General features: G+C 49.6%; 3 protein-coding genes across 4 annotated transcripts; 1 reads left to right on the top strand and 2 right to left on the bottom strand.

Annotated features, from left to right (window-relative positions):
• Positions 1–5,634: 5,634 nt before the first annotated feature.
• On the top strand, positions 5,635–44,375 carry DGLUCY (D-glutamate cyclase; the record flags this gene model as incomplete). The annotated part of the gene is given in 16 exon segments (XM_043554552.1): positions 5,635–5,818; positions 9,813–9,966; positions 11,717–11,915; positions 15,005–15,152; positions 16,300–16,422; positions 19,632–19,880; positions 24,730–24,863; positions 25,079–25,320; positions 26,470–26,593; positions 27,618–27,796; positions 32,549–32,694; positions 36,499–36,510; positions 36,513–36,617; positions 37,312–37,463; positions 43,870–43,902; positions 43,904–44,375. Coding segments are annotated over 16 exon segments (2,301 nt in total), but the record flags the coding sequence as incomplete, so codon positions are not given.
• Positions 44,376–49,082: 4,707 nt separating this feature from the next.
• Positions 49,083–52,481, bottom strand: GPR68 (G protein-coupled receptor 68). The gene has a single exon (XM_043556847.1). It carries the CDS (start codon positions 52,347–52,349, stop codon positions 51,267–51,269), a length of 1,083 nt encoding a protein of 360 aa, XP_043412782.1. The 5' UTR covers positions 52,350–52,481; the 3' UTR covers positions 49,083–51,266.
• Positions 52,482–83,221: 30,740 nt separating this feature from the next.
• CCDC88C (coiled-coil domain containing 88C) lies at positions 83,222–212,619 on the bottom strand. 2 transcript variants are annotated; one of them, XM_043556849.1, is made up of 30 exons: positions 212,458–212,619; positions 211,614–211,714; positions 204,242–204,350; positions 159,694–159,763; positions 145,416–145,474; positions 144,461–144,544; positions 141,765–141,905; positions 141,327–141,511; positions 140,506–140,587; positions 139,976–140,134; positions 130,668–130,814; positions 129,874–130,018; positions 126,609–126,793; positions 122,171–122,308; positions 120,064–121,134; positions 117,989–118,116; positions 116,457–116,592; positions 115,219–115,407; positions 113,902–114,063; positions 112,495–112,772; positions 109,455–109,598; positions 107,211–107,397; positions 105,107–105,252; positions 102,464–102,553; positions 100,908–101,146; positions 95,914–96,102; positions 93,203–93,268; positions 90,226–90,294; positions 89,070–89,359; positions 83,222–85,533 (listed from the first exon to the last, which is right to left on the bottom strand). In XM_043556849.1, exons 1-30 carry the CDS (start codon positions 212,515–212,517, stop codon positions 84,511–84,513), a joined length of 6,072 nt encoding a protein of 2,023 aa, XP_043412784.1. In that variant the 5' UTR covers positions 212,518–212,619; the 3' UTR covers positions 83,222–84,510. The 2 variants fall into 2 exon arrangements, with proteins under 2 accessions (XP_043412784.1, XP_043412783.1); XM_043556848.1 differs by having other exon boundaries at positions 116,454–116,592.
• Positions 212,620–252,567: the final 39,948 nt, after the last annotated feature.

The following is a 252,567-nucleotide window of genomic DNA, read 5'->3' on the forward strand; positions in this document are numbered from 1 at the left end:
CTGCACTGACATGGGGCTTGAACTCACGTACCATGAGACCATGACCTGAGCTGAAATCAAGGGTCAGATACTTAACTGACTGAGCCACCTGGGCACGTCCTAGGAGGGAGCCTTTCTGTATGCTCATCTTTCTTCTGGCCTCCCCTCTCATCTACCAGCCTCCTATTTTGCCTGCCCTGCGGTCCAGTCCCCCACCTGCAGCCAGAGTCTTCTTCATAAAAGGTAGGTCTTACCAAGTCACTCTACTGCCTAACACCTTCTTGATTTCCCATCGTTCTTGGATCACCCACGAGCTGGGCACTGCCCCATCCCAGCCCCTACTCCCCTATCTCCTCCCTTACATCAAACATTCCAGCGGCACAGGAAGCTGGTTTCCTTCCCATGCCTCCCTGCTTTTGCTCATGCTGTCCCCTGACCTACAGTGCCCCCTCCCCACCTGTCTGCTAGTCTGACCCCTACTCTTCCTGTTAGACTGAGCTTCTTTTCCTCCTCCACTTGTAGTCCACGTGGCCCAGGAGTGCTCAGCACATGGTGTTATAGCTACTGAAGATAGATACAGTGGTAATTATGTGCTTAATGTCTGTCTCTGGGGATGGCAAACCCCCTGTGAGCGTGGGCTGTGGCTGTCTTATTCCCTACATTATGTGCAGCACGCTGGGTGAGGAGCGGTAAACAGGCAACGCTTTTGTGGTGCTAACTGTGCACCCAGCCAGGAATTGTTCTAAGAATCTCACGTGTGTTAGCTCATTTAATCCTTACCACAACTCAGTGGGATACATATTGTTATGAGTCCCTGTTTACAGATGAGAAAATAGGCACAGGGAGGTGAATATGATCCCCTCCTGAGTGTAGAGGCAGGCTTGGAATCCAGACAGCCTACCCCCTAATCTGTGCTCTGTACTGCAATGCCTGTTGAATGGCAGGTGGATGATGGATCGTGTCTGGATACTAAGTGCCTAGCAGGCACCCAGTAAGCGACAGCTGTCATTATTATCACCATGGTGTCCACACTCCCAGGCATGCATGCCTTTTATTTTTCTATTTTTTTAAGTTTATTTATTTATTTTGAGAGAGGGAGGGATGGAGGGGCAGAGAGAGAGAAGGAGAGAGAATCCCAAGCAGGCTCCACTCTGTCAGCACAGAGCCCGATGCAGGGCTCAAACTCATGAACCATGAGATCACGACTGCAGCCAAAACCAAGAGTCAGACGCTTAACCGACTGACCCACCCAGGTGCCCCAGGCATACATGCCCTTTAATAGTGATAAGTTCTGCTTTACTCACCTCTGTGTGCTCAGCACATTCCACCCACATGGTAAGGACTAAATAAATATTTACCAAATGAATGAAAAAACTCATGACATAAGGAATGACCTAGGGTGCCTGGCTGGCTCAGTTGATCCCGGATCTCAAGGTTGAACATGCGATCCCGGATCTCAGGGTTGTGAATTCAAGCCCCACAGTGGGTGTAGAGGTTACTTAAAAAGGATATGATCCTACCTTCCTTATATATGTTTAAATTAAATTCCAGTTTTTAAATTATGTGATACTTACATGTTGTCCTATTGAAAGTTGTAGGAAGGATAAAGAGCAGAAAATCCCTCTTCCGTCAGGGCCACCCCCTAGCACAACTCCAGAGGGCACCACTCACCTAAAATACAGTGTGGCAGCCACTGCTCCTGCTCAGGACCCCATCCACCTAATTTCCCTCTCTGCGGCCACAACTGATATCAAGCTCTTTTCCATCTTTACAGAGATAGTTTACATGCATTTGAATGGATCATGGGTGTGTTATTCAACATAGAATCCTTTACCTTACCTTGTTCATTTTATGTCTTTGGGAGATTGTTTCATACAGGGTGTATAGAGTAGCCTCATTCTTTTTAATGGTTACACAGTATCTCATTGTGCGGTATGGATGTACCATAGTTTAGCTATGCCTCTGTTTAATCAGCCCTCTATGTATTTACCCAACCTGTATTAGGTTGTTTCTACATTGTTTCTCTTACAAATAGTGCTGCCATGTGCTCCCATCATTCCACCTGGCTGTTTGAGAACATCTGGAGCATGCATTCCTAGAATTGGATTACTTGGGTAAAGCAGAGAAATGACTTTCTAATGGTGGAATTCCAGTCATCTGTGACAGGCATAGCTGAGGTATTTTTATACTGGGCTTTGGGGTGTGTCAGATCCTTCTAAGTAATTGATGGTCTGTGGGCCCCTCTCTGGTGTATCCCAGGCTAGGGAATGATATCTGTGGGCTTGATAGTTTGTTACTCTCTAAAGAGAAAAAAGAATTCACAGTGGAAGGGTAAGCTTCTTAGAGTCCAACTAGTGCTCAATGATTAGATCCCTTACTTAGAGTAAGGCCTTATTGGGTATTGAGACACTTGGGCCACGCAGGGCCACTCAGCAGTGAGTTCACTGGAAGCCCTGGTGGAAAGCCAGAGAAGTTCAGGGTTCAGTCCCCAAAGGAACATATGGACTCAAGAGACTCTGGTTCTGGAATCACCTTTTGGGGTAAAAGGGGAAAGTCTTTGCTATTCCTACTGAGGATGTGGTTCTTATTAACACCAGAGGATGGATGGAAGGAGGGAGGGATGGATATATAGACACATAGGCATAGAAAGGTAGATATCAGTCAAGCAAGCATGAATTTAGACTTATTTTGGGGTTTAGGCTGTACCACTTAATAGTTATCAGACTTTAGGGAGCTTCTTTGATCTCCCCAAGACCCCATTCTTTGTCCATAATGGGATTAACAGTGTCTTTTTTGTGGGGCAGTGGTGAAGAACGAATGGTTGTAAACCAAAGAGGGTAAAGGGTCTGGCACAGTGCCTGGCATGCAGTGGGTTCTCATATATGGTAGGGTGGTAGCTATCATCATTTATTATATGACTGGGCACTCTGTCATTGGTGTATTGACAATTGCTAATGAGCATGTCCTTCGTGCTCCATTTGGCCCCTGCCTTCAAGGGGGATGACTCTGTAGGGTAGGGGTTCTCAGCCTTCTTTCCCTCCCAACATGCACAGTGGGTAATATTCAGGTGACTGGCACACTCCCAGCATGCATTTCACAGGGCAGGATTTCATGCTACACTTATTTAATCTCCAGGCCAGCAAAGCAACATTATTACAGGAATGACCTAGATCCACTTAAACTTATATTAAAACAATAAGTAAATAAAGGAAAGGAAAGGCAATCACCCTCAGATTTTGGTCTTTTGACTACAATTTATTTGCAAACCAGCTCCCAGCTTCCACCTGCTGTCTTATAGAGTAAAAATGAGGGGCGACAGCTAACAGGTACCAGTGAGGGCTCTCATTTTGGTGGGTTTGGGGTAAGTTCTATTCTCTCCTCTAGATATGAAGTGGAGGCCATTACCAGAGGAGTCTGGCCACTGTCCCCACTTGATTATGGAATGGTTCTCTCTTCGACCTTTGCTGAGTGCCTGGCTGAGGTGCTAACATTTCTGCAGTGACCCTGGGAAAACACAGACATCCACGACCTTAGCCGGTGCCTCAGATGCTTGGCCAAGGGGTCAGGCCAGCCAGGTCCAGGAGGGCTCTCTCAGTCCAGCAGACAAGCTCAGGCTTGACCTCCCAAAGCAGCTGCTTTAATACTCAGTATCTTCAACTGGGGAATGGAATCCAACCTCACCTGACCCTCCCAGCACCCAACCCCCTCAGCCCAGCAGGACCAACTGTTCTCTCCTCTGTGTCCCCGAAGCACTTTGTTCTGTGGCTATTAAAGCACTCACTGTCAGTTTAAAACACATCTCTACCCCTTCCAGGGCAATACTTCGTATATTTTGTTTGTTAAAGTTTTTATACGATCTCAAATTTTTCATTAAAATGGCCGTGGGGTTTGCTTGGTTTTCTACCTATGAGATTGGAGTTGAAAACTGCATTGGTGGTTTGGAATCCCATTGGGTTCTTCTCTAGGTAGAAAGGGCTGTGGAAAATCTGGCTTGTCCAGAACCTTCCCTGGGGACACCACCCTTGAATCCTGCTTTCATCCATTGTGCAGTCAGTTAGCTAGCCATTCAACAAACACTGAACTACACTTTGTGCCAGGCACTGTGCTAGACATGTAGTATATTGAGATGAAGAAGACATGGGCTGTGCCTTGGAGGCCAACACAATGAGACTGTCTAGCCCTGGATTGTTATAAATTGAAGTATAGGTGACCTACAATGTTGTAGTAGTTTCAGGTGTACAAACACAGATTTGACAATTCCATACACAGCACAGTGCTCACCAAGGTAATTGTCGTCACCATCTGTTAACCACACAAAACTACTGCAGTATTATCGGCCACATTCTCTATGCTAGACTTTTCATCTCTGTCATTTCGTTCGCCTCTTCATCTGTCGAACCCTAGATTCCGCTGACACGTTGAAACCTCTTTCTAGAGCATGTTAACCTTAAAGAGAAAATTGCCGGCCATTTTACCAGCAAAAACAGCTGCTGGTATTTGGAAATAGCAGAGAATTGCAATCCCAGGACGTGCAAGCTGTGCCAAAACTACAGGCAAGGCCAGAGGCAAGTCGGGGGAGCAAAGGGAAGGTAGGTAGCTCCTTTCCAGAGGGAAGGGGGAAGATGGGAGAGCTGTTATAATCCGGAAGTCCATTGGAGTAAACTGGGAGTTCGAAGGGTAGCGCCTCCTGATTGGCTGAGCTGTGACTGTCATTGGCGGGGCTGTTGCCAGGAGAGGAGGAGACCTTTCCTTCTCCTGCTGGGGCAGTGAACTAGTAGCTAAAGTAGTATTGGACTTGGTAAGGTGTAGGTCTTCCTGTTGGGGCTGTGAGAGCGCCCCCTGCTGGCCTCCCTCCTCCGTTTTAAACTCAACCATAACCTGAACTAAACTGGTTTCCTTTCATTAGTTTTCACAAGAAGTCAACATACAGGATTCCTTTCTGAATGCAATTTCCTGGAGCTTTGACACCATCTCTGTATTTAAAAATATGCAGTATTTTTTTTTTCATCCACCAAAAATCTCTGTAAGGCACTGTACCTGGAGTAGCAGGGTGGGGTGGTGGAGCATGGAATATAAAGAAGAAAACATAAAATCTGTTCCTTCTAGGCACCTAAATCTAAATAACAGAAGTCACACATAGACAGAAAATCTGGCCTATTCTTTCATTTGTGATTGCACGTGGCATGCAGTCGCTTATTCATCTGAGCATAAGTGTTTTTGGTGTGTGCTATGTGCTTTGGCTGTCGTAACACCGCGGGAGGCCCAAGATGTTGAACCTGCTCTCTGGGTACTTGGGGTCTCCCCGGGAAAGAGGAAGGGGGTTCAGAGTCCAGTAAAACATCAGGCCGAAGTCAGTGGCTCAAAGAATGCTCTGGGGGCAAGGAGACCCGGCAACCAGTCGGCGTGAGCCTACTGGGTGCTTCATAGAGGCGGAGGATTGGAACCTGTACTGAGGAATGGAAAGGTCTTCAGGAGGGAGGGAGGGAGGGCATCCTGGGCCAGGGGAAGGTCATGAACAAAGGTCTGGAAGTGTTAGGAGTTTCTCACTAGAAACTGAGACATGAAGGGGATGGGAATAGGGTGGGGAGAATTTGCTCCAAACAGTGCCCACTCGGGCCAGGACCAGGTAGGGCCGGGGGTGGGGGGTGGTGATGGATACCTGACGTCGAATCTGCCCCCTGCAAGGAAGCTGAGCTTCTCATTTGTTCCTCTTCCTTCCTTCACCCAGACTCTGGCCCGTTCAAAGACGGCACGATAACCTTCACACTTCCCTCTGCCATAAGGAGCTTGATCCTACAGAAGACACCAGACATCAGAAATATGTCCAGCGTGGCTGGGGGTAAGTAGTGATAGACGTTTAAAAAAAAAAGAAAGAAAGAAAATCCCTAGAAATACCAGCGGTGCAGGGCCCAGGAATTCCTGAAACTTGTAGCTTCTGCCTGGGAGACAGGAAGTAAGAGCAGGATGATATTTGCTCGTGTCCCTAATTAATGTTCCAGCAGGTCGGGCAGTTGGGCCAGACTCAGGCGTGAACACCTTACCAGATGGCTCCGGTACCACCGGTTCTGCTTGGTCAACCCAACTCCACGGGGGGACCTGCCAATGGCCTCAGATGACGAAAGGGGTTTTCCCTCGGGGGGAAAAGCACCCCCAGATAACACTGCATTTTAATCTGGTTTTTGATTCAGACCACGTCTCCCTGTTTTGTTCCTCTCTGGGTGCACCGTCTCCCCAGTCTCTTCCAGGAGTGACACTCAAGGCTCTGAAAGGTCCTGCGAGAGAAAACAGCCATCAAAGTTGTCACTGACACAAGTCCCAGCAAAATTTCATGATACGAAAGACTTGCGGTTACCGGAATCGCCTAAGAGAAAAACCAGTAGCATGGTTTAAAGTGCTGGAGCAGGACAGTTTTCACTGTTTATTGACATATCTGGCCTCTGTGGCTATTTCTGGACCAACAGAATTCTCTATTATTGCATAACAAAGCACCCCAGACTCACCGGCTTAAGCGATATTCTGCGATGACGCTGGCCTTAGCCGGGGGGGGGGGGGGGTTCTGCTTCACGTGGTACCATGTCTGCTGGGGCTGGACCATCCATGATGGCTTCTTCCTCACATGTCTAGAGTGTCTACTGGGAGGCCCAGAGCGCTTGGGGCCGGCCTAATGCTTCTCTCTTGCTAGGAAGCCTCGCCAGCAGTGGTAGCCAAACTGGAGGAGGAGCCGTAATGCCCAAGCACATATCAAACACCCGCTTGCGTCATACTTCCTACCGTCCCATTGGCAAAGCAAGGCACGTGGCCGAGGACAGAGTCAACGGGGAAGGAGCCACTCAGGGCTGTGAGCCCTAGGGAGCATGCTTTGTAGAGAGCCACCAGGGTCATAGTCTCCCCCAACCCTGTACATGACGTACCAGCAAACACCAGCTGAACCCCACTGCCTGCTAGCACCTCGGGGCTCCCAGAGGGCAGAGCGTACCAGTCCGGATGTAAGTCCCAGCTTGGCTCCTTCTGGCTGTAGCTGTGGGTAAGGTGTGTGACCTCTCTAAGCTCACCTGCACCCTGAAAGTAACAGTTCAGTCCTCCCTCAGGAGCTGTCGGAGGGGTAACTGAGCTCGTGGGGGTAAGATGTACCATCCAAGTCAGCCACTGTCATGGAATGTTCCGCAAGGAAAGAAGCTCATTCTGCAGAACAGCTGGAGCACCTCAGCTCGGGACTACGTCTTCCGGGGGTTTATATCAGATTAGGGACATTAGAGGTGCTTTTTTTTTTTTCCCTCTCCCATCATTAAGTTAAAAAAAAAAAAAAGAATGGACAACTTTGCTTTGAGGTAAAAGGACTCGGAAGGCTCACTTTGTTTCTCCTCACAAAGAAAAAGCTGTCATGACCTTAGATGGAGCCGGAGAGACCCAGGCAACACAGGAATCAGTCCAGACCCTCCCCTCACTCATCCACACCCCCCCACCCCCAAAAGCCACCACTGAGCCCTCCATTGGTGTCTTGTTACTAATGGGAACAACTGGGGACTTGGTACCATCAGCAGTGGAGATGAACAAAATGAAAACACAGTGCCCTCTGAAGTGCGTTTAATTAAAAAGGAAACAAAGAAGCTTTGTGCTCATAATACCTCTCTGATTTGCGGTATTAAAAATCCAATTTGCTCTCACAACAGGCTTTGGAGGTAAGAAAGGAGGCGGCTAGGGAAAACCAGGCTTCTAGGCTGGCTGGATTCCCTTCCACCTCACTCCAGACTATTTTTGGAGACACGCTGGGCTTGCTCGAGACATGCAGTCAGCTTCCTTGGGCTTTCAGCGGCTGGGAGTGTCCAGCTCATCCCCATTTTCAAAGTCTGTAGCATTGGCAGGCACCGAGGGTTTGAGGCAATGAGTTCCAGGATGTTAGAGCAGAAGCTGGTGCTAGAACTTTCCGTACGGATGGTTGCATCTGCTTGTATCCACTTCTTTCTACCATCCCTGAGGAGGAAGGTGCCGGAATGGGTGGTGGACCCATCTGACAAAGGTCTGATGCCTGCAGTCCAATGGTGACCCTAGAGGGACTCAGGGGTCCGCTGTCTCAGGCTTAAATCCTGGCTCTGCCATGCCCCAGCTGTGTGAAGTCACTTCATCTCTTTGAGCCTTGTTCTCCTTACGTATAAAATATAAGTGATTACATCTACAAATGACTTAGCACAGAGAGCTAAGGCAAATATCAGAGCTAAAGAGAAAATACTAGCAGACAGTATTGTTGTGGAAAAGAGATGCCCACATGTTGATACGGCAATCTAGCATTTAGGAGAATTGTCACCAAGGTTATTTCTCCAAAAGCAGGATAATTATGCTTTTCTTTGGGATGGTGTGTTTAAAGGAAATAATCCCTTAAAAAAAAAACAAACCATAAGTTTTCTTGTTTGTTTTTTCCTCCAGTTACAGAATGATACCTGTTTATTATGTAAATTTTAGAATTGAGAAAAGCACAGAAGAGAACATTAAATATCACGCAGTCTTGATACAGGAGATAACTGTGATTAACATGTAGATGTATTTCCTTCTAGTTATTTCTCTCATGAACTGTATAAAAAGGAGAATATGCCCCAAATACGGTTTTGTTATCTAGTTTTGTTCCTTTAACTGTACGTTACAAACCATCATTAAATATTCCTTCAGTACCGTAATTGTAAATGTCCATGCAAGAGCCCATATTCATGCCTCCAACCCCTACTTCCTGTACACCTGTGTGTTAGGTAATTAACACACAGGAATGAACTCCCAGAGTTCTCTTTGAGGCAGGTGTCATTACTGCCATCTCCTCCTTGGGAATACCAAGGCTCAGGGGCACACTGCTGGTCAGAGGCCGAATCGGGATTCAAACACAAGTTTGTTTAGCTGTCAAAGGACTTCCCGTTCCAGAAGAGGGCTCCTTACCACAGGAGGTGGTGTCATGGCAAGTGGGGGGTCTTCCCCCATAGCTGAAGTAAGACTACCTCCTTGGAGGGGGAGTCAAGGATTCTGTGAGCCTGCTCAGTCAAGAATCTGCCCAGACAAAAGACATGAGCAGTGTCTTTCCCACAAAGGATACCCAAATGGCCAATAAAACCTATGAAAGTCACTCAACCGCATTGGTCTTCAGGGCAATGCAAATTAAAACCGCAGTGTGAGGCCACTACCCACCTGCCAGGGTGGATGGAATGGAAAAGATAGACAACAGCAAGCACCGGAGAGAATAAGGAACAAGCAAGAACTTGCAATATAAATTGGTACAACCGCTTTGGAAACCGCTTAGCTGAACATGTATATACCCTGCAACCCTAGGGGTATGCCAGACAGAAATGCACCCCAACATGCATGTATTAAAATGCTCATGGCAGCACCATTTATAATAACCCCAAACTGGAAGCCATTCAAATGTCCATCCACAACAGGATTGGGTAAATACATTGTGGTAATGAGTATATCACACAGCAATGAGAATGAACCAGCTGTTGTCAAACACAAAGGGATGGATGGATCTCCCGGACATACGATTGAGTGACAGAAGCCAGACTCAAAAGGCTCACATCGTATGATTCCATTATATGAAGAACAGGCAAAAGTAACCCATGGTGTTAGAAGTCACGGTAGCGGCCACCTTCAAGGCTGGGGTGATGAACTATAAGGGGCATAGAGGGATTCTGGAATGTTGATAATGTTGTTTCTTGACCTGGGTGTCGGTTACGTGTTCATCAAGTTGTACACTTATGGGCATCTTTCTGTGCTGTGCTACGATAAAGAGTTAAAATTGAAAGGCTCTACCAAGAGGCAACCGACTATGCCTGTGTCCCTTCTCTCACCAAACTCAGGGCTCCAACCAGCCAGCATGGTGGTCCTGCACAGGTCCCTGGCTCCAGCCTTTGAAAAGTTCTGCCAAGCCAACAATGGCCCTCTGCCCCTACTGGGCCTGACTGAGCCAGGCAAGTGGACGTTGCCTACCCCGAACGCTGTTCTGGACACCAGGTAAAATGCTTGGGTTACCAGGGTTCAAGCTTGGGAGTGGCCACATGCAGCAGCCAGGTGTGTCTGTCAACGGGGACCTCTTTGTCCAGTCATGGGGATGCTCAGTACCTGGTACAAGGCCTCACCCATGACTCTTGCTCAGGGATGAGCTGTCCTCCCCTCCATTCCCATCCCTGTCCCTGTCCCTGCCCCTTGCCCTGGGAAAAATCTTGGGGATCACCAAGATAGTCCTGCCCTGGCTGCGGAAATGCCGCTGGCACCTCCCATCATCCACTTCCTCACCCAAGCCAGAAATCGGAAGCACTGGATGAAGAAGAAAGTAAAAACACTTGCACTACTGATACCTACCCAGGGAGAGCCGTTATTAACACTGTGGGTATGGGCCTACTGATTCTGCTTCCTCCATAGCATTCCAACGAGCCCACCTTTCTCCCACGACCCCAGCTCAGGCTCACATCTCTTCTGCTCGCCCACCTGAGTGACTTTTCCTAAATGCTAGGTCTGATCACATGACTCCCCCCTTTAAAATCTTCAGTGTCATGGAGCGCCTGAGTGGCTCAGTTGGGTAAGCATCCAACTTCGGCTCAGGTCATGATCTCATGGTTTGTCGGTTCAAGCCCTGCATCGGGCTCTGTGCTGTCAGCTCGGAGTCTAGAGCCTCCTACGGATTCTGTGTATCTTGGTCTCTCTGCCCTTCCCCTGCTCATGCTCTGTCTCTCGTCTCTCTCAAAAATAAATAAATAATTTAAAAAATAAAAATAAATAAATAAATAAATAAATAAACTCTTCAGTGCCTTCCCATGACTTGCACCTTGGCCTGATACCTGGTCACCTGTAGTGACCAGGCCCTGGCTCAGTGTCTCCCGTCCCCCATGACACTCCAGCCATCCCCAGCCATCTCCCCAGAGAGAAAGCTCCCCCAGAACATTCTGCTGCTACCATTTTGTGGACTCTGGGCTAGGAGAGTCCTTCAGAGACCCCACCCAGACCTGAGGTCAGCTCCTTCTGTTTTTTTCCTAGCACCCCCTAGGCTACCATCTTGGGGACGCTTAGAGCAGATCGCACGGTGTGTCACATGTTTGATGCCTCCATGCTGCTCACATACTGTTCCCTCTGCCTAGGATGTGCTTTCCCCCTTGTTCAGCTGGTGAACTCCTATGCATCCCTCAGGATCCAGCTCCAGCACCTTCCCCTTTGTGGGGGAGAATGAGTTCCTCCCTTCCGTGGGTCACTCCTCCACCCATACTGTTAACTCTCACTGCTCTGTGTTGCAAGTATTTGTTTTCAGTGCAGTCTCACCGCCAACGTAGGATTGCATACTTCTTATGGGCTGGGACGGTGTCCTCTCTGTCACTGTTGTCCCATCACCTGGCTTGTGCTTGGCACAGAGGAATGGCTCAACAAAATAATTTTGGAGTGAATAAAGAACTGGCTTAAAACCATAATATTTTAATTCTACAGAAAAGTTTCTTTTTTTAAAAGATTTTTTTAAGCTTTTTTATTTATTTTTGAGAGAGAGCACAAGTGGGGGAAGAGCAGAGAGAGAGAGAGAGAGAGAGAGAGAGAATCCCAAGCAGGCTCCACACTGTCAGTGCAGAGTCCGACATGGGGCTCAAACTCATGAATCTGAGCTGAAAGCAAGAGTCGGAGGCCTAACCAACTGCGCCACCCAGGGACCCCATCCCCCATTCTTTTTAAAAATGCACGGTCAGGGGCCATCTTGATCCTGGAACTATGAGCTTCCCCCCAGGACAGGGTGTCCCTAGTTCCGGAAGTACAAGTTTGGTGCCCACAGAGGCAGCCTGACCTCATTGGAGGAGTACTCAGAGCAGCTGAGGGACATGGTGACCTTCCTCCCGGACTGCAGCTCCTCCCTGGAAGCAGCCTTGGAGAAGGTGGGGCTCCCCAGAAGAGACTCCGTAGGGCATGGTCACATGGGTGCGTACGAGGTAGGACACAATCTCCAAGGGCAGAATGACCTGAAAATGTGCATCACCTTGTATTTTCCTGTGGTGGGGAGAACATGCACTCAGGAGGTCAGAGACTAAAGTGACCTCAGCTCAGCCACTCTCTTGCTGTGCAACCTGACAAGCTGTTAACCTCTCTGAGCCTGTCCCCTCATCTGGAAAATGGAATGTCCAGCCTCCCTCGTGCCCACCTCTGGGATTGCTGTGAGCTCCCAGGGTGGCCTTGAGTGTGCAAGTCAAGCCCTTATAGACATTGTGGCAACCGTGTAAACCAAACCTGTCTGGAATTTGTCTGGCTCCTTTAACTTAGAGCATCTCAGTGAGCTTTTTGAAAATCCTCCTTGGCTCAAACTTCCTGGCATCGGGCAGAATGTGCCTGGCCAGGTAAATGCCCCGGGGATTTGTGGCAGGGCCTTGGCCAGCCTGTTGGCTGCCGGGTTATGTTTCTGTCAGGAAAGCTGGGTTCTGTTCTTGGCCAGCGGTGGCCCCTGGGGGTCGCCTCTCCTGGGACGTGCCCGCTGCTAGAGTTCACCTCCCTGCTGTGTCTCTGAAGTTCCATTCCAGCCACTGCTTGTCAAGGCAGGAGAACCAGATTCCCTCATTCCCCTGACCCCCCTCCAGGACATCGTGTGAATCAGCCCACGTCAACGGCTGGTCAGCCAGCATCAACGGCCGGCTGCAGGGTCCTCTATGGAGGACTTGGACGGCAGATTTTGTCTTGGGCTTCCGGACATTTATTGAAACTTGCCTGGTTTGGGCTCCTGCCAGAGAGGCCCGAGCTGCCTCCGATGAGAAACAACTTTCATGAGTGAAGCATGTGCCTGAGCAGTTTTCTTAAAGGTAGGCAAGGGCGGAGACAGAAGTACAGTCACTGGCAGGGGCCCTGGGGCAGAGGTGGCCCCCAAACACACCGCCCTTGGCAGCGGGTACATCATGGGCAGTCTGTCATTGAGATGAGGAAACTGAGGCCTGGAGAGAGAAAAGGACTCGCCCATATCCCGAAGCCAGACCGTACCCTAGGACTCCTGGCTCCCGTTTATGAAATGTCACTAGTAGAAGTGTGACGATTAAGGGATGCTTTGCACAGCATGTTCATCACTGCCATGGTCAGTGCTCAGGGGAGCCATGGTTTTCTCATGACAGCTCACTTACCAAATAGCCTTCTGTTCAGTACGGTTGCCTCTGGCCCTTGGCTCCTGGGAGATACGGCCAGGCAGCCATATTGGATTCAGGTGGGGCCCTGAGGGGCAGCCTCGGGGAGCACTGCCTGTCCCCTGTGAAAGTCCCTGACGCGTGTCCCTTCCCCAGTGCTGTGATTCAGACACCAACCGGGCAGGCACGCCAAGGTTTCATCCTGTGGCCACCAGGTACTGCCAGGGAGGAAAACTTGTCCCTTCTTCCCTTCTAGGCCCTTTGGCTGGTCTAACACTTAGATGGACAGGAGGTGGATTAACAGGAGAAAACTAAATTTAATGTCATACCTACAGGAGCCCCAAATATGTGAGGCTCAAAGAAGTGACCAAAACAGATAGCTTTTACACCTTTCAGACAAAGAAACAATGAATTTGTGAAGAATTGGTAAGACAAGTTTGAGCTTGGGGTAGTAAATTCACGAGGAAGTCACAAGGTTTGTTTACACAGCCCTCTCGGCCTTGATTTCCCATCTCTGGAGATAAAGATGCCTTCTACCCTCTTGGTACGGGGAGGGTCCCTTCACGTGGGAGGATTATTTCCTGCTTTTCAGCGGGGGGGCTGGAAAGGGGTGTAGAGTGTTTCTCTTGCACTGGCGGTTTCTCAAGTAACTTTAATTCAAAACAATCCGTATGCCAAACTGGTGTATTTTGGGGTGGCATTTTCCCCCCTCAGTGCCAACAGCAAGCCCTTTGGGCAGCAGCCACGTCCCAGTGGATCATCATCCTGGCCACATCCTAAATCATTCATAAGCCCCACGGCAGCCACCAGAAACCATTCAGACCACAAACACCGCCACCAGTGAAAGTCACACAGGTCATTCTAAGGCAGGAGGAGTGAGGCAGGGCTCAGTGGGGCCCCCATCCCCAGTGTGGACTCACGAGGCAGAGCAGCTCCCAATGCCTCCTGAGAGATCCCTTGTCCTTGGAACCCTCTGCCGCTGTCTTAGAGGTCTTCACCTGCGGTCCACGGACCCCTGTGGAGAAAATTCAGAGGACCCATGAAATTGGATGGGGAAAAAAATTACATCTTTATTTTTATAGCTTCAGACTGAAACTGAGCATTTCCTTTGATTATGAACGTAGACAAGGAACTACAGTTGTATCAGCAGACCCTGTGATTTTGTGGCTGCCCAGAGAACTCCCAGATAGTTTCATGTCTCATGGCCAGTCTGATAGCACAAAAATATCCTATATGTTGATCACTACACCAAAATTATAATGGTAGGTCTGCTGTCTTGTTCCCCAAACTGTTAATGAAGGATACATATCGCTGCATCACATCTTTTCATAATTTGATAACTGCATGTGCAATATAATTGGTTCGCTTTGTAAACCTATGCGTTTCTTTTTCTGTAGTTAAAAACATTGCTTTAAGTGGGGGTCTGCAGCTGCTCCAAGCTACCAGAGCATCCACAGCACATACAAGGTTCTCTGTTTTAGACCAATAAATACCAGCAGGCTTTCTCATTTCTATGTCACATAAAAGTAGAAGCAACATGGGGCACCTGGGTGGCTCAGTTGGTTGGTTGAGCATCCAACTCTTGATTTTGGCTCAGGTCATGATTTCACAGTGTTGCGGGTTCAAGCCCCCCATCTGGCTCTGCGTGGGTAGAGAAGGCCTGCTTGGGATTCTCTCTCTCCCTCTCCCTCTCTGCCTCTCCCCTGCTGGCACTGTCTCTGTCACTAAATAATATAATATAATGTAATATAATATAATATAATATATCAGTCTTAAAAACAAACAAAAAGTAGAAGCTATAATTTTATAATAGCTGCTTGGATCCCCTCTTTCATTCAGCTGCTTTGAACTCCTGGTGTTCAGGCTTTCCATCTGTGTTAATTCTGTTTTTCAACTTGTTTTCCTTGATCTCTTTTCAGATGACAGCGCCTTGTGCCACCATTGCTGGCTTTTGCTGCCACCTGGTGGTCACAATGAGGCCCATCCCCAAGAACAAGCTGGAAGGGCTGGTGCGGGCCAGTTGCTCCCCAGGGAATAAGGGACATCCCATTCATATCGGCGACCCGGGTGAGTGTCCACTCTCATTCAGTATTCTGACAGCCACCCCTGAACTTCAGCACGAGAAGACGGGAACCTACTATGTTCCCGAACTCCCCCGGCTTGTCCTCATCTTCCCAGGGGTCCGGGGCGTCCTGGACGAGGATCAGACTCCCGCAGCAGCTTTCGGGCTGGGTTTACAGAGGTCCCTCAGGTTTAAAGGTGTTGCCCTTGGCAGAATAGTCAGCCTCACCCATCATCTCCCATGAACTTAAGGTGAACCTGAAGGGTCGGGGGAAGCAGGTGGTAGAGAGTGACAGCCCAGCTATGTGTCCCGGGACTTGAGCTGAGAGCAACCTCTAATCCAGGCTGTTGGTCAGCAGCGTATTTAGCAGGGGAAGGCTTTGTTCCAAATGTTCACTTCAACTGATCCCCAGGGTATTAAGTCAGTCTGAGAGTGAGTGAGCAGATCCAAAAGTGGCAGCTGTCCAGTCCTCTTTGTGGTTCTCAGAGGACCTGGTGAGAACCTGGGATTGGGTCTTGGGTGAGAGTCAAAGCTCAGTGTAACTGAATTTGCTCAGCTGTGTAAAACGAACCAGACAAAACCTACTTTCTCTAAAGATGCAATCAACAGCGGAGCCACTTTCCTCTTAGAAAGATGATCTCAGGACCCCCCAAAGCAAAGTGCATTGATGAATCATTGAATTGTCTTCTCATCGGTGGGCCTGAGTTGGCCCAACACATCCATCTTTGCTGTCCTCATGAGCCTTCTGATGCCAGACCATCAGTAAGGGTGCTGTTGGTGGTTAAGCAACAGAGTGTAGGTCTGCGTTATGTGACTCAGCTTGTACCAAGATAAATGTGGGCTCACAAATGCTGGCTTGGTTAGCAACCTGCACAAGGTGCTGGGCTAAGTGCACCCAAGGCTCCTCCAGCAATCAAACCAGGGGTTTGAGGTTCTGTGTTCAGAAACTGTGCTACTCAGAATGGGCTAGAAGTTAGCAAGTGCCCTGGGTTGTTAAAGTCCCAATTCCTTTTCTCCAGTACCATCGACAGCAATCCTAGGACCAGAGTTTGTCTGGGAGAAAGAAGCATAAACCACTCAATGTGTGTCAAACTTGGATGGGACCTACCAGGGCAGGATCCGATGGACTTCATTTTCTTTTTCCATTTGCAGAATGGTTGGGAATCAAAGATCTTTCTAGACCTGACTATGGGGAGCCTGTGGTGTGTCAGCCGGGGGACGTCCCAGTGTTCTGACCTTCTCCAATGACCAGCCTCGAAGCTGTCAGCAGCTGCAGTGTGTCTGGGCTTATGGGGCACAATCACCATGACCCACGATGGAAACCAGTGGGGCTGTAGTTCTTGAAAGCATAGACTCACAGTGCAGTGATTTAAGAAATAGAGTCATAATGGGCGCCTGGGTGACTCAGTCAGTTGAGTGTCCGACTTCGGCTCAGGTCACAATCTCACAGTTTGTGAGTCCGCGCGCTGCATTCGAGTCCTGCTCACGCTGACAGCGCAGAGGCAACTTTGGATCCTCTGTCCCCCTTTCCCTCTGCGCTTCCCCCCACTCATGCTCTCTCAAAAATAAATAAACATTAAACACAAAAAAGAAACAGAGTCACAAAACAGAACACAAAGCATACAGATCTCACTGGCTTCCTTCTTCCCTTCCCAGGGCTGGGTCTCACCAGCAGCTCGTCTCTCAGCCAAAGGATGCTTTGATTAAAATATTTCTCACTGCAGAGGGCTCCCAGCCCATTGTGATAGAAAGACCAATATTTAGCTTGACTCTCTGAGACATTTTGAAGGTGGGTGGGGCTTGTGAAAACAAGAGCGAAGGCAAAAGCACAGCTAAACACACCATTCCACGTGGTGTTGGCAAGGTGCAGCGGGCCCCCCTCATCTTCAGTTCTGCCTCGGGAGGTTTGTTACCCACAGTCAACTGCAGTCAAGAAGCAGATGATCCTCCTTCCGACGAATCGTCAGAAGGTCAGTAGTGGCCTCCCACTCCATCACAATGCCTGCGGTCGCTCACCTAGCTTCATTCAGCTCTCACGCAGGCACGTTATCACCTCACATGGTCACAAGAGGAAGGGTGTGTACAGTACCGGAAGGTATTTTTAGAAAGGGAGACCACATTCACATAACTTTTATTATAGTATATTGTTATAATTGCTCTATTAGTAGTTAGCCTTCTTAATCCTACTGTGCCTAATTTATAAACTAAACTTTATCATAGGGATGTACATATAGGGAAAAACATAGTCTGTAGGGTTCGGTGCTATCCGCGGTTTCCTGTCCATGGGGGTTCTTGGAACAGATCTTCATCCGGCAGGACTTCCGTATTTGAAAGTGATGTATATACAGTTTATTTTTCCCCAAGTGTAGGATGCTATTACAATGAAGCGACACACGAGGGCGCCCTAACTAGCTCACAGTAAGGTAGGGATGTGATAAAACATTAACTATTGCAGTCTATTTCATAGATAATGGAAAATTCTAGCCAGGTCAGCCACACTCACACTACAATCCATAGAATTTAGTGTTACTTTAATTGATTTTGAAATCATTCATATAAGTTTAGCTATCAGAATGGCCTCATGACAGGGGAAAATTAATATGGTGATGAGATCTGTGGAATTCTATTATCTAACATTAAATGTATTAGGCACCTGCTATGTACCAGATCTTGGGAATAAAATGGACCCAGATCTTGGGAATAAAATGCTGCATGAGACAAGATGCAGTTCTCAGGGAGTGTGTGGTCATTTCTGAGTGTGTGTGTGCTCATGTGTGTTCACACATCCACACACGTGCAGTAAATATTGTCTAGCACGGTGGCCTCACTCCTCTCTGCCACCAGCCACAGGGGACACCCTGTTCTGCAGCAAACTCCAGCCCTTTAGCTCTGGCTGGAAATAGCCTTTCTGACTGTAAATGAGACCAAGTGACGTCATTGGCTTAGGGATGACCTTGAATATTTCTGACTTACAAAAGTCATGCTCAAACTTCAACATTTAAACTTCTCTCGGTGATAGCTACACACCTCACAGCTGGTGGGGAAAAACCCTGTGTCACCTTCTGAGCTGACTGTTCTGATGTGTACCTGGCATTAGAGTGATCAGTTTTAGATGCTGTCTAAAGTGATTACATTCATCAAAATCCTTAGTCCTTGCCTGTCTAAAAATGAAGTTAGAATGCTTTCTGCAGTTATCAGTAGGTTTTCCTTCTGAAGTGTTGACTAACTTTGGACTTTTGTTAAATCTGAAAAAAAATGTGACTGTTTTCCGTGAAATTCGAAACATTTGTGCGTTGAGACACTCGAAGTCTGAGATAAGTAAACAATGGTCCCTCATCTCTGGGAGCACACAGCTGAGTAGAAGTGGAAGCACTCTAGGATAATAATGACGGTGAAGAAAGCAGAAGACGTAAATGAAGGACAGGAGGTATGAAGCACCTAAATGAGCCAGGCACAAAAGCATAGGACGAGTAAGATACTGTGCCTGATTCAGTGAGGCAAACCATCACTTATTGAAGGTTTACTCTGAACCACTTTGAGAAAACACTTTCATGTGCATTTTCCAGTTCTGACAACAACCATCTGAGGCATTATCGTTATGATATAGTTGAAGAAACATGTTTAGAGAAGATAAAGTCTCATCTCCAACTCTGTTTGGCACACTAAAGCCAGTTCTTTATAACTATACTAGAATGCCCGGGATTCACATTGCCCAGGATTTAGTGTGGGAGAGGTGTGTTGTTTTGTTTGTGTTTTGTTTTGAGGGAGGGAGGGTGCAAGAGAGAAGGTGTGAGTGGGAGAGTGGCAGAGGGAGAGAGAGAGAATCTTTTTTAAAAAATATTTTAAGTTTATTTATTTATTTTGAGAGAGAGGATGCAAGCAGGGGAGGGCCAGAAAGAGAGAGACTCTTAAGTAGGCTCCACGATCAGCACGGAGTCCAAGGTGGGGCTCAATACCGACACCCTGGGATCATAACCTGAGCTGAAATCAGGAGCCAGACACTCAATGGACTGAGCCCTTTTTTTTGGAAGGGGGGGGGAGTTTTTTAAAGAACAAAGTTAGCATATACCAAATCAAAATAAAAGTCCTATGGGAAAAATAGGAGGTATGTTCAGAGAGAACTATTCATTAGCAAAGTACAGAAAGATGGCTTCATGCATTGTAAGAGTTCAGTAAGTACTTTCAGATACCCGTGGGATAAATTGATGGAAATTCCTAGAGCCCTATCAGTAGCTATGGCTGTGCCTCCCTTCTCCCTTCTTCCATACCCAACTCATCTTCACTTTCCTAAAAATTGGAGGCACTTGATTTAGCCATAAGACAGTTTTTTCTGACTTGGTGCAAGAAGCCGTTGCTTGGTGCAAGAAGCACTGTTGGCAGAGTTGATGCATGGTGCCATCTTGCCCGTCCGACAGTGGGCTAGATGAGAATGAACTGAGTCTAATGAAGTGAGTGCATTCAGACCCTCTTGTTGTGTGTTTTAGAGACCCCGCTGGCTTTCACCAGTGCACTGGGTTGCACAGTCATGACCAACCTGAAGAATACAGAGGCTCCACCCAGTTGTCTTACCCCTGAGGGAATTCCTGAGGTCCATCCCATTTCCCAAGATCCTTTGCACTACAGCATCGCATCGGCTTCAGCTGTTCAGAAGATTAGAGAACTAGAGACTATAATTGCCATAGACCCAGGTAAGAAACAAAGTGTTCACACCTTAATGACTTGGAGAAATTCATCATTGAATTAATGGTCAGTGAAAAAGGCAGTATGCAAAGTATATGCATCTATAGTACGAATTTTTTATGAAAAGAAGAATTTATTCCTCTTTATTTAACTAGCACTATCAAAGAGAAGAAGTTGCTGTTTTACCAAGAAAGTAGGCATAGCCTTGGGGCACCTGGGTGGCTCAGTCGATTAAGCGTCCAACTTTGGCTGAGGTCATGATCTCACGATTCGTGAGTTCAAGCCCCACATCGGGCTCTGTGCTGACAGCTCGGACCCTGGAGCCTGCTTCAAATTCTGTATCTCCCTCTCTCTCTGACCCTACCTTGCTCATTCTCTCTCTCTCTCTCTCTCTCTCTCTCTCTCTGTCTCAAAACTAAATAAATATTTTTTAAAATTTAGGGGCACCTGGGTGGCTCAGTCGGTTAAGCATCTGACTTTGGCTCAGACTGATCTCATCGTTTGTGAGTTTAAGCCCCATATCGGGCTCTGTGCTGACAGCTCAGAGCCTGGAACCTGCTTCAGATTCTGTGTCTCCCTCTCTCTCTGACCCTCTCCTGCTCACACTCTGTGTCTCTCTCTCTCTCAAAACTAAATAAACATTAAAAAATTAAAAAAAAAATTTTAAACAGATATTCAGAATCCAAACTCTTTTTTTTTCCAAACTCTTTAAAAAGTTACTTGAGAGTCATTAAGATACTTGTTTGAGTCGTCTTTCCCCTCCACCTCCACCTACATATACAAGGGTCAGCTGCCTAAATTCCCTCTTTGCCTCTACTGAGCATTCCCACAGTGTGATTTTTTATTTTATTTTATTTTATTTTATTTTATTTTATTTTATTTATTTTTTAACATTTATTTATTTTTGAGACAGAGAGAGACAGAGCATGAACCGGTGAGGGTCAGAGAGAGGGAGACACAGGATATGAAACAGGCTCCAGGCTCTGAGCTGTCAGCACAGAGCACAACGCGGGGCTCAAACTCACGGACCGTGAGATCATGACCTGAGCCGAAGTCGGCCGCTTAACCGACTGAACCACCCAGGCACCCCCACAGTGTGATTTTTTAAAAATGTTTATACTGTGTATGAATCCCCCCAAAATGCGCCAAAATTCTAATGTTGATGATCTCTGGGTAGTTTGACTATGAATAATTTTGGGGGTTTTTATTTATGTTTTTTTTCCCCAAAATTGTCAACACTAAAGATAAGAGGGACTTTGGAAGGTGAGCTCATTAATTGGGCACATTGCCAGCAGGACTCAGTTGGGACCGGGTAGGTAAGAAAAGAGGGAGTGTGGTTCCTAGGTAGTCAACTGGCACCATTTAAACAAGTCACCCCTGGGTTTCAGTGTCCCTAATCCCATCTTTTTGTGCCATTGCCCTGAGGTTGGGTGCAGAATAGGCTGTGCTGGGCAACAGAGGTGGGGGCGGGGGGGGGGGGGGCTGGGTTGCCACTCACTTGCAGATGCTGGTAGGGCAGGACCCTGCAAGAGGCAGCCTCACAAGAGTTTGGAAGCAACATGTATATTGTATATTGAGTCTCAGAGAAAGGACATTCCTTCTATGGCTTGCAACCTGCTGGCTTTCTAGACATGAGACCCACTAGGGGTCTTCTGGTTGCAAGGAGGAGGAGGTTGGCTGTAAGCCAGTCGAGGGGCTTTTCTCTTTCCCCTGCAGCACCATTTGTTAAGAGCCAATGTCTAATTTTTAAACATATGGCCAGCAGAGGGCGCTGATGTGCATAGAAATTCCATCAATTTGCTAGCTAGTGCTCCCCAGAGAATTAAGGTGCAGCCTTCCCAGCTGCTCTCCCCGTATGTTAAAAGCTTTGACACATTTCAGGGCGCCTGGGTGGCTCAGTTGATTAAGCCATTAAGCGTGATCTCATGGTTTGTGGGTTTGAGCCCTACATCCAGCTCTGTGCTGACAGTGCGAATCCTGCTTGGGATTCTCTCTCCTCCTCTCTGCCCCTCCTCTGTGTTCTTTTTCTCTCAAAATAAATAATTTTTTTTAATTTTTTTTTCAACGTTTTTATTTATTTTTGGGACAGAGAGAGACAGAGCATGAACGGGGGAGGGGCAGAGAGAGAGGGAGACACAGAATCGGAAACAAGCTCCAGGCTCCGAGCCATCAGCCCAGAGCCTGACGCGGGGCTCGAACTCACGGACCGCGAGATCGTGACCTGGCTGAAGTCGGACGCTTAACCGACTGCGCCACCCAGGCGCCCCAATATTTTTTTTTTTAATTTAAAAGCTTTGACACATTTCATCTTATTGAATTCTTCCAGTGACCCTATGAGACAGCTATTATTAACTTTAACAGATGAGGAAACTGAGGCATATAAGGTTAAGAAACTTGCCCAAGTCCACCTAGCTAGCAGATGGTCGGGGCAGATATTGAATCCACGCTAACAGACTCCAAAGCCCACTATCAACAAATGTTGGATAAATTGGAATCTGAGTTTAAGTCGTATATCATGGTCCCACTGGGCCAGTTAAAACAGTGCTCTGGTCTCTCCTGGCTCACACCCCATTTCTTCCGCACCTTCTCATGGGCTGTAATTCTAGACTTGGGAGCTCTTTGTACTTTGAATATCTGGCGAAGGCATATAGTGGTCTCCCTGCTGGCCCATCTGATCCCTGTTTCCTAAGCAGATACCTGGATTGATGGTGGTGGGGCCCCTGTGGAGAGCAGAGGGGTAAGGTCAGCCTGCAGACATCGACCCTCCTGGCCAAAGTCCCAGCACCTAGACAGAGCTGATGACAGTAACATCAGTACAGAGAGCAGCAGCTGGGCAGAGTCATAGAGCAGCCAACCAGGGTGCCTTTTTATGTTAAATAATACTGTGGCCAAGAATCAAATAGTTCCAGGACCAGTAACCAGCCTTAAAAATGTCTGATCTCAGGGTGCCTGGGTGGCTCAGTCAGTTGAGTGTCTATTGATTTCGGCTCAGGTCATGGTCCCAGAGCTGTAGGATTGAGTCCAATGTTGGACTTCTCGTGGAGCATGGAGCCTACTTAAGATTCTCTCCCTCTCTCCCTCTGCCCCTCTCCCCAGCTCATGCTCTCTCTTTCTCTCTAAAATTAAAAAAAAAAAAAAGTCTTCTCTCTCCCCTGGGTTTGAGATCAAAGGTCTACAGTAGCAAAATTTCCTTCAAAACCACAGGGCATAGCTTTTTGATTTTTTGTATGTCTGTTAGGTTGTTCGTTCATTCATTCATTCATTCATTGGTTCTGCAAAGAGTATGGTTTCTTTTACATATAAACCCACAGTAAATTTGAGATCTATACCTATCACAGGTGCACCTTTAAGGACATATGCATATACGGAGTTGAATGCTTATGGCTATATATATAGAGAGAGAGAGAGAGAGAGAGAGCACCTCTTACATAGTTGATCTCCTGGGTGGATTTTTTTTTTTTTTAATTTCTGCAATACTTTCTCCCTCACAAACATTCTTATCCAGGCTATATCTCTTCCACTCAGCACAAGGGTCATAAGGGAAAATGAATTATTAACTCTGCCATTAGCTCAGATAAAAAAGTAAGTAGGAAGCAAATTTACTGTAGACCCAGCACACCCTAACTTACTAAGAATGACCTAGGAGGTCATCCACAAAGCCCCCCTTCGGTGCTTAGTCAGACTGTGCCAAGGTTTGAAGCATGAGGCTTGGGGGAAAGGCAGATTCATGACTGTCCGGATGTGCCAATACGGTCTATTAAGGAACATCTTTAATCCCCAAGAACAATAGATGCTTTTGATTCCTACTATATTACATAAGCAGATACAAGATTAATGGTGGTATACTGAGCATTACTCACTATTAGAGCCACTCAGTCATTTTTGAGACGACGTTGGCTTGCATTTGAGGTGCCTGGAGAATATGAAGGAACACAGGGTTCATAGCGACGATGCTTCTCTCATAATAAAATCATCGCAAATGATGAAATCATACACTGCTCTAAATTTGACAAAGTTCTCTCTCTCTCCTCCTCTCACTTTTGTTATCACATCCTATGAAATAGGTTACATTCCAATTCTTTCTTTAAAAATGTTCTTCTTGGGGCGCCTGGGTGGCTCAGTCGGTTGGGCGTCCGACTTCAGCTCAGGTCACGATCTCACGGTCTGTGAGTTCGAGCCCCGCGTCAGGCTCTGGGCTGATGGCTCAGAGCCTGGAGCCTGCTTCCGATTCTGTGTCTCCCTCTCTCTCTGCCCCTCCCCCGTTCATGCTCTGTCTCTCTCTGTCTCAAAAATAAAATAAACGTTAAAAAAAATTTTTTTTTAATGTTCTTCTTTCCTTCCACCAACAGCAGTTCATACTCATTGGAGAAGCATCAGAAAATATATGAACGTAAACAGGCAGTAAAGATGACCAGAATCGGGGTACCTGGGTGGCTCAGTCGGTTTGTGAGATCGAGCCCCCCGACTCAGGCTCTGTGCTGACAGTGCAGAGCCTGCTTGGGGTTCTCTCTCTCCCTCTCTCTTTCTGCCCCTTCTCTGCTCTCTCTCTCTCTCTCTCAAAAGAAATAAATAAACATTTAAAAAATGACCAAAATCTCATCCCAATTAACCATTATCAGCCGTTCAATATTTTCCCTTAAGGTCTTTTACTTCAGTCTTAAACCTGTAAGACTGAAGAAATATATAGAGAGAAAGCACGAGAGCTGCAAACAGCGCTGGGGTGAGGCTGTGCTGCTGATGTCTGTGCACCACGATCGGCCTGGGGGGCACTGTGACCAAGTCTCTTCACCTGTCCTCCCTCCCACAGGTGGTGTTTGGGCATCAGCTGGGAGCCTGGTGCTCTACCCTGCTTCCCATTGCCTACCTCTCTGTGTTCTTTAGAGACACATTTTTTCCCTTTAGCCTCTAAAAAGGGCTTCAATGAAGCTCTTCGTGAAGATGAAAAAATTCTGGAGAGGGATGGTGGGGTGCTCGTCAAACAACGTTGCGAATGTATTCGATGCCGGGCAGATGCACACGTAGAAATGGCTAAGAGAGTAAACTTTACATTATGTATTTTACCAAAATTACAACGTTTTAAAAGTTTTTAAAAGAGAGCAAGTTGGAGCCTTGGGGTGAGAAATCTATTAGCCACACAAATGGAGAAGTCGAGGAGACAGATCTACGAGTCAAGGTCAGGAGAGCAGTCTGGGCTGGAAAGATAAATCGGAGAGCAGTTGGCATATTGATGGTCTTTTAAGTCCAGACACAGGGTGAGATCACCGAGGGAATACGAGACGGAGAAAAGGGCCCAGGATTGCCCCCCTGGGACGCTCCCCAGGGAGAGGCTGAGGAGAAGAGGGGGAGCCAGCAGGGAGATGGAGAAGGGAGTAGCTGCCCTGAGGACAGAGGAAAACTTACCGGCTGTGTTGTCAACACAGAGAAGGGACGGGCCACGGTGGCAGCCACCGCCAACAGGCTGGCAGTCTTTTTTCCATCTGACAGCCGGGTCCGGTATTTTTAGCCGCGCGCGTTCCCAGAAGCAGGTCTGCTCTCTGCTCACCTGCTCGCTCGCTCCAACTCTGGCGGCACAAGAGCTCAGAACTGGGGCTCGCTCAGCCGGGCGGGTTAGCGGGTGGAATCTACTGTGTTAGGTTGTGCAGAAATTTCATTACATGTGGACGAGGAAAGCAAAAGAGATTTGGCCCTTTTGATGAAAACTATTTCGGTTCTTTTTATAACCAAAGGCTGCACATGTTTAAAGAAGAAAGAGCTTAGTCAATTCTTCCCTGTCTTGAGCGTAAATGGACCAAACTGATAAATTGGTTCTTCGTAGCTCAGATGCAGGTTCTCATCTTGCCCTGACATTCCTTTGCAGGGGCTCTTTCTGTGTGCCCCCCTCTTGGAGGTATGTTATGTGCCCCGCCCTGTTTGGCCCCTGTTACCCCTTCTTACGGGAATCCTGTATCCTTGATCCAACGTCAAGAAAGTAAGAAACCACCAGCCTTAACTTAGCACCTACTATGCACCAGCCTCCCCCAGCTCAGTGCTTGGCACATATCCTATCACTGCATCCACAGCACTCCTGGGGGCAGGGAGCATGATTAACCCCATTTGCAGAGGAGGAAACCACAACTAAGGGAATTTCTGTGACTTGTCCAAGATCACACAGCTAGGAATGTAGCTTCCCACCCAGGGGTGTTTTAGTCAGTCTTCGTGCCAGGCCACCAGGCTGCTCCTCACAGCACAGAAAGGGGCTGGATCTTTCAGCCTGCTGTGACCACCCCCCGCACCCCCCTCCCTGCCTGTTCCCTGGCCTGCCCCATGTAGAGTGTGCTCAGTGAGTTTCCCTTAGTGGACTGACTGCCCTCCTCTTGTCTTTCCCCCTTAGACATGGGGTGGGGCTAGAGAGAGAGGTTGGAGGGAGGCCCTTTAGGGTCTCTGACAATGATTCTGGCCCCTCCACCCACTGTGGCAGTTCCCAAAGGGCTTGGGGCAACAACACGGTGAAGCTGGGCCATCCCGAATCCACATTTGTTATACAAGCACATGGTCGTAACATAGACCTTACCTGGGCTGGGTTTATGTGAGGGGTGTGAGGGGCTGATGACGGAGATTATGACACCCCCTCTGGTCCACGGAGCAGTCTGGGGGGTCCTGCAGAACCAGTGGGATCATGAGCGCTGGGTCCGATTCCTGTCGCAGGCCCTCTGTTAGGCATCTCAAGCTCTGCGGCGAGACCTCATCCTGGGCCAGTGAAGGCGCGTGGATTCCACCCCAAACTGCTGTGAGGTCTTAGTTAAAGAAAATCAAGTCAATTTTATTTTTATTTATTTATTTTTTAAGAAAGATTGAACTAGTTTCAATCTATCCCAGGAAGGAGACTATTTTTTTTTTTTAATGTTTACTTATTTGTTGAGATTCAGAGAGAGACAGAGCTTGAGCCGGGGAGAGGCAGAGAAAGAAAGAGACACAGAATCTGATGCAGGCTCTAGGCTCTGAGCTGTCAGCACAGAGCCTGAAGCGGGGCTAGAACTCACGAAACCATGAGATCACGATCAGAGCAGAAACCAAGGGTCAGGTGCTTAACCGACTGAGCCACCAGCTGCCCCAAGTCAGTTTTATTTTAATTTGGAATTTGTGTGTGCTTCCCATGTATTCTACAATAATATGTATTATTATTGTAATTAGAAAAGGTGCCTTTTTTGAGAGTCACACTCACTTTTGGAAATCACTTTACTATCAGTAGCTAACTCCAGGCCCGCACTCTGGGACCTCTCTTCTGTTGTTCTCGAACTTCCCCAAGGGTGTGCAGGGAGGGGAGGGGGGGGACCAGATGAGAACTTAGGGTGGAAACTGAGGTCGTGACACTGACCTCCATGTTCAGCTTTGCCTAAGTTATTTAGCATCTCTGAGCCTCAGTTTTCCTCTTCTGTAAAATGGGATTCATAAGGTTCTTATCACATAGAATTGTTGTGCCAGTTAAACGAAAGCATGCATGTCACATACTGAGTGGAGAGCTGCCTCCCTGTCACCTGGGCACCTAAATATGTCCTCAGCGCTCACAAGGACAGTGAGCCAGAATAGGCCTCCGATCACATGGTGTTATGGACATCTACATGCAGCCTATTTGCTAGCCCACAATATTGGTGCCACTAGCCCAGTTCCACTCAGGGTCACACACTCCACCAGCCCTGGGGTTTACTCACGACTAAAAGGAAGCAAGTATTTTCGCATCCAGGTCTTGGCTTTCCTAACAAAGCATTCTACAGGTAGGTGCTGCTCACCCATGATGATGATCCTCTCCAAAGAAGCTTTTGAAAAGCCAACGTGAATTTCCAAAATGCAGCACTAGGGCTGATGCGTCCACCCTCTGCCTTTACTTTCAAGGGGTCCTGAAGACACAGATGCCCATATTAACTCTCCAAGGTGAATCAGCGGGAGCTGCTCAGGCATTTCTCTGCAAAGATGGGGACCCCAAGTCACCCAGGCATGTATGTCACCTCCCAGTGTGAGTGGTGGTGGTGGAAAAGCCCACACGCTCTTAACTTTGACAACTCCAGAGAGGACAGAACCTCGGGGTTCTGATGGGCCAGGCTGGAGGGTCTCAAGCTGTACTGGGGGCTTCGCACAGGGTCTCTGGGAGTGGCAGGTCCCTGAGAGATGGCATGTCTTCTCCGTAGAGGGAGACAATAGGACAATTATAAAAAACAAAACCTTAACAGTTTCTCAAACTGGGTCATGACCCATCAGAGGGCAGTGAATCATTCCAGTGGGGGTAACCAGCACCTTTGGAAGGTGAAATAGAAATAGAAATACCATTGTATGTTTTAAGTCATCATGTTAAGTACTGTCATGAAACTTTATGCAAGTGTGTGTGCCTTTTTAATGTTTATTTTTGAGAGACAGAGACAGAGTGTGAGTGGGGGAGGGGCAGAGAGAGAGGGAGACACAGAATCCGAAGCAGGTTCCAGGCTCTGAACTGTCAGCATAGAGCACGACGCAGGTCTCAAACTCACAAACTGTGAGATCATGACCTGAGCCAAAGTCAGATGCTTAACTGACTGAGCCACCCAGGTGCCCCCAAGTATGTGTATTTTTTTTTACTGTGTGTTATGATCAAACATTTTGAAAAATATTTTTATTGTAGGTAGGGATGAATTTCAGATCTTATAATTTTTTTTTTTTTTTAAATAACAACCTTTTTTTTTTTTAATTTTTTTTTTTCAACGTTTATTTATTTTTGGGACAGAGAGAGACAGAGCATGAACGGGGGAGGGGCAGAGAGAGAGGGAGACACAGAATCGGAAACAGGCTCCAGGCTCTGAGCCATCAGCCCAGAGCCCGATGCGGGGCTCGAACTCACGGACCGCGAGATCGTGACCTGGCTGAAGTCGGACGCTTAACCGACTGTGCCACCCAGGTGCCCCCAGATCTTATAATTTTTAATACTGTGTTCTGCAAACGTTTTTGACAAAAGTAATACATACTACATTTTGCATTGCAAAACAGTACACACGCATGCACACACAACTAGAACAGAAGATTCAAAAAACAGTATTTTCTGACATTTTCTATTCCAGTCTGTTCTATTCTGTTCTTCGGTGTTCTATTTTACTTTTCTGGAAATGCTGACGTGGCCTAATTTATTTCACAACCCACTAATGAGTGTCCCATTAGAACTTAAAACACTGACTTAATAGGCCTGGAGGGCATAGCTTTACTGCACATCACAGCAGAATTTGGTGATCATAATGACAACCCTGAGTCACCAATGAAAAGTTCAATCATGGAGCTGATATGCTATTTAAAGCTGCAAGAACATGTATGGTTCATATTAGAGATGTTTCTATTCTGCAAACAGTTGGCATATAAACAAAGCTCTGGAACTCCGGGGAGAAGCTGGAACATTCTCTTGTGTGGGATCCCCGATGGCAGTTAACACAGGTGCTGCTCTGTTTGCTGAGCGGAGAGAGGTGGAGAGAGGGTTGTGCTCTCTTTGGAGAAGATGCATTAACTCTTTCCAGGGAACAGGCTTCCCAGGAGTGGATTACTTCCCACTGTAGCTAAATGGACCCTGCAGGCCTAGAACAAAAAAAATCAATCCACCTTCATGAGGTATATAACTGAATTCTCCTGGGGGGAAGATCCAGAAATGGTGTTCTCCCTGCAGAATAGAGAATGTTTTAATCTCAATTGGAGGTCTTGTCGTAAACAGCTTTTTCAACGACATTGATACAGATCTAGAGGAAATTCAGGGTCAAAGCTCTTTCCTCCTGGGGCGCCTGGGTGGCTTAGTTAAGCGTCCGACCCTTGGTTTCAACTCAAGTCATGATGTCACCGTTCGTGGGTTTGAGCCCTGCATCAGGCTCCACACTGACAGCGCAGAGACCTCTTGGGATTCTCTGTCTCCCTCTCTCTCTCTCTGCCCTTTCCTGCTCACTCTCTCTGCCTCTCTCTCAAAATAAATAAATAAACTTAAAAAAAAAAAAAGCTCCTTCCTTTTGTTGATTCTGCTACTCAGTGGTTGCCTTTTTCTTTTTTTTTTTTTTTTTTAAGTTTTTTTTAAGTTTTTTTTCCAACGTTTTTATTTATTTTTGGGACAGAGAGAGACAGAGCATGAACGGGGAAGGGGCAGAGAGAGAGGGAGACACAGAATCCGAAACAGGCTCCAGGCTCCGAGCCATCAGCCCAGAGCCTGACGCGGGGCTCGAACTCATGGACCGCGAGATCGTGACCTGGCTGAAGTCGGACGCTTAACCGACTGCGCCACCCAGGCGCCCCAGTGGTTGCCTTTTTCTGCCGTGGACATGTAGCCTCAGGATTACATTCCAAAACCTACCCGGTGACCTATTCATCCAGGCATATATGATGTCACCACATTATGCACAACCAGAGGGCACAGACCAGGCATAAAGATTTTGTTTTTTAAAAACATGTACAGGGGCACCTGGGTGGCTCAGTCAGTTAAGCGTCCGACTTCAGCTCAGGTCATGATGTCGCAGACTGTGAGTTCAAGCCCCACATCGGGCTCTGTGCTGACAGCTCAGAGCCTGGAGCCTGCTTCGGATTCTGTGTCTCCCTCTCTCTGCCCTTTCCCTGCTCTCTCTCTGTCTCTGTCTCTCAAAAATAAATAAACATAAAAAAATTGTTTTAATAAAATAGAATAAATAAAAACATGTACAGAAAAAGCATTCAGAGCTTAGTGGTTTTTTTTTTACTGTAGCAAAATATGCATAACATAAATGTTGCCACTTTAACCATTTTAAGTGTGCAGTTCAGTGGCATTAAGGTGTATTCGCATTGTCGTGTGTCCATCTCCAGGACCTTTTCATCTCCCAAACGGCAATGCTGTCCCCATTAAACAGTGACTTTCCATCCCCCACCCCGACCCTTCTACTTCCTGTCTCTATGAATCAACTGCTCTAGTACCTCAGAAAGGTGAGATCCTACAGTATTCGTTCCTCTGTGATTGGCTGATTTCGGTCGGCAAATTATCCACAAGTTTCATCCGTGTTGTAGCACGTGTCAGAATTTCCATCCTTTTTGAGGACGCACCACTTTTGGTTCTTTTTGCTCGTCTGTCGGTGGGCACTGGGCTGCTTCTACCGTTCGCTTGGTGGGAACACCACTGTCGTGAGCAAGGATGTGCAATATCTCTTGGAGACCCCGCTGTCTCCCCCGCTTTTGTGGAATTTCTGGTTCGCGTGGTGATTCTATTTTACGTGCTTTGAGCAACCACCACACAGTTTCCCACAGCAAAGATTTTTAAAATTTTTTAACGTCTACCTCTTTTTGAGAGAGGGAGAGAGACAGAGCATGAGCGGCGGAGGGGCGGAGAGAGAGGAAGACACAGAATCCAAAGCAGGCTCCAGACTCTGAGCTGTCAGCACAGAGCCCGATGTGGGCTCGAACTCACAGACCGTGAGATCATGACCCGAGCTGAAGTCAAACGCTTAACCACCTAGCTACCCGTAGCAAAGATTTTAAAGAACTCCATCATGGGAGGATTTGCAGAGATAAAGAAGTGTGATTTTCATGTTTTGAAATTGGATAATCAAGACAGTATTTTCCTGAGGCGGGTGGGGGATAGGCTATATGGCGGTGGGCATTAAGGGGGACGCTTGTGATGAGCCCTGGGCATTGTAGATCAGTGATGAGTCACTGCATTCTACTCCTGAAACCAATATTGCACTGTCTGTTAACTAACTAGAATTTAAATAAACACTTAAAAATAGTGGAGAAAAAAAAGATAATATTCCTCCTAATAGTGATAACATCCACAACTACTACCACTTACCGTGCACTGAGTGGGTGCAGGGCCCTCTGCTAAGCACCTCTTGTGCATTTTCTCCACTATATTGTTGAAGCCTCTTTCAAACCCGGGGAAGTAGATATTGCAGGCACAGTGTCCAAAAATGAGGCCGAGGGAGGCTGCTTTCAGCCCTGTATGAGACAGGTCCCCTTGTCAGGTCATCCGAGGTAGCAAATGTGGGTCAGAGAGGTTAAGCACTTGGCCAAGGCCAGGAGCGGGAGGGTCTGGACTCAGAGCCTACACCATCTGATTCCATAGCCCACAAGCTTACCGCTGCTCCCTGTGCCTCTTATCTAATCTCCGTCTTGTATTAGATTCATTCGTCTTTCATTTCAACTCTTTTTTAAGTCTGTTTGTGTTTGTAAACCGAACAAGAACCTAGAAGAAGCCAGAAGTGGGCCAGGAGCAGCCAACGCTCCAACCCCTGGGTGCTGGTGCCCACTGGCTAGTGGAGATGGGGCAGGGCATCAGCAGCATCAAGCACGTGACCCTGACCATTGGCCTTCTCAATCTCACAGCCTCTGACTCTAATGAACCGCTAGAGACTCTGATGAGATTTTTAGTGATCTGATCGAGGGGCACCTGGGTGGCTCAGTCAGCTAAGCATCTGACTCTTGGTTTCGGCTCAGGTCATGATCTCACGGTTCCTGAGTTCCAGGCCCGAGTCTGGCTCTATGCTGACAGTGCAGAGCCTGCTTGGGATTTTCTCTCTCTGACCCTCCCTCCTCTCAAAATAAACAAATAAACTTTAAAAAAAATGATCTGATCAACTAGCCCCCAGCACAGGCCGTGGCACACATAAATGTTGAGTCAAATTCTGTAGGAATGAAGGAATCAAAGAGAGCACAAGGGTCCTTCACACAAACACATGATCCAACAAGTCAGCCACACCCTCCATAAAGCCCCTATGCCCTTGCTTCCTGGCAGATTCGACCATCTGGTGGCAATTGAGCACACAGGAAGGGCCGCCAATGGTAATTGCTATAATGCGAGGAAGATGAGCATCAGGCACTGGGTTGACCCCACTGATGATCTTTTCCTGGCAGCACAGATTCCTGGAATCTCAGCTACTGGTAAGCCGGGAGCACAGAGAATTCAACAAGAGCGTGTCTGCACTAAATGCCTTTTTAGTTGACTATTGAACAGGTGACATGAAGGAGTTCTATGGGGTCCATAGTTTTTCTACTCCAGAGATGTTCTTTGTTTATTGTGATCTGTGTAGACAATAACAACATTATCACTTAGAAATCCAACATTCCCACAGCAAGAAAGGGAAATGACGCTTTAGCATATTCTATTCCCCCAACTCTAAAATATTAAAACTAATAGTAAAATAGGGGCACCTGGCTGGCTCGGTCAGTTAAGCATCCGACTCTGGGTTTCAGCTCAGTCCATGATCTATGGTTTTGGGGGTTAGAGCCCCGTGTCAGGCTGTGTGTGGCAGTGTGGAGCCTGCTTGGGATTCTCTGTCTCCTTCTCTCTCTGTCCCCTCCCCCACTCACACTGTCTCTTTCTTTCTCAAAATAAATAAACTTAAAAAAAAAAAACTAGGGGCGCCTGGGTGGCGCAGTCGGTTAAGCATCCGACTTCAGCCAGGTCACGATCTCGCGGTCCGTGAGTTCGAGCCCCGCATCGGGCTCTGGGCTGATGGCTCAGAGCCTGGAGCCTGTTTCCGATTCTGTGTCTCCCTCTCTCTCTGCCCCTCCCCCGTTCATGCTCTGTCTCTCTCTGTCCCAAAAATAAACAAACAAACAAACAAACAAACTAATAGTAAAATAATAATAATAAAATCAAGGCATAACATATTCTTTTAGTCATGCAGGACCAATGCACCATGTATATACTGTGCTTCATCTTATAAGAGCTTTTAGTTTTGAAATATATCTTGACTATATGATTAGTGCAGTATTCCGATTGCTAATAATATAATGTGATCATTTGTGTTTGTACAGAACTTCATCGCTTTCAAAGAGGTTTCACATCCATATATTGTTGAAGCCTCTTTAAAACCCTGGGAAGTAGGTAAGGTAGAGTGTCCAAAAACGAGGCCTACGGAGGTTCCTCATGGTCGCTGAGCCCATTAGTGTTGCTGGCAGAGTTAGGAGTCCAGACTCCCAGGACCCCTCCAAACATGCTTTTCATGGAATCACGTTGCTTTAACTGAGTTTCTGAAAGGCTTGCTGTAACTCCCAGAGCAGTGTTCTTCCCCTGAGAGTAGGTGTAGACCCCGGGGTAATTAAGGCAAGTTTCTCTGTTCTGTGTTTATTGGTTCTCTTCATTCAAACACTTCAGAGTGTTTCCCAGACTCATTAGTCTCCTTTGGCTTTTGAGGTTGGATGAGACAATGAAAGTCTTCCTGGCTGGGTAGAAAATTTCTGCAAATCGCCTGGTCTTTCCCAGAAGAGGCCGTGGGTGTGGTGCCCACAGCACAGTTGGCTTGGGCTTCCTGTCTCTCGAGGCTGGCCAGGCGAAGGACCTGAGGGCTGGAGGAAGGCGTGCCCAGGGCGGGGAGGGAAGGGGTCTCCAAGTCCAAAGGGACAATCAGGGTCTGAAGGAGCTGCTCTTCCCCTGATGAATGGACCCCTAATCTTTGCTCATCCCCCCAAGATCCCAGAGGACGCAGGTAGAGCTCGCTGTTCGTGCCTTCCAATTGCCCCTTTTTTGTGGGCCCTTGGACCCCTCTCTTACCCAAAGGATCCCAAGCTTCTCCTGTGATTTCCCCCAGCACCCCCTTCTCAGCAGGACCACCCCTGGTCTTTTCTCCCCTCTGCTCCATCCACACCCTGTTTTCCTCAGTTTCCACCGGCAGCTACCTTGTCATGAACGTACTACCGACCACCCAGGACCTAGGTGCCATCCCTCTTGGAGATTCTGGGAATGCCATCAAGTGAGGCAAACAAGGACTCACCTGAGGAGCAAACGAGATAAAATTCATAAAATGCAAAAGAGCAGAGACAGAAATAGACAAAATACCAATGCTGGGGTTGTTATTTTTTCCCTTCACTCAGTAGCCTGTCGTGGACCCAGAAAATTTTTCAGAGAGAAATCCTCAGGGTGTGGACCTAAGGCATCTGGCCATTCACAACAGTCTGATTCTTTGGGCTGCGTCCAGGTCTCTGGCACTCGAGGTGGGGTAGCTCTGGTCCCTGTCCACCATCTCACAGTGAATGCTAGCCTCTGGTGGAATGCTTCCACGCATTCCAGACCTTTCTAGAAACAGACACAAAAAGAGCCATGCAACCTTTCTGCAGGCTTGCATGGCCTGGCCCTCTGCCCTTGAGGCCCTTGGACAAGTGCTTTGGGTAAGCGGTTATCTTAAGGCAGCCACAACCCTCTCCTGGAGGCAGATTCAGCTGACCTCTGGCCTACAGAAGTCTCCAGAAATACCTGGACACAGGACCAAACGGTGTTCCTCTAGCACCACCTCAGATGGGTAGGCTGCAGAGTTATAATTTTTTTTTTTTTTTTTTGGAGAGAGATAGAGACAGAGAGACAGAGCAGAGAAGGGACAGAGAGAGAGGGAGACACAGAATCTGAAGCAGGCTTCAGGCTCCAAGCCGTGAGCACAGAGCCTGACTCGGGGCTCAGACTCGGGGCTCGAATTTGTGGACCGCGAGATGATGGCCTGAGCTGAAGTCAGTCGCTTAACTGAGCCACCCAGGTGCCCCTGGTTAGATTTTTTTGCATCCTGTTCCTGTGAGGGTGGTGCAGCCTGGTAATTATTTTTAGCCAGTTCACTATCTTCAACACCATTCCTTTCACAGAAGAATTAAATCATTTCTGATATTGATTTATTCTAACGTATTTGCGCTAGCATTTAGTGTGCTAATTAACAAACCCTCTGGTGCTGCTTATCAGATCGCCTTTAGGCCGTGGTCTCTTTCCAGTGCTAACCAACCACCCCTGTGGTATGTGTTCCTCATTAGGCTACTCCACAAGCAACCAGGCACCCTTCTGGTGTAGATTAACTGACACATATATATTTCATACTCTTTTTTTTTATGTTTATTTATTTTTGAGAGAGAGACAGAGCATGAGTGGGGGAGGGGCAGAGAGAGAGGGAGACACAGAATCTGAAGCAGGCTCCAGGCTCTGAGCTCTCAGCACAGAGCCTGATGTGGGGCTCAAACTCACGAACTGTGAGATCATGACCGGAGCCGCCGAAGTTGGACACCCAACCGACTGAGCCACCCAGGCTCAGTCTTTAATTTACATTAAATTACAGAATTGACCTTTACAATCTGTATCAGCTCCCCAGCACATGGATGGGGTTCAGGGCCTTCCCTGAAGCCCCTCTGTAAGCAGGAGTCACTCAAAAGTTGAGGAACCACAGCTGCGTCTCCCTCGGGCTTGGTAACATCAGCATAGTGGGTATTCCATCTGTGACTACAGAGCGTGACTCAGTAGGGCACTGGCCACATTCTGGTGAGTTCCAAACTTCAACTCACTTTTTTAAAAAACTTTGTATGTTTTATTTATTTTTGAGAGAGAGAGAGAGAGCACTAGTGAGGGAGGGGCAGGGAGAGAGGGAGACATAGAATCTGAAGCAGGGGCTCCAGGCTCTGAGCCCTCAGCCCAGGGACCAACACAGGGCTCGAACCCATGAACTGTGGGATCATGACCTGAGCCGAAGTTGGGCATTTAACCGGCTGAGCCACCCAGGCGCCCCTCAACTCAATTTTAACTAAAGAAGTTCCTAGAAGATCTGAAGGAGAAGTACATCTCCTAGTTGTCTGAAAATGTACCCAGAAGCAACCCTTTTCCCTAACCTGAGGCAACAAAACACATGTGGGGGGAGGGGAACCGTCCTGCCCCACATCGAGCCCCCATTTTGCCCAATCCTATACACCCACTGACTTGGTTCCCCTTGCCTTCAGGGGTCGGTGATGGAGCAATCAGCTTGGGAAGGGCAAAGTCAAGGAGGCTGTGAAAAGACACATACGAAATGGGGATGTGATTGCCTGTGATGTGGAGGCTGACTTTGCTGTCATCACTGGTGAGTATTCACATGGCGGGCCAGTCAGGCCCAGGTCCGCGCTGGGGCCCAAAGAATCTGTGTTTCTAACAAGTTCCCAGGAGCTCCTGGTGCCACTGGTCTTTTTTTTTTTTTTTTTATGTTTATTTATTTTTGAGAAAGACAGATGTGAGTGGGGGAGGGGCAGAGAGAGAGGGAGACACAGAATCTGAAGCAGGCTCCAGGCTCTGAACTGTCCGTGTTGCAGAATTTTTTTTTTACCTCAATACCCGGGGTTTGTTGTCTCACTGCTTTGAAGAATGAAGATGTGGACACAAACTGAGCAGCAGGCAACAGTTTATTAGACTATAAGATTACTCTTACTTACAAAGTAAGTAAGACCCTATAGACAAGGGTCTTTATTTTATAGGGTTTTGGTCAGCCCCTTCCCTTCCCTCTTGTTTCTTCTCAGGTCCTACCCTTATTGACTGGATAACTCTAGATGCTGGGTGGTCCATTCCTGATTGGCTTGTTTCCATCGTATGAGGGGTGGTCTATGGCCATACCGTTCCTTGTGGGTCATAGGTTTTATGGTCACCGAAGTTGGACACTCAACCGACTGAGCCACCCACACCCCCCTTGGGGCCACTCTTTGAGATGAGTTCTGCTGCTTAGAGGCAGGGTGATGGACCCCATAAGCTTTCCAAGTCTATGATAGAATCTTTTTCTGTTCTAGGTGTTTCTAACTAGGGAGGCTGTGCCTTGGCCTGTGTGCTGTACATCCTCAACTCATGTGAGGTCCACAGACATTACCTAAGGGAGGCAGTTGGACCCTCCAGAGCACCTGGGGAGCAGGACTGGGCTCAGGCCCTTCCATCCGTTGCTAAGGTAACACACCCCAGCTGGCCACTCTCTGCAGGAGAGGCAGGGCTTTCAGGCTTTCAGCCCAGGGCCAGGACCACTGCTGCCTGTTAACAGCCAGAGGCAGAGCCTGCCTATGTAGGGGAGCAAAATTTGCCACCACAAAATGTGGCTGTTTGGCATGTGGATTATTTTAGGATGATTATTGTTTGAAAACAGAAGGACTCAATGACTCTGCCGTTCTCTCCTGGGGCCTCAGTTCCCACGGCCCTACCCACTCACCCCAATCGCAGACTCAAACCCACCTCTTCATCCCCTGCTCCTCCTTGAGCCTGAAGCACCTTCTGGGAGAATTTTCCAGAATAATTTGGATCATGGGAAATTGGAGCCAAAGCCCTGACTTGATGTCTAAATCCCAGGCCTGAAGGGACTTGCCCGTGAGCAGCAGCTTCACCTGGGGGCAGGCGGGAGGCTGAAAGGGCCGCAAAGCCTGAGAAACCGTGGAGGGAGCTGGGGTGTTTGGCTTGGAGGGGAGAAGACTGGGGGGCGGGGCATGAATGGCTCACACCTGAATGGCTTCCTGGAGGAGGGAGACAGACAACGCCCTCGGCCCCCTGAGAGACAGAAGCAGGCCAAAAGGCAGAGGTCACGAAAGCAGATTCTGGTTCACTGTAAGGAAGACCTTGCCCTCTGCAGAGCTGCCCAGCCCTGCAAGGAGGCAGCCTCTGACGTGGGCCCATGGAGGAGGGGTTCCTGTGCGAGGTCAGGCTGGGCCGCTGACCCCACGGCCACTCCTAACCAGTCCAGAAGCAGTCTCGTGCACCTGAAGGCCTCACTTTCCTAGCCTGGCCTCCCAAAGGTATGGATCGCTAAATGCAAGACCAGGAACCAGGTCTTTTGTGTCTGCTTTCCCAGCAACCAGCAGAGGGAACATAGTGGTAAATTCTTATAGAACGAACGAATGAACGAACGGGCAGGCCGATGCAGTGCTTTGTTAGGGCAGCAGGTCCCCAAATCTAGAGGCATCTGAATCACCTCAGGGCATCGTAAACCACAGGGTGCAAAGCCCACCCCAGGGTACCTGACTCCAGAGACCTGAGTTGAGCCGAAGTGGCATTTCTGACATGTTCTGGGTGACCACACTCTGAGACCCTGGGTTACAGGGTTGGTCTGGGGAGAAGTGAAGGCAATTCCAAGGCGGGAAGGTTCCTGAGCCTCGAGCCTGGACATAGCAGCTCAGGTGGGGCGAGTGGTTGTGATGAGTCCCCAGGCAGCCAGGGGCTGAGGCCCAGAGCCCCTCACTTTGGAGAAGCATGTGCATCCAGAGCCCTGTCTCTCCGTCTGTGTCTCTCTTTCTCCCTCCTGCCACCCCGTTTCTCTCCAACACCTCCTTGGGTTGATGTCCCCACTTTACACATGAGGGAGCTGGGATTCCAACAAGGGAGGTGGCTTGCCCAGCTCACCCAGCTAAGAGATGACCTTGGACCTGAGCCTGGGTCTTTCTGACTCCATTCTGTTTCTGTGGCTCAGAAGTTTCCTGGTTCCTGTTAATGCCAGGGTGCCATGTGGGGTTGGGGGCACTAGAGCAGCTTGAAGTGACATTTTCAGGGGAAACAGTCTGCCCCATAGGGGCCCACAGGGCCTTCTGTGTTTTCTTTGCACTTCCTGGATCTGAACTGGAAAAAAACACTCAGGGGGGCTGCCTGACACATGATTCCTGATTCACACAGACACAAAAGAATGAACCCAGCCAAACAAATTCACACAGACTAAATGCTTACCCTCTGGGGATGGAAAATTCTCCTTTTGAGTTTCCACCCAGTCCTTCATAAATACATTAATAATGTATCTCTCTTGTAAGGAAAATAAAAGGAAACGTTTTCAAAGCAAAAGTACAAACTCGTGTGTGTTGAGCCCCTCCTCTGGGCCAGGCCAGGTCTGTTCTGAGAGGCAATGGGGTCAGACCCAGGCCCTGGATAGGGAACTCGGGATCTCCCTGGGGTCAGGTGTGGGGACTCATGGAACGATAGAAGTGTGCAGGGCAAGCTGCTGTGGGGACAGAGAGCAGGCACTCAGCTCCCTCAGGGGGCTCAAGAAAGGCTGCCTGGAGGAGGTGGTGCTGAGCTAGGTCTTAAAGGATGAGTGGGATATAAGTAGGCAGGTAAGAAAGGGTGGGAAGGCTCTTCCAGGCAGAGGACCCACATAAGCCAAGGTGCAGGCACACGAAGCAGTGCAGTGTGCAGGGGGAGTAACTGGGATCGTCATGCTAGAGTTCTGTAGGTGGCTCCATGGATGTCCCTGACTCATCGAGAGGTGTGGGCAGAGCTGTGGCCTGAGCAGGTGGTGCAGCTTGATTAGCAGGATGAGGAATGTCCCCCCCCCCCCCCGCCATTTCTGCTCTGTGAGTTGCTTGTAAGCAGGGCCTCCCATATTCAGGGACAGTTCTTAGGGGTCCCCTTGTAACTGTAGCAGGTGTGGGCACCAGGCTGAGGAGCCCAGGGAAGGTAGCCACCACCATCTAAGGCACACCCTGCCTGCTCCAGCCCTTGGCTGTGCCTGGGAGTTTTATCTGAGGGCACTAAATGGCTGGAGAGCATTCCCTACACCTTGTCAAGAGCTGAGAGCTGATTGATGACACCTTACAAGGACTAAGGATGGATGGAGGATGGATGGATGGATGGATGGATGGATGGATGGATACCTGGATGGATGGATGCCTGGATGGATGGATGGATGGATGGATGGATGCCTGGATGGATGGATGGATGGATGGATGGATGGATGCCTGGATGGATGGATGGATGGATGGATGCCTGGATGGATGGATGGATGGATGGATGGATGCCTGGATGGATGGATGGATGGATGGATGCCTGGATGGATGGATGGATGGATGGATGGATGCCTGGATGGATGGATGGATGGATGGATGCCTGGATGGATGCCTGGATGGATGGATGGATGGATGCCTGGATGGATGCCTGGATGGATGGATGGATGCCTGGATGGATGGATGGATGCCTGGATGGATGGATGGATGCCTGGATGGATGGATGGATGGATGGATGGATGGATGCCTGGATGGATGGATGGATGGATGCCTGGATGCCTGGATGGATGGATGGATGGATGCCTGGATGCCTGGATGGATGGATGGATAGATGGATGCCTGGATGGATGGATGGATGGGTGGATGCCTGGATGGATGGATGGATGGATGGATGCCTGGATGGATGGATGCCTGGATGCCTGGATGGATGGATGGATGGATGCCTGGATGGATGGATGGATGGATGCCTGGATGGATGGATGGATGGATGGATGCCTGGATGGATGGATGGATGGATAGATGGATGCCTGGATGGATGGATGGATGGATGGATGCCTGGATGGATGGATGGATAGATGGATGCCTGGATGGATGCCTGGATGGATGGATGGATGGATGGATGCCTGGATGGATGGATGGATGCCTGGATGGATGGATGGATGCCTGGATGGATAGATGGATGCCTGGATGGATGGATGGATAGATGGATGCCTGGATGGATGGATGGATGGGTGGATGGATGGATGGATTTCTGGCTGGATGGTTGGATTTATGGCTGGATGGCTGGATTGCTGGCTGTCTGGCCAGATGGATGGATAGATGGATGATACAGACAAGCAGGAACATGGCTTCATCCTGGGCTCCTTTTCTCTTCCAGTACCTTCATCCCACTCTACTTTTCTTTCTAACTTTTAAAAATTGAGTTACATAGAAGAAAGAAGTGCATACACCTTGCATGTACAGCAGATGAATTTTTACATACATATACATCCATACAGCCACTGCCAAGATCATGATACAGAACAGTGCTAACTTCCTAGGAGGCCCCTTTCTCCCACCCCACTTTGAACAGCAACATCACCTACCCATGACACCACCCTACCACGCACCCTGTGTGAACCAACAGTGACCACCCACACACTCAGCCACTAAGTCCCAGAAGGCATCCTAGGGCCTCTTTCCCTGTTCACAATGAACTAGGCCCCAAGCCCTGGCCTTCTTGTCTCACTTCAGTCCTCCGTCCCTCCTCTCATGCCACACTGTCTCAGCCTGGATTGGTGTCACAGCATCCAGGTGCTCTGCCTCCAGGTCAAGTCTCCTGTGTTCGGTCACCTCCTCCATGTGGTGGCATCTCCTTGAAGATGGTGTGGTCATTCAGTGATTCCTGGAAATTTTCAGGCAGTCTCCACTGGCCCAGCTGTTCCTTGTGGCTCTTGGTAGAGGCCGAGTGCCAACCAGTTCCAAAGCTGCTGTCTAGTCACATGCACCCTGACACCCCAAGCCTCTCCCTGGGACCCAGAAGGATGGGAATGGTGCCAGTGGGCAGTGCGCTAAGAGGAAATGCCCATCCCCCCTCCGGGGACCCAGGAGCACTCCCCCAGAAAGAGAGGATATGATCCAATGGAGAGAGAAATGGAAGAATAAAGCCCAAACAAAGGGCAGGAAATGCCATTCTAGGCTGGGTAGTCCCTGGGAAGGGGCTGGTGGACAAAGAGATGCCTGGAAATGCCCGTGGGTGTCCCTCCCAACTTGGCACTCAGGGCAGGTGGAAATGCAGGCTCTCCCACCAGCTGGGAGTAGAGACAGTTCCCAGGTGACTTTTGCCAGCACTCTCTCCATTGTTTTGACTGGTTTTCAGTGAGTGCTCCTCACAGCCCCTGGCTTGGCTCCTTCCTGCTCTTTTGTCATCTGACATCCTAGCTGTCTGTCTTCTAGAAAGTCTTTCTTGAGCCACTCTGATAACCAGGGTTGGATGCCCCCTGCTTGGTGCTGTGATCCCCATAGACTGTGCCTGCCTGGTCACTTATCTAGACTATGAACCCCCCAGGGGGGCAGGGACTATGTCACATTCACCACTGTATCCCTGGTTCGGCTCTGGCACACAGCTGGTGCTCAAGGAAACTTTGATGGGTGCTGAAATGAATGAGCAAATGCCTGAGGAGGAAGATGAGAGCCCTTCTCAGTCCTGTCCTAACCTTCCTGTTGTGGATTCCTATGTCTCCTCCACCACTCCCCCCCCCACCTTCTGCTTTCGGAGGAGGAGGAGGGGGAGAACATACTTGACTTCTGCCCCTCAGGCACCTTCCTCTCTCCTTTTGCCCACACCTAAGACCCCCTTCCTCAGGGAGAACTTTTCAACCAGAGAGTAACTCATGCTAGCTTTGATAAGTAGTTCTTTGGGACCTTTACTTTCGGAAGGTGAAATGAGGGGGATCAAATCACTTTTTAAAAAATGAGCAAATATGTCAAAGGAAAAAAAGCTCTGGGCTAAAGGCCAGGGGACCCAGCCCTGCCAATAATAATTCACTTCATCTCATGAGCACCTACTGTGTGCCAGGGACCACACTAGGTGCTTTACTTCCATCGTCTTATTTAATGGAGGCATTACTACTATTATCATCAAAATCCCCATTATACAGATAAGGACACTGAGGCAAGGAGAAGTTAAAACACCTACCAGGAAAGACCCAAGTCAGATCTGTCTGATCCTAAACCCTGCCTGCTGGGCCCAGGGTCTGTTATGCCCAGAATTCGTGATCCCCAAAGACCGCCAGGGAGCCGAGTCCGATGTAAAAGCAAAAGAGCCTTTATTCGAGCTAGCTCGAGCTCAATCCCCTACCTGCACTGACGAAGCGGTGAGATACCTGGGAGAGAGAGCCGAGTTTCAAAAGGACATAGGTTTTATTGGGGCCTAGGGGCAGTTGGTGTTAATGGCTGTGGCCTCAGCCGATTGGCTGGGGAAGGGTCAGAGTCCTGTTAGGCAGGTGAGTGGGAGGTTACTCAAGGGGAGGAGGCGTGGTCAAGGTGAAGGACACAGAACCAGGTGGAGTGGCTGGCGTAGGCCCGCGCTTTCAGGTCAGGCTGCATTTTCTCCATGGCTCTGCTCCCTCCGGATGCCCCCACATCCACACTGGGTCGTATGGAGAAGACAAGAAGGTGGCTGTAGCAGGGGTTGGTACACGCCCCACAGGAGGCTAACGGCGTCTCAGGAGGGATGGGAGCCTCCCCGGCACAAAAGCCGCGGACGGATGATCCAGAGCTGAGCAGGGGCTAGGTTGCAAGGAATAGCCCGTGCTGTCCCCGCAGAAGTGAATCTTCAGTGTTTTTAACAAACACTAACTCCAAGGTAGTTACCAGAAGAAACATCCCAAACTGTTCCAAATTGCTGCTTCTCGGGAGAAGGTTTGGGGCAGATGACAGGTGATACAGGACACTTACTTTTCATTATGAGTCTGCCGGTGGCATTACTGTGGTTAAGCAAAAATTCATTGTTAAAAAGGAGTCCACGCCAAGTGAAACACTCTTCCTCCACTTGTAAATGTATGTGTTTCTTTCTTTTCCCTCCCCCTCCCCCATTCTATCCCCATCCCCTTGTTTTTCCAGGAAGAAAAAGCGTTGGGCATCCTGGTGCGGCACCCAAGTCCAGAGTGGAGTCTCGGGCGAGGTGGGCCCGGAGGTAGGTGGGCTGCCCTTCCACGGCACCCACGCCCAGATGATCCAGGAGCTGGTGGATGTCACTGCGATGGGTGTGTGACTGTGCATGGAGAGTGCGTACCAGATGGCCGCGCCCGGAACTGGGAGGGGGTTCCCTGAGGGCCCCGAGCTCCTTTCCACACGGTCCTGGGTGAGCAGCGCCTGTGACGGGACAGCGCAGACGTTGGGGACTGAGGAGGATGTTTCCTCAGGGCGTCCAGTCCTTTGCTTTTCTTCCTAAGCGCTAAGAGGGATTGATTTCAACCCTCCTCCTCAGGCTTCTTCAGAGCACCCACGTGGTCTGCTCTGAGAGTTTTCCGAGGCACCACTTATGGGGACAAGAGTAGGCATGACTAGAGCCATGAATAATCCCAAGGCTAATTAAGAAATAGTAAAAAAAACACACACACACACAAAACGGAGGGGCACCTGGGTGACTTAGTTAAATGTCTGAGCCTTGATTTTGGCTCAGGTCATGATCTCACGGTTTGTGAGATCGAGCCCTGTGTCAGCCTCCGTGTTGACAGTGTGGAGCCTGCTTGGGATCCTCTCTCCCCCTCTCTCTCTGCCCTTACCGCCCCCCCCCGCCACTCTCTCTCTCAAAATAAACAAAACTTAAAAAAAAAAGAAATCGTTCAATGTACAAATATGTAGCATATATTTACAAACCTCTGGGACTTTACTAAGGGTTTACTCACTACCACCACCAACAAAATATTTATACCTCTGAAATGCTTTCTTCTTCAAACATTTTGTTTCCTTGGGTCTTCAAACCTTACGCGTATCGCCATCACCCCTCCTTTCTGTTCCTCACCTCTCTTCACCCCCACACCTCCCGACACCCCCTACCACAGAGCCTGACTCTTGGCCCGCCTCCTCCCCATATGCTCAGCCCCAGCCTAGAGCCAGAGGCTTTGGCCTCCCTGAATAGGAGGGCGGCCACACTCCTGGAGCCAGGGGGTCGGGGGGTCAGGAGTGTCTAGGGCTCAGGTGGCTCACAGGCTCCTCCTGGACAACTGTAGTCAGCTTGTCCTTATCTCACTCACACTCGTCCAGTGCACATTTCCCAACAAAATTAGGAGCAGGATCACCGACCACATCCCATTACACTCCCCTGTTGAGCTAATACAGTATCTCGTGCTAGTTCACTGCCGAGCGATGGCTCACTCATCCAGATGGGGTAGTCTGGCTTCCCAGCTACAGCTCCAAATGTTTATTGGGCCTGCTTTGTTTTATTTCCTTAAACATGTCCACTTCAACTCTTTAAGGGGCATTAGTTGTGAAGCGTGAAACACATGCTACAAAAATTACCCCTAGGTTGTCTACTCAATAGACGTTAAAGCCTAAACGTGTAGTACGTAATCTGAGATTAACTTCCAGTGCTATTTACACGGCAAAGCCCCTGGCCAGCTAGGGGTGGGACAGTCCAGACCTTCCTTTGTCATTCTGGCGGGGAGTCCCCACCTACAGGTCTGTGCTTCCGCTGGTGTGGCCTCCAGGGCTGACGTGCTCATTGTGATGAGCTCACGGTCCCTCCCATCTGCAACTTCTCACAGCTCACTGAGCCTGTCTCAGCTGTCAGCTTTACTGGCCAGGTGTTCCACACTTACAGTTTTCAGCCCTGACTTGAGACGGCAGAGTTCCACGTAATGGGGGCCTCTGAGAGCCCGCCCTGGCATTTGTGAAGTCTCGATGACTAGGAGAGAGGAAGCGAGGAAGCATCACTTTGGTAAAGCTGCCATCACTCTTCTGATTCATATTTTGGGGAAAGACACTAATGGGCCTTTGGTTTTGCAATAGTAATAACAGAGTTCTGTTCTGGCATGGAGAAGTTTAAGGCATGACCGTGTAATAGGTTATGTGCGCTGTGGCCAGAAGTTTATGGGATGATGATGACATTGTTTAGGACAGAGGCCGAGACCTGGGTGGAGCCCAGAGAAGGCCGCAAGTGGGGGGTCCTAGTTCTGGAGTGAGACATCCGCAGTACCCCCGCCCCCCCCCCCCACACACACTGCAGGGAGAAAGGGGCTAAGGTGCAAGCAAGAGCCAGGAATAGGGGCCAGCAGGGACCAGCCCAGGGACCACTGGAGCTCTGAGTTCCAGGATCCAGTTTTCAGCCATTTCCGTTCCACAGGATGATTCCTGGTCAAGCCTTTCATAAAGTTTGGCTCAAGTTTATCCTAGTGTTGGCTGTGTTTTGATAAAGGGCCTGTGTCCACATCTAGGGTGGGTGAGCATGGCTATGGCCTGGAGAAGCCAGTTGCAGTGGGGAATGGTGGGGCAGCCTGGGGTAAAGATGGGCTGGAACGTCCCCCGGGATGGATTCATGGGGCAGGTGAGCATCTTGGGGCACTTCCAGGAATGTTAGAGGGGGATCCTGGCAAGCAGTGTCTGGGATGCTCTCTGGATATTCAAGGGCAGGCTGGAGACCTTGGGCACATCGAGATGCACATGCCCCATAGACCCTACAGGAGGTGGGACTCAAAGGCAAGCAAGCCAACCAATGGAGTCAGGGTTCCTTAGACCCCTGCTGTCCCCTGGTCAAGTGCTGTCCTATTGCTCATCTGGGCAAGACATTCCTCTGAATTCATTTCATGCCCCTAATTGCATGGGCCCTGCTGATGGCCAGCCCCACCATCGTCCAGTCCACTGCATTCTTCTCCTTCCTGCCCATTCCATATGGGTTTCACTGATCCTCAATGATAATTCCCAGATTCAAGAGACCACCGCTCTAGGCAGGACGGAGAAGATGTGGCGTAAGAGCAGTTCACATGGACTCAATGTATGTCAATGATGTGCTGTGTCTGCCAGAAAAGCCAATGCATCGACAGAAGCACAGTGAGGTAGTGGTGCCTGGGTGGCTCAGTCGGTTGAGTGGTTGACTTTGGCTCAGGTCATGATGTCACAGTTCATGAGTTTGAGCCCCACTTTGAGCTCTCTGCTTTCAGCACAGATCCCACTTCAGATCCTCTGCTCCCCTCTCTCTCTGTAACTACCCCCTCACCCTCTCTCCCTCTCTCTCAAAAATAAACATTAGGAGAAGAAGGAGAAGAAGAAGGAGAAGAAGAGAAGGAGAAGGAGAAAGGGGAAGGAGGAGGAGGAGGAGAAGCACAGTGTGAGGTAAATGGTTCCTTTTTCCTCAGTGCAGATCAGACAGGCTTGGTCTCACTTCAGACCCAAGCATCACATTTGAAGAAATGAGTTTTGTTCAGGTAAGGTTTAGGAAGGTGAGAGCTTAAAACCTGTTAAATGGAGGTAGGTGACTTAACTTGCCATCTGTCAGAGACTGACTGGATGCTCACCACTTCTGTTTCCCTTTCCTGAATACATAGGAAAATTACATTTCCCATTCTCCCTTGCAGTTGGGTTGGAGCATGTGATTGGAATCTGGCCAATGGAGTGTGAGTAGTAGATATCAATCACTTCCAGACTTGGCCATAAATGCCCCGTGAGATTCTTTTGGTGCTGCTTCCCCTACCTGTGTGAATGGAACAGTACCCCAAGATGCGGGAACCTCTTGATGGAAGGATTCTGAATCACTGCCATCACTTGGATGAAGATTTTCCAGAACTGGCAGCCTCTCGTTGGACTTTGGATGAACAGAAGATAAACTTTTCTTGTTTTAAGGCACTGTGATTTGGGGGGGGGGGGGCGGTATATTCATTACTGCAGTATAATCCAGCCTTGCCTAATACAAGCTTGCAAGGGTTAATACTGAGAAGTAGGATAAGAGAATTCTCTTCAGATGCCAGTACTGGAAGGACCATGTACTCCAGGGGCACAGCTCATGTGCTTTAAGGCCAGTGGGGAAAGTCGTTCCACTTTGGCTCATTAAGAGTTAAGATTTTCTGACCAACCCTGGGACGACTTACCTCGGGTAGTAGCAAATTGGTGTCATTGGTGGTATTTGTTCAGAAAACTGGACCATCATTTGGGGGAGAGGGGATATACCTGGGATAATTCATGGAGAGCAAATGGGATATCATGACCTGTATGGTGCATTCCAGCAACGATATCTAACATATAATCTAGCAGCGTCCTTCTGAGAGTTGTTGAATTAAAGCAAATGGAATAAAAATCCCACCATTTCTCCAGATCACTGGGTACTATTGTGACCTCCAGGTGATTGCCATCAAAGGCCATTGTCTTGCTAGATGAATTCCAGGAATGGAGGCTGTAGGATCGCCAAATTCAAGCAGCAGATTTTTCAAAAAAGCAGTGAACCAAGCGGACCACATTCTGGCTGTCTTGGCTCTACCAGTCAGAGGGAATGCAGCAGATGGGGCTGCATTCTGTGCTGAAAATGTCTCCCACTCTTGTCTGGCCAACCCACAGACCAATGTATATAAACAGGAAGATGAGCCCTCATCTTGCTAAGCAACACTGGTGAATAAAAAAGGAATCTAATGGCTCTGTCACCTTCCGTCCAAACCAGATGGGCCTTTTCCTCCATCCATTCTCTCAGGAGAGAAAGGCGTCTTAAGCCCCAATAATGTCCTCACTTAGTCTGTTTGGAAGAAGGATCAATTCTTGAAGAATACTTCAGGACTCCAGGAATCTGATCCAGAGAAGGATTAAGTGACCAAAACCAAATTTACATTTTAATATGATGCAGTTAATCTTGAGCGATAAACACATAGCCTGCCACTGTTGAGAAGATGCTAAAACCTAAAAGGGCTGGTCAACAAATGTGAACCTCCCCAAACAAAACCCAAGAAGTGAGGACATCCCCAAGAGATGACTCCAGCAGGTCTTTCTACTTTGGCACTCTTCCATGGTGAGCGGGGTGGTCTCTCTCATCAAGCCCTTCCTCACTGTGGGGGACAGAGGGAGTGATATTCTCCAAATCACAAGGCTGGACTCTGTCCTCAAAAGGAGGAAAACAAGTTAAGTCCCAGAGTGGATTTGTAACGATGTGCTATAGAGCTGAAGACACTTTATGAATCTCGAGAGACAGAAGACCCAACTTCACTTGAAGGCTCCATTGTTTTTGGCCACTGACTTTTCTCGAAGAAAACCAATCCCTGGATCTTCCTAACTCCATTGGGTATTTCAAGAGCCTTCTAGATACCCCTGGTGTTGGAAGACCCTCCCTCCCCATAAAGACTGCAGCACACTCCAGCTGTGGCTTTTTACTTTGCTTTATTTGCAGACTCAAGTTTGCTACGTAAATCCATTGCACAGTTCGGCACACACATACTTGGCATAAAAGGGAGGACCGTACAAAAATACAACTCTTGATAGTAAAAGGAACCACCCTCAGCTCATCCCCGTCCATCCTCCTAGTGGGAACACCCATGTTTAAGGTCAAAATAGGGGGAAATTTGGCATGAGGAGGCATGGAGGTCTCAACCAGTTCCATTGCCCCAGTAAGATTCTGGGCTGGGGCCGGGTGGACTTTTCTTGGCAGTGTGGCCTTTCTGCCACTTTCAGATCTGGTCACTGCCTCCTCCAAGAAGGGGAAGAGAAGCTCCCCAGGTTATGGGAGGCCTTCCATAAGGAGCTAGAGTAGAGCTATCCAGTCAAAGCCAAAGCCACTTCCCTGGGACACATCCAACCTGGGGTATCTGCCTCTGGGCACCCCTGATTGGAGAGTAAGCGACTCAGGGTAAATCCACCTCTTGGAAAGGGATGGGAGGAGAGTCAGAGAGATCTAGAGGATGTTCTCCTTGGCTCTCCTTTTAGCAGATTCCATAAATGTTCTATGGATGCCAGCTTGTGTCTCCCTGCCCCTGGTCCCTCCCCAGGCTTGAGTCCACCTAGCCCCTTGGCAGTGAGGAGCTTGAATCCCAGAACTCCAATGGAAGTCAGAGTTGGCCCCAGCCCACTGACCAGGAAATCTGAAGGACTAGCATTTCTGTTAAGGTGGGCAGACCCTTGGAGCAGCAAGAAGTTCTTCTGGTCCTTGGTATGTTCAGCAGGGTGGAGGCTCAACATGGTCGGGCACAAAATTGCAGGAGAGATGAGACTGGTAACTGAGCTTCCCAGGACAGAACAGAAGATGGCGAGCAGTACCCTGGTCTACATATGGCCTTACAGACCCACTATCACTCTCCAGGTGGTGAGGTGAGACGTCTGGCAGACGAGCAGTGCTGGAGAACAAAAGAGGCAGGGCGAGCCCGGGGCCACCTCCTCTTCTTGTCCCAGGGGCTATTTAAACCATTATGGAGCTTAACCCCAGGCCTTTGGGCTGAGAGATGCCAGAGAATGAGTCTCCGTTTTGTTTTGTTGTATCTGAGAACTCGGAGAGAATGTCAGGGTCCTCTCTGAGACTGCTAAGACACTCCACAGGGCATGTGGCAGGGGGCTGAGGTGGGGACTGGGGCGGTGGGGGGAGACAACTCTGCCAGTAGTCATATAACCTTAGCCTCAGTGTCTTGGCACAGAGCTGTCATGGAGACCCTGGCATTTTAACGGTGAACACATGCATGCTTGCACGCACGCGCACGCGCGCGCACACACACACACACACACACAAACACATAGGGTTCCTGGCATCTGCCTCTGGTGCTTCTGGGCAAATGGAATCAGAAAAATAATTAGAACTCTGTGTGTTGGGAACTCGGTTAGACACACTGGCTTTAGGCCTCTGTCCTGGCCCTGCGCTTCAGGACTGGCTGTTTAAAAGGGCCACAGACATGGCCCCAGGGAGCCCCGGGGAGCCCTGGGATTTGTCTTCCATCAGCCCTGGGGCTTGTAGAATCCACTCACCTTTCCTGTGAAAGTGAGACATGCCCTTCACTGTCCCCCCACCACATGCTCCCAGTGCCCGACCGCCTCCCCACCTCCCTTCTCCCCTCCGGCCTCCAGGGAGGTCATCTCCCTTCCGACCCCTTTGTGGGGTGGGGCTCAAGTGTTAATGATGACAATACAGCTTCGTGTGTCATGTCCTCAGGAAACACCCGTGCATTTGGACAGGTGTCATCGGTGACAACGGCCCTGGAAGGTCCTGGTAGGCGTGAACCCAGATCCCCACCCTCATCTCCCAATCCCCCCCCCTCACGCTCTGCACCCTCCCCCCCTCCAGCCTGTCTCTGTGAACTTCCTGGAGGTGACAATTCACTGTCTTCCTCTCCCCAGAAGCCGGCCGTAGACGACTCCCATCAGCTGATGGGGGCTTATCCCCACTGGGCTCAGCAAGCTGGAGCAGGCCCCCCGGGACCAGAGAGGCCCCCGCCCCACCCCCGCCGGGACCAGAGAGGTCTCACGGCGGCCCAGGCCCATCGCTCCCACCTGCGGTTGGCCACGCGGGCGGCAGGCGGCGGGCAAGCTCAGGCCTCACTTGGCCCCTCACGGCGGGACCCCGGCTAGGCCAAGCCGCCCGCGGGGGTCCCGCCCGCTCCAGGCGAGTTCGGGGTCTGGAAGGTCGAGTGGAGCCTGGTCAGCAACTCGGGCTCATCGCTCTTCCCCGAGGCGTCGGGGGTGCCCGACGGGTAGGCCTCCCTGGCCCGGCCGGTCCTGGCGCAGGTGAGGAAGGCCAGGCAGGCCCCGCGCAGGCGGCCCAGGTCCCTGTGGGTGGACTCGCTGACGAAGCAGTACAGCACGGGGTCGGCCACGCAGTTGAAGCTGGTGAGGAGCAGGGCGAAGTGGTAGGGGTTGAAGACGGCCCTGGCGAACTGGCAGCTGGCCTCCCAGAGGCTGCGCACCAGCAGCAGGGTGTGGTAGGGCAGGAAGCAGGCCAGGAAGATGACCACCGTGCTGAACACGAGCCGCTGGATCTGGTCCTTGCGGCTCTTCTGGGTGCCGTGGCTGCGGCGCACGGCCCGCAGGATGCCCTGGTAGGAGGCCAGCAGCAGGCACAGCGGGAAGAGGAAGCCCACCAGGAAGCGGTAGTAGTTGATGCCGCGCTGCCACGGCTCCAGCGGGTAGTGCTCGAAGCAGACGCGGTGCCGCTTGTCGTCCTCCACCACCTCCTGGTGCCTGAGGAAGTAGACGCTGGTCAGCAGCTCCTTGGCCCAGATGAGCGCGCTGACGCCCACGGCCGCCTTCAGGGTGCGGAACTGGTGGAAGCGGAAGGGGTGGGCCACGGCCAGGTAGCGGTCGATGGAGATGCAGCACAGGAAGCCCACGCTGATGTAGATGTTCTCGTAGAGGAGGATGCCGCACAGCTGGCAGGACAGGTCTCCGTGCGACCAGTTGTCGTGCTGCAGCACGTACTGCAGCCAGAAGGGGAGCGAGCAGATGTAGAAGAGGTCGGCCACCGTCAGGTTGCACAGGTACACGCCCAGCTCGTTCCGGGCCTTGATCTGCAGGTAGCCGAAGTAGAGGGACAGGCAGTTGGCCGGGAAGCCCACCACCAGCACCGCCACGTAGACCACCGGGGCCAGGGTCTGGTGGATGGTGTGGTCGATGGGACAGCTCAGCGACGAGTTCTCAGTGACGTTCCCCATCTTCGGGCCTCAAGGGGCCTCGCCCCTCATGGGCTCGGGGAAGGGGCCGGGCTCTCTGACGCCATCTTGCTTGCGGGATGTGGCTCAAGCCGGTTCAAAGGCTGGGCCTCCTCGGTGGCGGGGAAGTCCCTGAAAGCCGAAGGCGGGAGAGGCTTAGGGTAACAGCAGCTCACATGTCCGTAGCACCTACTGTGTGCCAGGTCCCGTTCTAAGTGCCTCACCCGATCGAGAAGACGGACCGGCCTCAACTCAACTAGACTATCCCAGCGGGTTGTACACCAGGATACTAAAATGTGAAATGTGGTTTGGGCCTCCTTGTCCCCCTTCCCTGGCCTCCCGTCCCTTATTTATTTTCCTGGTCCCTCGGGGCAGCAAGCAAGGCTAGGAGCCCTCGTGAGCACAGACCCTCCAAGGGAAGCTCAAGGTAAAGTTCAATTCCGACCCACGCACGACAGTGAGGGCTCCAGCCATTCTCTACGACAGCACTATGCATCTGTCACATCTTTCCTGCTCCAAGACATGTACCAGGGCAGTTAACACTGAGGTCACGGCCCCTCCTGGGGGCCTCTCCAGACAGCAGGGCCCAACCCTGTCACGTCCTCTTATGCTCCGGCAACAAACAAAGGCCGTGCTTCCCTCAGGCCACTGCCTGGATTCCCGGTGCTCCCCAGGAGGTGCTCCCTCACCTCTTCTCTGGAGAACTGAGGGCCCAGCGCAGGGAACAGCACAAGACGGGAACCAACAGAAATGAACACGAGGCCGGGGTCAGCCGCTTACAGGCCGGGCAAGTCATTTACCCCTTGTCTCAGTTTCCTCATCTAGAAGGTGGGGATAGAAGCGCTCACCCTCAGGGGCAGTATCAGGGCCACATCAAACGATGGATGTCAAAATGCACGGCATTGTTTTGCCAGAGGGAAAGAGGCCGAGTCAAAGATGGTATTTGCAAGAAGTTTATCGTGTTGAGAATTTAAGAAAGAAAATGCTATTGCTCTATTTACAGATACATTAGAACAAAATAGAATAAAAATTGTTGTAAGCCTACTTTATAAATTATCTGATATATATATATATACGTGTATATACATATATATATCAGATATATATATATACACAGATATATATATATATATATATATATATATATATATATATATATAATGAAAAGCCTGAGCTCCTCTATTGATTAAACACTCCTGGTTCCAGTGAAAAATCTCACTGTGAGTCTAAATCAGGATGTTTCAACTTTTTGCTTGTTTGTTTAACAGTCATCCTCCCCGGGGGCACCTGGGTGGCTCAGTCAGTTGAGTGTCTGACTCTTGATTTCAGCTCAGGTCATGATCCCAGGGTTGTGGGATCAAGCCCTGCATCGGGCTCCGTGCTGAGCGTGGAGTCTGCTTAGGATTCTCTCTCTCCCTCTCTCTCTCTCTCCCTCTCTTCCACTCTCACTCTCTCATGCTCTCTCTGTCTCAAAGAAAAAGAAAGAAAGAAAGAAAGAAAAGAAAAAGAATTATTCTCCCAAAGACCCTCATTAGACATTTTTCCCCCAACCACCCCCTTTCCATGAAATTTTAATATCCCATATGTATTGCATATCTCTCTGTGTCCTGTAGCCTTTTGGAGGGTAACAAATCATCGTAATAGCTCAGATTTTTTTCACCACCCCCTCCCCCCTGGAGAACATACAGTCTTATATGGTTGCAAATTCTGAATGAGTAACATTCGAATTAAGCTATTTTGAAGTATCAGCAAATCAACCCTGTCCTTTGCATGGTCTCGCAACAATAGTCAATCTGGGACTCAAGGACCCAGAAGGGAAAAGCCTCAGAGTCTGCCCCCAGCCACCTCACCGCCAGCTGACCAGGCCCCCTCCCACCGCCATCTCCCTCCTGCAGCTCTGTTGTGGCTCCTGCCTGGCCTCTTGCCTCTAAATGGGCAAGAGATGGTTCTGGTCCAAAGCTACCCTCCTCACCTGGAGTCCCTGGGACTCCTTGGGGCTCCCCCCACCCCACCCCGACTCTCCCCTTCATGCTCCTGCCCATTACCCACATGGAAGGCACAGCCATCTTTCTAATTATAACCAGGTCTTCTTCTTCCTTGCTTAAAACCCGCTGAGATGGCTTCTTATCACACCTACAGTAAAGCCCAAACTCCTTACGGGACCTACAAGGCCCAGCATGATCTGGCCCCGACTCCCTCAGCCTTGCCCACCACCACCCCCCTCTGGCTACAAAGGCCAGCTCTCTGCGCCTCAGGCCCGAGGAAGGAAGCGTGGGCAGGAGGACCCAGGTCTTCCTACTCCATGTCCCCCCTCCCGGCCAGCCCGTCCCCACCTGAGACTCACTCTCGAACTCTCAGTCTCCAGAAGGCAGGACTCCCGTCGGGCTCACCTCTCCACCCTCTCCAGGACACAAGCCCGGAATCTCAGTGATGGTGGCGGAGGGGAGTGCTTCTCACTGTTTTTAATTGTGGTTAGATATATATAACATAAAATGTACCATGTTAACCATTTTTAAGTGTACATTTTTAAGCGGTGTGAAGTACATTCACACGGTTATGCAACCATCACCACACCACCCGTCTCCAGAACTTTCTCATCTTCCCAAACTGGAAAACTCTGTATCCGTTATACCCTATTCCCATTCCCCTATACCCCATACCCCATTCCCCTCACCCCCCAGCCCCTGGCAAGCTCCATTCTACTCCCTGTCTCTGAATTTGACTATGCGAGGACCTCGTGTGAGGGAAATCATTCGGTGTTTGCCTTTTTGTGTCTGGCTTATGTCACTTAGCAAAATGTCCTCCGGGTTCATTCATGGGGTAGTATATTGCAGAATTTCCTTCTTCCTGAAGGCCGAACAACATTACGTTGTGCGTATGTACTGTGTTTTTGTTTTTCCACTCATTTGTCAATGAACATCGGAGTTGTTCCCAAGCCCACGCAATACCCACTGGCCGGTGTGAATAACACTGCAATGAACAGGGATGCCGAGGATCTGCTTGAGTCCCCATTTTCAGTTCTTTGGGGTGAACACCTAGAAGTGGAATTCCTGGATCATAGGACAGTTCTATTTTTAATTCTTTTGAGGAACTGCCATTCTGTTTTCCATAGTGGCTGCATCATTTTACATTCCTACCCACAGTGCCACGAGGGTGTTTTCTTATTTTTGCTTTTTGTGGTTTTTTTTTTTGTTTTTTTTTTTTTTTTGGTTTTGCTTATATGTCTTGATGGTGAGAGGAAGGGGGAAAGGGGGCAGATGAGCCCTGTGACCCCTCAACTCTGCCCACGGCCGGTGAGTCAAACTTTGGTTCCACTCACCCTCCACTTGCCGGCCCTCCTATCCCTGAATCCCAAGCCCACGCACAGTTCAGCTGGCTTACATATGAGGTCAACAGCCGGACACGTCCCTGAACTGTCCCCAAGAGCACTCACCCAGGACAGCCCCTGTCTCTAGATTTACCTCAGGTTCTCCAAAGTCCAGATAAAGTCCACCCGCAGGAAGATAAAATTCATTCATAAGCACAGGCCCCCAGATGCCCCCAAAACAGGGCAAATGAAGCCATCGTGAAGAAAAACACGTCCTGTCGGGTCTTTGGAAGGTCACCAGGCTGAAGCCTATTGTTTATAAGTGGTGAGTGTATATATGTGTGTGTGGCGGGTGAGGGGGGAGCCGGGGCAATGGCTTGTGGCTTCCTCTTTCCTAGGCCAACAATAAGCGAATTCTGGCAACCAAAGTAAAAAATGTTCAAGCGTGCAAGGCAGAGAAGAAACATTTACTATGTTTAGGTTAAAACACCTCCTACGTTCCCTTGTAGCGAAAAGTGGGTTTGGGTGTTCCAGAGCCGTGGTTTTCATATTTAGGTGCATCTGAGTCACCTGGAAGATTTGTTTAAAACAGATTATTGAGGGGCGCCTCAACTGGTTAAGCGTCCGACTCTTGGTTTCGGTTCAGGTTGTGATCTCGCAGTTCATGAGTTCGGGCCCTGTGTCGGGCTCCGTGCTGACAGTGTGGAGCTTGCTTGGGATTCCCTCTCTTCCTCCCTCTCTGCCCCTCCCTCGCTCATACTCTCTTCTCTCAAAATAAATACATAAACTTAAAAAAAAAAACAACCTTATTGAAATTATTGAGCCTTACCTACCGAATGTCTAATCCAGTGGGTCTGAGGTGGGGCTTGAGAATTTGCAACATGCTCCTATGTGGCGTTGGTATGCCAGCCCGCTGACCACACTCTGAGTAGAAGGCACTCAAAGCTCTAGAAAGTCTGGGATCTGAGTCCTGATAAGGGGCAGGATAAGTATCCTGATAACTCGAGTTCCCAAGCTGGGAGGCAGAGGTAGCTGTAAGGGGAACTTAACGACCCAACAGAACCCTTATGGGCAGAACCAGGATGCAGCCTTTGGGAGGTCAAAGCCTGATTCACTCTCTCAAGAAATAGGGACTGGATCTGTCCGGGTTCTTACACCTCATATTTGCAAAATCTTCTGCAGTTTACAGAGCATTTCACCTCTGCCCTCTCACCCATCTTCACTACAGCCCTGTTATTTTCCCCATTTTAGGCAAGAGGACACTGAGGGATGGAGTGGCTTGTCCAAGAGTCCAGTTCCTCTGTGTTCCTCCCACCCTCAGGGAGCCTCCAGTCTCATAAGACAGAACAGCACGCACAAATGACTACCGCTCGAGGCAGCGCACGGTGGTACTGTGAGCCCCCCTCATACTCATGTTTAATTTGGTTTGTTCTTTTCACTCCACACACGGCCTCTGTGGGACAGCCTCCTTCTGTGGTTTCAACCCCATCTGCACTCTGACGACTCCAGGCCTCCCGCCAGGCGGACAGTGGACGTAACCAGCTTCCCGCTGCCTCACAGGACATGCCCCATGATGAGGCCCAGCCCCCTTCCATCATTTTCTGCACTAATGGCCTCTTGGAAGGGGCATCTCTACCTGTGCAGATGAATGGCCTTTGGCTTCTTCCCTTATCTTCATCCAAAGCATCCAATTAATTACCCAGTTCTACCATTTTCAACTCCTAAATATTTCCCACATCAATCTCTTCCTCTTCATTTCCTACACCAATGCCCTAGATTGACTTGGTCAAGACTTCACCCCCAGCATCGGTACAATGGCCTCCTGTTGGATTTCCTAGCTCCATCTGACCGCCCTTAAAGCCATCCTCTAAACCATCCATGCAACCATGCTTTCGTGCATCCATCCATCTGTCCATCCATTCACTTATTCATTCATACAACAGACACTTATTGAGTATCTATTGTATGGAAGGCACTGCCCTAGACACTGTCACTTAGTGAAACTCAAGTTGCTTTTACTCATGAGACAGCGGAGAAGACGGGTGAGACCAGCTCCTAAGGAGAGCACAGGACTTTAAGGGAGCTCATGAGAGGTAACCTGACCCAGCCAGAGAAGCCTTCCTGAGCGGCAAGTCAGACTAAGACAGAAGAAGGGGGAAGGGCTACCCAAGCAGAGGGGAGTTTCTGCCTGTGGAAACAATGTGTGCAACAGGCCAAATTTAAGAGAGACAACAGGCACGTTTGGGGAACTGAGAGTAGCTTGGCATGACTGGGTCTAGGTATGAGGAAGCATGGCCAGAGAGGAGACAAGAAGAGCTACAGAAACTGACAACTAATTAGAAGGGAGGTAGGGGGCAGGGACCCCAGTCAGGGACAAATCTGAGATGTTCCTTAGTGCTTGATCCTTATAAACTCTCAAAAATTATTTGTTAGGTGGGTGGATAGGTGAATGGGTGGATAGATGGGTAGGTGGATGAGTAAATGAATGTATGAGGAGGTAGATGGATAAATGAATGAGGGAATGGGTAGACAGATGGATGAATGGGTGGATGGGTGGGTGGATGGATATGTAAACAGCTAGATGGTGGTGGGTGGCACCTGGGTGGCTCAGTCGGTTGAGCGTCCGACTTCAGCTCAGGTTGTAATCTCACAGTTCGTGGGTTTGAGCCCCACATCGGGCTCTGTGCTGACAGCTCAGAGGCTGGAGCCTGCTTCTGATTCTGTGTCTCTCTCTGTCTCTCCCCCTGTCCCCTGCTCACTCTCTGTCTCTATCTCTCAAATAAACATTAAAAATTAAAAAAAAGTATAGCTAGATGGGTGAGGGGTAGACAGATGGATGGGTTAATGGGGAGAGAGATGGATAGATGGGTGAGTGGATAGGTAGATGGGTTTGAGGTTGGGTGCTGGGACAGTGGGGTATCATTAATAGAAATAGAAAAGTAAGGAGGAAGGATTACTGGGGTTTCCTCTTCAGAAGCCTGGCATCTGCTCAAGCCTCCAGAGCTGGTCAGAGGGTCCAGCTTTTGCACCCAGGTCTTATCACAGCCAACCTTCCCTTCTACCAGTTCCTGAGGACAGGTACCCCCAGATAGAAACTCCACCTTGCCAGGAGGGTCCCTTCTCTACCTGCTGTCCACAAGAAACTTCCTCCTCAAAAATCAAGGGACACAGTGGATGCAAAAGTGTTCCGTGAATGGGAAAACCTAGATGGAATAGAAGAACCAAGCCACATCGGCCGAGAGGGCTCAACGTGCCAGGCACATTTCCGCACCTTCGCTCCCTTTCAATACCACTCTCATCAGTGCTCATTTGACAGGTGAAAAAACTGAGGCTCAGAGCGATGAACCAACCCGCTTAGGATTCCACAGTTACGATGTGGTAGGCTAGGTTTGGAGCTCAGACCAGCCCAAACTCTGTGAACATGAACTCTGTGTCATGTCCCCTTTCTGTCTATCACGGTGATCCGTGAGCAACCACCCTCCACCCCCAGGCTTCGCCAAGCTCCGGTCCTCAGATGCCACCAGGAGGGCCACCGGGCTTAGTCCCGGGCCTGCTCCCCTGCACCCGGCAGATGTCTACCGGGTCACCCATGTCCTCAGCACCCAAAGTGCGCCCAGTCCGTGGTGGCCCGAGGGGCGGGGGGAGGGGCGGAGAATGAACACAAGGAGTCTCTGCATCTACCTCAAACGCTTCATCATCCAGCTAAGAAATCCACGGACTATCCACGACACAACGAACCCCTGAAAGCAAATCTTTCTACAAATGCTCGTCGGCACGGAGAAAGGTCTTCCAGGACCTTAACGACCAAGAAAAATTAGCCCTGAAAGGAAGGAAGCGCCTTTTGACGCAAGCTGAGAGCCTCCTGCACATCCCCAGCCAGAAGGCGGAGGTGCCTGATGCTGGCCTGGAGCCGGTGCATAAACAGTGATCTAATCTGTCGCCGTTTCTTCCGCGTGCTGCACACAGGCACGCACACAGACGGCTACTCACGGAGCCCCGAGCCCACGGAGCAGGGAGTTTCCTGCGCACCCAGCTTCCCTTCCCTTTAGCTGGTCAAACTTCCACCTGCTTTCAGAGGCTGACATTTCCCTCTGGGACGGGAGTAGAAATCAGGCTGCAGGCTTCCTGAGTCCCATCTTGCTCCCAAACAGCCTCACTCGGGCAACAACAACAAGGAGAAAATCTCATTTCTCAAGCCCTTGTCCCTGTTGGGAAGTTCGGTCCCATCTGGGCTCAGGCAGTCGCTCTGGGGCAGGCGGGGCTCGCACTGCTATCCCATTTCACAGAACCTGAAGCCCAGAGAGCCTAAGCCAGTGGCTCAAGTTCACACAGTAAGTCGGGCGGATCTGAATCCAGAACCCAGAACCCAGGCATCACGGCACTGATTTGCTGCCTTTTAAGCTCTTCTGACCACAAAGCGTAGCAAGGATACATTTGACATTGTAACCAAGCACACAGACATCACACACACATACACATGCGTGCATACAGAGAATAAAACTTCCCCAAAGCAATACTTACCCCACTACTTGCGACGCACTCTGATCATTTCTACACTAAATTGATTTCCTGACCCACTAATGAGTCACGATCCTCAGTTTGGAAACAACTGGGCTGTTCCCCCGCCTTCTCAGCCTCCAGACCCCGGGAAGGCGATGGTCTCGGACGCCAGGTGAAGAGCAGGCAGGGAGCGGCAGCAAAGGGGGAATCTGGCTCTTCTCTGACTGTCTACTCGGCTGAGCGCTGCCCTCAAACCTCAAATAGCCGGGCTTCCTCTGGCTCTGGAGAGTCCCGGGGGAGGAGACGGGACCCACCTTGCCGGGCCTGGTGGATGGCCCCCAGCAGGCCACTCTGCAGCCAGGACCCGCGCTTCCCCTCCGGAGATTTCCCACAGACCACACCTCCCAGCTCGGTCTAGAAAATCCCAGCTGGAGGCTGCCCGTTCCGAGCTGAGGCAGAATCATGTGAACTCTGATCCAGTATCAGGCTGGGTGGTTGCCGAGGAACAGTTGCCAGCCAAGGATGAGAGCAGGGGGGGACTGCTCCCTCAACCATCGGCATCCTCCAAATGCTTCCAGACCCCAGGGGGGGCAGGGAGAGACCTTGCCAGGAATGCGAAAGCCTGAGTTAGGGGCAAGAGTCCTGGGGAGTGGGGTGGGGGTGGGGGGTGCAGGAGGAGCTAACCACACTAATTCTACCCATCAAACCACCTTGAGCACCTACAAGATACCAGGAGAGGAGCTACAGGGTGTCGAACCCCTGCCCCAGGAGTCCTTGCTTGAGCCGTTCAGACAAGCCAATGCTAGAATATGCTGCGGACACCGGCAAGAACGATGGGACGGCCGGCAAGGACAGGGGAAGGGGACTGTTTTCGCCCCCAGCCCCAGGCTGTCACCCTTCAGCGGCAAACAACCAACATCTGGGTCAGTGGGTCACAACTCACCTAAGAACATACCCGGGGGACTTATAAAAATTAATACTAATGCCCACGCCCCACCTCAGATGAATTAAATCACCCTTTCTGGCGGTGAGATGCCAGCACCAATGTTTTTCAAAGATCTCAGGACAATTCCAGTGGGCGGCCAGGTGGAGAAGCACTGATGTGGTGGTGGAGGCAAGCTGGATCCTGTTCTGCAGACTGATAGAGCCAGGGCAACAGGGAAGGTTCCGGGCTATGAAGAAGGCAAGCATCGATGTTTTAAAATAGCACGGCCCCGAGCAGAGAGCAAGCACAGGGCTCTGGTTTCACGGGGTCTTCTCTCAGGAGCATTTACTAAGCTTGCTCAGCACAGCGGGATTGGAAGAGCCCCCTGGAGGTTACGCAGCCCAGCCCCCTCATCTTACAGATGGGGACACTCAGACACAGAAGGGCAAAGGCTCTAAACCGGGGCCTTACAGCTAAATGACAGAGCCGTGATTTTCTCAGAATGCGCTGGCGACTTCAGACGTCATGCTGTCTTGGCATAGCCTCCTCCCTTTGAAGAACTCTCCTTGGAAGCTGCATCATGGGACACGTTGCTGGGGCCACAAAGCCAACGTCCGCCACGCATGGGGGTCATTGAGAAAGTGCGTTCTCCCTGCCCCGTTGGGTGATCTGTGGGACTCGTCCTCTCCAGAGGGTGAATCGCTGTAGTCTTTTGGGGGGACTGTTTTGGTAGAGGTCTCAGGAAAAACAAATCCCCCTGGGTTGGGGCCCGGGCCCTCTGAGCAAATGCTTCTCAACACAGATGTTCTTCCGGAGCCGCGGAAGCGTGGCTGGCGTTTCCTGATGTCACAGGAAGGAATGCGTGGGTGAGGAGGGCAGGGCTGACTTAGTGGTGAATGCCTGACCACCCGGTGGACACACAGGCCAGAGAGAATGTCTCTGGCTCCTTCTGCAGGGGGGCCCGGCCTAATAGGACACGCACACGCAGGGGGCGGGTGGCGCTTTAGTTTGACTCAAGTCAGCTGAGCCCACATCCTCGGAGACACCCACTCAGTAAGAGAAAAAGGAGCCCGTGCTGTGTTCTCCTTTGCTGCCAGGATTTTGTCTTGAACCTAAAACAGGAAAGAAGGCCTAGAAAGCGTGATAACACAAAGCATCAAGCAGGGGCCTGAGGGGCCCTAGGGACCTCATAACCTCGAGTCGCCCAAACCTCACTAAATAAACCTGTAACTAAGTACAAAGTAATGAGTTTGTAATAAAAACACAGCCTCAGGAGAAGCCCCCGGACTGCCTCCTTGCATTCAGACTTCTGTCCTTAAGCCCAAAGTGATAGTATCTTAGAGCTGCCGCTGAGCAGAACGGGGAGTTTAGTGAAGGGCCAGAATGCCTGAGCTCTGTGGGGTACGGTGACTCATAGGGGCTGCTAGGGGCCACCTGAGTGTCTCCTTCCATCCTGGAAAGCTACAGGACATCAACTGGACCAGGCCTGCCACCTGAATTCACTGTCTCCATCTCTCAGCCCTCAGTGACAGCAGACAGGAAGCCCTGTAGGCCCCCAGTAGAATGGCAGCCCCAGAAGGTTGGACTGAGCCCTGGAAGACCTGTCTGCCCCCAGCATAAACATCTCCTCCAACAACCTTGGCTCTGAGGGGCTGGCAGACTTTTCTGAGCCACTCTGGAGGCTATTTCGAGGGCAACAGGACCATAGGCAAGACCATAGGCAAGAAGGCTCTCGGGCACCCCTGGCTCTTAGAATCCAGACAGTCTGAGACTCATCATAGGGAGGACTTCAGAGTCTGCCCTGAGCTGGTGGCACCATGCAAGCTGTCCAGCACATGGCAGCAATGCCATGGGCACGCGATGAAGGTTAAGAGCAGAGGCTCTGGACCAGACTGTGCAGGTTAGATCCCCGGGCTGCCACTGTCTGGCTATGTGACCTTGAGAAATCGCATACCCTGTGACCACTGGCCTTCTGTGAGAACCAAAGGAGATGAGGTTCAGCCTGGCACTCAGTAGGTCCTCCATGTTAGTGAGGATCCAGGGGTGATGAGGATGGTGATGATGGAAGTGACAGGCTAGAAGGTCCTGCCCCATGGTCTGCTTTCCCCTAGAAAGGGTGAAGGGTGGGCAGGCCAACTTGGTGAGGTATTTTTTTATGGTGCACTACCTTATCCCCATGGCTACTCTCCTGATTTGGGGCTGGCTGGGGTAACGACCTCGGAGGCTCCCTGGGGGCCCTGGCAAGTACGAGTGTCTTATCATGAGCCATCGGCTGTTTGACACCAGGGACCTTTGCTGACTTGTGTCTTGAAGGCCAGCCTTGGCCTTCCCCAGGCCTTCTACGTCAGCGGCATAGGCTGTAAGCACAGGCTTACATCAGAGGAGCTAACGCATGGTGCGATATTGTTGCAGGTTCAAAGGTGGCCAGGTGTGAAGTAAGGATGGCTCCAAGGACCAAGAAAAAGAACCAGCAGAGAACCTTCCAGAGTGCCTGGCACCACGGCCCTGGTGGGGTCAGAGAAGAAGTGGAGGCAACATAGGGCCAAAGAGCATAGTCATTGCCATTGTGGAAGCATGTGCTTAGTACCTGGGATGAGCACCTCTCAGATGCTTCCTGTTTTAATGCTGGCACCAACCTTGTGAGCCAGGGTTATCCCTGTCTCAGTCCATGGAGACCCAGCATGCCAGCAACTCGCCCCGAGTCGCATAGCTGGGAAAGAGTAGAGCTGTTTGGCACCAATGACTCTTGACCACTGTATGAATTTCCTGTTGCTGCCAGAACAAAGTACCACCCACTTAGTGGCTTAAGACAACACAAATCTCTTGTCTTAGAGTCTAGTGGTCAGAAGTCTGACATTGGTTTCACTGGTATTGGCAGGCCTGCATTCCTTCCGGAAGGCCTAGGGGAAATCCATTTCTTTGCCTTTTCCAGCTTCTAGAGGCTTCCAGCATTCCTTGGCTTTCGTTTTCCAAGCCAGCAGTGGCGGGTTGAGTTCGTGTCGCGCTGCGTCACTGCGGCCTCTGCTCCCAGCCTCACTCTTCTTCTCTGACTCTGACCCTGCTGCTCCCCTCCTCCATTTTTAAAGACCCTTGCGATCATCCTGGGCCCACCTGGATAATCCAGGACAGTCTCCTTATTTAAAGGTCAGCCCATTAGGGGCGCCTGGGTGGCGCAGTCGGTTAAGCGTCCGACTTCAGCCAGGTCACGATCTCGCGGTCTGTGAGTTCGAGCGCCGCGTCAGGCTCTGGGCTGATGGCTCAGAGCCTGGAGCCTGTTTCCGATTCTGTGTCTCCCTCTCTCTCTGCCCCTCCCCCATTCATGCTCTGTCTCTCTCTGTCCCAAAAATAAATAAACGTTGAAAAAAATTTAAAAAAAATAAATAAATAAATAAAAAAATAAAGGTCAGCCCATTAGCAACCTTGATTCTACCTGCTATCTTAATTAATCTCCCTTTGCCGTGTAAGGTAACATACTCACTGTCTCCAGGGACTATGAACTGGACATCATTTGAGGGTCATTATCTCTGCTGACCACACCACCACATCGCACTTATCTAAAACCCTATAGAGCAGTGCTTCTGGAATGTCGGCGTGAATGATGGAGCCATCTGTGAGACGTGGAGCCATCTGTGGTGAGTTGGGATAGAGCCTCTGGGTGCGGATGGGCTTTGAGCTGGTGCCCTGAGAGCGGGGGGGGGGGGGGGGGAAGAGGGGGGGGCGGGTGAGGTGGGCAGAGGTGGCCAAAGTGTGAAGGAAGGGAGAAGGCCCATCACCCTCGCTCTGAGTCCCAACACAGGGCCCACTCACTTCCTGGCCTCTGCTCCCTAGTCTTTCAGGCCCAATCTGGTTTCCCCGGGGAGCTCCAGCAAACCTGCATCAGTATTCCCAGGCCCGGCCCTGGGTCACTGACTGAGAATCACTGAGGGATGAGGTCCAAGAGGCGGCACTTTGAGCAACACCTCTGGGTTTTTCTGACACACGCCAAAGTCCGAGAACCATGGCTTTAAGACTCAGCTTAATGTGCTGCACACATCCCTCCTTGGGTTCTTTTCATCCTTCCTTGGCCAGCTGGAGGACTGTGACTGCCAGGGAGCTGGGACCGGGGCTCTCCATATAGGAAGAAGGTGGCCAATGAGTTCCAAATGACAAACAGGCACCGGACGAGGGGACACCGGGCGGGTGCTTACATACTCAGAGTTACCGCTACATGCGAGGCTCTGTGTATCCCACAACATGCCTTGCTGATGCCTTGCAGCAACCCTGGAAGGTAAATATTATCATCCCGGCTTTACCACCGAACACACCAAGGGTCACAGGGCTGGCAGAGCCAGGATTCAAGTCAAGTCTAAATCCACTGTATTTTGGGGCCCCTGGGGGGCTCAGTCGGTTAAGCATCTGACTTCATCTCAGGTCACCATCTCATGGTTCATGAGTTCAAGTGCTGCACTGGGTGAGCTCAACCCCCGCTTCAGGTGAACACATGCCCGGCTTCGAGCAAGCCTGGCTTCTCTCTCTCTCTCTCTCTCTCTCTCTCTCTCTCCCTCTCTGCCCCTCACTCACTTGCGCCCTCTCTCTCTCTCTCTCTCTCACACACACACACAAAGAAAGAAAAAGATTCATTCCCTCTCTTTCTGCCCCTCTCCCCCATTTGCACTCTCTTTTTCCAAAATTAAAAAAAAAAACCCAAATAAATAAAATATTTAAAAAATAAATTCATTGTATTCTAGTAACCATCAATGCAGTGCACGGGAATCTGTATGATTATGTGCTAATGCCCACCTCCACCTCCAGACAGTAAGCCCGTGCGGAAGGAGGAGCCGGGTCTGTTCTGTTCTCTCTTAGGGAGAAGGTGGTTTGGCCCAAAATAAACGCACAACAGAAATGTGTTGAATGCTTGAATGAATAAATGAATCTAAAATCTGTTTCTTTCTTGCAGCCCAGTGTGGCTGAAATTGAAGTCAGGAGCTAAGAGACTGGGGCAGGCCACAGGAAGAGGGTTGGTTTCCACTCTGAAGACACTGGTGGGTGGCCACGTGTGAGAATGCATTCCGGTGGAAATCTACTGCCGAAAGAGAGACGTTGGTCTCTCTTTGGAGAGTCTGTGGTCTTTCTGAGAAGGTCTCAGCCGTCTGGGACATCCTTCCTGCTTGGAGCCAAAGCACAAAACCACAGACCTGAAGGTTGCCATGGCGACTCCTAGGGCCTGCTGCCCTCTCTGGCCTCCTGCCTCCCCACCCCCCGGGGCTCCAACCCATCAGTTAATAACCTAATAATGTAGGACAACAGTCACTCCCCAAGCACCCAAGCAGCAACCCTCGTGAAAAACAAACAGATTTCTCCAGGGATTTCTCCAGCACTACATAGATGTTCATTATACTCAGCCTGGGCCACCTGCTAGAATCTACTTTTCTCAATTCAAATTATCCCCTGCCTGGCTTCTCCCTCCGGTTTTAAAGACAAGGGGCTAGCAGAGAGGGTCCCGGGAAACAGATCCTAGAGAAGCCACTGTATAGGAGGCCTGCTCCCTCATTCCGGAACCAGGCCCCAAGAAAGTGACCGTGACCGAAACAGGCTCTGTGATAAGGCCCTCGTTATGGATATCTGGATCTCTGCTGGTCTTCTCCTTTGCAAGGATGAATTAATTTGTCACCATGGCACCCAGAAAAAATTTAAAAAAGACTTTCAAGTTGTGGTACAGTCAAGATAGTCGGAAATCGTTTGATGCTTTTTTCATTGAGAGATGGAGTCTAAGTCCCCTCCCCCTTGAATGGTGGTGGTCTCTGTGACTACATGGTCAGTAGAATGAAGTGGAAACACACTGTGCTGGTTTCTGAGTCCACGGCTGAAGAGACTATAAACCCCCATTTCCTATCACTTGGGAGAGTTGCTCTTGAAACCTGGGCGCCATGTCACGGGGAGGCCCAAGCAGCCTCTTGGAGTGGCCCCGTTGCGAGGAACCAAGACCCTAGCCCCAGTCCCAGCTGGCAGCCAGGATCACGCAAGTGTGCGATCTCAGAAGATTCTCTGGCGCCAGCTCCGCGGTATCAGCCGACGCGATAAGGAGCAGAGATAAGCCACGCCCACCAAACCCTGACCAAATCACAGCTTCCTGAGCAAAATAGCTGAGTACTGTTATTTTAAGCCATTATCTTTAAACTGGTGTGTTAGGCAGCAGTAAAAACTGGAACGCAAGTATTCTTTTTCTCCAAAATCAGGTGAGGGCTTATCATGTGCTGGTTTCACTCATATGGTTATTTTAACTTTTATAACGACTTTGTGAGGTGGATATAATAATCTCCATTTTTCCCACGAGATACTAAAGCTCAGAGAGGTAAGGTATCTTGTTTGAGACCGGCCAGCTAGGAAAGATAAAACCCGGTTTCTACTGTTTCCCTGCGTCTTCTCTCCCTACGGTGTGTGTGCTGTACCCAGAAGGGTGCAACCTGACGGTAATAACAAGACTCCTAGCTAACACTCAGGGGCTCTGCAAGGCTTTCAAGGAGAGATCTTCTCCCGTATGATCTCGTAACACCCTGGGGAGCAGCCTCGGCTATCATGCCCATTTCGTAGAAAATCGCACGGAGGCTTAAAAAGAGGGTAGCTGATTTGCTAAGGTGATCGCTCTCCTAAGAGTAACAGCTGAGATTTGCACTCCCGTCATCTCGCTCTGGAACTGAGCTCTCATTATAGCATCCACACTGTTCCAGCCCGGCATCCCCTGTTAAGCTTAGGAATCCTTTTTCCACCATCCTGTCTTTGGAAGCTTACCTGCGGGGAGAACAACACAATCTCACCATCTCAGATCTGTAACATTCTCACATCTCTTTTGTCCTCACTAAAGTAGTTACTTCCATCTCACAGAGGCCCAGCCACAGGAAGTGACCTGCCTCTGGCTCCAAATCAGTGCTCCCTCCTCTTTTTCTCCTCTTGAATCCCAAAGTGTCTTCCTGTGCCTTTTGGCCAACGCATCACCGTTCTCCAGCTTGAGGAGTACCCGGGCCCACGGATTGCCGGGCAGGTGGCCTTGCCAACCTCATCCGGGCGCTCCTTCGGCCAATCGCAGACAAGCTTTCCCTGTTGCGGACACCTGCCCTTCACGTAAAAGACACCGCGCAGGCCTGGGGGAAGGAAGGGAGAGCCTGGCCCACGCTGAATCTTGGGTCCCCTGTGCTGGCGAGCTCTGGGAAAAGAAGGGTTAGCTGTGTGTGTGTGTGTGTGTGTGTGTGTGTGTGTGTGTGTTAATTACCAGGTGGCCACAGAGCCAGCCGAGGGGGTGGCTGCTAACCCAGGCAGCTACCGCGGGAGGAGACACTCTACCGCGGAGGGGGGCCCGGACGCGCCGGCGGCGCTCGGGGGCAGACACCAGGCCAGGCGGGGCCTGGCCGCAGCCGCGTCTGCCCGTACCGCTCGCCCAGGGCGCGCCCGCACTTGGCCGCCTCCGCCCCGCCCGGCGCGCGCCCACCCGGCCGCTCCCGCACGTGTCCGCCCCGCGCACCGCCTCCCGCCCCCCCACCCCCCGCGCACACGAGGTCGCTCCCACGCTTGGTGGCTGCGCTCCGCGCACGCACAGGTGGCCCCACCGGCCCGAAGCGTCATCGCGCGCTCGTGAGGCCGCTTCGGCGAAGGCGGGGAACTGGCTGCCAGTGCCCAGGACGCGGCCGCTGTCCGCAAGCAGTTTGCGGGCGCGCCAGGGACCCCACGACCTTGGCGAGAGGAAGAGGCCCAGCTGGGGGGGTGGGGGCGCGACAGGGGTGGGGGACCTACCTGCGCGGTGAAGGGCCCGCGTGTGGGTCGCAGTTGTCGGCGCCCCCTCCTAGGGCCGACGCCCAGCAAGCAGGGTGGGCACTGTTGGCAGGGGTGGTCTGGGAACACCGGCGGGTCCACTTCCTGGCTGGGCCCTCCTCCTCCTCGTTGTGCCCTGATTTCCTCTATCCTCTCCCCCTTTCCCGCGCCTGCCGGTCGGGCACACCCAGCCCTGCCGGGTCCTTACCCAGCCTTTCTGACCGCGGGCCACAGGCTAGGCGCCTGCCAGGAGGAACCGCAGTGGCTCAGACCTGTCCTAGAGGCACAGCACTCCCCACCCACTACAACCGTGTCCCCGGAACAGGCTCTGGGTGGCCAGGGTGGGCCAGACTGGTCTTGCCTGCAGAAGGACAAGGTTCCTTCTCCAGCCACATCCCTGGGGCAGCTGAGAGAAGAGTCCATGAAGCGACCTTCCTGTACTTTGCGGGTCCTTATCCTCAGCGCCAGCACATCGGTAGCCGCTCAGTAAATGCGGTACCGCGTTGCCGCCCTGAGCCGCTCGGCACCTCCTCTGGCACCTCCCCTGACCTCAGCCGGGGCGCCCCCCTCCAGGAGTCTGCACTTAGGTTTGCTGCTTCCTGGATTCCGGTGCTGGTGCTTCCCAGGGCCTGAGTGTGCCTGAGTCACAACACAGACCTCCTGCTGTGGAGGTCAAGGAGGGAAGTCAAGGAGGCCGTCTCCCCCTCTGCCCCTCGGGCTCACGGATAACAGCAAAAACAGCAGCCAGGGCTTGTGGTATTGTGCCAAGGGCTTAGATGACCCTATGAGGTACATACCATTATCACCCCCATTTTACACATGGGGGAATAAGGGACAGAAAGGTCAAGTAATGAGCCCAAGGTCACGCAGGTAATAAGTGGAGGCAGTGGGTTTCAAACTCAGGCAGGTGAGCCCAGAGCCAGCAGTCTGTGCCAAGCCAGCCTTAGCTGTTCCCTCAGCATCTCTGCTCGTTCACATCAACTCCTGTGTCCCCCTCCACCCACAAGAACTCCCGTCCCCATCTTCTGAACTCCAGCCCCAGTTTTAAGACCCAAAAGTCACTTCTGCTACCGGGCCTTGACGACTGTTCCAGGCAATTTGTGCTCTGCTCCCCTGACCCCTTCTCAGCGTCTTTTTGCACCGTCCACGGGGGTCATTGGCGCACAGACGTCTCTCTGTAGGACTCTCACTCCCGGCCCAGTGCCTGGCTCAGAGGACGGCACCCCATTCCAATTTGTGAACTGAGTGTCTGGGAATGGTCACTGCGGGAGTCTGCAGACTTGTGCCATTGGTCATTAGGACTGGCGGTCAGGGGTTAGGACGGAGGGCAGTCAGAGAGCAGGCAGGAGAGGTAAAGAGATGGAGAGATGTCTCACCTTCTGCTAACCCCTCTGGGTGGCTCATAGCTGCTCACTTTGTGACCTGGCCCCTAGGGGAGTCTCTGGAGGGAGATGGACAGTGAACAAGAGGGCAGAGGACACCTCAGCAGGAAAGGCAGCGGAAGCAGAGGCTGGATGGGGCCCCTGGTGCGACATCTTCCTCCTTCTTGCAACATCTTCACACATGGAGTTTTCTGGATTAACTATTCAGGCCATAAAAATGCACATATGCTTTTCAAAAGTTGCCAGGCTGAGAGTACTTGTTAAAGAGTATGCCTTCCAGGGGCGCCCCGGGCAGCTCAGTGGGTTAGGTGTCTGACTTGATTTCAGCTCAGGTCATGATTTCCCGGTTAGTGAGATCGAGTCTCACATCTGATATTGCGGAGCCTGCTTGGGATTCTGTCCCTCTCTCTCTCTCTGCCCGTTCCCCACGCGTGCGTGTGCGTGCACTCTCTCTCTGTCTCTCAAAATAAATAAATAAACTAAAAAAAAAAAAGTTTGCCTTCCAAAGCCAGTGTCTGAATTAGAGTCCTAGCTCTGTTACCTATCAGTAGGGTGACCTTGGAGAAGTCCCTTAACTTCTCTGTGCCTAGCTCTTCATGTGCGAAATGGGGACACCCCTTCAAAAGGGGGTTGAAGCAATTTCACAATTAAATCAGGCAAAGCCCTTAGCTCGACATCCAGCAGGTATTAGGGTTCGGTAGATATTAGCTGTTATTATTGTCTCCTCCCAATACCCTCTTCTACACGGCTCTCATCTTTTGAATGCTTACTGTCCTTAGTGCCTATGCACGCTGCTCTTTTTGAATTCCAAGTAGTTTTATTCTCTCCAATTTACAGATCAGGAAGCTGAGATTCAGTGAATTAACTGAGGCCACTCGGTCCTGAGTGTCTGAGGCAGGACTTGAGAGAGTCTTAAGGGAAGCTGTTCTTGGAGCAATCGTGTCCCGTCCCCCAGGAAAGGAGTGGGGTGTTCTAAAGCCCATCGTCAGTTGCCAGATGCAGGATTCTGGCTTCCAGGGGTATGAACCGCGCATGCCATGTGGAAAGGATATTACCAAGGGAATCCTGTCCGGGCTGCCATGACGCACGGTTCCGGGGGGCCCGTACACACTGGAACCGACCGGATGGTGTCCCCTGGAGTTGGAACGGTGTGGCAGTGTCTGGTGGCCCTCTCTCCCTGCCTTTTTCTAGCACACAGTCTCTGCTTACAGATCTCCAAACACAGAACCTCTCACCAGGATAAATACTCTTCGATTAAAGCAAAGCTCTGTTTGGATTCATGCTTTACTCTTTAGAGACCGAACAGCATGGCACCTATACTACTCGCTGAAAGATCCAGAGCCGGCCTGTGGAAGATGGGGTTGGCATCTCTGGCTGTGCTCTCCCTAAGATGCTAGATTTGGGGAAGCAAAGAGATTCGTCGCCCTGCCTGCAACGTCACCTTCTGGCTCGACTTCTGCCGTTTCTTGATGTCAAGCTGCCCAGTCATTGGCAGGAGCAGTAGAATTTGTTGTTTTGTAAACAAAACCTGGCACTGGCCTTGCAAACAACCAACAGCTCACCATGTTAAAATGAAGCACGCATTGTTTTCCAGAACCTTCCTGGTCCCAGGGAATGGCAAATTACGGCCCATGGAATGCTGATCTGAGACACTGCGCTAATAACCATCTTCCTTGCCCACAGCAATCATCTCCCACAATGGGCTGGACTCCGGAGACGTGGTCAGAATTTCTCCATACCTGGCATAAGTGACGTTCACGTCCATTTCTTTTCCAGTCTCTTATGGGATTTCGGTCTCGGCATTTGCATTTTCCCAGTGTCTGGGTTAGGGAGGCTGCTGCAGGGGCTCAGAAACGGCAGCTGATGGGATGGTTGAAAGGGATTGTTTCCTGAGGGCCAGAAAAGTGCCGAGGACTTTTTATGGGCCCATCCAGATCCACTGTCCACCTGTCTCCATCCTGCTCCGTGGATTGGGTCACCGGCCTCCCTTGCCCTCTGGCTTCTGTTGGGTTTGGCCAATGGGAAGCACTAACTGGGATCAGAAGATGGCAAGAGAGTGAGGAGGAGGGACTATGTATCCCCCTGCCAGGGTAGCTTCAGGTTGGCTGCTTCCTTTTAGCTCCTGCCGGAGTCCCTGTCCTACTCTGCTCTTCCTCTGCCCCCTCCAGCCTGGGGCAGCGACGACGCCAGGCCCAGGGTGCTGCAGACTCCTGCGCTGGTTTCCTTAACTCTATCCCCACATCATTAAAAACCGTCCCCTGTGTTAACCTCTCCTCGGTCACCCTGCTTGACCTTGCGTCCGCTTCCTGCCAAGACCCTGAGTGACACAAAAGTGCACGGGCCAGATGCGTCTTCACTGCAAACTCACACTAATGGAAGAATATGCACATATTTAGAATGTGCACAGATTATCTACTTTAAAAAAATTACTGTTTTTCCAGCTGGTTCTTCCAATGAGCACAGCTGGCCAGCCTCAGAGGAAATCTGTCTTTATCCCCTGAAGGAGTCCCAGCTTCCTCACTCTGCTACGTCAGCAGCACATCGCTGCCTCTTGCAGATGCCCCTGCCCTGTGCTGCCTGTGGCCATGAGCTTCCTGGCTATTCACTCGGGTATGTGTGACTCTCCTTTTGAGAAGTGTTTGTCATTGCGGAGTCATGCTCCTGCCAGGACAGTTTCAAGCAGCAAGAAGCTGGTTTTTCTGTGAATTATCTTTTCTGGCATCAACCACACTCCGGCAGGCTCGGGCCTGAACTGATTAATCAGACTGACCTGATTAATACGACGTTGTTTCCGCTCCCACTCAGACAATCCCCAGGCTCTCAGACGGAGTGTGACTAATGGAGCCACCCAAAGGCAGGAAACTCTGAGGCTGGCGGAGAAGACAGCACAAGTCCAGCTGAAGTACAAGCACACACTTCTGGAGAGCTGGGGAACCCATGTCGCATGCCTGGCTACAGACTCCCGGCGGAGGCCTTCAGGCTGGGCTTGCTCAGGCTTGGGGGCTGGGAGAGGGGGTAGCATCTGAATGTCCGGGTTCAAATCCCAAACCTGTTGCTTTCTAGTTGGGAGAACTCTGGCAAGTTATGCGGCCTCCCTGTGCCTGGTTTTTTCTTTTTTTTTAAATGGGGCAATGGGACGCCTAGGTGGCTCAGTCGGTTAAGCATCCAACTCTTGATTTCGGCTCAGGTCATGATCTCATGGTTTGTGGGTTCTGGGCCTGCGTCAGGCTCTGTGACAGTGCAGAGCCTGCTTGGGATTCTCTCTACCCCGTCTCTCCCTCTGCCCCAACCCTGCTTGCTCTAAATTTAAAAAAATAAAAATAAATAAATAAAAATGGGGGTGATAAAGAAGATTGGTGTGAGGATGAAATATAAAAGGTGTTCTCAAGAAATCTGTTGTCACAGGGGCACCTGAATGGCTCACTCGGTTGAGTGTCTGACTTCAGCTCAGTTCCTGATCTCATGGTTCATGGTTTCGAGCCCTGCGTTGAGCTCTGTGCTGACAGCTCAGAGCCTGGAGCCTGCTTCGGATTCTGTGTCTCCTCTCTCTTTGCCCCTCCCCGCCACCACGACTTGTGCTCTGTCTCTTTCTGTATCTCAAAGATAAATAAACATTGAAAATTAAAAAAAAAAAAAAGAAATATATTGTCATAGAAACCAGGGGCCCAGCCTAGCAGATGCAAAGAGGGCAGGTTATGCTGGGAAGGCACAAAAGGGGCTTGGCCAACTGAAATACAGGGAGTCAGGCTGGGACTGTTCAGCCAGCCTTGACCAGCCTCTGCCTTGGTTCTCCTGTTCATGGAGAATGGACTGAATCTTCATACTGGCTGTGTGACCTTGAACAGTCACATGACCACTCTCTGCCCCAGTTGCCTTATCTGTGAAATGGGGATAATAACAGTACCTCATAGGGTTGTTGTATTAAATGAGTTACTGAGTATAAAACTCTTGGAAATATGCCTGCCCCTAGTGGGCGCTCAATAAATGTTAGGGCACCCCTCCTCACCGAGTGCCTATGGAAGGCTTCCGTGTTCTCCTCTGGCTCAGATATACAGGCTTCTTTGTAATGGCGAGCTGGGGAACTGTGGTTTCGTTTCTTTGGTTTGTTGTATAAGACTTGCCTTCTATGGGGCTTGTATGCCTGGGGGAGGGGTGTGGGGGGAGGGCAGAGGTGAATTTGACTGGTACTTGGCACCCAGGAGCTTTTCCAGGCCCACCTGCCTGAAGAACCATCGGAAGCTCCCTGCAGCTCCCCGAGATAGGCTTAGGTGCCCCTAATGGGGTGAGAGAGGGCTGAAATGGGAGGGGACTGGCCAGAGATGGGGCCTCACCCAGAAAATCTCGGTGAAAACTCTCCCCCTCCTGTTGTTGGGCTTCAGACCTTGCCTGGCCTCTCGCAGGCTGCTGGCTGGTATCTTGGAGGTGAGAATGGTGACAGGGAGGGAGTGTAGCCCCAAGGTCAGGAGGGTGCACCAGAGCCAGACTGCGTGGGTTCAAATCCCAGCTCTGCCACTTGCCAAGTTATTTAACCTCCCAGTGCCTGACCTGTACTGTGAAGGTGGTAACTATGGCACCTACCTCAGAGTGCTGGGTGATGCATTCAGAACAGTCCGTGGCCCGAGTAAGTGTTCAGTAAAATGTCAATTATTATTAATATACCACCAGCCACAGTGCCCTCTGACCACCAGGGACAGCGATTACGGCAGCCAGAATAATGCCCCTCCTCAAAGATGTCCGTGTCCTGATCCCTGGAACCTGTGACTGTGTTGCCCTTTTATGGCACAAGGGACTTGGCAGGTGTGATTAATTTAAGGATCTCAAGATGGGGAGAGTATCCTGGAATTTCCACAGGTAGGAAAGACGCAATCAGCCCTTGTTGGTTTTGAACATGGGAGTTGACCACCAGCCAAGAAATGCAGGCAGCCTCCACAAGGTTTCTAGAAACTGAAAAAGGAAATGAGACCTATTTCTGACCTCAAGGATTGCAAGATTAAATTTGCATTGTTTTAAGCCACGAAGCTTGTAGTAATTTGTTACAGCAGCAGCAGGGAACTCATACAGCTGCCGAGACCCGACTCAGCTGCATCCCTGAGGGAAGAACCACGCTGACTCACTCCACAGTAGACATGAAGCATCTGTGACGTCACCCACTCTGCTTGTCCCGTGCAGGCGTGGGGAACACCCTGGACCATGGAACTGAATTTCCTCTGGGCACAGGCACTGCCAGGGATTGAATACAAAAGGGCAGGACACATCCCGGTGGGCTCAGTGGGTTGAAAAGGCCTCCTGGAAAATCTAGACCCTCAGGTGGGCCTTGAAGGATGAAAGGTGTGGGGTTTGGACAGGGAAGAGGAGGAGGAGGAGGAAGGAAAGGCATTGTGGGAAGAGGCCCAGGGGGACCAAAGTCAAGGAGGTCAACACAGTCATTCAATCATTATTCATTCATCTTCCTATTCAGCGCTTGTGCTCCAGGCCCTGTGGGGGATAGATACCTGGATAGTAAGTGACTGAGACAGACCTGGTGGGGGTTCTTATGGAACTTACACTGGGAGTAGAAGCCAATACCCCATTATAGTAAAGCATATAACAACCCTTACAGCAGGACGAGTACAGCTTGTTAAGGAAGCACATCTGGGTGGGCTTCCTGGAGGAAGTGGCCCTTCCAGGATAGGTAAACTGAAGGCTTGTTCTGTATCACTTCAGGCTCTATGTGGTGCTCTGTACTCAGCAGGTGCTGACTGAGAGGAGTTTAGCCATATATTTTATTATTCACTATCCAATTCTTTCTTTAAAAAAAAAGTTTTATTTATTTTGAGAGAGAGAAAGAGAGCACAAGATGGGGAGGAACACAGAAAGAGGGAGAGAATCCCAAGCAGGATCCACACCCTCAGGGCAGAACCCGATGCGGGGCTTGAACTCACGAACTGTGACATCATGACCCGAGCTGAAATCAAGAGTCAGATGCTTAACTGACTGAGCCACCAGGCACCTCTAGCTAATTCTCCCTTAGCTCATCTTCCTGCACTAAGGAGAAAGTCTCAGCTGGGTGTTAGTGTGTCTTGAATTCTTTAATTCTTATTAATCTCGCTTTGTAACCTGGAGAGCTTGACTCGGGTGTGCTATGCAGGCAACAGGTGCCCATTGAAGTCTAACAACACTTCTTGGTTTTCCTAGTTTTTATTGGTTTAATTACCTTCATTTTGTGGCAGAGGGTACTGGTTTTCCACTTCTGCGAGCGGAACACAATTTCCTTTGAAAAAGAACTGTATGCTGGGGCGCCTGGGTGGCGCAGTCGGTTAAGCGTCCGACTTCAGCCAGGTCACGATCTCGCGGTCCGTGGGTTCGAGCCCCGCGTCAGGCTCTGGGCTGATGGCTCAGAGCCTGGAGCCTGTTTCTGATTCTGTGTCTCCCTCTCTCTCTGCCCCTCCCCCGTTCATGCTCTGTCTCTCTCTGTCCCAAAAATAAATAAACGTTGAAAAAAAAAAAAATTTAAAAAAAAAAAAAAAGAAAAAGAACTGTATGCAAGTGTGATGGAACCATGAGTGAGTGGGGGGTTCTCCCTCCTATCCCGGAGTTGACCACTGGGGTCCAGCTGAACACCAAGAGGGGCACACTGAGTGTGTGCCCGGGGCAGCGCCGGGCCTGACTCCTGAGAACTTCCACATCCTATTCTGGGCTGTGTGCGGTGCTGGGGACGGCGAGCGGAAACTGGGTGGCCACTGAGAGGCTGAGATTCTCTAAGAGAATTCTCGTGGAGGGGGGCGGGGCTGCTACAAGGAGAGGAGCCTGGGGTCCATCTGCTAAGGCAGGGAGCACAGTAAACTGCTCAGTGTGCCTTTTTGGACAGGAAGAAAAGAAGCCTGGAGAGGAGCAGGAGACAGCCAGGGGACAGTGAGTGGCCTGCACGCCGTCCTCCACTTGTCATGCAGGCTTGTGTGGCTAAGTGGATGTGAGGGCAGGAGCTGAGCTCCTGGGGGGCCATCTGGTGGGGCAGGAACCAGGGTGGGGGGCAGGAGGAGACGGTGCTAGAGCCAAGATGCCCATGGGATCTGGACCGAGGGGGAGGCCCAGGGGACCTCTGGGTAACTTTTTACCTTGTGCCCCCGAAAGAGCCACTCAGGGGCCATCCGGGCCAGTGCGGGCTGGCCAGAGAGAAGAGATGACCAACAGAGAAAAGTTTCTATTTCCTGAATAGAGGTTCTGCAATCATCCAGTTTCCAAAGTAAAATCAAGAAAAATGTTATGTATATACTAACATGGAACTAGAGTGGCTGAGTTTTTGAAACTGACTTAGGAGGGAAAGCTGGGAGTGATACGGCAATGACAATACTCTGAGAGCAGGTATGATCACAGGATGAAGGGCAGGAGGGCCATACTGTGGGAGCCCAAGGTACCAGAGCATCTGATCAAGAGGACAGCAGTCAAGGTGGCCTTCCTGGAAGAGGTGACTTCTAAACTGAAACCCACAAGGGGGCAGGAGCATCCTGGAATTCCTCCCAGTGACTGGTGTTTATGATGCTGTGGCTACAGAAGGGGTCCTTTGAGTATTGATGGTGGGGGGCTTAAGAATTTCTCACTAGTCCAAGGGTATATTGCTGGTGGCGAGTGCCCCCTCAGATTCTGATCGTTTGGGGCAGGAAAGAGAAACAAGGTGGATCTATCTGTCTCTCCAGCTCGAGTGTGAGTTGTACTGGCAGGGGGGCGGGGACCAGCTCCCTCCATGTGGGGCTGCTGAATGGGCCATAGGGAATGGATGGGGGAAGAGCGGAGACAGACAGTGGAGATGCTCCTGGAGAAGCACCAGGCCCCAGCAGGCACTCGGGAAACGTTAGTTTGCCCCCTCCTCCCCGCCTCCCCCCCCCCCCCCCCCCATCAGGAAAGTCTCCAGTCTGGGACCGGGTCCTTGGACTCCGCCCACGGCACACTTCCTTGGGCCTTAGCTGCGCTTATGCAGGGTCAGGGTGTGTGTCCCGGGGACCTGGATGGTGTTGGACTTTTGAAATCTGCGGGGACCGCGGGGGCCCTGGGCAGGGCGGCCCCCTCCGGCCCGCTGCACCCCCAAACGCCCCCTCTCGTGACACACCTTCTGGGTGATAGGTCCCTGGGCCCCCAAAGCACTATCAGTGTGGACCTTGGGATGACACGGACCTACTTCCCAGCCCCTTTCCTCCTCCTCCTCCACTCCCCGTTAAGGCCTTTATCGGGAGACTGGATTTTGAATTTTCCGCCGCAGGAGATGTCAGGGAGCCGGCCTTGCTGAAGGTCCGTGGTCCCCTGGGCCGGGCCGCCGTCATCCGCGCGCTGCCTGCCCCGCCGTCCCGGCCCAACCCCGCGCTGCCCCGGGGCGCACTCACCTCTCTCGGGTCCCGGGCGCAGGAGGCCGGATCGCGGCGGGCGGGAGCGGAGGGACGAGCGGGCGGCGGCGGCGGGGACCGGGCGGGGACGGGCCGGGGACGGGCCGGGGACGAGGTGCGGGCGGCCCTGCGCACCGGCTCCAGCTCGCGCGCCGCCTCGCCGCGGGAGGAGGTGGAGGGGGCGGAGGCTCCCGGCGGGCGCCGAGCAGCCGCCCCAGGGATCCGGGGAGGGTGCGGCTTCCAGAACCATTGCTCTCCCGCGGGGAGCGCCGAGGGGCCCTGGGGTTTCCTCCCGGCTCTTTACTGGGGGTCTCTTGGAGGAGAGGATTTGGGGAGCAGGTGGCCGGCTTTGCCTCTGCCAGCTCTCACACTGCGCCAGGTGACCCCCGTAATCTTCACCTCAGTGGGCTGGGCCAAAAAGCCTGGAAAGGGGAGGACGGGTCTGAGCGCTGCCATGATCCCTCCTCACCCCTCCCCAGCACGTGCCAGGCCTGCCCGGCGCCCCGGGTTCCTGCCTGACTTCACGTCGTTCACTGCTCCATTTTACAGACGCAGAGGTCGCGGGCTTTCCTGGGGCCCACTCTTTCCCTCTACCTGGGGCAGAAGGGCAAGGAGGGGCGATGGGAGGAGACACCGAAGCCCAGGTCGGAGCTTTCAGCCTCCAGCGATGGCTCCCTGTGCCCTGTGCTGGAAGAACACTGCGCCACCCACACCAACACGGAGTAGGCGGTCAGCTCTTCACAGCTTCCTCCCTCTTCTTTGGTCTTCTTCGGTTCTCAATTCTGTCTCTGCTTTTTCAGCCCATCTCTAAAAAGGCGGTGCTCCCAGGAGCGTGCAGGAATTTTGCAAGCCAGTTGATAAACAGTCATCACTAAAAATTAACTTGTTTTAATTTAATTAACATTAACTTAATTATGTTAATTTACTAGGGCCACCTGGGTGGCTCAGCCGGTTTAAGCATCGGACCAGCTCAGGTCATGATCTCACGGTTCATGGGTTCTAGCCCCGCGTGGGGCTCTGTGCTGACAGCTCAGAGCCTGGAGCCTGCTTTGGATTCTGTGTCTCCGTCTCTCTCTGCTCCTCCCCCACTCGTATTCTGTCTCTCTCTCTCAAAAATAAATAATATTAAAAAAAATTAACTTCTGTAAACCTTTGATTAAATACTGTATTTTTTTAAATATTTTTTTTCAACGTTTATTTATTTGTGGGACAGAGAGAGACAGAGCATGAACGGGGGAGGGGCAGAGAGAGAGGGAGACACAGAATCGGAAACAGGCTCCAGGCTCTGAGCCATCAGCCCAGAGCCTGACGCGGGGCTCGAACCCACGGACCGCGAGATCGTGACCTGGCTGAAGTCGGACGCTTAACCGACTGCACCACCCAGGCGCCCCTAAATACTGTATTTTTTAAAATGTTTGTTTATTTTTGAGACAGAGAGAGACAGAGCATGAGTGGGGGAGGAGCAGAGAGAGAGGGAGACACAGAATCAGAAGCAGGCTCCAGGCTGTCAGCACAGAGTCCGTCATGGGGCTCGAACTTGTCAACCATGAGATCGTGACCTGAGCCAAAGTCGGATGCTCAACCGACCAAACTACCCAGGCAACCCCTAAATACTGCATATTAAAAGCAAAGGGAATAAATACATAAAACTTACTGCTTCCTAATTATTTTACCAGTACCCATACTCTTGAGGTTATTTACACCCACTGTATCGGTGTGGAGGTGATGCTCTGTAACAGGTGCCACACGTCTCTTCCCACCTCCATGGTCAATGATGCCATGTTGGCAGCTTGGAATCGGCCATGGTGAGAATATTTACACCACAGAAATTGGCAGATATTACCAATCAGGGCTTGATTTATGTTTTTCTCAGTGTCTAGACTTAAGAAAATGGCAGAGAAACTGTTCATAGTGCAGAGTAAACTTAAAAGTATGTCTTGGGTGAATATTTATGCCATGTAAGGCGGTACATCTATTTTTTTAAGAAGTGTGCTCGGTCTGTAGCCATGATGATGTGACAGCACAAAATGGAGGAAACTTGCTCATCCTGCATTCAGACCTCCTCCGTGACCAGGTAGTCCCCGTGTCATCCACAAAGGAGTGAAGTTCTGACATGCATTTCTGGTTCGTTTTGCTTTCATGGTACTGGTTAACATAAAGGGAAATTTCAACCAACATCCCTGTTGGAATGATACTGACAGATGTCAGTTGCAAGCACAGGCTGGCTACAAATACACAAGTGTGGCAGAAATCGATGAGAGCTTTCTACGAGAATCAATTGGCTGTATGGGTTCTGAGGCAGAAAGTATTAGATATTTTACTATTTATAAATTTTATTACACATCTTTATAAAATTTTATGTATGTATACATGTTCCTTCTCCTTCGGTTGATGAACATTGGGCTGGATGTTTTACGCTGGCTAGATCCTTCCCAGGGTTTGTCCTGTGCTTTCTCACTTTAGTGTTCTACCCAGGGTGAGCCCGTCTTGTCCCGGAGATGATTCCAAATCTCTTTCCAGGTATAGACCTCACCCTGGAGCTGTGCGCACGAATGCCAACTGCTAGTCGGCTCCCCAGACGCCAGGTCCCGTATCTCCCAGGCCCGTGCAGAGGGAGGTGCCTGGAGCTCAGGAAGGGCATGATCTGGGATGCCTGGCTTAGCAACAGGACCCTGTGGTACTGCCCGGGGGTGGGGACCATTGCCTGGGATTGGCTGCGTATGTGAGGGAGGTGTCAGAGCTGGAACCAGCTGATAAAGTAATGGATAGGACACAGGGAAGAGGGAGGGGGATGTCAAATATCATCTGGAGGTTAGGGGACAGAGAAGACGAGATGGGAACCACAAAGAGGCTTTGGTGGGGGGCAGATGGTAAACAGTATGCTGAGCATTGAGTTAGAGGGACATCCCAGCTGGAAACACAGGTCCGGAGGTTCCAAGGAGAGGCTGGGGCTGGAGCTGTTTGGAGCCTTCTGGGAACAGACTGTAATTAAAATCGTGGATGTGTGTGAGCTTGTCTGGGGCGAGGAGAGGGAGCCGTAAGAGGGCTGGGTGCACCTCGGTGAGCCATGTAGAGCGGCCCAGTCCACAAAGGCATGGGTGTGACTAGTGCAGAGGCAGAGACTGAGGGGAATGGGTCAAAAGGAAAGGTCACCGGGGGTGAATGCCCTGAGAGGTGCCACGAGGGCTAAGTTGTTTGAGGCAGGCAGTCTATTGGGCAAGCTACCGCCCAAACCCAGGGCCAGGTGTGTGTGTGTGACCCGAGATGAGAAAAACTGAGACAAGGGTGGGGGTGCAGATTTCAGACACAGTCCAGAATGTGACATAGGTGTGGGGTGTGGAGAGAGGAAGGGCCAAGCCTGCATCTCGGGCTTCTGGTTTTTGTGATAACAGGACAGCTGGTCCTTGAATGAGCGAGGGAGCCAGAGGGGTGGGGGGGCGGGGTGGCCAGGTGGAAGAGTCGAGCAAGGCCTGCAGGTCCAGGCAGGAGGATGGGACAGCAGGTGGGGGGTTTCAGGCCTACAGCTCAGCAGTCAGCCCTTGGCTAGACCTGGGGGGCTGCCCGCAAGGGGCAGCCTCTGGGACCTAGCACCTTAACTGTGAAGGCACCTTTAACTATGAATGAATGAGGGGCTGGCAAGTGTGAGCCCTGGAGACCCGTTCCAGACAGCAGAGAATCCCAAGCGAGGTTCACGTGCTAAGTGGCCAGGTGGCAAAGTCTGCACAGGAGGAAGCGGAGAGGTGGCTGCTGCTGTTTGGCCTGAGCCTTGTGGATGGCAGCCCCCCGCTGAGCGGTCACACGGGACTGCAAGCTTCCGAAAGGACAGGCGAGGAGGCAGGAGACTCTTAATCGGGGGGCACACGGGGGGCTCAATCACTTGAGCTCAGGTCGTGATTGCGCGGTTCGTGGGTTGAAGCCATTCATGAGGCTCTCTGCTGTCGGCGCAGAGCCTGCTTCGGATCTTCTGTCCTCCTCTCACTCTGTCCCTCCCCTGCTTGTGCTCTCTCAAAAATAAACGTTAAAAAAAGCTTGGTGAGGAAAGAGAAAGACACCGAGGCAGCAAGACAGAAAGCCATTTGAAGAAAGACTTCACCATGTGTGGGTATGTATATGCCTCCCATCCTCCCTCCCTCCTATTTAAGCATCTGATCTGAGGTCCCGGAGATCTAAATTCCAGATCCTAGTTGAGTACTCTTGGGAAAATCCAAAGGACCAGTTGGAGCTGAATCCCACATCAAAACGGGGTGTCTGGGTGGCTCAGCCGGTTAAGCATCCAACTCTCGATTTCGGCTGAGGTCACGATCTCACGGTTCGTGAGTTCCAGCCTTGCATCCGGCTCTGTGCTGACAGTGAGGAGCCTGCTTGGGATTCTGTCTCCTCTCTCTCTCTCTGCCCCTCCCCTGCTCACTCGCCCTCTCTCTCAAAATAAACTCTAGGAAAAAAAAATACAAGTCTGGGAAAAAGCTGTATAGTAAGCACGAAAAACTTGTTCTCTGACCTGTTGGCAAAGAGTAGATTCCAGAGGCCGAGAAGGCTCTTGGAGGTGAAGCAGGGAGCCCCGGGAGCCCCCGACAGCCTGTCCCATAATGCCAAGGCTGTCCAGTGAGAAAACCAGGACTCCGTTCTCTGCCATCTCATTTTATTACAATCCTGTCCGTGTGTTCCAGAATGAATGGCTATTCAATACACAACCGAAAGCGCTCCTAAAACTGACCTTGTTAACAATCCCATTTTTCCCTCGGATTAAATCAAAAGAAAAAAAATAAATCTTAAAAAAAAAAAAATCACCAAGTTTAGTATATCCCAGAAAGAGCACCTTTACTAAACAGAAAACAAAACGTGTCAGGAATCTGACCAAATACACAAAAGCAGCAGGTTAAGATTCCTGATCGAAAAGAAGGACTCCCAGTGGAACATAAATAGATTCCCCCTCAAAGGACATATATCTCACAGGGGCGTGTACATACATATGTAATATATTAAAAGAAATTTGGTTTCTACCACAAGAAGTTATTCAGAAATAATAAATCAATATCTCATCTGAGACTGGGGAAGTGGAGAGGCTGTACCCCACTCTTGCATACACCTCCCCTCTGTACACTATGTGCACTTGCTGGTCGGGGCTGGGGCAGGGCCCTCTCTCTGCCCCCAGCCCCCCAGCCCCAGCAGATCCAGTGTTTACTGTAGAGAAGTGAGTCAGGGAAGGCAGGTCTCCCCGTGGCCCCCGAGCCCACCATGCAGAGCCCAGGAGCTGGCTGCAGGGGGACGGGGATGGGGGGGGGGAGGGGCCAAAGCCCGAGGCCACTTGCCACCTGCCTAGAAGGTCACCTTAGCCCTGGGGCAGAAGGGGATTGCTTCGGACACCAGGAATGGCATGGCAACACCCCTGATTTTCAGCAGCAAGCCTAATTCTGGGGTCCCCCCACCAAGGTCCTCAAGATCTTTGTAGTTTGGCCAGTCTGGACTTCTCCTAGGATCAAACGGCTTTGGGGAGAGGGAATGGAGTTTCCAGAGCCGCGGGGCGGGGGCTTGGCCACGTGAAAGTGTATCTGCACGCACGCACATACACACACCCGTGCCTTAAGAGAGGTTGACGAGTTGCAAATGAGTGTTCTACCGGGACGTGCTCAAATAGTGTCTGCTTCAATGGTTCTGTCACTGCATTCTGAGTGTCCCCGTCAAGTGTGGATCTGTCCGAAAACTCTCAGGTGCCGGAAGCTACAGAAGACACACACCTGGGAGTGTAACCCTCGCAGGGCTTGGCACAGTGTTTTCATTAACAGGAGAGACGCACAGGAGCCCCCGTCCTCATTCTAAAGCCCTTTCCTGGCACCACAGGGGCAGAAGCAAAGGCCGTCGCCGCCAGAAGGGGAGTCAGTAGGTTCAGGGTTCAGGGGCCGCCGGTCCGGACGAGTCACACGCAGCCGTACTCGTACCACACCGTCTGCTGGTCCCCGCCAGGCTCGGGGGACGCCGGCGTGCTCTTCAAGCTGCTTCCGCGGCTGAAGTCCTCAGGGGCCCGGCTGGCGTGCAGAGCCAAGTCGGGAGACCTACCCGGACTCTTGGCAGGGAGGCCCTCGCCGTGGCCTTGCCTCGGGACCCCGTCTCCCTCTGAGAGGCCGAGCGCCCCCCGGACAGGGGCGATGGTGGCCGCCTCCCCCGAGTGGGGGGGCGTCTGGGGTTTGGTCCTGGTAGCCGGGGCTGCAGCCGACGGAAAGTGCTGGGGCTGGGAGCTGCTGCCACAGGCACCGCCACCTCCGGAGGCGATGGCCGGGGCCGTGGCAGACTGCTGCAGGGGGACCAGCCTCTCCTCCTTTGGGGGAGCCAGTGAGAAGCGCCTCACGTCCGGGGGCCGGCTGCGGGGGGCTGGGCCTTGACCGGAGCCGCCGCAGGTCTTTCCCGCAAGCGGGGTCCGCTCCCGGGCCAGGCTGTGGGAGGTGGGGGGCGTGGGGCTCTGCAGGACGTGACTGCCTGTTTCTCTGCCCCCTGAGGTGGTGTCAGGACCCCCCAGCTTCTGAGGGGCCTCCTGTTTGCAAGCCTCTGGCCCACTGGCCCGGAGAAGGTCGGCCGAGGCCAGGCTAAAGGCACGGCTCAGGGATGCACTCCGGCTGGCCGGTGTGTGGGACGTCGGGGGCATCGTGGCCTGCCGGGGTCTGCCCAGTGACAGGCTCTGGGGGGGCTGGGCCTGCCTCGGGGGGGCACTGGGCGGGGCCTCGGCCTCGGCAGGTCTGGAGTTTGGCTTCACGTACTGTCCAGGCTTCAGCAACTTCCCTTCAGGGGTGTTGACAGGCATCTTGATGGTAGGGGCCACGAAGCTGGTGGGCATCTTGGCCCCTTCTCTCCTGGCAGGTGGCCCCGGCTGGCTTCCAATGGCCGGGAGACCGCTGGCCTTTCTGAAGAAGTCGCTTAGCAGGTCATCCGGGCAGCTGGGAGTGTCCTATGGGGAAGAGAGGAGGAGTGAGAAGTGGGCCAAGGCCCCGACAGGTGCTCCGACGGCCCTCCCCACCCCAGGACGTCCCCTGGGCAGCACAGGTGGCCAGGACTGAGGCTTCCTGCCCCCGCTAGGCCTCTTTGAGGCAGAGCATCGCCCGTGCCCCACACACACTAGTCAAGACGGGGAGGGGGCGATACACAGAACACCAGGGAGAGAACCCCAGATGCCACTCCGGCAGCTCCCTAACTTCACAAAAAGAAAAGACCTCCAGACATGGGAAGGACTTCCCGCAAAGCTCATCCAGTCTCTGGAAAGGTCAGGGCTGAAAGCCCGACCACAGCCAACTGTTCCAATCTGTTCTCGCTTTCCTACCGTGCAGGGCCGAGGGAAGCTGACCGGCAGGGCCGCACTTTTCTTTTCCCGGTCAGCCCACTGTGCTCAGACACATTGCAAGGGCTCTGTGTGTGGAGCCACAGAGGAAGGGGAACAAGACCAGCTCCTGCAAAGCCAGAACCCTCACTGCCACTCAGACCACTCTCCACATAAGAGGCAGGCACAGCGGGGGTGGGTGGGAGCCAGAACGGCAGGCTGCCTGGTAGGACAGGGTGGCGGGAATGGGGGACATGTGACGACCCAGCCCGCCAGACTGCTCCGCTCAAGCCACCGCTCCCTGGCTGGGCTTCCCCGGGCCAGGGAACTGGTGCCCTCTTGCCACCACTGTGTAGGCAAACAGAGCCACCAGAGGCCCAGGTCTATTATGCCGCTCAGTAACTTCAGCCTCCTGTCAGCACCTCATGGCCTGGACGAGCCAAGTGGAGGTTCCTCCTCGGGCTGATGGACACTGCAAAACCAGGCAAAGAAGTGCATTCACATGGCAGGTGGGAGTCAGGCACTGAGGGCTGAGGCAGTCCGACCCTAGCCTGCTGTGAGCTGTTGGGGGGGGGTGGGAGGGGCCAGTCTGCAGGACGGGGCAGCAGCTCAGAAGCCATCTGTACCTGCCAACAAACTGCTGGCCCACGGAAACATCTGGATGCTCAACTTGACAGAGGCAAAACCTACTGTTTTATGCTAGTTTGGAGCCACAGGTCTCGGCTGAGCACGCGCTAAGATCTTCAGTCATTAGCAGGGACAGGAACCATTTATCGAGTGCTTCCTGAGTGCCAGACACTGTGCTAGGAACCACAGGTTAATCACCAAGAAAACCCAAACCTCCCTGAACTCTTGAAGCAACGCTGCGAGGCTGTTTAAGGCTGGATTAAAACAATCTTGGGTAAGGAAGGAAGTTGAAGCCCCAGGGGTCTAACAGGTCCCACACCCGGAGAGCACAGACCAGGATTAACACCTACTGCTGGCTGACCCCAGCTGCTGCCTACACATGGTTAATCCTGTGATGCGCACCTGCATGGGGCCACCCTCTCTGGCCACCCAGGGAGCCCATTTTGAGACACTCCCTTGCCAGCATCAGGGAGGTGCAAGCACGGACGGGCACACTGTGACTTCTCCGGACTGGTCGGGGGAGGGTGGGAGAGGTCAGGTGCACCCTAGGCAGGCAGAGAGGTGAGGGTGGCTCTCCAGGGCCAAACATCGGCTTCCAACACGGACTCTGCAGTAAGATAATTTTGGGGTTGTTTAGGCTGAAAAGGGACAGGTGATGATATGGAGCGTGAGGAACAGGGACTACCAGGGACAGGTCTGAACTGAGGGGGGAGCGGCCCTGCCCCTTGAACAGGACCCACCCCCGAAATCTACAAAAGGAAAGGAAACTCACTGCGGTAGGTATATAGCCGGAAAGGGTCGAGAAGAAAGTCTTCCAATTTGCAGGCACCCCTGCTTTCTGGACCATTCTCACTTACTCCACCGGATAAATGGAATCCGGCTCCTCAGCGTGTGATGCCTGGACACACGCTGACAGCAAGAGCATCCTCTGGGAATCCAGTAAACACGCAAATTCTCAGGGACCCCCACCTCAGACCCACGGAGTCAGAAGCTCCAGGGTGCAGCCTGTGTCCTGGCGAGGCCGCCAGGAGAGTCTGGGAACCACTTGGCAGACCATAAGCTTCCTGAAAGCAGCAGGGCTTCTGTGTGGTTTCTCCAAGTCCTAGTGCACAGAGCCAGTGGTTGCCGGACAGAAACGTAAATGAAGGGACGGCAGGGGCCATGTTTTCTATTTCCTTCCAGTGCCAACCACAAGACTCGGCACCTAGCAAATCTATGAGAAAAGCTTGCCAATTAATGGTTTGCTCTGATTTTCGAGAGCAGGCACTATGCACACTGTGTAACATGTAGTAGGTGCTCAGTAAGTATCTGCTGAACTAATACTTAGTGTTTCCACCATGGCCTATAAGGTGGGTCATAGAGTTGACCATGTGGCTAAGGAAAGTTCCACTGTTAAGGGGAATGAGACAGAATCATGGAAGCATTAAAAATCCTTACAAGATCTCAGGGCACCTGGGTGGCTCAGTCAGCTGAGAATCTGACTTGATTTCGGCTCAGGTCATGATCTCAGGGTCATGAGATCGAGCCCTGCATTGGGCTCCATGCTGGGTGTGGAGCCTGCTTCTTTCTCCCCCTCCTTCTGCCCCCAACCCACTCATGCGTGCACTCATGCATGCTCAAAAAACACAAAAACCCTTACAAGATCTCATTTGCAAGAAAGTATACTTCATCTGTTCAGTAACCCAACTGCTTACTTGACTGAAGTCAGGCAGAGCGTGTAAAAGGCACACGTGTAGCTTCAGGAAAGTTAAACAGAGACACTGGCAAGTGACAGAGGAGGGCACCCCAACGCCAGTGATGTCTGGGGGTCAGAGCTGCAGGATGCAGGCCAGCAAACTACAGCTGGAGATCAATCTCGGTTGGCCACATGTTCTTGTATGGCTTAAGAGCTAAGGAGAGTTTTTACATTTTTAAAATGATTTTTAAAAATTTTTAAAAAGAAAAGCCTTACGTGACACGTGAAAATTAAATGAAATTCAAATGTCAATACCCGTAAGTTTTGTTGGAAGACAGCCATGTCCATTCACTGACAGAAGATCTAAGGCTGTGTCCTTACGAAAATGGCAGAGCTGAGAGGTTGCGATAGAGACTGCATGGCCCAGAATGCCTAAGATATCTACCATCGAGCCCTTTTCAGAAACAATTTGCCAACCTCTGCTGGTGGAGGCTCGGGGGAAGTGGGTATTCGGGGCTCTGCCACAAAAGCTGCTGAGACCCTAGCCCCACCAAGTTGGGTGCCGGCCATATCCCGAGAGCAGCTCCCAGTGGTGGGCACATCCCATCCCTACCCTCTATGCTGGCAGCAAATTCCTGCCTGCTCACTTCACAATGGAGAAAACAGGCTCCGAGGTCTGGGGCCGGCTGCCAGTGCCCAGTGGCTTGCTGACCAGTGGGTTCCCTCCCCCATCCAAGCCAGCTCTCCACCCAGGCCACACCATGCCTGGCCCGGCCCGTCCTTTCTGGGACTCTGCTGCCAGGGTCTCGGCCCCCAGTGCCCATGTGGGGAAGACAGGCACTCTGTGTCCAAGCCCCGGGCCACTCACAGGGGTGGGGGAGCGCCGGTTGCTCTCCTCCAGAAACTCCTCCAGGGTGACCATCTCACTGCTCGGCGAGGCAGAGCTGGGTCGTCCCCCAGCGTGAGGCTGGCCCGCGCCCCTCTTCTGGATGCCCTCCTGGGGGAGAGGCCCGTTCCGGGGCGGGGGGCACTCATGGCGGCTGAGGGCGGCGCGTCCCGTGGTGCTGGCGTCCCGTGGCAGAGTGGCCGTGTCCCGGCTGGGGATCAGGTCTTCACTGCTGAAGCTCTCGGACCTTCTGTGGAGCTGGTCAGAGGAACCTGGGAGTGGGGGCGGGGCGGTACAGAGGGACACGCGTGAGTCTCCCTCGCCGTCTCCTCTGCCTCCGGCGGGCTCTGTGCTGCCTCGCAGTCACCGAAAACAGAGAGAGCCCTGCCAGGGCACCCAGGCCACACTTCTCCCAGCTGCAATTTGGATGTTAAGGACGTTTTGGAGAGCTTCAGAATTTCACTCTGGCATTTAAAAACAAAACTCCTTGAGATAAAAGTGGAAAGCTTCTGGTAACGTTTAAGCTATTATTTAATATTAGTAGCCTGAAGGCACCACACTCAGTAGGTCTCATCCATCCATGTATTAAAGGATTAATCAGCACCTGTTCCACGCTAGGGGTCTTCCGGGGGCTGATCACGTGCATGCGAAGGGAAAAAAGTTATCTGTGCAAAGTTTCCAGGCTTGGGACAAGACACATATTCTTTCCAAATGCTCAGAAATGTTAAGACAGACGATACTGTGCACTATAAAACGAAGTTAAAAAAGTACAGAAGAATCAAAGTCCTCCCACTATGCTCTCTGGCCACCAGACAGAACTATGGTCAGTACCCTCACGCTACAGATGACGTAGCTCAGATTCAGAGAACGGGGGGCAGGGGGGCGGGCACCCAGGGCTGGTCTATGGGGATGAAGGGATTCAAACTCAAATCCGCTCAAACGCCCAGGTGTGTGCCTCAAACAGCATGATGTGGACTCCACTGGCAAATGTCCGATGAGGCAGACAACCTTGTGAAGATGACCACTTTGTTGTGTAAAAAAAAAAAAAAAAAAAAACAAAAAACCAAAAAAAAAACACGAGCCCAGAACCAAAGCCCCCAATATAACGAAAAGCGTGCGGAAGCCAAGGCTGACCGACCTTTCAGGTTGAGGGGCGAGCTGTCGCTGGATGCATTTCGACTGCTCTCCAAGCTGCCTGGTCGGGACACTGAAAGGAAAGGACACTCCGTGTCAAGGGCCAACGAGCAGGTAAACCCCAGACTGAACCACCTGACCCGAGAAAGGCCGCAGAACAAAGCACATCCACGTCAAAGTCCAGGCAGAGGCCCTGAGGATGGATGGGTGCCGGGGTTCTCTACGTTCCCCCACCGGGAGCGCCAGCAACTTGCGTGTGAGGCATGGCATCCAGCAAGTGACCCAGAAACGACAGGTAGCGTTTTTATTAGGTCTAGGGCTAGGACTTGAGACAATTTTGTTAACAACACGAATCACACACGAACGCTAGTCCAGGAAGGAGACCGAAAGAGAAGGGCTGCTCAGGGGAAGCTAACGAGAGGAGAGCGCCCACGCCTATTATTACATAGAGCCTTCTGGAACACATGTGATACCTGGTGGGGGTAGAGACAGGAGATGACAGGGTGCACACGTGTACAAGGGGGTGCGTGCCTGCGCCCAGGGGACCTTCCCTTTGCTGATCCACGGGAGTGAGTGCGGGGACCCTGAGGAGGGGAGGGAGAGTGTGCTTTTGCTTTTCTTGGCTGTTTGTGGCCCTTCAGCTCCTTGCTTCCTCTGCCTCAAATTTCCATCTACCCCCAAGGGAAAAATCAGCCATTCCGGTGACAAGGAACTTGGAGACAGCAGCTCTCCTGGCTGCGTGAGCCTGCCTGAGTGTGTGCACAAGGGAGCTCAGGGTGGGGAGCGGGGGGGCAGGCGGGGGGCGAGCCCGACTGCAGGTGGCGGTGGCTTCACCGCTGCAAAGGGCGGGCTGGCCCTCCAAGGCCGGCAGACCCCCGCTCTCCTGGTCCACTCTTCCAGGAGCTCTGCCGGCCTGCCCCACACCACTTTGTTTGTCCTGCCGGACCACGAACCCCTGGGGGACAAGAACTGCCCTTCTGTCATCCCTGCATCCACCTCAGCACGCAGCTGGTGTCGAGCCGAAGGGCACGGAGAACCGAAGATGCGCAGAGGTGCTCTGTTCACCGCGCCCCTGGGGAGAGTTTGCTCTTGCTTTACTGGGTCTATAGGGCGTCCAGTTCCCAAGTGCTGGTGCGCTCTGCAAATAGCAGGCATCTGGAAAACTCTTACTAGCAAACAGGGTTTGGGGAGGAGCCAAAAAATCCGCAGTTTTCACCAACAGTGTAAAAGCAGAGTCCCCTCTTTCAGAAGGAAAAATTAAAGAAAATGCACGTCTTTAAAAAGGAATTAAGTTTTGGGGCACCTGGGTGCCCAGTCAGTTGAGCAGCCGACTTCAGCTCAGGTCATAATCTCACAGTTTGTGAGTTCGAATCCCGGGTCGGGCTCTGTGCTGACAAACTGTGAGCCTAGAGCGTGCTTCAGATTCTGTGTCCCCACCGCCCCCCACCCCCTGCCCCTTCCCCACTCACACTTTGCCTCTCCCCCCAAAAAAATAAACATTAAAAAAATTTATAAAGGAATTAAGTTTCATTCAAGGAAAACTGTGACACAAATCAACAGGACCCCAAAGCACTTTTGTTTATTCAACCACAGCATTGAAAACTGCTTTTCCTTCTTTCTCCCCTGATAAGAAAAGCTCAAGGAATCAGAGTGCTTAGGAAGAAAACCCCTCGGTTGGTCAGCCGCTGGAGCACCAATCTGGCTCCTCAGTGCCCCTAACAAAGCACCGCGGCCAGTATGTCCAGGTGTGGCACCTCCCCTCGGTGCAAAGACACAAGGGGCCCGGGGCGCCTGGGTGGCGCAGTCGGTTAAGCGTCCGACTTCAGCCAGGTCACGATCTCGCGGTCTGTGAGTTCGAGCCCCGCGTCAGGCTCTGGGCTGATGGCTCGGAGCCTGGAGCCTGGAGCCTGTTTCCGATTCTGTGTCTCCCTCTCTCTCTGCCCCTCCCCCGTTCATGCTCTGTCTCTCTCTGTCCCAAAAATAAATAAACGTTGAAAAAAAAAAAAAAAAAGACACAAGGGGCCCTCGTGTCAGACTGTTGTGCCACAGAGCATGTCCTTCCACTCGTACAGAGCGCCAGCGTATCTGTATGAACGTCCGCATCATAAGACACTGAAGACAATGACGGACGGGAGACAACGCTATAGCCCCTACACTTACTGTTGATCACTTCCCAAGTAGCAGAGTTCACGGTGAGCTTTCTGATTTTAAGAATCATTTCCTCACCCTTATAGGATTTTTGTTTTTCAAAACTCACCAAAACCCAAAGCAGCTTTTAAGTTTTGAGAAAGCTGGTATGATTCACTGTTTCCCTTCTGCAGAAACTTACAATGTCTCTACATCAAATGGCCAAGGGCTTCATCAATTCCTAAGACTAGTACAACTTGGAGCTACTGTCGACAACTGAACTCCAGGTGAGGACAGTGAGGGACCTCCTGGCACTCAGTGCTCCCCGTGTGGGTCACCACAATGCCCTGGCAAACGTGAGGGGCACCCCAAAGCAAGGGCAGTTGGAGCCTGTAGACGCGGGATACTTTAGAAATGGTGACTTCCGGGGCGCCTGGGTGGCTCAGTCAGTTAAGCCTCCAATTTCAGCTCAGGTCATGATCTCGCGGCTCATGAGTTTGAGCCCCATGTCAGGCTCTGTGCTGATAGCTCAGAGCATGGAGCCTGCTTCGGGTTCTGTGTCTCCTCTCTCTCTGCCCCTCCCCCACTTGTGCAGTCTCAAAAACAAACATTTAAAAAAAAAAAAAAAGAAGCGGTGACTTCCCTGTCCCTGGAGGTTATGTAAGCAGAAGCCACATGCTCAGGACCCTGGGGAGGGCAGGAAGGAGCCTGGAGGAACTGCGGCCCCTCTCCATCCTCACGTCTACCCATTTTGTATGTCGGACGTCCACACAGGACTGGGGTTGAAGGAAAAGTACTGCAGATGAAAATGAGTCTGAGACCCCAGGCACAAGGCCAGGACGCTGAGCACTCACCGTACTGCCTGTGGTTGAACTCCAGCTCCAGGGACGGGTCACAGAGGCTGTCATCTGAGTTATAGCCTATGGTGACAGTAAGGTCATCAGTTATTAACGCAGGAGTTTCTGGAACACTTTGAAAAACTACAGACTCTTAGTTTAGGAGAAAGTATACTTTTATTTGCCCTTTGACCCAGCAATCCCACTTCAAGGAATCAGCTCTGGAGAAGGGTTGGCTGAAAAGACTGTGTGATATGTGGCCATTTAATACCAATTAAAGTAAGAAAGATCTCCATGATGTATGCCTAGGTGGAAAAAAAAAAATCAAGGTGCCATTTATTTTTGCAGAAAGAAGCACCAGGAATTTCAACGAGTACCGAAGGAAAAAGGGTATCCAGAGAGTGGTTTTGGAATAGAGTTCAGGGGACGGGGGCAGAGAGGGGACCTCGAACACTGAGAATACCTCCTCACATTATTCAGGTTTTTGAATCTATATTATGTATTTTAAAAACAAGGTTAATTTATGAAGAAGTCTAAAACTGAAAACAGAACAAACCTCACTGCATGCAATTGTTAACAATCACACAGAGAGAAACATTGATCTGTTTACATTTTGAATGTAAAACTCTACGTGTGCATCCTTAGTGAGATGGAACTTAGAGAGTAAAAAAACTATAAAGAAAATACTGCTTAGCGGATTTACTTTAATAACACTGGCATAACTTTTTAAACCATTTACCACATATTTGGGGGGAAAAAGATAAGTCAATGTTTTAGGAGACCAGATTTCCATGTAAGAAAAGGACACACAGATATGAAATCAAAGAAGGAAAAATCCCTGTAATGTTACATTTGAATCGGAAGTATTGACACAAACTTATAACGTGTCCCATCTTTCTCTACTCAAAGGGCCAGAAGCAATGGCAACTCTGTAGCGCCCAGATCTTGATTATTAAGTTCTGCTCTAGGGGCGTCTGAGTACATCGGTCGGTTGTCCAATTCTTGATTTTAGCTCAGATCATTGTCTCACAGTCTTGAGACTGAGCCACGCTCAGTGTGGAGCCTGCTTGGGATTCCTTCTCTCTCCCCCTCTGCCCTTCTCCCTTGGTTACATATACACGCACTCTCCCCCCAAAAATAACAAAACAAACTGATAAATTCTGTTCTAAAAGGAATCAGATTTACTTAGAGAAATGGCTGACTCTAAGGGGGGGTTTCCATTTGAAGCTGGCTATTTGCCCAATGGCAGTCAATACTGAGGAGTGTGAGTACAAGTTGGCTGGGAAGCGCGTGGCTAGGACTGGGTCTGCAGAGGTGACCCACCTTCCTGCAGGCTCCACAGGTGTAGGAATGGCCAGAGAGGTTTCTAGGCTCTGGTTTAGGACTGGGATCCAGACAGGGCCCGCGAATTAGTCTGAAGGGCTGGACTTGAACCGCATAGGTCGCTGGAAATCCGAGGGGAGATGGAGTCCCGGCTCCTCCCTGAGACTAGGCAGGGCTTCTGTACCCCAGGCCCCAGGAGAACGGGGGGAGACTGCTGACAAGGAGCCTGTCCAGGCTGTCCACCTAGCATGTGACACCATCCCCTTGACCTCCACCAGCATGAGACTACCACTTCCAGTGTCTGGCCAGGAGTAGAGAAGGACCACCTGCTCGCCCTGTGCCCACTCATCTCCCCAGAGGTGTTCATGAGCTGTGAACAAGGTCGTGAAGCTAACCCAGACGCGCCTTAAGGGTGGGGACCCTGTGCGCTTTGCCTGTCAAACCAAGGTTCTGCACAGCCAGGTGGTATGGTGGTGGGGTGGTGGTGTAACAGTAATTCTTCCCAGTTCTCTCCAATTTCCAACACCCCACAGGCACCCCTTCCAGCTGTTGCTTCAGATATTTTCATATCTCTAAACTATAAGCAGGATGTCTTTTTCAGTCTTAAGCTTTATCTTCCTGTTTGTAGATTTTAGATTTCCAAGTGCTTTTCCCCCCAACTGCTCTCTTTTACAGCATCCTGTTCTTGTTTCATGGGTAAAACCACCTCACTTATCTCGGACTCTATTAATGACAGGCATTTCAAAGCTGTCACCTCTGTGCTGTTTACTCTGTGGCCTCGTATTGGTTTTGGTCGCCCTGGCCAGAGGCTCTCTTTAGGTGTCCAGGGATCCCTGAACTTCCCTAGGCCTCACTTGGCAAGATATGACTGAGCTGTTCTGGTGGGAATTTCTCAAGCTTATCAGATGGCTCGAAGAACATTTTAATCTCATGTCCAGAGGTGTGGACATGTATGGCTCCTGGCACCCAGGGAGAAGTTCAGTTTGTAAGCCCCTCCCCAAATCCCCTTGTCCTCAGTTTAGGAGACCCACTCTCTAATCTACTGAGTGGACCTCCAGTTCAGAGACACGCTCGTGTTTCCTCCATAGAGAATAAACCTCCAAACTCCCACCACGGTGGAGTGAGGGCGTTGCCTGCATTTAGCCCAAACTCCAGTTCACCTCCCTTCTGGAGCTACTGGGTGCCACCACTTCCTGAAAAGTGCTGGTGAGAGCGGCTTAGGATCGGGCCTCTGGATGGTGAAGTTGTCTGCCCTGAGTCACACGGCTGGTAGGCAGAATCCATGCCTTTGTGATTTCAAAGCTTGTCTACAGCTTACCTGCTCTGCTTACCACCTCATAGCCTGGGGTCTTTCGGAAGGACCCTGGGCGCTTATCCCTCTTATTCTGGAGGGGCCCACCACTCACCTTTGGTGCGGCCTGGGTGCCGGGAGATGGGGGTGGAGCTGGAAGGGGTTGTAGTGATGGCTGAGGTTGAACAGGTCCGGGAGCTCAGCTCCGAGGGCCAGGGTTTCATGGCTGGGTCGGCGGAGGCATCTGTGCGGTCAAGGCTGCCTCTGTGCGGGGACCCCTGCTTTGGTTTTAGGTCCCCAGGGCCTGGGGCAGAGAAGGACATTGAGAAATGGGGCTGCAAAAGCCCGTGCGAAGGCTGGGCTGCCACATTGAGGTCTAGAAGCAGGGACACCAGGGCACACGGACCACAACAAGACAGAAGCTGGGCTGTGGTTTCAACAAGAGGGCGCAGGCTGCAGGCCTATGTCGGGAGGCCCAGAGAGGCCGGCCCTGGCTCTACAGATGGGTCCTACTGCAAGCCCTGAAAAGCTGGGAGAAGACAAAGAACTCAAGACGATCGACACACTGTTGCTACAGGTCCCACATACAAACTACGGGGTACACCTGCTGTATGTAACTCCAATGACTGATCTAAAAAGATCCTCATAACTTCCGCTCAAGATCAGTCAAGGCCTGCAGCCAAGGTTCCAAAGGCCCAGGATGTGCATCCTGTCAACTGGCTTCACTGAGGATTTGAAGATGTTCACTGCCACGCTGACAATGTAAGAATTCTTAATTTCTGTTAAGAGTCACTTTTACCTTGCATCTTGTGCTTTTCTGCAATCGCTGAATTTTCTACCATGAACACATACTCTTATTATAAAACAAAATCTATGTAAAAATATTAAAAAAGAAAAAAAAACCCTAACTCATTCCAACTACCTAACAGTAGGAAAGGAGATGGGCTCTCTAAATGGAAGGTAACACGAGTGCCGTTGGAACTACTAGGAGCAGGAGGACGTCACCGTGTCCCAACCCAGGAACCCCGTGGCTGGAGACCCAGAGCCAGGGCCCTTCCGTGGACCTGACCCCACCGGCCCCTCAGCCACTCGAAGTCTGGGTTCGCTGGGAAGTTTTCAGTGCCCAAATCTTACAACGTGAAACCAAGGCAAAATTTGGATTCTGAAAGATACCCTTGATGAGAAGCAAGATTCAAGTCTGGTGGAATGAGTCGGGACAGGCATCCAACAGGTGCGGTTAAAATGAGCGGAGGGGAGGTGGAGATGAGCAGACAGCACGAATGGCAGAGAGACAGGGCGATTCCAATGGCATGCTGGCGAGACAGAGTCCTGGGGGACCAGGAGCACGGTGGCCCGGGGTCCCCGAGGCGGAGCGTGCAAGACGAAGTCAGTGCCACTTTGACCGACTTCAACAGCTTAGTAGGTATGTATGTAATTTTATGGTTCCCTTGTTTTTATGCTGATACTGGTTTTCCACAGACAGTACTGATAATAATCTTTCCTTTTAAAAATAAATTTAAGTAGCAACGCTGAGTCAGTTCAAGGGAAAACACGGAAGTAATCATACAGGTGATTAAAAAAAAAAAAAATGTGGCAGAACTCAAGAAGACCACACAGGAATGACGGAAGACAGCAAACAGTGCAGTAGCTAAAGGCCTCTATCGACCAGCATCCCCCCGCTCTGGGCGTGACTGGTGTGCTGATGGTCTTTCTGTCCGCTACCATTTTGGCTTCCACGTCCAAGAGGTCAGAGAGCTACCACACAGTCATAAAACTTCATTCTGGGCTGCCCTCTGGCTTGGCAACATCGATCCAATTATACAAAACGCTTGAATGGAGCAGTAAATCCTTCAAAACATAGAGTACATCTAAAAAGGGCCTTGTCAGCAAAAGCCAACAATTCGGTGCTCTGACAAAGGAAAGGGCAGCGGTTTTAAATTTAGCTGCTTAAAAATAAGTCTTAAAAAAAAAAATCTCACTTGACAGAGGCCGTATATTTTAGGAAGCAAAGCGACAACCGACCAGTCCTGCTTTACACACGGGCATGACATAAGCCTGCAGGTGCGAGAGAGGGGAAGGCAGCCCACGGCCACCAGACTTACTTATTAGCACGGACATCCTGGCCCAAGGACCTGTGCACGGATGTCCCGAGGCTCCCCTAAAACTGTGCTGCGCTGGAGAAATGGTCCAGAGGGTGTGACAACTCATCTTCTCTTTTGAAATCAGAATCCACGCTGGCTACTTTAAGTTTGGCTTGAACTGGGGTTGGGAAGGAGGGGTCCACTATGGGTCATCTGGCCTTTAGGTACTTTTTGTTTGTTTGTTTCTTTTTTGGTTTTGTTTGAATTTCAGAAATGAAGGAGGATTACGTGATGAAGACACATGATACAGGAAAAGGATTAGAAATCTCCAATTTCTGAAAAAGGGACAGGCTCATTAGGAGAGGATGGGATGTCAGAGGAAGACCAGAACCGCAGGCGTTTAGACAGAGTTGGGTGGGCCGTTGGAGACTTGTCTTTGTCCTTGCTTTTGCTTCTCAAAAAGGGACTCTTTTTGCGCTGAGTTGCTAAATTGTTATTCCCCGGAATACCCAAGAGAGGAAGAAAAGAAAAAAAAAAAAAAAAACAAATAAATCAAATGAGTAACAACAAATGACTCTAAATAAGCTAAATGTAGTCAGGAAATCAGAATCCTGTCCAACCCAGGAAAGACAGAAACAATACCCATGACAAGCCCAGAACCAGGACTCCGTGAATCATTTATGCTCTGAGTCAATTTAATTTCACCGGCATCTTTGTGCCAATGCTTCACTCTGCACGTGAGGAGAACTATATACTGCTCAAGGAGCCAATGGCTGAGACGTATTTCAATTTCAAAGTGTTAAATTATTAAATAAGGATGTTTGTTAATTTAGGACCCCGCTTCTCTCACTCGTCCATTTTAATGACAGGCCCCCTGATGATGTGGCGCTCACTCTACTCCTGTTCCTGTTCAAAGGCTTTGGAAACCCCTAATGGTCTGTTTCTGGCCTGGTGTCATGAACAGTCTACCCTCAAGTATTCACCAGTAACTCTGTATATCTACAATAACCTCTTTTGCCAGTAATGTTTAAAAACAATGAAAATACCACTTTTTGTACCAAACCCCCTGTCAAGAATTATTTCCCTTTCGATCTCCCGCACAACCTCTACCCCAATCCCACACTTCTTGGCCTTTAGAGTCTTGTCAGAGCAGACACTCAAGTCTTACTTTCTGAACACGTCCTATATTGACACAGCTGATTTAACCAATTTCTCATTTTTCTCATTTAGGATTAAAGCAATATGGGATCCTCGGTTATTTCTTCCTCCACAGCGCCACCTGGTGGCCAGAATAAGGGACCTCAGGTTCTGCCACACTTCAGTTCAGCATCTTCGGGGACCCAAATGGCTTTAACTGCACACAGTGGTCAAGAACTCCAGCTCGCACCCCGACAGACGTGGATCCCAGTTCTACCACCGGTTACACTGGCAAGGATTTAATTTCACCAAGCCTCACTTTCTCATCTCTGAGGAGGGATGATTAATCGTGCCTGCCGGACGTGGTAGTTAGGACTCAAGGAGACAGGTAAAGCATGTAAATTAGCTACAGGGATGCCGAGCCCAGAGGAAGCACCCCACACATGGCTGCCACTATGAATAATTTTCCCTGACCTGCTCGTTCATGGATCAGCTCAACGGTCTGGACCAGCCAAGCACTTTTTTTCCTCTCAAAGTTTTCCTAGCTCATTAGATGGATGGTAGTTCACTAAGTCAATTACAGAAGAATACAAGCGGAGGGGATAAAGGTCAATGGCTTTAAATGGCCAACATGAAACCGGGAGGCAACAGGGCTCCTCTAGAAACCAAAGTTAGGCTTCCTTATCTCTTAGCTGCACGTGAGCCTTTCACCTAATCTGATCTGTAAAGAAGGGGAGGGAGGCAAGCATTTGTCACCAATGTGTGCGCGTGTGCACGTTTTTTCTGCATTCAAAAGTGACACAACAGGACCTCGCAAGGTGAATGTCCCCCCCCAAAAGGCTTGTGCACGTGCCACACTCAAGAGGCAGCTTGTCTCCGCCAGCCGTCAGCAGCCGGGGGCACAAAGGTCTCAGGCCTGGTCTTCAGACAGTCCTAGGGTCCTGCATAAACACTTACATTACTAGCAAGGTTTATGGGTATGTAATCTTTAATCACCACTTAAAAGTAAATTTGAAAATATAACAACGTTTCATGGCCACTGCCGTGTTTGGTTGATTTTAAGACACACATTTCTCCCCATTCCTTCCCATCTCTGAAATCAGGACACAGCTCCGATGGTGTCTGAAAGTCACCACTGGCCAGGGGGTACCACCTCTGATAAAATGGTCACTGTCACTACCAATTTATTTTGCTCCTGTTTTCCGTTTACGTCTGGGCACAGCAACCTAAGTCTTTGGAAGAGCTCTCCAACAAGAGTATAACAAAGTTTCTGAGTGGTAAGGCACTGCCTCTTCTGATTGCCAGTCTTTTTCTTCCCGGGTGGCATATTAAGTAATTATGCAGTGTAGAGCTGATAGAGTCTTAGATGTGATGAAACACAGCATACACAACTAGAACTCCATTTCAGAACCTCTGGCAAACTCCAAATGACAGGCCTAAGTACAAGGGTAAGCTGTGCCCCATGGCTGGTAGGACTCAGGGACTTGACTGAAGATCTAATGTGCACACAGAACACGTTAAACGCACTTGGGATTTCCCTACAGGAACAGCTCACACTAAATCTTTGACATGTACAACCCCAAAACATATACTACCGAGCCTGTCTCTACAGCACCTGCGTAACTATCTCTGTGGGTGTCAGACCCCCAACCCCAGAATACCTGCTGGGCGATGGTTCTCATTCTAAAATAACAAAACTGTCATGGGACGAAGCTGCTGACGTGGATGTGTATTTTCTACCTGGTTGCTAACATACGCGAAGAGACACCCTCTCCATGCCCCTCCGCACATGCGTGCACATCCATGCACCGTCTCTCATTCCACCCTCGAAGCACAGCCCTTCGGAGCATCCCCTCCAGAGCCTGGCTGCAGCCTGGTCGGCCACTCGTACCTTTCCCCACAGGCCCGTTGAGGGGGTCCTGCTCTTCCGCACAGTTGGAGCCAGACGGGGCCGTCTCGGGGTTGTCTGGCTGCAACCGGAGGGGCTGAGAGGCAGATGGCGTCGTGGGGTCTGGGGACTCCAGCTGCCAGGGAGGGCTGTCTGCGGTTGACTTGAGTCGTTCTCTGGAACCCTCTTTCTTTGGTTTGATGAGTTTGACTAAGGCTTTGGCTCCAATCCAGTGGTTTTTCCTAGTTACGAGCAGATTGTTAGAAGGACAAGGCCAACCCGCACTGTCCCTCCAGCAGGTCACAGGGTGGGGGGCCCTGATGGGAGCTGGACTTTCCATAAGCCTGGAAGCCATTGATTTGGGGTTCAGAATGGTGGTGCTCTTCATCACCATAATCATTAGATTTGGGGCCCAGGGATGGTAGAAATGTGTATTGTGGCAGAAATCCACACTAGCCTCTTGGGAAAACAGACTTCAAACACGGCCACTGACTCTTGGTTATCTGTGTGAAACCAAGTGGTGCTGTGCTAACCTCATCTGTGTTCGCTGGCAATTTTTCTGTCAAAATGCCATTCTGGAACAGAGTCATGGACCTCTTCATTTTCTGTTAAAGTTAATAGCGAGTGAGGTGAGTGGACATTCTTCTCCCAGTCCCTGGCACAGAGGAATATGGGAGAGCAGGAGGCAGGTAGAGAGAGTAGGCCGTTCAAATTAAAACCAGTGAATTTTAAGAGTAAACGACAGAGTAGCAGCTGAATGGAAATGGGGGCATCCTGATATAACAAAAAAACTGACTCTGAAACTAGATAGCACTGTGTCTACACAAACCACTCGGTCTCCTCATCTGGGCCTCCATTTCTCTGTCAGAGAGAAGGGTGAGAATGAGGTTCTGAAATTCTGTGGTTCACCAGAAGAGCCTTGAGGCTTCATGGTGATTCTGACTTTGAGGCTGGGCTGGGACAGGACACGGGAGGGCTGGCTCAGGGGTCAATCCTGACGGATGATGCCGGCCCTGCTGGGAGACTGAGCGGGCCCCACAGCCAGGGGGCTGCTGCTCCCTGGAGAAAGAAATATGTTTGTGAAGCTGCCCTGGGGTTCAGGGAGCCCAGAAGAATTTGTGTGAGGCCCAGGGGTTCCCGTGTTCACCTGCAGGAGGTGCTATACCAGCTTCCTTCTCCGAAACAGGAATGTGATTTGCAATGTCCTGCGAAATCCTGAGACAAAACCTGACATGGCAGCCATTTGTCCCATTTTAATGGCTCCAAAACCACAGACTCTCTGCCCCCTTGAAAGGGCTGTGGCTAAATTAAGCCCACGTCTCATCACAGTCAGCTGGCATCCGCCGTCCCTCACAGGACAAGCCAGAGCACAGGGGGCGGGGCCAAACGTCTAATTCCCCTCTGTCACGGGAGCGGCCTGCACACGGGGCCTCCACAGAGCGGGAGGCATGGGCTCTACAAGCTGGGTGCTGCTCCAGACGGGAGCAGTTTCCACCCCACTCATGAACACGGACATTCTCTGCTCTAGGTCTAAGTCACAGACACCTCCATCAACTCACTTCTTGGGAGCAGGGTCATAGAACTTGTACTGATCCATGATTTTCTCCTCCAGTTTTTCCTTATGTCTCCGTAAGGCATTTAATTTGTCTCTGTGAAGAGAGAGGAAAGGGGGGCTATCAATTCAGTTTTAAATAAAACACGTGAATTTACTTCATCAGCCCAGCCTGGGACCTTTTCTGGGATTTGGACATCATAGTGTCATGACCCTCATGATCACAAAGCTGGGAATGTGCGAATGGAAACGTCTGGCATGAGTCCAGGGAGCCCCGCTACCTTAAGGAGCCATGATAAATCACCTAGGGTCTGGATGCAAGCCGACTCAAGGGAGCAGACTCCTAACCATCTGAAAACCTGCATGTTTCTAGAAGCTCAAAGGACTTGGCGGCCAGGTCTTTCAGGACACTGGGCATTCGGGGGTGGGCATAGCACTTGCAAGTTAATAATACCTTTGGTGAAAGGGGAAAGGTGTGCCCTCAGCTAGTCAGTTCAGCAAAGTCAGACCTCTGACTTGGACCTATCCCGATGCCGGTTCCTGAGAACATTCCACGAGGGCAAACTCAAAAGCTTCCGGGGCCAGAGAAGGAGCAAAGCAGGCCTAGAAAGAGCAGGGGGAGCGGTGGGCACGGTAGCCCAAACAGATGGCCACTAGGCAGGGATGCATGAGGCCTACAGGGCAGACCCGCCAATGTTTTCAGAGAAGCCAGAAACTTAGGTCATGAAGCAACATGTCCTGATGTCTAACTATTGGAGATCAGTTCACATTTTCAAAAACACAAAAAGGATCAAGACCCGTCTGGACCCTGGGGCTGCCAGAGGGCACTACTGTGCCCTAGGCGAGTCTGGCCTTCCTGATATGAAGGGTGTGCTTCTGGTTTGCTTTATCTCAGGAGTCCCAGGGGCGGTGCCTTCTACACGCACTGCCCACAGGCTGCCACCTGGGTCTCAGCAGCCATGACAGCTTGGAACCCTGGTCTCCTTATTAGAAAAGGAGGCCTCTGAACCAGAGACAGGTACACAGGCCTCTGTTGTGGAGCTGTAGGGGCTCCATCCGAACTAAGGGCTGAGACAACACTGTACAATGACATCCCAAGAGTGACAGCTTCGTGAACCTCTGGCACCCACCAGGAAGCCCCACTCTGCTCCCAGCCCCTTTGGCTTGATGTCTGTGTTACTCTTCTGTCCTCACTGCCATGCTGCTCAGCCTTCCTCTGTGAGCACTTCCGTGGCTGTCTGGCCCCACAGATGCACAGTAACTCCCTGCGAGCGGGCACTGCACCCCTCCCAGGGCCCAGAACGGTGCTCTCTGTTCAGTGCAGGCTCTGGGAAGCTTGCTAAGCCCCTGGCATTCCGCACTCTCTAATGCAAAACCACCATCAAATCATCCCCCTTGGATACCAGGCTCTTACTCTTCTGGTTAGCACCTACCCAACCCCCTGCTGGCATTTTTTATCAGCTGGGTTACAGACGGCCAACTTCCGTCATTCCGATCTACCCTAAGTTTACAGCGTGGTTTTCAATGTAAACCATCCTCCAGTAGGTGGCGAGCCACCTCTATAGGATCAAAGCCAGAAAAGTAACGAAGCAGCGTCGTTATGCTGGAGAGCGGGCCCAGTGCGGCGGCATTCACTGTGATCACATCCCTCTGCCAGCCAGCTTCGTCTTGCGTTCCCCACACTGGCCAGCCAGTCCCCCCTCATGGGGAAGGAGAGCCCACCCACCACAGCACAGAGTGGTGAAAATCACCCCAGATCCATGAGATGGATCTCGGATTACTCAACTTCTAAAGCATGAGGTTTCCAGGACCAGGGCTCCTCCTCCAGACCTCTGTTTCCTAGGCCCTGCTAGACCAGCATCCTTTCGGATGATAGCATCCTTCCCGGCAAATCCAAACTCACAAGCTGTGCAGAGAAGCCTTCCACGGCTGAGTGCCCACCTCCTCGTCCAGGCTTCTTTCCGTGCACATTCCCTGCACCCAGAACACTGCTGGGCTCCACCTTCAGGTTCCCCACCTGCCCACCTTCCATGTCCACAAGAGAACCTCATCTCCCCACCACGTTGCCTTCCATGAAGCTCAGCAGGTGCCCAGCACGGAGGTGCTCCTCGCACAACCCCCCACCCCTACCAGTTCCTGGCCCCCAGGGAATGGATCTGTGCACCCCATGGGGCCCGTGCCAGAGCTGGCACTTCATTAACACCAGCTGAGGGAGGACAATCACAGCACAGCAACAACCCACTTTGCGACAATCCAGGGGAAAACAGACACAGGTGACAGAAAGACACCAGCTATGGCACCTGTGCTCAGCCTTTCACTTGGATTCTTCCCTGAGGTATTTCTCACCGGCACTGTCATATTTTTAAAAGTGAGCTTAATTCCAAAAGCAGATTCCAAAGCTTCTGGTGGGGGTACTGCCTTTGAAACACAAACAAAAGCTAACCACCACCACTTACAGAAACCCAGAACCATTCCAGGGAAGCCAAGAGAAGGATGTGTTGGTAAGGTGGTCTGTCCCCTTGCCCTCACGACACCAACAGGCTCGGGGCCATTCCTTGTCCACAGTGTCACAGGTCCTGGATGGGGCCCGGGAAGCTAGAACCTCCCCCTGCCCTTTGCCTACAGGCGTCATTCCCACACGTGCCCTTACATGTACTGCTTCTGCTCCTCGTGGTACTGCTCCTTACTCTCCATGTTCTGCTCTAGAAGCATCTGGTTCTGCTGGCTCAGCAGCTGGATCTGGCTCAGGAGGTGATGATTTTCTTCCTCCAAGTTTCCCTTGAGACGGGAGAGCAGCTACAACACAGATCAACAGCGTTTCAGACACTACGCAATCCCGTGATTCCTCTGCTGGGAATGTGGCTTCCAAGGGAAGGGCCACGTGCACAGGGACGTGCACCCCTCCCTCTGCCAGCGAGAACCTGCCAGGACCAAAAGAGCCAACGGCATGGGAAGAGCTGAACTCCTTTTGCACCTGCCCTGCCCAATCTGGCAGTCACCAGCAACGTGTGGCCACTGAGCTTACAATGCAGCTGGTCTGAACGGAGGTGTGCCAAAGTACACGACAGACTGTGAAGACTTAATGATAGTAAAAAAAAGAACATAGAAGATATTTTTTTGGATACATATCGAAATGATAATGTTTTAGATATGTTAGCCAAACAAAACATACTATGAAAATTAATCCCACCTGTTCTTACTTTTTTAACATGGCTACTAGAAAACGTTAACATGTGCACGTGGCCTGTGCTTTATTTCTGGTGGGCAGCTCTGCTCTTGAAGAGGGTCAGCACACCTTTTCTTCAAAGGACCTGACACTAAGTATTTCAGGCTTTCCAGACTGAAAGGGGGGTCGCCTGTTGCAAAGCTTCGACTCAGTTGCTGCAGCAGGAAGTAGCCACAGACAAAATGTAAGCGCACCGGGTGTGGCCATGTTCCCATAAAACTGCCGACAGACATGGACATTTAAATTTCCTATCATTTCTGGGGGGCCTGGGTGGCTCATTCGGTTAAGTGTCCGACATCAGCCCAGGTCATGATCTCACGGTTTGTGGGTTCGATCCCCGCATCGGGCTCTGTGCTGACAGCTAGGAGCCTGGAGCCTGCTTTGGGTTCTGTGTCTCCCTCTCTCTCTGCCCTCCCGCGCTCCCTCCCTCCCTCTCTCTCAAAAATAAACATTAAAAAAAATTATCCTTAAGTTTCTTATCATTTCCACTTGACACAAACTGTTCTTTCGATTTCTCCCAACCACTACCACTGTCAAAGACATTCTTAGTTCATAGCCGAATGTATACAAACAGGCAGTGGGCTAGATCTGACTCATGGGCTGAGATCTGCCAACTCCTGCTTCAGAAGATCAGTATGGTTGATGTAGCAGGAAAATCCCAGGCTTTGGCTTCAGACAGAGCTCCATTCCACTACCGTGGACCTCAGTCTGAGGTCTCCTCCGAAACCCTAAAGAACCTCCCTGTGACAACACAGCCTATGGTGGCTGAGACTTCCTCTGGCTTAAAGTCTGGCCCCCACCTCCTCCACATGCCCCTTGCCCCAGCCCAGGGGGCCTTGAGGCACCTGGGCCTTGGTTTCCTCAACTGAGATGTCCCACAGGGCCACCACGAGCTCGAAGGAAAAGGCCTCTGAGAGGATTTCTGGACAAACGAGAGGCAAGAGGAGCTGTGTCCTGGGGATGGTGCCATCCATGGGGAGGGACCCACGGATGAAGTTGGGGAGGGACCAAGTGCTCTCCCCTGCCCAATCCACTTTGGTCTTATCTGTCGCGGGGTCTGCTTACGATTTCATTTGAGATGGTTTTGCTGTCTAAGAAGACAATTTCCAACCTAGTGCACCAAAAGAGAGCTCTGCTCCTCTGGAAACCCAGGCACTCCTGAGTAAGCTCCATCCCAGATGCCCCGGGATACAGGACCCGGAGCCAGAGTCAGCCATTCACGCCATTTCTCGGGAACAGCGTGGATACTGAATTGCAAGGACGAAAGCGTAGACACAGACAAGGGGATGGAAATAAGTCTGTGTTCTGCTGTCCCCACGCATGTCTCTGATGCTCGGGGAAGCACAGGGCAGATGGAAAGGTGTTTTCTAATACATCTCTGCCAATCATGGTGTCTGTCTCCCTTTTAAATGCCTCAGTACCCTCTCAGCCCCTGTACCGCCTTCCACAGAGTCTTCGGATGCCGATGCCAGCGCAGACCCATCGCAACCCCACTGGGCCCAGGGCTGTCCACGTCCTGAGGCCTCACCTCGCAGCGGTTGTCCAGCTTGGTCAGCGAGATGTCCATGTTCTGGTGCTGCTCCTTCAGCTCGTCAAACCGTGCCTGCCAGCGGTTCAGCTCCAGCTGTGAGTTGTTCAGGGAGGTTTTCAGCTCCTTGGTGTGGGCGTGCAGCTCCTCATACTCCCCCTTCAGCTGGTGGTGCAGGAAATTGACCCTGGGGGTGGAGAGCCACAGGCCAAGAGCTGAAGAGCTGTCCCTGCTGTGCAGCATTACACAAGATGATAGCCTCTCTGGGCCTCAGTTCTTTCACGTGTAAAATGAGAGGCTTGAACAAAATCAGCAGTTTTCAAACTGCGTCCCTTGGGGTTCTACAAGGGTCCCCCTGGTGTCCTCGCCCTGGGCTGGGGGGACAGAGCGGGTAGGCTCAGACACCTGCTGCAACAGAGTATCACTGCTATCATGTCTTTTGCCTCTAAAGCCTTGGGATATCTGCATATGTACTTGGAAAAAAGGGTTCAGTAGTCAGTGTGTTTTGTTTTGTTTTCTGGAAACACAGAACCAGAACATTTTTGCGTCTGGCTCTTCTTCCCAATTTGAAGCTCCTTTCTAACTTCAACTCCTGGGGTAAATAAAATATGAGATGCCAGGGTTTTACAGAAACCCACTAAAATTATCATCATCATGATAACTATTATCTAACTGGGATTTCTTGGGGGGAGATTTGGATCAGAAAGTTCCAGTCACTGAAGGCTCATGGATTTCATTTGGACACAGCTGTGTCTTATTTGGCCCCGCACCCTTCTTTTAAATGGATCAGTGTGCCAACATTTAGAAACTTGAAAGTCTCACATCAATACTCCAATGTCCCGTTTCTCTTAAGAAAAAAGCATAAAACGGAAAGATGACCTGGTAGCGGTGAGCCTGCCTCGTGGCTGACAACCTTCAGCCGCTGTGTTCTTCCCCACGTCACTGTCAGGCCTATCGCCGACACTCCCTCACCCACGAGCCTGGTCTCCCAGGGCACAGGACACACTGCAGTATGTGGCCCCGGTGCACATTCATGCAAGGACATGGAGACGAAGCAGCTTTATACGGTCATTGTGGTAAGACTGGATTCAAATCCTGACTCTGCCATTAAGTGATTTTGAAAAAATCTGCTCATCTCTGAGCCTGTTTCTTATCTGTTAAAAAAGTGGGGTGGGGGGGATAATAACAGTACAGCTGACTCTCGTTATCTGAGGCAGTGATGCTCTGTGAGGTCCCCCAAGATCACTGAACTGGTGGATACTCAACCACTGCTCCTCGGGAAAATGCACAGTACAGGTTCCTGCTCTGGTTACAACATTTTAGTCGACCGATCAAGACATTCCTTATTTTATAGGGGTTTCTGTTTAAAGACACCTCTCGGCCACGGCAGCGTAGATCCTGCCTGAATGGAGCTTATCTAATGTGTACTTTCCCCGTAAGGCCATCACAGCCTTGCACTTAGGAACACGAGACAACACTTCAGTACTCCACTTGGTGGGTATTTTAAATAGTAAAACTGCCACGAAATAAGACAAAAATATGAAAATCCCACGGGTCACAAAAAGGATGCTTATTCACAGTATGAGAACTGACACAGGAAGGCAGAGCATCCTTGTATGTCCTCAGCTGGAAATGTGTGCATCAGGTGACTCAGGTACCGGGCCACCCCGGGCATGTGCATCAAAGCACCATGAGCATCGATTTGGGGGTGACGCATATATTTTAGGAAGGAGGTGAATTCACAACAGGAAACGTGTGAATACTAAGCATCAATGGTGTGTCCTTCATGAGATCGCCGTGTGGCCTACATCAGATGAGGGTCTGGGCCTGATGCAATGTGTCTCTCGAGTCCTTCCATCCCAGCAACAAGCTAGAGCCCCCTCTCAACTGTGCCACCCAGCTGTGAACAGGACAGGGTTTATAAAAATACAGGTCTGCGGGGCACCCAGGTGGCTCAGTCGGTTGAACATCTGACTTCGGCTCAGGTCATGATCCTGCAGTTCATGAGTTCGAGCCTACACATCGACAGCTCAGAGCCTGGAGCCTGCTTTGGATTCTGGGTCTCCCCCTCTCTCTGCCCCTCCCCAACTCGTGCATACTCTTTCAAAAAGTCAATAAAAAAATTTTTTTAAGTAAAAATATAAAAATACAGGACTGCCAGGGGACCCCCGCTGACCTCCTCTCGGCGGGGCTGAGAGCGTCTACGTGAAATCCCGGATGGCAGCCGCCCCACACGGAGCTCACCTGTCCAGCTCTCCCCGCAGCCGCTGGTTCTCACCCACGGCCATGGCGCCCGTCCTCTGCTCTTGCTGCAGTGCCTCCCTCTCGGTGTTCAGAACCTTCTCCCGCTCCTCCAGCTCCGCCTGACGCTTCAGCATGTCGTCGTGCCTGGCGGAGGGGAGCACACCCGCTGGGAGCTGGGCTGGGGCCTTCTTTCCCTCCAGGTACCCAACTCCCCAGAGGACTGTGAAGCTGCCCACAGAAGGCAGGGCCCCTCTGGAGGCTTTCTCTGGCGTCTTTGAGGGGGATGGGGCAGGAACAGGCAGGGCGAGATGCAGGGCAGCAGAAAAACGGAGAACGGTGGCCAGGAGAGGCGTCTGGGCCAGGGGTCTCCTCCAGCCCCACACATGTCCACAGTCCCTCAGATTCCCCGTCAAACCAGCCATTCCTCCCCGGCCGCCTGGGCTGTTTCCTGCACTCTGAGCCCTTCCCTTCAGGAGTCATGGCTACATTACTAGGTGGTTCACTAAGCACAAACACATCTACAAGAAACGACAAAATAAACAGCTGAATTCCACCACACTTAACTCTTAATCCCTCTTCACTGGGGCCTGGGTGAGCCCTCCGCCCTCCTCTCCTCCGGAATTGAGTCTCCTTGTTCTTTGCCTGGCCTTGCTGCTGGGACACAGGCTTGCTTGGTGGGGACCTACTGGCTGCCAGTGGCCAATTCTTCATACACACACACACACAGACACAGACACACACGCATGCGCGCACAGCCTTTTCTCAGGATCCCCAACCACAGCCCTCCCCTTCCCCTTAGGCTTTTCTCTCCTTCTGCAGCCTCAGTCTCTGGGGGTTACTGTGTAGTTGTCTCTGGAAACCAGCAGAGCACAGGAGGATGGACCCCTTGACAAGCCCAGGCTGTCTTTCCTACTTGCTGGAAACATCCGTGTTCAAAGACGACTCAGGATCTCCCCCAAATCCATGGCAACGACTAAGGCACCACCTTTCAATCGTCCCCATTCGGGCAAATCCCTCCTCTGCAAACCCCCTTCCTTGTCAGACAGTGTGACAGGGTGCCCAACCTGTCTTCACAGCTCCACGCCTGCGCCCACTTATACCACCTGACTAGAGCCAGGACTAGTCGGGGATCAAAGCCAGAAACCTGCTTAGGCAGCCGTTCAATGACACACTTTTGTGGGGCCTTCTGCCACACTGTGGAGAAGCATAAAGCTGGGAGTGGAAGCTCTGTCTAGCTTCTCAGGTGGTGACATTTCTCAACCAGGCTAACAATTCTGAAAAAAGCCATCCAGGTTTGCAAATTAGGGCCACAGGCAGATATCAGGGCTCCCCAAAACCTGTTTCCCTGTGGTCATGTCTTGGAAAAGCCCACGGGGTATCTGTAACCACTAGTAACCACCTAACTGCAGGACTGATGCCATGTGTCCTGCTCACCAGTGAATCCTGGGTACGAGGCATGGCACTTGGTAAATATCTATTAAGGGAACGAAGAAATGAGCATCCAATTTAAAAAGTGCCATCATCCCTGTGTCCCAAGTACCTACACTCCCAAAGCCATAGCCCCACTGCAGACAGACCAAGGGGGCCTCCAGCCATCTGTCCAGCCAGTGAAAATTCAAGCGACACAGTAGTTCTGCCTGCTGTATTGACAAGGAGCCAGAGGGAAAACAACAGTGAACCCCCTCAAGGCCAGTCCAAACTCCACCTGCAAAAACCTTCACCCTCTAAACAGACACTAAGAATATCATGAGACACGATTAGAACATAGAACAAGATGTTAATGACAAGACGCATAAGTGCCTGGTGAGCAGTGGGCAAGGTTCAGAGCTCTGTGAACACCTTTTGCTCCATTTCATTAGCCAACCGGGAGCATCCCTGGCAAGTCTAGACACAGCACCATGCACACAGTACACGCTCACCAAGTGCCACACGAACCTAGGAGGGGCTCAGGAGGAGAGGGGAGATGGAAATGCCCAGAGGCACAAGACGCTAATTTGGGCTGGAAGGCATAGTGTCTTACTAGGAGCAGATGCTTCGACAGCTCCTGAAGAAAGGAGATGTGGGTGGAGAGAGCAGGTAGAGGACCCCAGAGAGAGGCAAAACAGAAGCAACGGGTGAGTGGATAAATGAATGTCATCACCTCTGTGCCCTCAGCGTCATCAGATGCCCTTACCACTTTGCAGCTCAATGACTAAGACCAGTCAAAGTAGATGCTGCCAGCAAGGACACCTGACAAGCACAGGAAGTGGGTAATCAACTGCTCCCTCCTACACAGCTCCGTGGGCTCGAGTGCCCACCTCTCTGTAGAGACACAGCTCTCTCCTGGGTCAGAGTCAGGTGCACAGCACCCCTCCCACCAGACTCCGGGTCCTGCCCGGAAACACTCAGGGATCTGCCGGGGGACAAGAGCTCGGGCAACGCTAGCTGAATGTACACGAAACCCAGGACCCTGCTTTGTGAAGAGTGCCAAGACCTGTAGGTTTCAGTGCATGTAAATTTTAGGTTAAAAAAGGAAAGGAGGGCAGGCAGGGGGAGAGAGAGGTATGGCTGAGAGGTACACGGGGGTCTCATTATACTGTTCTATTTGCTTTCTATATATTCACAAGCTGCCAAAATCGAAGGCTGAAAAGAAAGCGTCCCAGACCTTGACAGGGAAAACGAGGCTGGGGAAGTCCATGGGAGCGGGTCAGTGTAAAAAACTGCGGGGCAGTTGTGGTGAATGGCCTCCTTCTTCCTGGTTTGGAGAGGAAGGGAGAGGTGGGGGAATCCTTAGGGAAGCAGGAACCCCAAGGCTGGGGATTCCCTGAGCTGGGAGTGGGCACGGCACCCCCTTCTCTACTCGGGGACCCTCCTGTCACTCGGCCTCCAGCTGCACAAACTCATCCAACCGCTGGGTGGGACTTTCGATGGACTTCCCTCCGGGAAAGTCTGGGTGTCCCAGACAACGTGAAGCAACGGCCCGAGAGGAAACGCGGGGAAGGCTTGTGGGCAAGGACATGAGCCTGGAGGGGCAGGGGCGCCGCCAGAGGCCCACACACACCTGTCCCGGAGCTCCTTGTGCTCCAGCTCCAGGTTCCGATGCAGCGTCTTCAGGCAGCTGTGCTGGCGGATGAGGGCCTCGTACTCCGTGGACTGCCGCTCGTGGAGCGCGGCCAGGTGCTCGTGGTCCTGCAGCAGTGCCTCGTAGGCCGCCGTCAGCTGCTCCTGCTGCTTCTGCAGGTTCTCATTCTCGCTCTCCTTGGCCGTCTGCTGGTTCTGGAGCAGCGTGTACTGCGCGGTGAGCGCGGCACTCTGGGAGCTCAGAGTGGAATTCTCCACCTGCCGGGAGGGAGAAGGCTCCACCTGACCGCGGGCAGGCCCCAGGGAGCCACACGCTCCGTGTCCCCGCTCGCGGTGACCACGCCGTGAGGAGCCGGAGGCAGACACCCGGACAACAGGGACCCTCGGGGCAGCCAACACCCAGCTGCTGAGGACAGTTCCGTCTGAACTTGAGAAACCGCTCTGGAAAGAGGCAGCACCAGACTGTCAGACGGCTCTGGTCCTGCGCCCTCCCTACATGGGACCTTTCAGGGCCAATTATGTCCTTTCTCTGGAGAAGCTCCCGGGCACCCTCTTTGGCTACTTTCACACACCTGTTTCCTAGAACAAGTAGAAAACCAGTGACGTTGTAGAATACCCGGTCACCACCACCAGCCACCCTAACTGATGCTCACAGAACCACCACCCCACAACATCCCAAACTATCAGAAAACTGAAGGGGCAGCACTGCCTGACTCATTCTGGGGCCACTTTTACTGACGTGAAACCCAGACGAAGACCTGGCCACAACCACCACCACCAAAACCAACCACCAATATCCAATTCTGTTATTTTAATACAACAAATTCCAACATCTTTGCCTAATAGTTTCCCGTTTACTGTCCTGACCCATGTTTCAAACGCTTTTCTCAGAAACTGCATTAATGAACGATTAATTCATTTCCTCGCAATGTATTAACCGTAAATAAAAACCAACGTCCTCGAATATGCGGCATGGAATGACAGTTTCACTAGAAGCTCTCAAAAGCCTGGCAGCTACTTGATGCCCTATACGTCCCTCGTGGAGATTAAAAATTCACACTAGCTTAACAGAGACTCTGCCAGGTTTTATAGTACATAAAATCGACTTATTTGAGTCCAGAACCTCTTTTCCAAGTCATTCCTGGTCAAAGCTTATGGAAGAGACTTTGAGAAACAGGCAAGTCCGGGCAGAGCACGTTTCCAGCCCTGCAGCCACGGGCTCAGTCACTGGAAACAAACCCGCACCACCTTCAAAGACCCCCAGGCCGGGCCCCGCTGCTTGCAATGAGCCAACGCAAAATAAATGTGCGGAGACTCTCCCGTGCTCAGAGGAGCCAGTGTGGCGGGCGGGTCTCTACGTGATGCCTGTGGCTGGGCCCTCACTCACCTGCAGCGTGGCCGTCTGGGTCTGCAGCGTGGTGTTGTGCTCCTGCAGGAAGGCGCTCTGTTTCTGCAGTGTCAGGATCTGACTGCTGAAGGCCACGTTCTGGGTCTCTAAGTGCTGCAGCTGTTCCTTGAGCAGCTGCTTCTCTGCCTGCAGAGCTGCGTTCTAGGGGATGAGGAAGCACGGGACCCGTCAGACACCAGCTCGGGAAATGTAACCGGCCACAGGCACTGGGGTGGGAAGCAACACTCAAGAGTTGATGCTATGGGGACTAAAGCCAGAATCCAACAGGTGAGACAAGTAATGTTTCCCTCTTGGAAAAGACAATCAACAGAATTGGGGGGGGAGGGGAGAGAACTACTTTTTTTTTGGTATGTGCTTTCCAGACAGAAATGCATTCACCTAATGGCGATATGGCTTCAAACCTGAGCATCTGAGTGCAAGGCAAAGGCAAGCTGGGGTTAAAGCCGTGCAGTGACTTCTCTCTGTAATGCTTCTGTTTTCTGCTGAACACCCCACAAGTGCCGTTCTGTGAGCTTCTCCCACAGGACAGGGAGTCAAAGCCTGTGGCCACACCTCACCCCACTCAGGAGCGACAACAGACAGAATAAGGCAGTTCACGTCCCAGCAGATTGAGAGATACCATGTAAAATATGCCACCAACCGGGTCAGGACACACGGGTTACAGTCCAGTACTGTCCCTTACTAGCATGGGGCCTAGGGTCGAGTCTCTTAAACTGTCTCCACTTTCTCATCTGTCAAATGATGAAGATCATCACTACCCGCTTCACAAGGTTGTTGGGAGAGTCCGACAACATCAGGGGGTTAGACACGCACCGGCAAACTTCTGTAAAGGGACGGACAGAATTCTGCAGTCTTCCAGGCACGTGGTCTCCACTGCAACCACTTACGTCTGCCACGAGGGTGGGAAGACCACACATAATACGTAACAAAGCATATGTCCGTGGGCTGGCAGGCCACGGTCTGTCAACCCCTAGGGGAACAGTGTGTTAACGGGGGCTGGTGTACAAGCCAAGGGCCAAGTCTGACGGGCAGGCAGACAGGGATTCACCATGGGAAAATGTGAACGCGCTCCTTTCCGCTAGAAAGGCTGACGAGATCTCAAATGACAAGTAGCTCATAGGACTTGCCAGGACAACTCAAGAAGTATTCAGCTGGATCTGGGTAAATCTCAACAGATTCTGACGTCTCGTGTCCTTTATGGTAATGGCGGCCTATCACTGGGACAATCAACAGAGTGCACTGCGCGCTCACTCGCCCGCTCTCTCTCAACGACCGCAGCAGGGGCAGCCCACTCACATTCCGTTCCAGCTCGATGGCCCGGTCCTTCACTCGGAGCAGTTCCATGGTGGCTTCCTTGTGGCTGGGTCCCCAGGGCTCCTTCCCCTGGAGACCGGTGACCAGAGTGTCCACAGGGTGTTTGAAAGAGTTCTCCAAGTGCTTCCCTTCCTGCTGGTTCTGCCTGAGGACCTCACACTCGGTCTTCAACTGTGGGGTGGGAGCAGGAAAAGCAGACTTGGGGCAGGAAAAGGCTGGCTCAGAGCTCCGAGTTCGTGGCTAGAGGAGAGCCCCATAGCAAACCCAACCCCTCACCTGGCACCAGTGATAAGCCAGACACCGTCCTTCTGCTCTGCAGGGAACATACATAACCCACCCTGTGCTCCCCCTCCTTCCAGACATCTGCCTCGGTCTCAACTTCAACCACATGACCTTGGCAAGTCTTCTCGCTTTCCCGAGCTTCAGCTGTCCACTCCATCAAATGGAGATGAGCCTGGGGGACGTGGACCGGGTGATGTTACAAAGCCCCTTCCAGCTCTAGAACCACTTTGTTCTAGATTCCTTGTTCAATCACGCAGCCAAGAAATGTGCCAAGGCTTCAAAAAGCAGAAGGGGCGGGGGGTTGGGGGAGTGCCTGGGTGGCTCAGCTGGTTAAGCGTCCAACTTCAGCTCAGGCCATGATCTGTTCTGGAGTTTAAGCCCCGCATCAGGCTCGCTGCTGTCAGTGCAGAGCCCACTTCGGATCCTGTGTCTCCCTTTCTCTCTTCCCCCTCCCTTACTCCTTCTCTCTCTCAAAAATAAATAACCATTAAAAAAAAAAAGCCTTTGCTTAAAAGAAGCAAAGGAGAGCTGGAAGAGCACATATCACCAGGAGTGGACATCCTGATGAAGCACCTGTGCACCCACGCCCACCTGTCCCATGTGAGGGCGCCCAAGAGACTCGAGGCCTCTGTCTGGTCTCGATGCTCATAATCTCACACTGGTCCTCATCGGTGTTCCCGATCTTGCCTAGCAGACTCAGTGCTGCTCTGAATGTGGCCTCCTCTCCTCCCAGGCATCTGATCCTGTCCAGCCCCAATGCACAGGATTGTGATGGTAGCTCCCCCGCTCAGAACCCTGCATCTCAGCACATCTGCTCCGAGAAATGGGCATCCAGGCCGGCCCTCTGCTACCCCCAGGTGAGGGGCTGGAAAAGGTGGGGCAGGGGCCTCATGACTGGGACTTACAGTGTGGCACCGAAGGGGGCCAGATCTTACCACCTGGAGCTCGTTCTGCAACTGGTGGTTCAGGCTGGCCTTTTCTTCCATCTGAGCTTCTAAAAACACAATCTTTTCTTCTTTCAGGGCTAATGTTGTTTTTAATGAGTCATTTCTGTCCTCCAGAATCTTGAACTTTCTGAAAAATACAAAGACACAACTGTACCTATCTACCTCTTCCACCTACAAGCTCCCAGTCTCCCAGCTACCAACACCTATCTCCTCCATTAAGCTCGTTTTCCCTATTATTCTGCAGCATTTGGCCCAGAAGAACTGTAGGAGCCAAAAGCCATCACCCAGAGCCCTCCCCGGGGCTCCCTGCACACACCTGTGACACCCTCCAATGAGACATCACTGCTGTAGTCTTACAGGCATGGTCTTAGAGGAAGGTATCATCAAGGCCATTTTACAGATGGGGAAACTTAGTCTCAGAAAGGTTAATTAAGCACAGGGCACCTGGGTGGCTCAATCGGTTAAGTATCTGACTCTTGATTTCAGCTCAGGTCATGATCTCACACTTTGTGAGACGGAGTTCTATGTTGGGTTCTGTGCTGACAAGCAAGGAGCCTGTTTAGGATTCTCTCTCTCCTCTCTCTCTCTCTCTCCCTGCCCCTCCCTGACTCACTTCTCTTTAAAAAATAAACATTAAGAAGGAAGGAAAGAAGGAAGGAAGGAAGGAAGGAAGGGAAAGAGAAAGAGAAAGAGAAAGAAAAAGAAAAAGAAAAAGAACAAGAAAAAGAAAAAGAAAAAGAGAAAAAGATTAGGCCATTTGCCCAAGACTACAATGCTAGCTAGGTAAGTGGTAGCCTTTTCACCACACCAACAGCGTGTCACACGTTATCTGTCCTGTGGATCTTGTCAGTTACAAGTCCAGGAAAAATCCATGATACTGGATTTCTTTGAACAATGAGACGGTTACTGAAAGAACCGCAGGCAAAGACTACAACGGTTAAATGTTTGAAAATTAAAGGGCTGGGACCAGGAAAAGAGGAATGAATAGGTGGAACACAGGATTTTCAGGGCAGAGAAACCATTCTGTAGGACACTTGGCAGATACAGGTTATTACACAAGGGTTGAAACCCACGGAATGTGCACCATCCACAGCGGCCTCCAATGTAAACTGTGGACTTCGGGTGATGACGGGTCAGTGGAGGCACATCAAGTGTAACACATGCACCACCCTGGTGGGGATATGGATTACAGGGAGGCTATGCCGGGCGGGGGTTGAGGCGGGGCGGCACAGGGCATTCAGGAAATCTCTGTCCCTTCCCCTTAACTTGGCTTTGAGCTTAAAGCTGCTCTAAAAAGTGTATTTAAAAAAAAATTGAGAAGCCTTTCCACTGGACAAGAGAGTCTCCTTTCACCCCTCCCTGCAAACCTCCAGGGAGATGATCTGTAAAGGACACAAGCCCCTCATAAAGACCACAAGACAACAAGCCCCGAAGTAGGCAGAGTGAACAGAGCTCTGGAGCTGGGAGCGTGCAGCGTGCAGCCCCGGGTAAGAGCCCACAGACCGCGGCAGGGAGGTCCTCACGTGTCGCCATGGCTGCTCTCGTCCTGTAGCAGCAGCTCCTTGTGGAGGCCGACCTTCTCCAGCCCCTGGCTCAGTTTGTCCAGCTCACTGGTCAGCTGCTGGCTCTTGAGCTTCTCCAGCACCAGGTCCTGCCAGGACAGGGAGAGGATGCGTGTGGGACGGGAGCCCAGCACGGAGGGCCTGACATAGGCCCTTCTCAAGACCGAAGAGCCGTCTTCCCCGAGTCATGGCTGACTCAGGTGTCCTGAGGGCTGAGCAGACAGTTCCACGGGACAGGTGAACCCCAGGGACGTCTTCCAAAGGGAAGGGACAGACGCGCTTTCTCAGCCTCCCGGCCTCCATGGTGATACGGGAAGGACGTGTGTTTGTGCAACGCCATTTATGTTGACCTTTGAGTAGGAGCTTTGAATTCTAACACGATTACCTTTTCTGTGCAGTAATGGAATTAAATGCTCCTTGCGGAGAATTTGGAACAGAAAAAAGGACAAAAGAGATAAAGATTTTACTAAAAACTCTGGTTGTGGTTTATTCTGCAAAAGCAGTTGCTCTCATTTAGGTGGTTTACTTACTGTATGTAGATCCCCCTTCTTACTCCCACCCATCTTCGAAGCTCTCCAGGCAGGTACTGCTCTCTGCCCAGTGCCCCAGCTACCTGGCATGCAAGCTGACCCCCCACCAAATCCTCAGGCCTTCGACGGCTGTGTGACAGCATGGCGCTCGCCCAACACTCCATCAGCTCACCCCAAATGTCCCAGCTACCCGGTAGCTCTGGCCAGTGAGTGGTGGGTGGACATGCTGTGGGTCACCTCCTGGCTGCAGCACAGCAGAGCCGGTGTGTGACCTTCCAGCTGCCTTTGTCCTGCCTCAGCAACTGCCCAAGCCCCGTGCTGAGAAGGCGGAGCCATAAATCAAAGCAGCCTGGACTGCTGAGTCACAGCACAGATGACAGGCTCCTGGGGAGTCACCTGGACTCTCACGAATGAGAAGTCAGTCCCTGGCATGATGAGCCGCTATGACTCCGGGCTTGAGTGTTACCACGGCAGAACTTATCTTCTGCTTCCAGAGACAGGAACTAGGGGTCATATTAGTGAACTCCCTCTCCCATAGCCTTACGATCTTCCCGTACATGAACATGGAGACATCCCTGTGTTCACCAAATCTATTTCCTTTTCTCCCCTGGCACACCGCTGAAACATGTTCCCCAGCCTCGCCTGAAGCTAGGTGCAGCCGTGTGACCGGGTTCTGCACAGTGGAGTGCAATCTTTCTTACCCACTGTCTTCCTCATTTACTGCCACAGTCAGAAGAGGACTCCACTGCGGGATGGCCGAGCCACAGGACGGGAGAAACCAGGTGCCCAAGTCACTGAATTTAAGGCTGTCCATGAACAGCCACACTCAACTCCTACCTACGTGAGACTCAACTTCTGTGCCGGGCCATTCAGATGCCGAAGTCATTTACTAAAGCAGTTTATTCCCCCTCAAACACTGAAGGAACCCCCAGAGGGCCCATGCAGTAAATACTGGGGTAACAGTAGGATGCCAACTTAGCAAGAAACTTTAAGATGCTCATACCCTTGGAACCCCTACTTTTGCTTGTAGGAATATAGCCTGAGAAAACAGATATATGTATGCAAGTGTCCAGTGGTATCTAAAATAATGAAAAGAATTGGAAAACCACCTAAACGTCCAAAAACTAATTGCAGTAAATCTACAGCATTAAAACCCTGTAGCCATTAGAAATCCATGGCTTCAATCTTACTTACTGTAATGAGAAAAGAAAGGCAGGGTAAGTAAACAACAGAAGAGCTTAGGATGCAGGGACGCACGATATCAAGCGTGTGTATGTACAAATGCACACGGGGAATGACGGGATAAAATCGGCCAGACTATGAGCAGTGGTCATCTCTGGGCAGGGAGATTAGAACCAGTGCTTTCCCTTTGTTCTTCTCACCGGCAGACCTTATTCTGTTCGGAATCAGGGAGGACACACACACACACACAGTCTCACGTCTGCTCGGGAGGCACACACCCCCACCCCCTCACCACAGGGGAGGGGCCTGCCGGTGCCAGCTCACCTCTCTCAGGGTGGTCAGTGTCCTCGTATGCATGGTGACTTGCTTGGTGAGGTCCCTGTTGTCCCTCTCCAGTTCCTTCAGCTTGCTGGCCGCGTCCCTGCAGCGGGCCAGCTCCTTGTCCAGGGCGCGGCTCTCCCTCTCGGCGGCAGACAGCTTTGCGGTGCTGTCGTCTAAGACCGCCTCCTTGAGCTCCACCTGCTGCCACAGCCGCTTTGCCTCCTTCTCCAGCAGCTTCTTGTCTTTCTCCAGCTGGGCCACCTCCTGCTCCAGGGCCTTCCTGTCCTTCTCAGCCCTCTCCAGCTGCTTGTGGGAGAGCCGAAGGGCCTCCAGGTCGCGCCGCAGGACCTGGTTTTCGGCCTCCAGCTCGCCGAGCTCTTGCTCCAGGGCCTGGGACTTCTGGCTGCTGCTCTCCAGGGTCTGCTGCAGCCGCAGGTTCTCGGCGCTCACGCCCTGGTAGCTGAGCTCCAGGCGCTCGGACTTCTTGCTCAGGGCCTTCAGCAGCTCCACGTTCTTCCTCAGCTCCTCCTTCTCCCGCTCGAGCTCCTGGTTCTCCCTCTCGATCTGAGCCATCTTGGCACTGGTGAAGCGCATGGTCTCCACCATCCTGCGCAGCTCCAGGTTCTCCTCGTCCAGCTGCTTGTTGTCCCGCTCCAGACCCTCGAGCTGCAGGGACACGTTCTGCAGGGTGTCCAGTGACTTCCTGAGCTTCCGGTTCTCCAGAGCCAGGCCCCGACTCTCGCGCTCCAGGGCGTCCACCTTCTCGGTGGCGGTCTTCAGGGAGGCCACCTTCTTGGCCAGCTTCTCGTTGTCCTTCTCCAGCCGGTGCAGCTCCTTCTCCAGCTCCTCCACTCGCTCCACCTTCTCCTTCACCTGTTCGAAGTCCTTGTGCAGCTGCTGCTTCTCGAATTCCAGCTTGCTGAGTCTGCTGCTGGTCTCCGTCACTGTCTGGTGGAGGGCTTTGTTCTCCTTCTCGATGTCCTTCACCCGGGCCTCGCTGCTCACCTGCGACCTCTCCCGCAGCGTCCACACCGCTTGGTTGAGATGATCCTTTTCTTGCTCGAGATCCTTGATCTGCGGAGAAATACAACGCGAATGACACACGAGGTGGCTGTTGCGTGGATAAATTTCAGTGACCTGGGTCCAAACTAGGAGAATAAATTGTAGGCCCCTGAAGGACCACCCAGAGCCATCCCATTGCTTCCCAGGCCAAGGTCAAGGGCAGTCATTACTCAGTTCAAGCCAAACACATCCACAACAGTCACAGCAATTCACAAATGTAAACCACTTCTCTTCCTCTTATTTACAAGAATGAGAACGAAAGGGATTTCTCTGGTACTCCTCATCCTGGGCAGCAAGACCCCCACGACCTGAGCCTGCCACCTGTGGCCTCCCCGTATGCCACTCTCCCCCGGTGCGGACGCTGCATGTGATGTTCCCTCTGCCTTGAACACTCCCCCATCTTCCCCCCTACTGATCTACAGCATCTCTGTCCCCTCCTCGTCCTTCAGGCTCAGGGAGAGTGTCAGCTCCATGACTTGAACATGCCTGGCACCCAGCAGGATGCTCTCCCTGGGCACCGTGACCTTTTTCCCGCCCATACTTTGGGGATGTGCAATAGCTAGGCCTGGCAGGACAGGTAGAGAGAGGCCTGGCTTCTGGCTGGCATCACTGAGCCACTGCACCAGCACTGCGTTGCCCACCCTGGACCTCTTATAGCGTGAGCCAAATAAAGCTCAAAGGTTTGCCAGGGTTTTCTGCTAGGACACGACAGACATTTACAGCTGGATCTGTTCTTCGTCCTGAGGGGCCGTCCTGTGCACTGCAGGCCATCTGGTCTCCACCCACAGGCCACGCGCACCTTTTCTCTCCTCCCCCAAATCACGACAATCAAAACCAGGACTGCCGTTGTCACTTGGGAGGCAAAAGCTGACCCCTGTTCCTACACTGTCAGCTAAAAATGGCTGGTTTGAGGGCAGCTAAGCTGGGTCAGTGGTAACACACATATCACTCATCAATTACCGGAAGTGGCTATAATCCTGGACTCTTCCCCTTGTAGGCAGAGTTCCCAAGACAGGTGAGAAAGAACATTCATCACGGAGGCACCCACCTGCCTGGCTCTGTCGGCCTTCAGGGTCTCCATGTCACTCTGCAGCTGCTCCTTCTCTTTGATCAGCTCCTCACTCAGGGTCTCCAAATCCTGGTTGCTCTGCTTCTCTCTCTCCAGCTGGGTCTGTAACTTTTCAATCTGTAGAGCCAGAAGACCCAGCCAGTGCAAAAGTCACTTTCACAAAGTGAACGAGGTTTTAAGACAAACCAAAACCCTGCCAGCCTCACAGAATACTTGCACAGGCTTCTTCTCAAGGAAAAACATCCAAGTGCTGTTCCGTAGCAATCTCAACTCTTAGCTCACACCTTGCGCTTTCGGCTCAGGGAAGAGGGGAGGGTCCTGGGCACCAACCAACCAGTCAGCCTCCCTCTCACCCCACCCCTGCTCATCCTCACTGCCAAATGTTCTTAGCCACACCCAGGTCCCTCGCTTCTGTCTCAGGCCTTGTCCACGCTCTCAAGGGTCAGAGCACATGCTCTAGGGGCCACCAGCCACCACTGCTGGATGCCCTGCAGGGACTTTGGACTCACCCTCCTACCCTCTCCTTCACAAAGGCCACCTAAGTTGGGGACACACCTGTTCACCCAGCTGCTCAGAGCAGTCTTCTGATGCATCTCTCCTTCCACTTTCACCCTCCAATAAGTTTGTCAGCAAGTCCTGTCCTCTCTACCTGTGCCCCTCCCCCTCCACATGCCCCCTGACTACCCCAGGCCTGACCATGTTCCATCTTTTTTTTAAAGTTTATTTATTTTTTAGAGTGTGTGTGTGTGTGTGTGTGTGCATGCGTGCAAGTGGGGGAGGGGCAGAGAGCATGAGAGAGAGAGAGACAGACAGACAGAAACAGAGGAGGAGGATCCCAAGCATTGTCAGCACAGAGCCCAACTTGGGGCTCAAACTCATGTACCGTGAGATCATGACCTGAGCTGAAATCAAGAGTTGGATGCTCAACTGACTGAACCACCCATGCACCCCTGGACCACACTCCCATCTTGCCTGGATGACCACCTGTATCACCTCCTGGGTGCCATGCTCTTGGCTAAGACCCACCAGCGACCATCCTTCCTAAACATGAACTACCTAGCTCAGGGCTTATCACACTTTATCATGCCCGATACCCACATTTATCATCGTGGTAAATGCAGATTCTGACTTGGCAGGCTGAAGGCAGGGCCTACAACTCAGCTCCCAGGTGATGCCCATGTCACCTTTTGCAGTCTGAGGGCTTCGTGGGGGCTGCTGTCCCTCCCTGCCAACCCCAAACTCCTTATCACTGGGGACAGGAGTTGGGGAAACGGCACTGACTGGTGTCAGAGGGACACGGGTTCAGAGTCTGGTCCCTTGCTGCTAACAACAGGACCATGATGAGCAAATTTCAGTAAATGACATTGGGCCAGTGGCGTCCATCTTCATGAGCTATCCCATCAACTGCTCAGCACGCATCTGGCAGGTGTCAGGTGTGCCAATGTCAGCAGACCCTCCCCAAGAGCATCCTGCCAGTGACGGGTAAGGGAACAGGCAATTATTACTGACCATCATGCAGTGGACGACTCTGGGCCAAAGCAACTAAGTGATTTGCCCAAGGCCTCACAGTGAGGACACAGCAGGGCTAGGATGCACACCAGTGGGTGACCCCAGACCTGCTCCCAGGCACTGTCAGCAGCCTGTGGTGCGTGCCCCCTGCTTTCCCAGCTCACCCACTGACCTCACTGGTAATCCTTTACCCTGGCTGCCCCTTCTCTCCTGGAGAAAGGAATGTTCTTCCAGCCTCCGCATTTTTGATTGTTCTTGCTTCTAGTCTGAAGACACGATGTCCCCACATCCCACCTATCACTGCTGGATGCCCACTGCCATCTTTCTCCCTTTCTGGTTCTTTCTGCCATGGAATTGGAGCCCCTATTCTTACCCATCCCCGACGGACCGCAGTGGCCCTGGGGGAGCTCGCGGGGCTAAGATGTGAGCTGGCTGTAGGCCTGTCAGCCCTGAGAGGGCTTCCCATCCTTCCTCAAGTACCTGGCTCAGGTTATGGACTCCCAGAGCATGTGGGTGCCAGGGGCCTTCCCCTCAGCTCCAGATCTGTACACACCCTCAACGGGTTGCTGTCCTGTCTCTGAAACTAAGGATTCTTTACTTCTTAGCTCAAGGCGTTCAACTTGCAAGGTATTGACATAGTTATAGTCACGAGGGCAGGGCAGTTTCTCTAAGTCCCATGAAAATTTCATTAATTAGAAGGAAGACATTAACTTTGGGGAACAATGGTTCCCACAGACATCCCGAACCTAAGCAAGCTTGCAGCCTGGGCTACGTGCAGGATGATGGGAGAGCCGGGCTAGCGTGGCAGGGGGCGGGAGGGGCCTCCAGGTCACTGTGTCCTGGTTGGCCCTTAACCCTCCTTTGTAGACACCTCCCAGGGTAGCTGTGCTGTCTGGACTCGTCCCAAGGCGGTGCCCTCCCTTGTTCCAGGAGTCACTGTTGGGGATGTGTCCCCTGTGGGGCTCAGCCGGGTTGGTGGTTCACCTATTGACCAAGAAATGCCAGCTGGTGACTGAGACACACTCCATGGAGAGAAGCGCAGAGTGAGGTGACCAAGGCTGGGGAAAGGCAATTCCAGAGGAGCTGACGGGCTCCCTCCGGTGTTCTGTACCACGCTGGATGGTGCGGAGAGAACCTACCTACCCACGCTGGGTCAGAACAGATCCAGCCAGACCCCGGGCAGGCTGAGGACAGGGAGAAGAGGTGCTCCAGTGGGCAGAAGGACTCCCTCCCCAGGGCTCCTGGCTCCGGACACAGGATGGCTCCAGTCTGGGAACAGTGGCAACTCCCTTTTACCAGGGATGCTGTGCCAAGATATGCTCCCATAGGCTGTGGCAGGGAGGGCTGCTATCCCCCCGGAGAAACGATCCAGAGAGGAAGCAGGAGGTGGGACTGAGAGACGGGGGCTCAGAAATAATGCTGGGCAGGCAGCACCCACTGCCGGTCCTGTCTGTGCAGAGGAGGGACCAGGGTGGACCCCAAGGGGAGGGAAAACCTCTGAGGCTGGCTGGGAGCTGGGCCAGCAAGATTTCAGCACAGCATTCTACGGCAGACCCGTGAGGACCTGTGGAGTTGAAGGTTCTCATTTCTCAAAAGGTCAAAAAAAAAAAATTTTTTTTTTTAATCTTGGCTGAGGTCAGACTGCCATTTATAAAGACATTTCCTGTGCTAGGCCCATGTGAATCTAAACACCCAAACCGTCTAGTCGCCCTCCACACGCTGCTCTGCATTAAGACACAGAGCACAAGAGAGTGTGTGTTCCATTGTCCTATGAGAGATGACAGACTTTGGCACCTACCACGCTGCGGAGCACACAATGCTTCAAAGGGACCAGAAGGGTGAGTAACCGAGCCTGGGAAGTCCCAGGAGGGGATGGGAGAGACCATTTCATAGAAGGAGGGGATGCCCCAAGCCTCCCCCAGAGAGGAAGTGCAGGCAGGGCCAGCACCAGTGGACCCCAGTCTCTTGTCTGCAGCTCAAGCTCCTCCCCCTGCCGGTGCAACCTCAGTCAATGACACTGGCCAGACAGTGGGCAGGTCGGGACAGACACCCAGATACCCAGAAGCGTTGGCCCTGCACGGTGGTCAGCGGGCAAGAGCACTCTTGTCCTCTCCCTCAGCTGCAATCTGGCAGGTGGTGCGTGGATAGCCCACGACGCAGGTGCGCTGTCTGTAGTGTGGGTGACGTCTACTGAGGCCCTGTGACCAACACATGCAGGCAATCCCTGGCTCTCAACTGCCTTTTCGTGGACCCGATCCGCATCCCCTGTGCAAACAGGGGTCCTCGTAACTGGAGAACAAAGATGGTTTGGGAGCCTCTGTCTGTCCTCCCAGAGGTTTGGGCTCTACAGTGCTAAATCAAAGACCCAGCAGTTGTCCTGAAAGGCAAATGCAATTTGGCCATTCTTCTTCCTCACCCCATAAACCAAGAGAAAGAGGTGTGCTCTGACCTTGTGTTACCACCAGCAATGCCCTAAAATAGTCAATCAGTGTCCTATACACACACGCACGCAGGCATGTCTGACATCACCGATTCCTCTTCCCGTGCCCCGTCCTATGCTTTTTAACAGTGCGTTCTTTTCATAGAGCACTTACTATGTATGTGCCCGACTCTACTTACAATAACCCATAAAATCCTTACAACCCCCATTAACCCCATTTCGCAGATGAAGACAAGGCACACAGAGGTCTAGTCACACTAGGGCCACATTTGCATTTGTGGTGCAGGGACAAGCCATGCTGCCTCTGGTCAAGGACACGCTTATCCCTCTATTACAATGAACTGTGCCTGCAGTGGATTCTGCATTTTTCCCAACTGTGCACACTCACCAACACCTGAACGCTCTGCCTGGCTGCACATTATAGACAAGGGCTGGGGGAGGAGGTCGCCCACCCTCGGCTGGGGTTACCTTCTTGCTGAGCTGGTGGTTCTCCTTCTCCAGCTCTCCACACTTCAGGCTGCTCTCCTCCAGCGCCAGGGATGCATCCCGCAGCCCCTGGATGGTGCTCTGGAGGCTCTGGTTCTCCTTCTCTAGCTTCAGGATGCGGCTGGAGGCACATTCGTTCAGCTCAAACACAAATGACTTCCGGGAGGCTGAAACACAAAGTCGGGTCACAGTCCAGGTTCCAGGAGAGACTCTGCTTCCACTCTCTTCCCCACCCCGGGATCAGCTGGGTGCCTCACCCCCAGTCCATGCGGTGCTGCTATGGTCAGCACGCTAGAGACCTTCTCCGGTAGTTCCAATCCCTCTGCCAGCTCAGCTGGGGTCTGGCGGAGCAACCAGGAGCTTAACAAGAAAGCAGCTCATAGAGGAGGGGCCAATGTAAAAGTCACAGACTAAGTGCTGGGAACTGTTTTTACCAAGCTGCTAACTTGACTGTGCACTCAAGGACTGTACAGACCAACAGAGATGGCAAACAGGTGACATTTCTGGGCCAGTTCTGGGAGGTTCAGCAGGAGGAACATGATAATTGACTAGTTATGTCTGCCACAAGTGGTCAGCAACTGTGTGGGGATGTATGCCAGGTACTTGCCATCCTTTTGACAGAGATTTTGTAATTTCACAATTGTACTGGAAAAAAATGAGATGGTATATATAAATTGCTTTAAAATTCTAAGTGAGATGAAAATGTGAGCCAAAGACAGAAAAAGGCAGATTATCTACTCTGCTTCTAAAACAGCTCAGATACAAATAAATGAAGAAGGGGGCACAGACCCAAGAGTTGGGGGACAGGAGTTCTTGGCCCCATCCTGCCATAGCAGGTGAATAATATTAGGTAACTTAAGGGGCTTTCCTGGAAAGGAAAAAGGAATGTATGTGAAAGCCCCTGAGAGAAGGGATCAGGGCTGTCCTGTCCTCTTCTGTCCCGTGAGAACCATGCTCAGCTCTGGGAGCCTTACCACACTGTATGGCTAATATGGCCTCCCCCACCTGCTGTTTACTCATCACGCTAGGGCCTGGAGGTACCAAGAGCTGAAGGCTTTCATAGCAAGCACATCAAGCTGGGAAAAAAAACGTGTGTTTGGATCCCCTGCATGATCCTAAGAACTGGAAGGCATCCACATCCCTCTCTGAGGTCTCTTCACCCACCGAGGACAGCAGTACAGACCCAACAAACCAGAAGGGCCTCAAGACCACAGGCAACAACAGGCATGCAGCAGTGGAGGTGGATGGAGTGTCCGCAGTGCTGACCATCCCCGCACTAACACACCCACGAGCACATGTGCTCTCGATGTGCAAAAACGTGTGCACAGAGGGCTGTCTCGACTGCGCTACGAATCCAACTAACCTGACCTAAAACCCCACTGACTCAGAACCTGTGATCACTGGGACAGCATTCATGGGAAATATCACATTTTTCATTGTGGTGCAATATATAGAACATAAAATTTACCATTTTAATCGTTTTCAGTACAGTTCTACGGCATTAGATACATTCTCGCTGGTTAGATTCAACCGCCCCCACCATCCATCTGCAGACTTTGTCATCATCTCAAACTGAAGCTCTGTACTCATGGAGGATAAATGTGAAGGTTCCACACATTAAACAAAGGAATTGATTACAAGCCTCATTTCCCCTTCAGTGAAAGGCAGGCCCTCAGAGACAATGAGGACCCAACAGTTTATCACAAAACCACCAATGACTCTTGACTGAGTGCTTCGCTCATTAGCACCCCCAGCAATCAGATTTGTGAGACAGGTCGTGCGTGTGTGTGTGTGTGTGTGTGTGTGTGTGTGTGACAGAGGGGGGGGGGGTGGGGGGAAGGAGGAAGGGAGGGAGGGAGGAGTTTTGACACAAGAGCAAGACAGGAAGAAAGAGGAGCCCTTCCCAGAGTGCCTGTGGGCCATGTACAGTGTAACGCTTCACTGCCTCCCATCACTGGGTACTCAAGGCAATCCTGCGAGGTGGCTGCATCACCCCCATATTGCAGCTAAGGAAACTGGGCTGGCCAACTAGCTCTGATTCAAGAAGCCACCACACCATACATGCACAAGCACTTTCGGGCTCTGCTCACATGCCACCATTCAAACCAAAGCCCACGAGCTCCCCGCTAAGCACTAGGAGTTGGGAACACCAAGAATAAATCATCATGGACCTGAAAGGGCTCACAAACACACTCAGTCGTGTGAATCGGTGAGGCTTCCGACTCCAACAGCCACTCTTGGGTGTCACTGAAACACTCCCTTTTGGTCTGATACCGTCCTAGGCAGCCTGCACCACCTCTCTGCCTCACCAGGGGGCAGCGGTCCTCCCTGGTGAACCTGAACTCCCAGGGCAGGAATCCATGTGAATCACCCCCACCAACCCTCAGGCCCCACCACAGCCCCCGGACACCATGGCACAGGCAGAACTAACTTCTCACACTGATTAATAATTTAATCAACGTATTTTAGGTTTGGAGCTTGAAGAGAAGAAATACCCAGCTGCTTTCAGTAATCCCTCCATTATGTTTAGGGATGTTTATCAGAAATGAAAAAGTCCCCCAAACCCACCCAATACCCTACCCACACTCTGTACAGTTCTAAGTAAACATTAACTCACACTATCAGGTGCACGTGTACTATTTTTGAACAAAGGAACTGGCTTATTGTTTGCGGAGCGCTGGAGCTTCCTGCTGCCCCACCCGCCATTCCCCAGCCAACACCTCGCCTGGGGTGCTGGGCACAGGGGGGAGAGGAAGAGGCCTGGGTCCTGTGAGGGGCAGCCACTTAGCAATCCCCACCCAGAGAGACAGAAAACAGACTGCATCCATCTTGCCCAATTATGCAAATGAACAGAGGAAATAATGCCCGGGGTACGTGTATAGTGGAGATTAATGACCACTGGGGGTGTCACCTGCCATCCAGAGCTTTCAATCATCCATAGAGAGGCCTAACATGTCCTCTGGGGGTCAGCGTGCTGTAATCTGGAAGCTCCTAGGACTGTCCATATGGGAAACGAGAAAGCTGGCAACGCTTAATTTGCATTTCATGTCCCGACACCAAAGCTGCCGGACCCCTCATGTTCTCCTTGGGGAGAGCTGTGATGAAACCATTCCAAATGGCTCTTGATGGAAACCCTATTTACTTGGGGTGAATGGCTAGACTGACACGGAAGATTCTGAGCCAAGGGTTCGGCTCCCTGGATGAGAAAGCTGCTGCAGGCCGGCTGAAGACCCCAGGCGGTACCCACCATCGGACAGGTCTGCGTTCTTGGACAGCTGCTCCAGCTCCCAGCCAAGGTGCACCGACTCATTCATGCTCTGCTTCTGGGCTATCTCGAGGACCATGTTCTCTTCCAGCAGCTCCTCAATTCGTTTCTTGTCTGTGTCCCGGTCCTGGTGCAGGAAGAGCAAAGGAGTGAGGCTGTGGCCAGGGGCTCCCGCTGGACAGGCTCTAACCCCCAGGCACCTGCCCTTGTTCCCCCCAGGATGAAGGGATGCCATGCACCTGGCTCACTTCCCAAAAAATAAAGCTGCAAGGAAACCTCTCCAACACAGGACCAGCTGAGTTACGGCCATTAAGAGATACCCTGCCCCAGTGACCTAGGTAATGAACAGAGACCTGAGGTCTCTAACTGAATGCTGTCTTGACAAAGTGACACACCATGCAGGGCTTTAAAGCAAGTAATGTGACGACAGGTGGTTCTGGGGTCCTCAAGCAGGCCTCACACACCTTGAAGAGGCTGTACAGAGACTCACAACATCACAGCTCAACCCGCCCCATGAAGGCCAGCAAGGACCTTCTTGCCACAGACATGCACGTACACCCACGCCTACGGAAGAGCACAAGCAGTCGAGTCCCGTGTCATGGGCGTCGAGTGCTGCCCACTCAGTCGCGCTGAGCTTAGCAAGCTGCCCACCATGGTTCATGAGCCACCGTGGCAGCGGCAGCAAGAGCCCAGGGGTGAAAGCCCCGAGGAGGGCACGGCATAAACCGGACACCGCCCCAATCTGTTTCGGATGTAGTGGTGGGAGCTGGCAATACCAGTTCCAGGTCGTGAAGCTTGGATTTCAGCTGCAGGTTCTCTTTCTCCAGCTCGTGAACTTTATCGCCCCGGGCCCGGGCTGCAGTCAGCTGCTCCTCCAGCATGGCCTTGGTCTCAATTAAAATGATGTTGTCCTCTCTCAGCTCCTGCTCAGCAAAAACATACACGAGAACCGTCAGATGAAGGCACCTGGCTCACAACCAGGGTTCTGGACCGAAAACACACAACATAGGGGTGAGGCCGCTGTGCAGGGGTGGGAGGTACGTCTCCACCTTTCAGCACCCCCACCTTTCTCACTGGGCCAGGCCAAATGGGCATGCCCTACTGAAAGAAAAGCCCCCGGATCAAGAAAATGGTTGAATTTGGTGTCTTCCTCAGTAGACACTTCCTCGATGTCTATGCTGCCCATGGTATGAAGACGTTTGCCATTTAAAACCTCATCTGGTTGGACAAGTGGACTCTGCTGACAGACATGGGGCCTTGCTGAGTCTCATTTCTTTCTGTTTTAAAGTTGTTATTTTTGAGACAACGAATGAGCACGGGTGCAAGTGGGGTAGGGAGAAGGGGGGGGGGGAGAGGGGGAGGGAGAGAGAATCCCAAGCAGGCTCTGTGATGTCAGCACAGACCCTGATGCGGGGCTCAGAGAACTCATGAACCGTGAAATCATGACCTGAGCTAAAATCAAGAATCAGATGCTTAACTGACTGAGCCCCCCAGGTGCCCCGAGCCCCGTTTCCTTAACAAGAAAGAGGTGGGGCTGACAAGTCTGTCCCGGATTCGAGGGCTGAGTCTAGTCCTGTAGACTCAACATTCACTTTGTAGTCAGGGTCCTGGGAACAGGTAGCTGTTGAGATCAGCTTTCGTTCCATACCCAGCTCCTATCTGAACTTGTCACATACGTACTTTTGGAAGAACAACAGTTCTCAGCAGTTTTCTGGAAATGGGGAGTCTCCGAGACAGGTCACAAACAAATGGGAACCCCCAAAATAAGTGCTACCGGCCCCCTGTGTATTAGGCACATGCTGGGTGTGGAACGTGATGGCCATTCCCTCGAAGACCCCCTTTGTGGGCGAGGGGCAGTGGGACTCTCGCTCCTGCACCAGACAGCCCAGCACACACGACAGAATTCGGCTCATTTGCTCCATTTCTCCTCCCTCTTTGTTATGGGGCTTCTTGGTTTCTCTTCTCCTCAGAGCCCTTCCGGCACCACTCAGGATCCTGGAGGGACAGTTTCCCAAAACGCCTTCACGGTGCGTGCAAACACACACATGTGGGAATGTGTCTGCAGAGTTTTCAAAGGCCTGCCCCCCTAACAACCGGGAAGCTCTTGCTTATCCACTACATGTGTGTCTTCCCTGCACTGAAGATCCTTGGTTGAGGGGGAAACCACGTGCCTTCCGGTCAGTGGTCACGGTTCTGATCAAAGCGTGGCAGCTGTGAAGGGTTTAAGACTCAGATTACCTAGAAGTCCTCTCTCTGTCGGAGACCCTGTCTACTGTGCAGCTGGCCCTGCCCTGGGCACACCCTCTACCTCACTCGTCCCAACAGCCCCGAGAGGGAGGCAGGGACAGACCCTTTTTACAGATGAAGAGGCTTAAAGTAAGCCATGAGCCCCAAGTCACAAAGCCGCTGAGGGGCGAAGCTGGGACTTGAGCTCTGGCCAGAGAGGTCCAGACATGTGTTCTCTTCACCGCCCTCAGCTGACAACTCATCCTCAAGGGGCTCACGTGGGAAAGAGGCCCAGACCAGCCATAATGATGTGAGCCAGAGCACATGGGGGTGTCAAGCAGAAAGGAAGGCTGGCCCTTCCTCTTTGGCCACTGCCCCCACTGTTCACACCCTGAGTTCCAGCAGCTGCACCCACCAGCACTTTCCACCATCACCTGACTACTGGGCTCTCCGTGCCCACAGCACAGACTGCCCCTTCATCCTCACAACCAACTCCTGATCAGCCTTCAAAACCCAGCCTGAGTTGCCCCCTCTGAGAAATGCCTGCAAATTCACTCTGTCCTGCTTGCTGAACCAGGTACTTGGGCTCCCAGAGTGCCCTGGACACGCTGTGAGGCAATGTGGCCTGCCCTCCTGCCCCAGACCTGAAACTCCTCAAGGTAGGGCTGTTCCATTTCTGCCCTTGTGAACCTCATAGATTTGTTCAATAACACTGTTGGCTGAAACGGGTGGGCAGCAGGGGTGGGGTGGGATGGGCGGGGGGGGAGTCAGGGCATGTGAGGTGGGCCCTCAAGGACTCAGCGACTTCCAACAGGCAGGGACGGATAAGAGTATCCAGGAGTGAAACACAGTATGGAACAGGGTGATTTCTAACTACTATTCAACTATATCTCAATCCTCTGGCCTTATCAACCTCCACCACTTATTAGGCAACAGAAGTACGTCAGCTTGTCTTGGACACCCCACAACCTCAGAAGGGAGGGACTAGAACTGCGTGGAATTGTGCCCCAGCTCCTATGGCAAGCCGCGGGATCAGCCCAGATGACTGAGAATCTGTATTCCTCCCCTCTGGGCAGCTGCCTGAAGCCAGCCTGCCCCCCGCAGACCTGACCTCAACTGAACCAGGAGGCTATTTAAAAGCCTGACCCAGCCCTGCGAACAGCTGAGGGGCCACATTTAGGGAGTCACGGGCCAGGTCTGATGGCTGGTCCCCAAGGGGCTAAAGAGCTGCCCCAGCTAATCTGTCGTGCTGACTGGGAGCAGTGACCGGGAATGTGGGCTGACAGGCTCCAATTCCCAGGCCTGCCAATGCGCTATTAGCCATGGGATGTGAAGCAAGTGAATGTCCCTCAACTGTGGATCCTTCCTTTCTGGGATGGGCACACAAGTAGGGCCGATACGGGATCAGATGCAGTAATGCTTGTCAAATACTCCGTGCACGGTGCCTAAGCCCCGTGAAATAGGGGCATTCCCTCATGCCCCTGTGGTCAGTCCAGCACTCCCCAGGCATCCAGCCACCAAGCAACAGGCCAACACTCGTTTCCAGGGGGCCTCCCTGACCCCCAACAACCAAATGCCAGAGGTGCGGGGCAGGGGGAGGGGAGGCGGAATCAAACCAACCACCGGTTCCTCCCCGCTGCACTCAGATCGCAGCACCCAATGCATCTCTCCGGAACCCAGAGCAACAGAAAGCCAGTCCGGAGGTGTCCTCAGGACGGGGACGGGGCACTCCACACCAGGCAGGTGGACCTCCTGCTCACTCAGCCAAGATCGCCCCCTCACTAAACTCCACCTGTTCGCCCCATCCCACTGCCATCAGCTCGGCTCCCTAGAACACCTGCCCTTTCTTCACCTGCCTCCAGGAGTGTGGTGATCGGTACAAACATCAGGTTTGTCTGCCCTGTTTTTACCTATGTACCGAATTTTATCAGCACTCCTTAGAAGCCGTTAAGAAACATGGAGAAACACAAAGTCCCAAGTGCAAACAGACAATGAATGTCCCAGGTTCTTACTCAGTTCCCCGAATTTTAACGTTCCCCACTCACGACACGACATCCAAATTCCCACATGGACCACTGGAGGCGGGGCCTCCGTCTGCCCTTTCACGGTGTTGTCTGAGGCAGGGGCCACCATCACACCCTCCCGAGCACCTGTTTCCCACCCCCACCCCCCCCACACCGCTGCGTCTCTCTGTGAGTTCCCCCGCCTTTATTTCCTTCCCCGTCAAGGCAAAGGCCCTGCAGGCAGGCAGACACATTTCAATGCAACCTCGGTACTGACGGCAAAATGCAGACACTGTAAATCAACCCTCAGTTTTCTCCCATGAAAACATGTTTAGCAGTGGCTGCTGAACCCTGTGGGCCACCATGAGGCTTACACGTGGTGATGTAGTTGGAGCTTAACCATTCCTAGCATGCGGAAAAAGCTTCATAAATACAGTTATAACTGCTCTTTAACACCTTAGTGTGCACCTACTCTGGGCCAGGCAGTTAAGTATTTTCAGCTTTTCAGGTCATAAATTTGTTACAACCATCCAACCCTGCAGGTGAACCAAACGCAGCCACAGAAAAATGTATGAACGGACGGATGCCGTTGTGCTCCAGTAAAATTTTATACTTACAAGGTGGATGGGGGCCAGCTCTAACCCCTAGATGGACTGTAGTTTGGCCATCGCCAAGCTACACAACATGCTTGAAGTCAGTCAGGCACGGACCTGGGCTTCAAGGAACTCCCAGTGTGGGCAGGAAACAGGAAAACACACATCACAGCACCATGTGAGGAGCACTGCCCGGGGTCACATGAAGCACTGCGTGGGGCCTGCAGGAGGTGAAGTGCGAAGCAGAAGGCTGGGGGACGCAGAGGGATGTGGACAAGGACAGACAGAGGCAGAATGGCCAGTTTGGATACCCGTGGAAGACATCCTGTGTGTAGGCTGTGGGGTCACATGAGCAACGACAGACAAGGCCGGTAGGGCAGAGACCCTCACTCCCCCTTCCACCTGCCCTGGACAGTGGCAGGGACGTGCCAGCAGATGGGAAAATGGGCTCTGGAGGATGGGGAGCATCTGGGGCTGGGTGGACTGATCACGAACCCAGCTCCTAATTGCCTTGCCAACAGCACACACACTGTACGGTCAGCTCCCAGGGCTTGCTAGGATCAGCTCACTGGAAACCAGCTCCTATAGTGCACAATGCCCTTTTACAGAACACCCGGCAAGGGGGGTGGCAGCTAGGACTGTGCCTTGCTAGGTCTCTGCCTCTCAGACTGTTTACTTTGGGGCCAGCACTGCCTAGGAAGCCATAAATCCCACATAGGAGCAAGGACAAGGCCTGTCTTACCTCCACCCCACACAGACGCACATGGCACTGAAGCACCTGTCCTCTGCTGTTGGAAATTTCAGCCAAATCCAAATCACAGGACAAGAGGAACGTCCGGGCAGCCTCTCTGCCTCTGTCCTCCTCCCACAAGGCTCACTGGCAGCAGCGAGGAGGGACAAGTGCTTGCAAACAAGCCAAGGACCACCCGGTGCACCGGCCCCATGCTTCCCGCCGTTCCCAGGGATGGCCACACCACTCTCGTCCTGTAGTGTGAACCCTCACGTAAACTACACCGGGAGGCACGGAAAAGCTGCCAGAAGCTTCACGGTAAAACATGGAAATTTGTGGTCCATATTTTTCTAACCAAAATTAACTTTGCCCTTGTCCTGAACCCCAAGGCCTTTTATCTTTTCCTCCCATGAGGCACGAGCACACGCTGCCTCCCATGATAGGCCCTCCCATGATAGGCGTTAATGTGTCTCTCAGTGGGGAGACTCGACAGGCTCTCGGGGAGGGCACCTGGGCCGCCTGCCACTCTCCTGCCACTCTCCGTGTCTGAAGAGCGTCCCCCACAGGGTAGGTGTCCACAATGTGACCTGGCACGAACGTGTCAATCCTGTTCCTCTCTCTGCCCTCCTGACCATCACACCTACTACTACCCCATTCTCCAAGAGAAAAAAGCTCTAGGTTCTTCCCGTCCTTTTCTCCAGATCAAGTCTTTTTATTGCTGAGTGATGGGTTTTTCCCTGACTTGTGGGGTGATTACCAAGTGCCTTGTGTGTGCCAGGCCCTGGCCATGCCGTCATATTAAGACCTAGTCCCTGTGCTCAGGGGCTTGAGTTCCATACAAGCAGCCTCAGGCCAAGGTCCACCCACAGACTAGCCGTCAGCCTTGCCAACCCCACCTCTTGCAGAGACAAGCCAGCAGTCGGAGGAAAGTACCCTGTTCATATGACTGTGGTCCTCACGCTTGGCAATGCTGAAAAACCATCTGCAAGAGAGCATTCAGAACACACATTTCTGGGGCCCAGGAATCTGCATTTTGAACAGGCATGCTGGACTCAGATACAGGTGGATACAGACCACCTCTTGAGAAACGGAGATCTAACACATGGGCTGTTCAGTATTTTAAACTATTAAGTTGATGTTAATCACGTATTAGCTTATTCAAAAGGGTTAACATCCACTGCTATCTTTTTACCTTCCACCGCCCCCCTATATTTTATTATGGAAATTTTAAAGCCTACTAGAACGTTGAAATAAATATTCTGAACACCATACACATATCACCAGGATTCTGTAATTAGTGTTTTGCTCTATTTGCTTTGTCACATATCCCCCCCATCTCTCTGTTAAGTTTTTGGATGTGTAAACATCGAAATTGGGTCTTTCCCAATCTAAGGTTTTATCACATGCAGGTCAATCTCCATTCACAGACACATCTCTGCATGGTACTGCGTACTTCTAATTACTTAGAAATTATGCAAGAATCTTGGGGTGAATCCCTTGGAGGTGTGCATCACTACACCCTGGAAAATCTGGTTTTACGTACAAAGCTGGGCATCATTGTTTTCTGAAACACAAACATGGGCCCAAAAACCACACCCGTGCATCAAGGTAGTGCTTCTCCTTGACACGAAGCACCAGAAGGACTGAGCGGCCCAGGCCTGGGCCCCTAAGTCTGGGGACAGGCAGCCCACCTCAATCCCTGCAGGCCCCAAGTACTACTGGCTCGCATCCCAAAGCAACCTGTCCTGAGGTCTCCAAGCGGCATTCTAGGTTAACTTCCGACATACCCCAGTGTGCCCTGGTAGGCAGCAGGCCAGGGGAAGCCTGCACAGGGGTCTGAGAAGGCAGGGGCTCTACTGCGGCCCAGCAGCAACAAGCTCTATAAACACTGATCAAAGAAAACCCCAGATACGGGGCACCTGGGAGGCTCATCCAGTTGAGTGTCCAGCTGCGGCTCAGGTCATGATCTCGAGGTTAGGGAGTTCGAGGGCCAAATCGGGCTCACTGCTATCAGTACAGAACCCGCTTCAGATCCTATGTCCCCCTCACTATGCCCCTTCCCTGCTTGCATGCTCCCAAAATTAAATACTAAAAAAAAGAAAAAAAGGAAGAAAAAAGAAAAAAAAAGAAAAAAAACTCCGGATACAATTGTTTCAGCAAATGCTCATCCACCACCACCATGGGCCAGACACTGGTGCAGATGCTGAGCACATACCCACAAACAAAGCAGAGTCCCCGTTCTGGGGCCCATGCCACTGGGAGTCACGGAAGCTGCAGCAGAATGGACCCTGGGCAGTCCATCCAACCTCCCCAAGCTTAGCTCGTCCTCAGGGCTGCCTTGAGAAATGAATGCGAACACACAGATGTTGCTCAAGTAATGCTCAGCAGCTTGCAGCCTTGTGGCCAGGAGAGGGAGGAAGCTCACCAGGCTGGAGATGGGCCCATCCTGGCTGATAAGAGGGTGTATGGGTCCCAGGTGGGCCCATCTGGCTGGCAGACTTCCACAGCCCATGGCATCATGTTGACCCTTCTGGTCCGTTCCCCACCTGGCAACCCAAAATGTGCTTTCTGAAATCCAAACCATGCCATGCCCCTCACTAAAACGCTTCCTGAGGATGCCATGCACCTTCCATGGCTGGAGTCTTTGGCCCCCTCCAGACAGCGAGAAAGGCTGATGTGACTACTTGAGATCTAAGGATGAGTGCCCAAGTGCTCCTGTCCACTGAACCCTGTCATCAGGGGCATCCCAGCACAGCAAGATTCATCCTCTCAATAGTGGCCTGGACTCCGTGGACCACGCCCAATTCATCAGCCAGCCTGGGCGGCAAAGGGTCTGCAAACCCATGCGTGTCCCTGCCTGCCCCAAAGTAAACACCTCATGCAGACACATACCATTTCTCTTGTGGTGAATAAAAACTAAAGTAAAATTCAAGGCATTACCAAGCTCCCAGTAACTTTTCACTATGCAATTAATCAATATGAAAAATGTTGCTATTACTACACAGAGGCATGAAATTTGAAAATTTGAGAAGTCTGAGAAAAGGGGGGTGCTGGGAGAAACCCTAAAAGTCGGGAAGCTCTGTGAATGCAGGGCATGCATCATCTTGGGTTTAGATCCCTAGCTGCTGGTGCAGGCCTTGGTACCACACAGGCGCTAAGTTACCGTGTCTGGATGACCGTGTGAGGCTGCCTGGACAGGACCAGGGGTGCACACAGAGACAGAGACTGGATCCCGATGCCCACCTGCTCCATGGGACAGAACTGGGGTGAGGTGTGGGAGCCACACTCTGCCTGTGATCCCATCTGGGGGCTGCGGAAGGCCTGCACTGTTTAGAAGGGGCTGCTGGGGCAGCACTCTGGGGAAATGTGCGGGACCCCCCCTGATTCTCTCAACTGTGGCATTTCTAGTAAGCGATAAAAGGCCCCGGTATATGCCCGTGTCCCAGAACCTGTCTGTGCTGGGGATTTATGCCTTTCAAATTCAGCGGGGCCAGTGGACCATTTCCAGGACAAAGCCAGAGGTGGTCTCCCACCCCCCACCTCTTGCACCCCAACGCCACAGTACCAAAGGTGCCTTCTCTGCAGGAGGTAGGGCGTCACATTCCTCGGGGAACAGACACTTCTTGGGTAACAAATGGGCCCGGCACCACAGCCTTCCCCACCACCTCCTGTGGCCCGTAGGCAGGGCCTGCCTGTAGCAGCAGAGCGCGTCCGGGTGTTCAGCCAAACAGCCTTCCCCAAGCTGGCCTGCCAGCAGCATGGCTGGGAGAAGGATACCGTGCCCCCCAGACACATGTTTGGTCCCCTCAAAAGCCTCCCGAATGGCAACTGGAAATCTTTCTTACCAAACAAGCCCAGTTGGTACAGGCTGACATCCTGATTTCACCATCTCATTAAAACTACCTCCAGACCCCACCTTGGGATTGTTGATAGGGGCAAAGTCACCAATTCCTTGGGAAAGTGGGTCCTGGAACCCGTGGCTGACATGAGGCAGTCAGGGTGAGCAGCTGAAGCACCGGTAACCCCACTTGGGTCTCGGTTTCCAGTCCCCCGTTAGCCCTGACGCCCTCCCCTGCATCCTCCCAGAACCTCCGGATCAGAGTGGGCTCCACGACTGAGGACTTCCTATGGGACTTGCCCGAGTGACAGGTATTTTTTGTCTTTCATCTGGAAAAACTCAGGAAGTGGTATGATTATTTCTATTTTATGGACGAAGAAACTAATTCCCTGTAAGAGTTAGCCACAGAAACTGCAAGAAGTAGGAAAAAATAAATAAAAATCCACGAATTGAAGGTCATCACTGTGGCAGGAAGCAGGAAAAGGAAAAATCCTAAAAGGAGTCTGAGCTCTTCATTACAGAACCACGTTCCCTCCCCGCCCTCACCCATGTGACACCTCTAGGTGGGCAAGGAGCTGAGGGAGGGAGCCTCCTGGGCCCACAGACAGGCTGAGGTGCAGGGAAAGCCTCGCCGTGGAGATCTCACAGCTCCCTTTCCCGGCCGGCGCGGACGTGTTCTGGAAGGCGGGCTCACCTCCATGCGCGCCTTGTAGAAGTCCACGTCGTGCAGCTTCTCCCTGCAGCGCACGAGCTCCATCTCCAGCCTCTCCACGCGGTTCGCCTTCTCCCTCAGGGAGTCCAGCTCGTCACGATAGGCACGGGCAGACCGGGCGTCAGCCGCCAGCTGGATGTTCTGGGGGGTGGGAAAAGGCAGGGGAAGCCAGCTTAGGGCCCCCCCTCCGGGGAGGGGAGAGGGGCCCAAGTCCCTGCAGTGCAGCCTTTCCGGGACATCCCAGGAGAAGCCGGGTCCGGGGGGCCCGGCAGGTCGGTGTGCAGGCCCCTGCGTGGGGTCCCCCACAGGCTGTCACGAAGACACAGGGTCATCCCCCCACAGCAGTTCTCAGGACAGCTGGCTGTCAGGCAGCGTCACCCTGAGCAGACAGAAACAGAGGCCTTTGCCGGAAGCTCCTGATGCTGTTTTCCTGAGCCTCTGGGCCACAGTCACTGTGGAGTCTCGGCCACCACCACCTCCTCCAGGACACACGAACAGGCCCTCCCGCTCACCTCCTGCTTGGCCTTCTGAAGCTCTAGCACCAGCTGGTCCACCTCATGCCTGGTGTCCACAAGCTGCTCCGTCTTCTCCTCCCTGGGGGCGATGTGGAGGAACGGAGCTGAGGAGCGTCCTCAGCCAGCACCCTGAGCGGCCCCCCACCTCATGAGACCACAGCAGGGAGCGGGACAGCGGCTTCTGGGAGGGAGGAGGGCAGTGTGCGTAAGGGGCTTACAAAAATGTTCCTGACTCGCATTCTCTTCTGCTTTTAACTTTTCAAAGCCTGCTCTCAAACTCCACCCACCAGACACTGGGTTTCTCTGTGAGGGTGCGGGGCAGGGGAGAGGTAAGGAGGCTCCCGCCACAGGTGCACTCCCCACCGCCAGGCAGGCAGGCAGGCAGGCAGGCTGTGAGGGGGAGGAGAGCAGCTCCCCAGACGGGGCACAGGGACGTTCTCCTGCTGCAGGAAAAGAGGCGACAACAGGTTCACCGGATGGCGGGGTGGGGTGGCGGCGTGGGGGTGGGGTTGCATCCTCCCTCTAGCCAAGAAAACATGCCAGTAGGTGATCAGTCCTGCCCTAAACTGGACAAGTGTGGACAAGAGGCTATCTGCAGACCATCTGTAACCCGGGCCGGTTGGAGCCCTAAAGATCTGGTAGAACCCCTCCCCGTGCAGGCCCGGACAGGGAGGGGACTAGTCCACGTTCAAACAGCGAGCGAGCCTGGGGCAGCGGGCTCTGGGGCCCGGGTCGGAGGGCTCCGGTTGGCCGCACCACACGACAGACCACCCGAAAGCAGAAAGACAGCCCAGCCCGGGGGCCCCTGCAGGACTCACAGCTCTTGTCTCACACGGCGCAGCCTGGCCTTGGTGTCCGCCAGCTCCACGGCCAGGTGCTGCTTATCCTCGCTGGAGAGGCTGCTGGTGGGGCTGGGGGTGGACTCGGCGCTGGAGGACCTGAGCGGGCTGGGCGGGTGCTGCGCCTGCAGGTAGTCCCGCTCCTGCGTCAGGTCCACGATCAGCTGCGGCAGGGCAGGGGGAGGGGGGGGGAGAGCAGTCGCACCAGTGCGCCCCGCGCCCTGGCCCAACCATCGACAGACAAGGAGAAAGCAAGAGCAGAGGCCGGGTGTGGGGGAGAAACCACGAGGGAGGTGGCTCGAGTTTGTAGGAAGAGCTGGAATATTCGGTGGGACAAGGAGTGCGTGAATGGGGGCAGGGCCCCGAGTTCGGCGTTTCTACGGACTTCTCCTCCCACAGGTGTGTGTGGCCACGCACCTCCGTGCACTCGTCACGCTCATCTATGAGCCTCCTGAGGTGAAACACCATGTTCCTCGAGAGGGCCTCCAGCTCCTCCGGGGCCACGTCCGGGAGTTCCAGCCACTGCAGGTCAAACACGTTCTCCTGGTTGTGGGTCACCTGTGGGCACACAAGCAGGCGCTGCAGAGGCCGGCAGGGGCATCTGCCTCCCCGCGCTAGGCCGGGCGGCGGGGTCGTGGCTGACACGTCCCACTGACATTATCAACCCGTCACTGACACATCTACTGCACCAAGGGGGCCGCATAAGTGCAAACTCCCTTCAACCAAGCTCTGGTGCAAAACACTCCTGCTTTCAACACCAGCTCAGAGAACACCTGGAGTCTTAGATTTTTTTTTAATGTTTATTTTTGAGAGAGAGAGACAGAGACAGAGTATGAGCGGGGGAGAGGGAGAGAGAGAGGGAGACACAGAATCTGAAGCAGGCTCTAGGCTCCAAGCTGTCAGCACAGAGGCCAACATGGGGCTCAAACTCAGGAACCGTGAGATCATGACCTGGGCCGAAGTCAGACGCTTAGCTTAACCGACTGAACCACCCAAGCGGGCCAAGCACCTGGATTCTTTAATGCCAGAAAGCTCTCCTACAATACAGTATTTCCCTAAACAGTCCTCAGATATGGTTGTTGTAAGCTGTCAATTTACAACTCAAGAAAGGGAAACCTCAGGGGCTGGGAGGGTCCCTCAGGAGGGGGACCCTGTGTTACTACTTCAAATCCAATGTGAATACAGCAAAGGTTACATGAAAGTCTTATGTCAGAATATGGGGCACATAACAATCTTATTCGGGGGAAGATATTTCATAACCTAAAACAATTTTCAGTAAGCCTGAATCTCATTCCTCACGTAAAATCATCTGGTTTTTCCCTTTCCGCCAGGTGTGAGCGGAGACCCATAGCGATGTCCGCACACAGCAGCCTCTCCATGGATTGTGACAGTCTGACCTTCTCACCACCCCCCAGCCCCAGACCTACCGAGGGGGCAGATGATCTATTTGGAGCACCTGACAGCTCAGTTTGGGAAGTGAAGTATTCGCGTACTCAGGCCTCAACAAGGGAAAACAGAAAGAAGCCAGAGCTATCCGCTCAGTGAGGCGCACCAAAAGAAGTTCTTAAATTTTTCAAAGCAGTAAACAGAAACAGAAGATAGTTGAACAACACAAAAGACAGGGCCCTTTAGTTTCTCAAAAGGCCTTTCTTACCTCTCCCCTCCTGACAAAGGAAAAGCTAAGATTCAGCTGATCCTGAGGAATCAGGAGAACCTTATCCCATGGTACAGGGTACCTTAAACTCCCAGAACTGGGAGCACAGGCTGGATGGGTGCTAGGTCTGCCCACAGAGGAGAAAAGGGGAGCAGGGGCTCAACCCCAGTGCACATCAGTCACCCTAACCCTCATCCCCTAGTTCTGACTCAGCAGGCCTCTCGTGGGGTCTGGACACTGAACGTTTAAGCAGCACCCAACTAATTGTGAAGCCCAGTCCCCATAGCCAGCCACCAAATGACATGCATGCAAGACTCCTTTTTGGCCACATTTGACCTTCTCTTTCTCTGATATTCTGCTGTCTGAGCAGGAAAGGTGGTCAGTGGCAAAAAACAAACAAGCAAACACTGCTGGCCTCAAGGACCCAGTCCCCAGATAAATACAATTTTCAAATTAAAAGCAGAATGGTTCTTAGGCTAACAGCTGGTCTGCCCCTGATAAGGATGGTTGAGAATATCTGCGACACTACTGACTTTCCCTGATGGACCCCCCACCGGCCAAGAACTGCATCTGTCTCCTGCTTCAAATCCCACCTCAGAACTCATGCCCCCAACGCCCCGACAGTGCCCTGGGCAGCTGTGGAAGCCCGGGAGCCCAGGAGCAGCCTGTCCCTGGTGCCAGCAGCAGGAGCTCTGCCTTCACTGACCCTGTCAGTTATATACCTGCTCCTACGAGCTCCTGGTTATGTCTTTTATATTTAATACATCTGTCCAATTACACTGAAGGCTGAACCTTAAGTCCTGAGGTAATTGAAGAATTGTGGTGTAAGGGTGGGGTGGAAATCAGGGAAGAAAATTTTCAGGTGAGCACCTGCCTCTCTCTACAGGCTCGTTTTCCAGGGAAACCCCCTCCCACCAAGGTCAATGGCAGAGAGGCTGCTCTCAGTGCAGAGCCCTCCTGACCCCATCCCGGACGCTGGGTCTCTGGAGACAGCCCTCTGGGACTTGCTGGTTTTTAACTTCTCAAGTGGCGGCGGCTTGTCTCTCTGCCATGTTACTGACAGAAGCAGAGAATCTCTTTCTATAAAGATCAACCATTCAAAACAGGGTGACATTTGCCAGAATACATTTTCAGGGTCTGTAAATCAAATTCTGAGCCTAAATCACTTGAAAGCTCTTAAAAATAGTCTGAGTCCATATTAGGCAAGAAGAGGAGGCAAAAGATGACTTGATTGAGGGCTTAAAAAAATTTTTTTTATTTTTACCCCATTTTATTTTAGCTCGCTGATGGTTACCTTTCCAAATAGAATACATTTGTCTGTGGTGTCTGAAACCTAAGATCAGCAAGAATATTGATGGGTGACATATTCTTCAAACTTTTCGCCGGTGGAGACTGCCCATCTCCTGGCCACCACAGGAGCGGCGGTCCACAGCCACACCCCACGAAGCCACACACCTACCTCCTGTATATGGGCCACGATCCCGGCTTGGGTCTCAATGTCCAGCTGTTTGATTCTTTCAATAAATTCCTCTTTCCTCTCACACTGTGGAGGGTTACAGGTGTTAATGGAAGGATTCTGTGAGGGCAACCTGGGGCCACCATGCTACAGAAGTACAAACTATCCACCCAAGCCCTGGCTTTCTCCTTTATGCCCCAGAATGCTCTTGTCCCCTTACCAGCCCTTACACTGAGGTTTCTCTAGAAGTTGCTCTGACTACCTAGATCAGACCTATAGCAGATTTTTAAAAAGCACATCCCAGGCTGAAAACACTGGCGGTAGAATGCTGAAATCTGCACTTTATTATTTTAAGTAGGTTCATGTCCAGCGTGGGGTTTGGACTCAGAACCCTGAGATCAAGACCTGATCTGAGATCAAGAGTCAAATGCTTAACCCACTGAGCCACCCAGGAGCCCCTGAAATGTGCACTTTGGACAATCTCTCCAGATGATTTCCTAAACCGGTAAAGAACAAGAACACCTGGTCTAGGCCAGGGGCTGGCAAACTTCATTGGTAAAAGGCCAGATGGTTTAAAAAAAAAAATTCTCAGACCCAGTGGGCCATGCCCCACAGATAATATGTAAAGGAATCAGCATGGCCGTGTTCCCATAAAACTTCATTTACAAAAATAGGTGGCAGGTCAATTTGGCCCCCAGGCTGCAGTTTACTGATCTTGTTCTAGATGTTCCCATACGGGGCAGTCTACTCATGGCGTCTTGGTCCATGGGATCCCCACCTGCTCTCTTGCACAGGGTGCTCTGTGTGAGAAATCAGTGCCATCCAAGATGGTGGCCACTGTCTCTCAGGCAACCAATGGTTTCACTCCCACCTCAATTCAGGGGGTGTTTGATCCGCACAACTCCAAACACAAGATGGCTAAGAGCAGGCCCTCCCGACTGCATGTCCGGATCCCTACCTGGACGGCACAGCCCAGCACCAGCAGCAGCACCTTCTTTATTTCTTCCATGCTCTTCCCTAAACCAAAAGAGCAAGATAAATCTAATTAAGCTCAACTGTTCATAAAATTTCACCACTGATCTGCATGTGCTGTAGGGGAGGCGGGGGTGGAGGGGATCAAGCTAGAAAGCTAGAGAAAAAGTACTCTTTCAACCCAGCGATATCCATGTAGGTGTGCACAGTCCATCTGTTTTCTATGTATGGGTTTATTTTTTTGAACCAAATGAGAATTCCATATATGACTATTTGTGGCCCTTTTCCATTCAGATAGCATAAATATCCTCTCATGATAACGAAGGAACTTCAGAACCAGCAGCTCTTTTCAGTGTGTGGGAAGCAAAGTACAATGGGAGAGAGTAATCCCCACGGGAAATACGGAGTCCTCCAAAACACGGCCGTACGCAACTTTACTTTTCCACCATGCAAAGAACGTCCAGGAGCCAGAGAAACAAACTGCCACACTCACAGCCTGGCTTCACATTATGGACTGTTTATGCATCGGTTTGGTCCACCCCCCCCCCCACACACACATTCGACTAGAATAGTCGAAAGCAAATTCCTAACATACATGCGGCATTTTTGATGGTCTCATCTTTACTTTGTACAAAGACCACAAACTTATTCAACCAATCTTCTTGGAGAGGTTCAAGTTTTTGATACTCTAATCTAAATAATGTGATAGAGAACATCTTAGTGGCTAATTCTTTATGCACATACTTACATCTTTCATTTAAAAAAAATTTCTTTAAAGTTTATTTTTTTTTGGGGGGGGGGAGGGAGAGAGGGAGAGAATCCCAAACAGGTATGATGCTGTCAGTATGGAGCCTGGCATGGGGCTCGATCTCATTTTTTTATGAAATTTATTGTCAAATTGGTTTCCATACAATACCCAGTGCTCATCCCAAAAGGTGCCCTCCATCAGCTGAAAAATTCTACAGGATTCTCCCTTTCTCATTACATCCTCTTCTGTTTGGGGGAAAAGGGACATGCCACATATAGCCTGGTTTTCTTGACAGACTTACCAGCATGAGCTCACCCTGTGCAAAAACGGCCCCAGGTATCCCCAACACCTGCTAGGATAAACAAACCAAACCTGGGTCCCAGGAACTAGTGTGGTTCATTCCAGGTCCCTGGGTGTAAGGTGGGTGTGGAGTGACGTGCGATCTTGTCCTAATATTTCTCAACAGAAAAGTGTCTCAAAATAGCTTTTCCCTGACATCATGGTGGAGTCTCAGATGTGGGGGCTGGACATTCGTTCAGCCAAAACCAAACACCCCTTCCTACCTTCCAGCCTGAAGGTGGGCAGGAGGGGCTGGCGAGCTGGACCACAGGGACCCTTCCGAGCACTCAGATTCCACAGTCTTAACACACTTAGCTTTGATGGCACTGTACATCACTGTACTGGGCTAAGGCCCTTCTCTTTGCTAGTAAGGTGCACAACTTCATCAGTGTTTGAAATGGGAACATTTTCAGACTTTCATACATTTTTTTTTTTTTTTTTTTACTGGAGGCCTTTTACTTGTCCCAAGAGTCTAATCCATAGACATAAATAGATGGCCACAATAACTCACTTCTCTGTAAAGCTGAACTGATGATCAATCACAATTTTAGTGTCGATTACAAGGAAATGCCCACCTGAAGATTAAAAGCCTACAATCAGTCTCACCAAAATCTTTCCCTGGCCACAGTGCTGCATCCAGCCCAGGTGACCACCCTCACCTCTGTCCCCAGACACCCAGCCAGTGCCCTTCATACACCTTTGGTGGATAGAACAGGTACAGACCCCTCCCAGCCATTGCCAGTGATTCACCACCTGTCATGGGCCATGAGCCCGGCGTATAACCGGCAGGGACACACAGGAGGAAAGCATTCGCAAGGTCTCCCGTTAGCCCAGATGGAAGTCAGAGTTCACACGGAGAATCTTTACATACTGTGTTCACAGCGAAGGCCCCAAAGGCCCTCATTATATCATACACTAGAATAATTTAAACAGCCCCGATGATCCATCTTCCTGGCTCGCAACAGATGAGCAAACTAAATGTGGGAACAAGCACTGAACACACCCACTGCCAGTAGCAGGAGCACAAGCCAGTGACTGCAAGGAAAAGACCAGAAACCCTATGTACACACACGCCAAGGCCTCAAAACTACATTCTGTGGCTATTCAAACAGCAAAGGGTTCTGTTCCCTCAGCACCCAGCACTTACACACCTTGACAACTATGAGTCATTCATTCATTCGTTCATTCACTCACTCACACCTATTAGAAAGTATGCAATTCCTGTTTTGCTAAGTCTTAGAACAGAGTAGGGGGGAAAGGTTTTAAAGGGATAGAGTTTTAGAAAAATTCTCATGGAAAAAAAGTATTTAAAATAAACTTTTTGGTAATGAACAGGGTACCAGGAAAATCACCCCTGCCCTCATTCAAATGAACCAGTGCTGTGCTCATTCTCACCAGGCTAAGTGAATACAAACATTTGCTTATAATAAATGCATCCTGGGGCGCCTGGGTGGCTCAGTTGGTTGAGCATCTGACTTTGGCTCAGGTCATGATCTCACAGTTCGTGGGTTCAAGCCCCGCATCGGGCTCTGTGCTGACAGCTCGGAGCCTGGAGCCTGCTTTGGATTCTGTGTCTCCCTCTCTCTCTGCCCCCTCCCCCGCTCATGCTCTCTCTCAAAAACAAAACCCATTCTGAAAAATTAAATTAATTTAATTAAATTAAATCCTGTGATTTTTACCCCTACACAGATTCCTGTGAAGTTAAAAAAGTATATGAAAATAAAAAATGGAAGAATACAAGTTCCCTCATTTCTCCTGGGAAGCTGATGCCCAATTTCTCTCAGGATTTCAACAGTAAGGCAAACTACTGCTATTTTCATAAATCTGCCAGATTGTAGGTTTTGAATAGTTTCAAAACATACCCGAAGACTCTGTACTGGGTCCCTGCCAATAAGACTGGCTCAGTGACACACTTAAGCAGGCCAAAAAGAAATAAACCTGCAGGCAACTCCCTCCCAAGCACCCCCAGGGGTGGAGGCTCGCTGAGAACAGAACCAGAATCAACACAGTCCTCTGAGCTCAGACCAGGACCAGCAATTTTAAAAAGCTGATAAATGCTATGGAAACCCAGAGGAAGGACATCTAGTTTGCAGTAAGGATCAGGCAAGGCTTCCTGAGGAAATGACCCCTGAGCTGAGACCCAAGGATGATGAGGGATATGGGACACAGGTGAACCAGGGCTCAGGCACAGGGATCAGCATGTGCAGAGGCCCAGAGGTAAGGGAACATGGCGTCTGTCAAATTATGAATGCTTTGTGGTTACGGGTGGGTCTTCAGAGTGAGAAATGGGGGCAGGGTATGAAGCGATGTTCATTTCTCTACTGAGTGAGTCACAGGCAACCAAGGGGGGAGGGTCAAAAACATCCGACACCCTCTGCGTCTACCCACAACCCCAGGGGGAATCCCACGACAGCCTGAGCTAATGGCTGAATCTAAGAAAAACCTTCCTTGACTACCTGCTTCCTACAGTCCTGACACAGAGAAACTCACACCAGCCTTAGCAGAAATAGAATACATCAACATATGCTGATCTAAGCTATATATAAAGTTAGATGTTTGTAGCAACCCGCTTCCAAAACAGAAGGGAAACTATCTGATATTGCATGTGTGTGAGGGTAGACAAAAGATAGAAGTAGATAGACAGTAGGTAGATAGAAGTGGGTTTTTTTTTTTCAGTAAGTTCATTTATTTCTGAGACAGCATGCAAGCAAGCGAGCGAGCAGGGGAGGGAGGGAGGGAGGGAGGGAGGGAGGGAGAGGGAGAGAGAGAGAGAGAGAGAATATGAATCTGAGCAGGCTCTGCACTATCAGCACAGAGCCCAACATGGGGCTGGATCCCACGAACCATGCAATCATGGCCTGAGCCGAAATCAAGAGGCAGACGCTTAACCAACTGAGACACCCAGGTGCCCTTCGAAGTGTAGTTTGATAATTAAAGTACATGAACCTCTAAAATGTGGAGGCAGAGCTAGATCAGGGCTGGAAAATCCCCTTTCTAATCTTCTGTCTGTGGTACATGTGGCTCGTCAATATCAACACCTTGTTAAGCAGCCTGGAAAGAGGCCTCAGAATCCCTCTGAAAAGAGCACTGGACAGCACCTGCCAATCAACCGAAGTTGACACATGAAACAAAACCTGTCTTCCGTGCCTGGTACGTGATCTCTAGGGTCCTTTTTGGGTCCACTATGAGTCTCCAAGATGCAGCCCTCTGAATGTTCCCACTTCCTGGTCTCTAGATATGGAAAATAAACCTTGTCATTGATAAATGGTCACTTAGGCATGAAGGTGGGGATTTAGGCAAAGGAATGCTAACAGTCCCCTCTAAGACGGAGCCCCTCCTGCACACCCTCTGCTCTGTTGAGGTCAGAAGGCACCGTGACTGCCTGCAAAGACAGGGTCAGAGAAAGGCAGTGACACTGACTCCTCAGTCTTGCTCACTCAGCTCTCCACCACCACAAGGGCCCAGGATCAGCAAACTGCCAGCCAGGCTGAGGGTTTAACCCTCACCACCTGGAAAATGGACCCTTTCAGGTTAATTCTGCCCCCACCCCACCCCGTGCCCTTCATGCCTATGGGCCATTACTGCACTTTCAGTAAAACACACAGTCATCTGATTTAACCCCAAAGGACAGCATTATCTCCACTTTACAAACAAGAACAGGTTCAGACCAGCAGAGTCATAGAACTAAGATTTGGTCCTGGGCTGTACACCACCTGCTTTGCCCTAACTCCCTATCGTCCCTTTGCCCCCTGAAACGGTCATTACTGAGGGTTACAGCTCCTTCCAGAACAGAACTCTATCTGACCCAAATGCCACAGTGCAGGCATTTAACCAGTGCCTGCTGACTGAGCGAGTGACATTAACAGTTAACACTGAGTCCCTGGGTAGAACATACAGAACAATTTCAGTTTCCTTCCCTGCTGGGATGGAGACTATGCATTCGTATGTACCTATTTGTTCTTAATAATTCTCTATACCGCTCTCCTCTGCTGTGTGTTAGAGTCAATCACTAACTGTGTTTCCCCCTGGTTTCTTGTTTAACAAAAAAATTTTTTTTTGAAAAAGTGAGAGTGCTCGAGCAGGGAAGAGGGGCAGAGGGAGGCTGGGGAGAGAGACAGAGGGAGAGAGAATCTTAAGCAGGCTCCACGGCCAGTGCTCAGCCCAATGTGAGGCTTGATCTCACGACCCTGAGATCATGACCTGAGCCAAAATCGAGTCAGATGTTCAACCGAGTGAGCAACCCAGGCACCCCTCCGTGCTTTCTTATTTAAAAAAACATTATTTCCTAAGGATGATTATGGGGCTGTCTCACTGACTTGAAAGTAATGCTGTGCTGAACGTGACCCATGTGTATGTCTCTTCAACGTCTAATGACATCCTGAGACTCAATCACAAGAGCACAGCTCTGTGGGCCCTCCGGAGGACCCGGCTTGCATCAAAACCAGCGGTTTATTATCATTTGAACAGTCAGGGTCACCTTCCGCAGGCACTGCCGAGGAACAGAATGGATGGGGAGTTCCTGGTGGGTGGGCACATGAGGACATCCCCCACATACCTGTCTCGGTGCATACGGTCTGAAGCAGGCATCTCCACATAATACCTCACTGGCTGAAGGGCGACTCCCAGGAAGCCCTCACCTAGCTTTTTTACACCCAGAACATTACCAAACAGGGCCCCCACCAGGCAGGAACATAACCAGGCACTCCACTATCTGTTTATTCAGTTACTGAATAAATGGTTATCACAGGTGGGCTTTGGCAGGCACCAAGTCGCATGTCAGTGCAAACGGTGCAGGAGCCTCCCACGCACCCCCCCCTCCGCCGACCAGCGGCCCCCTGATCCCAGCATCAGTGCACCCCCCAATCCAGCTTGCCACTGACCCCCAGATCCCCCAGCACCGCCAGGTGTGGGCAACAAGAGGCATCTGCCCAGCAACAGAGGCAGCTGCTCCCAGATTGGGGATAACACTTTGAAACAGCCACCCCAAGCCCCTCAGACAGCATGCCCAACAGAAAGGACTCCCTGCCTGTCCCCCCTCGCCCCCCACCCAGGCCACAGCAGGGAAAAGCTAATTCTCCCTAGCACCGAACAATTACAGATCAGAAAAGCAAAATGCAGAGGCGCCTGGGTGGCTTAGTCAGTTAAGCGTCGACTTCAGCTCAGGTCACGATCTCGCGGTCTGTGAGTTCGAGCCTCGCGTCGGGCTCTGGGCTGATGGCTCAGAGCCTGGAGCCTGCTTCCGATTCTGTGTCTCCCTCTCTCTCTGTCCCTCCCCTGCTCACAGTCTGTCTCTCTCTCAAAGTAAACAAACATTAACAAAAAGAAGAAGAAGAAAAGCAGAATCTGACCACAAGAACTCAGCTTGAGACCCAGCATCTGCACTGGTCGCAGGCGAGAGGGTGCCACAGGCAGATGATGCGAGGAAGAGAAGGGTTCCTCCCCACCACCAGGCAGAAAACTCAAAGCCCAAATACTATCAGTGACCATAAAGAACCTTTCACAAACAACATCTCGTCCCTCCTCCTCGGACAGCCACGGCCACAGGGAACAGTGCTGCTGGAAGCCATGGCGTGGTTACCACAGCCAGGGAGCCGTCTCTGTGTACAGACCATCGCTAAGAAGTTTACTCAACAAAGGCTGGTATCCAGGCAGATCCCAGGGCTGTTCCGAAGGCCAGCATTTGGCTGCGCTCTAACACCCGCCTGTGCCTCGTGTTAACCAAGCTTTTCACGTTCCTGGAAAAGCAAAGTGCTGGCTTTCAGCTCAAGTGTCCAGCAACCCCCGCGTTCTAGATGGACCAAAAGACTCCTTTCCGGACCCAGCAAGCAGCACAGAAGCAAAGCAGCAGGCCGTAGCCTCACCATTTGCAACCGCACTTGGATGCTTTTCTGAGCCTGCTCCCTCCAGGACAGAACGGGGAGCGTCAACAGGATCCGAATGGCTACAAGGTTGGTTCTCCCTTGCTCACTTACTTCTTCCCTCTTTGTCTAAACAACCTGAGGTTTGGGGCCCCGGGGTGGCTCAGTCGGTTAAGCATCCTGCTCTTGATTTTGGCTCAGATCACGATCTCACAGTTCATGGGATCGAGCCCCATGTTGGGCTTTGTGCTGACAGGGCAGAGCCTTCTTGGAATTCTCTCTCCCTCTCTCTCTCCGCCCCTCCCTCCCTCATGCTCTCAAAATAAACAAACATAAAAAAAAAAAAAAAAGAACCTGAGGTTTTTGTAAATACAAAAATAAAAATATGTGCACACAAGAACAAAATTACAATGAGGGAGAAATGGAAAAAAAAAAAAATAAGGTTAAGAGAAGTAACACCAGAAATCTCCCTTTAACCCCCAATGGTGGACGCTTGCCACCAGGTCACCCGGCAAGTGGCGGCACTAGGGAGGGCAGAACCGCAGGGAGATGGCAGGGGAGGGAAGCCAGCCCTCGAGATCTTTAAGAGAACACTCACTGGGGCAAGAAGACTGTTCCTAACAAACCTAGCTCTGGGCCTTCTTCCTGGGGTGCAGGGAGCAAGCCACAGGCACACAGCCCACCCAGGCTCCCTGCTAGTCTGCAGAAGGCAGAGCTGTGCCGTGTGGACTAGGAGGCAAGGCTTCCACAGGGTCTGAAAAGCACTTTGGGGATGCCTTTGACAGGAGAGCAAGCAAACAATGCGAGGGTTAAATATTGATCCCAGGAGTTTCCCTCCGGCCTTTGAAAAGTAAACTTCGGCTGTGACAGAGACTTCCTCCTAGTGTCCTGAGGACAGATGCCCCTCATGGGATTCCCAACACAGTTCCACTGCTGTGAGCTTCTCCCTCCCAGGACACCTTTCCTCTGCTGCTTTGCCACACACAGCCTCCTCCAGGAGGTCTTCCTGGCCTGCCTGGCAGAACTCATCATCTGCTCTGCATTTTATGGAAAGCACACGTTATGTCACTTCTCACCCTGGAAAAGATCTAGCAGTTACCAACGTGGTCTTCCTATCCTCCCTCCCCCAACACGGACTGGGGGCTTCTTGAGCAAAAACAGCCTCCTTGTTTCCAGGGGCCCTGGACCCAGCGTGGTGGGCATCTGACAATGAAAGCTGGAGGAGAGGGTCGGGCTCAACTTCTCTGTGGGCCTCTGGCCGAGGGGTAGCCTACTCAAAAAAGCAAGGGTGCAGGGCCATTCTAGTCTTCTATGGGGGCAAGGGAGGGGCAGAAATTGGCCCTTTGGTTTCCTCCGTCAGAACGGAGGCCTGCATGAGCTGGGAGGAAGCTATGGCACCTGTAGGCACAGAATGCTCCCACTCATCAAGGTGCTTTCTCGGTCACTAGAAACCCTTCAGTGAGCACCAGAATAGGGAGAAAACAGAAGACCAATGGCCAGCCCACTGAATAGCAATTAATGGAATCCCCAAGACTATCCTCAAGTGTTCCAGCTGTATTCACAGACACCACTCTGTAGGATATGGGGACAGCCCCTCCACGGACCCGGGTATCTTGCCTTGTGTTTAAAATCCACGCAGCACTGGGCTGAAGGATGACAGTGGCCACTCCCCGATGACCCAAGTATATATCCATCTGCAGAACTTAACAGTGACAAATGCGTCTCTTACCTACGGGGCCATCAAGCCATATGCTTCTGAAGGAGTTCCCTCTCCTCTCTGAGCTGGGTTTCCCAACTTAACATGGCTCCCTTCCTTCCACTCTAAGCGTCTTAGGTGGGATCAGCCATTTACAAGTCAGAAAACCACTACTGCACTTGGATACAAACCTTGGAAGACAAACAATGCTCTCTTCTTCCAGCATGACTGCTGAATGATTCATCGGAAAAATTAATTTGCTACCACCTTGGCTTCTGTCAGACGAATCTAGTCTTTTTTTGTGTGGCCCGGTGACAGGCCTGGCTGCTGAGAAAGCAGAGCTTGAGGGGACCAGGGAGCTGGTCCAGGTGTGACCAAAAACCTTCCCTCGTTTAACAGATAAAGCAGACATCATCACCTCTTGGTTGTCATGACTTCTTCCAGAACACATTCTGAGAAACCATGTAAATGTCCCTAATGGATGCACAGCTGGCAAGCTGGTGGGGTGAGAGCAGTTTCCAGCGCATCATCTCCAGTCTCGCAGAGCCACACACACATGGTGTTGGGCAGAGATGGACTTCCACTTGACCCCGACCACTGACATCTGACCTTTTGCATCTGTGAGAGCATGTGCTTAACACTTGTCAGCTGCACTTGCTTGAAGGAAGGGAAGTGGGGACAGGAGGAGATAAAGGTAGGTCTCTGGCAGGCATGCTTTCTTTACTGAGCACCTACTATGGACCAGGTACTGCTGTGGACACTTGGGATAGATGGGCGGCAATAAGAAGAAAAAACCCAAAGATTCCTGTCCTCATGAGAAATTACATCCTGGGGGTGGGGATGGGTAAGCAATGCAACAGAGATGAAAAAATAAATGATACTGGAGGGTGATAAATACTGGGAAAGGGGGAGGCAGAGCAGGATGAGGGGACTGGCCTGGGGACACAGGGGGTCAGGAGGGGCACTTGAGCAAAGACTTGTGTCTGGGAAAAGCGTGCCAGGCAGTGGGAACAGCCACTGTGCAGACCCTAGCACCAGGAGGGAAGGAGCAAGAAAGTAACACAACCTGACTGGCGTGTATCTAAGAGGACCAGGGGCTGTGCTTAGGACAGACTACCAGGGGCAAGGACAGAGCCAGGCAGGTGTCACAAACCCACTCTGGCACGCAGCCGGGTGGGAGATCAGGGTGGCCATGTGGCAAGAGGAGAGAAGAACTCAGGTGCTGCGAAGGCACAGCCAAGGTATCTGCCTGACAAACAAGTGTGGGTGAGAGAGGTCAGGATTTAGCCAACTAGAAACAAAACAAAGGGACACCCTACAACACCCAGCCCTGGGAGCCACCAGAACAAGGTGGGAGCCACCAGGGCAAGGCTTTCCTGCTCACAGCCATCATGTAAAAGTGAGCAAGGGGCTCAGAGCAGAGTCCTGCGAGACCCCAGCCGGGCTCCAACAAGTGGGGTCCACAGTAATGAGGTACTGGATAGACGCTTCCCAAGGGACTGGCACCCAGGTGACAGACAGCTGCACAACATCATGCCATTAAAGAGAAAATCCAGAGTGGCAATTCAAGCTGAAGAAGAGAGAATGAGGATTTGGGGCCAGAGGGGCAGGTACTGCAGAGAGATTTTTTTTTAAGTTTGTTTATTTTGAGAGAGGGAGTGAGAACATAAGTGGGGGCGGAGGGGGAGATAGAGAAGGAGAGAGAGAATCCCAAGCAGGCTCTGCACTACCACTGCAGAGCCCAACGTGGGGCTCAAACTCATCAACTGAACCATGAGATCACAACCTGAGCCGAAATCAAGAGTCAGACACTTACCTGATGGAGCCACCCAGGTGCCCCACTGCAGACAGATTTTAACAACAGTTTAAAGTATATGAAGTTCTTTGGGGCAACTGGGTGGCTATTGGTTGAGCGTCCAACTCTTGGGTTTTGGCTCCAATCATGAGCATGGAGCCTGCTTATGATTCATTGTCTCTCTCCCTCCCTCTTTCTCTCTCTGCCCCTCTCCCTGGCTTGCACTTGCTCGAAAGGAAGGAAGGAAGGAAGGAAGGAAGGGAGGGAGGGAGGGAGGGAGAGAGAGAGAAAGAGAGAAAGAGAGAAAGAGAGAAAGAGAGAAAGAAAGAAAAGAAAGAAAAGGAAAGAAAGAAAGAAGAGAAAGAAAAGAAAGAAAGAGAGAGAGAGAAGTTCTTTCTCGCAGTTACTGAGCAGTTCTCGAATCCCACCCAAGGCAGAAAAAAGAGAACATCCTTTTGTCTGACGGGCGCAGGCACAGCAGGTCAGACACACAGAAAAAAATCTCATAACAGAAGTCATGACACCTCCCTTGTTGGGGTCAGAGCAAGGGGACAAAGGTTTGGCGTCTCAGGATGGGTGTCACTGGGACTGGATGCTCTGTTGGGTTCTGTCCCGCCCGTGGCCCCTGGCTCCACTGAGACGCATTTGCCAAAAAAAATAGTAACAACCACCCCAAACTGTGATGTGTTATAAATAACGGTACAGTGTCAACGTGAGCCGAAAAGAGCACAGGCATCTTCCTACGACGTGCGAGGAGGAGTAAAAAGACAGCGCTCCGCTCACCTTCCAAACCCACTTCCAGGCCACCACCCAAAACAGAAAGCAACTTTGTGCTTTATTCAAAAACAAACCCCAGGGGCGCCTGGGTGGCACAGTCGGTTAAGCGTCCGACTTCAGCCAGGTCACGATCTCGCGGTCCGTGAGTTCCAGCCCCGCGTCGGGCTCTGGGCTGATGGCTCAGAGCCTGGAGCCTGTTTCCGATTCTGTGTCTCCCTCTCTCTCTGCCCCTCCCCCGTTCATGCTCTGTCTCTCTCTGTCCCAAAAATAAATAAACGTTGGAAAAAAAAATAAAAAAAAAAAACAAACCCCAAATGCTTCACTCATCTATTTTTTTTTTTAATTGAAAACAGACAACACCATTCCATAAATAGGCCTCTGCATCTTCTTGCCAACCTTCTCTCTTCCCGGAGGCCCCCTGGCACTTCCGTCAAAACCTACCCAAGCGTGTGCCCAGCTCCCAGCTCCCGGCGAGGCCGCCAGCGCCGTGATGAGCCAGAACCGGTCTCTGTGCACGGCCGGCAAAGACCCCGCCTGGGGGCCCTCTGGGCTTGTCACGAGGCCCACGCTCGAGGTCTCTTTCCAAACTCTCCTTGAGAGCTGGAGACACAACCTTTTGAGTGACATGTACGGATGCTTTCCTGTGCTGGAGACAATCCACACACCTGTCAGTTGGAAAGCAGCTTCCCCACAACGTTCTATACCTGAACTATGGCAAAGGTCACACGACTCTATACGATTATGACAGAGAGTCACCCCACAGTATACTCAGAACGGGTGAATTTTATGGGATGCAAACTATACCTCAATAAAGCCGTCTCAAGAAAAAGTCAGCGTCCACCTCACCTGGATGTTTCTGTTCAGCACTGGACCTGAAGTGGGGGCCTGTGTTGTCTCTACATGTGGACAACCTCTTGGCCCCTGTGGTTCAGAGGCTGGAACAGAGACTCTGCCGAGGGGGAGGCTGGGGCCAGAGTTCCAGGGTGAGGAGGAACCTGGTGAAGGGGCTTCCAGGGGACAGGCTTCCCACCAGCAGCAGGAAGAGAGGACACTGACAGGGAAAAGAAGGGGCACCCAGAGGAAGCGGGTGAGCTACACAGCACGCCAGGGTGATGGGGGGGCTGGGTGGGGGAGTGGGAGGAGTTTCATGTTAGATTGAGCCATCTGCCACTGCCAGTTTTGTAGGTCAAAACGGCTGAACACTGGCCCAACCTCACATGTCCGTGTGTGCTATGGATGGGGAGTTCAGACTCCGGGGTCTGCTTACGGGCTGAGTGACCGAGGGCTCATCACTTAAACTCTACGGGCCTGCATCTTCTCACCTATAAACGGGATGGCACAGCCACACCCCGGAAGCACACTTTGATTTCCACGTTTTAATACATACACAACACCCAGCACATGGCAGGCTCACCAAGGGCTCAAGGAGGGAGCATCCTTCTTTCCTGCTCCCCCGCCCGCCTCTTCGCCTTACGTGGCCGCCTCCAGAGCAGGCGGAAGAGCAGAACGAAGCTTGCACGGCCAGCCTCCCACAGGCATCTCTCTTCCCTTGTAAGACCGGCCCCCGAATATGCCAGGACAGTTCTGCTCAAAGAAGGAGACCCCCACTTTCCTGACATTACTACAGAAATACAAGAGCGCCGACTGTCCCTGGGGCCCGGGGCTGTGGCTGGCATCCTCTATGTGGGGGAACCAGGAAATCAAACCAAAACACGAACGGCCCAAAGGCAGAGCTGGGGGCAAAGTGAACCAAAGGCCCCGGTTACCAACACACCCGGTGGGTAAGGGTGTTCGCTGCCAGGAGCCACCAGGTGGGCCTGGGTGGCCTCTGCAAAGCCATCATGCAAGGCCGTGAGTGCCAGCTGGCCGTGGCCAGCTGTGCTAAAGACTATGGGAGGTCATGTGGAGAAAAGGCACACGCACCACCCAGCTGGGGCCCAGGAGGACACTCGCCAGGAGCAAAGTGATCTGATGCTCAGCTGCCCCCGACGTGGTGCCCCCAGATGCTGCTGCAGCCGAGGGCCACGGCGCTAAAATACAACTTCTCTACAAGAAGTGTCCTGGGCTGGTCACTCGGTGTACTCTTCCTTCAGTCTGCAGGCAACTTTAGCTAATGTCATACAGGCAGGAGCAACTTTAGCTAATGTCATACAGGCAGGGGCAAGGACGGCCAGACTCCAGTGGGAGCAGGGTGAGAGGAGATGCTGCAGAGGAAAGCTTCGGTTCCTTCTGTAGAAGCCTCTACTGTGTGGGGTCCTTCCTGCATTCCTGGACCCTCACCTGTTTCTACGAGGCCAGAGACCTACGCTAGCCAAGTGTCCGCTGGAACGGGTCCCAGCCAGCTAGTGTACTGTCCCTGGGGCTGGCGAGCTGATGTCCATGAGCCATGGGTGCAGGTCAAGGCACACAACTGTGGCAGGGAAGAAATCCATCAGCCTGTTTAACTCTCCCGGTGAGTTAGCTGGGCAGGTATGAATTAAGCTCTGATTTTCTGCAATGGAGGACATTTCATTCAGTCTTTCAAAGGCACACCGAGTGTCCAAGCCTGGGACTTAGAAACCTTGCCCTCTCGGGCTCCATAGACCCGTGGGAGGTTTGAAAACAGATACAAAACAGGACATGCCGGAGAGATACACCACAGTGTGAATCAAAGTGTAGTACAATCCAGCGGAAGGGACATTCGTTCGCTCAAAAGGTTCTTAACTTTCTTGCCAATAGATACCACAATACCATGACGGTGTGGCTTCCACATTTACTAAGGAGAGACCCCCAACAAGTCTGGCCTATGACTCAGGCGCCTAAGCCTGACAAAGCAGTGGCCTCGCCTGCCTCCACACTTGCATATGAGGGGTTGGGAGGGCTCATTCTTAAGGGGGGAAAAAAGCTCTTGGCTTAATGCCTCAGAGTAATAAACCACCCTTTAGAATCGCACCAAAATGATCACGTGTTGTCACTGTGGTGGCTCTGAGCCGGCAGCCAGAGCTCTGTCTCCAGCAGCTGCTCAGAGCCGATGGCACTGCCCGGGCACCGCAGGGGGCAGCTTCCACTCACCAGACAGCGGGTCTTTGCCAATCATCAAAACATTGGGCAAATTCATTACGATCAGCTGCTGGAGAACTTCCTACAGAAACAAAGGGGAAAAGATACCGTTAAGAACAGGAAACAAAAGTAAAGAATGATTAAGAAAATTACAGTTTATCAAGTCACTGGACGAAACGTGCAGCCGTTGAACGGTAACTATGAAGGATCTTATAGAATAGGAAGGAATATTTACAATACAAATAAACGTGAAAAGTCAAAGTTAATTATACTTCAGCCTTGCTCATGAACAAATAAAAGTCATGCCTGCATATGTACAGAGACCTCGGGAAAAAGATCTACTGCATGCTAGGATAGAGGATTAGGTGTAAGCTTCTTTTTAAGAGATGTCTTTATTTTTATTTTATGGTCTGCTCATGCAATTAAAAACAAGTACAGAGTAAAGATTACAGAGATGCTTCTGAGTCCCCACAACCTGATGATTCAGGATCCTAGCATTCAGCAGGCCTTTGGTATAAGCTGTAAATGAGGGGACTTCTCTCCTTTACGACACTGGCTTCCCTGGGAGAGGGGATAAATCACAGCTAATCTGCACCGTTAGAGGCAGCACGCGGAAATGAGCCACCTTCTGGCCCTCACACCAAGGGGCTTTGAAAGGAGGCCCAGGCACCAGCCATCAGTCATGGCCCCGTGTCTGGGGTCTTTAACAAGCTCCCCCTGGGAGTGTGCCGGCTCCGACCCACCGCTCATGTTGCCCAAAGCACTTCTCAGGGCAGGTCTGCCTCCCCCGCCCAGATGTACCTGGTTTTTCACAAATCAGAAGATAAAAGTCTAATTTTACAAAAGACCAGTAAGGGGATAGGTTTCTTAGGTATTCTTGGTCTTACAAAAGTGGTCACTACAGAAACTTCACCAACAAAGCTCCTCTTAGGCCTTTTTAAAAATGTTTCCAGTGAGACAGCTTTTTTTCCAGAGTCACTCTATTGCACAACACGAGGGTCTCTGTATTCTGTATACTGCCAGCTAGCACTGATGGAGACAAGAGGGACAATCACACAATGCCCTAATCCCACAGGGTCCAGCTGAACACCCCAGAATGATGTCCAAATCATCAGATTAGAGCGAGAGCCTTGGCAGGCATGCCTGAAGAGGCCAACACCTTCAAAAAACATATAAAGTGATTTTATCTCCCCCTCACTGTTTCTATGGCTCCTGTCCACACCAGAACTTGGGGGGAGTGGATGTGGACCCAAATACACCGGGCCCCTCCCCACTCGATGATGGGGTCACAGGTCACCACATCAGAGATCCTCATGTTTTCTCGAACATGTCTTAGTTGTAAATACCTGTGCTGGACAGAAGTGTGAACCGTGTAGCAGCCTCAGCCCGCCTTCAGGGCTTGAAAGAAGTACACGTGTACACACACACACACACACACACACACACACACACACACACACACACACGGTCTCTTAATTGAATGCACTCACCCCAAAGGATTCCACAGTCCCACCCTGGGGCAAAACACACATCAACAGTAAAATCAGCAAAATCCACTTTCCAGCTTGCTCATCCAGCAAAAGGAAGGTCTCCAGGCCAGATTAGCCCATTCTGGCACGGAGTCCCTGCTCTGACCCAACGGTAAACTCAAGTGCGCAGCCCAACTTCTGGAGGATTTACTTGTTATCACTGTCCAACCAGCTATAGTCCCTTTTGGAGTCTTGGCTGGTTTCGCCCTGCCACCGTCCAGGAGTCTGGAGTGCTAGCACTATTATCGGGGTGCTTACGTTTATAAGAGATACAGAACATGAAAGCGTCTTGAAGGACTCTGAAATGACGCAAAGTGGTATTTCTATGCTAATGATGAGCTCAGCAGAAGACTGCTGGGAGCATTGCTCGGAAATATTGCTAGAACACCCACATACTCCCCTTCCAAAGCAGCATGTTTAACTTTGTCTAATCAGTACTAATTTTCCCACAAGAAATAGGTCATTTGTGCAATCAAGAAGTAATGCTTTATGAACAGAAGATATCTTTTATTTGTTCCTTTCAAAACACACTGTGGGTCTCCCAAGATCGAATCCTGGGGTCCAAAGCACTCCTGAGACATTAACCATCTCCCCACCCCCACCCCACCCCCGCCAAGGACTACCAATCACATTTTCAGCAAAAGCAGGCTTCAAGATAGAAGCAGCAAGGTCAGAGAAATACAGCACGAGACACAAATTAACTTCAAATGTTCTAGTAACCGTCTTAAAAAAAAGATTTTTTTAAAAAGGTGTATTTATATGAAAATATCCTAGTAATGCCTTAAGACAATATATATCCAAAATATGATTTCACCACATAATTAACATAAAATCATGAATGAGATACTTTACATTCTCTTTTCATACTATGGTCTCTGGTCTCAAAGCCCATCTCAATTTGGATGCTAAATTCTCACTGGAAACACCTGATCTGCAAAAGTAGCTTCACACACCCCAAGATGTTCCAAACACACTTAAAAAAGTTTTCCTAAATAACTGAATCAAGTATCAGTTTTTAAATTTAACTTTCACTTCCTCAGTCACACTAGCCACATCTGGAGGCCCCAACAGCCCCATGTGGCCAGCAGCTGTCACACTCCCCGACACCAGTGACAAGGGGACTCAGCAGAGATCAGTCCCTGAGGAAAGACGTGTCTCCTGGTCCCCTCGGGGTGGCAGGGCCTCCAAGGCGACAGGCCAGGCCCTCCATCTAGTGGGGACGTGAGGTGGTTGCTGACGAGGAGACCCTCCCGCCTGGTACTCAGAACAGAAAGCCACTGTGGAGGCCGCAGCTGACACTGGCCGGCTCAGCAGGCACCTGGTCACACCCTGGCTGGCTGCGTGGGGTGGGCAAGAGCCAGGACAGAGAACACTAGCCCAGTGGTGTGCTCTGAGCAGCCCTCAAATGTGCCAGCAAGCCCTCCTGGCACCAGCCAGGCCTTTGCAAAAAGCAGAAGCAAAGGCCAATGCCACATCCCGAGGCAATGATGAAGGACAAGGGCAGCCTCTGTCTGGTCACTCCATCCGTGTGGCCTGATGGGCAGGAGGGAAGAGTCAGGGTCAGGGTGCAGCCTTCCTGAGACCCCACCCTTTGGAGGGACTGGGGTGGGGGAAAGGTTAAATACCGAGCTCCAGGGTGGATTCTGTACCTCTTCCTTCTCCTCCCCATTCCCCCTCTAAGTTTGTTCCCAGATCCTAATAGAAGATGCAAGGGGGACCCCAGATGCTCCTTTTCATAAATGAAGCTGCCCTAATTGTGTCCTGGAAGGATCCCATGGGTAACTGCTGTAAACAAATTCAAGGAAAAGTCACAAGAAGGGACGAAAGGAGGGTGGGTGTTGCGGGCAGCAGAGGCGGGGCAAGTGCTCTGTAATGTAAAAAGGGGACAGAACCTAGGGGACACCAACCAGCGAGGCTGCCAGTCCAGGAGCGAGAATCTCATCCTAATTCCGAAGCTCCTCCCAGGGCTGTGAGCCCTACAGGCTAGGGGAGAATGGGACAGGGCGGGGACACTCCCCTGGAAGCGTCTGTCACCCCAGTTGCTGGGGGTTGGGGGCTGCATCTGTGTTTGCACACGGTGTCTGTCAACAAGCCTAGAGACTCACCCACCCTCAGATTCCAGCTTCCGGATTTCAGCGGCAGCGGCCACCGGAGGTGACCCAGGGCCCGTGGCCTGGCTCTCAGAAGTCACCGGTGGGGCGAAGTTCTAACAACAGAACCAGGAAGCTGAGTGCAAGGAAAAGGCTTCCTTCCCATCAGAATCCTCTCCTGACAAGTACAAATGTACTCAGTGGGGGGAAACCCGGGGACATGGGAGCCCCATTCTGGGCTCCAGTTAATGGGGTGCTGGTAGTGACAGGAAAGACAATGGGAGGATGGGGATGAACAGATTCCAGAGGCACCTGGATACACACACAATGCACAACTAAGCGAGCAGCCACTGTGGACCACACTGCAGCACCCAGGGGCACGGCTTCACTGCCCGTGGCCAAACACTGGTCCTGCTGGTCTGTGAGTCCACCTCGGGGCCCAGGTGGCAATTCGGGCTGGCTCCACAGTGTCACGCTGCACCCTCGTCACTCCCTACTGTCACCGGCCATCCCCCACCAAGCTCCCTCCAACCTCACTCCTCCCAGGGAGGCTGCAAAGTCTCCTGAACGCCTGCACTTGGTGGGTGTCAGCAGGGCAAAGTCTTAGGATGAAAAGATCTGGAAGTTTCCATCACTGCTCTACGGACAGGGTTGTCCTGCTAGAGGCAGGAGGACACAGCGAGGTGGAGTGGGAGGCCTGGGGCGGCACAGCAGGGGCTGGGAGGGACCCGGGATGGACCCAAGCACCCCTGGTTGCTTCAATCTACCTCCTCTGGCCCAGGGCCTGATGTGACCCCCCTCCTCATGCACCTCCCCACCCTCAGCTCCCAGGGGCTTGCAGATGCGGCTCAATTTCTGCGTCTGTCCAGTCACTCGATTAAACTGTTAGGTTCTGTGGGAGCTGGGCCCCCTAATTCCACGTTGGCCAGTCCCCATTCAGGACTTATGCACACTGCACCCACACAACCACGTTCACGCAGCTGAATGTCCCGGAAGCCCCCAGGTGAGCCTGGACTTTCTCCCAGGACCCCACCCTTGGCTTAGGAACAGGGGACCCAGCTCAGGTCCCTGCAAACTTACCTCTGGGAATAAGTGCACGTACCCCAAACTCTTGGTAAACTGTCTACTGCACAACTGTCAACAGCAGAGTATTAAACGGAGACCCTAACACACCCCTACCAAAACCTCAACATACAAATGAAAGGAAGTATGGTGTGGGCGGGGGGAGTCGGTGTGATACGGGAGTAGCACTTCAACACTGAGGCTACCGATGGGTAGGTGGTCCTGGTTAGAACACAAGATGCCTCAGTGAATAAAAGGACACACAATTCTATGTGCAGTACTGGTGTTGAAAAAAGAAAAAGAAACCCTCAAAGGGAATGTACCAGAATGACACCACATTCTTCACTCGTGTTGTCAGAACAAGAGCAAGTTTTCCAGTATTTTCTAAAGGGCCTGTAATGTGCTCATATCTATGGTATTTTAACTCATATGGCTTCTCACACATACAGTCCGCAGCATCTATTCACCAGATAGTAAGCCATGAAAGGACAGGTTCACAAAAATGACCTCCTTTGAGACAACTCATCAAGTATCCAAGATGAATGAAATGGATTCCCATGTTTTAAAACACACCCCACACCCCCCCCCCCCCCCCCTCAGCTGGGAAGAGCAGACACCAGCCAGCAGGACCCAGGCGATCTGGCCAGGGATGGGGACAGGGCTGACTTATAGGCCTGGGGAAGGGGTGGGCTCCAGATCATCAGCCCCTTGAACGTTCAGGTTAGGGGTCCCAGAAAAGTTCCATCTACCACCCGAGGCAATGCAGAGGCCTCACTGAAAAGGCTTACAAGCCTGCCAGGTCCCATCTGGACCTCTGTGCCCGCTCAAAGAGAAAGGTCATTTTCTCCCCTGGTGGAAGAAATGCGAGGTCCTGGAGAAGTTCTGGGGTAAAAACACACGTGTGTAGTGGGACTACAGGATTAAGAACAAGGATTTCATTGGGGCGCCTGGGTGGCTCAGTCGGTTGAGCGTCCAACTTCAGCTCAGGTCATGATCTCGTGGTCTGTGAGTTCAAGCCCCACATTGGGCTCTGTGCTGACAGCTCAGAGTCTGAAGCCTGCTTTGGATTCTGTGTCTCCCTCTCTCTCTGCCCCTCCCCCGCTCATGCCCTCTCTCTCTCTCTCTCTCTCTCTCTCTGTAAAAAATAAACATTAACAATTTTTTTTAAAAAAAGAACAAGGATTTCATGAAGCTGCTGAAATAATTTTTTCTCTCCCCCAAAATCAAACTGAATTTTATGGCTTAATATGGTGCCAGGAAGACCAAATAAATGCTACTACAAGCCAAGTTTTCAGGCCCATGAGTGACACCCCCCCCCCCCGAGGGGTTTAAATGGGAGGTGATGCTGAGTAAACGAGGGGAAATCCCAGCAAAATTAAGACAATCACCGAGCAGAGGCATCCAGATCATTACCAAGGAGGTCTGGCCAGTCCAGACAGCAAAAGATGCCTTCCACACAGCTAAAGAAACAGAGTGTTGTTGTGGACCTGTCCACGTTCTCAGAGCCAATACTGAAAATCAGACACGCGTGTTATCAGCTTTGAGCATACACCCAGCACCCCTTTAGAACTGGGGTTCAGATATTCCAAAGATACATACTGAGCACCGTGCTGTGAGTGGGGAACTCTCAGCCTGAATGGAAAGGCAGAGAGGCAGAAAATCACAGCGCAAAAGGACAGGTGTCAGTCAGAGCAGCACAGCGCAACCAAGTCTGGGAAGGCTTCCCAGAGGAGGCGGCTTCTGAGCTGGGCTACGGAGAATGCTTAGGAGTTCCACAGGCGGGGGAGAAAGCCCAAAAATATATTAACTGCTAAATGTGGCCAACAAGCCAAGCCTTTGGTTACCCTGTACTATACATACTCTGCAGTTCCTCCTGGGGCACAATCTTCCTCACATACCCCTAGCCTCGATTACTACCAGTCAGAATCCTAATCATTCTCGGAAACTCACAGAAAACATCACCTCCTCTATGCAGCTACCACTGATGCCCTTAATCACATACGATTTTCTTTCCCCTGAATTCTTAAGGCTTCATTTGTCCTCTTCTGTGGCCTTTTCACATTTTGCCTTCTTCATCAACTCCCCATTCAAAGGCAGCGAAAAGCTGCTAACAGTGACAGCTGACAGAAAATCAGACTGATCAGAAAATATTCCTCAACATTTATATTAAGATGAAAAAAAGTTATCCTCTGGGAAGAGGGGTCCTCTCTCTCTCACACTAACCGGGGAACCAAGTCCTAAAAACCATCTGCTTTGCTCCACCACCATGATGGAAGTAACTCAACTGTCTTTGCCTGGAATCTTGGCAAAATCGGCTGCCACATGCCTTAAGATTCAACAGCCTGCAGATGTAGGCAAAAGTTAAAACATCTCCTCGTCAATTTGTAATGCTGGTTTGGGCACACCATGCTTTCTGATTGTTAATTCCCAAATACGATCATGTTATGAACGAAGAGAAGCAGAACGAGGGTGTTTAAAAATTCCAACACTACAGAAATGGCTCAGACAGGAAAAGTATCACCTGAATTCTGATGTTCTCAGGGTCTATTCCAGTGCCCTAGAAGAGGTGACATGTCTAAACCCCACAGCAAGAACACGTCCAGGAAGTGCGGAGCACTTAGCTGGGGTTCACACGGGTGGGATGCCTCTGGGCATCCGACAATGAGACACTCACAGAGCACCGCAGAGAGACCTACAGAGCCAGGGACTAGCTCCAGGGGTCCTCTGCACACACACCACACAGTGTGTGCTCATGTCATCAATTAGCAGTCCTCCATACCACACCTTGAAACCTCCCACCCGCATCTGGCCAAGAGGGGTTCCTTAACGCCCTTGAGGACTCCTCAGTCAAAACAGAAGGTGCCAGAAACCCTGCCTGACCTTGCCAAACATACACCCAACCACAGAAAGTGCCCCATCTCTTTCCTTCTCCTAATATTCACAAGAGGTACTCAGGACAAGAATTATTAGAATCTCCCATCTGAGGGAACCACAGCACAGGGCAGGTAACAGGGCTTCACGTGGGGTCCAGAGCAAGGGCCAAGACTGGCAGTCTGCGTGGCGAGCTCTCCCCCATACCACACCAGCTTCCCCGTGGCTCACACTAGAGCACTCTCTACAGGTGAGGCTTGCCTCATACCTTCCATGGTGATGCCTGATACTGACAGCCTGCCGGCCTCACCCCGACAGATCACGCCTCCCATGGTATCACCCAATCTGAGAGCAACAGGGACTAGACTCCAAAGCCAGGTGCCACAGCCCACTTTCTGGAATATCACAGCCAAGAGCACGAGTTTCTAATATAGCTGCTGGGAGGAGACATAAGCCTGATGATTTATCCTCGGCCGCCTGTTCAAAGCCTGAGCCCATGGGGCCACGTGCTTGTAATTCCATCTGGACAAGGGGCTCTGGCTCCGGCCGCCTTCCCTCTCACTGGGGCAGTGAGCCCTGGCAAAATGAGTGGGTAATGAAGTGCTTTTATGTTAAGAGGCTGTCACGTAAAGCTGCTGATAGATTCAATCCATCTGTTCCAACTCCTTTCAATTAATCCTGGGGTCCCCAGGGCCTGAAACCAGTCCGGATCCACACAAGCCCAAGAGTGCTGGCTCCCCTAACTAGGCCACGCTGCATCTCAGGACCCAGCGACGTAAAGCCACCAACCTGGGCCATCCGTGGTTATCACATCGTGAAAGAACCGCCTGCCCCGAACGCTTTGTAGCTGCTTGCCCTCGTGGCTGTTCACAAAAGCAAACAACACCATTCTTTGTTCGCAGAAAGGAAAACAAGTATTTCCTTCCACAGAGGAGGAGGAGGAGGAGGAGACCTGTGGGAAGGAGCCCCTGGAAACTCAATCACCACTGCATGAGGGCAAAAGCTATGTGCTCTGTGACCTCAGGAAAGCCACAGTCCCTCTCTGAGCCACACCCTCATCTGTAACAGGACTAGGACCACCTCTAAAGGGATGTCTGGCTCCTTCAGAAGTTGGGGGGAGGGGGACTGGGAAAGGAGACAGCATGCTGGCACAGAGGAGCACATCACAGATTTATCAGGTCACTAACTCAGGACTGCCAACTCTGAAAACAGGCAAGTGCCCATGTGTCCCAGAAAGAACCCAGGGGAAACCCAACAAGGGACAGGACTGCAGGATGCTCAAATGTCCCCACAGACGCTTGTCACCTTCCCTTTAGGGCTGGTATGACGCCTGGGGTTGCTCTGCAGCAGGAGCCATCTTATCTGATGCTGGTAAGTGCCTGTTCTGAGCCCGTGGACCAAAAAAAGGTGGTGGGGTAGCCCCGGAAGCATGGGCAGGGCACTGCGTTCAGCTCCTCTGAGAAGAATTTCTGCCCATAAATGGTGTTTCGGGAGCCACTTTACATGGTAAACACAAGCCTGTCACCAGCAGCCAAGGTTGGGCTCTAGGGGAGAACTTCTGCAGCAAAGCCATCAGCAGCTACAGGTGCTGGGGGAGGGGCACAGGGCTCCAGATGGACCAACGGACGGACACGCAGACTTGCTGACAGATCCCGGCCAGCATCAAGGGGCTGGTGAGAACTAGCTTTTAGAACTGCAAGAGGCTTCCAGATTGCCTACAGAGCAGGGAAACTGAGACCCAGAGAGGAAAATCACAGGGTAGGGGGGTGGGCAGCATCACACCTGGGTCTAGAAAGACAGGTCTCCTCTGCCTCCGCTCTTTCTACCACGGCAAGGAGAGCAGTTCATTCATCAGTGTCTACTGGGTGCCTCCTACACCCAGGACCATGCTCCAGGAGGGGCTCGGGGGAGGGAGGGGTGGTCCTGTCCTCACACTCAATGCCCAGAGTGGTTCAGGGCCGCCCTGTCCTCTCCTCAGCAACATCAACAGCATCAGTGCTCGGGGCTGACACAAGAAACCCTACTTCATGGCAGTGAGGGATCTTACAGCTGTGGACCAGCAGTTGGAGAATCCCTCTGTTCCAGCTTCTTGGAAGAGTCTACATTTCTGTTGATCAGCAGGCAAGGAGGGTGTGGGGCTCACAGGCAGACCACCTATTGGCCAGGGTGTGGCGTGAGGGTGTGTGGGTATGTGTGTAAGGGAGGGAGGCTAGAAGAGCCACCGACACCACCAGTCCGCGGGACCCAAACTGCTCCCCTACACCCCCAGCAGCTGGGGGCCCTAGGCTGATTTCCCAGGCACCGTCTGCCCTGGGCACGCCTACAGAGCTTAGTGGGAGGGGTGCGGCCCTCCCCTGTCCCAGCAAGTTGCTGGGTGTCTACGCATCCACTGTGTCCCATTCTGCTGCATCCATCACTCAGCCCAGGCAGGGCTGGAGCAGGGGCCACACCCTAGCAGCCCTCACCCGTTCCTGACAGTGCTGTACCAGCTCCCTCGCTCCCAGGGTACAAGTCTGAGCAGGAGGGGACAGAGTGCCTGGGAGCCTCCAGCAGCAGGTGGCAGCCTGCTGGGACCTGCGAGGGCAGGGAAAGGCAGGGAGGGAGGACCAACCCAGAGCGTGAGCGTCGCAGGACCCAAGGCACCAACGCATCCAAGTCAGCCAGGCCTCCACACCCATCTCCCCAGGGCAGGGGGAATAGAAGGACAGCCGATCACTCTCTTTTGGACACCACTGTATTTCCGGGTACCTAACAGGTGTCAGGTGGTGTGCTGGTGTGTGTGTGGTGGGGGGAGGGGAGTCACACAGAGATGACTTCTGTCCTCAAATCTACAATACACAGACAGACAGAAAGACAAGCTCAACAAAACGTGCAAGAGCAGTGAGGGTGCCCAGGGTGTGTGCGCATGGGGCCGGGCTCCGTCCTTGAAGAGCCCGCTGCCTGGCAGGGGGCCGACCTGCTGGCAAGTTTGGCACCCTAACAGCGGAGATGAGAGGCATCTCAACTGAGGAGCACATGGGAGAGGCTCACCCAGAAAGGCTTTCAGGAAGAGGCGGCACTGAGCTATGATGGAACAGAGGGGCACAGGTGCCCCCCAGGCGTGTCACATGCCTAGCAGATCGTGCTGATGGCAGGGAAAGGAGGCAACAAAGGCAAAGGAAGAAGCAAAAGGCACCCCACCCCCACTTCCTGTGTCCAACACGGGCACTGGAATCCCATCTCCTGGCCCGGTCCAGGATGAAGCAGCAGAACCCCTCCCTGCTCAGGGAGTTGGGGCCCCCGGCATGCACTCCGTACTCAGCTCTGCGGTGGCAGCAGTGGCTCTGGAGTCCCCAAACCAGGCCCACCAGCAGTCTCTTGCCGCTGGGCCTCAGCTCCAACTCCTACCAGGTGGCTGGGCGGGCGGGGGGGGGGGGGGGGGGCATCACACCTAACCCACAGGAGACCAAGCACAGCACCTGGCACATAATGAGGCCCCCAGACACTCTTAGGGAGAACACATGCCTGCCTCCTGCGTCAAGGGTCCCGCTTTAGAACAGTTCTGGGATGCACACATGTAGGAGGCCTGCAGAGACCAGAAGTGAAGACAGCCACAGTGAGGTGGGTGTGGGAGTTCACCCTGGAGGTCCTCGGGAATGGAGAAATCCTCCCCACCCCTTTTTCCTCTCTACTGCTCTGGCTCCTTCAGAAAGGACTGAATAGGAACACCTGGACACCTCTACTCCCTTGCTCTTACTTCTCTCTTCCCTCCAGTCGCTGGAGGAAAAGCACACACGATGGTAGGCACTGCAAAGGCTGGCAGAGGTTTCAACCCTCAAGGCCTGGCAGGTGCTATGCTGAGAACTCTCAGGGCAGGCCTAGGCTGTAGGGGAGGGGGTATAGGGAGAGGGGGTGCTTGGTACATTAGTGATGCCTGGGGGATGGGGAGAGAGGTGCCTGGTTGATTAGTGATGCCTGGGCATGGGGGGGGGTTGCTTGGTTGATTAGTGATGCCTGCCTCAGGCAGAATGACAGAATTTGCACCTCCGAGACCAGCAAAGGTGGAAATGCAAACTCTCCACAGCAGGAAGTGAGCTAGGCAGGTCTGTACTACTGCCTCCCTCGCCCAGAAAGCTGCAGATGAAACAGAGGTACAAGTTACAAAGAGGTGACTTTTGGCTCCCAGAGGAGGGATTTCTGTGAACTAAATGAGACGCATTGACAAAATGATATACTGGGTCAAAAATGCCAGGATCCTTGCATTTGGAGGGAACCTGACTAGAATAACTCTACGTTATTAGAAAAGTAAAACGGGGAGAACACATTTACTCCTCAGGATTTCTGAAAACTAATCCTCAAATCCATGTGAAGTGACCTAAGGGCGGGCGGGGAGGGAGCATACTTAGCCCGTTTTACTAAAAGCAGAACATTTCTAAAAATTAATCTTCCAGTAACAGTAGCAGTTGCTACATCCGTCTGATCATCAGAGGCCTTCCCCATCATACAAATAACCCACCTGGGAACAACCACCACAACAGCAAAGAAACAGAGAAACAGATGGTGTAAGCAAACAAATCTTATAAACACTGGTCACTTCGCATCGTTAAGGGAGGCTGCCACTCATGGCCAGACTTCATCTAGAGAGTAAGGAACTCTGAAAGGTTCTTATTTTCCTATCACCAAAAATGTATTCTATAGCAGGAAACTGGGGGAGGGCAACTCAGGACACAGTTGAAAAACTGGGGAGGAGGAAGGTTAAGAAATGAGTTTGTAATGAGTAACATTTCGTCAGGAAGCGAAAATCTCAACAGATGGTATCAGCTTCAAGGCAGCTGGGCAAGGGCTTGGTGGTGGCTCAATGCACGCCCCCTCCCCCCAACACCTGATGCCATCTCCCCCACTCTGCAACACTCACCTCCAGTGCCATCCTCTACCCAAATCCCTGGGTTGGACATCATCACTTCTTCCTCTGTGCCCCTGAGCCCCAGGGCGTGCACCCCTATAGTCAGTTCAATGTGACTGGGAACCTCAGGGTCTTGGGGTGCTGTAAGGTGCTCATCTCTGAATTGTCCCCTCCACCACCCCAGGCCTCTGCACGTGCTGCCCACAGATGGTCACCAACTGCTGGCTGACCCAAACCCAGTGACCACAGGAGGAAGGGTCTGGTGAGAACAGAGGCCTCAGAACCTCAGGTCACTGACTACATCTTCGCCCTTCCTGCAGAGTGCAAGCAACACTGGCTTTTGAACAGTAAGCCAGTCCTAACCGGCAGGCGGTATCCCAGGTCCACTGGCTGGCTCTTTGCCAACACAAGATCCTGTTTAATCAACAAATATTTTAAGTTTATTTATTTTTGAGAGATAGTGTGAGCAGGGGAGGGGGCGGCAGGGCAAGGAGAGAGAGAGAATCCGAACCTGTGAGATCATGACCTGAGTCAAAATCAAGAGTCAGACACTTAATTGATTGAACCACCCAGGTACCCCGATCAAATATTTCTGATTGCTGGGGATGCTGCAGTCAATGAGGGCAATAAAGAGGTAAATAAGTGTCTTATAAGCACGTGCCAAGAAATACTAAGTGCGGAGAAGAAAAATCAGCAAGGTAAGACCATTCGGAGTGACAGAAAAAGAAATTACAGACACGCAGCCAAAGGAAAGCCCTTCCATGAGGTGGTAGTTGAACAAACATGAGTGGAGAGAGGGTGTGAGCCCGATGGACACGTGGAATAAGAGACTTCCAGCCACAGACAAGTCTTGCAAGAGGGCAAGTCTTGTGGCTGGAACACACCGTGCAGTCCCACGGAGCGTGACGCACACTGGCAGGGGCCCACCCTAACCTGTGGTGCCATTCCCAGCAGTGCCCACAGTGGCTCCCGGGGTCAGACTTCCCACTCTGAAGCCTGAGGCAGCACAGGAATGTCACATGAGCAACTCACCAGGACACAGGGGTTCTAAGGCCTTTGAGCCTTGGACACCAGGCACAGGTGACTAGTGGTGGCTATCTGGAGCGCTGTGTTGAGAAGGATTCTGAGGCCAGGGCTCGGGGTTAGAGAGTGCCACGATCGATCAGTGAGGTCAGCCTGAGCTAGGAATTAAGACACGGGGGCACTCCCTGGTAGAGCCCGGTGTAATAAAGTGCTGTAACACGCTTGTGGTATAAAATGCTGTGGAGACAAGAGGAAGGGACCAGCATTTCTCTGTCACTCATTATAAAGCTGCAGACTGAGCTCCCTCTGCGAAACCATCTTCACTTGCGAAGCCTCCATACCAGGCTGTGGGGTCCCCAAGGTGGGGATCTGGACCATCTCCCTCCCTGCAGCTGCCCAGGGTGTGGTACGAGGAGGGGTTCACTCAGTGTTCTATCGGATGAGCTAGGCTGGCATGCGTGCTGTGTGAACAGCCCGACTGTGGGTCCCTAAAGGACAGAGGCAGAAAGGATGGCCTTCAATTAGACCAACTGGGCCTTTCTGGGTGAGGATCTGACCTGAAGACAAAAACAAAACAAAGCAACCACCTTTCTTTTCCTTTTAAAAAAGAAAAGGGAGGCTTCCCTTCAGATGTGGGTAAGGTGGGTGTGAGGACCACCAGATCCAGGAACATGGGGGGGGGGGGGTGGGAACTAAGGCATGCAGACCCACCCCAGCACCTGGCCACGGGGCGGCCCAGCTGCTCAGGCTGCCTGTGGGGCCAGCTGAGAACCCACCCTTCAAACAAATAAAGGCATCCTGGCCACCTGTTCCTGAGCTCAAATCCAGCAGGGTGACAGTTTGTGCCCATCCCACCCCATGGCAGGTGGACTCCTCCAGCCCAAGCCAAAAGATGATGAGAAAAGATGCCATCTGTGCACATGAACTGAGCACCTACTGTGTGTGTGTGTGTGTGTGTGTGTGTGTGTGAAGAACATCTCACTCTGGTCCAAGTGTGTACATGCTGTCGTGGGCTGAGTGGGGCAGGTGTCTGTTTTACACCTGGCTTTTGGGGAGTGCATCTGTCTTCCAGAATGCACTCATGGTCCTCCGTGCCTTGCACACTCGTGGACTGCCTCACTTTTACATTCATTAGCTAATTCACTGAATGAGTATTTACTGAGCCTAGGTCTATTCCAGGCAGTGTGCTCGGGTCGGGGACGTGATGATGGTGAGTGAACACACACTCCTGGTGGAGACAGGCATTTATCAACCACCCTCATGAGTGAGCTCAGTCAGGAACGGCGCTGTGGGCGGGCACAGGGAAAGCTCCAAGTAAACGTTTCCTGAATGAACGTACAGGAGAGATGGAATACTGCAAAGCCAGCAGCTGGTCATCATAAATTCCATCTCCCATCCGGAAGCAGAGAGGAAAGATGCAGGAAGTGGGACGCGCTGTGCGCTCCCAGCCAGGACCACAGGCCTGAAGGAAGACCACGGGTTGAGCCACAGGATAGGCCCATCTCTCGGCAGACTGCCCAGGTACAGCCCAGGCCTGCAGCGGTAGGAAAGGCCTTTGCTCCAACAGTCACACTGCACTCGCCTGGCCATTAAGACCCAGGAAAACGAGGCCAGACGTTGGGCCTGGAACAGAACTGCTCCAGGCAGGCAGGCTGGCCGGCTACTCTGGCTGCAGCTTCACGCACACATGAGCCGCCCCTCCATTAGCATCGCCACCACCTCCCTCTGCACAGAGGGGCTCTCACCGTGTGTCTAAGACACTGGTCTTTGCTTTCAGCCAGAAAAATAAAGAGAAACAGAAGCCATGTCAAAGCACCCCCACCTGAAAAAGCAAGCTCATCTCATCTCACACCACCCACCCAGAGCTTCCTCTAAAGAGTAGAGGGCTCACGGTGGCTGCCGAGGGCTGGCACCAGCAGGCAGGGAACAGAGCACCTTCGACAGGCACAGGTGTGTCAAAGGGCCCCTAAATCCACTCCTGGGAAGTGGGGTCATCACGGAGGGCAGGCCGAGAGGTGACGTTATGCCTCCACAGTGGAGTCCCTGAGCTCGTGGGGCTGCTGTGAAAATTACAGCACATGTCTACGGGTGCTGATTAACTCTGGCATCCACAGGCACCGTCCTAACTCCATGAGCCAGCGGAGTTCAGAGGAGTTAGGTGATGCCCAGGTTACCTGCGGGTGAGTGGAGTGTGGGACCCAACGCCAATTCCTTGGAATCCTGACGCCAATGTGAGATCCTGCTGACCTTTTAGAATCCACAGGACTCTCGGTACAGTCATTATGCACCTTGCGGTGCTAGAAACCATGGAGCTGGGGGCGGTTACATGACAGATCCCTGAGAATTACAGTCATCTGGGAGTAATGAAGACCTGAAAACAGTGACGCCCTAGGTGTCAGGGACCTGGGCACTGCGAAGCATTCCAGGCAATGGGCAGGAGGGAGCTTCTGAGAAAGGCATGCTGCCCCCTCGTTCAAGGAGGGCTTCCCAGAAGGAGCACTCAATCCTGACCTCAGAGCCATGCCTGGCTGGAGGGGAGGCTGGGGATTCTTTTATTAAGGAAGAAGGGGGAGAGTGGACAGGAGCTGGGGGATAATCTGCCACATAAGACAGGCGATAAAACACGACCTCTGGCCTCATGGAAATTACCGTCTCGTTAGAAATATACACACATGTGGAGATGATTAGTGGGTGAGGCCACCTATAACAAGACACTTTGACACACAGGAAACAAGTGGTTAAGGCAGAACAGAGCCATGGGCCATGGAGGTTGCTACAGCCAGCAGGCATTAGTGGAAGAGGGAGGCAAGAGAGAGGCAGGGGGACGGCAGCTCTGGAAAAGCAGATCGCTCCTCCCCTCCCTGTGAACCCTGGGCCATCACAGCCTTTGCTAAAACTAACTTGGCAGTGGGGGGTGGGGGGGGGCAAGCTGGACCTAACAGGCACAGAACTAGGTTAATTATTAAACATAATCCTTGGCTCATGACACTCCTCTGTGGTCACACATGGCTCACTTTCATTCAGTTACTTTTTACAATGTAATAACCACCTGCGAACCCACCACCCCAAACACAGGCTATGATCTTGACAATAACCTCCATCTAACCAGACGGTTCCCCCATCCCACCTCCACCCCCCCTTCTATCCAAGATATCACCATCTTGGATCACAAGTGCACATTCCCTTGCTCTCTCTCTTTTTTACAGCTTTACTTCATCTGTAAATATTCCTAAAAAGCACATTTAGTTGCTTTTTAACTTTAGAAGAAAAGGAATGATGGTGTATGTAATCTTTGAGAGCATATGCTCTTTTCACCTAATATTTATGATATTGCTAAAATTCATCTACATCACTGCACGTTGCTGCAGTTAATTTGTTTGGACAGCTGTATAATATTCCATTGTGTGGTCACATCTCCGTGTATTCATCCGTTCCCCTACTGATGGGCATCTGGGCTGTTTCCAGGTTTTTGCTGTTGTGAACAGAAATGCTGTGAATATCCTTGTACAAGTCTCCCAGAGTTCACGCACCAGAGACTCTCTTGGGTATACACCTAGGCGTAAAATGAGCTGGGCCATCAGGTATGTGGATGCTGAACTTTTGCCATTAATGCCAGTCTGTTTTCCAAAGTAACTGCACCAATCTGCACTCCCTCCAGCAGAGGATGAGAAACAGAATAGCCAACACTCGCCACACAACAAGAGTTCACCAGTTCTCTCCCAGTTGCCTCATGTCAGACTGGGAGCAAACACCGACCCAGCACCACCACCTACTGCGTGCAAGAGCCAGGTCCTGACCCATCAGCAGCCGGACTCTAAAATCCCGTGTTCCCAACCACAAAGACCTCCCCACTTGACAGGCCAACTCCCGCCAGAGGGAAAAGGCTGGAAGGGCAAGGATTACATCTAAGACACCTCAACAGGATCAAGTTCAGGGTCAAGGGCTGAAACACAGACACGCCAGGCCAGTCTGTATAGGATCCTACCTTTGTCACCCAGGGCCAGGGATGAGCTGTTGCCAAGTCTGACTGGTCTTCAATGGCCGACATTTTCTCACTCTGTCATCCACCGCCCTTGACTCTTAAACTGCCTCAATGCAAGCCCACCAGACGAGGTGGCAGATGGGGCCACGTAAGTATTGGCTCCTTGAGCTTGCCTCCTTCTACTCCATCCCAGCTCCCGCTCTCATTCTTGGCTCCAGGGACAAGTGACAGTGATGGCTCTCCATGGCCAGGTCAGGTACCTACACTGGTGCCTGGGCCCTCCACTGGAGTGCCTCATTTGTTCCCACTTCCAGTCATTTCCAGTGGGCCTGCCTGAAATCAACACATAAAAAACTGAATCTTCTTGGTCAGTAGTTACGTTACTGGAGAAAGGGTCCACCCTGCAAACATGTGAGTGAAGGCCAAAGGGTCCGGGGTTGAATATAAGTGTCGTGGGACATCAGAACGAGATGAGATGGTGGGGACTGGACAAACCCACTATTAGAAAGGACCTCCATGCCATGCCACGAGGACTCACCTTCCAGCTTCAAGTTGTCATCCTGACACTAGCAGCACCCCCCCCAAAGTCATTTCCTCACGTTTGTTTTGTCTTCACACATAGATGCTCAATAAATACTTGTCCAATAGAAACAAAACTCTCATTGCTATTTATACAAGAGCACCCAAAAAATCTTTGTCAAATGCTATGGATAGAATTCTAGTCATCTTGGGGTGGTTAACTCTTCTGCAACTTTTTGGAAAGCATTACACAGGGAAGCACACCTGCTTCAACATGCAACAGAAGCAAGGACATAAGAGCAAAGTGCCAGTGTGGCATCAGACATGCCTCTCAAAGCGGGCAGACCAGTTTAATGCAAGAGCACCCAAAATTACATGCAAGCCAAAAAGTTTCCAGAAGAATCCTATTATATATACACTTTTACAACATGGTTATTGTGCAAATTTTCAAAAGTAGATAAAAGGAGACAAAAACAGTACAATAAGCCCTACGTACCCAGCAGCCAGCAAGATCAGCTTCATATGTCGTTTTTCCCTTTGCTATAAAATTATTTTCACACAACCTCCAGCATCACATCATCTCAGCCCTCCATCAGAATGTTTCTCTAAAGAACACTGGCATTTTCTTACATAACCACAATTACATGCTATTTTCTTTTTCCTACGTGCTCCTTAAAATGAAGCACTCTGTATGTTTCTAGAGTCCAGCCAGGAAGTGAGAGAGAGGGGAGGAGGGGGAAAGGAGCAGGGAGAGCGTGGATACAGGTTTCATGTGAGACCTGCAGTATGCTCTAGGGAGGGGTTTCCCCATGTGCACGCCCCATGCAGATTTGTTTCTTCCATGACTCTAACCACTGACTAAGGAGCATGTGAGATTGGGGGGCTGAGGACATGGAAGGGTGTAGTAACATGGGGAGAAGTTAAAGGTTTAAGGGCTTTCTCTGTGGGGAGTTTGAGTCTCCCATCCCCCGCCTATCCCAGGAAGGGGGCCTGTGACCCACCAGACATGTTGCACATTACCAAAGGGGTCGCATGGAGAAGAGGGACCCCAAGTCTCAAAAACACCACAGCCCAGGTCCCGGAGACACAGCAGGTGTGGCAAACCAGCTGGCCAACACGGAAACAATCTTTTGGGTCTAGGGTTTTATCTTCTCCACATTTCTCTACGCCCATGAAGTTACACATTCCTCCTGCTACTGAAGGTCAAGGCTTTTTTTTTTCCCCCCAGAATAAAAAACTCTTTTATTGAACTGGGAGAAGGATAAACACGGGGAGTCTTTATTTGATGGGGTGTCCAGACTCAGGGAGGCCCGGGCTGGGGGCGGCGGAGCAAGAGGCGGCAGCGAGGTTGGTGCCCTGGAGCTGGGGCTGTGAGCACTTGAGGGATGGCTACACGGCCGGGCATGGGGCCTTGGAGCACAGTGCAGGCCATGCAAGGCTTGAGCGAGCACAGCTCCGCGGGGCTGCAGCGGGGAGACAGAGAAACTGAGGCGGGTACAGGAGCAGCAGTGAAGACATCCTGTCCTCGGACCAATCAGGGGGTCTCAGGAGGTTGGCCTGGAGGGCGCCGAGGACAGTCAGACCCCCGATTCTCCCCCGCAGGATGAGGCCAGTGGAGAGCAGGAGGGGGGCTGAAGATGGACAGACATCCAGCTCTACCCCGGGGGTCGGGGGAGGGGCAGGCTGGGCAAAAAGAGGACTCACCTTGGCATCCAGTTAAATGGTTAACAGAGAGGTGGGGCGGGGGGGGCCTCTGGACAGCCCATTTGCGGCCAGAAGGGTAGCTGGGGGACTCGAGGTTGATCCACCTCTCATTCTCAACCTTGGGACACAGGATCTTCCGAGGCCAGGAAGATGCTCTATCTTCCACCCCGGGACAAGATTAAGGTCCCCGAATCTGGACAAACACCTCATTCTCAGACACCTCCAGACTAGACAGGCACAGCATTTTCTCTCACATCCAGAAAAATCAAGTCTGGGTACACCTCCCCCCGCCACAAGGTCTCTCATTCTCTGAGACGGTAAGGACTGTGAGCAGGAAAGTAGGTCCCTGAGCCATGCCTGTAAAGCACGGGCTCCAAGTCGGAGCCCGCCCCATCGAGCAAGCGGTGCGCCAGGCTCAGCGCCGCAGCTGAGTGCCGATCCGGCTCCCATCCTGCTGCCTTGGCCTCCAGCAGAGATAGCTCCAGAAAGTAGGTGGCAAAGAGCCCCGAAGGTCAAGGCTTAAAAGCCTGCACATCAAGAGGAAGGCTGCAGCTTCTGTACTTTCTGCCCCAGGTGGCAGGCTTTGCCTCGCAGAGGCGACTGCACAATTAATTGCCTTCGTCCCAATCAGGCCTCTACTACAAGACCCAGCTCACTCCCCTCTCTGGTCCAAGCCCACCCCCAGGTCTCCTTTCTGATTCCTTTTTTCAGTGGATTTTCTTAACAGCCCATTTCATCAGGGTTAGTCTGCTATCTTCTCCTGTTTCACATCTGCACGTCTGGCCTCTCCAGCTAGGATAGGTTCTTCCATGTCCGGGCAGCAGAAAGAGCACAGAGCTGAGGTTCACAGCAGCCTTGGGTTCTAGTTCCACACTCACCATTAAACACCGAGATCATACCTTCTCGGGGCCTCGGTTTCTTCATGTGTAAAATGAAGCCATGCAGGGAACAGCACTGTCCTCCTCCTCCTCCCTCCATGGCAGACATACTACAGAAGGAAGCCCTCTTTCCCACAGATCCAGGCCTCCTGGCCCTTCTGCACACAGTTCTCTGCGCGGCCACACCTGCTCCATCTGTACCTCAGCGCGAGCTCATCTGCCACTCCCTGGGCTAGATGATCTCCAAGGACGCTGTAAACACAGTGGGCCCCACAACAGAGCACCCAGAGAAGATCAAGCAAAAAGTGGGAACAGGAGATCCTCCCTGACAGTGTTTGGACTCTGAAATGGCCACCTCTGGTGGGAATAATGGACTCTGAAGTTCTCCAGATGAAGGCCCTTACGAGGCGGTCTCATCTCCAGCTCAGCTCTGCCTCCACCGTGTTTGAAGGAATCTTAACGCCAAGCTCCTCCAGCAGGGGTGAGGTCGGCTATCTCTCCACCCACCTCGGGGCCCAGGCCGAGCCCAATTCATGCTGCGCCCTAAGGAAATCATCCAGCAGTTGAGAGAGTGGGCAGAGAAGAGACACAGCCACCAAGGTGGAGAGATAAAACCTCGTCTCATGTCAGCCTGAGAAGGGCGCGAGGCATGAGTGGAAGCCCCTAGGGGTCACACAGACTGTCTGGTCTCCTACAGAAAACCCAGGGGGAGACCACAGCCGTTCCGACATGAGGCACAGACTTGCCCACACAAAGTTTAAATCCTGATTTATCAGGACACATGGCCTCTTCTGACTGTGCCTCTTTCAATACTCGTGCCATAGAAGGGAAAGGAGGCGGCCGCACCTGTCCCTTACCCCCGAGCCCTCAGGGAGAGAATGAAGTCCTCACACCTGAATTCCCTGCCCTCCACCCTCCCAGGCTGGGGGCATTCTCCTTCATCCCAGCTTCTAGGACTACTGACAACAGCCTCTAAGGGCAGGCTGAGATCGGCTGAGGGACCCCCAGGGTCTGGCTCCCACGCTTCACTGCCCCTCCTGTGGCAGCACCTGACACGCTCCCAAGCCCCAGGGCCTTCTTGCCAAACCTCGCAAAAAGCTTAAAAGCCCACAGCTGCCTGCAGGAGCCCGCTTCTCCTCACCATCAGCCCAGAGTACCGCAGCTCTGGAGCACTACAGCTGGGAGCAGTCAGGTGGACAGAAAGCCTCATCTCCCAAGGGGTCTGTCTGAAGCCCAGGCCTGCCTGCTCCAGTGGGGGGTCCTGCGGGCGAAGGGCCCCAGGCAAGACTGGCTTTGATGATCAAGCCCTTCCCCCCACAACGCCTAGGAAAGGGAAGGCCCTCCCTCATTCTGCTTGTGCACTCAAGTGTTAAGGAGCAGGAGGAAGAGGGGGTGGGGGAGAAGGCCAGGAGCCAGGGTCATTTGGCCTCCTCAAAGGTCCGCCAGTAACTTATTAAGCTTCCCCATCCTTATTCGCACTGAGGATCCCCACGGAAGTATCAGTTTACTCTGCAAAACCAGTTCCTGCTGCTTAAAGACCGAGCTTGGTGAATGGCAGTGGGAAACCAGACACCCCTGGGAACAACACTGTTCTGGGGGAAATGAAGCGCTGGGAAAAGACACAGCACTCCCACAGGTTATAAACCATTTTACCATCAGCTGCGCGCTCCGACAGGGAGCTGGGGCCACCAATGGAGAGGATGTACCACCGAAATGTGATCACCTCAAACTCTAGTAGGAGACCCATCTTTCTCACAGTGAGACAGTGAAACACATTTACTTGTGTGTGTCAACCTTGCCAGTAACAGGTGACACCGTGAAGCCCGCAGAAAGGCTGCGTCTCTCCATCTCCAATTTGAAGACCAATTCTGCACCCCATGTGAGGGAAGGCCTTCTGGAGCACCACACGTGGGGACCACGGTGCACTGGTGCATCCTGGGGAGACGTTCCGGGAGCACCACACCTGGGGATCATGGTGCTCTAGTGCATCCAGTAAGACTAAGGTGAGAGAATCAGTGCATCGAAATCCAAACCCTGAGGATCATCCAAATATTCTCAGGAGGAAAACACCCTGCCTTTCACTACTCTGCTGTGAACTAAGCGCTAGCACATGGGAGAGAGGGCAGCTCACTATTCCTCCACCACACACCTTGGAACCCCTTCAGCCACACTCTCCTGTGCTTTGGCTGCTCCACTGGCCGGCTGGTGAATCAGGCTCATCAGTGTGGTGCTAACAAGTCACATAGGGAATCTGGGCTCTGCGATCCTCACTTCCCTTCCTGCCTGGTCACGGCCCACGTGCATCCAGGCCCTCTGTATCCTCGGTCACCAGAGAACCGCAGAGGAGGACACAGGGGCCACCACCCACCCAGCATCAAAGGGCAATACGGTGCCTACTCTCCAAACTTTTCCTTTGTTCTCTTTCAAAGTTACTGCTCCCCACGAAACACTGCAGTGTGATCACTGAGATCCCCGAGAGCCTTTTCCAGTGAACCACATGGTAAGACCAGCACCCACAAATTCTCCCTTTCTGACAGACAAGGCCCACCAGGAGCACAGTGCCCCAGGCTAGTATTGCTTTGAGGTTTAGGTTCAAGGGTCTGCAAGATGCCAAAGCATCAGAACTCCAGGTGAAAAGTGGTTTGTCGGCCAGGGTTTATCTATAGGATTCTGAATACTTCTAACAATCTAAGAAAACAAGAAGCCTACCAACGAATGTCACCCAACCAGAGCCCCAACATGCCTTCCCCCATCTCTCCCGTATGCGGCATTCTCCTGCCCAAACAAGGAACCTTAACACAAGAAATGCCCCCGTGGCTGCACTCGCCACCACGCCCTCCCCATCAGGCCTGTGGCCCAGACCACCACCAGCTCTGAAAGCCAGCAGTCTCTTGGCAGCATTATGAAGTTGGGAGACTCCTGCAGCCTCAATAAGAAAGGGAGCCAGTGCATGGGGACCAGCAAGGTGTCAGGCATCTTTCAACTTGCCCAGCCCTCCAAGGTGGGGGGCTTCCATCCCTACATGGCCCCCTAGGAAACCCGTGCTTGGAGATGGGCTTCAGGTCACCAGGTGGTGGATGGCTTTGAAGCCAGAAGGTGGTACCATTCCTGGGAAGTTAAGGGTGTGCCCAAGGGGGTCTGGATATTCTGGAGTATTAAAAGCCCATTTTTGTCACGGGGCACAGAGCTTGCTGCTTATGACACAACTCTACCCACCTTCCCCATCGCCTAGAAAACTGATCCACGTGCATTTTTATTTCAGAGGCCAGGAAGCACAGAAGACAGCACCGTACCAGGAGCATAAAGATCAGGTTTCCGATGTCAGGTCTGACACCCACGAGCTGTCTGTGACCCTGAGTAAGCCACTTAGGAACAGAAACGAAGCCAAGGCCTCATCTCCTCATCTGTAAAATGGGGGTCATAATACCTGAACCACCCACCTCATACTTTTTATAGATCTTCTGATGAGTGTTCTCTATCCTACGATGAACCTACAATTAAAGTGAATGCAGCCAGCACACTCCTGCCAGAACAGGATTTGTGTATATTTGCACATGCATGCACACACACACACATCCTCATCATGATCACATCTTGATTGCTCATTGCCCTGGTGGCTGACAGTTTGTCCTAGAGGCCAATCTGTTTTCTGCCCATGCAGCCTGCGTGGCACATCATGGTGTGGGGCGTGACTATTCAGACCAAAGGGAACCCTCACCAATTCCCCAGTAGGCTGGCACCCTTTCTCCTCACACCCAGCACTGGAATGACCTGAAGGATCCAGAGGGCCAGTCTAGCCCCTCAGACCACCTCAGGGGCCTTAGATCTCTACCTACAGCACCTCTGCCAGAGAAGGGAGCCAGACCCCAATGCAATAGACTGGGCTGGGCACCCTCTACCATCAGATGCAAGGACGGTGATTGCCACTTCTATACGAAGTGCCAGGCACTCTTCTGAGTATTTATTATTTATTTATATTCTTTTTTGGAGAGAGAGAAAGACAATGTGAGCACAAGCAGGAGAGGGGCAGCGGGAAAGGGAGAGAGAATTTTTTTTTTTTTTTTTTTAGTTTCATATCTTGACAGAGCAGGCGGGGCAGAGAGAGAATTCCAAACAGGCTCCATGCTGTCAGCATGAAGCCCAGTGTGGGGCTCGAACTCACCAACAACGAGATCACGACCTGAGCTGAAGTCGGACGCTTAACTGACAGAGCCACCCAGGCGCCCTGGGAGGGACAGAATCTCAAGCAGGCTCCACGCCCAGTACAGAGCCTGACATGGAGCTCAATCTCACCATGTTGAGATCATGACCTGAGCCGAAATCAAGCTCAGGTCATAACTGAGTGAGCACCCCCCTGAGTGTTTTAAATATACTGACTTATTTATCCTCAGTCCAATCTTGTTAGGATTCTCAGTTAACAAATGAGGAAACTGAGGCATGAACACGCAGAAGCCCAAGGTGATATCAGCTTTTAGTGCAACCATTCACATCAAATCAAAATGTGCGGCCTCGAACACAAGGGCCTGTGCTGGAAAAGAAAATAAACTACATGGTTGGAAACAGAAAAGGTTTACACAAAGATCATTTAACTTGCTCGTAAAGTCTGCCATCAGAGAGTTTTGGCTCTGAAGCTGGTGAAGGTGCCGCCTTGGCCTGGTTACATTACTGAACCTCTCAGCCCCTCAGGTCCTGCATCTGCAGAACCAGGGGTACCGTGAGAGCAGTGGGCACACAGTAGGCACTCAGCAGAGGGAGGGTCTTCTGAGAGGAAGCCAGCTGGAGCTGAGTAGTAGTGACTGGGGGGCAGTGAGCACCCAGGATTTTCTGCAAAAGCCTTTTTAGAGGAGAAGGAGCTAGATGGGAGGAAAGCATCCGCCACCCTTTGGACAGAATAACCCCTTTGGATGGTTAAAGCTCAAAGAGGGATAATCACACCATGTGGCCACCAAAACAGAAACAATACACTTGCCTAAGAACAACCTCCAAGGTCTCTACCAACAGCAGGTCGGGGTTCTAAGACAAGCCAGTTCTGGTTCAAAGGACCCTGTGTTCAGAAAGTAAGCCCCTGGAGGCTATGCACAGTCTCCTGCTTTAAGAGCTCAGTGCTTTCCTGAGAGCCTCGCTGGGGAGAATGGGGAGGAGACAGAGGAGGCAGTCGCCAGCCTGGGAGGCCTGGCCAAGTGGCTCAGGCCATGTTTCCAGCTCCACTGTGTCCTCTCCCAGAAACCCGTGCAGGCTAAGCCTCCTGAGCAGCACACACTGTAGGAATCACTCTCTAGACAAAACCACCCTGGCACAGGGCTGACAGCTGCCGCACGCATGGGAGAGAGCTCACTTTCTGGCTCCCCCAAAGTTCCAAAGCCAGGTGCAAACTGGAACACCCAAGCCATCCTGCCCTGTCTTGTTAGGCTGGAGAAAGACACCGGGAAGCACACTCAGGCCTTCTCAGGTCGATCTGTCTACACCAAGTATACAGGCTCCCCAGTGCTGCTCCAGCAACTTTCCACAGCCTCACCAAGATCCCGGGCTGATGCCTGATGGGGAAACAGGGATAGGAGATGAGACAGCAATCTTGGGAGAAGGGAGCCAAGACGGACTCAGCTGCCCGCTGCCTCCGAATCACAGAAGGGACAAAAGGAAACCACTCAAAGGCCCTGTGTTTGTTTCCCATTTGCTAAACGAGGAGCAGGCGGAACAGGATTAGTGGTTCTCAGCCTGGCTGCGCATCACAATCATCTGATTACAAGCATCCAAGAGAGCTTTTAAACAACACTGACACCCAAGCCCACCCAGGCCAGTTAAAAGCCAAATCTCCCAGGGGCACCTGGGTGGCTCAGTTGGTTAGGTTAGGCGTCCGACTTCAGCTCAGGTCATGAACTCACAGTCTGTGAGTTCGAGCCCCGCGTCGGGCTCTGTGCTGACAGCTCAGAGCCTGGAGCCTGCTTCAGATTCTGTCTCCCTCTCTCTGCTCATCATCTGTCTCTGTCTCAAAAATAATTTAAAAAAAAAAGCCAAATCTCTCACTTTGTGAGGGCGGGGAACACGTGCAGCATATGTTAGGTATTCTGGGGTGAGACCCCCACCACCACGCTGGGTCTCTCATTTCCCTCCTGGCTTTAACCCTCTGCCAGCCACACCCCAGCAGGGCTTGTTCTGAAACACCCCTCTGTCACAGTCTCCTGAGCCTTAACACCACAGAGGGACATTTATCAGGCCCCAGGCATGTGCCAGCCATGCCTCTGGCTAGCACGAGAGAGGATCGGGGTGGTAAATGAGCCCCAGTCACCGCATGACCAGATTTCTGTAATGTCACATGAGAGCTGGGTTCCAGCTCTGCTGTTAACTCGCTGCAGAGCCCCAGCCGAGCCCCTCTCCCACCGCCCCCCGTTCCCCCACCCTGACCCCCTTGCTTGTGTAGAATGAGGGTAGCTCTGGGCTTCAGCCCAGCTTTCCAGAGCACTGATGCTGCCTCTAAACCTTGGGCTTCCTACACTCGGAGGTCCAGGCAGGAACCAGGTGGCACTTGCCCCAGCAACACCCCAGGCTAAGGCATCTGTCCCAGTCCACCATGGGGACTCGAGATCCCAGCCGAGGACTTGAACCGTTCCTGGGTGACACAAGCTATGGCAAGAGCACACTATGAGTGTGTCTGCTGCTCAGGACAGCACTCAGATGCTCACAATAAGCTCTCAAACGGATCTGTAAACAAGAAATACACATGGCAAGCTGTCAGCCACTTGGGAAGCACAGAAAATGACTAAAAAAGGATTGGAACACTCTAACACATGACGTTGCAACCAAATAAAGACCGAGGTCTGTTCTCACAGCAGGCTGTGCCTCAGAAGCATGCTTGGGGAGAGAGATGCTAACTCCTCCCCTTTGGGGCCTGTGTGACGGACTTCCTCGGGTATTAATAACCGCCAGCTGTCCCCACAAAAGCCAGAGACTCCCTTCTTAGCAAAGAGATTTTGGCTGGGAAGGATGGTGAACTATGAGCCCCTCTGATGTGCTGAGATGGCAGGAAGACAGGGAGACATCTGCCTTCTGTCCTTTAATGTCAAGTTTTACTCGGATGACCATCGTTTACGTGGTAACAACAGAAGACAGAAAAGCAAGCATCCAGGTACCTCGCTCTGCAGAGCAGGCCAAGGTGTCCTTCATGGGGGTGCGGAGAAGGCTCACTTCCAGATGGAAAGGGACCCCTCCCTCCAGCATGTGCCCACTAGTCCAAGGCAGGACATTAGTCTGGATGCCAGACCAGCAGCAGATCCAAGAAAAACCGAGGTGCACAAGGAGCATTCCTGTCCTCCACCGGGAAGAGGGTCAGATTAGTTCATACTAAGGCCTCAGCAGCTAAGAGCCGAGCGGGGCCTTTATAGATCATGTAGGGGTAGGTAAGGGGAGAAGAAAAATGGCTCCATCCACTCTCCCTCCAAGTCAAGACACTAAAATGGGAATTGGAGGGGTTGTGTGTTCTCACCTCTGCTACCACCATCCCCCTCACTGCCTCCCAACTTCTCTTCTGGACAGATGTGATTCCAATTCAAAAATGAAGTCACTGACCTAGACCCAGAAGACCTCAAGGGGAAAGGGACGCTTCTGTGTCTGACAATTTAATCCTGGTTTGATTTAAGCAGGAACTTCTAAAAAGTCCTCATATCTTAGGACTATCCATCATCAGCAGGAGTATCCTGGCTGCCAGGACTCAAGATTAATTGCTTTGATGTGGAAAAATCCCTACACTGACTCCAGGTGAAAAGGTTATTCCTTTACAATAAACAAGAAGAAAAAAAAAGATGGCGGGGGAGGGGGGGTGCGGGGAAGGAAAGGAAAATAAAAGAAATGCTGACTGACCCTGTTCAAGTAGCCCCCCATTGTCATTAAGCCATCGAAACGGGGCAGAGACACGGCACTTTTAAGCTGGGGCTGGGGTCTCAAGCCCTTTATGATTAATATCCCGTATGTTCTTATTGGACACTCTCCTCAATTCCTCCAGAAAATATGAGACCAGCATCTGGCACAGAGCCATATGTTCCACAAAAACCTCCTATCATCCTCTCCATTTATGCTTTTAGCATCTCTACCTCATTACCATACTAGAGAGGGTGGGGACCCATCTAACTCAGCGCAACACCCAAAGCATGCCATGAGCTGTGTGTTAAATGCAGAAATCATGCAAGCTGGCTATCTCACAGGTATCAACACTAAATAAAGCCCCTCAACCACAGAAACCTGTGCGGCTGTGAGGTTTCGTGGGTCACACACCAGTTCAATCTCTTTGTTTGCTAACTGGCTGTTTCAAATCCACACTGCCAGACCCTAAGAGGTAAAGCCCACAGCTACCCTCGCAGCACCCTTTGAAAAGTGTCACTGAAGCCACCTTCCAGGAACCAGATGCAAAAAGCCAACAGCTGGTCTCACTTTACTGTGGGGATTCCCAGAGCTGAAAACAAAACAAAAAATTGAAACAACACAATGATTCTCCCAAGGACCGGAGAGAGGAGAGAACAGGGGCCTCCAGAAGGAAAGGGTAATGGGTTCAGTCCTTTTTTGGGGTAAGACTATGGTAGAACACACAACCTAAAACCAAGTAAAATACACATTAACATTTACCACCTTAACCGATTTTAAGCGTACGGGTCAATACCGTTAGCGCATTCACACTGTTGCACCTACCACCATCCTAACGGTTTCTAGGTCTATGAATCTGACTGTTCCAGGTCCCTGATTGTAAGTGGAATCAAGCAGTATTCGTCTTTTTGTGACTGGCTTATTTCACTTAGCCTAATGTCCTCCAGGTTCATCCATGTCGCAGAAGGTGTCAGAATTTCCTTCCTTTTTAAGGCTAATATTCCATTGTCTGTACGCACACCACGTTTTATTACCCATCCACCCACTTGGGTTACTTCTACACCTTAGCTATTGTGAATAATGCTGCTGTGAACGTGGGTGGTGTTCCTTGCCTTTTAAGTCAAAGAGGATTTCTAAAACCAGGCAGCCTCCTTAAAGACTAAAAGTTCAATTTTTTTTTTAAATGTTTATTTTTGAGAGAGACAGAGACAGAATGCGAGTGGGTTAGAGGCAGAGAGACAGGGAGACACAGAATCGGAATCAGGCTCCAGGCTCTGAGCTGTCAGCACAGAGCCTGAGGCGGGACTCGAACTCACGAGCCTTGAGATCACAACCTAAGCCAAAGTCGGACGCTCAACCGACTGAGCCACCCAGGCACCCCTAAAAGTTCAATCTTCCTGAGCATACCATGTTTTTTTGTTTTGGTTTGGTTTTTTTGGGTAATTACCTCATACTTTCTAAGCTCTTCCCATCCAAATGTGAACATACACTCGCATTTCAGAGTCACATCATGAATTCACGTCCCAGCTCCATCTGGCTGCTCCAGGCCTTCTGGGGACTCTCAGGGTGGCAACTATCATCAGGACCACCATAATAGCTGCTCCCACTTGACCCTGTTCCTGCCAACCTGATCTTCCCCAGTGGTTCAAGCTCTCCTTTCCAGAGACTATACCTGGGAGCTCACACACACCTGGGAATTTAAATGACCCATGGACTTTGGCACAACCATCCCTTCTCACCACGTGCCCCCCTCCCAAAAGAACCCAACCCAACTGGACCCTTTGGAGGAGGGGGATGGTTATGGAAACGGAAGTCCCATGTCCTGACCTTGACCTCCCAGAGCAGGGAAGGAACCTCAGTCATTCAGAACTAGAGGAAGACACTTTCAAAAGGAAAAAAGAAAAGAGGAAACCTTCACTGGTGACGATTCCAATTACTCTCTGTTTAAAAAGGCTGTGAAAGGGCTCATCAAAGTGGCTTTGCCTTTATTTATTTATTCATTTTTAATATATGAAATTTATCGTCAAATTGGCTTCCATACAACACCCAGTGCTCATCCCAAAAGATGCCCTCATCAATACCCATCACCCACCTTCCCCTCCCTCCCACCCCACATCAACCCTCAGTTTGTTCTCAGTTTTTAAGAGTCTCTTATGCTTTGGCTCTCTCCCACTCTGACCTCTTTTTTTTTTTTTTTTTTTTTTTTTTTTTTTTTTTTAAGAAATCAATTTCTCCCAGTTTTTGAACGCCGGATGGATCAAGACCCAGTTTCAATGCAGGCGATGCACCACAGCAGGGACAGTGGAGTCTAGTTTGTCACCTAAAGCTGCCTGCAGCAGTTCTCAGGCTGGCCCTGGACCCTCAGGCCAGGGAGGCACCGGTGGGGCAGGCGCACTGCTTCTTTCAGACACCAAGTGGCCGGGCGGCCCATCAGTCAGCATTTACTGCCCCCAGTCCCTGGTAAGTCCAAGGTTGCCAGTTCCTGCCCTGAGAAAAAAGCTGGAAACGGGTGCAGGACCCAGAAAAGCAGGTAGGAGCTGAAATGGCAGGGCTCAGGAAGATAAATAAACCTAGGTTCACAGAGGAGGACCAAGGTAAGGTGCTCTGACAGGAGAAAGTACCGAGACAAGACACAGGAGTGGAGGGGGAGGCAGGCGGGCACAGAGTGGGGCAAAGACATAAGTACTACAGCCTGGTAACAGGCACAGTCTGCTGGCACCAGCCTCCAGCTCTGCAGCAGGTGCCACGCGAGGGTGCAAGCACTCTGACCCAGGGAGTCAAGTTCAATTATCCCCCTTAGACAAAGGAGGAAATCGTTTAGAGGGGTCAGGTCGCTTGCACCAGGGGAGAAAAGACCCTGCTGTCTACTGTCTACAGAACACTGGGGAGAACACTGTCCAGGAAGGACACTGTCCAGAGCACCCCCCACCCCCCACCCCCCAAGCCCCAGCACATGGGCTGGGGGCAAATGAGGTGAAGGCAGCCTGAGAGTTTACCTCCCAAAGGAAGAAACCAGGATGATGACAGATGATGGAAAGAGAAGCAGGTCAGATCTAAGCACTTCTTCCTCCCAGGCGACCTATACTTCAGTCCCCATCTGCCTTCCTCGGAAAGTGGGGGCAAGCCATTTTGGATTAACTGCCCTAGGCAGGCAGCTAAAGAAACCACCCACTCTTCATTCTTCTGGCATCTCAACCTTGGGACATGTACAGCTGCGATTTAGTCCCTTTCCATCTGAAAAGTCCAATTTTGTAAGCTCTATGCTATAAAATTCCAACATTCAGAATTCTCACCATAAAAAGGAGAGTGGCTAGAAGACCAACTTGGCACAAGAAGTGACAACCTGCTTCAAAGTTTCTGATATTTTTTGTAAATTTTTTTTTTTACTGTTTATTCTTGACAGAGAGACAAAGACAAAGCAGGAGCAGGGGAGGGGCAGAGAGAGAGGGAGACACAGAATCTGAAACAGGCTTCAGGCTCTGAGCTGTCAGCACAGAGCTCAAGGCAGGACTTGAACTTAAGAGCTGTGAGATCACGACCTGAGCTGAAGTCAGATGCCTGAGCCACCCAGGCACCCCCAGAGTTTCTGATACTTTAAGCAGCCACAATTCCACATTTTAAAGGAAAGTAAACTGTTCTGACTGGTTACAAGAGCAGGAGGAAAAGCCTGTTTGGTTGCTGTGGTTTGGAAAGGAGGCATTCATTTTTAAAGTTTTAAAGCCATTAAGCCTAAACATTACTAACCTCAGGGGAGCCAGGCAGGCTAGACAAAGTTGAAAACAATCAATGTAATTTCCACCCCCCAGGGACTGGGCCTCCCTAGTACCTGACAGATGGCATCTCCATCAACAAAGCAAACACCACATGAAAGCTTGCAGGTTGGTGTGAAAGCAGCGGGGGTCCCCTCTAAGAGTGGGATTCAAAGGCTCCAGCCACCCCACCCCATTTCGATCTCATTTGCCCCCAGTGACCTCAACAGTCAGGTCCCCAATCCCTGATGTGTGTCAGGCACTCAAGGGACACACAGAATGAAAAAAGCAAGGCCCTGGGGCACCTGGGTGACTCAGTCGGTTAAGTGGTTAAGCTCCTCTGACTTTGGCTCAGGTCATGATCTCATGGTTCAGTTTGTGAGTTTGAGCCCCGGGAGCCCTTCCTCGGATTCTGTGTCTCTCTCTCCCTCTGCCCCTCCCCTGCTTGTGCTCACTTGTTCTCTCTCAAAAATTAACATTAAATGTCCATATATGCACATATATGTACACACACACACACACACACACACACACACACACAGGGACCTGTCTTCCAATTAGTCTAGAAAGAAGCAACAGGTCAGGGAACTCTGTAGGACTATTTTCGCCTAGAGATAGGATCCTGGGTCCAAGCCCAGCACAGTAATGAATTCCCTGAATGCCAGGACTTACTTTCTGAATTTACTTACTCCAGACTCACTCCAGAGTGAGTCGTTCTTGTCTGTTCTGTTGTTTCGTATCTTGTCTCTAACACACGCTGAAATGTTTCCATGCTGATGGGGTGAGACACAAAGATGTAATGCCTACTTTTAAGGTGTTTCACTGCTGGTGGCAGATAAAACCATGAGATAATATGCGTAAGATAATAGGCCTAAGACACTCCGCACCATGAGCACACAGTAAACTTTTTAAAAAGCTCATATAGGAGAAAAATATGTATGGCAAGTCAAGCACATACGTGCATGCTCATTGGACTAACCCAAACCAATCACAGTGCACCTCTTGGAAGGGCCCGTCCATAAGCCACCCACTAAGAAATCAATGAAGCACGCCCAGAGGGGCAGACCTGCCCACGATACCCTCTGCTCCACCAGTGCGCATCTTATCCTCACGGCTGGCAGGGAACCTGCACAAGGCCCTCATTCAACCCTCCTCATAGTCTCTGAGGCAGGCGCTATTCATATCCTCGTTTTCAGATAAACACTCTCGGAGATGAAGCTGCCCGAGGTCACCAATCTGAGCGGTGAGCTTGCAGGATCCCGCGCCTCTGCAGACAGAGGCTTACAGTTCCTTTTTGTGCTGTGTTTGGCCCCTTCATACTGACCAAATGCCAGGTCAGCCTGGGAGAGGAGCCACTGCCATGAGCATTCACAGACTCAAGAAACTTGGCACTATTTCACCTGAGCCTCATGACAACCTGCAATATGGTATTACCCACACTTTACAGGGGAGGTTCAATGATCCAGCCTAAGTCACATCGGTAGGAACAGGGACACACAAGTTTCTAGACCCCTGAAAGAATAACATGACCCAACCTGACAAAGCAGTGGAGTCTGCCCTTACTTCTGCCCCCGCCCCCCAGCTTCCATCTGGTTCTTCCCCCTCTGGCTTCACCTTCCTGGCCTTCACCCCACAGAGCTCACTCATCCATTCCACGGGCCAGTGGCTAACATCCTGCCCCCAGCTGAGAAAGCAAACCCGACTACCCCCTCCCAGCCAACGGAAGTGTGCCACCGTACGACGTTTCTGGACACCCTGCTTTCAAGCTCCATTTTCCTTTCCAGCTGATACGAACTCTTGAACTGGGCCAGAAGTGGCAATAGTTTTACTAGCAGTTGCTCATAAACTTTCAACAGAGCAACTGGCAGTTGTATCATATGAGGACAGTAAAATTAATTAATACACATCAGGGACGGTTGTGTTTGGTAGCTTCAATAAAATAATCAATGAGATAAGTCATCAGAAGCAGCTCAACCTGTCAGGCCTACGTTAGCAGGCTTTTTCTCTCCTTTTCCCTATCGGCATCATGTAATCACCCCCTTTTCTTCTTTCTCGTAAAAACCCCTTACTTTCCCCACACAGTAACCCCACTCTCTGGTTACTCGGTCATGTTTGGGGCTCCCTGAATTGCAATTCTGAGACCCTGAGTGAAGGGCTTGTTCTTTTCAGTTTTGCCTCCTTTTCTAGCTGGACAGAAGCAATGGGAGGCTCCCCCCGACCCCCCCGAAGCTGCGCTGTGCCCCATCAGTATAGGATATAGGGTCAGTATAGGGTCAAAGCATGGCCCTATACTTCAAACACCTCCCTCCCCCCTTTAACCTCTTGAGAAACCTAAATCCCAAGCCAATGGAAACCTTGCAGGGTGTAGCTGGCACAGCCCTTCCAAAACCTCCACCTTCCGTCAACATACCACCAACAAACTCAGAACTGGGGGCCTCTTCAACACCTCCATCAACCTTGCTGAACCCACTGATTTAAGAGCACTTCCTCATCCTCCTTGGTCTTCCTCCTCAATACCAGAAAAACGACTGCAATTCTATCTTAAGATTAAGGACCAAGGCCCCGAATCTGTGGCCAAGTAGGAGAAAAACTCTGCCTTTCCAGAAAGAAAGGCTGAATAAGGAAAACTGCCATTAGCCCTGGACGTGAGCCACGCGGGCGGCTTTACGGAGGGGCGAAGCCTGCCCGGGCAAGTTCTTCAGGGACTCCTCCTGACAAAGGAGTTGTAACATCCCACATGCTGATCTCGGCACCAAACACCAAAACCCAAGGCAAGGGAGAGACCCTTCTTTTTTTCCCAAACCTTGAGAAATCCACTTCCCTCCTTTTCGTCACAAAGGGCATCGGTGCCTCTAACCGCTTCCTACGTCTCTGGTGCCTAGTGCACTACGAAAGTTGTTTCTACCACCTTCATTCACCCGGCAGTGCTGGATCCTCAACACTCCCGGCTCCGCTCTGAATGTGTGAGCAACAAGAGCTAACTGAAAAGGACGCCAACTCGCTCCACCTACAAGCAGCATGGCCCATCCTCGGCATCGGAGAGCTTCGCGGCCTGGCTTAGCCAATATTCTGCTGGAAGCACAAATTCAGACCACCTGCCCGGTGGTGGGGTGACCCCCCCCCCCGCCCCCAGCCAAGCTTCCACCCCCGGCTCCGTTCTGTGCCCAGACCTTCGGAGAAGGGCTCACAAAAAGACCCTTCTTAAACGAATGGCCACTGGCTATGAGAAAACTCGAGCTAAAAGTGGAGAAGGAAATTCATGGCGAGAGAACATGTATCAGAAACAGGATTCAGGAAAGAAGGGCCGTTCAGAAGAAGGAGAGGAGCCGGGACAAAGTTCGGATTCGCAGAAGCAGAGGTTTGAGTGGGTCCCTTGGGCCAATCCTGTACCAGGTTTTTGGGCTCCGTGCTGTGAACAGCCCAAAGCCAGCTGGCAGCCCAAGGGGCCTTGGGTGGCACCCTCAGCACCTGGGAGGGAAGGTGTGGCAGCTCAGGGACAGGAGGCAAAGCCCCAACAGTTCAAGGTCTGGACTCAAGGCCAGGAGGGGGAGCCCACACAGACCAGAAAGGATGGTGTCTATACACATACTCCCCCGCCTCCTCTGTCTTTGTGTGTGTCTCTCTCTCTCTCCCCTCCTCGCCTTCAGCCTCCATGGCCTGGCCAAATTCCAGCTCCACTAATTACATCAGACCCACCTTTCACCCCTCCCCACCCTCTGCAATTAACCCCGATTCTCTGCTTCCTGCTGCTCTGGGGGTGCAGGATGAAGTCTGAGGCCAGCTGTTCCCTCCATCCCACCCACCGCCCAACCCCGGAACTGCTGGCCTCACAAGGTGCCTGAAGCAATCCAGTCCCTTCCTCTGGGGCTCCAGGCTGGTGTGAAATCTAGTTTTCAACACGGGAGAGCCTCAGGAAGCAGTGCTCCCAGCCTGGCCCACCACGCAAAGCTTCTGAGCTCAGGATCCACCTCACTCTGGTGTCAGTGCAGATCCTTCCTGGTGGCCCTGCCAACCTTTATAAAACAGACTCTCTACCTACGGCAAGCTATCTCCCTACACAACAGACTACAGAAGGCTTCTTAGAAAGGCATTTCACCAAGCAACCAAAGACCAAGAAACCCTGCAGCTCTCCGGGGCTGTTTCCAGATCTTATTTGCTGAGCCTCCCTTCTCTAATCTGTAAAATGGGGACAGCAATTTCCTCCCCACTATGCCAGGGCCTGGCTCATAGGAAGCACGGTTATCTTCTTGTAGCCTTCTGACAGGGGTAAAAACTAAGTCTCGAAGTTCCTGCTTGCTATTTCATATGCCTCGACAGCATTTCTTCTAAAACAAAAAAGAGAAAAAAAACAAATAAATCAAGTTCAACTGACACTTAGTCTCCCATTTTACGGAAACAAAACCTGCCTCTTGGTAGATTTGGGACTGCAAAGCACATGACCCTGGGGCTTCAGCCCCATCTGCCCCACCCTGGTCAGCAGGACAGGAAGGGTCACAGGTCAGGAGTAAATACCTTCTGTTTAGTGTAGAAAAACAGAATTCTAGTGGCCCTGAAGCTGCCCCCCTCCAGCTGACTCAGAGTCACGGCCACCCCATCGGGCGGGTCCTGAACCCCAGAACCCTGGTGGGAGGGAGGGTCAGATCTGCTGCAGCTCTCAGTGGTCCTGGGTCTGGTCATGCATTTTGCCCTCCCCTCAGAAGCTCGCTCCAGATGGGGCACCAAGCACGCTGCTATGCATAGCCCCATATGGGCAACACCCCACGGAGTCTCTCAGAATTCGTCCCCTCGCCCCTGCCTTGGTCCAGACCCCCATGATCTGCCCTGGCTCCCCACTCCCTCTGACATTAATCTGTTCTTCATGCTGGTGCCAGCATTGCCTTTTTTAAACTTTCCCTTTTAAAAACTCTCCAAAGACTCCCAAGTCCTTTAGGATGAAGTTCAAATTCATTAGCATGGCATCCACTTCCCTGAAACCTCCTCATCTTTCCAGGCTCCCCCCATCACCACCCACAAAGACACCCAACCTGTAGCCACCTTGAAGTGATTCAATCAGTCCTCAGCCTGTCTTATGTCTCCACAGCTTTGCAGGTGCTTTTCCTCTCCCAGGACACCCCCTTCCACGCACCCCATTTTCAGCCAGCCTAGCTCCCTGCCAATCCTCCAAGACTCAGGACAAGTGTCACGCCCTACAGAAAGCTCCCCATGAGCTTTGCCCTTTCCCAGGCTGGGGAACTCCCTCCTGTGCCCTGTGGCCTCTCTTCCGCCCACTGGAGGTAGGCACCTCAGGTCTGGAGAAAGGCTTTAACAACAAGAAAGAGAAAGGAACCAGGCAACCCCTGGCGAGTGACACCCTCCCCTGTGGGCCCCCAGGGCTTCCTCAGCCCACATTTCATCACTGCACTAGAGACAATGAGGGACAGGAAGTGAGATGAAGGAAAGAGGAAAGGAGGGGTCCGTGCAGACCACCGCCCCTCTCAGGCTCACTTCCCAACACAGCCTGGAAGGTTCCCTCTTGCACTTTAAACTGACCGCGAATAGTCACAGGGAAGTAGGCAAGCTCCCGGGTCAAGCCCATTAACAGAAAAAGAGCTCCTACCCCTGACTGGGGACAGGACACAGAGGCCTCTCTAATGAAGGCCTCCCAGGCCTGGGGCTGCACCGCACAGCTCATGACCACATTCGGTCACCACACCACAATTGCCGGAAGGCTGTCCTGCTGGAGATTCCAGACCAGCATCTAGTAATACTCCAACACAAGGAAACGTGCCTAGGCATACTGTAAAAATCTCAGACCTTCATCCACACGGCAGAGACACAGAAATCTTCATTATTCATTCAGCAGTGATATGAAACACTGCACATCTTAATACGCAAAGGGCGCCAACGGGCAATCCGGCCAGAAAAACAAGGCAATTCTGGCAGTGAGCAACCGGGGTCCTCAAAGTATTCATGCCCTCTGACCCAGCAATTCCATACCAGGAATTTATCCCAAGGAAATGAAAACATTTGTTGAAAGGCTCAAGTACCAAGTATGTTCATGGTTGTATTGTTTATAATTCTGAGACAGAAATGACTCCGTACCAGCGACAATGGTGGAGCCATCAAGTGCCATGTAGACATTAAAATTCATGTAATGAAAGAACATTTAGTGACGTGGGAAAATGCTCACTGCACAGTAAGCGAAAAGAAAGGTTACAAACAGCATAGAGGATATAACCCACACTGTGAAACCCATGTACACACAGACGCAGAGATGGAAGGCATAAACACCAAAACGTTAACCACAGCAGCTCTAAGTGGCATGATCATGAGTGAACTTACTTTTCCTGATTTCTCCCCATCTGCGATCAGAAATTTTTATAATAAAAAATGTTACTTTTAACATCTTCAAAACGTAAATATAAGCTACAAAATCAAGAACATCCCCCCCTCCAGAGCGCCTGGGTGGCTCAGTCAGTTAAGTGCCCGACTTCGGCTCGGATCATGATCTCACGGTTCGTGAGTTCAGGCCCTGCATGGGGCTCTATGCTGACAGCTCAGAGCCTGGAGCCTGCTTGGGATTCTGTGTCTCCTTCGCTCTCTTCCCCTCCTCCACTTGTGCTCTGTCTCTCAAAAATAAATAAATGTAAAAAAAAAAAAAAAAGAAAAAAAAATTTTTTGAAAGAATATCCCCCCTCCGTCTCCCGTGAAGCCTTACAGCCCTCCTCTATAAAATCAAAAGTGGAGAAGATAAGTACTCCCCCGCAAATCTGATACAATGTATTTTTCACAAAGCAAATTCTGCCGGTACTGGTACTGTAGAAAAGGCCTGTGTGGACCGTAAGCTCTCCTGAGCACTGTCCCTATCCATCAAAGCAGGTCACACCCACCTAAGGAGGCTTTGCTTGAACTAAACACTAAACGCTACAGACCACATGAATTCTCGAGAGGGACCTATGAAGTTTACTATGTTCCCACCAATGATATCAAACGTACATTTCCTTCTATTCTTACTTTTGATAAAAGTCTTTCCTTTCTCCAACTGAGGGAACACACTTCTAGAGATACTTCTAATTTTAACTAGCCAGCCCATGCTTATCAAATACAACCACTACAGGAAACAGACAGATAGCAAAACCTGGCTGAGTGGGGAAAAGGTACAGACGGTACATGAAGTTTTATCTAAAGGTACCACAAAAAACAACATATATGCACACGTACACATAAACATATATACACATAAGAGTGTAAAGCCATGAACTGGCCGCCCACCAAATTAACAATGGGGTCGTCTCCAGGGAGGGAGGGAAGGAGAACTGGATTCACCAGAGGCATCCTAGGGACTTCTATCAGAGAAATGGGGGGGGGGGGAGGGGAACCTAAAGCAGATATGAACAATACTCACACGTTCACATTTATTTTTAACAGAAGACACAAGGGTGCATTATGACCATCTGTACTACTTTTGTTCTTCAAGGCAATAAAGGAAAGAGACTACAAAAGATAAAAGGCAACCCCAGATTCTCTACTCTGCTTTTCTTCTGAGATAAAGAACAATATTCTGGGTTGGTTCTGGTCTTCTGACCATGGCGAGAGACGAGAGCTCAGAAGAGCCAAGTTCAAGGAACTCATAAAACAGAGCTTCCTTGAGGTGACCTGTCAGATGTCTCCGGCCACTGCGTGACTGTGGAATTTGAGGCCCATGAGGGCCCATCCACTTCTTGACAGATGAGAACTCAGGCGGCCCAGAGAGGGAACGCAGACTATTCCGGCACGTGATCAGTTAAGGTGAGAAGCTCAAAGAAACTCCGCAAATTTCTCATTTCAGGGTAAGTTCTGCAGGTGGGTCCCTACATCCACCTGAGGGTCCCGATTTCAGGACAGAAATCTATATGTGTACCTGACAACAAAGATCAACACACAGTGAATTTATCCAAGCCTCTGTTTGAAATGCTTCCCAGCAGCATAAAGCCAAAAAAAGCCTCAGAAACTTCACATGACAAGTAGGCCCTGACTGTCAGGAGGCAGAACAAGGGTGCAGGTATCCAGGGCAGGTCATGGCAATGAGACACTCACGCACAAACCCCAAAGAACAAACGCACAGCCACTGCTGCACCAGGGATTTCTGCTTATACTAGCCATATTTTCCTACCGGCTCCACTATCAAATGAACATGCATTTAATATAAACACTCAAGAATCTGAATATAAAAAAGAACCATTCTATAAATCCAAACTTTAACTTAAAAAAGAGGTGAAGAAGGGCTTGGTTGTTGAGCATTGAAACAAGCATCACATGATGCCGGGCTCAAAGCTGGCCAGCCAGGTGGCCAGAAGCAGCATGCAGTTCTGGTCTCAGCTTGCCTTTCCTCCAAGCCTCAGCTCATGTCCTATCTGCGGAGACTCATCCTGGAGTAGGTACCTCCACCTTGGACTGCCAGCCTTTTCTTCTGCAAAAGCCAGAGACCAAACCAGGCACTCTCTTCTCTGCCTCACTGTCCCAGGACACATGAGATGTGCCTCTGTACGTGATGGACAGGAGTCACCTGGGGACACCTGGCTGAAGATGCCTCTTCTGGACATCACTAGAAACGCTCTAACCCTTGGTTCCCACGAGAATGTGCATCAGAATCACCTGGAGGGCTTGTTAAGACAGACTGTGGGGCTGGGGAGGTCTGCAGAAGGGCCTGAGGATCCCCACTTCTACTAAGTTCCTAGGCCATGTCAATGCCATTGGCCTGGGGACCACACTTTAAAAAAGCCCAGTGATTCCCAATCCTGCTGGAAGGATGGCAAGACTAACAGCTGGAGAACTACTAAAATGCAGTATCTAGGCCCCAACGGCAGAGAAGTCCAAGCGGCAGGTCAGAAGGCAGCCTGAGATCTGGCTGACACACCAATGGTCAGACTGAGACTAGCCATGCTTATTTTTACCCACCGTCTATGTTCTGCCCCAGCAAAAGGTCAAGGATCGTTGTCTCCGAAGGTTTTCAGAGCCAAAACTTGAGTTTCCTTGTGACAGAAGCCCACGCTATTCAAGAGAGGTCCCCATCCTTTCTAACTGTCCCTGTCCCATGGTGCCTCTGAAAAGAAGGGGACCGCCAAAGGCAGAACCACTGCTTGGCAAACAACACTCAAGGCTGGATTCTGTGACCTCAATGTCTCAGAAAAGCCACAGGCAAGACTCAATGTCTCAAGTCCACTGAAAAGCCACAGCCAAGTGGGAGTCCCACTCCCTTGGGGGCAGCCTCTCACCCTTCTAGGCCACCCTTGTAACAGTAAGGAATGACATTTGTCTTGCTTCATCCTGAGCCCTCACAACCTGCCAGGCCACTTTCACAAAGGGACTCGGGCAGTACTTCTCTTGGAAACTTTTCTTGAGTGACCTTTTATAATAATAACCAATTATGTCTACACTTGAATGTCAGGTGGAAGGAAAAAAGGCAGGATATGCAATTGTATATATGGCACGACCACAACCATGTAAAACAAAAACTATTCATGCAAACACTGGAAGGAAACAGTAAAAACGTTAATAGGGATTGTCTTTAGGTGGTGGGATTGTGGGTGTTGTTTTCTTCTTGCTACTTATTTTCCAAGTTGTTTACAAAGAGCACATATTACTTACAGAACTAGAGCTTAATTTTACAATAAATCGGAAGGAAAAAAAAATATACACAACTGCCCACATCTAACGTGTGCCAGCCCAGAGAGCAAATGGCCCGCTAGCCTTTTCCACGTAAGCAGGACTGAGGGGCAAGAATGGCTCTGCGGCCTTGAGCAAGTGCCTTCAGCAAATATTCACTCTGGACTGGGCTGCTAATGCACACCAGCATTGCCCTCGAAGGGTTAACAGTGCAGAAGCAGAACAAGGATGCAGGGTCCTCCCTTCTACCTCTGAGACTTCCTGGGCCCTGAGCATGGACTAGACATCTTTTCCTCCCAGTTTCTCACCTTGTGGAACTTGACACAGAGCAGCAATCCGCCTCCAAACGGACACTGTCTCAAATAAGCGTCAAACTCCCTTCGGCTGGACTGTCAGGAGCCACTGCTCACCATCAGCATGTGACCTCCTGGACCAGCAAGAGCAGAGAACAGCCCCTGCATGGCCATCACCTCCACTTGAGAGCTTCATCACTGCCACCAACCAGGGAGAGGGTACCACCTCCCTGCCATGCCTCGGGCCTGAGACACACCTGTCAACTTATCGACAGGGCTGTTAGCCTGGCCAGCCTTGCACACCGGTTCTGAATTTCAGGATCTCTTATGTTCATATCCTCTCCAGTTCTGATTCATCTAAAACTTAGTGAAACAAACCTTCATTTGAGCAGCTGCAGAAAATGTGGACCCTGACAGATCGAGGACAGACCTGTCTCGTGCCTCCATGTCTTCCTCTACCTCTACACCCCTCCCCTTTCTCTTTCCCATGACCTTCCAAACTTGGAAACTCAATCACCTACCAAGACTCCACTCAGGTGCCCCCTCCTCCAAGAAGCCTTCCCCCTCTCCAACCCTGCAGCATGGGTTAGAGATCTTGTCTCTCCCAACTATCTGCACCATCCACTTCTCCAGGCACTCAGCACACACCATTGAAGGCACCTGCAGACAGGGATCAAGCCCTGAGTACATGCTGAACAGCCCCTTCCATGCCCAGACTCAAGTTCACTGGCAGGCCAATCACCTTTACCCAACTTCCCCTGCCTGTGGCCGTCTCCAGGGGAACACTCGCTGAGTATTTCCTGCCTGCCTGCAGCACGCCCGGCCCCGAGTGTGGCACCCCTCAGATGAGGAAACAAACCCACTTCACCCCACAGATCCAGCTGGCTCAGGCCCTCTCCTCAGCACAGCTGGCATCTACCTGGGACTAATAGGGCAGGGCTGGACCTAAGTCTCCCAGAAGCTGCTCAGAGAGTCCAAGGTGCTGGTCCATGGAATGAGCTCAGGTGGCTTGTGGAATTGGCTGCTCAGGGAAAGTGTCCTAGCACTGAAGCCTTCTCTCATACACCCCGATCTCAATGAGAGGGTGGAAACAATCATCGCGGAAAACCCCGGACACAGTCCACTCCCTCCCTCTCCCATCTGCTCCCAAATTTGTACTGAGTCAGAAGAAGGGCCCCTGGGGCGCCTGGGTGGCGCAGTTGGTTGAGCGTCCGACTTCAGCCAGGTCACGATCTCGCGGTCCGGGAGTTCGAGCCCCACGTCAGGCTCTGGGCTGATGGCTCAGAGCCTGGAACCTGTTTCTGATTCTGTGTCTCCCTCTCTCTCTGCCCCTCCCCCGTTCATGCTCTGTCTCTCTCTGTCCCAAAAATAAATAAACGTTGAAAAAAAAAAAAAAAGAAGAAGGGCCCCTGCAGCCACCACAGCCCTCAGCAGGAGCTGGCCCTGCATGAGGCCTCAGCTCACCTCAGAGCCAGCAACCACTGCACCACACAGGACAGAGAGGGAGCCTACCTCATGTCTGCAGGGATCTTTCCACTCTGAAAGATGCCCCTGAACCCCAGCACCAAGACGGAGTTACAGTCCAGAAAGTGGATGCTAGGAACAGGTCTCAGAGGCAGAGTCTGCCCAAGCAATCAGGGAAGCCCCAGCATGAATTCTGGAAAAGATTTGTTCTTGAGCAGTCGTTCTCAAATGGTGTTCCCTGGGGTCCTGGGAACCCACAGAGATCCCCAGAGGGAGAGAGGGGAGCTGAGTAGAGACCACTAGGACCTGTCAAGTCAATCAGAGTCACTAGGGCTTCACTTGGGGCTTCAGGAAAAATGCACAGAGGGAAGAATTCTTGTTTCACTGCTATGAAGTTGGAAAACCAGGGTTCTGAGACACACAGTTTAAATCCACTTACAATCAATATCAAAGACTCTCACCTGACCTTCCCAAGGCTGGGATGGGGATTTTAACAGGCCTTCCCCGGCAGGCCCCCTTGCCCAACCCATCACCTATCTGCCAGTGAGATACAGGGAGACCCTAACAAACTGACACTCCTCACCATGAATCCCTGTCTGCAAGCTGGGGGCTCAAGCATAACCCTTCTGTGGTCCCCCCCACCCCAACCCTTGCAGTTGCTCCTGAACAAAAGCTCTCTGAGCTGTGAGTGACACCACGTCAGGGTGCCCCCGCCCCGCCCCCCGGAGCCAGTCTCCGTTCAGCTGCATGCTTGAGGCTGCGGCTATGAATGGAGGGCCATCTCTGGGAACCCCCACCACACCATACACGATGCTGGGCACACAGCTCAAAGGACGTTCAGCAGACAAAGTAATCCAACATCAGACCCTTCTCATGACACCCCCAGAAAATACAAAAGTGAAAACACACCAAGCGTTAGCGAGTAGATGCCTAACCATGAACACCATTTCCTCTCAGCTTCCTGTGGGGAAACCGCCTGAGTGACGAGACTGCCAGATGCACAGCAGAACCCTGGGGGGACAGAGTTCCTGGCCCTTACCTGGTAGTAGGTCTTAATGTTTCTCACCAAGATGGTCAAGTTCTGAATGCGGAGGTTCACGTCGTTGTTAACGTGCTTGTTGATGCGCTGATTTGTTGGTCTGGGGTCACTAGAGAAGGAAGAGGAGAATGGAAACTGTGTATCACATCATCTGCCACACACCCCCATTCCCAGGCAAGAGTGAACCTCCCGTCCTCCCTTCCAGCCTCGGTTACTATGCAGCTATGACTGTGGATTGAGTCAAATCCTTATTCTGCTTCTGCCAACTCCCGGATCTTGGGTGGGGGTGCCCCATCACCTCCCTGCTTCCCTCCCCATCCCGCAGCACCTAGCCAATCACAGGCCCGGGGTCAATGCTATTTCTCCTTATTCTGCTACTGCCAAGTCCCAGACCTTGGGGGGGTGGGGCGGGCATCACCTCCCTGCTTCCCCATCCCCCCACTGGAGTCAATGCTATTTCCATCCCTACTGCTAGCAACACCCATAATCCACCACCAAATGCCAGTGCAGACCCAAAAAGTTATACTGTATAAAAACCAATAACCCATCCCAAGATTTCAAGATTAAAAAGGTTAAGAGGCGCCTGGGTGGTTCAGTCAGTTAAGTGTCCAACTCTCGGCTTTGGCTCAGGTCATGATCTCACGGTTTCATGAGTTCCAGCCCTGTGTCAGGCTCTGCATTGACAGTGGGGAGCCTGCTTGGGATTCCCTCTCTCTACTCGTCCCCCACGCTGTCTCTGTCTCTCAAAATAAACAGACTTAAAAAAAATAAAACAAAATGTTCAAGTCTGAACAGACCAAAATATACTAAATACCAAGAAAGAAAAGGAAAAAAATGATGTTTTCTGACAATAAATCAAAATTATTAAAGTTCCATCTCCCCCTCCCCATCAACCAGATTGGTCTAGGCTGGTCCTGCCGGTGATTGACATTTCAGGGACACAACTCTACCCCCGAAAAACCCGAGTCTGTGACAGGGCATGACATACACGCACCCTATGAGAAAGGCTAAGAGCAGAGATATAAATAATTCATGTGGGAAACCCCCAAAGCGTCATTTATTTTCCGATCTCAGGCAAAAGTCAGGTCCAGCTGCGATGAAACTAGAAATCTGAATCAAGTGATTTATCATTCCTCTCATCTACGTCCAGAACATTTTTCAAAAATGTTTCTTATGTGAAGAGAACAGAGTCAGGAAAAGAAATTCAGCTTCCGCCTCCCCAGGTACCACGAGATGCTTTCCACAACAAAGCCCTCCCTCCCAGGTGCCTGTCCCATCCTCCACAAAGAGAGCTAACTGAAATGAGGGCTGTTTTCAGGGCTTCATCATCTGTCATCCTGGCTCCGTGATAAGGGTGCTGAACCTCCCCAGGGTGGTGTGAAGGCAGAGTCAGCCTCTTCCTCAGTAATCGGCCCACAAGGAGACAGGAGCACAGGAATGGGGGTCGGGGGGGGGCGGGGGGAGAGTTAAGGAAATCAACCTCAATGCCACTCGACTCATCCCAAAGCCAACTAACACAAAACTGACCAAAAAAAATTTACAAATAGAAATCTTTTCAAATGTCATTGGAAGTATAATCTTTTTCTTAATAACATGAGCTATTTGGAATTCAGCCGTTAAACATTTGACATATACACCACGAGCCCCTACCCTGTTTCATGTGTACGCAAACCCCTTTATGCATTACATGTTGTCAGCCATGGATTTTGTTTGAACACCCTGTATCTCCTAAAATAATCGCATGGGTACCTTGGGTCAACCAGGGAATCTCTTTTCAACTGTCATGTGACAACATGTCTTATTGTCCCCACACGGTAATGGAGCCTGGCCAAGCCATTTGCACGTTAGATTTCTCTTGGAGCCATTCATTACTGAGAAAACAAAGGTTAACAGTTCAGTGGAAATTAATTTAGGAATAGAGGCGGCATTCAGAACGTAAACCGCAAAGGCATTGTTAGCTACAGAAGTATACCTAACATTACAAATAATTTATCTCAAAGGCTCACTTCTCCTCTGCTTAGGTATCTCAAGAGATGAGAAACAAGTTCATAATGTGACTAAAGTACTTCTTAAAACTGAACTTCGAGAACACGCAGGACTTTTTGTTTTGCTACTGCGGTCCCAGCTTTGAGTCAGAGGGCCTCGGCACGCGTGGTGGAATACACGTTCACTGCGTGAGCAAAGGCACCACGCACAAGGGATGGGGGGGCGGTGGGGACCTGGGTGCCCTTCAGATAACAGCAGGGAAGCCTCTGACCATCTCGGCTTTTGTTCTCCCAGTTCAGCTAAGAGAAACAACACTACAAAAGAGCCTCATTCGATGCTTACCATATGAGTAATTAGACTCATTATCACGATCATTAGTACTCCCATCTTCTTTTTTTTTTTTTTTTTTTTTTTAAATTTTTTTTTTCAACGTTTATTTATTTTTGGGACAGAGAGAGACAGAGCATGAACGGGGGAGGGGCAGAGAGAGAGGGAGACACAGAATCAGAAACAGGCTCCAGGCTCTGAGCCATCAGCCCAGAGCCCGACGCGGGGCTCGAACTCCCGGACCGCGAGATCGTGACCTGGCCGAAGTCGGACGCTTAACCGACTGCGCCACCCAGGCGCCCCCAGTACTCCCATCTTCTAACTGAGGCTCTCAGGGTAGAGAGGTTATGAGGAAACAACTGGAAACAAAAGTCAACTAGGGTTAAGTAAGGCTCATCCTCACTCTCCCAGCACTGAGTAACCTCCACTTTTCTATGCTGTGGGAAATGGGTCAGAAGACACAGACTCCAGTCCGGGGTGCAGGACTGGCCAAGGTTCTCTGGGCCCCAGGGTGCTCATCTGCAAAATGACTCTAGGATCCTTCCAGCCCCAGACTGTCATTCTGTGAAGGCCAGGTCGCACTGGCCGTACTTGGTCCTAGATCCCAGAAAGCACATCATATAACCATTGCACCAACTGCACATCCCTGAAAGCCATCATTAACAACAAGATCTTCTTTCCACAATATCTAGATGTCAGAGGGCAGGAGAGAGGCACTGGGGGTGCAAACATCTGGTAGTGTGTCCCATCTCAGAGAGTTCCAAGTCCAAAGTGTGGGGGCCCCCAGGGCCTCCTTCTCATAAAAACTTCTAACTAGAAAAAAGGAAATCAACTTGCCCTAGAATTTTAAAGAGAGTTATGATTTAGGTTTATAGCAATCTTGCCCCCCTCCTTTTTGAAAGCCAGCCCCCAACTTTGGTTATATTCCAAAGGCTTCCAAAATTTAAACCTGAGTCAAGAAATGTATTGACACAGAACAGATGTCCACAATATATCACAGGTGAAAAAAAAAAAGGATGTTAAAAAAACAACAGCATGAGCCCAAGTTTGCATAAAAATACATTAAGGAACATATACCTATTTACTATAGACATTCAGAAGACACAGATTAGCACTGCTACCTCTTTGTGGTAAAATTATAGGTAATTTTATTTTGCTCACCATTTCTTATTCTCCTGCAACGAATGTAAACTTTTGGTGTAATTAAACATATTTTTTTTCAACTTGAGAGACAGCAAGCAAGTGCGTGAGGCACAGAGACAGAGAGGGAGAGAGAGAATCCCAAGCAGGCTCTGCACTGTCAATGCAGAGCCTGACCCAGGGCTTAAACCCAGAAACCGTGAGATCATGACCTGAGCTAAAGAGTCAGATGCTTAACTGACTGAGGTGCCCCCTTGGTGTTATTTTTAAGGACTCAAAGCCCCCATGTCATACTCTGTAGTCAAAAAAGGAAATCACTTAAGTTCACAAGTAAAAATTTTTGCGCCAACACTTTCCTGCCAACACAAACTCATTCAACAACAAGTATTTGCCCTTATATCCTCAGCTTTCACAGATACCGATTAGGAATAGAACTCCTCTTCCAGCACACTAGGGGAAAAAAAAATTATCCTTCAAATGCCTTTTAGAAACTTAGGCCTGAGGAGGTTTCTAACTCCTGAAAAAGATCCTGAATTTTGCAGTGAGCACCAGGGGTAAAGAAGGGAGTCTGAATAAAGCAAATAGCGCTGGACTTCCCACAGGCCTTGCAAGGGCACAGGCTCTCAGTTCCAATCCCAAGTTCCCAACTGCACTCAACAGCCACAGCCTCAAATCAGAAGGTGTCTGCTCTCAGAAGTACAGATGCACACTGGAGCAGGCACAGGGGTGCACGCACGAACGTGGCCCAGGCCTCACTCCCAACAATGATGGACATTTCTTGGGCATTTTCCATACACATCACCTTATTCAATCCTCCCAAGTTTATAAAATACAATCCCCTTATTACTGACAGCGAAGTTGAGGCTTAGAGAATGTAAGTAATTTGCCCAAGGTGGCTGAACTAGTAAGTGGCAGAGAAGGGAACGAGAACTTGGTCCCTGAAAACATCAGGCAGACAAGTGCTTAAATACTTTTGCTACGAGACAGTGAGAAACGTGTCCAAAGTGAATCAGAAATCTTGTTTTCCCTTGGGTACCAGCAGATCACCCAGAAAGACTGCATTTACAGAGGCACTATTCAGCAGGGTGCCCCATGCATCTTGTTCCAAGCCACTCAATGCCTTTCACTCAAGAATTCTCCTAGACCTGGGCCTCCCCTGAAAGCTGAGCCCACAGGGCTTTCCTGCTTCCAGGCACTGATGTCACCGTGAGGCCAGGGCCAAGAGACTACTACCGTGGCCTTCTTCAGTTGCCGGAGACAAAGCCTAGGTGCAGCCACGTGACCCCCGCCGGCATCCATATGGCTCTGAAGTGTTAGGTAACATGCCTCTTATCTGAGCTCCAGCAACCCACTGAGCACACTGCTCTCTACAATTTTCCCAGGTCCTACCAACTTGGGGAGAATTTACCAAAATAGGCAAGTAGCACACAGTTGGAGCTATCAGCATAGGAGATAAGGCAGAATCGCCTTATCACTTACCTGCTAGTTAGCCTGACATTTCTCCATTTGGCACAAGTGAACACCAAGGCTTACAGACAGTGTCAAATATGGGGCTTGGACTCGGGTCCCAGCGTCCAGCTGTGCCCTAGCGCTTGCTGAGAGAGGACCAAGGCTATGAGCTACGCAGTAATCTAGGAGACTAACAACGTAGGAGAAAGGTAGACTGGAAAAACTCCTAAGGGGCACCTCAAATCCGTTTTGGATTAAGATGGCACATATATAATTGATACTAATACCTGTTAAGTGGCAAGCACTGTGCTAATCGCTAACACATCATCCCTTTTAATCCTCACAACCATCGCTTAAAGGAGGCAATTTACTTCCCATTCTACAGATGAGCAAACTGAAGTGTTGAGCTGTGTGTGCCCAGCCTCACTTGGCGAGTGTAAGCTGACCTAGGGTTCAAACCCTGGCTGGCTACCTAGGCTGTCAACACTAGGGCTGGAACACTTTTTTTTTTTTTTTTCAATTGAGGTAATTACATAGAGCGAATGCACAGATCGTAAGTTACAGCTTGATGAGTTCTGAAAAATGAAATGTCCTTCATTTCATGATCAATGTCCTGATCAATGTACAGATCAGTATTACCGTCCCTAAAAGTTCACCTGTTTCTCCTTTCCAGACGATCCCCACCCACCTCCAGGTGCAAACAACGTTCTGATTGCTATCACCTGGAACGGGGTCATTCTGTAAACGGTGTGCTGCTGAAGCCATTCACTCCTTGATTTCCTTGTTGAGAAAGCCACCCAAACAGCTTCCTGGTGTCCTTTCCTCTGTTCCTGACCCTGGCCAGAAGGCACCAGAAACACTGCTTGAGGCCATAAGAGCTGCAAGGACTTATCAGCTCCCATTTCTAGAATGATTATCTTCGCATATCACAGAGGAGAGACCATGTAAAATTGTCAAGGGAAGTGGAGAAGCCCTTCAAACTGAATTTAGCCACGGGCCAAGTGTGAACAAGTGATGAGCTGGCATTTCTCAAAGGAATGGTCCAACAGGCTCTCCTGATTTACAAGCAAGTGGTAAACGCTTCAGGAATTCCAAAGGTCAGGGAAGAAAGAGAAACAGTCCCAGGGCTTTTGTTCTCCCCTCCGCCTGGGTGTAAAAACTGAATGAAAAGGCTGAGGATACTGCTGTTTTTAATTAAACAGTCTTGGGCTTGGGTAAGGACACACTGGTCACCGAACCAATGAAATCCAGTAACTTTCGGGGTCCACCAAAATGGGGGTAGAGTTGCCAGAACTTAAATATGACGCTTGACAACCCCAGGAAAACTCGTTTTCATCAATGTTCTCAGACAAGAGCTGCCAAAGTGGCAACAGATTTGTCTTTTTAGAATCTAACCAAACACAAGATTGGTAAGATTAAGAAACAGGCAAACTGAAGTGTCTCTCACACAACATGACACCCAATGACTTACTAAAAGAAGGAGTGTTGCCAGGGAATTTTAAAAAACAGGCCTTTTTAGGTAGATCTATTTAAACCACTTTCTGAATATGCCCAAGCTAAGTGCTCCTCCTGTGTGGGCCGCAAAGCTGATTCTCATTAGCTAATGGCTTCATGTTCAAGTATGACAACTTGCTTAGTTGCAGGTGAGTAGGTGAGCACAAGGGGCCGATCCACAGAGAGCATCAGAATGTTTTATTTTGCTTCCAGCGCTTGTGAATCATGCTGACACTCAGTTCCAATGTGTTCCCTGCACTTTCTGGGTTAAAAACAGAACGCAGTGGAGAGCCAACACCTACGTGTGGCAGGCTGTCAATCAAACAGGCTCTGCAGAATTCAGCAACAGGAAAGGATGTGGTCAGACATACATGCTAACAAGTGTAACTTCCACCAAGACCCTGTTTAAGCTGCGAGTGCTTCAAGACAAACAGTACCACAGCACTGAGACTCCCAGGGCCTCTCTTAACACAGTGACTTCAAATCCAATACAGGGGAAGGGCCTTAACCAATTGCACTTGCTTCGGAGCAACTGAAAACAAGATGAAACGGAAAGCTCAGAAACACAGGCATCCCAACCTACAGTGGAACTTTATAGTCCCTCACAGATGCTCTGGGTCCACCCTAGACACTTCCTGTAACCAGACTCTCCGTTACAGTTCCTTGCCCCCAAAAAGGGTTTTGTTTTGTTTTTTTATTTCAGAGTTCAAACCTCAAGTATCTGAGTTTGAAGTCAATTGTGCTATCTAGACCAAGAGGATGATAGTCGTTCAATTTCAAATTTACCAAACAAGCTGCCAACCTGCTGTCCTGGAATTCTCCACATCCCCAAGGGAAAGAAGTCACCTTCATACTATACTGCAATACCAGGGACCCTGCCTGCAAAGAACCCTCCTGTTTCAACTTCATGTTCCATTTCTACAACCTTAAACGTTCTGAAGCATCATTTTTTCCTTTCTCCTTGTAGATAACTTACATTTGCAACATGATTTGGTTCAAAAAGATGCCATCCGCTAAATCCATGTACATTGTCAGGTTGTCCTGGTTGCCGCTTCCAAATGAGCCAAAAGTTTTAACCTGCCGGGAAAGGGGCATAAAGAGAAAGACAGGAAAAGTCACCCCCAAGCGCACAGTCTAAAGGTCTCTCGGGTAAAGGCGAGCAGGGACGGTGTAGGAAAAGGGGGTCACCCACACCCACTCACCCTGCAGCAGGCACCAAGCCCACCCTTTTCTAGGGCCTCTACCCGCTCCTCGTGCCAGGCAACAGAAGCCAGAGAGGAGGAAAACTTCCTCCCCGCTTTTCTCCAGCGTTCCAGGGCGGAGGGGGAAGAAAAAAAAAAAAAAAAAAAACCCAAAAGGGAGTTTTCAATAAATTTCTCACGTCTCAAATCTACTGGAAAGGACTACGCCGACCCCAGCCTGTAAACGTTCTCACTCGGAAACCCCCAATCCCCACCGCCATCCACCCGGCCTCAGGGATTCAGAAACTACACGAGGATATTTTTGGAGAGTGGGTCCTTTACTCGAGTGATCAAGTCATGGGGGGGCCCAGGTGACTACTCAGACCTTGTCCACTCCAGGGACACAGCCCAGCGCCCGAGTGGGAACAGGTGTACCCGCTCAGACCCCGGTCGGAACAGGCGCAACGGCTCCCAAGTTGGAAATGCCTCCGGACCCCGGGGCTCAGACCCCGACCCTGGCCAGGAGCACTTACTGAGTCCCTCGCGTTCCGGAAGCTACCCCGTACCCCGGGAAGAGAGAACGTACGGCTACCGCCGGTGCACCAACAATAAGGCAAGGAGCTAGTTGGGAGCACTCACCCAGGTCACCAGCGGGCTCTGCAGGAAGAGCTCCATGAGCTCCGAGACGGTCACGTCCATGCTGAGGCTGCGCCCGCCGGCTCCACGCCCCGGTCCCCCGCGCCGCGGCACAAAGCGGCTCTGGCAGCAAGCGGCGGGCGCGGGGCTGCGGCTGCTCGCGCCCGGGAGACAAAGGCGGGGCGCGAGCCCACGTTCCGCGGCTACGGCGGCCCCGCGCCCCGCCCGGGGCTGGGGGAAGGGGAGGGCCCGCCACTCGGGGAGGAACAATGCGGGCGGCAGCCCCGCCCCTCAGCAGCCCCTGGCAGCCGGCGCGCCGCCTCGCGGTGCCGGAGCCGGGATCCCGGACGCTGGCGCTGCTGAGCTGGGAGCTGGGAGGGGGCGAAGGCCCGCACGTGTGCGGGGGGAGGGGGCGTCCGCGCGGTAGGCGGGGCTGCCCCCACGTGGGGCCGCAGCCACGCACCCACGCTGAGCGCAGCAGCCTCTGCGCTCGGGGCCCCAGCACGTGGCGCCTCCCTGCGCGCGTGCGCCTGCGGCGGGCCCGAACTCCCAATGCGGGCCAGAGCGCGCGGGCGCTGGCGCCCCCGTGCCTGCCCGGGAGGCGCGCCGGAGACTCGGGCGCCCTGCTTCCGAGGGTCGTCCCCGGCCCACCGCACGCTAGGGGCACAGCAGAGCCAGATCCCGAGACCGCCGGCCCCGGGCAGGTGCAGCCCTTCGGCCACGCGGAGTTCCAGCCGCCCAGGTGCCGCCAGAGGCCCCGCCCCGGCCTGTGGCAGAAGAGCGGAGCCCGCCCCCCTCACGTGCTGGCGTCGGTCTCGCGTGCAGATGGGGCGCGAGCCCGGAGGTCACAGGAGGAAACTTAGTGTTGAGTTTAGACCGTAAGAACGCGACCTCTTGCGTCCCGCCGCGCCACCTCCCGGTCTGCCTCCCTTTTAAAAGTTCCAGTAGGTGAACGGTGATGCTCCTTGGGCCCGCCCCATTGTGATCCCGATCCTCAAAACTACCGCCTCTTTGCCGTAGAGGAGCCAAATATCGGATTCCAAATTGGAGGACGTAGCAGCAGTTTAGTGGAGGAAGACAGGAGAAAGGAAAAGGGCCCAACTGGATGGAAAGCAAGCCCTGGGACCCGACCAGTCTGCTGAGACAAATGCGGTGGACCCAAGTTCCTGTCTGCCACCTCACCTTGGGCTGGTAATAATTTCACACTACGATTCAGTTCATTGTTCAAAGCACTTTATGCGATTTAATCTAATCCTCACGCGTTGTCCAGGTGAACCAACCGGTGTGGAGTTGACCTGAAGCGCCTAGTGTACTCCAAGTATTCAGTAGGCATCAAATAGCTGAGTTGGTAGTCAGTTCGAAGTTGGCTGCCAGGTGTTGAGCCTGCGGCATCTGCCGGTGAAGTGTGGTATTGCAGCCGAGTTCTCTCATCCTGGGCTGGTAAGGGGGTGACATTGCAGCCCCAAGAGTCAAGTGGGTGATTAAGAGTTCCTAAAGAGAAATGTGGAAGTCAAGGTAACTGAGGAAACAACTGGGACACTGCGAAGGAACTAAAATTTCTAACCCAAGTAGTTTTCTCATGCACCAGAAATTTATTAATTCCCTAGTTGCCCTTAATTGTAAAATCGGTTGGAAAACAGGTGTAGCATGTATCTACATCCATCTTTGCTTGGAAGGTCTTTGTTCTGTAAAGTAGTGAATGCCTGAAGGGCCAGAGTGTTTTCCATATTGCCCCCAACTCTTCTGGAGACACAAGGTGGGATCTTTAAAGTTATTTGATAAGCATACTGTTTTGTGCTAAGAAACACATTGAACTAATGAATGCTTTGTGACAGTGGGGATGAGACATTTCTCATCATGGTGAGAGAATTTGTCCCTGGGGACATTGGTAATCCCTGGGCCACAGGTCGGAAATTTCTGATTTGGGGTCAATTAGCTGCCGTTTTGGATCATGATCATTGATGTATCCATCATTCATTGCCTAGACCTTAACCTCACCCTATTCAGAGACTGCTCAGCATTCTTGTTTCCTGAGAGGCAGGGGGTCAGGTAATCCAGAAGGTGCCCAGGTTACAGGGTTGAAAGTCTTTGAAAGGCTGGACCACCTGTACAAGGTACTTCCTAGAAGCCTTTTAATTTCTAAAATTGAAATAAGAACGTTTTCCCCTATGTGACTTTAAAATATAATTTTGAGGGCCCAGGTGGTGCATGTGAAAGGATTTATGAAGATCCATAATGACAGTCTCTTCCTGATCTTTTGCAGAGGGTTCTATCACCACTTTAATAAGAATTCTTTCATTGGGGTATCTGGATGGTTCAGTCGGTTAAGCATCGGACTTTGTACTTGCTCAGGTCATGATCTTGGATTTGCGAGTTCAGTCCTTGCGTAGGGCTCTTTGCTGTCAGCGCGCAGCCCACTATGGATTCTCTGTCCCACTCCCCCTCCCTGTCGTACTTTGCACGTGCTCCCTCTCTCATAAATAAACATTAAAAAAAAGAATACTCTTAAATAAGAATTGTTTCCCTGAAGTCTCCGTTAGATTGGAGCATAGCTTCAGGGAGCCTACACACAGACCATCTGCTAACCACTAAGCAGAGCCTCTCCATCCCCACCTGAACACCCTTTGGCTTTCACTCCGTCTGTCTGAGACTTCACTCTTTAATTTTTTTTCTTGTTTCTATATAAAAAGTAATTTCTCTGCTTTAGACATTGCTTCTTAGGACTACTTTAATTATGTTCTTCATTCTGAAAAGGAATTTTCCTTCCCTTTTTGGAAAATGCTGGCTCAGCACTGTCAGCTAATGGCATATCTAGGTTACCTGATAGCTTAAATTATTTGTGCAACTTGGGGATGGGGGTCAGGAATGGCTCTTTGTTAATGTGTCTTCGTATTTGGTTTTTGTTGGAATGAGTGTGTATTTCATAATTTTAAAATATTTTTCTTACGTCAAAACAGACCTAACCTAAAACTCACCATCTTAACCACTGTGTTCGGTTTATCAAAATTGAATACATTTGCATTGTTGTGAGGCCATCACTACCATTCATCACCATCACTCTTTTCCTTTTATAAATCTGAAACTCTATACCTATCAGTTGCTCTCCATTCTCTCCTCCCCCAGCCCCTGGCAGCCCCCATTCTACTTTCTGTCTTTATCACGTTGACTATTCAAAGTTCCTCATATAAGTGGAATCATACGGTATTTATCTTTTTGTGACTGGCTTATTTCCTTTCACGTAATGTCCTCAAGGTTCATCGATGTAATACCATATTTCAGAATGTCCTTCTTTTTCAAAACTATTATTCCGTGGTATGTATGCATCACATTTTGTTATCCACTTATTGGTCAATAGACACTTAGATTACTTCATTGTCTTAACTATTGTGAATAATGCTACCCTAAATACAAGTGTGCAGAATACCTCCTTGGGACCCTGCTCTCAATTCTTTTTTGAGTATATACCCAGAAGTGGGATTGCTGGATCCTATGGTAATGCTATTTTTAGTTTTGGGGGAACCTCCCTCCTGATTTCCACAGTGACTCTACCATCGTACATTCCACCGGCAGAACACGAGCATTCTGATTTCTCCATATCCCCACCAACACCTGTTCCTGGTTTGTTTGTTTTTTTTTTTTTTTTGTAGGAGCCATCCTAATGGATGTGAGTGGGATCTCCCTGTAGTTTTGATTTGCATTTCCCTGATGATTAATGTTGAGCATCTTTTCATATACTTACTGGCCATTCGTATATCCCCTTCGAAGAAATGCCTACTTTTGAATGTCTATGGTTGTTGTTGAGTTTAAGGAATCCTGTATATATTCTGAACATGAATCCCTTATCAGATAAATGATCTGCAAATATTTTCTCTCATCCCATGGGTTGCCTTTTTGCTCTCTGGATAGTGTCTCTTGATGTACAAATTTTAAATTTTCACAAAGTCCAGCTTGCCTTTTTTTTCTTTTGTTGCCTGTGGCATCATATCCAAGAATTTATTGCCAAATCCAATATCCTGAAGCTTTTGTCCTATGTTTCCTTCCAAGTTTTATTGTTTTAGGTACTTGATTCACGTTGAGTTGATGTTTGTATGTGGGGTTAGTTAAGAGTCCAATTTCATTCTTCTGCCTGTGGATAATCCAGTTTCCCCAGCATCATCTGTTGAAAATACCATCCTTTCCCCATGAATGGTCATGGCACCCTCATAAAAAGTCATTTGACTGTATACACAAGGGTTTATTTCTGGATTTTCCATTCCATTGGTCAAGATGCCTCTCTCAATACAAATACCACAGTGTTTTGATTACTGTAGCTTTATAGTAGGCTTTAAAATTTTTCTTTTTCCAATTTGATATAAAATTGAACTACAACGGTGGTTAAGGTATAGAGCAAATGATTTAACTAATACATTGTAAAATAATTACCACAAGTAGTTAACACCCAACACTTCATATGCAGTGTTAACTAGAATCACCATGTTGTGCATTAGTACTGATTTGTCTTATAACTAGAAATTTGTACCTTTTGGCCACCTTTATCCAGTTTTCCCCTCCCCCTTAGCTTCTGCCTCTGGAAACCACATTTTCTATTCTACAAAATGTGTGGGGTTTTTCTTGTTTGTTTTGTTTGTAGATTCCATGTATAAGTGAGAGCAAATGGTATTTGTCTTTCTCTGACTTATTTCATTTAGCATTATGCCCTCAAGGTCCAACCATGTTGTTGCAAATGGCAACATCTCATTCTTTTATGACTAATATTCCACTGTATATATGTACCACAACTTCTTTATCCATTCATCCATCAGTAGACACCTAAGTTGTTTTCATGTCTAGGTTATTGTAAATAATGCTGCTATGAACATGGGTATGCAGATATCTTTTTGAGTTAGGGTTTTTGGGTTGTTTTTTTTTTTATAAATACCCAGAAATGAAATTGCTGGATCATATTGTAGTTCTATTTTTAATTTTTTGAAGAACCTCCATACTGTTTTCTGAGTGGCTGTACAATTTACATTTCTACCAACAGTGCACGAGGGTTCCCTTTTCTCCACATCTTTGCCAGCATTTGTTATCTCCCATCTGGCCATTCTGACTGGCATGAGATAATATATCATTGTGGTTTTGATTTGCATTTCCCTAATGATTAGTGATATTGAGTATCTGTTCATGTACCTATTGGCCTTTCATTTGTCTTTGGAAAAATATCTATTCATATCCTTTGCCAGTTTTTAAATTGGATTATTTGTTCTTTTGCTATTGCATCATATGAGTTCATTATATATTTTTAATTTTAAACTTTAGCAGATACATGGTTTGCAAACATTTTCTGTGGGTTGCCTTTTCATTTTGATCATTTCTTTTGCTGTGTGGAAGCTTTTTAGTTTGATGTAGTCCCTCGTGTTTATCTCTGATTTTGTTGTTTGTGCTTTAGGTGTCCTGTCCAAAAATATCAATGCCAAAACCCATGGAAAAGGTCTTTTTTCCTATATTTTCTTCTAGGATTTTTATGGTTTCCGGTCTTACATTTAAATTTTTAATCTATTTTGAGTTAAATTTTGTGAGTGGTATAAGTAAGATAGGGGTTGAGTTTCATTTTTTTTTTTTTTACGAATATCTAATATTTATGGCACCATTTCTTGAAGAGACTGTCTTTTCTCCATTGAGTATTCTTGGCTCCCTTGTCAAATATTAGTTGACCGTATTTGCATGGGTTTATTTCTGGGGTCTCAGTTCTGTTCCTTTCATCTGTGTTTATGCCATATAGCGTTTTGATTATTATATTTTTATAGCATAGCTTAACATCAGGAAGTGATTGTGCTGCCTCTTGCTGTGTTCTTCTTTCCCAGGATTGCTTTGGTTATTCAGGGTCTTTGGTGGTTCCACATAAATTTTAGGATTTTTTTTTTTTTTTTACTTAAAAAATGCTATGGGAACTTAATAGGGATTGCATTAAATCTATAGATATATTTGGGTAGTGTAAGCACTTTAACAATATTAGTTCTTCCAACCCAAATTACATTTATTTGTGTCTTCAGTTTTATTCATTGTGTTATAGTCTTCAGTGTAGAGATCTTTCACCTTCTTGGCTAAACTATTCCTAAGTATTTTTTTGTTTGTTTGTTTTTGATGCTATTGTAAATGGGATTTTTTTTTTCAGATAGTTCATCATTAGTGTATAGAAATGCTACTAATTTTTGTATGTTAATTTTGTATCCTACAACTTTATTGAATTTGATATGACAGGGTTTTTTGGTGGAATCATTAGGATTTTTTATGTATAAATTCCTGTCATCTGCGAATAGAGAAAATTTCACTTACTTATTTCCATTTCTGATGCCTTAGATTTTTCTTGCCTGATTACTCTGGCTAGGACTTCCAGTACTAGATTGAATAGGAGTAGTGAGAGTGGCACCCTTGTCTTGTTTCCGATCTTGGAGCAAAGGCTTTTAACCTTTCACCATCGAGTATGTTGTTAGCGGTGGACTTGTCTTATGTGGCTTTTATTGAGGTTCATTCCTTCTGTGCCTAATTTATAAGAGATTTTATCATGAATGGATGTTGAATTTTGTCAAATGGTTTTTCTGTGTCTGTTGAAATGATCCATGGGATTTTTTTCCCTTGCATTCAATAAGATGTATCACATTGATTTGTACATATTAAATCATCCTGGCATCCCAGCGATATATCCCATCTGATCATGGTGAATGATCTTTTTAATGTGCTGCTGAATTCAATTTGCTAGTATTTTGCTGAGAATTTTTTATATCTCAGTTCATCAGGGATATTTGCCTGTAGTTTTCCTTTCTGGTAGTATGCTTTTTGGCTTTGATACCAAGGTAATGCCAACTGTGTAAAATGGGTTTAGGAATGTTCCCTCCTCGTCTGTGTTTTTTATTTCTTTTGGGTTTTTTTGAGATATAATTAACATTATATTAGTTTCAGATATACGGCATAATTATTCAGTGTTTGTGTGTGTTGTAAAGTGATGACCACATGTAAGTCTAGTTAACATCTGCCACTGTATGTAGTTACAAATTTGTGTTCTTGTAAGAATTTTTAATTTTTAACATTTACTCTGTTAGCAACTGTCAAACATGCAGTACGGTATTATTATCTATAGTTACCAAGCTGCACATTACATTCCCCTGACTTATTTTACAAGAGGAAATTTGTACCTTTTAACTCCCTTCACCCATTTCACTCACCCCCCTCAACCCACAGCCCCACTGCCAACCACCAATCTGTTCTCTGTATCTATGAGTTAGGTTTTTTTGTTTTTGTTTTTTAGTTATTTTTTTAGTTTGTTTATTTTGAGAGAGAGAGCGCACATGCAAGCATATAGATGGAGGGGGGACCTGAGGAGGGGGGAGAGAGAGAGAGAGAGAATCCCAAGCAGACACCAGACTGTGAGTGCAGAGCCCAATGCAGTGCTGGACCTCATGAATCGAGCCATGAGATCATGACCTGAGCTGAAATCAAGAGTACCACGCTTAACTGAGCCACTCTGGCACCCCTGTTTTTGTTTTTGTTTTTGTTTTTGTTTTGTTTTGATTTTTTAGTGTTTTTATTTATTTTTGAGAGAGACCGAGCATAAGCGGGGGAGGGGCAAAGAGAGACTGAGACAGAATCTGAAGCAGACTCCAGGCTCTGAACTGTCAACACAGAACCCCCCATGGGCCTGGAACTCCTGAACAGCAGGATCACGACCTGGGCTGAAGTCAGGCGCTTAACTCACTGAGCCACCCAGGCACCCCTGTTTTTGTTTTTTAAAGATTCTACATAGAAACTATATCATATTTGTTTTTCTTTGATTTACTTCAGTCAGCATAATGCCCTCAAGGTCCATCCATGTTGTGGCAAATGGCAATATTTTATTCTTTTTTATGGCTGAATAATGCCATTTGTACATGTGTACCACATTTTCTTTCTCCATTCATTCCTTGATGGACACTTAGGTTAATTGCATATCTTGTCTGTTGCAAATAATGCTGCAGTGAACATTGGAATGCATGTATCTTTTTTGAATTCAAATTTGAATTTGAATGTTTTTGTTTTCCTCAAATACCCAGCAGTGGAGTTGCTGGATCATATGGTAGTTCTATTTTTAATTATTTGAGAAAAGCCATACTGTTTTCTATAGGGGTTGCATTAACTTACATTTCCACCAACAGTGCACAGGGTTCGCTCTTCTTCACATTCTCACCAACACTTATTATTTCTTGTCCTTTTGATAATAGCCATTCTGACAAGTGTGACGTGATATCTCTTCATGGCTTTGATGTGCTTTTCTCTGTTGGTTTGTGATGTTGGGCATCTTTTCGTATATCGGCCATCTGTATGTCTCTTTAGAGAACTGTCTATTCAGATATTCTGCCCATTTTGAAATCAGATTGTTTGTGGACTATTTCTTTTTTTCTTATTTGGTATTGAGTTGAGTTCTTTACATATTTTGGGTACTAACCTTTCATCAGATACATGACTTGCAAATATTTTCTCCCATCTGGTAGGCTGCCTTTTCATTTTGCTGATGGTTTCTTTTGTTGTGCAGAAGCTTTTTAGTTTGGTATAGTTCCATTTGTTTATTTTTGCTTTTGTTGCCTTTGCTTTTGGTGTCAGATTTTATTTTTTTTAAACATTTTTTTAATGTTTATTTATTTTTGAGAGAGAGACAGAGTGTGAGCCAGGGAGGGGCAGAGAGAGAGGGAGACACAGAATCCAAAGCAGGTTCCAGGCTCTGAGCTGTCAGTACAGAGCCCAACGCGGGGCTTGAACTCACAAGCTGTGAGATCATGACCTGAGCCGAAGTCAGACGCTTAACTGACTGAGCCACCCAGGCGCCCCTGGTGTCAGATTTTAAAAGTAGCACCAAGACCAATGTCAAGAAGCTTTCTGCCTATATTTTCTTTTAGGAGTTTTATGGTTTCAGGTGTTGTGTTCAAGTCTTTAAGTTATTTTGCATTAATTTTTGTGGATAATGGAAGATACCCCTCCAGTTTCATACTTTTACATGTGGCTGTTCAGTTTCCCCAGCACCATTTATTGAGAAGGCTGTCCTTTCCCCATTGTATATTATTGGCTCCTTTGTTGTAAATTAATTGACCATATATACATGGGTTTATTTCTGAGCTCTCCGTTCTGTTCCATTGGTCTGTGTATTTTTATGTCACTATCATACTGTTTGGTTACTGTAGCTTTGTAATGTAGTTTGAAATCAGGGTGCATGGTGCTTTCCACTTTGTTTTTTTCAAAATTGGTTTGGTTATTCATGGTCTTTTGTGGTTCTATACAAATTTTAGGATTGTTCCATTTCTGTGAAAAATGCTATTGGAGGGGCACCTGAGTGGCTCATTCAGTTAAGCATCTAACTCTCGGTTTCAGCTCAGGTCATGATCTCAAAGTTTGTGGGTTAGAGACACCTGCATCAGGCTGTGCACTGACAATGCAGAGCCTGCCTTGGATTCTTTCTCCCTCTCTCTCTGCCTTTCTCCTGCTAATGTGCACATGCTCTCTCCCTCTCAAAAATAAATAGGGGTGCCTGGGTGGCTCAGTTGCTTAAAAGTCTGATTCTTGATTTCGCCTCAGGGCATGATCTCACAGTCGTGAGATCAAGCCCCTTGTCAGACTCTGCACTGACAGTGCAGAGCCTGCTTGGGATTCTCTCCTCTCCTCTCCTCTCCTCTCCTCTCCTCTCCTCTCCTCTCCTCTCCTCTCCTCTCCTCCTTTTTTTTCTCTCTCTCTCAAAATGAATAAACTTAAAAAGAAAAATGCTATTGAAATTTTGATAGGATGGCATTGAATCTATTGTTTTGGGGGTCACATGGACCTTTTAACAATTTTCTCCCAGTTGATGTGCATGAATATCTTTCCATTTATTTGTATCTTGTAGTTCCTCTATTCCTTTCTTTTTCTCATGCTCTCTTTCGTGGCTTGATGATTTTTTTTAGTGGCATGTTTAGATTCTTTTCTCATCTTTTGTGTATCTACCATAGGTTTTTGCTTGTAGTTACCATGAAGATTACATATAAGAATTTATATTTATAACAGCCTATTTTAAGTTGATAACAGTTTAAGTTTAAAGGCATTCTAAAAGGACATTTTTACTGTTCCCTCATGTTTTATGTTTTTGATGTCACATCTTTTAATGTTGTGTGTCCCTTTACTAATTATTGTAATTATGGTTATTTTTGCTACTTTTGTCTTTTAACCTTTAGGCTAGTTTTATATAATGCATCTTCTACCTTTACTATATATTTACCTTGGCCAGTGAGGTTTATGGTTTCCTGTGTTTTCTTGTTGCTAGTCAGCTTAAAGAAGTCCCATTAGCATGTCTTCTAAGGCTGGTTTAGTGAGGATGGACTCCTTTGGCTTTGAGTGTCCAGAAAACTCCATCTGTCCTTTAATTTTGAATGATAATTTTTCCAGGCAGAGTATTCTTGGTTGGAAGTTATTGTCTTTTAGCACTTTTTTTTAAATTAAGTCTTTTTTTTTATTTTAATCTAGGATAGTTAATATACAGTGTTACATTAGTTCCAGGTGTATGGTATAGTGATTCAGTGATTCTATACATTACTCAGTGCTCATGGTGACAAGTGTGCTCTTTACCCCCTTCCCCTGTTTCAACCATCATCCCCACCCACCCTCCACCTCCCTTTGGTAACCTTTTGCTCTCTAGAGTGTAATTCTTGGTTTCTCTCATTTTTCTTTGTTAGTTTTTGTTTCTTAAATTCCACATACAAGTGAAATCATATTATCTTTGTCTGACTTGTTTAACTTAGCATAATACTCCCTAGCTCCACCCATGTCGTTGTAAATGGCGAGACACCTTTCTTAGGGCTGAATAATATTCTATTATGTATAGATATACCACATCTTCTTTATCCATTCATCTATCGACGGACACTTGGGCTGTTTCCATAATTTGGCTATTGTAAATAATGGTGCAGATGCAGAAGACCTAGGGGTGCGTGTATCCCTTTGAGTTCATGCTTTTGTACTTTTTGGGTAAATACCCAGTAGTGTGATTGCTGGATCACAGGGTTGTTCTATTTTTAACTTTTTGAGGTACCTCTGTACTGTCTTCTACAGTGGCTGCATGAGTTTGCATTCCCAACCCGGTGCATGAGGGTTCCTTTTTTCTACATCCTGACCAGCACTTGTCCTTTTTTGTATTTTTTTTATTTTAGCCACTGTGACAGGTGTAAGGTGATATCTCATTAGAGTTTTGATTTGCATTTCCCTGATGATAAGTGATGTTGAGCATCTTTTCATGTGTCTGTTGGCCATCTGAATGTCTTTGGAGAAGTGTCTGTTCATGTCTTCTGCCCATTTTTTTAAAAGTTTTTATTTGGGGCTCCTGGGTGGCTCAGTCAGTTAAGCATCTGACTTCACTTCAGGTCATGATCTCATGATTTGTGAGTTCAAGTGCAGCATTGGACTCTGTGCAGATAGCTCAGAGCCTGGAGCCTGTTTTGGATTCTGTGTCTCCCTCTCTGCCCCTCCCCCACTTGTTCTCTCGCTCTCTCAGAAATAAACGTTAAAAAATCTTTTCTAAAAGCATTTATTTTGAGAGCGTGGGGGATGGGTGGAGAGAAAGAATCTCAAGTAGGCTCTGAGCTGTTACCACAGAGCCTAATACGGGGTTTTATCTCATGGAAGCGTGAGACTGTGACTTGAGCTAAAATCAAGAGACCCATGTTTAACCCACTGAGCCACCCAGGTGCCCCCTTCTGCCCATTTTTAAATTTGATTATTTGAGTTTTGGGGGTGTTGAGCTGTATAAATTCTTTATATGTTTTGGATACTAATTCTTTATTGGATATGTTCTTTGCAGATATCTTCTCTCAGTTAGTAGGTTACCTTTTAGTTTTGTTGATTGTTTCCTTCACTATGAGGAAGCTTTTTATTTTGATGTAGTCCCAATAGGTTATTTTTGCTTTTGTTTCCCTTGCCTCAGGAGACCTATCTAGAAAAATGTTGCTATGGCCAATGTCAGAGAGATTACTGCCTTTGCTCTCTTCTAGGATTTGTATGGTAAGGTCTCACATTTAGGTCGTTAACCCTTTCTGAAGTTTATTTTTGTGTATGGTGTAAGATAGTGGTCCTGTCATTCTTCTGCACGTCGCTGTCCAGTTTTCCCAACACCATTTGCTGAAGAGACTGTCTTTTTCCCATTATATGTTCTTTCCTCCTTTGTCAAAGATTAATTGACTGTATAATTGTGAGTTTATTTCTGGTTTTCTATTTTGTTCATTGATCTAATGTCTGTTTTTATGCCAGTACCATCCTGTTTGGATGTCCACAGCTTTATAACATAACTTGAAGTCTGGAATTGTAATACCTCCAGTTTTGCTTTTGTTATTCAGGATTGCTTTGGCTATTTGGGATCTTGTGTGGTGCCAAACGAATTTTAGGATTATTTGTTCTAGTTCTGCAAAAAATGTTGTTGATATTTTGGTAGGGATTGAATTAAATCTGTGGATTGAGTAGTATAGACATTTCAACAATATTTTTCCAATCCATGGAATGTCTTTATTTTGTGTCCTCTTCAGTTTCTTTCATGAGTATTTTATAGTTTTCAGAGTACAGGTCTTTCACCTCTTTGGTTAAGTTTATTCCTGGATTTTTTATTGTTTTTGGTGCAGTCGTAAACGGGATTGTTTTCTTAATTTCACTCTTCTGTTTCTTCATTATTAGCATGTAGGAATGTGACAGATTTCTGTATGTTGAGTTTTGTATCATGTGCCTTTACTGAATTTTCATTTGTCAGTTCTAGTTTTTTGGTGGAGTCTTTAGGTTTTCTATGCATTGTATCTTGTCAACTGCAAATAGTGAAAGTTTTACTTCTTCCTTACCAGTTTGGATGCTTTTTTTTTTTCTTATCTGTTTCCAGTACTATGTTGAATAAAGGTGGGGACAGTGGACATCCTCATCTTGTTCCTGACCTTAGGGGAAAAGTTCTGTTTTTCCCCCACTGAGTATGCTTTTCACTGTGGGTTTTTCATATAAGGCCTTTATTCTGTTGAGGTAATTTTCCTCTAGAACTACTTTGTTGAGAGTTTTTATTATGAAACGGATGTTGTACTTTGTCAGATGTTTTTTGTATCTATTGAAGTGATCTTATGGTTTTTATCCTTATTGATATGATGTATCACATTGATTAATTGCAAATATTGAACCACCCTTACATCCTGGGAATAAATCCCACTTGATCATGGTGGATGATTTTTGCAATGTATTATTGGATTTGGTTTGTTAGTATTTTGTTGAGGATTTTTGCTCTATGTTCATCAGAGATATTGGCCTTTTTGTGTGTGTGGTGTCTTTATCTGGTTTTGGTGTCAGGGTGATACTGGCCTCAGAATGAATTTGGAAGTTTTCCTTCCTCTTCTATTTTTTGGGATAGTTTGAGAGTAATAGGTATTAACTGTTTAAATGTTTGGTAGAATTGTCCTGTGAAGCTGTCTGGTCCTGGACATTTGCTTGTTGGGAGTTTTTTGATTACTGATTCAGCTTCATTGCTGGTAACTGGTTTGTTCAAATTTTCTATTTCTTCCTGTTTTGGTTTCAGTAGGTTATATGTTTCTAGGAATTTGTCCATTTCTTCTAGGTTGTCTAATTTGTTGGTGTATAATTTTTCATAATGTCTTACAATTGTTCGTATTTCCATAGTAGTGTTATTCTCTTTCATCTGTGATTTTGTTTCTTTGGGTCACAGAACTCACTTCTTGCGCGTCTGCTCGCTTGCTCTCGCTCGCACTCTATGAGTCAGGCTAGAGGTTTATCAATATTGTTGATTTTTTTTCAAAGAAACAGCTTCTGGTTTCATTGATCTGTTCTATTGTGATTTTTTTGTTTGTTTTAGTTTTAATCATTTATTTCTGCTCTAATCTTTATTATTTCCTTCCTTTTGCTGGTTTTGTTTGTTCTTTGCTAACTCCTTTATGTGTAAAGTTAAGTTGGTTTTTATGAGATTTTTCTTTCTTCTTGAGGTAGGCCTGTATTAAATAAACTTCCCTCTTAGCACTTTTACTGTATCCCAAAGATTTTGGACTATTGTGTTTTTGTTTTCATTTCTTTCCATGTAGTTGTTTATTTCTTGGTAGACCCATTCATTGTTCAGTAAGTAGCATGTTATTTAACCTCTTTGTATTTGTGTTCTTTCCAGATTTTTTCTTGTGGTTGATTTCTAGTTTCATAACATTGTGGTCAGAAAAGATGCACAGTATGACTTCGATCTGTTTAGATTTGTTGAGGCTTGTTTTGTGGCCTAATACATGAACTGTTCTGGAGAATGTTTAATGTGCTTTTGAAAATAATATGTATTCTCCTGTTTTAGGGTGGAATGTTCTGAAACTTATCTGTTAAATCCATCTGACCCAGTGTGTCTTTCAAAGCCACTGTTTCCTTATGGTTTTCTGTTTATAATGATTTGTCCATTGATGTAAATGGAGTATTAAAAACCCTTATTATTACTATTGATTAATTCCTTTATGTTTATTAACTTGTATGTATCTGGGTGCTCCCATTTTGGGTGCATATTATTTACAATTCTTAAATCTTGTTGGCTGGTCCCCTTTATTATTATGTAGTGTCCTTTTTGTCTCTTTTTCCAGTTTGTTTTAAAGTCTAGTTTGTCCAGTATAAGTATTGCTACTCTGGCTTTCTTTTGACATCGATTTGCATGATAAATGTTTCTCTAGCCTCTCACTTTCAATCTGCAGGTGTGTCTGTAGGTCTGAAATGAGTCTCTTGTAAGCAGGATATGCATGGGTTTTTGTTTTTTGTTGTTTTTTCAATCTACACACTTACCCTATGTCTTTTGATTGGCGTCTTTAGTCCATTTACATTCAAAGTAATTATTTACATATATTTATTGCCATTTTGTTACTCATTTTGTGGTGGTTTTTGTAGTTTTTCTCTGACCTCTTGTTCTCTTCTTTTCATGGTTTGCTGGTTTTCTTTAGTGATATACTTGGATTCCTTTCTCTTTATTCTTTGTATATCAGTGGATTTTGATTTGTGGTTACCATTAGTTTTATATATCATATTTTCTGCATATAGCAGTCTATATTAAATTTATGGTTGTTTAAGTTCAAACTCATTCTTTTTTTTATTTTTTAATTTTTTTTTTTCTTTTTTTTTTTTTTCTTTTTTTTTTAAATTTTTTTTTTTTTTTCAACGTTTATTTATTTTTTTGGGACAGAGAGAGACAGAGCATGAACGGGGGAGGGGCAGAGAGAGAGGGAGACACAGAATTGGAAACAGTCTCCAGGCTCTGAGCCATCAGCCCAGAGCCCGACGCGGGGCTCGAACTCACGGACCGCGAGATCGTGACCTGGCTGAAGTCGGACGCTTAACCGACTGCGCCACCCAGGCGCCCCCAAACTCATTCTTTACTCCTCTCCCTACCCCCCACGTTAGGTATTTGGTGTCATATTTTACACTGTTTTATTTTGTGAATCCTTGACCTTTTACAGAAATATTTATTTTTACTGCTTTTGTATTTCATATTTTTCATACTCTCATTTATGGTCTTTACTTTCCACTCAAAGAGTCCCCTTTAATATTTCTAGTAGGGCTGGTTTAGTGGTCATGAACTCCTTTGGTTTTTGTTCGTCTGAAGAACTCTCCTTCTATTCTGAACGATAGCCTTGCTGGATACAGTATTCTTCGTTGTAGATTTTTCCCATTCAGCATCTTGTATATCATGCCTTTCCCTTCTGGCTTGCAAAGTTTCTGCTTACAAATCTCATAGCCTTATGGGGTTTCCTTTGTATGCAACTGTCTTCTTTTCTCTTGCTGATGTAAAAAATTTTTTCTTTATCACCACTGTGCCATTTTGATTACTCTGTATCTTGATGTGGACCTCCTTGGGTTGATTTTGGTGGCGGGGGTTGGGGGGAAACTCTGTGCCTCCTGGATCTTGGTATCTATTTCCTTTCCCAGATCAGGAACTTGTCAGCTATTATTTCTTTAAATAAATTTTCTGCCCCCTTCTCTCTCTCTTATTCTGGGATACCTATAATGTGAATTCTATTATGCTTGATGGAGTCATAGTCCCCTGAAACTGTTTTCAATTTGCATATTTTTTTTCTCTCATTTGCTCTGCTTGGTTACTTTTTATTACTCTGTCTTCCAAGTCATGAATTTGTTCATCTGCTTCCTCTAGCCTGGTATATATTCCATCCAGTGTAATTTTAATTTCATTTATTGTGTTCTTCATCTCTGACTGGGTCTTTTTTATCTCTTTTTTTTAAGGATATCACTGATGTCCTCCACTCTTTTTTAAGTCCAGTGAGTATCTTTATGATCATTACTTTAGTATTTAAAATTTTTTTTCATGTTTTATTTGTTTTTGTGAGAGAGAGAGAGAGACAGAGTACAAGTCAGGGAGGGGCAGAGAGAGAGCAAGAGCGAGAGCGAGAGAGAGAGAGAGAAGGAGACACAGAATCCGAAGCAGGCTCCAGGCTCTGAGCTATCAGCACAAAGCCTCTTGCGGTCTTGAACCCATGACCTGAGCCAAAGTCAGACACTTAACCAACTGAGCCACCCAGGTGCCCCTCCATTGATTGATTTTCAAATGCTGAACAAACTTTGCATTCTTGGGATAAACCGCAGTTGGCCGTGTTGATTGTTTCTTTTTATGTGCTTTTATTCTCATTTTGTTAGTAATTTGTTGAGAAGTTTCACATTTGTGTTCGTGAGGGATATTTGTTTATGATGGTCTTTTTCTGATTTATGTGTCAGGTAATGTTAACCTCATAGAATGGCTTAGGATATGTTTCCTTCTTTATATATCCTACAAGAGTTTGTGTAGAGTTGGCATTATATTTTCCTAAATATTTGGTACAATTTGCCAGTGAAGACACCTGGGCCTGGAGTTTTTATTGCTGGAAGGTTTTAAACTACAAACTCACTTTCTATAATAGACACAAACTGTTCAGGTTATCTATTTCTTCTTGATTAAACTTTGGTAGTTTGAGTCTTTTATGGAATTTCTCTGTTTCATCTAAATTGTCAAATTTATCAGCATAAAGTTGTTCATACTAGTCTCTTATCGTTTTAACATTTGTAATGTCAGTATTGGTTTTCCTTTCATTTTTGCTGTTTGCTGTTTGTCTTTTCTCTCTTTTTGTTCCCTTGGTCAATTTGGCTAGTTTAATTTATCAACTTTGAACTTTTTTTTTTTAAGTAGGCTCCTTACCCAGCACAGAGTCCAAGGTGGAGCTTGAACTCATGACCCTGAGACCAAGACCTGAGCTAACATCAAGAGTCAGATGCTTAACCGACAGTTTCTCCCCACTTTTGTATTTTTTTAAGAAAAAGATTTTGCGGGGGCGCCTGGGTGGCACAGTCGGTTAAGCGTCCGACTTCAGCCAGGTCACGATCTCGCGGTCCGTGAGTTCGAGCCCCACGTCAGGCTCTGGGCTGATGGCTCAGAGCCTGGAGCCTGTTTCCGATTCTGTGTCTCCCTCTCTCTCTGCCCCTCCCCCGTTCATGCTCTGTCTCTCTCTGTCCCAAAAATAAATAAACGTTAAAAAAAATTTAAAAAAAAAAAAAAAAGAAAGAAAAAGATTTTGTGTGTTGTATTTCTATTCTTAATTTCATCGGTTTCTTCTCTCCGTTTTCTTATTTCTGCTTGATTTGGGCCTAATTACCTTTTTGTCTAGTTTCTTAAAGTGGAAGCTAGATCATTGTTTCTATCTAAGATATTTTTTCTTATTTTTAAAAATAGGTGTATTGAGACAGAATTATCATACCAGACCATTTACCGATTTGAAGTGTACAACTCAGTGTAGTCACAGATCTTCACAATAATCACCACAATTTTAGAACTTTCCCTACCCTCAGAAAGAGACCCTGGATCCTTTTGCTACCACCTTCTTTTTGTTTATTAAAATATAATTGAAATACAATGTTATATTAGCTTCCCGTGTACAACATAGTGAATGGAGAATTCTGTGCATTGAGCTGTGCTCATCACTGTAAGTGTAGTTACCATCTGTTACCATACAATGTTATTTCAATATTATTGACTATATTTTATGCTCTGCTTACATCCCTGTGACTTAATATTTACAATGTAAGTGGGTTAGCATTTCTTAATTTCCTTCACCTGTTTTGCTCATCTCCCCAGAATCCTCTCTGGCAACCACCAGTTCTCTATATTTATGATTCTGTTTTGTGTTTTGTTTGGTTACTTCTTTTGGTTTTTAGATGCCATATATAAGTGACCTCATATGATATTTGTCTTTCTCTAACTTCACTTAGCATAATATTCTTTAAGTCCATCCATGTTGTCACAAATGGTAAGATCTCCATTGTTTTTTTATGGCTGAATATTTTTCCATTGTGTAAATATACCACATCTTCTTTATCCATTCATCTATCAGTGGACTCAAGTTGCTTCACTATCTTGGCTAGTATAAATAATGATGCAGTAAACCTAGGGATGCATGTATCTTTCTGAATTAGTGTTTTTGCTTATCTTGAGATAAATACCATATTTATCTAGATTTACTAGATCATATAGTATTTTTTTAAGTTTATTTATTTAACTTGAGAGAGAGAGCACGCAAGCACGTGAATAGGAGAGGGATAGAGAGAGGGCAAGAGAGAATCCCAAGGAGGTCTGCTCTGTTAGTGCAGAGCCCAATGCAGAGCTTGAACTCATGAAACCCTGAGATCATGACCTGAGCTGAGATCAATAGCTGGATGCTTAACTGAGCCACCCAGATGCCCCAATATTTCTATTTTTAATTTTTAGAGGAACTTTCATAAAGTTTTCCGCCATGGTTGCACCAATTTGCATTCCCACCAACAGTGCCTAAGGGTTCCCTTTTCTTCACATCCTCACCAACACTTACTTCCTGTCTTTTTGATACTAGCCTTTCTGACAAGTATGAAGTGATATCTCATTGCAGTTTTGATTTGCATTTTCCGGATGACTAATGATGTTGAGCATCTTTTCATATTTCTGTTGGCTATCTGTGTGTTGCCTTTGGAGAAATGTCCATTTAGGTCTTCTGCTCATTTCTTAATCAGATTATTTGTATATGGTGTTGAGTTGTATAAGTTCTTTATGAGTTTTGGATATTATCCCCTTGTCAGTTACAGCATTTGCAAGTATTTTTTCCTATTCAGTGGGTTGCCTTTTTGTTTTATTGATGGTTTCCTTCAAACGCTTTTAATCTTGGTGTAGTCATGGTCATTTATTTTTCATTTTGTTTCCCTTGCTTGAGGCAACTCATCTAGAAAAATGTTAAGGCTGATGTCAAAAAGATCACTGCCTATGTTTTAAGGAGTTTTGTGGTTTCATTTCTCCTATTTAGATCTTTATCCATTTCAAGTTTATTTTTGTGTATGGTGTAAGAAAGTGGTCCTGTTTCATTCTTTTGCATGTAGTTGTGCAGTTTTCCCAGCACAATCTTTTGAGGCTGACATTTCCACATTGTATATTCTTCTCTCATTTGTGGTATACTAATTGAGCAGATTAGTGTTGGTTTATTTCTGGGCTCTATTGTGTTCCATCGATCTATGTGTCCCAGTATCATACTGTTTTGATTACTATAGCTTTGTAATGTATCATGAAGCCTGGATTTGTGATACCTCCAGCTTTGTTCTTTTTTCTTAAGTTTGCTTTGGTTATTCAGAGTCTTTTGTGGTTTCATACAGATTTTAGTATTTGTTCTGGTTTTATGAAGAATACTCTTGGTATTTTCTTAGGGATTGCATTGAATCTGTAGATTCTATTGGGTAGTATGGACATTTTGAAAATATTAATTCTTCAAATTCATGAACATGGTATATCTTTCCATTTATCCTCTTCAGTTTCTTTCAGTGTTTTATAATTTTCAGAGTATGGGTCTTTCACTTCCTTCTTAAATTTATTTCTAGGGTTTTGTGGGTTTTTTTTTTTTGGTACAGTTAAAAGTGGAATTATCTTAATTTTTCTTCCTGCTACTTCATTATTGTATAAAACTACAACCAATTTCTATATATTTTGTATCCTGCAACTTTCCTGAGTTTTTAGTTTTAATAGTTTTTTGATGGAGTCTTTAGGGTTTTCCATATATAGGATAGTGTCACCTGCAAATAGTGAGTTTTACTCCCTCCTTACCTATTTGGATACCTTTTATTTCTTGTCTGATTGCTAGGACTTCCAGTACTATATTGAATAAAAGTGCTAAGAGTGGGCATCCTTGACTTGTTCCTGATCTTAAATTATGATTTTAGCTGTGGGTTTGTCATATATGGCCTTTATACAGTAAATATCTCTCTCAATCCATTTTGTTAAGAGTTTATGTTATGAACAGATGTTAAAATTTGTCAAATGCTTTTTCTGCGTCTGTTGAGGTGATCATATGATTTTTAGCCTTCATTTTGTTAATGTGATATATCATGTTGATTGATCATAGATTGGACCATTCTTGCATCCCTAAATTTCATTTGATCATGGTGAATGATCCTGTTAATATATTATTGAATTCAGTTTGCTAATATTTTGTGGAGGATTTTTTCATCTATGTTCATCAGGGTTATTGGCCTGGAGTTTTCTTTTTTTATAGTGTCTTTGTCTGGTTTTGGTATCAGGGCAAGACTGACATCATAGAATTTATTTGGAAATTTTCTTTTCTTCTTTTATTTTTTGGAATAGTTTGAAGAGAATTGGACTTACTTTCTCTTTGAATGTTTTGTAGAGTTCACCTGTGAATCCGTCTAATCCTGGACTTCTGTGTGTTGGGAGTGTTTTTGGCTATAGATTTAATTACATTATTGGTAACTGATCTGTTCAGATTTTCTGTTTCTTCCTGATTCACTTTTGGAAGATTGTATGTTTCTAGGAACTTCTCTATTTCTTCTAAGTTGCCTAATATGTCGTTATTACAATTTTTTGTAGTACTCTTTTGTAATCCTTTGTATTTCTGTAGTGTTTGTTGTTACTTGTCCTTTTTCATTTCTGAATTTGTGTCCCCTCTCTTTTTTTCTTGATGCATTGACTAAAGGTTTGTCACATTTATCTTTTCAAAGAACCACCTCTTGGTTTCATTGAGCTTTTCTATTGTTTTTTTAGTCTCTGTTTTACTTATTTCCACTCTGATCTTGATTATTTGCTTCTTTCTACTAACTTTGGACTTTGCTTGTTCTTTTTCTAGTTCTTTTAACTGTAACCTTAGTGTTTGAGATTTTTCTTGCTTCTTGAGGTAGGCCTGCAATGCTATAAACTTCCAAGAACTGCTTTTGTTGTACCCCAATGATTTTGGACCATTGTGTTTTCATTTTTACTAGTCTTCATATATTTTTTCTCTTTTTAAAACTAATTATTTTGTTGACTCATTGGTTGTTTAGTAGTATATTGTTTAGCATCCACATGTTTGTGTTCTTTCCAGGTTTTTCTTTCTTGTAGTTGCTTTCCAATTTAAAACCATTGTGGTCAGAAAAGGTGCTTGATATGATTTCAGTATGATTAACTTTATTGAAACTTGTTTTGTGGCTTAACATGTGATCTATCTTGGAGAATGTTCCATGTACACTGAAAACAATATATATTCTGTGTTTGGATGGAATTATGCATCTGTTTAGTCTATTTGATCTAATGTGTCATTCAGACACTGTCTCCTTATTGTTTTTCTGTCTAGATGATGTATCCATTGATGTAAATGAGTGTGAAAATTCCCCTGCTATTGTTGTGTTACTGTCAGTTTCTCCCTTTATGTCTGCTAATATTTGTCTTAAATATTTTGGTTCTTTTTTGGGTGTATAGATACTTATAATTATTATATTTTCCTGATTGATTGATCCTTTATCATTATTTAATGATCTGTCTCTAGTTACAGCTTTTGTTTTAAAGTTATTTTTGTCTTGGGGTACCTGGGTGGCTCAATCAGTTAAGTGTCTGACTCTTCAGCTCAGGTTGTGATCTCATGGTTCATGGGATTGAGCCCCACGTTGGACTGCACACTGACAGCATGGAGCCTGTTTGGGAATCTCTCTCTCTGTCTCTGTCTCTCTGTCTCTCTCCCCTTCCCACACATACATGCACACATTCTCTCTCAAAATAAATAAACTTTTTGAAAAAAGAAAATAAAGAAAAATAAAGTTTATTTTGTCAGATGTATTGCTACCCTGGCTTCCCACCCCCCACCCCCGCCCCCGTTTTCATCTGCAGAGAATATCTTTTTCCATGCTTTTACTTTCAGTCTGTATTTGTCGTTAGGTCTTAAATGTGTCTCTTGGAGGCAGCATATAAATGGGTCTTGTTTTATTCATTCATTCATTTATCCTATGTCTTTTCATTGGAGCATTTAGGCCATTTGCATTTAAAGTAATTATTGATAGGTATGTATTGTCATTTTATTGTTTTCTGGTTGTTTCTGTAGTGCTTCTCTGTTTCTTCTTCTCTTGCTCTCTTTCTGATTGATGACTTTCTTTAGTGTTGTGGATGGATTCCTTTCTCTGTTTTTTACATGCATCTATTATATGTTTTTGGTTTGTGGTCACCATGAGGTTTGTATATAACATCCTACATATATAGCAGTCTGTGTTAAGTTGATGGACACTTAAGTTCCAATGCATTCTAAAGGAACTTCAATTTTGCTTCCCCTTCCCCATGTTTTATGTATATGTTGTCACATTTTTATATCTTTTTATTTTGTGAGTCCCCTTAAGATGGATTTACTACCTTTAAATGTTTACTTTTTCATGAAATTTTTTCCTTTCATAATTTTCCTTTAATTATGGCCTTTTTTCACTTAAATAAATCTGTTTTTTCTTTTCTTAAAGTAGGCTCCATGCCCAACGTGAGGCTTAAACTCACGATGCTGAGATCAAGGCACGTGTTCTACTGACTGAGCCAGCCAGGTGCCCCTTTTTTAACATTTTTTATAAGGCTGGTTTAGTGGTGATGAACTTCTTTAACTTTTGTTTGCTGGGGGAACTCTTTATTTCTCCTTCAATTTTGTATGATATCCTTGCCGAGTAAAGTATTCTTGGTTGTAGGGTTTTTCCTTTCAGCATTTTCAATATATCCTACCACTGCATTCTGGCCCGCAACATCTCTGCTGAAAAGTCAACTGACTTCCTTATTGGGTTTCCCTTATTTGTAAATAGTTGTTTTTTTCTTGTTGCCTTTAAGATTCTCTTTATCTTTAATCTTTCACATTGAAAACAAATTTTTTTAATGTTTATTTTTGAGAGACAGAGTGAGCAGGGGAGGGGCAGAAAGAGAAGGGGACACAGAATCCAAAGCAGGCTCCAGGCTCTGAACTGTCAGCACAGAGCCTAATGTGGGGCTCAAACCCATGAACCATGAGATAATGGCCTGAGCCAAAGTCGGACACTTAAACCGACTGAGTGACCCAGGTGCCCCAAATCTTTCACATTTTAATTATTATGTGCCTTGGTGTAGACCTCCTAGTTTCATCTTATTTGGGGTCATCTATGTCATGGACCTGGATGTCTCTCTTCTTTCTCAGGTTAGGGATGTTTTCAGCTAATACTTCAAGTAAGTTTTCTGTTCTTTTCTCCTTTTTCTGGGACTCCTTGTAGTGCGAATGTTCACATACTTGCTGTTGTCCCAGAGTTCCCTTAACCTGCTCTCATTTTTTTAGGAATTCTTTTTTCTTACTACTGTTCAAGTTAGGTGCTCTCCATTATCTTGTCTTCCAGATTGTTGATCCATTCTTCCATATCTTGTCATCTGCTGTTGATTGCTCTAGGGTATTTTTCATTTCACTTATTGTGTTCTTTAACTCTTTTTCCTTTTTACATTTTCTGCCTTTTTGTTAAAATTCTCACTGAGTTCATCCACACTTTTCTCCAGTCTGGTCAGCATCTTTAAGACCATTACTTTCAACTCTTTATCAGGTAGATCGCTTAATTTGGTTTCATTTATTTCTTTTTCTCCTATTTTGACTTGTTCTTTTATTTGGAGCATATCCCTCTGTCTCCTCATTTTGTTTGTGTTTGTGTCCATGAATTCTCCTAAACTTGAAGTAATGGCTTTGCCTAGGGACATTACCTGTGTACACTGTGTGTGCATGGTGGCTGTGGCTGGCTGGCTGGAGCTGCTTGGGGGGGAGGGGGGTCCCAGTGCTCTGAGCTGAGGCAGCCCTGCTGGCTAGCTGGAGCTGAGGAGGCTGTGAGCCCCAGGTTTTGGGCACTCTGTGCAGTGGCTGCCTTGGCAGGAAAGCTGGAGCTGAACCACGTGTGGGCTGGGAGGTCCTAGGATGCTCCATGCAGCAGGTACCTTGGTGAGTAGTCTGGAGCTGAAGCAGGTAGGAGCCTGGGGTTTCCCAAGGTGCTTTATGCCTGTGTTGCCTTGGCAAGATGGCTAGAGCAGTAGAGGACACTGCACAGAGGTGTCCTCATGTGCATTGTGCTGGAGCCTCCTTGATGGGCTGGTATAGGCTAGGGGCCTGGAGCTTTGCTCAGGTGGCAAGCCAACTGGGGCGCCCAGATCCTGCTCCTGTCTGTACCTTCATGGTGGAGGGGCAATGTAAACAGTGGCGCTCATGAGCCTCTCTGACCTGGAAACAGTTCCAGCAGGCTCTCCCACCTAATAGGAAGGTTAGTTCCTTTGTATTTCAGTTGCCCTTTTAAACCACAACTTTTATTTCTGTGCCCCAGGACAGATAAATCTGCTTCCAGTCCCACAGTACTATCCTTTCCCACTGCAGTTCAGAGCATTGGTGGGGGGTGGTTCTTATTGTTACCCTGTCTCTGTCTCTCCTGTTTTCCATGGGTCCTTCTGTCTTCTATTGTGCAGAAGCCATTCAGTCAGCCCTCAGTTCTAGTTCAGGAGAAATTGCTCTATACGTAGATACAGATTTGGTAAATTCATGGAGGATGTGAGCTCAGAATCTTCCTATGTTGCCATCTTGGACCAGCTATCATCTCCTTATTCCTCTCTTCCCCCAGCCCTAAGCAACCGCTAATCTACCTTCTATCTGTCTAGATTTGCCTATTCAGGACATTTCATATAAGTGGGACCATGTAGTATAGTTTTTTGTTCTGAGCTTCTTTCACTTAGCATAATATTTTCAAAGTTCCTTCATGTGGTAACTTGTATTAGTACTTTATTCCTTACTCTGGTTGAATATTTTATTGTGTGGACATACCACTTTTTATTTATCCATTCATCAGTTAATGGGCATTGGGTTATTTCCACCTCTTAGCTCTGAAGAGTAATGTTCTTATAAACATTCACGTACAAGTTTTTGTATGGACCTGTTTTTTCATTTCTCTAAGGTGTATGCCCAGGAATGGAATTGCTAGGTGATGTGGTAACTTTGTCTTTATTTAATTTTAGGAGCTACTAGACTGTCTTCCAAAGTGCACTATTTTATATTCCCACCAGTTATGTATGAGGGGTATGATTTCTCTACATCCTTGCCAACACTTATTATCTGACATTTTGGATTTCAGCCATCCTAGTGGGTGTGAAGTATCATCTCATTGTGGTTTTGATTTGCATTTCCCTGATGGCTGGGCTAATGATGTTGAGCATCTTTTCATGTGCTTATCAACCATTTGTGTATATCTTTTGGATAAATGTTAGATCCTTTGCTGTTTTTTAATTATTTGTCTTTTTGCTTTTGAGTTGCAAGTGTTCTTTATATATTTCAGGTACAAGTCTTTTATAAGGTGTATGATTTGAAAATATTTTTCCCATTCTGTGAGTTGTCTTTTCACTCTCTTGGCATTGTCTTTTGAAGTACAAGACCTTAAAATTTTGATCAAGACCAGTTTATATAATTTTCTCTTGTTGCTCATGTTTTTGGCTCATGGCCAAATCCAAGATCAAAATGCTGAACCCCCTATGTTTTCTTGTAAGAATTCCATAGTTTTAGCTCTTACACTTAGGGCTTTGATCCATTATGAGTTGATTTTTTTTAATGTTTATTTATTTTTGAAGGGGAGAGAGAGAGAGAGAGTGCGTGCGCGCGCGTGCGTGCAGGGGAAGGGCAGAGAGAGAGGGAGCCACAGAATCTGAAGTGGGCTGTAGGCTCAGAGCTGTCAGTACAGATCCTGGTGTGGGGCTCAAACTCACAGACCATGAGATCAAGACCTGAGCCGAAATCGGCCATTTAACCGACTGAGCTACCCTGGCGCCCCTATGAGTTGGTTTTTGTATGAGGTAAGGATGCAGTTTCATTCTTGATATGTGGCTCTCTCTTGTTTCAGTACCATTTGTAGAAAATACTCTTCCCCGTTGAATGATGTGATCTTGCTTGGCATCTGTATCACTCGGAGTTCTCCAGGGAAACAGAACCAATAAGATGTGTGTATCTATATTTGTATGTGTATTTATATTTGATATGTGCATACACACACACACACACGTGTGTGTGTACATGTCAGTATATCGAGAGAGGGAGAGGATGGGGGGAGGGATTTATTTTAAGGAAATGTTTCATGCAATTGTGGGAGCTGACAGGTTCATACCTGCAGGTTTAGGGCAGCAGCCTAGAGACCCAGGGAGGAGATGATGTTGGAGCTCTTGTCTGAAGACAGTCCAGAGACAGAATTGCCTCTTCCTCCAGTGACCTCAGTTATTTTGTGTCTTCAACTGATTGGATGAAGCCCGCCTACACTCTGGAGGGAAATCTGCTTTCCTCACAGTCCACCCATTTAAATGTTAATCTCATCTAAAAAATGCCTTCACAGCAACATTCAGATGTTCCGTGAAGTCTCTGGGTACTGCGGCCTAGCTAAGTAAGCACATAAAATGAACTATCGCAATGAACTGATTAAATCTACCACTTAATCAGCTTGGTGCCCAAACACATCTTCTTAAACCACACTCTGTCTCTGAAAAAAGACAATAACAAGGTTATGTTTCCGCCTAACATGGTAACACTCATCCTGTGCACAACTAAAATTGGGCCGAACTTTTCCCTAGAAGAGAATACAAAGTCCTGTGTGATATGACCTGTTGTACTTGAAGTCCTATAACTGAAATACTCTGATGTCATTAACAACACTTCAATATATGAAGTCAGGACCTCTTACCTTAGGGTAAGATGATAAAGGGTAAGAGAGACAAAAAAATATATTTGAGATCCACACATTCATAACAAAATAAAGAAGATATACTCATGACAGTTACAGTCCTCACTTTTGTAACTGATCACTTGGTCATAGCTGTTATTTATAACTTCCTTCTTCCACTAGCCACTCCACATTCCCTTTGCTCTCAGTAAACACCTGACGTGGTCATGGCTCTTGACCTTCATTAGTTGGGTGGCGTGACTCAAACCTTCATTCCTGAAGGGTCTGGGCCACTGGGAGTCCTGCATAAGTTGAATTGTAGTTTTCTGTTGACTTTAATCACAGGACATGGTGATAGTAAGAGATCTCCTATATTCCAGATATATACTCTTCCTTACATCCATTGTGGAGGAGCAGCCCCATTTCCCCCTTGGTGACTAGACCAAGTCACTCCAGCCAGCACAGAACTCCGTTTTTGTCTGTTGATTCAAGGGTACAAAGAGTTCAAAGTGGCTGGGTGGCAGTCTTAACTTCCAGTTTAATGAAATCATCTTGGTAAAAGCGATTCTCCTTTTGGAACTAAGGCCTCTAAGCCAGCAGAGCATCAGGTTGTAGGGACAGGAAGCAGAAATTCTGCCCGTGGAGCGCAAGGGGTCATAGTGGTGCCACCCCCATTTTCAGCCTTGATTACTGGATCTGTGGGTCCTGGCAATGGGAGAAACAGTACCATATATTGGATGCCGATTCAGAGCATATAGAGTTTTCTAATAAACTTGCACCAACCTGCAAGGTATTGCCACCTAGCTGATGCTGTATCTATGTCTTCAAAAGTCCATTCCAGCATCCTTTGTGAAGCCAGCTGCTTCACGGTGGTGGAGAATGTGGGAAGAACACTCACTGCATTCCACAAGCACAAGTCTGCATTTTGTGCAAGCACCGTGCCTGCATTTCGGTGGCTGTGAAGTGAGTTCCTTGATGAGAAGCAATGATGCGGAGCACCGTGATGGTGTATAAGGCTTTCTGTAAGTCCACAGATGATTTTTGGAGAAGCATGTATGCAGGGGAGACAAACCTGTGTCCAGAGTATGTGTGTATTCTAGCAAGGAAAAAGAATCCTGCCTTTCCGTGATGGAAGCATCCAGTGTAGTTAACCTGCTAGCAGGTAGCTGGCTGATTACTCTAGGGGAGTGGTCCCACGTGGAAGATTCAGTGTTGGTGCATATATCTTTCAAGTTAATGTTTTCATTTCTCTTAGATAAATTCTCAGACATAGAATTTAGATTGTTAGATCATACGATAGTTCTATTTGTAATTTGGGGAAACTCCATACTTTTTTGGCAGGGGCAGTTTTATATTGACATCGTCAGTGTACGAGGGTTCCCTTTTCTCATACCCTCACCAACACTAGTTATCTCTTTTTGATAGTAGCTATTCTAACAGGCATGTGGTAAGATCTCATTCTGGTTTTTGATTTGCATTTCTCAGCGATTAGTGATGTTGAGCACTTTTTCAAGTGCCTGTGGCAGTCAGTATGTCTTTTTTGGAAAACTGCCTAATCAGATCCTCTGCCTACTTTTTAGTTGGATTGTATGAGCCTTTGGTGTTGAGTTGTAGGAGTTCTTTGTATATTTTGCATATTAATCCTTTAATTAGATGTTATTTGCAAATGTTTCCCCCCATTTGGTGTAGATTGCCTTTACATTTTGTTGATGGTTTCCTTTGCTGTGCAGAAGCATTTTTGTGTGCCAAAGTCCCACTTGTTCATTTTTGCTTTTGTTGTCTTTCCTTTTTCTGTCAGACCCCCCCAAAATCATCAAAACTCCTCTCAAGGAACGAGCTTCCTGTTTTCTTCTAGGAGTTTTATGGCTTCAGGTATTATGTTCAAGTCTTTAATCTATTTTGAGTTAATTTTTGTGTATAGTCTAAGTTAGTGGTCCCATTTTATTCGTTCACACATGACTGTCCAGTTTTCCCAGCACCATTTATCAAACAGACTATCCTTTTTCCATTATATATTCATGGCTTCTGTTGTAAATTAATTGAGCATATATGTGTGGATTTATTTATGGGCTCTCGTTTCTTGAGATAGGCCTAGATTGCAATGTATTTTCCTCTCAGGACTGCCTTTGCTGCATCCCAAAGCATTTGGATTGTTGTATTTTCATTTTCATTTGTTTTCATATAGTTTTTAATTTCTTCTCTAATTGCCTGGTTGACCCATTCATTCTTTAGTAGGGTGTTCTTTAACCTCCATGCTTTTGGAGGTTTTCCAGACTTTTTCCTGTGGTTCATGTCAACCACATGAACCACATGTCATGCTTCATGTCAAGCTTCATCGCATTGTGGTCCAAAAGTATGCATGGTATGATCTCAATTCTTGTATACTTATGAAGGGCTGTTTTGTGACCCAGTATGTGATCTATCTTGGAGAATGTTCCATGTGCACTCGAGAAAAAGGTATATTCTGTTGCTTTGGGATGCAGAGTTCTAAATAGATCTGTCAAGTCCATCTGATCCAATGTATCATTCAGGTCCCTTGTTTCTTTGTTGATCCTGTGTCTAGATGACCTATCCATTGTTGTAAGTGGAGTATTAAAGTCCCCTGCAATTACCACATTCTTATCAATAAGGTTGCTTACGTTTGTGATTGTTTTATATATTCGGGGGCTCTCGTATTTGGCGCATAGACATTTATAATTGTTAGCTCTTCCTGATGGATAGACCCTGTAATTATTATATAATCCCCTTCTTTATCTCTTGTTACAGCCTTTAAAGTCTAGTTTGTCTGATATAAGTATGGCTACTCCAGCTTTCTTTTGATTTCCAGTAGCATGATAGATCTCCATCCCCTCACTTTCAATCTGAAGGTGTCCTTAGGTCTAAAATGAGTCTCTTGTAGACAGCAAACAGATGGGTCTTGTTTTTTTATCCATTCTGATACCCTGTATCTTTTGGTTGGAGCATTTAGTCCATTTACATTCAGTGTTATTATTGAAAGATATGGGTTTAGACTCATTGTGATGTCTGTAGGTTTCATGCTTGTAGTGATGTCTCTGGTACTTTGTGGTCCTTGCAACATTTTACTCACAGAATCCCCTTAGGATCTCTTGTAGGGCTGGTTTAGTGGTGATGAATTCCTTCAGTTTTTGTTTGGGAAGACCTTTATCTCTCCTTCTATTCTGAATGACAGACTTGCTGGATAAAGGATTCTTGGCTGCATATTTTTTCTGTACATCACATTGAAGATTTCCTGACATTCCTTTCTGGCCTGCCAAGTTTCAGTTGATAAGTCTGTCACTAGTCTTATGGGTCTCCCTTTATATGTTAGAGCATGTTTATCCCTAGCTGATTTCAGAATTTTCTCTTTTTCCTTGTATTTTGCCAGTTTCACTATGATATGTTGTGCAGGAGATCGATTCAAGTTACGTCTGAAGGGAGTTCTCTGTGCCTCTTGGATTTCAATGCCTGTTTCCTTCCCCAGATCAGGGAAGTTCTCAGCTATGATTTGTTCAAATACACCTTCAGCCCCTTTCTCTCTCTCTTCCTCTTCTGGAATTCCTGCTATATGGATATTGTTCCATTTGATTGCATCACTTAGTTCTCTAATTCTCCCCTCATACTTCTGGATTTTTTTTATCTTTTTCTCAGCTTCCTCTTTTTCCGTAATTTTATCTTCTAATTCACCTATTTTCTCTGCCTCTTCAATCCATGCTATGGCCGCCTCCATTTTATTTTGCACCTCATTTGTAGCATTTTTTAGCTCCTCATGACTATTTCTTAGTCCCTTGATCTCTGTAGCAATAGATTCTCTGCTATCCTTTATGCTTTTTTCAAGCCCAGCGATTAATTTTATGACTATTATTCTAAATTCTTGGGGTGCCTGGGTGGCTCAGTCGGTTAAGCATCCAACTTCGGCTCAGGTCATGATCTCACGGTTCATGGGTTTGAGCCCTGTGTCAGGCTCTGTGCTGACAGCTCGGAGCCTGGACACTGCTTCAGATTCTGTCTCTCCCTCTCTCTGCCCCTCTCCGGCTCACACTCTGTCTCTCTCAAAAAAATAAATAAATAAACATTAAAAAAAATTTTTTAAATAAAAAAAATAATAAAATAATAAATTCTTGTTCCTTTATATTGCTTAAATTGTTTTTGATCACTTCATTAGCTGTCCCTACTTCCTGGAGTTTCTTTTGAGGAGAGTTCTTCTGTTTCGTCATTTTGGGTAGTCCCTGAGGTGGGGCCAAACTGCAGGGCACTTCCCCTGTGCTGTCTGGAGTAACTTGTGTTGGTGGGCGGGGCCTCAGTCAGACCCGATGTCTGTCCCCAGCCCACTGCTGGGGCCACAGTTGGACTGGTGTCTACCTTATCTTCCCCTCTCCCAGGGGCAGGACTCACTGTGGAGTGGTGTGGCCCCTGTCTGGGCTACTTGCACACTGCCAGGCTTGTGGTGCTGCTTTGATGGGATCTGGCGTATTAGCCGGGTGGATCCGCAAGGTGCACAGGGGCGGGAGGAGCAGGGTTAGCTTGCTTTGCGGTAGGTGGTCCCCTGTGGGAGGGGCCCTGCAGCTTCGGGAGGGAGGCAGGCCGACCCTTTGGAGGGATTGATCCACAGAAGCACAGCATTGTGTGTTTGCGCGGTGCAAGCAAGTTCAGTGTCGAGAACTGGTTCCCTTTGGGATTTCGGCTGGGGGATGGGAGAGGGAGATGGTGTTTGCCAGAGCCTTTGTTCCTTGCTATTTATGGGCTCTCTATTCTATTCCAGGTATCTATGTTTCTGTTGTGATGCTAATATCATACTGTTTTGATTACTATAGCTTTGTAATACAATGTGAAACAGAAGTGTGATGCCTTCCACTTTGTTCTTCTTTCTCAGGATTGCTGTGGGTACTCGAGGTCTTTTGTAGTTCCATACAAATTTTAGGATTGATTGTTCTATTTCTGTGAAAAACGCCATTGGAATTTTGATAGGGATTACAGTGAATCTGTGGGTTGCATTGTGTAGTGTGGACATTTTAACAATATTTTTTCCAATTTATGAGCACAGAATACTTTTTTTCCGTGTGTGTCTTCAATTTCTTCCATCAGTGTCTTATAGTTTTCAGCGTACAGGTTGTTCACCTTCTTAGTTAAATTTATTTCTAGGTGTTTTCTTTTTGACGCAGTCCTGAATGGAATGGTTTTCTTAATTTCTCTTTTTTTTTTCATTTTGATTGACATAGAATATTGACTGTATGTGTACAACATAGTGATTCAATGTTAATGTATATTAAAAGTGATCACCATGATAAATCTTGCTGCCATCTGTCACCATAAAAAGTTGGTACATATTGTTAACTGTTTCCTGTGCTGTACATTGTATCTATATGTCTTAGTTATTTTATAATTGGAATTTTGTACCTTTTAATGCCTTTTTAATCTTGCCCATCATTTACCCTATTCCTGTCTGGAAACCACCAGATTGTCCTTTGTATCAGTTGGTCTGTTTTGGTTTTTTTTTTTAATTTTTTTTTTAACGTTTATTTATTTTTGAGACAGAGAGAGACAGAGCATGAACGGGGGAGGGGCAGAGAGAGAGGGAGACACAGAATCGGAAGCAGGCTCCAGGCTCTGAGCCATCAGCCCAGAGCCCGACATGGGGCTCGAACCCACGGACCGCGAGATTGTGACCTGAGCTGAAGTCGGACGCTTAACCCACTGAGCCACCCAGGCGCCCCTCAGTTGGTCTTTTTTTGTTTGTTCATTTGTTTTACTTTTTTGGTTCCACATAGAAGTAAAATCATATCTTTTTGTGTGTGTATGATTTGCCTTTCTGTGTCTGACTTTCTTCATTTAGCACAATACCCTCTAGGTCAACCCTTGTTATTGCAAATGGCAAGATTTCATACTTTCTATGGCTGAGTAATATTCCACTGTGTGTGTGTGTGTGTGTGTGTGTGTGTGTGTACACACACACCATATCTTTTTCATCCATCTATTGATGGAAGGACGCTTTAGATTGTTTCCATATTTTGGCTTTGTAAATACTGCAGTGAACATAGGGGTGTGTGTATCTTTCTGAATTAGTGTTTTTGTTTTCTTTGGATAATACCTGGTTCATATGCTAGTTCTGTGTTTAATTTTTTGCGGAACCTCCATACTGTTTTGCATTGTGAATGTACCATTTTGTATCCCCACCAATAGTATATAAGTGTTCCCTTTTCTCCACATCCTTACCAACACTTACTATTTCTTATCTTTTTGATACTAGCCATTTTCTGACAGGTGTGAGTTGATAACTCAAAGAGATTTTTATTTGCATTTTTATGATGATTTTCATGGAGACTGCATTGAATCCGTAGATTATTTGGGTATTGTGGACATTTTAACAGTATTCTTCCAGTCCATGAGCATGGTATATCTTTGTATTTATTTGTGTCTTTTTCAATTTCTTTCATTAATGTCTTATAGTTTTCAGACTACAAGTCTTTCTCCTTGGTTAAATTTATTCCTATGTTGTTTTGTGGAGTTTTTAAATTTTTTTTTAATGTTTATTTGTTTTCAAGAGAGCACGTGTGCGCACACAAGTGGGGGAGGGACAGAGAGTGAGGGAGACACAGAATCCAAAGCACGCTCCAGGCTCCCATCTGTCAGCACAGAGCCCAACACGGGGCTCGAACTCATGAGCCATGAGATCATGACCTGAACTGAAGTCAGACACTTAACTGACAGAGCCACCCAGATGCCCCTTTGTGGGTTTTTTGGTTTTTTTTTTTTTTTTTTTGATACAGTTGTGAATGTTATTGCTTTCTTAATTTCTCTTTCTGGTAGTTTTACTAGTGTCTAGAAATGAACAGATTTTTGTATGTTGTATCCTTCAACTTCACTGAATTCGTTTATTCTGGTACTTTTTAATGGAGTCTCTAGGATTTTCCATATATAGCATCGTGGCACCTGCAATTAGTGACTGTTTTACTTCTTTTCCATTTTGGATGCCTTTTATTTCTTGTCTGATTGCTGTGGCTCAGACTTCGAATACTTTGTTGAATAAAAGTAGCAAGAGTGAGCATCCTTGTCTTATATCTGATCTTAGAAGAAAAGCTTTAAGCTTTTTACCATTGAGTATGATGTTAACCATTGGGTATAATTTATTTTATATGGCCTTTATTCTGAGATGTGTTCCCTCTATACTCACTTTTCTGATAATTTTTTTAAAAATTTTTTTTTCAACGTTTATTTATTTTTGAGACAGAGAGAGAGCATGAACGGGGGAGGGGCAGAGAGAGAGAGGGAGACACAGAACCGGAAGCAGGCTCCAGGCTCTGAGCCATCAGCCCAGAGCCCGACGCGGGGTTCGAACTCACGGACCGCGAGATCGTGACCTGAGCTGAAGTCGGACGCCCAACCGACTGAGCCACCCAGGCACCCCACTGATAATTTTTTTAATCATGAATGGATATTGAATATGGTCAGATGCTTTCTCTACATCTATTGAGCTGATCATATGGTTTTTACCTTTTAATGTATTGCATGGTTGTTTAATAGCATGTTGTTTAGCATCACATGTTTGTGTTTTTCCAGTTTGTCCTTATGGTTGGTTTCTAGTTTCATCCCACTATTGTCAGAAATGATGCTTAGTATGATTTCAGTCTTCTCACATTTATTGAGAGTTGTTTTGTGGCCTGCCATGTGTTCAATCTTAGGGAATGTTCCATGTGCACTTGAAAAGGTATGTGGCCTGCTGTTTTTTGGATGGGATGTTCTGTAAATATCTGGTAAGTCTATTTGGTCTAATGTGTCACTCAAAACCATCGTTTACTTATTGATTTTTCTGTTGGATGATCTATCCATTGGTGTAAATGGGGTGTTAAAGTCCCCTATTTTTATTGCATTACAGTGAGTTTCCCTTATTATGTCTGTTAATATTTGCTTTATATATTTAGGTGTTCCTATGTTGGGTTCATAAACCTTAAATTTCTGTATTGTTGGATTGATCACTGTATCATTATGTCATGACCTTATTGTCTCTTGGTATCATCTTTATTTTAAAGTCTATTTTTTCTGATGTAAGGATTGCTAACCTAGGTTTAGCATTTGCATGGAATATCTTTTCCCACCCTTCACTTTCAGTCTGTATTGGACTTTATGTTTGAAGCATCTCTTGCAGGCAGTATTCAGATGGGTCCTGTTTTTGTGTGTGTTTTGATGTGGACCTGCCTGGGCTTATCTTGTTTGGGGCTATGTTTCCTGGACCTGGATGTTTTTTCTTCCCCAGGTCGGGGGAATTTTCCAGCTATTATTTCTTCAATTAAGTTTTCTGCCCATTTCCCTGTTCTTTTTCTGGGCCCCCTATAATGTGAATGTTAGTATGCTCGATGCTGTCCCAGAGGTTCCTTAACCTAGCCTCATGTTTTAATATTCTTTTTTCTTATTGTTGTTTAGCCTGGATGATTTTCACTACCCTGCCTTCCAGATCACTGATCTCTTCTTCTGTACCTTCTTATCTGCCATTGAGTCTCTCTAGTGTATTTTCTTTTTATTTGTTATTATATTCTCCAGCTCTGGTTGGCTCTCCATTTTCTGTTTTTTGAAGTTCTCACTGTGTTCATCTGTTGTTCTCTCAAGTCCATTGAACATCCTTATCTGTTTCCTTTTCTTTTTTCCTGAGGTTTGGTCTTGTTCTTTCATCTTGAACATCTTTCTCCATCTCCTCACTTTGCCCAGTTCTCTTATTATTATGTGTTGTTATGTATTACATCAGTTACTTCCCCCAGTTTTGAAGGCGTGGCTTTATGCAGAAGGTGTCTCTTGGGGCCCAGTAACACAACCCCCGCCCCCCGCCCCAGTCACCCAAACCAGGCACCATAGAAGTGTCCGTGTGGGCTGCGAGCACCCTCCTGTCGTGGCTGGGTGGCATTGGCGCAGGCTCACTCGTGTGTGGGGCTGTCCCCCAGAGTGATTGCCTGTGCGGCTCGGGTGCACCTGGTATGGGTGTGCGAGTGTGCAGGCGTGGCCTTGGCCTGTCTGGCTCAGAGGCCCGGCCACCACTGCCGCAGGCACATTGCCGTGGGGTAAGAGCGCTTCGAAGGGCTCTAGGGCTGGCTGAGCCTGCCCAGCACCTGAGGTGGGGTAGGGAGCCACTGGGGAGGGGCTCCAGGCCTGTCCCGTGGGTTGACAGAGCACGTCCTCAGGGGAGCACCTGGGAGGGGCCAGCAGTGGTGGCACAGTAGATGGTGACATTCAGAAAAGGCGCCTGCCGGCACTGGGCCTCCAGGTGGGAGGTAAGTGCCAAAACAAAACAACAAAACACAAAATGGCGCCCACCACTTTTCTCACATTGCCAGGGAGCAAGCATTCCAACGGATCCCTGCCCCTTTGACAGTGCCCTCATTTAGCGTGTGGGTTTCCTTCACATGTAACCCAGGCGCTTTCCAGACTGCTGCCTCTGCTGGAACTCAGCGATGAGACTGTGGGCGCGCCCTTCGAGAGCAGCGTCTTGGTTTCCCACTGCTCTTCCTCTCCCGGACAGTAAGCCCCCTCCATTTTCACAGCCAGGCACCCTGGGGGCTCATCTTCCCAATGCAGGTCCCCGGGCCGTGGAGCCCAATGTGGGGCCCAGACCCCTCGTTCCTTAGGGAGGGCCTCTACGTTCCTACAGTGCGGGTCCCCACCAAACCGTGTCTCTACCCCTCCGGTGTGTCACATGGCTTTTCCTTACCTCCTTGGTTGGGTGTGATCTGTTCTGCTGGTTTTGGTTCCTCCCCAGAGGTGGTGGTTGTGTGTGTGTGTAGTCGTAGAATTTGGCATGTCTGCGGGAGGAGGTGAGCTCAGGATCTCCCTGCTCTGCCTTGGTCCTGAGCCTGATTTCTGTTTCTCATAGTTTGTTATTAGCGTATAGAAATGTAAGAGAGCTTTATATATTTATTTTGTATCCTGCATCCTTACTGACTTTGTTTAGTACTTCTTTTTTTTTTTTTTTAATTTTTTTTTCAACGTTTATTTATTTTGGGGACAGAGAGAGACAGAGCATGAACGGGGGAGGGGCAGAGAGAGAGGGAGACACAGAATCGGAAACAGGCTCCAGGCTCTGAGCCATCAGCCCAGAGCCTGACGCGGGGCTCGAACTCACGGACCGCGAGATCGTGACCTGGCTGAAGTTGGACGCTTAACGGACTGAGCCACCCAGGCACCCCTGTTTAGTACTTCTAATAGCTTTTTGGTGGAGCCTTCATTTTTTTCTATATAATATCATGTCATCTGCAAATAGTGACAGTTTTACTTCCTTTCCCGTTGGATGTCTTGTGTTTTTCTTTTTGCTTTTTTTTTTTTTTTCAGCTAGGACATCCAATACTGTATTGAACAACAGTGGCAAGAGTGGGCATCCTTGTCTTGTTACTGATTTTAGAGGAAAAGCTTTTAGCTTTTCACCATTGACCAAGAATGTTAGCTGTAGGCCTGTTATATATGACCTTTATTTTGTTGGGATATCTTTATATATATATGCCTGATTTTTTCTGAGAGTTTTTATCATAATTAGATGAACTATGTCAAATGCTTTTTCTGCATCCACGGAGCTGATCCTATGATTTTTATCCTTCATTTTATTGATTTATCACATTGATTGAATTTGTGGATATTGAACCCTTATATGCCTGGAATAAATCTAGGTTCATTGTGGTGCATGATTCTTTTAATGTATTGTTGAATTTGGTTTGATAATATTTTGTTGACCGTTTTTGCATCCATGGTCTTCAGGGATGTTAGCTTGTCACTTTCTTTTCTTATGGTGTCCTTGTCTGATTTTGCTTTCAGGGCAATGCTGGCCTTGTATAATGAATTTGGAAGTTGTTCCTACCTTTTCTAATTTGTGGAAGAATTTGAGGATTGGTACTCTTCTTTAAATGTTTGCTAGAATTCACCAGTGAGGCCATCTGGTCCTAGACTTCTCTTGGGAAGTTTTTGATTACCGGTCTGTTCAGATTTTTGTCCATTTCTTCTTGACTTAATTTCAGTAGTTTTGTGTCTTTTTGGACTGGGTCCATTCTTACCTAAGTTACCGAAGTGTATTGGCATACAGTTAATCATAATATTACTTTCTAATTCTTTTTCTTTCTGTAAGGTGCATAACGATGGCCCCAACCAAATGTCTCTTGTTTCTGAATTGAATAATTGGAATCATTTTTCTTGGTCAAGCTCCTGTTTCTGTGAACAACCACGTGTGTGTTTTCCTGTACTCCAAGTGAGCCACTTCCAGTTAGGAAACTGCATCGGTAGAGCTTCTAGCAGACTGAGCTGAGGGAGGAGCAGGGGTGGGGATGAGTCACCACAGGTCCAAATGGCACAGACTCTTCACCGGTCTGAAGATTCTCGAGTGAACTTTTTTTCAGTCTGTTACGTGTCTTCAGCTAATTTGGAAAGCCCTGAAATGGTTGACTGTAATAATTTTGCCATTTTTAAATTGCTTTTTGAGGGAGGATCGGCCAGGCTCCTTACCCCGGGCCATCCCTGGATGTATAATCGTAACTAGTATATTGTATACTGGTCCCTACACTGCAGAGACTACGAGCGACTTCTAAAAGCAGGCAGTTTCAGGTTTTAAAAGGTCCGCACCGTAGCCCGTCTCCCTCCAGGTGGGGACTGTATTAGTGCACCATATTAAATGGCTGCTGTCCCTGGAAAAGCTGCCCGTGGGAGAGTTGCTGTCCGTGTACACATCAGCTCTGCCGTCCTCACGCTTGTGAAGTCACTCCCATTACAGACGGGGAAACCAAGGTTCAAGGAACTTGCCCACGGTCTGAATAACCGTGATTGTTCACACCCACAGCTTTCTGACTATGCTGTTGCCACATAGGTACTTTGTCCATGCCCTCGGCTTTTCACCACTTTCTACCAGGAAACCTGCTGTTAGAATACAGTCACCACTCGGTATGCATGGAGCACATATTGTGAGGTTTCCTGAGCGCTCCTTCAGCCTCTTTTATTTTATCTACCCCCATCACGGTCTTCCAGAACAGACCTCTTCCTGAGGTCTCAAAAGGGGTCAGGGTCAGGGGCTTGGGGGCGCGGTGGACTTCGGTGAAAGGTTTTCCCTAAGAGCAATTCCTCACATTCCCTACCTAAACTTTTTGAAAGCCACCTGGGAATTCTAAAGGCCAAATTTTTCTGGGCTCTTAGTTTTGATGGAACTCCTACCTCACAGTACAAACCCGACAGAACCATCTTGGAGGCTGGTTAATAAACTGTCTCATGATTTCCTTATGTTCCTCTAGAGTAGGGCTTTACAAGTTAGAATGAGAACACCTGAGGTAGCAATTCACGAATTACAGTAACATTAAAGTAAAATTAATCTGCTTTTTTTTCTGTAAGGCAACAGGAACACATTCCTGTAGAAAGATATTTGGTGATAAAATTAAGTGCTGCAATTTTTGATCACATTTTTCAGGCTCTTTATCTAAAATGAATTATTCTTTTTTTTTTTAACGTTTATTTTTTTTGAGACCGAGACAGAGAGAGACAGAGCATGAACGGGGGAGGGTCAGAGAGAGGGAGACACAGAATCTGAAACAGGCTCCAGGCTCTGAGCTGTCAGCACAGAGCCTGACACGGGGCTCGAACTCACAGACCGCGAGATCATGACCTGAGCCGAAGTCGGCCGCTTAACCGACTGAGCCACCCAGGCGCCCCTAAAATGAATTATTCTTTAAGAAATAAAGAAAAGGAATCCCTTTTATCAAGTTACTGAGAAGTATCAGTTGATCAATCCTCCATAGGAAATCTATCTGCCTGACCTATGTGCCGTCTACCTACCATCTGTGTTCTAATAGCTGCACAAGAGAGAATCGCATAAATCTGGGGCCCGCCTTCTAGGATCTCATGTTCCAGGAAATATGCCAAGATGTAAAAGTTTAATAGAATGAGGCTTAATAAACACTCCATCCCAATAGGCAAGTGTTGTTTGGAATTGGTAGCTCATGGCTTGGTCCAGTGATAAAAGGCAGGGGTCTGTACTTACAGGCAAAGATCTATGATCGAAAGATCAGTGAGAGAGAATGACTTAAAGGTGCTGGAGCCAGGGATGAACAGACCAGGAAAGCCTAAACAGAATTTTAGGGGTTGCTGAAATAACTCAATATAGGGTTAATTCTGTGAACT

Source organism: Prionailurus bengalensis, chromosome B3 (genome assembly GCF_016509475.1).
Source record: "Prionailurus bengalensis isolate Pbe53 chromosome B3, Fcat_Pben_1.1_paternal_pri, whole genome shotgun sequence".
Lineage (NCBI taxonomy): Eukaryota > Metazoa > Chordata > Mammalia > Carnivora > Felidae > Prionailurus > Prionailurus bengalensis.

What these genes read in the sequence shown, in the direction of transcription:
- GPR68 (XM_043556847.1), bottom strand. Translation starts at nt 52,349, where the DNA reads ATGGGGAACGTCACTGAGAACTCGTCGCTGAGCTGTCCCATCGACCAC.
- CCDC88C (XM_043556848.1), bottom strand. Translation starts at nt 212,517, where the DNA reads ATGGACGTGACCGTCTCGGAGCTCATGGAGCTCTTCCTGCAGAGCCCG. An exon ending in AACCAAATCATGTTGCAAAT is followed by an intron (nt 204,351 to 211,613) that starts GTAAGTTATCTA and finishes TTCCTTCTCTAG; the next exon opens with TGACCCCAGACCAACAAATC. An exon ending in GCACCCAGGCCGCACCAAAG is followed by an intron (nt 93,269 to 95,913) that starts GTGAGTGGTGGG and finishes CTGTCACCATAG; the next exon opens with GCTATAACTCAGATGACAGC.